Source organism: Fringilla coelebs (assembly GCF_963513975.1).
Source record: "Fringilla coelebs genome assembly, chromosome: 4".
NCBI classification, from domain to species: domain Eukaryota; kingdom Metazoa; phylum Chordata; class Aves; order Passeriformes; family Fringillidae; genus Fringilla; species Fringilla coelebs.
The window spans coordinates 44,306,169-44,594,526 of record NC_140032.1 but is presented as its reverse complement, the minus strand read 5'-3'; the positions used below and the strand labels follow the sequence as shown (position 1 = coordinate 44,594,526).

General features: G+C 43.7%; 4 protein-coding genes across 8 annotated transcripts; 3 read left to right on the top strand and 1 right to left on the bottom strand.

Annotated features, from left to right (window-relative positions):
• Window positions 1–81,578: 81,578 nt before the first annotated feature.
• Window positions 81,579–86,065, top strand: DUSP4 (dual specificity phosphatase 4; the record flags this gene model as incomplete). The annotated part of the gene is made up of 4 exons (XM_084203974.1): window positions 81,579–81,972; window positions 84,762–84,898; window positions 85,322–85,541; window positions 85,680–86,065. The coding sequence occupies 4 exons, from the start codon at window positions 81,579–81,581 to the stop codon at window positions 86,063–86,065; spliced, it is 1,137 nt and encodes a 378-aa protein (XP_084060100.1).
• A 1,300-nt stretch (window positions 86,066–87,365) lies between these two features.
• Window positions 87,366–217,134, bottom strand: TNKS (tankyrase). The gene is made up of 27 exons (XM_084204383.1): window positions 216,628–217,134; window positions 209,690–209,914; window positions 188,299–188,394; window positions 151,022–151,058; window positions 150,086–150,161; window positions 130,675–130,769; window positions 127,609–127,675; window positions 126,985–127,171; window positions 124,908–125,029; window positions 122,352–122,443; window positions 122,182–122,260; window positions 113,461–113,632; window positions 112,189–112,268; window positions 111,058–111,203; window positions 110,366–110,531; window positions 107,486–107,705; window positions 107,106–107,215; window positions 104,428–104,616; window positions 102,881–103,118; window positions 102,112–102,194; window positions 100,253–100,373; window positions 99,541–99,638; window positions 98,120–98,194; window positions 96,785–96,890; window positions 95,675–95,861; window positions 94,752–94,908; window positions 87,366–92,763 (listed from the first exon to the last, which is right to left on the bottom strand). Exons 1-27 carry the CDS (start codon window positions 217,115–217,117, stop codon window positions 92,677–92,679), a joined length of 3,801 nt encoding a protein of 1,266 aa, XP_084060509.1. The 5' UTR covers window positions 217,118–217,134; the 3' UTR covers window positions 87,366–92,676.
• Window positions 217,135–224,393: 7,259 nt separating this feature from the next.
• MFHAS1 (multifunctional ROCO family signaling regulator 1) lies at window positions 224,394–259,440 on the top strand. Of its 3 annotated transcripts, none has more exons than XM_084204867.1 (4): window positions 224,394–227,726; window positions 253,728–253,854; window positions 255,321–255,485; window positions 257,235–259,440. In XM_084204867.1, the coding sequence occupies exons 1-3, from the start codon at window positions 224,534–224,536 to the stop codon at window positions 255,322–255,324; spliced, it is 3,324 nt and encodes a 1,107-aa protein (XP_084060993.1). In that variant the 5' UTR covers window positions 224,394–224,533; the 3' UTR covers window positions 255,325–255,485; window positions 257,235–259,440. The 3 variants fall into 3 exon arrangements, with proteins under 3 accessions (XP_084060993.1, XP_084060991.1, XP_084060992.1); XM_084204865.1 differs by having other exon boundaries at window positions 255,321–255,760; XM_084204866.1 differs by having other exon boundaries at window positions 253,728–253,883; window positions 255,321–255,760.
• A 1,974-nt stretch (window positions 259,441–261,414) lies between these two features.
• On the top strand, window positions 261,415–271,757 carry ERI1 (exoribonuclease 1). Of its 3 annotated transcripts, none has more exons than XM_084205194.1 (7): window positions 261,415–261,519; window positions 262,208–262,383; window positions 264,502–264,712; window positions 266,061–266,144; window positions 266,818–266,927; window positions 268,006–268,120; window positions 269,306–271,757. In XM_084205194.1, exons 1-7 carry the CDS (start codon window positions 261,445–261,447, stop codon window positions 269,546–269,548), a joined length of 1,014 nt encoding a protein of 337 aa, XP_084061320.1. In that variant the 5' UTR covers window positions 261,415–261,444; the 3' UTR covers window positions 269,549–271,757. The 3 variants fall into 3 exon arrangements, with proteins under 3 accessions (XP_084061320.1, XP_084061322.1, XP_084061321.1); XM_084205195.1 differs by having other exon boundaries at window positions 261,422–261,519; window positions 262,213–262,383; XM_084205196.1 differs by lacking the exon at window positions 266,061–266,144.
• The last annotated feature ends 16,601 nt before the right edge of the window (window positions 271,758–288,358 follow it).

The following is a 288,358-nucleotide window of genomic DNA, read 5'->3' as shown; positions in this document are numbered from 1 at the left end:
ACTGGGAGGCTGGATTTGCTCTCTCACATTTCATTCTTTTGGCTTCTACCCCCAGAATATTGGTGGTGCTCACCTGTGTGTTACTCCAATTCCTCTAAGAGGCAGGCAGCTACACATGGTTCAGGGCAGCTCTTGCCATCCCAGACATCCCTTGCCATCTTGTGGGTGGGGAGCCCTTTACTTTCACCCTCCAGAGTGTCTTTCTGGGCATGAAAGGGGTAAATGTGGGCAATGGGTTTCTGGCAGCACATGGGCGCAGCAAGGTCTTTTGAAGGTCATGCTGCTACAGCAGGAAAGACACAAACATGTGAGTGGAACAAACCACAAGGAAATCATGAGTTTTAACCCCACATGTCCCCTTTTGCCAGTGTAGTAAGGTTACCAAAACTAAAGCTTCAAATCAGTGCCAGGGTGTGATTTTTAATGGAACCCTGACCTCTCTCAGATGAAAGGAATTGAAAATCAATTGATTTTCAAGGCAGGATTTGGTGAGAGACAAAGAATGGCTTTGGGGTTTTTTGGACCCAGTGTACTGAAAAAACGAATTTTGAAGCTTGACCATCAGCTTTGTTAAATTGCAGGGCTGTCCAAGGTATCTGATATTGATGCCCCTGCCTCTAACAATATTACTCTCAAGAGGTCAGCACTGGTGATTTATTGACTCGTAGCACCTGAGAGGTTTAGTCTAGCTAAATAATAACTCAAATACACCTTCAGAGAGGTGGAATGACCTGGAAAAATGTGAAATTATCTAAAATAATCTGTTGTTAATTGTCTCTTAGCCTTGGAGTGTCTCAAACTTCCTTCTAACACAATGGGATCGAAATGAAAGAAAAAAAGGAAAACAAAAGGGCAGATCAAGGCTCTGCAATCTGCTGCTTTAATAAAAATTCCACTCCTGGGTGAAATTGGAACTGTCAAGGAGCAGTGAACTCTGTAACTGCATTGGGTGCATTCTGACCTGAGCACCAGCTCCTTTGATTTCAACAGTTCCTGAAGATTGCTCTAGTTTTAAATGAGATCAGAGACACAGAAAAGCTTTAGTGTTTGTCACTTATGTATCTTATTAATATGAGGCAGATCTCTGAAATAATGTGGCCCAGAAGAAGAAATACTCAATTGTTTGTTCCCATTTATTCTTCCTGTGGAGGCAAATGTATTAATAAGACAGAAATGAATGCAGTGACGGAGCTACAGGTAAGTGCCATGTTACTGCATCAGAAGATTTGCTCCCATGTCTGGGTTTATGGAGAGCAAAAATAGCTGCAAATCAGTCCATCTGTCAAACTCACCTTAGTTAGGAAATGCCTGTGAGCTTTTCAGAAGGATCCCACAAGGTTCAGTTGGTCTTGAAGCCTCAGTTCCTGGAACCCTGTGATTGTGCCAGGCTTGCTCCTTGCTTTAGTTGAAAAAAGGTGAGTTTGGTTTTAAAATTGCAAAGGGAAAACTGAACCGAGAGAGGTGTAAGAAATCTTCTTTCAGGATGTTAATGAACAGTTGCTCAGTGTGTTGCCTGATGGGAAATGCTTAGCAAAAGTAAGCGTCAAAGATCATAAAATCGGTAACATTGCAGAAAATTCCCAAATACGGGTGCATTTTAAATTTTGTGATTCTTGCAATGGTAAGAACTGACATGACTTTTTAACAACTCCTCTTTCTCTGCTGGCCACGCATCTAGTCTAGGCCAGGGCAGAGTTTGCTCTGTTTTGTGCTCTACCAGCTCTTCAGCCTTGTACCCAGCTGTCATCCCCAGGGTTCTCCACCCAGGACCGCCTGTGCTCTGCGGGCTCACAGCTCCTGCGTGGTGGGAAATCTGGTTCCCTCCTCTCACCTCTCCTCTGGGCACAGCTGCCCCTTGCTTGCGGCCACACCAGGAGCCCTCTGCCTGCTGGCACAGCTCAGCTCAGCAGCTCTGAGCAGCAGGCACCACCCATGGTCAAGCCCTGCCCTGTGGGAATCACTGCCAGGGTCAGAGGGATGAGGGAGAGAGCACCAACAAAGATTCCCGGGAGGAAACAAAGCTCGTGTGTGACGCCCAAGCAAGGTGCTGGGCCTGAGCTGATCTTTGTTGTGCTGACAGATGGTCTGACTTGAAATACTCTCTCCAAATTCCATTAAGCCCCAGGAAGGCAGCGGGCAGCTAGCAGCCGTGAGGAAGTGAGTGGTTTCTTATTAACCAGCCCCCACGCTTCCCAACCCCTGCTAACAGCAGCTGGTGGAGTGTCTTTTCTGGATGTCAGTTATCTCTGTCCATCTGGCAGGTACTTTCAAGCCTGCCAAGATGAGTATAAATAGAAAGGCTTTTCGGGAAGAAATGGCAGACCTACACTGCAGACCCTGTATGTGCTGGGTTTTGAGGGGTCTTGGTGGCTTTTGCTTCAAAGCAGTGTTTTACCATGTATGTTTTAGTATTGGCATAGATAAGAGAGTTTTCTTTAAAAAGGAAGGAATTACTTTCTTCAAGAGAAATTTTTGAGGCTGTTGTCTTGCCTCATTTTCAAATGTTGTAAAGAATGATCCTCAAAGCTAGATGAAAGGTTTCTTCTGATTTTATTTTTTTCATCAGAGAAATAAAGACTGAGGCAGTGGTTCCAGATTAGGATCAGAGGGACAGAGATTTTTTATTTAGAGCCCAAAATGAAGATTAAAGGAAACTGAATTTACGTTTTGTGGGTTTTGAGCAATGTTGCAACCAGAATCTTGTACAAGCACCAGCAGTGTGCAGTATTAAAAGGAGAGAGGCACAATAGTAGAGACACTTTTAACGCTCTCCTCTGCCCGCACCTTTCAGGACATCATCTAGAAGAACACCTTGTTTTCAGGTGTAGATCTCCTCTTGAACAGACCATGCTCAGATTTGGCAGTGTTGGAGTGTTGGCAGGTAAGTTAAATGTCAGTGGGTTCAGAAGGACGCTGGCCAGAGACCTGGGGGTCTGAGCATGGATATAGCACTTCATTTCCACCTAAGCATTGCAGTGCCTGCCTGCATCCATTGCTCGGTGTAACCCTCTGTTCTTGTTATGATTACTTTGTTCAGATCCAGGTATCTCCAGTACTGTGCTCTATCCCTGAGATGGTGGTCTGGATTCCTCCTAAAGACTGTGGGGGGTGAGCACTTTGTCTGGTTCTGGCATGGGCTGCTAAAGTCCTGTGAGGTAACTCCCCTCTCGTATCCAGTCCCTAGCTCAGAGGGGAGACATGAGTTACAGATGTTACAGCAATGGAAGTTCAGGTTCTTATGGTAGACAGACATCATGAACTACCTTGTGAGCATTGGTGTTTCCAGGTGGCTTTTAAAATGGATATTCTCTATAATAATGCACACTGGGAACTCACCTAGTACTGATTTCCATGGCTGACAATGCACAGGGAAAAGCTGAGTTTTGCCTTTTGGGCAGAAAACTAGGTTGGCTTTTCCTGGTTGAAGTGGGCAAATACTGGTGAGAAAAACCAGGAGGGAATTGGAAGATGCAGCTTAACAAGATGAATACCAATCCCACTTGAATGGGTGGCAAAAATGAACCCTTTTTCATCTGACTGAGTTGACTGCCCAGGTAGTCAACACTGGGTTCCCTTCCCCTTCAGCATGCTGTCCCAACCATTCTGTGCCAGCCAACAGACAATTGCTGTGTACCCATAAATTGTGTATTTCTTTACTGTGTATGGCTATTCTTATTGTGGTGACAGTTCCAGGGTGCCAAGCTAATCCTGAGGGCTGAGGTTTAGGTGAATGAGGTGAATATCCTTGTGATTTCTCTCACTTACCCTAAAAATATTTGACAGAATAATTTGTGTTTTCTAAAGTGGACAGAGTGGGCTTGTTGATAGCTAGTGGTAAAATAGGGTATGGCCTGCAGCATGAATTTGTACACTTCATCATCTCTTAATCAAATATGACAGTAAGATGTCCTCTCCTGATGATCAGTGTCAATTTTATCCATATCCCACAAAGCTTGCGGATCTTTGTGGAGCAGGTAACACCGCATGGTAGTGGTGAGATGTGTTTCAGGACTTGCAGCAACATGGAACATCTCATCTCATGAGAACAAGTGAATTAGCTGTCCTCACGCTCACCTTTAGTAGTGACTTTTGCTTTAAGTATCTCATCCGTGGTATTTTATTTATCCTCCCCCTGTATGAAATATTACTGGTCTCTCCGAGTCCCTGGTACATACATGCCTGTCAAAACCCCATGCTCTTTTTTCACTTAGGATACCCATGCAGCTGTTACGCTGCTGTCCGCTGGGCGAAAAGATAAATCCTGCAGCCAGAGAAGGCAAATCACCAGCTTGTTCGTTTATTTTCAGTATCATCTTCTGGAGGCCGAAGGCATAGCAGGCTGCTCGCTCTGCAGAGTGCTTGCGAGCGCTGCCCGTGTCGGCGGCGGGGCTGCGGCACGGGTTGGATGCCGTGTGCCCGCCGAGCTGGCTCGGAGCGGCGCCGGGACACGCTCCCAGGCACGCGCTCGCCTCCATGGATCCGGCAGGCTGCCTGCTCCCGTCTGTCTGTCAGAGCTCGTGGGCTTCTCTGGGCAGCCCCTGCCAGGACAGCATGAATGAAACGCTGGTAATTACTACAGCGTGACTTCACTAGAGCCATATTGCTGGGGTTCATCACCAGCTCATTAATTAAATAGTTGCCATGGTGACGGTTGCCTTGGTAGCGTGAAATCCTTTCTCCTCCTTTCCCCCTCCTCCTCTCCACTTCACAGGGTTTCTCATTCATAGCCTTGTGTTTTACATGAATGAAACCAGAGGGAATCACGGGGCTAGGCAGAGAGGTACTTGAGGAAAGATAGCGCCCGTTTTCCACCACGCCTGTCACCCTGCGGGCATGAACGAGCGCTCAGCCCTCTGCCCATGTTTTGCTTTTCTTGTGTACATAAAATCTGCCTCACAGCCATCCTGTTTTTTTCATTTGTTGCGTTTAGGTCAAATCCTGATTATCCTGAGCACCTGTTATTCTGGGGTCCTAGGACCGGCTCCTCTCATTTTCACTGCTGCAAGGGAAGGACTGGGCACTTCATTTGCAGTCCAACTGCGGAGCCTTGGCAGTCTTCCAGAGCTGAGATTTTGCCCATGTGGGTTTCCTGTGCTTGATTAAATCACAATATTTCCTCTGGCTCTGAAGCCAGAAAGCACCGTTAGCTCCTCGAGACTGGCCACCTGCATAGTCCACATCAGGGACTCCCTTGCAATGCCTTCTGCTTTGTGCCTGAAAGCTTCTGCTGGAGCTGTGATTTCCTTGTCAGAAGACGTCTCATCTTTGTATAGATGTTACTTGTGATGGCAAACACCTGTGCTGTGATAGTCTTTCCAGGTGTTTAAGCACCCCTTACTGTTAAGAATCTGCTTCCCCAGCGTGCTCGGTGAGTCTTGCTTGGCATTACTTCTCTTTCATGGTCTTTGATTGCCTGTGGGCACTTGGTTATGACACCTAGCAGCTCTCTTCTTCACAGAGTTTGGATCCTTCCTAGTCCCCATGGATGCAGATGGTTGGTTGATGATTTGCCCTGAGCTCACCATTCTGCCCATATCTCACTGTAGTTATTTAGAAAAGAAAATAATCCTCAGTGGATAGAAAGACATGTTTTGTATTCATTTTGTGAGAATGTTTTTCTAGTTCAAAGTATTCAAAGTAATATTATGCATGTTTCGACGTTCAAAAGAAATGTTTTCCTAGCACAAAATTGAGAGCATGTGGTTTGTAGAACTGTGGGGAAGTACAGCCTGTTGGGACAGTGCCAGAGGAGCACACAGAGCCTGAAGTGACCTTGCCCATAGATGTGTTTGGAGTGACACTGGTGGGAGCTGTGTCATTGGGAATGTCGCAGTTGGTACGGGCCAAAAAATCCCACCTGTAGTGTAAGAATGTTTGGTTGTTTGCATGATGGGGACTCTGGAGTTCATCCTTCTCCCTGACTCTGTTTTGTACAAAAGTCTAGACATGGCATTAGAAGTGGAGGCAAAATTTAGCCCATGGGATGGATTACCCCTTGTTTCTTTACTACCAGGCTTCACCCAACTTTTTCTGAAGTGCTTTGCAGCGGCAGTGCTCTGAAGGAATTCTCTCAAGCAGATGGAGCTAGGGGCTGAGAAAAATCGAAATCCATATGTTTTTAACTTGGTCTTACCCAGAAATGTGAAAAATTGCCAGGGCTGTGCATCAACTGTGTTTTTTCCCAGCCAAAATGTGTCCTCTCTGACTGTGTGTCCTTCAGAGATGCACAAAACTCTCCTGAAAGTGCAATAACCACTGAGACACCAGGCAAAGGACAGGACCTGCCTGTCTGGTAGCCCACAGCTGTCACACATGGCTTTGTTGGTTTTGATGTAAGGCTTGTTGAGCACAGATATGAGGACAAGCAGAGCCAGACCATATCTCTATTGTATTTGGCTGCCAAAGTGCTTTCAGCCCATCTGAGGGTAAAAGAAGGACCCCAGTTGTCTCACTGCCTGTAAGTTACTGTATGAGTGTCTAGGAAATTCTTGGCTCTGTCTGAGAAAATGTCCTCTACTAGAGAGGGGAAAACTGACATGGTTCTGGCCTGCCCTTTGTAGGTTGTTACTTGGTTTCTCACTGTGGTTTTCCTTCCTCTTCAGTTTTCTGCACTAATTTTGTAATAACAGTTAGCGCTGGATTTCATAACACAGACATACAACATGCAATTAGAAATTGCTTTGTGTGAAATAAAGTAGCTGTGAGTCATATCCAGACAAGTGAATTATCTGTGATTATTCAGCCAAGAAGGGAGACAGTGGTAAGCAGAGGAATGTGCACACCAAGGGCTACGCATTACTATTAGCATTTCCATACTATTAGGAAGCATAAGGAGGAAAGCAGTACCATATGCTATGGCAGGGCTATTGGGTTGTCTGTGTGTAAACATCCACGTGATCAAGCCCTCATGGGGAGGAACAGGTGATTTTCCTCTGATCATAAGACTTGTGCATCCAAAGGACAACACACAAGTGACATTGCTAGGTGTTCTCTGTTTCTAAAAAAAAAAGGGGTAGGGGAAGATACATATATATCTTTTAGAATTCTGAATTTATGTGAAACAAATCTTATATACGAGGACTTAGCCTAATGGGGAACTAAGATTTCTTCAAAGGGAGATGGAAAAAAATAGATTTCCAGCACAGCCCTTGTTTGATATATCTATTGGATCTGCTTCTTTTTGTCCTCCGGGAATCAAAGGTCATGTTATGAAGGGGCCTTGGCTGTGCAGAAACAGCTGGGAAACCTTTTGGAGTGAGGGCTTGCTGGCTTTGTGAAACGAGGTGGCTTTTGCAGTGGTCTCCCAGTGTGTTTGTTATTTATTGCCAGGTGGGCAGCTTCGGGGCTGGGACCGCAGCCTGGGGTGCGGGCAGGGGGCAGTTGGCATTTCCTGAGTGCTAGTGAATCAGCCAGTGAGAGAGACAGTGACAGCAGGGGACAGTGTGGGCAGGGAGCGTGCCAGCTGCCAGCTCTGCACACTCACACGCTTGCTGTGGGAAGGGCGATCCCTCTGAAGGTGTGCATTGGAACTGGAGGTCCTTCTGCAAGCCAAGATGCACCGGGAGGAGACTGACAGCACTTGCTAAAGAGCATCTTCACTGTCCTTGGGGCATGGCTCTGGCTGCCCAAAGAAGTTTGTTTTCCATCCATTGCGGAGAATCCATGGACCCCTCCCCAGCCAGTCACAAATGCCTCCATCTGTAAAATGACAGTGAGAAATGCTTAATCTTCCAAGATGAATCTAACAGATGCTTCTCCCAGGAAATGAACTAAAGGTTGCAGCTTTGCTTGAGCGATTGTGAGTCAGGTATGAGTCATTTCTCCCTTGAAGGGCATCTGGATGTGCTTTGCTGATAAACACACAAAGAGCACAAAGCCTGGGGTGAAAGGTTATCCCGGGAAGGAGAAACTAGAAAAAAACAAAACCCACAAAAACCCTCAGAGATACACCGGTGTACCCAGAACCTTCCTCTGTGGCCCACAGGATGCATTAGCTGTGGGTTTTAACGACATTGTTTCTCAACTTCCATTGCATACTAACTTGGAAAAAGCTGAGAGGAGCCTTCTGTTATAATGGAATTTGGATATTAGTATTATATCTATTGTTTCTGTGGCTTCTGATTGCTGCAGGTGCATTGAGCCCAAGGAAGTGGGAATTGTGGAAAAAGGACACCTTCAGCTGTTTTTCCACATCAAAGCAAGGCAGTCTGAGTACAGATTAGAGTCAGAGAGTGACAGTGCAGAGTATCTGACACCTCAGTAACTGATCTGTCTGAAAAAATAGTAATTTACAGGAAATAATGTGGTACTGGCTGGCTTTTCAAAGCAATCATAAATTAATAAAGTTGGTGCAGAAACTGATGGCCAAAATTATCTGGCCTTGCGCTATGCAGATCACAATAAGGAATCACAGTATTTCTGCTTAGTTTGAAAAAGATCACAGAAAGACACACTGGACTATAAAGAATTGGGATTAAAATTTGTTTCCAGGAGCAAGCCACAACTGGTTTTAGATGGTCCTGTTAGCTCAGTGGTAATCCCTGCTCCCACAGAGGTAGGGAAGCTGGCTGCAGCAGCAACTAATTAGCATTAATTGTGCTTCATCTGATGGGGCTAATCCTAGCCAAGTGCAGCCAGACACCAATTTTCATACATTGTCCTTCTGACCATTTCACTCTCAAGCTGTTGCTCAGTGATGTACATTTATTTATGGCTCAGGGCCTACAGAAAGCAGCCCAGCATCCTGCTTTAGGAAGCCCCTGGAGTGTGGTCTGCGGGAAGAGGTCCCATCCTTTACCAGGCGGACAGATACACCAGGGAGGGGCCAGACAGCCTTGCCAGCACAAAAGTTCCTTTCCCAGGTCAGGCATGGAGATGCTTCTTCCAAGGAGAGGTAGGTCAGGAGCAACTACTGTGAGCTCAACTTAATTATGCTAATCAATCAAGCAATTAGAGGGATATGGATGCTGACTTGTGGGGACAAAGAAGTAGCTGGCCTTTTTGGGCTAGTTATCAGCTGAGTTTGGGCTGGGAGTAGAGGTGGTGGGGAAGAGTGATATAAAAATCTCTGATTGTGTCTCTGGCTTTGGATGTTGTGGAGGTTGGGATGTTTAGATTTTAGGCTTATCCAGAGCCCACACTTTGCCATGTGGCAGAATAGGTACACTGATGGAGATGCAGTTTCTTCCGGCTGCTGCCTGCTTCGAGCTGGCGCTGGCAGACGCATGGAGGATCAGTGTACTTGTTTATTTGTGTTACAGGAGATCCCTGCCCTCTCCCCACGCTGACTGAGAAAGCTCTAGCTCATCCCTGGGAGCATTTCACATTTGTCATCATGACAGCCAGAGGGCTGCGTCACGTTTGGATCATCTCATAGCCAAACTGTCGTGCATATCCCTGACCTGAGCAATCACATCACCTTCTGCACCAGCTACTCACAAACTGACTTTCACCTGTGGATTTGTGCCTGGCACAGCCAAGGTTTCAAAATCATCAGGAGAATGACAGGCCAAAATGTGACCAAGATTGAGAAGTTTGCCCTTGTAGCCCTGTGCCATGGCGCAGATGAGAAATGCCAACCTTTTGAGGAGTAAAAATCTGCATAGCTAGGATGAAGGAATGGCACAGAGGAGAGTCTTTTTGGGTTCAAGCATCTCTTCCAAAAGCGTTCTTAACTTGAGGAGCTGAAGCATTTATTGTGTCCCTTGAAAGTCATTTTATCTACGTCAGTTACCTTGACTGGAAAAACACAAGCGAAGGAAGAGCACACCCTTCTTAAAGCAGTAGGTATCACTCAATAAAGGACACACTTTTTATCCCTCCTCAGGTCTGAAATAGAAGCAGCAGACTTGAAGGTTCACCCAAGCTACTCAGTATTGCATTAGGTGTGTACTAGTGAGGTCACCTCTGCAGGAAAAGGTGTCTGATTCCTGCGACATAGAGGAGGGAGAAGTGGAAGGGGATCTCTCTGAAGGGAGAGATATATCTATCAGTGTGTCCTGATGAAGAGGGTTGTAATGGCTGCAGCTTTCCCTGCCTGGAAGTGAAAAGCACCTTCAGGCCAGGCCTGCAGGGATAACAAGTTAGCCTGCTCTGTTTTCTCCTCCAGACCTTGCTGTCACATAGAGGCTTTGACAAAACAGAAGCGAGGCAGGCTGGAAAACTTCCTCAGAAATAGAAAAGTCAAGAAGTGTTCTACTCAGAAAAAGGCTTCCCAAGGCTGGTGACGTACTTCAAGATAGTGAGTGATCGACCTCAACAGCAGAAGGGAAAAAAACAACAAAACTATCTGTTCTTCCCTCTGGCAGGCTCCAGTGCCTTGGGAGACGGCTCTGCTGACTCATTCAGAAAGCAGTTTTCAAAACACGACTCCTTCTCTTGTATCTAGACAGCTCTTTTCCCTGGGAACAGCAGCCCACCTGCCCCAGTCTGCAAAGGCAGGCTGGGAAACCTGCCCTCCTCCTGCTCTTGACTGGCCTCTGGCTCAGGTTTCTTGGCTCAGGCACCCTCCACTCCTTGGTCTGCACTTAATTCTCAAAAGCCCAGTTGCATAAAAAGCTGGAGTCTGATGTTTGGAAGTTGCTCCAGTGTGATGTTCGTCTCCTGTGCCCTAGGGTAGCAAGCCATGAAAACCAGTAAATAAATGCTATTAAAAATACAAGGAACATTAAACAAAAGAGATTGCTGGTTCCGTTTTTTTATTTTTTTTCCTGGTAAACAATTGGTTTCTTCCATATGAAGAGAAGAGCCTGGTGCAAGGTAAATCTGACTTTAAACATATAAATTCTGCTTTAAACATATAAATTCTGTCCCAGGAGGTGGGTCTGTGCTGGTCCCACTGCAGGCTCTGTGTGCACAGATGTACTCCTGCTGCTGTGGGAGTCAGGGTGCTGACAGCATGGCGTGTTGGATGGCCCTTTTTGTGTGAACAAATCAGGAATCCTTTATCTAGTTCCTAGCCAGAGGACATCACTATGTCTATTTTGTAGGTGCTAAGGAGTTTTTTTTTTGCTTGTGGGCAGATCAGGGAAAGCTACTGGGTCAATCAGAGTATCAAGATGGCTGCGTAGGAGGACAGCCCAAACAGGGCCACATTTCCTCAGAGATCTCTCTTTAGTACTAGAACTCTTTCCACAGGGAACTTTTAGTGCTGCCACTATTGCAGCCTTCCCCCAAACTGTGGTTGTGGTGGCTGTGTGGGGAAAAAGTAGAATTTTATTCACATAGCTCTTGGCAGGGCTCACTCAGTCCTGAAGAGATCTGTGCTGGAGAAAGGAGCAAACTCCTCAAGGTTTTCCCGAGAAGTTGCCATGACTTTGACTCAGCTGGAATCAATCTAGCATCAGTAGCATCATCCTCTGAGCAACCTCTCAGCAGCGAAACTGAGGAAATAGGAGAGCTTCCTGTGGGAGCTGCTGGGTGGCAGCTTGGGTGAGAGGAAGCACACACAGAGTGGCACAAGCAGGCTCTTGTGAGCGGATGTGCGAAGCCTCTTATCCCTAGCCTGCTACCCAGGGAGTCAGTTATTGCTCCCCACTTGGCAGGGGGCAGGCAGCACAGGCAGCTTCTGTAGACAAACAAGGGGCTGGTGAGCAAAGAGGACCTGGGGCCTGGGCATCTGTTTTACAGGAGATTGGATCAGATCTGAGGGCTGTGACTGGCTCATCTGCCTTCCTGGCTGGTGACAGCTGACAGCTGTGGGAGACAGAGGGAGAGAGGGAGGCTTGATGTGAAAAGAAAGGGAGCTGGAATTGCAAAAACACACTGATGATGGTTTTGCTAGGAGAATTCCAATTCCAAATCTACATGTGATGAATTAAAACCTGAAATGGTGTTTAGCAAACGCTGCTTGCCAGGCCAAATTAGCAGCCTCATTTGTTGCCAGTGGCAGCTCTTTAAAACTCTTAAAGACGGGCTCCTTTTAAAATGTGGCATAAATAGGATGTTTTCTCAACAGTAGCATTTCCTCGCTTGAGCATCGCAGTAATTTTTGTCCCCTTTGCTCTCCCACAGCTGGTATACCAAAAGAAAACGCCAGCACAAAACCCAGCCAAGCTCCTTGGAAATGTAAATAGACCGGAACCGCTGGTGTCCTCTTAGCACAGCATCAATCACTGCTGGGTGCTGGAAGTGGCAACGCGTTCCTTGCGGTCCGGGCAGCCGTGGCGGGCAGCAGATGGAGAAGGTTTAAGACCTTGTAGCCCTGTTCTGGAGTTTCTCTGCAGAAAATGGAGCGCAGATGGGGTGTGCTTTGACCTGCTCACTCAGTGACTGCAAAATCCTTGTCTTTTCAGACCCGCTCTGTGTTTATCTCTGGGCATCTCTATTTATCTCTGTGGCATGGCTTGGAAACCCTGCACGTACTCACTGCTCATGCTAGTCTTTGTGGGCTGTTAGCTGAGCTTCCTATGGATTTGAGGTGAATTAGCAGACAGGAAACTAAGGCAGGTCCTTATCTGCTGGTGGGCTCTTCTCAGGAAAAATTAACCATTTGCTTTCTGCCAGCAGACTGTGTTTCCAAAAACAGTAGCTTTTGGAGACAGCTGCTGCAGGGGAACTGCAGCTGGTGATCAGCACCACATCCATCAGCCAAGAGAACAGAAACAGATCTATCCATTACAAAGGATTTCTATGCCACAGAGACTTCTCCCAGAAGGCAGAGGAACCTTAGAAAGCCGTGGATGATGGGCCCTCCATTGGAATGGCGGTGTTACGAGATGCTTTCACCCGGTGATGGAGTGTGGGGAGGCTTTTAGCCAGAGTATGTTCTGAGCAGCAAATACTGGCTTTACCAAACAAAGAATAAGAGGAAGTCTGCTGAGAATCTTAGGGCAGAGGGGGAAATTATTTTAAGGAGAAAGGAATATAGTAAATACTGTGTTGTGCTCTAGTTTGCCTTGCAGGATGGCTCTCATTAGGAAATAAGTGCAAATGTGATTTTTTGGATGTGCCACATTTGTGGTGAACAGGCAACAGTCACATCAGTGGATGGAGCTTCATCTGGCCTGTTTCAGATTTCTCTTGGCCAGGTCTATATGACACACACCTGACAGCTTTGCTCTGTTGATCATTAGGAAGGTAGTAAGTGATCCTGATGGACTCAGGAGGTTAAAAGATGACTATTTTGTAGGTATACCAGAAAAACTGCTTTCAGAGCTTGTTTTATTAGAGTAGTATTTGTTTTGGTTTCAGGGATGAATTTTGGACTGTGTGGAGCAGGATAACACGCTGTTGCATTTTCCTGAGCATGTAGGAGCATGCCAATTCTTGGACGTTCCTGTGGGATGTTTGTTTCGCAGTCAATTTCTGTTTCAAAGCTTGCATTTTCCAAGAACACCAGGTGGTTAAATTCAGCGAGTCATTGTTTTTCAGGTGACTCTCTCTTTCGTGCCACGGAGCAGCAAGGGGTGCATGACACAGCTGCCTACAGGAACTGCTGAGGATTTGTAGTCACCAAGGCTGGCACGTACTAGAGGGGATCGTGGCTGTGCTGATGGCAATGGGACTGATGGATCAATCCAGTCCGTGCAGAACCACAACTCAGAGCAGGGAATGACTTCTTGCCACTGTGGGAGGATGTTCACACCATCTTTTAAGATGTTTATCATATGTTGCCTCCAGGGAGGATGGTTGTGAGCCAGAGCCCAGCCTGGGAGCTATTATACATCCTTTTCTCCTCCTCTAACTACAGGTGGAGCTGAGGGGCCACTTTCTAACTTAGGAAATAGTTTGACAAGTCTTGCTGCCTCAAGTAGCATAATTTCCTTTTCCCCTGAATATGTCCTTCTGCTTCCCTTCATCTCCCTTTAGCAAACCATAGTTTGGAGAGCTGATTACATACACACACATGTATCTACACACAGAACAGTATCATTTCCTGCATCCCACAAACTTCAGGATTAATGCAATGAAAATGGTGGGCAGGACTAGACATCTCAGGGCAGTGGCCACCATTGTCAAAAGAAGCCATGAGCTGGGCCAGGCCTTAAATCTGAAGGCCCATCTTTGGGGATTCTGACCTTCAAGAAGCAGCCTAGAACTTCCTGGAGTTGGCAGAAGATGACATTACTGTTGAAATTGGGGAGCTGCTCTGAGGTAAACAAAAAGCACAACGATGCTGGGGGGAGCAGAGCTTAGCTCCAGAGAGCTGCAAGGCAGTGTTGATACCTGACTGTTGATACCTGAGCTGCTCCTTGCCCATCTGTGACAGAAGTGCGCTTTGATGTAGAGCAAACCCCACTGGTGTTTGCTAAACATGCTAAAACCTCAGTCTCCAGTGCATCACTCAGAACTATCTCAGATTTCCCAGCTACAGGAGCTAATCCATTCTTCTGCACACCTTCAAGCATTGACAACACGTGGCAGAGCCTGAGCTGGATCTGGCACAGATGGGCTCTCTGTTCCTGTCCCTGACTGCTGCAGCTGGGCAGCTGCTGGCCCTCAGGGCAGGTGACCCTCTTGAAACCCCTCTTTTGGAGACAGGATAGCTCTTCCAGATGCAGCAGGGGGGAGTCAGGGAGGAGGCAGAGCTTGGCTGTAGCCACATTGGTTGTAAAGGATGTAAAACCAGCAGCACTGTTTAATTTCTGCCCAGAACAGACAATACACCTTCACCTTCCCACGCAGTGCCACAGCCCAGGCTATTGTGTTGTTTATTATTATTATTATTTTCCTCCCCATTGTTAGGAGACACGATTCCATTGTTGTTATTTTTAACCTGCCGGTTCCGGAGCTTTAGGATGCTACCTGCCGACCCTCTTGTTTTGATTCAAGTCATACCTTTCTCCTGGTGTCATTCCTATCACAGTGACAAGCCTGCTCCTGAAAACAACAATGGTGCATTATTCAGACTTTGACTTTGCAGCTGATGGGAGATAAAATTATAAAGAGGGGTAGGTGAATCATCTGCTCTGAAGCGCTGCTGAATACACACGAGGCGCTCAGATCGCAGCTCTGTGTGCTACGGCGGGTGAGTGCAGAAAGGGGAGCAGTAAGAGATTCAGACAAATGCAGGGAAGCAAAATGGCCAAACATGCTGGTAGGAGGGTGTCTTTCCCACTCACATGCTGGACTCTCCTGGCAGAACTGGAGCTTTATGGTAGTGCTTTCACCTTTTTTTTTTTTTTTTTTTTTTGTGTCACTCCTGCCTTGTAGTGGATTCAGTGAGAAAGGGGGGCTGCTGTGGCATGAAGATGAGGACCCTCCTTTCGCTGTGTGGTCACTGTCCCCCACACCATGCACCAGAGTGTGTGAATGCCTGGAGAGTGGAAGAATCAATAGAGGGCATGGAGAAGAACCCCCCATACAGCTTGGGGGATGGACCAAAGTAACAGAGCTTCACGTTCATTTTTAAAAATCCATAAAATTCTTTCCCTTACATGTTAAACAGATAGAGAACATACTCTGTTTTTCTCTACCAACTCTGTCCTTTGCTTCTCTCAACTCAAAAAGCAGGACAATGTGCTTGCTTCAAGATCTTTTATGTCTGAAAAACCGAGAGGGTGGAAAGCTCTCTTGTTGTTTATTTTGCTTCACTTGGAAGACCTGGAAAACACAAAAGAAAGTACTTTGAATATTTGGTTTTGTTCTGTTACTGTCGCTCAAGATACGTCCTTCAAGCTTATGAACAAGCTTTTTGAATTTTTACGGAGGAACCAGAGGATTCAGAAAATAAATCTACACTTTTCTAAGTGCCAGATAATATCTCTGAGGCATGTATCCTACCATAATATCAGGAACTTCTTTAGCACTAGACCAGTGCCAAATCTCACCAGCTGGTTGAGAAGTCCAGAAGGTGACCTGAACATGGTGTCTCCATGTGTTGTAAGAGACAAGACATTACATGCCAGAAGGCTCCTTCAGCTTGTAGGGTCAGGTGCAATAAAAAATGAGAAATAGCTGTGGCAAATAAAGCTTCTGTACTATTTAACAGGTGGGTGGGTGAACCGTTGGCATGAAAAGTGAGGGAGACACTTTTCTGGTCAAAGTCAGTTCACCTGAGTTTTCCCAAATCTGTTGCACAGTATGAAGCAGGCTATTTTTAAGGAGAGAAGGAAGGACCATTGACTTCATGCTGACTTCTCATTTTGCTGCCCTGTGGTTGAAGCAGGTGCTGTGGTAGAAAGGTCTGCAAACCAATATTGAGGCTAAACTGCTCGTTCATACTTATGAAGCACGGTGAAGGAGCTGGATGTGTCAGTTGCTCTGTCATTTGCAATAATGTAAAGAAAAGGGACGTAAGAGATCTTCCTCCAGATATAAAAGAGGAATGAAAAGCGTGAGGGTTTTCCCCTCTCCATAGAAATCAGCCCCAAGCCAACTGACACAGTTTCCTTTGGAGCAGCTGTGCTCTGCCCAGGCTGTACAGAGAGCTCTGTTTCTGCAGGGTCACAGAGGCTCTCGGTGCCCTTCTCTGTAGCACTGGCTCTCTGTAGTAGTTTAATAACTTCACATTTATTGCAAAACCACCATTCACATTCCATTAGACTGGGGGAGGGCCAGGCTGTGTGCAGCAGTAGCAATGTACACTGTCATGGTTCACAAACTCGTGGCACTTGACAAGTGAGAGGAAATTGCATTTTTCCCCACTGTGAAGCAGCTACAGCGATGGAAGGTATGAAATTAGTCAGTCTTAACATGCATTAATCAAGGAAAGGAACTTGAAGATGCCCTTGGAGAAAGACAGACTGAGAGGCTGGGTTTTTGCTGGTGGCACATGCTAGAGGGACACCTCTGGTCAATGACAGCAGCCTGGGTATGAGCAATGGGTGAGAGAGAGTTCAGTAGCCACTCTGGAGAGACCCTGCTATCATAGAAACAGCTAAAATCCAGAGGCTGATGAGGATTTCAGCACTGGGAGCAGGAAGAAGGGGAAATTTGGAAACAGCAGGGAAACTTTCCTGAGCCACCTGGGATGTTGGTATCTTTGGGTTGTTCCCAGTGGGAGACCTCCTATAGAAGCAATTCATGTGGCTCTGCAGCTTCTCTGCTCCTGTGCTGTCCCTGCAGGTGTGGCAGGCGATGATCTGCCCAAGGGGTGTGCTCCCTGGTTGTGTGGATCCACAGGTGATGGATCTGCACAGGTGTGTGCTCCCTGGCTGTGTGGATCTGCAGGTGATGGATCTGCACAGGTGTGTGCTCCCTGGCTGTGTGGATCTGCAGGTGATGGATCTGCCCAAGGGGTGTGCCCCCTGGTTGTGTGGATCTGCAGGTGATGGATCTGCCCAAGTTGTGTGGATCTGCAGGTGATGGATCTGCACAAGGTGTGTGCTCCCTGGTTATGTGGATCTGCAGGTGCCTGAGTGCTGACAAACCTGCTCTGCAGAGGACAACACTGCATCCTCCTCCCTGCAAGCTCTGCTTTCTCCTGGGTGGCTGTGACACCGAGACACAGAGACATTCTGCTCATGTCACTGGGCTGAGGGAAGAAGTGAGAGAGAAGAAGCTTGTGTTGTCCCCATTTTCCTGGGAAACTGGCTGGAAAATCCCAAGCTGGCCTGAGTTTTGGTGCCTCTGGAGTGCCAGGAATGCTGCTGGAAGTACAAGAAGACAAGACAATCGCAAGCCAGCACAATACACTGATAACCTCTGTCCTCCATGCACAGCCAGGAAGGTGCTCTTCCCTCCAACTCTGCCTGAAGAATCACTGAGAGCTCACAAAAAAGCTGGCTTCATCCCTGCAGCTTCTTTTATTCAGTGTGTTATTCACCCTCCCATTTTGGTTTATAGTTGTGCTTGTTTTCTCCTGTGTTCTGAGGCTGTGTGTTTGAGATCTCTGGGTGGACAGTGATTGGGTTTGGTGCTGAATACAGCTTTTTGGGGTAGATGCAAGACTGATTCTATTCATGAAACTTGAGGTGACTTCTTAGCTCTAGAAATATGAAATGGGAGTACAGCTCACCTTGCAGATGGTTGACTAAAATATTAAACAGTGATTCACCATTACTCACTGTCGCATCAGCTCATAAATTTAAAACAACTCTCTTTCCTAGTTTTTTTTTATTTAAGGAAAAATAAAAGAAGTAAAGCTTTATCATGCAGAACTATGCTAAATTGATTCTCCAGAGAGGTTAGCTAATAAACTTTTCACTGGATTCTGCCTCTTTACATTAGTTGGGAACTGAAGCAATCAGGAGGGAAGAAATCTTGCTTTTCTATGCTAATAGAAAAAAAACCAGGAGTGGTGACACTCTGGCAAAAAAAGAAAAAAGTGGAAATGTGAATGCAATTGTCCATTATACTACTTAGAAGGATGAAAATAACAGCTGAACACCGTGATTACAGGCCACAGGAAATAAGAAGGTGCTGTGAGTTGTTTCTGGGGTCCCTATTAACTGTCTTTAGCCATTTCCCGGGAAACAATTTGTATCCCCTGAAATTCTCATTGAAGAATTGCCATGGATTTCTTCCTCTAAAGTAGACAGGTTCTTTCCTTCGGCAAGCCTCAGTCCCCCAGGCTGAGCACTTACTGCTGCTGGGCATTACGGGAGCTCTGGCACGTATTTTCCTACTTGTTTTCAATTTACAGTAGGTTTGGTGTCTCGGTGTTCGGAGTAAATGGAGAGTAAATATGCTGAGTGGGAAGCAGTCCCAGCCCAAAGATTGTGCAGCCAGAGGAGAGACTGCAAGAGGAGACCAAGACTACTGAGGTGAGTGGCAAAACTAGAAATTTCAACTCCTGGTTCTCAAGCCAGCACTCCCTATGCATACACCAGGCTACTTAATTTGACTTCCCTTGGAAGGAGGGTAAGGCTGCTCTCCACTGATTTGAGCTGCTCCTGAGAGCTGTAATGGTTGATTTTGCCCCTGGTACAAACCACCTCCCATACCCGGCCATGGCAGGTGACTTACCAGTGTTTGTGCCTTCTGAGACTCCTCCAGAGGTCTCCTCCAGTTGAAGGAGTGCCTGCTTCAGAAAGAAAAGTTGATGAGGGACATCCAAGAGGATGGAGCCAGGCTCTTCTCAGTAGTGCTGAGCCATTGCACAAGAGTGATGCAGAGGAATTGCAGAAAGTGATGCAGAGGAATTTCCACTGAAACATGGGGAAGAACTTTACTGTGCAAGTGCAACATTGTCCAAGAGATGTTGTAGAGTCCCTGTCGCTGGAGAACCCTCTGGACACAGTCCTGTGCGATGTGCTCTGGACACAATCCTGTGCAATGTGCTTGAGCAGGGAGGCTGGACCACATGACCCACTGTGGTCCCCTCTAACCTGACCCATTCTGTGATTTGCAACATCTCTGCTGACTAATACCAAAATTCAATGATTTTGCTATCTTGTATCATCTCTCATCAACCTCTAGTGGTTGTAGCACTTACTTTTTAATGTCAAGTAGAAAGTGTGCCCCATTTTTAGTGATTATTCTGCTTCTGTGAGTGAAAGCTGGTGGGACCATAAGCGTCTCTAGGCTGCCAGAATATTGTTTGCTCTTTCTTTCAGCCAAATAAAAGCAGAGAGAGTCAGCCTAATAAAACAGCATATCATGAGCCCTTGTCAGTGATCAGCAAACACTTCTGAAAGGGAAGGATGGCAGAAAGGCACTGGCACTAATAGCTTTGAATCGTAGCAGTGAGATGAACAGAGTGAAAGCTCCTCCTTTTTGTGCTAAAGGAGAGAGGATCCCCAGCTTGCATCTGCTCTGGGGTCTTCCTGACACTGGCTCCTGTCCCAAGCAGGAGTGAAGCCAGAATACATCCAGAGAAGGTGCTTTGGTTCACCTGGCTTCTCAGAGGGATGAAGTTCTGCCACAATACTCTTGTCTTCATCGTGTTTGTTCAATTGCTCTCTTGTAATGAACCTTGCCCAGAAATCAAGTTTTATGATAGAGTCCCCATGTTGTCTGTTATCTCACCATGTCCTTAAACTCCATGCTCATTCTTCAGCACAGGGTAGGCATGCCTGGTGCCTTTGCAAAGGCTGGGTGGAACAGGTCCCCTGGCAACCCTGGGAGGCAGAATTTGGCTCACGCTGCAGAGTTCTCTTGGTGCAGCCTGGGCCTTGCAGTAAGCATGATGTGTGAGTGTTGGAGAAGGAGAAAACACCCCAGACCTGAGGCTCAGGATCTCCAGGGCCTCTTACCTAGCTTTTCAGGTGAAGGTGGGCTTTAATATCACCCTTGTTTCTGCCCCCAGCTCCTCTTTGCAAACCATCCCTGTGCTGGCGCTGGGGTTTTTTGGAAGGGGAAGCATTGCCATGGGCTCCCGGAGAAGATGCCATGCTGCTGTGCTCACATCAGCTGCATCTCCCCTGGGGGTGAGTTTCCCTGTTTCAGGGGCTGATCACATGCAAGCAGCCCCGGAGCACTGAGCTCTTGCAGCCAGGGGCTTCAGGTGCTGAGCAGTGTGAGTGGGAAAGGGCTGGCAGTGGTTGTGCAATGTTGCCCGCTTGCACTTGCACCAGCATTCATGCTGCCCATATGATGCCATGGGTAGGAGTTTGAGAGCTGCTGTAGATGTTGTCTGAGAGAAAACTGCTTCAAGAATGGTGTATTTGTCATTTGGATGTTGGCTATGCAGGAAAAGCACGTGGTTCTTCCCTTCCTTGTGCTCTCTGCCCATAGACACCGTGGCAGCCTGGGAACAGCCAGGATTTATTTTGGTGTGTTAGTCTGTGCTGTCCTGGTGAAGGGTGAGTCCTATTCAACCTTTCTGTCCCTTCAGGGTTCCTGTAAAGATTTCCTGCTTTCTACCATAAAGAGGGCCAAAAATGCTTAAGGAAATGGCAGTTTGTGAGGCAACCACACTTAACAATTTCATCAATTAATCAGGAGGAAACGAAGGAAGAGAATGGGAAGCAGATGCTTGGAGCAGGACAAGGCTATGAATGATTGATGCCATCTAAGAGACAAGGCTGAATTTACTCCAGGAGAGACCCCAGCCTAGGGCTGAGGCAACTTCCTATGCAAGAGTTCATTACTGCAAAATGATGGCAGGGAGCCAGGAATGGCTTCCTAGGTGAATGTCCAGTCCCGTATTTAGATGAGGTACACTGGAGAAATACAGGTTGGCTCAGAAAGGCATGTGAAGACTCAGAGATGGAGAAATGGAACAGAAATCATATGCTGTTTTTCCCCACCACATGTGACAGTTCTCTCGAGCCTAAGAAAAATTGGGTTTCTGATGTTCCCCAGTCAAAGTTATGAGTGGGTGTGATCTCTTCAAGATGTTGATGTTCTGTTGCATTTGTGGTCATTGTGTGTTAGCTGACCTCTCTGTTTGCTGCAGTCCAAATGCAGGGCTGCAGCACATGCATCCAACAACCAGGACTGCCCTGAAACATTGCCTATGTATGCAAGGCAGCTGAGGGACAGGCTGGATTTCTTCTGGGTGTCCATGGTGGGAATAAAGGCTCTACAAGTCCTAACCAAAGGTATCAGATCTTGTTCAAGCCCTGCTAAGAACAGCAACGACAAGGGGAGGAAATCAGGCAATGATTCTCCAGGTTATGGTGAATCTTTGTTCGTCTCTTGCAACTTGCTTGGAATGATAATGAAAAGGTCTTAAAGATGAGATGAGGAAGTGAAAAATGTCATGATGAGATAGAAATTTTTTAGAATAACTTTGAATCCATGCTTTTTTTCCTTTGCTTTTAAAACATATTTTCTACTTTTTTTTTTGGTGGCATTTTTTTTGTATTGTTGCTTTGATTTCCCTCCACATTTAACAATCCAACTTTTTTTTTTTTTTTCTGGTAGAAGCAACAGCACAGCTTTTCCCTATATGAATTCATGTGACACTGTATTCTTTCCTTAACACTTTCATTTAAGTGAGTGCCGGAACAGATCTTTTGCATAAATCAGCAAGAGAAAACAAACCATCTCTTGCTGTAACCATTTGTTCCTTTTACCTCAGTAATAAATCCCTCCTGGGCATAAGGAGTTCATGTAATTTATCATTGATCCTTGTAATGCACATTGTAGTACTGTATTTCACATGCCTGGAGTGCATCTTTTGATTAGAGCAGACATCAGCCTTCTGCTTGTAAAAGCAAATGAAAATATGCTCTCAATGGCAAAGCTGAAATGAGTATTAATTGCATTAAATAATCAGTGAGTAAAAGGGCAAGATTCCAATAATCAAAGTGTTTGTAAGGAGAAAAGCTAATCAGAAATGTTGAACCAGATTAAATTTGTTTTCTTTCCTAGGATGGATTTATTGCCTTTAATGATATCAGCCCTGTGGCTTTTCCTTTTCTGATACATTCAAAAACCATTAAGTACACATGCCATCTTGCATTATGGGTACCTGAGATATAAGACATTTCAGCCTTTGATTTCTTTAAGTTAATTAATTTTAGGCCTTTTCTTTGGTAAGAAGTTTCACACAAAACAAACAGGATTAAGCAGCTTTTCCAAAGCAAGGGAAATCTTGGGTTCTTCCAGGCGCAATTTTCTGCCAGGTTCAGGGATGAGCAGGGATGTGCATCTTTCTGCATGTGTCAGGTCAGGCTGGTGGTCCATGATGGTTCAACACTGCATGTATGTCAAGTCTGTGCCAGGAAGAGGAACAAAATGTCAGGGCCTCAGCCAGGACAATTTTCATGAACAATGGCAGCCTCACTCTCCCCAGGTACTTCCCAGTGGCCCAGAAGGTCTGTTCTCAGGAAGTCTTTTCCTAGCTTTCAGTTGGAAAGGGATGGTGTGAGGAGCAAATAGATAGGCTCAGGGGTGTTCCTTAGATGTGAGATGTTGGGAGGTTGCTTGCCTGAGTTATGGGTACAGCCTCTTTTACTGTGGGAGCTCAGCACTTCAGTTGCCTTCCCTTGCCTCTCCTGATAGTGTCTTCCACCTGGCAAGCAAGTAAAGAGGGAATTGAGAAGATCAGAGACAGCAAAAAATGCCATCAGACAGATCTTCAACCATCCTGCTCAGCTGCTGTCTAAACCTTGGGAAGGACATAAACTGGGCGAAGGGTTGGCTCTTCCCCTAGCCAGTGTGCTGCCCTCGAGTCTGTTCCCTTACCTGTGGGTCAGGATTGAGGGATGGCCATTTCCTAGGATGACTGGGGAAGACATTCCATGGGTAAAAATCCTGGAGTCTTACACCAGGCAGTGAGAGGCACCTACAGGGGGTTGTCAGCCCTGCCTCCCGCGATGTCTTGGGTGACAGCCCTTATTGTGACTCCTAGACACAGAGTAAAGAGGTTTTGATTCCTTTCCACCTCGCTCACTTTCTAACATCCTGCTGAGATGCCAAACACATGATTTTTGTGTTGGTCTGCTGAAATGAGAAATGGCATGGGGTAAGTGAATTGCACATCAGACTGACTGAAGGAAGGGCAGTTAGTTGTGTGGTCTGACCCATAAATAGTCTCCAGAAGCCTGACTGCAATCAGACAGAACTTTATTAACTGGACTGTGCTAATTATAAGCCAGTGCAGTGGGAGAGTAAAGAGAAGGAGTGATGTGCTCTCTTGGGCACTGAGAGCCTTGTGACAGGCTTGGATTCCCTTTAGCAGCAAACCTTTGAGTCACAGTTTCAGACCACAGAAGCTGAAAGTCCTTTGTGCACAGGGGGAAATGCTAAGGGTCAGCTGTGATTAACCTGCAGATAACAGTAACAAAAACCAGTATATGTCCATCTGAACAGACTGCAGAGTCAATTACATCCCTGATGAGGGCTTGGCTCATGCTCAAAACTAGGGCGTCACAAGAAGGGGTGACAAATGCACCGCAGAAAGTTGATGTGCTTTGCTTGGCTGTGTGCTGCTTATGTGGATGACAAGGTTCTCAGAGGAAACTCTTGTAATCACAGCATCAGTTTGAAGACCCTCCTGGCCAGCAGTGGACAAACTTGGATTAACCCTGGCATAACCAAGGTCAGAAACAAATCAGAGGAATGCACTAATGTGCACACGTAGCCAAGACTGGCATGACCAGGAATACTGCTCCAAAATTGCTGAATTAAGTAAACTTCTGGAAACTCTCTGATTTCCTGAGAAAAGTGATCTGTCTGTATTTCAAGTTGTTTCGGGGGTTTTTTTTGTTGTTACTCAGCAGCACCTTAAAAATATTGATCCATTTGTTGTGATCAGACACTAAATGACTTTTTAAATTAAAGAACAGCGGCCCTGGACAGATGCTCTTTGTAAACAGAGGACCTGGTCTTTGAGACATGTTAGATACTGCTCACTTCTGAAAAGTCAGGAAAAACAAGCATGAGAGAGCCATTACACATTGCCTGCATGGATGTGGGCTGCCAGCTGGGAAAGCCTTTGGCTGTGGCTCTGCTCAGAGTAATGAACTGGGCACCAGTTTGGTTTCATTGCCTGAAAGATCTACGCTGGTATGATTGCAGAAAGGGGCACAGGTACTTCCTTGGTGTTTCCATTTAAAAGGTGGGGTTGATCCTTAGGAATACATTATTCACTCAACCAGATACATCCTTGGTGCCTGCCTGACCCAGGCTTGATATACTTGCAAAATTGCAGCTCGGGTGAGTTGCCTCTTTCCCAGAGCAAGGTGAGGCAAAATGATGGATTAAAAAAATTCTGACATCTTCAGGACTCTTTCTGCTTTGAAGCAGAATGTGATATTTGGTAGAAGAAAGTCAGCTCAGGGTCATGCTTTCCTAGCTCTAACTAGGGGTTGCATTGATCAAAGCTATCTTTTTTTTTTTTTTTTTGAGTCAAAACCGCATGCTATAAAACATCAAGCAGAGAGTCTGAGAGTAGGTAAGTCTGCTCAGCTCAGACCACAGATGTCTTAGTGTTTTGGAGGATGCAAAGAGCATTTTGATTCTGAATGTGTTGGGCAGAGCAATTCCAGAGTGGAAGGAGCTGAAGGAACTGTGGGTGATCACAAAACCGGTCTCAGTACTGCTGTAACTAATTCAAAGGAGAAATTTTCTCTTGGCTTCTGCTAAAGGGAGGTGATGGCTGGGGCAGATACTTCCTCAGCCATGGTCTCCAGTTTGCAAAAAAAAGGGCATTTAAAGAGATGAGAGGAGCATCAATGGAACCAGAAGAGTCCTCAGCTCCTTCACGCATGGACTGACCTCTGCTGACCTTTTACAAGCAGTCAGAGGAACTAACACTGCTGTGGGCTGTGTTTCAGATGGTGAGGAAAGCAAGGGAAGCCAGCTGTGTTCCTGTAAGAGGTGAGGATGTAGTTTCATCCTCTGGGAACCTGCTTTCTTTGCTGCAGGTGAGCCTGCCTCCCTGATGGGAGAACTGAGGTCTGAACTGAATGCAGGTCTGCTCTCTGCTTCTAGGGGAATGTGTCTTCTTATCTTTTTGCAAATTATCTTCTCTTTCCTAAGGAAAAGCCTCCCATTCATCTGTGCCTTTGGAAAGAAGAGCAGTGGAATGATGTCTGAAGACAAGATGCTTGTTAGCAGGACCACTGGTGCTAACAAGAGTCAGACCAGCTTAGGAAAGTTAAATGCAAGAGCTCTATAACCCTGACTTTCCTAATTAGAACTGGATTGTGAGTTTAGTTGTGAACCCATCCACAACTCTGTCTTGGCCCTGGCTGTCCCAGCTTGCAGCACTGCCTGGCTGTGGTTCAGGTGAAGTAACAGTCAGGGAATACTCCCTGGATGGATAGACAGAGTTTAGTTGTATGGATGTAAATTCTGCTGTGCTGCTCCAAGCCAGAGAGAGAACCGTGGCCCACATTATTTCCCAGCCCAGATAAAGCTACTCAGATTTCAGCCATGGTCAAGACCTATTGAGGCAGTGATGCCTTTGAGTCACAGTGATGCCTATAGAGTCAGCAGAGCATCACCGCTGCTGGAGAGATAAGCAGCAGCATTTCCAGCATGCTGCAGTCTCTAGGGAGGGAACTTCGGCAGCTGAGATGTAGAGAGTTGCAAGTGCTGGTGCAGGGTCCCATGTGCCCTCCTCTGGAGGCCCACCTTGGTATTTGAGTCAGAATGACTCTTCTTTCCCTTTCTGAGTCACTGCCACAGTCTATTTTTGGCTTGTGCTTTAGGAAGGGTGGGTTGATGAGAACGAGATAAAGAGGTCAAAGCTGGTACCAAGGGGTGCATACCAAAATGTTTGCCATTACTGGATGAGTCCAGCTGGGCTATACATTGTGGTTCTGCTGTAGATGGTTCTGGGAAGTAGATTGAGCCAGAAGTCCAGCACTGCTTGGGTTCACTGGGCCCAAAGGATCGGGGTGGGGTTGAGATTGCCTCCAGTGGTGGAGATTTTTCAGGTGCCCTGGTGCCCTGCCTGTGAAATGTATGTCCCTGAATTAGTCCCAGAGCCCAGCCCTAGCTTGGAGAAGACCTGAGGGAACCCAAGAAAAGTTCATCCTTTGCTCTCTGGCCAGAAGATGGCTCTGGAAAGATGGGACTCACTACTGTTAGGAGACTCCTGGCATCTGTACCTTAGAACAGCACAGGCACGGGTTTTAATCCAAATGCCTCATCTCCTGAAGGGGTTCAATTCTTCCCTCCTGGACATCAGGCAGGGAAAAAGATTCCCCATCCGGAAGGACCTGACTCTGACCATGGACTTCACAATACTGAGCTTGAAGGAGATGGCTGAAAGCAGGTGGGAAGACTCCCCAGCACCCTGGTGGATAAAGTGGCAGTCCATTTGCCCTGAAAGTTTTGGAAAAGAGGAGGTTCTGGGATCCAGCCTTTTCGGGAGCAGGCTACAGACTCTCGATATAAGAAGCATTACTGACGGTGTTTAAATTGAGCTGATGGCTGCTGTACCCTGGCTGAGCACAGACTGCATTAAAAATGGCATTGAGAATAACCTCCAGGCAGTGGAAGATCTTTGTCCACTCAGGGAATGAGAGATTGCTTCTGATAAAGATAGACCTTAATGTGGGGGCTAAGGCAGCCTTCAAAGTGGTGGTCACTGGGGCTTCCACTCTGCCCCTGTGGGAGGGAGCAGAGAGGAAGTGAGAGACATTAATCTATCATTTTAAAATTAAGTGGTGTCTCCTCAGTTCACAGGGGAGCTTGGAAAGTAATTTACCACCAATAAAAAGAACAGAAAGCAGCCCTGAGAGAGGCAAACCTCTGAATGGGCTCTGCTAATGCTCTCCAGCTGTGTTTGCCATGGCCTCGTGCTTGGTGTCAGCAGAGTCCTCTCAGGGTGTCACTACCCTGTATTCACTGCAGAACAACCATTTTATCTCTGAATATTCATTTACACAAGCCAGGTGAAGAAACTGCCCACGAGCTGCCCCCTGCAGAAAGGGGACTGAAATTGTGGTTAATTAGGCTATAACAGTAATGAAAGAAGGTGGCTGAACGGTCTGAAAGACAGAGAAGGCAGAGCTGAAAAATTTCAGGCAAGGCACAAGGTGAGATGACTGCTATGTCATGGCTAAATGGAAGCCAAAACACCTCCTAACATGCACAGGGTAAGGTCCTGCAAAAGACACCCTTAATTTATTAATCTAGCAGAAATTATTCTTTCTAATTTTAGCTCAGCTTTGCTGCCTGCACGTGGTGAATGTTCCTGTGTGGGAGTGCACTGGAACATGGGGCAGCAAATGCTTGCTGGAGGGGTGGCTTTCAGGCAGTGGCTGTGACCCAGCAAGCAGCGTTCCTGGGCTTCCCATCAGGGCTCCACACCTCAGCAGGCTCCACTGTGCCCCTGCTGCTCTGTCCTGAGGCTGCTCTGGGGAACAGCATGAGCCTTCCTGTCAAGAAACAAAGGGACAAGGGGGACTGAGAGTCTCAAGATGGATTCCCCATCACATTAAGGGAATACACTGGGAATTGTGCTCTCACTGGATCAGTCAGGCACAGGTTTTATTGGAATAAGAATTGATGTTAGGAAGAAGGAAAAACATTTATGTTCCGTGTCAAAAGAGTGCAATAGAAACACAGCATGCCAAGGCAAGAGCCCTGTCCCCAGTGGAACATACATCTCCTCTTAATTAAATCTCCTGCAGCCAGCAAGCCCCATTCAGTCCCAGCAGTGAGCTGAGGGTGATGTATGAGCTAAGCCTTTCCAACCCACCCACGCTACACATCTCTGCTTGCTCTGTGCTGGTGGGCTGCTCAGGATAATAGCAAAGCCAGATGCAGGGAGAAAGTCCCTCCACTGGTAAACAAATTATTTACAATATTTTTTTTTTAGATCTGCTCCCTCCCTGCCCTCTTGGAAATATTGAGCATGAGGAATTTCAAACAGTTAGGAGGTTTGAGAGTGACTCCTACTGCATCTGTACAGCTGTCTCATCCACAGTCTGTGGGAGAATGTGTGTTTCACAAATGGTTCCAAAAATGGAGAGCCAGCTTATGTGCTGTGGGTCTGTAAGGGGTCTCTGAGCCAGCCAGTTATCTTCCCTGGAGCTTCTTATCAGTCAGAGAGGAAAGGTCTTCACCTGCCTGTTACCTTTTAGAGTACCAAGGGCATGCCAACTCACAGGGAAGGCCAGAAAACCTGGCCTGACTTTTTGAAGCACCACTGTGTTTTAGAAATCATCCCTTCCATTTGATGAGGAGCAATGTTGTTCTGAGGTGGACAGAGCATCCTGTCTCCTGGAGGAGAAGCCAGCAAACAGCTGAAACCTCTTCTTTTTGCCAGTACTGCACCCAAGAAAGTCAATTTTTTCATTTCAGGGGTCAAGTCATATATAGCAATGGCTCTGGTTCTTCACTGTCTTCTCTGGCTGCTTATGCAGTTTCTGCTGCCTCAGTCACAGGGAGAGGTTTTCTGATACACCCCACGAAGCCCTCTGTGCCATGCTGGTCCTGCATTTCAGTGAGCCCACAGAGGACAGGCTTTACAGGAAGGCTGGAGCCTGTCCTTCAGTTTGCAGAATGCAAACACATTGCCTCTGCACACCTTGTCTCTGGTCCTTGTATCCTTGCTGGAACATACCTAGATGAAGTCCAGGAGCTCTTTCCAGCGTTAGATCATCTCCCTGCAATCATAGTAAGGATAATTAGTCTTTTAATCATCCCCATGTGCTGCCATTCTCGGGATCAAAGCTCCTGTAAGCACCTGAAAGCTTACTGTGTTACCCTGACTTTCAGCCTGGGTGGGCAGATGCATTTGCAGGGTGGTTTCAGCAGGACCAGGCTGAAGATCTCCTGCTTGCCAAAGTCTGCAGGTGAGTCTTTGCTGATTTTCATTCATCTTCTTTACTCTGTTCCTAATGGAAGCCTGCTTCTCTCAGGGTGTAAACAGCATGCCAGGTGTTTCTGCAAAGTTAATGCAATTAATTGAACCAACCACTCCTGCTGCCCAAGCAATTTAAGACAGTTCTTTGCTTTTGCTATTATTTCCTTGATCAAGAAAAAAGATTGTTGTTCTCCAAGGGAATGAAGAAAGAGAGACTCAGGGAAAGGTTTGGGGAAAGAAGATTAAAAAAAAAAATTAAGAAGTTACCCTGGTCCTTCTTTTTGGATGAATCCACTGGAATTTAACTCTTTCCTTCCAGTGGGGATTTTATGTTAGCATTAAAATCTGATTTGTTCAGCTTTTTGAGTGGCAGAAGGCAGTGTAGCACACCTATGTCTCCCTGCTGTAAGATCTCAAATCTAAATTTGATGAGACTTGTTGCAATGAGGCATTACTGTCTTTGTGCTTGCTTCTTTTCAGCAGGTGCTGGAACAGGACAAAGCACCATTTCTGAAGGTTGTGATGGGACTGTAAAGACTGTAAAGACCTGCAGAGAATTAATAATCCGTGCAGTTTATACATCCATCCTGGGGTGGGATGAAGCCCATCTGGAAATAGCTACATCAGCTCCCTGAGTTTGGATGCATGCATGTCAGATGATCCATCAGACACACGGGAAAAGGTTCATAAACAAATCCAATGTTATAAACTTGGACCTGTCACACTGTAGCAATCTAGGTTTTGGCTTTTCTGTTTTCTTTCTGTTTTTGAAAAATCCGTCAGCTGTAAATGTTACTCCACTGATGGGAGAAAAGATAAATGAGGCTCTCAGCCCTGGGAAACTTAACCTCAGCGCCCAAAAAGCCCACCACCTCTTCATGGAGGAAAGGTACCACCTGGTGAGCTGAAAGCTGAAGCAGTATTAGAACCAGGTTGGTGATCCTGAGGTTTTTTTAAAGTTGATCCTTTTCCTTTTGAGAAAGCCACGCCTTTGGTGCACATTCCCAAAACTAAACCCTGGTTCCGTACTCGCAGCCCCTGGGCAAGGCTGGCCTCGATGAGGGCCAGGTTCAGCCTGGAGCAAAGATCCTTGGTCAAATTCCTGGTCAAGGAACTGGCCTAGGTCAGCTCAGGAGGCCAGCCTGCAGATGAGAGGCCAGACCCACCGGTCTGTGGCAAAACCATGGCACACCTTGCACGGGAAAGGAGAATCCAGGGCTGTGCTGAAATGGAAGCGCTGGGTGTGACTATGTTCATGTGCAGCCAGGGCCTCGACAAGCCAGGAAACCTGGCTCACAGCCTTCTTCTTGGGCAGCTGGACCATTCTGGTGAGTTAATAAACCAGGAAACTTGAAAATCAAGTGCACTGAATTCCCATATTTATTGACTTGAAATATTCGAGTTGGATCTTCTCGGTAGGTCCCTGGGAATCCCTGTGCAGCTGGATAGCTGCAAAGGCAGGTGAGTCATTCCAGTGAAAAAGTGATCCTTCTACGAGTTTAGCTGAAGGACAAGAGAAACTGTTATTGATTTTTTGCTTATCCACTAGTTGTGGAAAGGGCATTCAAAAGGTGCTGATGAGCAGTGATGGAAGGCTTGGTGCATATGCATCTTTCTTTGGAGAGGAGAGTATGCTTCCTGGGAGGCCTGTGCTGGCTGTTAGTGGCTAAAGAGACCTGTGCTAAAAAAAGAGATATGCAGATTTGGAGGAATTGTGCTTTTCCCTTCGTGTGGTGTCCAGCAGGAAAGATCATAGCATCATAAAGCAATTTAGGTGGAACAGAATTTCTGGAGATTTGCCTCCAAAACTTGCACCGAGCAGTACATGCTACATCATGCTCTTCAGAGCAATTAAAACATCTCCTCCATCCTCTGGACTTACAGAATGTCTCTGCAAGTTAGAGCTCAGAAAGGAGCTGGGTCCAAAATGACAATGGGAACAGGCCTGGTTTCAGCATGCATTTCATTTATTCATTTTTCTGAAGAAACAATTTAAGTGCTGGACCTTATTCACACTGCAGCTTCACACACAAGTCTGCCTCGTTCTTATTTGTGGTGTGTTGCTGTCAGGAAAACCCTTTTCCCTTTTTCTTCTTTCAGTGATCTGCTTCACATGAAAGGAGGGATGCAGCCTCCTCTCACGCTCCTGCCCTATGCCCTAGGAGGGTTCTGCAGTCATGCTGGAATACAGGCAGCCTGCATGGTCCTTGGACCATACCTGCCTTGCTGTGCCTGCCTGGGACATGAGCTCACGCCTGCTCTGTGGTCTGTGCATTCCTTCACTGGCCTTCTGGGATCTGAGTCATTGTGCCCTCTCTTAGGTGTAGAGTAATAGCAAAACCAGTGATGAATAATCTGAGTTAATAATAATGCTCGCCTAAGGTACTTGGTGCACTTTGCTCCCAAATAACTGTTGAACGAAAACACCCTGTCTGCTGGGGACATGCCGTGGCTCTGCAGCACTGTGAGATTTAACAACATCTGACAACAGCCAGCCCCCCTGGCAAGCTGTAGTTTTCAGCCAGCCCTTGCTGAGCCCTTTTTTTTTCCTATGGAAGTGCTGAAAGTCAGCTAAGCAATGCTCTTCCAGTGAATTAATTTCCCCAGCGGCGTGCGGACCAGAGTGGATCCATTCCCTGGGTGCTCACCCAGGAAGTCATTGGCAGCTTGCAGGCAGAAGTCGATCCCATTACCATGATTTTGTAATGCTTTGTTGAAAAAAAAATCAGCCAGTGCCTTAGGATTGAAGCTGACCTTGAACGAAGAAGGAGGAAAACCTATCATGTCTGGAGCTTGTCTCTGTGGGCTGAAATGCGCTTCTGTTGGGATGCTAATTTTGGGGAAAGCAATTTAGGAAAGGAGGAAAGGTGGGAGCAACATTTTGGACAGGGAACAATTGTTTCATCATTGTATATCTGCTCCTAAAGAAGAGCATTTGGTTGACTCCCGGTGTCCTCTACAGCATGACGGAAAGACAGCTGGAAAAGGAGATGACTGGTGCGATGATCTCTGTGCAGATGCTCTGGCTGTGAGTGTGTAGCAGTCAGCTGAACACATGGACAGACTTCATTTCCCTGCTGGCAAATAGTACTCATTTATCTTTAGAACTAGGGCGAGTCCTTTCCATGAATGGAGAGTAGATTCTTTCAACCAGTAGATCCTGGGTGGTTGGCAAGTACCCAGACAAAAACAGAATCCAAAAGAAGTCAGGTAGGGTATCCGGCTGCATGACTCACACATTAGTCCATGTTCTCTCTCAGCTGGATTCTCTGCTTTCCTCAGTTTTAGTTTTCAGAGTACAAGTGGAGGTGGTTATGGAGAGGGGGAAGGCTAAGATGTCCCTTGCTGTGGGCTGCTTTTTCTGTGGCTTGGATGGATCAGGGGGAGCTCCATTCCTGATAGCTACATGACTACATGCAAGGGGATTGGAAGAAAGAAACATGCTGTGGCTGACACTTGCACAGCTTTAGGGATGGCTCCTGGTGTCACTAGATGCTTTCTCATCCAGATCTGGACTTCCTCTTTTCTGCCTAGCAGGCTCTTCTCTGCGATGGCCTCCATTAGATGAGTCAAGGGATACTATTCACTTCGATTCAGTAATACAAGTGTAAGCTGCTTTCTGCTTAATGTGGCTCCATTTGCTTCTATTTATAATGAATTAATATTTTCTTCTGTGCTGTGAACAGTAGCACTAAGCATACAGCAGGTATGCTGCTAATTTTGTCAGCAAAGCTGGTTAGGGAAGGAGATAAGAGGGGAAAGAATGAATCACTGAAGGGAATAGCTGGCTCAGGCACTGGCGCGCTATCATCACGACCGCACAGCAGTTTCTGTGCCTACTCACCCGCCCAGCATGAGGTCCATTTGGACCTGCAGAGACACACTGTGGCATGAAACCCTCTTTCCTTTAGGCTTCCCTGAAAGCTCTGGGCACAAATGAGCTGGCAAAGAGGTAGCTCAGTCATGATCTCCAACCACTGGGAACCTGCGGAGCATTCCTGACTGCCAAGTGCTGCTTGATCCAATAGGCAGAGGCAACTGTAGTGACTGGATCCAGATGTGAAGCAGTTTAGGGAAGGCAGGAGGTACTGAGCTTTATTGCCTGGGAAGTAGATTAAATACTGGGACAGTTCATGGGGCAGATTCCTCTAAGTTCTTGAGCTGAGAACAGCTATCACTTTCTACATAATGCCATCAGATAAAGTTTTCTGTTACAAGTGATGGGAGAATGTGTTTGAGCAACTGGCATAAACGGGACGAAAATCAAACACTACTTGGTGGTACTGATCACCAAAGACCTCTGTGATATGAAGGTGAATAAGTTGTAGTAGAGTTCTTAGCATCTGCCTTCAGCATTTCCTGGTGCTGCTACTGTTGGGTCCTCCTGGCTACTCAAATTGATGTATTAAACATTCCAGATTTCATAGTGGTGTCCACCCACACATTGCCATGGTTTCAACTGTGTAAAATTGTCTTTGGCAGAAAAGAAAGGATTTGTTCCAGGACAAACAAACCCTTCAGCTCAATCAGAACAGCTTAGAGATAATCACACAACTTTGCTCTTGTATACAACAGCAGATACTATGTGATACCGACCCAGGTCCAAGTCCAACACCTCCAAGTTCATCTGCAAATCACCTTGAATTGCTGGAGAAGTGCAAAGTGTTGTTTGCTTTTGAAAAACAGCAGAGAAAGTTTCCCTCTTTATTTTTTTCCTCCTCCTCACCCACAAGTTAAAAACCAAGGGGGATAAAAAGAGCATCCTAAGGGGGAGAGTTACCACATGCTGCTGCCAGTGTTAGGAAAACTGTACTGAGTCACACAAATAATTTTAGATGCTTCTAAATACACTGTGCTCTCAGCAGGCAGCCTTTCCAGCTATAATCTCGCTGGCTGTCCCTAATTCTGAGCACACAGTATACTCTGCTTCCTTCCTGGTTGCAAATGAGTCAGAATTTCTCTGTCACTCACCTGAGCCAAAAGGAGTTCACCAGCTCAGTGCTTGAACACTAATACACAATTACAGGGTGTATTCCCTCACCCTGTAAAAAACCACCCTGTCACAATCCCAAACAAAAAAATGCAAGGTACAATTGGGATTCCCTACTGAAACGCAATAGCTGGGGAACAATTTTGGCTGTGCTGGTGTAGGAGGCTGGGAGAGTTGCCTGGGCAGCCTGCTTCAGTTTTGCTTGCTGTTTGAGGAGATATCAGCTCTCAGTGGCAAGGGGCTTGCCCAGGGGAGTGGACAGCATGGACATGGGAAGCTCCCAGAGACTCAAACCATATTAGCTCTCACTAGCTTCATTAAAAAAAAGCTAGGAACAGAAAAGAAAGTGGAAGAAGGAAGGGGTCAGTCCAGGAACCAGAAGGAGTTTAGAAACCTTGTGAGACTACTTCCTATTTGTATACTGCTATCATTCATAGAGAGCATCTCAGCTGGTGGGTGTTTGGTTGGTTGGTTGGTTAGTGGGCTGGGTATTGTTTGTTTGGTTTTAAGTAAATAATACTTTTAAGGAAATCTGGAAAATTCTGTAAATCCCAGCGTGGGAAAAAAAAGAGAGGCAAAGTTCAGTCTTAGATGAAGTTATATATTTGCCCAGTTCTATTTTTTTATCAGATTAGAAGAACTTTGCTTTATTTTTGTCCGTAAAAATTGGCTAAGTAAAAAGACTCCCAGATTCTGCTTTCATTTGCTCTTATTCTCTCTTTCTCTGTGCATCACCTTAAATATAGTTTTGTCCACCTCTTCCCTTAACCTAACCTAGATGAGTCTTCAAGTTTATCCATATTTATTCCTTTCTGTGTTCAGTATACACAAATACCTTTATTCTATCAAACAAAAACAATAAAAAGTTAATTAGGAGAAAAATCTTATCTAGAAAGCTGTAATAGGTTTTATTATCTTTGTTTTTGAAGGGCAAAAGAAAGGGGAGTGCCAGAAGTAAAGACGGGAAATGTCAAGGAATGAAATGGAGAACACACACACACACAGAGAAAAAAAAGAATGCAAATGAGAAAAGAGTGATGCTAAGGGGAAAAATAATCCTGGGTATTAGTAAGTAGTCTCCAGAAGAATAATAGGATCATGACTCAGGATCATGACTTGTTCTGGCGTCAGATGTGGACCAATGAAATGGCAAAAGTGTACATTAAGAGGTGGTAATGCACAGAAAGAGCAAGAGGTCACCAAAGGAGATGTAAGTGGCTCCAAGGGACACCAAGAGCAATTTATTATCAAAAGATGTTCAACCTACTTAAAAAAACCAGCAGTAAATGAAACATTGTCCAAGTGTTCTCAGGGGAAGGAGAAGGACAGATGGCAAACAGACCCAATAGCTCCCTGAAAGGGCTGGAAATTGCTCATGGAAAAGGCAATGACGAAAGAGCAGGTGATGAAAAAGTGGTGAGTCTGAAGACACACTGAGCTTCATGAGCAGATGGGGCATTGGGTACCTGCTGGCAGAGTCTGAAGGCACACTTTCAGCAACTGTTTCCCAAGTAAAGTGGATCAGATCTTGCCCACATTGTGCACAAAGTGAACAGGGAATGTCCCCGTGGTGCCAAGATGTTGCGAGATCCTGTGAGGCTGCCATGAACTCCAGTGCAGTGTGGGGGTCATGAGGCCAGCCTTTGATCACTGAGAGTTGAACCGTCCTTTAAATTCCTTCTCACTAAATCCCCACTTTGGAAAAATTGAGAAAAAATTGCTGGAAAAATATTTTGTATCTTTTCAAAGAAAAAAGGTACCAGCAGCTGCACAAAGAGCATATTTGGTTTTTAAGGTCAGGTTTTGGTGGTGACAGAGGGCTACAGAGGTGGCTTCTGTAAGAAGCTGTCAGAAACTTCCCCCATGTCTGACAGAGCCAATGCCAGTTCCAGGATGGATGCCTGGCTGCCCAAGGCTGAGCCCAGCAGTGACACTGGCAGTCACTCTGAGATAACACATTTAAGAATGAGGAAAAAAGCTTCTGCAGAGACAGAAATGAGGATACATGAGAGCAGCAGCCCTGCTGACACCCAGGCCAGTGCAGAAGGAGGGACAGGTGCTGGAGCTGAGGTTCCCCTGCAGCCCTGGTGATGACCATGGTGAAGGAGCTGTCTCCCTGCAGCCCATGGAAGTGCACAGGGGAACAGAGATCCACCTGCAGCTCCTGGGGTACTCCTTGCTGGAAGAGGTGGAAGTCCATAGGAGGCTGTGACTCTGTGGGAAACACACGCTGGAGCAAGTTTGCTGTCAGGACTTGTGACCCCCTCGGGGAAAAATCTGTCTTTCCTCAGCTAAAAAGCAAATTTAAAACTTCCAAGGTTTTTGCTGCAATTTGCAGCTTCTAAGGAAGGTGGTGAAAAAAACCCCAAAAATAGGTGGATCTAAAAACTGCTGAGAGACCTCTGTGCTCAAGTGCTCAGAAAGACCTTTCTTCCCCTAGTCTCCATGTAGATTTGGCTGGCAAACCTCTGATTGTCTTCAGTAGCACCATGAGTTGGGGCAGAAGGAATGAAAGCATAATCAGGTAGGTGGAATTTTTAGAAGAGAGTCTGGAATGTTTTAACACTGGCCAATGACTGAATTTGTTATTGGCCTTGGCTTTGTTATTGCAAACATCTGAAACAGTTGTCATGAGGGTTGTAAAATATGTGGGCAGGAAAAATGGCAACTTGACATCTGGGAAAGCTCTCAGCAGCTTCTTCCTTCTTCTCTGAGAATTAGGCATCAGATTGAATCAAATCAAATTGGAATTACTGTCTTTTTAGTTATCTGCATGCTAACAGCTTCCCAAGCGTCCCTGAATCTAGCAGAAAATGGAAAAAGCTAATTCACAGAACAGGACTAGAAACCACTTCCCCTCATGCTCTAATTATATCGTAAAAATAGGAAACATTTTTTATTTTTATTTGCTAAGAAGTGCTTCTCAGTACAATCGATGCCTCTGTCTTGGAGTGGTTTTGTGCATTATCAGGGCAGTATCACTCACTAATAGATGGAAACCGTAGGAATTATTTCCATCTGTTACGGGAAAGGAAAATCATTTTGCCTTTAAGTGGTGCAGCATGGGAAAATAACCAATCTTACATTTTTTTTTTTTCAGGCATATTTTCTTGGTGGGTTTTTATGTGAGGTTGAAGAATGTTGGGATGCGAATCACTGTGCTCATTGCTGGCCTGCAGTGTCCACAGGTGTTGTACAGGACAGCTGCTCACCTTTCTGTGGGGACATTCTTGTTGGTGGCCTCTGAGATGGGGAGTGGATATCACGTGGGCAACCAAATGTATAATGTGTTTTTCTCTGGCTCTGTCCTACCATTTAATGCACCTGTAGAATGGACATGGTCAAAATCCAAAACTGTGCTTCCACCACAGCGTTCATTGAAAAGCAGTCTGACTATCAAATGCCATCAACAGCAAATGCTGCATGAAACTGAAGTTCTGTGGAGACATTTTAGTGCTGCCAATACATTTATGGCTAGTTTGGGAGATTATACCCAGTTAAACCAAACTTTCTTTTATAGTAGGTCAGGTGCCCTTTAAATCAGGGCACATTGTCACTGTGATACGCCTTGACAGAAGATGTTGTGATGCTGCCCCAGGTGACAGACTCACAATCAAGTCAGGAATGATAGCACAGGTTAGACTATTGTTAAAAATACAGAATAGCATAGAATAGCATAGAATAGCGTTGAATAGAATAGAATAGAATAGAATAGAATAGAATAGAATAGAATAGAATAGAATAGAATAGAATAGAATAGAATAGAATAGAATAGAACAGAACAGACTAGTTCAGTTTGAAAGCACTTACAATGATCATGTGGGCCAACTGTCTGACTACTTCAGGGCTGACCAAAAGCTGAAGCATGTTGTTAAGATCATTGTCCAAATGCCTCTTAACCACTGACAGGCTTGGGGCATTGAACACCTCTTGTTTGGCTGCTGTGTTTGTAAGGAAATGCTTCCTAACCTCCAGTCTGAACCTCCCCTGGTGCAGCATTGAACCATTCCCACATTTCCTGTCACTGGGTACTAGGCAAAAGAGCTCAGTGCCTCCCTTTCCACTTCCCCTCCTCAGGAAGCTATAGGAAGCAATGAGGTCACCCTCCAGCCTCCTTTGCTCTAAACTAGACAAACCCAAAGCCACTCCTTACTGGATATGCCTTCCTCATGAATCTTTATTAGAAAAATAAAAAGAATCGTTACCAGTAGATTGCTGGCAACTATCAAACTGGAAGGGCTTTAGAGATCCATCTTCAAGGATCCATCTTCACAGTCTAATCACAATTTCAAATTTCTGTTACTAGATTGGGCATATTAAATAGCAAGTGACGTGCTATTTAATTTGTGGGGCCAAATTACAAGAACTTTGGCAGCAATGATTTCAGCATGACCTCTTGAACTGGAGAGAAGATCTGCAATCAGTGAGATAAAGTTAATAAAAGACAGGTGAACACTTCAGAAGTTGAATTCCCAATGCCATGCTAGCTGGACAGAATTAAAAGCCTTGTGAACAGGTGAGCTATGATCTTTATATGAATGGAAAATAGTGTCTGAGCAGTACTTCAGAAAAACATGTGGGGGTTGTAGAAGAACACTGACTAAATGTGAGCTGTCAGTGTGATCCTGCTGCAAAAACAAGGCAGGACTCAGAGATGCTTTAACAGCATCATTGTCTGTCTTCTACCTAGTGTTTCTGAAGAGGCAAAGGAAAGAGAAACTATCATTCAGGAGGAAGAATGCAATAATGTTGCATGGAAAATTTATCCTTTTATATCCATTAAATGTAAAATTTCCCTCCTCCCAAGATCAGATGATAATGGGATTTCTTTGCCTTACAGAAGTTGGACTAAATAAACTAAGGCCATCTTCACATCTCTCCAATCCCGCAATATAAAATCACAAGAATCCTATTTAAAAAATCATGTGTCCAATAAAAATAAATGCAAACCTGCATCTTTAAGAGCACAGATATTGAAGTACTCACAGGAAGACCACACCAATACAGGACACTGTGAAGGACACTTTGTCCTGTAGACTTTTTGAGTCAAAACCAAACAGAATTTATCTTTGTCTCCAGCTGAAGATTCTGGTCCTCCTGCAGTGGAGATTTCTTCAGAACTAAGTGTAAGGATAACAGCTTGTGCTGTGTGTACCTTTTGGCAGATCAAATTTATCTGTGTACAAAAATGGCAGGTTTGTGGTACTTCAGCTGTGAGTATGTTGTGTATGTAGATCACATACATTTTTTTTCTGGACCACTGTGCTAAAGATGTTTTTCTTGGTTGGCATTACATAGATATAATAATGAGGCAGAGCAGGAATTCCTGCAACATTGACAATTTGCATTTTGGGGAAAAGGTGTGTTGTAAGTCCACTGCTTTCTGCTTTATTTGCCTAGCAATGGAGAATTTGCCTCTTTTGACAGCAGTTATAAACCTTAAAAAACCCCACAGCCACTTTGGTGTAAGCTGCAGAAAAGCAGGATGCAGCCCTGTGTCATGAGGTGGGGAAGAGCTCTGAATTGATACCTCCCTTGAGAATCAGACCTGCAAGGCTCCTAGGCACAGTGCAGGAGCAGTAGGACGCCCGCAGTGACATCCCCTGTGCTGCTGTACAACATTACTCTGGTACCAGCTCCAGGAGCCAATGTCAGTGTCTTGGATTTGCCTTTCACCTGTATGGTATGCCACATCTCAGTCTGGATGAACATCTGGGATGTAGTTCAGATTTGTTGGCTGAAGTAAACTTTGAGTTCTGGTTAGCTGTGCTGACAGGTAAGTCAACCTGCAAATGTAAACAATCCATATTTAGCAGAGGAGGCATTTCTGTTAAAATTTATGAGCCTCTTTAAGGTCCCAACCCATGCAAAATTACTGGATTGCTTCACCTTTTCTAATGGGAAGCCATGAAAAGACATTGGCATCATCATCTAGAACATCTTCCCTGACAAAGCAAGAAAGGGACAGCAGCAGATCCCCAGAACAGACTGTTTGGGGTCTTGCATCAGCCAACCTGTGGTGGAAGCATTTTTGCTCCAGCCAAGCAAAGATGTGTCTGCTGAGGTCAGCTCTGGGTTCAGCCCTTGCTGTGCCATTCGAGGATGGCAAAACCCATGCAGGGCACCTCCCAAAATCCTCTTGTTTTTCAGGGAGGCTGGGCCTTTCCTTGGCTCTCCCTCATTGCCACCAGAGGGCTCTGGGAAATCAACAAGCAGATGTGCCCTCCTAGTTTGGCCCTTTAGGCTGCACTACACAAGTGCAGAAATCTGTGGAAAGGCAGCTGAGACTAAGTTGGCTTGGAGCAATATATTGGCAAAGGTCTGGAATAATCCACCAATATTAAACCTGCTGGGTGTCCACACAGCTGTTGCATGTCAGGACAGGAGAAGAATCAGAGTGGCTTGAGCGAGGCAGGGGAATCAAACAGAGTGCTGCAAACAGGGGCTGTACACAGGAAATTTAGAAGAAACCATTTGGGGTGAAGACCCTGCTGTTTGCTCTGCAGTGGGTTGGCTGCAGTTCTCCATTTCCACACCTGAGCCATGCCTCAGAAGTTTTACCTTCACAGCCCAGACAGCAGCACCACATCTGTCCTGGTGCCCTCTCTTCTGGAGGCTGGTTTCACAGGGCACAGGTGGATGTCTGGCTGGGCTGGGCTTCCTCACCAGGGCAGCACAGAGTGCCGGAGGATGACTTACAGAGCCATGGAGAGGAGGCTTACTGGGAGACAGGAGAATGGTCTGGGGCAGGAGGGCAGTGTACACCAAGGGCCATTTTAGCAGGACGAGTTTGGGAGGGGAAAACACATCTTTTCTTTCTCAACCTTCCCACTCTAAAAGTAGCAGGAAGTTTGATTAGATAAGTGATTAAAGTGCACGCATGTCGCTCTCCTTCTGGTTTCTTGAACACAGCAGAAGATATAATGAGGTAGTAAATTTGGCACTTAGGTGGAGTATTGAAATCAAAGACAACAAGGCCTTTTTCTCATTTCTCCACATTGTAATTTAGTTTAGTTTGCTTATTCTGTAGTAATTTAAGTAAATGACTGGGAAATTATGAGCTCTTGGCTGCACACCATGTTGCGATGATGAATTCATTCAGCTTTTTCTTAAATGTCATAGATGGTTACAAATGAAAGCCCAGAATGAGGTGGACTCACTCACTAGAGACAGGCTGGAGGGGAGAGGAGGAATTCCCCTCATTTTACTATTTCCTCTTTTCTCAAACCCTCTAAGCAGATGTTTTTGGGGAAAATACCAACCAAATAGGATGATGTGTTCAAAGACGCCCGTGGATGAAGAATTGTTTAAGAAAAGCTCTGCTGTTATGTCCCAAACCAGTATCACGAATAAAGCCATGGGATGGAGGCAGGTGGGAGAAGCAGGGAGTCTAGCACACAAGATATGTTGTTATCTGGATCTGGATCTTATCTATCAGGAGGTGTTTGAAGCAGCAAAGGGACAGACCATATCCCAGCAGCGGCATCTCAGGAAGATCAGCAGTAGGATGAGGCCTCTTCCAATTGCCATGGAAGTTAGTGGGAAGGTTTCCACTGAGTAATGCTGCTTGCTTGTGTCATCTACAGCATAAAACCTGTAAGGTTGGAAGGAAGCCATTCTCATGACTTGGAAAACTAACCACAGAATCACCATCTGCTCTGGAGTAGGGACCTTCCTCTTCAGAGGGACGGCATTTGGGAGACCTTGTTAAGGGGCAGGTCGGTGAGAAGAAGGGACAGGTTAACTCTTCAGCATTTCAGCATCCTGTGTCATCCTGAGAGCTGTGTTAAATTGCTCCCTTCTCCCTTCTCTGAGGTTTTCCTGTGGCTAATTAATTACAGAGAGAATTCAGAGCCCTTTGTGGGTAGTTTGTCGGCTTTGCGCTATGAGTCAAGAGGAGTGCACCTCAACAAGTTCTGGAATGTGGGTTGGGCTCCATGAGGCATTCCCAAATTTGGTAGTTTATCTGGATTTGTCTGGGACACCTTGCATCCTCTCTGTGTGGCCAATCCATCTTGCTTTCGAGGCAGCACATAGCATGGAACATGCAACAAGCAGAGAGGGTGGTAGCAGCCATCCCAGGGACACTGAGTTGATCTTGAACTCACCAAATTGATGCAATATTGCAATACCTTTCCTCCAGCTTGCCATTGATGTTGTAAACAGCAGCAATGAACAGGGAAAATCATTATGAAATCCTTCCTTTCCTATTTTATATATAATAATAATGGTGACAAGAACATGAAAATCCAGACAACATAAATATTCTCCTTCCTTCTTAATAACCAAGAGACTGAAGAGATAGCTAAGTATAAATACACCTTTGACCTCCAGACTTCACAGTTAAACCCAAACTTGCACAAAATATTAAATATTAAACCCAGAAAAAGCCACGTTGTTCCAACAGGCACATCTTTTGGCATGACATGGGTTCATCTCCTTACCATCTCTTCAGAGGCCATTTCTCCAGGAAGGGTTTCCTCCTGCTCCTGTATAATCTTGTGGCTCAGGCTCATGGCATTACCACTGTGCAAAATCAAAATACTCAGTGTTCAGCTTGCAGGGGTTTGGTCATAGCTTACCAAGTATCCCCTGAGGAGAGGCTGTCTTATTTGAAAAACCTCAGGTCTGTGGGCAAGCTCAGGTTGTTTCAGCAGGAACTGCTCTTATTTGTGGTTTATTACTATGCAGTGAGCTGGAAGAAATTATGAAACTACTTCAGTGACCAATCATACAGCTCAATAACAAGTGCACTGGCACACAGATGAAGTTGAGGGTCCACTGGCAGAGAGAGCTCCAGCAGATACTGGGCTGAAGAAAAAGATAGTTTTGTAGGTAATTTACTAGCAGTAAATTGGTGAAATTATGCCATAAGGAATTCAGCAAGCCCCATTCCTTGTCTTCCTGATTACTTAAACAGTGCAGTCCATGTTTCATGTGTTTGCCTTCTGCCCTGCTTACAGCATTGCATAAATCCACCTGTGTGAAACAGTCTTGAAAAAGAAATGGAAAAGATTTATAAGAAATTTGAATTAAATAGCTGGTGTGTGAAGGAAAGAACAATGTTGGAAGATCAGTATAAGGGCCTCAGGAGTATTTGTCATTCGAGGCCTTCTGTAATTTGGTGCAGTATATAGTAATCTTTTATTAGTGATCTTTTTGGATGTGTTCCCAAGTTAAAATGGTGTGTTAAATCTTGGACCTTGAAATCACAAACAGGAGAGGGAGGTGATAATGGGAGGACCTTGGTAACCAGAGGCTTAAAACAAGGAAGAAATTTTGTTTGTTTGTACCAGCTGTCAGTTTCCAGGCTATCAATCGTAGGATTCCTTGGCTAACCCTGACCAGCAATCTGAGCAGGGTTCAGTTGACAGTCACAGTTGGTTTGGGCCAGTTATGGCTCTTCTGCTTGCCCACAGCAGGGCTTGAATAAAACCCCAGTCTCTGTATCCCCTTGGCTGCTCTTTCTCCATGGCTGAGCCTTTTCACAGGAGGGCAAGACTTTTCCATCTTTTCTAGACTTGATTCATAGTAGGATCCTGGAGTCTGCAAGACAGATCCCTGGGACTTCTTACTTGAGAATGTAAGTGTGACAATCACTGGGGAAACAAGAGCACAAGACTTGGACTGAAACACCAGCAAGGGATGTTGATGCTGGTGTGCATGGAATGGTGGTAGTTAGTGGGATGTACAAGTGCAGAAACTCATATCTGGATCTTGAACCAAGCTTCCTGTTTCCTTTTCAAAAGCTATGAATTAAATGGCATCATCAGCGGCCTCATATTCAGCTTCTGCTTTTCCTAACCTATCAAGAAGATCAGATGGGAACTTGAAGGTGTAAACAATCCATATGCTAGGAGAAGACTGTGAGCATGTGTTGGGCTTACTTTCCTGGTGCATAATTATTACAGATGCTTAAGTACCAGAGAGGTTGCACAATACCTTAATTACTGTGTTTAGATGCAGCCTGTTCAATGTAGGAGTCATACTCTCTGGCTCTACTTTCTCTTCAAGGTGTAATTTGAACAGTCATTGCTGAGATACATGGGTGGCCAGCATGCACTGAAGCGCTCAGTATGGCTCAAACAGATAAAAAATGGATACTTTTTGTCCTGCTCTTCAAAGTGCAGCACGTTGTGAGCTTGTGGCCTGTTGAGTAAAAGTTGCCAATACTTCGAAGCAGAAAGAGAGGAGATTCATATCCATGTGTGATGGAGATTGAGTGATTCCTCTTATAGGCACATTTTGGGTTGTTTCCTCTTAGTATCTGAAACATATGTGGTTCTGCACATAGTTGTACTACCAAATCTGATTGGTATCCAGATTGTTAGGGGACAAGAAGAAATTTTCAGATTAATCTGAGCAAGGTTCTAGGATGGTGCTCTACAAACATATTTGGTACCTGGTGGTACACCTGAGTTGACTGTTTTTCATTTGAAATCTTGAATGAAATTCAAACAAAACAAAACAAAAGAGGCAGGAGATGGATTCAGTTTCACATAAATCTCATTATGCAGGTCCAGGAGAGGGGAGGGTCATCCTACCTGGCTTCAGGGGTCTGCAGTCTAAGGTTGTTGCTTGGTGCCAACATAACTACTGGTGAGAAGGGGGCATTGTAGGATGTGGTGTCTGTAAACTTCCATCTTTTCAGGGACTTGGTCACCCCAACAGCAAATCTGTTGTAGGTGAAGAATTTACTGTCCTTGTCCTTTCCCATCACTGTCCTCAGTAAAATTAAATGTATGAACCAAAGAACCTCATCCCTGTTTCAATCCCCTAACTCAGCACTAGGGCTGCAGAAGCATCTGAGGATACTGGAAGATGATATGTCTCAGGTAGCTTTTCTCTTCTCAGCCTTGGGGAGCAACTGGTCAGAGCCAGGTCTAAGGAATTTGGGCAGGGGGATCAGTAGACAAAATAGAATGGAAATGAGCTGTGGTAAACAATTCCTGAGAGAGGTACCTGTTCAAATGGAGTACCTCTGTTGGACCTCGAGGACTTATTCCAGCTTCTCAGTCATGCCAGTGCTCTCAGCCACAAGTAGATTCAGCCATCCCTTAGGTTCATTCAGAGGAACTCAACACCTACAGTTTTGTTGCTCTCTTGGAGACAGTCCAAGAGACTCAGGATCCCAAACTGGGCCACTTCTTAGACCACAGAATGGTTAATTAGGACTGATTTCCTTTGGGGGCACTCGCTAGGAACATGTCTTTGGACCCTGCTGCATGGCATAGGCCTAAACAAAACATTGGTGTCTCAGCTCATCTAATGCTGTTTGCTTAGCTGGCTCTTCCCTCAGCTATTTTTTTTTCTAGCTGAATGAATAAACAAAGCCACCCAGTTTAAATACCTGTGTTACAATTTTTATCTGAGCAAGAGAACATTTCCCAGTAGCTACAGCCACGTGCACAGCACTAAGGACCTGTGGCAATTAGCAAGTGTGGGGAGAGAATATTGGGTCATGTTGAGGCAGGTTTTTCAGTAATTGTATAGGGGCAACAATTAGAAGAGGCAGGAGGCTCATTAGGTACTCTAATCCCCCAGAGTAGGCAGTGGATTGCAGAACAGCCTTCCAGTCCAAATGATTGCTCATAGCTCATGGTGTGCCTGAAGTACAGTGAAAAAAAACTTCACTGTCTTCTGAAAGGCAACTTGTGTGGGTGCACAGCAGTGATGGGGCTGGAGGAAGCAGTGTGGGTTCTCTGACTCTTTTAGTCATAACTCTCAGCTTCTGCAAAGCAAAGGGACCCTGGTGCAAGACTACCATCAGCCTTCCTTGATGATTTAATTGTTCCTCTTCCCCTAGTACCCTAGCCCCCAGCTCTCTGCCCTGTGGAGACATTCACAAGCTCAGTGCTGGCAGCTCTTGCCACCAAGGCAGGGGAAGCCAGCTGGGATATGAGAAGCAGATGATGTTCAAGGAGGTGCTGAGGGAGCTGGGTGTGCTCAACCTGGAGAAGAGAAAGATGTGTCTAGGGGAGGGATCTCTGCTGAATGGGGAATTACAAGAAAGACAGAGTCAGATTCTTTTCCATGCTTAACAAGGACAAGTGTTTCAGCTCTTCTCTCCTGCAGCACGTGCTCCAGGCCCTGACCACCTTGGTGGCCTCTGCCAGACTTGCTCCGGTTTATTCAAACTTCTCTTGCACTCAAGAGGCTCAAATCTTGACACAGCATTTCGGATGCACCTTTTAAGTGTGAAGCAGAGAGGAATAATAATTTCTCTCAGTCTGCTGGCTGTGCTTTAGCTAATGTTAACTAGGGAGCAGTTTGGTTTCATCGTTGTGGAAGCACACTGCTGACTCACGTCCAACGCCTTGCTCGTCAGGACCCTCAGGCCCTTTCTGCAGAGCTCCTTCCCACTTATCCAGTGCCCAGCCTGTCCTGCTGCAGAAGGCCACTTCACCCCAGGTGCAGGAGTCTGCCCTCACCTTGGTTAGACTTTGTGAGGTTCCTTCTGGCATGGCATTCCAGCCCACTGCAGTCCCCCTGAATCACAGCCCTGCATTCCTGGCAACATCAGCTGCTTCCTCCAATTTGGAGTCATCCTTGAAACTGGAGAGAGTATGCTCAGTCCCATAAATCCAGGAGAGGAACAAGATGGCTTATGTATTACTATCCCCTAAAAATTCAGATCTAAAAGAGGTAACAACTGCCTTCAGAACAAACTCACTTTTTTTTCATGAAGTGGGAAGAAATATCTATCTTCTGGACATATTTTAAGTATTGAGGTTTTTTTTGAGCCACAGGATCCTGAGGCCTCAGGGTTTCAGATGTAGGAAATACCATGAGACCTCATTACATGTTAACAATTAAGCTTATAGTTTAACTACATGCCTTTTGCTATTTTCTGGTTTTATAGTCATCTGCTCTTTGTGGGATTACTATATATCCCAAATATATTGCACATGGGCTACAGTGATGTGCAGTGGGGTCACAGGAAGGTGAAAGCTGTTTACTGTGCCTCTGCCCTGACCAGAACTGGTTCCTGTGATTTTCACAGGAAGGTAATTTTTTTCTCCATGGAAGAGTTTTCTGGGGAATGTCAGCACTGCTATTTTGAAGCTTCAGCTCCTGGGCATCTTTGGTCTCTTTTTTTCTGAAAGAGCCTAGTATCACCAATGGACTTGTTCACATCCCTCTGCAAAAGTGAGAGGCTTGTTCATCATTAAGTTAATGAGGGATACACTACCAAGGACACTCCAAAAGGAATTGTGTTTGCCTGTCCAGAGATACGCTTTGTCGGTGTCTGAGGCACTGGCCATAATTAGGACTGCTGCAGGAAAAAGGCCAGCAGAGCCAGTGCTGGAAAGAAAGATGTGGAGCACACATTACTTGAACACTGGAGGCTGACTGCAGCTGAGTATGGAGGATGATGGTGCATCTATGGGTGCTAGCAAGTTTCCCAAGTGTCCAGCTGGTGTGTCTTGACTAGAGGTAAACAGACAGTCAAGTGTGGAGTCAGGAAGGAATTTGAAGTAAATTGGATAGCAAAAGCAGGGTTGGGTTAGTTGTTGTTTTGCTTTCTGCTACAGGGATGTGGTCTGTTTACTAGGCACCCATGGGAATTCCACTTAGCAGATTTCTCTCCCTTGCAGGCATTGAGAACATTGGCAAAAGCATTCATCCTGCCATCTTCCTGGAGTAGGGATTTTTGTTGCTTTCGGGGTGGGTCCATTTGGTAGACAATCTTACCTTGCATAAGAGCATTGCTCTGTAGCCACCTGCTGTACATTCTACATCAAACCAAGCAGTGCAGACTCCTGTGTAATGGACAAGTGCACCTCTTCTGGATCAGGTTCCACCAGAAAAGGTTGTGTCTTGGGGCATCCCCAAGACCGAGCCACCAAGGTCCACCGCCCAGTCCTGGCTGAGCTGCTGCAGAAGGAACAAGAAGTACTGTTTGCTCCCTCATTACTCTCACATAACCTATCAGCAAAGTTCTGTCCTGGGCTCTAGACCATTTCACAGCTGTCTGCTGACCTGATTGGAATGAAAATTTTAATGGCTTCTAGAACAGATCTTCTCACAGATTTGGTCCAGATGGAGCGAAAAATGTGTTGGAGCATGCATAAGCCCCTGTATGTCAGAAGAGAAACAGGGATGCCACAAAGTTTCCAGGCTGACAGCTCACGGGCTCTCTGCACACCTGTACTGCCACAAAAAGAAAGGCTCAGATGCTTCTTTGAAAGGCAAACAGGTATATGGCAGACTCCACCTTGCGTAATACCTAATAGAAAGTCTGAGCCACCTCCCAAAAGATGAGTGTCTTGTCTCCCCACCTTTGATAAAACGTTGTTGACAAATAGTAGGTTTGCCATAATTAGAAGCATAATAACTAGGAAGTGCAGCTCACAACCAATTCAGGCGTCTAACTCTCTCCAGCTGCTATTAAAGCTGATGTCTCAGGCAATCAACTGCAAATAGATATTATTTTCTAATTGAATCCACAGCTCCCTACATGTGAGATGTGAATGAATGAGGTAAACACACGTGCAGCCAGCAAGTCTCACAGCTCCCTGTCACCCCTCCAGTGTCACTAACGTGGTCCCCACTCATCCCAAAAGCTGTAGGGACTTCACTACAGTTTTGCAGAGGCCTCAGGGTCCAACACTCTTAGCCAGGGAAATTACATCTGCTTTGCTTCTCCTGTTTTGATTAAGGACCTTCTTAAAGCTGCATGGACACTCTGCAGGCACAGGGGACTTTGGGACGCACACCCACGGTGAATATCTGCGTGCCATGCAAAAGGGCTGAGCTGGGAACCATGAAATAGCTATTCCAGCTTGATAAATCACTCCACCTGCTTTATCTGGTCTTGGCCCCAGCCTTCGTTCTGGTGGAGGCTGTCCTGTCTTGTCAAAACCCTGTCAGAAAGGAGCTTCCATGAGATGCTAGAGAAGTCCTGGACTGAGCACTGTGGGAACAGCAGCAGCACCAGACTGGCCTGTCCCTGTTGGAGTGCCACAGACATGCCACAAGAAGTCCACCAGTCCCTTCTGTATATGTGAATGGACAGAGGTGTTTTTCTTCTTCACTCCTGGCAGACCTGTGGTGCCTGTGTGGATGGAGGGCTGTAGGGTTGGTGTACCCTGAGTCCTGTAAGTGCCCTATCCCTTCTGAGAGTGGTTCAGAGTACAGGAGCCATGTCTCTGGTAAAGCAGTAATGTTTGACCAGAGCACAAGGAAGGAAAAAGATTTTATTAGAATTACATAGCAGGGCAGCTTCTGAGATTTCATACTTTGTGTACCTTTCTCCCTTCTTTCAGTTTGCATTTGTCTATTGTCCATGTCCAATGTCCCAATTCTGTTTTGTGTTTTCCTATAAAATCATAAATCTCAAATGTCTGAAACCTCTGTTCGATATGGATGCATGTAGAGGTGAGTGGTCTCTTTCTAAGCTAAACAGATGAGCCTCATCCACCTCCCACTGGGCGAGAGTCTATCCAGCCTGCATCCTACCATTCTTGCCACTTTCCACCTCAATGCTTTCTGTGAGTCAGCAAGCAGTGTATGACTCAGTGAAAATACACATAGGGCAAAACAGCCATGAACTAAATTCAGTGCTTGCTAAAGAACGTGCAGGTGTTATTCTGGGGATCAACAAACATTCTAATGATGATACTGGGTGGATTCTGGCCAGGAAGGTGTGCTGTGCTGAGGGAAGGTGGGAAGAGAGCCTGGGAGCAATGCAGCAGGATTTGGAAAGAGGAGTTGGCTCCACAGAGAGACAGCTTGTCAGGATTCACAGCAGAGCAGCAAGAAGAGCTATTGGAGGAAGACTAAGTCTGTGGTACCCCTAAGTGGGAGAGCTGCACGTGGTGGAGGCAAGTACAGTAACTTGTCCCTTGGAGTTGCCCTCTCCAGATCAGCTGTAGGGTGCTCCCATTGCTCTGAAATGTCAGAAATACCTAGAAGCAGACCAGCTCCCAGGGTACCATGGAGCCTGGCAGGCTCGTTCAAGTCAAAACACAAGGTGCCCTGTAAGCAGGGAGCAGAGCTTGAAAAATCCACAGGGAGATAAGAAAGATAAGGTAGAGAAAGACATACAGAAATGGCTGCTTTGGTGAGATCCTGATGTACAAGACCTGATGCAATCACCTGAGCAGAGTTCCTGTTCCTCCTGGCTGGTGTGAGTGTTTCCTCAACGCATGAGACACATTCAGAGGGCAGCACCACTCCCTCCTCTACCCTTCCCATGCCCAGGAGCGCTTCTGACCGTGAGAAAGTTCTGACATGCAAAGAAGACTCCTGTAACAACGCCTTGCTTGCTGTCAGCTGAAAGCAAGTGACACCCTCTCTAATGACTAGTTTCAGAAAGAAAGCAAATACACAAGGATGCACTCACCTGTCCCAGGTGATCGCTGCTGTCTCCCACGGGTGAAATTGCTGGGGCTTTTCAACACATGTCTTGCTGGCTCTGTCACCAAGGTGAGGTCACATCCTAGCTGGGGGATCAGAGGGCCATGAGGGACCTTCATCCTGGCAGATGCTGCTCTGAACATTGTGCATCTGGACACTGCTGACTAGTGCAGGGATATTTCCCGAAGACTTCCCAGTTCTTTGGCAGGAGGGCACAAAATCCCTTCAAGATCATCCACCAGTGGGGAATGGAGCAAAAGGTAGCTCCAAATCTTTCTTTTTCCATGTTTTTTGAACTTGCTGCTGCAGAGACCAGAGCCAATACTGAAGACCCCAATGCCACCTTTGCTTCCTGTCCCTTCCATGCTTGGCGAATTGCCCATGGGAGCCTCTGGCTGGCAGAAGCAGAGAGAGCCACGTTGCACATGTGAGGGTGGTTTGGTAGCCTGGCTCGGAGCATCCAGAGGGAGTGTCTACCTCTGTTGATAGCATTTCCAAAGAAAGGAGCCAAATCCACCCACATGGGTCACGGAGACTGCCTTTCTGCCGCATGCCTTCCCTGCTGCCCAGCCCTGGCAGGGCCCTGTGTTCCTCACGTGTTGCCCTGCATGCGGAGGAGACCCGACAATGCCTGCCAAGCTCTGTGGCTTTGTGGCTCTGTGGCCAAGGATTTGCTTTCAGATCCAAAATATCTATCTGGTCCAGGAATTCTGGGGGCTAGGACTGGGATTTGGTCTTTGATTTGGTTTGACAGAGAAGTGAGGACTGTAAAGTTAATCAGAAACCTGTAGATGCCAAAAATGGACCAAGAGTAATGTGTAGGTTCACAGCTCATGGGAAATACAAAATAGAAGGGGGCTTTCTTGTCAAATTTTGTGGGTTTTTTCTGTTCTTTAGACTTCCCATGTTTGTTTTCCCCATGGCCCTATAGCTTTGTAATTCTCTGCAGAAGTAAAAGCTTCGTCATTTCAGCAACCCCTCCAGATGCGTCAGCCTTTGCTCCATCCTCAGGGGCTGGTAGGCACTCAGAAAACACAGAGAGAGCCCAGAGTGAATGCCAAACAGCTGACTTCCTACGTTTATTCATCTTCTCAAAACCCGAGGCTTTTAAAGAAATTTTCCTTCAGCTCTTCCGGAGATCCCCATGTGGCTTCTCTTGCTTTGGGTGTGAGCAAAACTCTTCTTTTAGGCAGGGTGTATATGCTTTGAAGCAAAAACAATAATTAGCTCAAAGGTTTAAAGTGCTGCTCTTATTTCTGCAGAGGGGGCCACACATGTGCAGGGGCAGTCAGGAGTGTGGGTCAGAGCAGAGACCACAGAAGTGGCCAGGCGAAGCAGAGGGATCATTTACAGCAGCAAAGTCTCTCACTCCTTTAGATCCAGATCCAGTAATGTCCTTAACTATGAGTTTAAATTTAAGCATCTTGGTCAATTAAAGACAAACCCATGCTCTAATGAGCTGCAAACCCTCTCCCAGCAGAGCTTGGAGTGGCATGTCACATTGCTCTCTGCTTTCCAGAGAAAGCAGCACACAAGGCAAGAAAATCCTCAGTATCAGAGGTCAAAACTGTGTAAGATCTCAGCAGCCCTGGGTTTTAGTGTAATTTGGCTGAGGAAATACCAGTGAGGAGATGAGGAACTGCTGAGCATGACATCCAGGGCCTGTCCACTGCTTCCCCCACCTTTGGTGTGTCAGCTATCATGGCAAGTGGGAGCATTTGCTCAAGACTGGAAGAAAGCAAGCACCACTCCTATCCTGAGGAAGATATGGTGAACTACAGGCCAGCCAGCTGCACCTCAGCTAATCCTGGAAGCAATTTCCAGGCTCATGAAGGACAACAAGGTGGTCAGGAGAAATCTGCACAGACTTACAAAGGAGGAATGGTGCTTAACTGACCCGACACAATTCTGCAAGGAAGTGCAGGACACAGCAAGGTGCTGTACCAGCTGTGAGCTGGGTCATGTCACTTGTTTGCATATTTGTAACTTTGTGTGCAGTGCTTGGACCAGCCAGTGGCAGATCCCAAGGGATGAAATCTGAGAAGCTGGGATTGTTGGGGAGCTGCTTGCAAAGGTTGCAAGGTTTCCCCTTGAAGTGAACATGAATGGGCCAAAGGAAATTTCATCCCCACTTTGCCTCCCCAACACCTTATTCCTGGGGCTGGGCCATGGCTGCTGTGCTCTGGCAGTGGCAACAATTCACCATGGGAAGTGGGGCAGTGTCTGGGGATGCTTCCAGCCAGGTGGATTTCAGGAGACCAGACTGGTAGGCACGTTCTAAGAGGATTTCCAAGATGCCTACAAACTCATCAGTCAGCTCCTGTGAGGCTTTTATTTACAAGAAAAACAAGCCAGCTTCTGTATCTCAGTGGGTTTGGTGCTGCCATGGCAGTCTCTTCTTTCAAACACCTCATCTCCACTCTGTGGCTTTCCTGAAAAGATGACAGGTTTCTCATCACTGGGATGGAGGAGAGAGAGAGAAAGCAAGAAACTGACCCTGGGTTTCCTCTGCCAGCCCCTTCCAGGCTGTGCAGGAGACCCAAGACATGCACACAGCCGTGACTGACACCAGTTCAGCTTCTTTTGTTTGGTGAGAAGGGAGAGAAACATCACACCAAGCAAGGGTTTAGCCTTCCTGCTGGGCACAGAAGAACCACTCCTGCAGGTGAAGGAATGATTTTCTTTCTGTGCATGTGCATCCTTCAAAACTTAGAAACCTTCCTGTTATCTCCCATTAGGCAAACACTCCTGGTTTTGTTCTGAAAGGTCCTTTCTTTTCAGGTGCCCGGTCCTTGAGCCTTTAGCTTGGCATCCTGCAGTTTTGCTGATTTCCTAGACAAGGTTTTGGGGCTAAATTGTGGGTTCTGTGCTGCCCTGCCAGCAGCACAGTGGCACTGAACCGCATTCGCCTGCAAATCACAGGGACTTGGACGGCACTTATTTTATTTTTACTTTTCTGGCTTTCAGTTGCCTGAGTCTAGTGAGAACAAGGATGCTGTTACCTATCCTGAACGCCGAACTGGCTGCACAGACCTGATGTTTCTCTGCTTCCTCTAGAGAACGTGATCTGATCTGGCAGTGGTGGTGCTTAAAGCACACCAGCCAGAGAAAAGGCAGTGCAAGAGCCAGCTTTTGTACAGCCCCTGTGACCCCACTGCAGCCTGCTACGGAGGTGCAAGGTGTCCAGCCCCAGCACAGGCAGGATCACCCTTCTGTCTTTTCTCTCACAGGTACCCCAGTGCACCCTCAGAAACTTGTTAAACAGGAAACAACGTCCCTGGCTTTGTCAGACTTGCCCCATCACCAAATGACAGCACATATGAGCCACAAGCTCAATCCCATGTGTGCAACTCCCCAAAAAATCCTGACTATTTCCAGTGGGAAGGAAATGTTGATGCTACAGCTCAAAGGCCAGAGATATTTTGGACAGAAATAAAGGTGTTTCAGAGCTGGATAGAATTATCCCATGAAAAAGTCATCCATTTTGACATTACCCTCACGTTCCTAATTCTGAGGAAAGAAAAAAAGACAAGGAAGGCCGCATTGAACAATGTAGCCAGCTGGTCCCACATTTCTCAGCAGGCATCATTGTTTCCAGTCCTGGACTTCATTTTGAAGAGCTCAAAACACGAAAGCATGCTGCAACTGACACCCTTGGATAAAATAAAGAGGCGGCAGTATGGCCCAGCATAGATGGTCACTGCAGAGATAAGTCACCTGTAAAAAGGCAGTAGAAGGAAAGAGGCACATCTAATGCAATGGATAGTCTAGCTTTAAGTGGGTAGTCTAGCTTTAAGGTGGCCTTGGAGACAAAATCCAAAGACAGTGATGGACTTGGAGAAGATCTTTAAGTAAATTGGCCCAGGCTTCTTTTAATTTGTTTTTACCCAGAATGGGGGCAGTCACTGGTGTAATCTCCTAGGGATTCATGAGGTCCAAATCTGTCCATGACTACTCAACCAGGCAAAAATAAAGGTGTGGGGTTCAGCCAGGCTCCTTTTAAAAATATCTGTCCCTGTTCAGTTAAACACCTGTGCTCCCCGTTTGTTGTCCACTGATGAGCATTCACCCATCTTCCTTCCCCACCATTGGTCTTCTCTACATGGAACAAACTCTGTTTGCAAAGCTCTGAGTCAAATTTGTCTGTTGTTCCTCAGACCATCCCACCCCCTGACTGCTTTTGGGCTGAATCTTGCTTTTGAGCTGAATCTTGCTTTTGAGCACATGTTACTTCTAAGTCAACCCAGCTGTTGTCCAGGTGCTCGATGAACTGAAATGCCTTAACCAAAATGAAAAACAACTTGTTCCTTAGGAAGACATGCCATATTTTACTTAACACTTTCATGTAGCACCAAGATTTATTGCTGGAAATCACCAGCCCACCACATCCATCTTCTTGGTCTCGTTTTACATGTCAGGATCTTATCAGGAGGGCATTTTGAGACAAAAATCTCAAGAGAGAGGTGGCAGAGCATATGAGTGGAGTCTTTCTGTAAAAGAGCAGCAAGACTTCACGTTCAGGGGAAACATCATTTTTTCTGACGGTTGATTTTGGTATGAATCACAGCAAGCCATTTTTTCCCCTAATTTTTTGATTTTTCTATTTAACTGTCCCGTGTCTGGCAGTGACTTGCCAAGGTTTTCAATCATGTGCTAACCCAGTTTTGGGTTTGGTGAAACTCTTGTGAAGCAGGAACGTTTCAGATTTCTTAGTAAATACACATTTTTCAATGAAGCTGAGTAGCTCTCTACACATCCCTGAGCTGTCATCAGCACACACAAACACACCCATGCACACTGATAATGCACAGGTACTCACACAGTAATTAGACAGAGCTATTTTCAGATGCACAGAGGTTTATTATGAACAGTGAAAAATAAAATAAACAACCATTAAGAGCAACCCAGTGGAGCTCTATTAACTCTGCAGGAAATATTTCTCCATTCTGACAGAAAGATAGGCTGATAGTAAAGCTCAAGCCAATCTGCTAATGCAATCATTTTGTTTCCTCAGCTCACTTCCATGATAATTTTAGGGCCAAAGTTTTGCTTCCTGGGTTTCATATTATGGTGCATTCAACCCCATCCTTTGGGGTTGATGGGGGCAGTTCTCAGGTTTGTAAAATTACAGAGGGTTTAGGTGGGAAGGGAGGTCTGGGGACCTCTCTGCCCCTTCTCTCCCTCACACCCTCACAGCCAGGTCAGGTCAGGGATGGTCCCCAAGGATGGAGATGCCACCATGCCTCCAGCCCCATCCAGGACTGCCCTGCTCTCCTGCAGCAGATTTATTTCCTCTTACCTTGTCAGTGTTCGCTTACTTCATGGTTTTGCCCTGATCTCAACTGGCCTCTCAAGCACATGCTGTTCCCCTTTCTTCTAGATCTAGCAGCTCTGGCTGGGCTGCCTTTCACCTCCTTTCTCTTAACTTTGGGGAAAGGAGCTGTGAAGCTGTCGTAGCACAAGGTGGATTGTAGTCCACATCTGTTGGAAAAAGCAGAAGCAAGGAATGGCAGAGAAATCCATGGTCAGTGGAGTGAAGATCTGATCCCAGGATGCATTTAATCTTCCAATTCTATCTGGGCAAGCTAAATTTTCCCATTTGGACAGCTCTGCATACAGCCTGATTTTTCTAAAATGTGAATCATCTAGGTACGCTTGTTAAAAATGAGGTCATTTAATTGAAATGCTAAATATGGCCTAGGATTTGATTTCTATTTTTACCACATCTCTGTTTAGGACAAATAACATTTTTCCTTCCTTTGATGGTGAGCAAAAGCCTGCTCAGGACATATTGTGGAGTTTTTCTATCACTTCCCAGATACCAGTGTGAAGTCTAGCACTGATAGAAAGTTCACCTCTCTGGTTTTTTGTAAGCTCTCCATTTCTGTGCTGTTTTTTCAATACTTCAAGCCCAGGTTTCACTTTTGACTGCAAAAGAAGTCAAAATGTAGAAAAGGAAAATGTAGAAAAGGAAAGAGGGAAGGGAAGAGGGAAGGGAAGAGGGAAGGGAAGAGGGAAGGGAAGGGAAGGGAAGGGAAGGGAAGGGAAGGGAAGGGAAGGGAAGGGAAGGGAAGGGAAGGGAAGGGAAGGGAAGGGAAGGGAAGGGAAGGGAAGGGAAGGGAAGGGAAGGGAAGGGAAGGGAAGGGAAGGGAAGGGAAGGGAAGGGAAGGGAAGGGAAGGGAAGGGAAGGGAAGGGAAGGGAAGGGAAGGGAAGGGAAGGGAAGGGAAGGGAAGGGAAGGGAAGGGAAGGGAAGGGAAGGGAAGGGAAGGGAAGGGAAGGGAAGGGAAGGGAAGGGAAGGGAAGGGAAGGGAAGGGAAGGGAAGGGAAGGGAAGGGAAGGGAAGGGAAGGGAAGGGAAGGGAAGGGAAGAAGAAAAGAAAAGAAAAGAAAAGAAAAGAAAAGAAAAGAAAAGAAAAGAAAAGAAAAGAAAAGAAAAGAAAAGAAAAGAAAAGAAAAGAAAAGAAAAGAAAAGAAAAGAAAAGAAAAGAAAAGAAAAGAAAAGAAAAGAAAAGAAAAGAAAAGAAAAGAAAAGAAAAGAAAAGAAAAGAAAAGAAAAAGAGTTGTGTACACTCAGACCTTCCTGCTTGACTGGACAGACCATATCTGGCAAATGGTGACTGAGGAGTCTGTGAAACCTGTGTTGGGAAAGGAAGCTGTGTGACTGTTTTTACATGACTCCTTTCTTGCTCACTCATTGAAAACACCTCTTCTTGACACAGAAGAGCTGCCTTGGTGTGAAAAGCAGGGATGGCTCGTGTTGTACAGGTGGGCTCTGCACCCAGGGAGGGGGGACAGCAGCTCGGCCTGTGCCAGACACACTTTCTGTCTTCTGACTCCCAAGAAAGAGCAAAGAAAAGATCAGTAAAAGCTACAGACATCTAACCTAGTGCCCTAGATGTATGGGGAGAGAGGGGTATCATCAAATTCAACATTTCCAACCCAGATCCTCAGCATTTTACTGAGAACTTTCATATCTGGCTGCATCACTGACAGGACCAGGACTTGAGCAGCTACCAAGCAGGAGTGAACAAAATTACCCTCCAGGAGGAGATGGTCTGCAGGCTCTTGATGTCCTCAGCTGTGGACAGATTTTTGGATTCAACAACAGGAGTGTCCTAAATTCAGGCCAAATGCAGAGAGCTCAGCTGGACAATGGTATTGCAGGAATCACAGGCCAAGTGTTGAAGAAGGGTTTGTATAAGACTTAGGGTCTGCAGCATGTGCAACTTGCTTCCACAGCTGAATATTCTGAAATCAAACCAAGGTCTGGAACTCAGATAAAACCTGAGCATCTCATCTACTTGCTGGATGGACAGTGGAGGGGGATGAGAGGCCATGGACTTCTCTCCTGCCTAGGATTACAGAGTTACTCCCTCTTATCCCAGCCAGTTTTCTCTGCCCCTCTCAAGAAGGATCTCTGAGATAAAGGTGATTAAGACAGGTTGCTAAGTAAAAAGCCACGCTGGAATAGCTAGAAAGAGCAAAAGACCAAAGTGTTGGAGGTTTCTTCTGAGGCTCTAGAAGTGGTGCATGGACACCCAAGCTCCTGGTGACAAACCTGATCTCCTGCGCAGGAGTGATGATGAACCCTCTTTCTTGGAAAGCAGAGACACTGAAACCATGGATCATGAGGCATTTCTTCCAGTTCTCTTCTGCTCCATGCATGGTTCCCCCCATCAATGTACCCTGTGTATAACTCCTGCTGCTGTGATCACAGCCATCTGCAAATGTGCAGATGAACAGCAAATCCAGCCCTGCTGCAGGTAACAGGAATTTCCACCCCAGCAACAGCAGCTTTATTAATTCACCAAATCACATTGGCTCAGGATTAATTACGCAAGCTATGATAGCAGGCATGGACTCCACCAGCTTGTTAATGATTCATGTGCCTTTTAGCCTCCGGGAAGAAAAAATCCACATGAGGTAGGGGTGGTACCTTCAAATCAGAGAGGGGCAGTTCAGCCAAAACAGCAGAGCCTTCTGCCTCCTCCTGTTAGCACTAGATCTTGCTCCTGGGGACTTCCAGAGAGCTCACAGATACGCTCCAAGAGAACAAGAAATTATTTTTTCTGTGCGATTTTGTTTGTAGTTTTACGACATTGCCACCTTTTTCCTTTCTGGGCAGGAAGTCCTGTGTGGGTATGTGCTATTCCCAGGCCAACACCTCACGGCCACACAATTGGCATGAGAGCAGGGCTACTCAGCCCATCCATCCCCTCTCTACTAAGGGCTGGAAAACAAATGCCTGGCAAGAAGTACAAGCATGGGGCTAGCATGTTTTTGTGCTATCCCAGGGTACTGTCCTGGCCTCCAGGTGTGTGCAACTGAGGGAGTTCCTGAAGCAGAGGCTCTGTCTTTGCAATTAAGAGCCCTTGATGGATTTTTCTGTCATGAATTAGTCTAATTGCTCTTTGAACTTGTGTGAGCTTTTAGCATGCACAACATCCTGTGGTTCAGCGTGTCCATGCTCTAGCCATGCACTGTGCAAAGATGTCCCTTCTCTGGGACCTGCCAGCTGGTGTCATTGGCTTCTCCCGACCCCTGCACCATCCAGGCCACCAACATGTGAGCCAAGGAGCACAGGCCCAGACCTGCTCCTCCTGTGGCTCTCCTCCTCCTCTCCTTCAAGAGATTAGCCACAGGCACACTCACAAGAAACTCTACTGCATCCAAGATAAATTATTATATGGCAGGGAAAGTCAGTTTAAGACAATTGATCAGTTTTGCCAGCTCTGGAGCTGGACACCATTGTGGCTGTGATTCAGTCAAGTGCTAGGACTGTGCATAGCTCTGAGTCTAAAATTTTTCCTTTTGTGGTCTTACTGCCTAAGTCAGCTTTTGCAACAGCAATCAGTTTGTGGAATGAGCTTGTCAAGGACAGGATCACCAGAATATTTATAGGTACTAGAAGAGGCAGTCTTTGAGCCATGAAGGAAATTGAATTCTGATGGAACATTTTATTAGGAACAATCCCTTCTGAAGGAAGCCCTGCTCCTGGGCCATGTGTCTGGGAGCACACAGAGACTCCTCGTAGCTCACTGCACTTGCAGACTCCATAACCGTAGCTGTAACATGAGTCAGAGCTGTCACAGCCGTGGCTTGCTGACTGAGAAGATACGTGGTAGGTGATTTGAAATCATTGATAAGGATAATGATTATGATTATGTATTAATCCTCTTTTTGCAGACTAAACCTCACGCATCATTGGTGCCACCAGCTGCAAGCAAGCCCTGGACACTGCCTGCAATGCACTGTGTGCCAATTGCACAGCTGAGCTGCTGCAATACCCTGTCATGTTCCCATCAGGAGTAGGATCAGGCAAAGGGAAAGACCTGCCTAAGAAGGAGGTTTGTCAAAAAGCCTAAATATCCATTCCCTTTGGTAAAGGTAGTCTTTTAATGCAGTTAAAAGGATCAGCCTGGCATTCACAGGTAACCTTTATTAAATACACTGATGTCCTCCATGTCCCTGGCTTGCTCTCCACACAGTTCTTCTGCCCTTTCACTATCTTATAAACTGTTGCATGGTTTTGAAAAAAATTGTTGTAAATCTATTTGCACAATCCAGAAGCCTTTACCGCATCACTGAAGATGATTCATTGACCTCAGGAGCTCTTTGGGGCTTTGTGTGGACACCTTCAAGGACCAGGCCCTGTTTACCTGCACTTTTATTTCTCTTGGTTGCAGAGGGAAGAGTGGCTCCATGCAGCTGAATGTGTCTGTAGTGTCTCCCATGATTAATTCCCTAAAATGGCAAGAAATTTCCATGAGGTTTTCTGACTGGTTGCATTGTGTATGCATCAGTTGCTCTGCATTTTCACAGAGCCACAGAAAAGGGTCAGACTGGAAGGGACCACAGTGGGTTGTCAGGTCCCACCTCCCTGCTCAAGGAGGGTCATCCTAGAGCACATGGCATAGGATTGTGTCCAGACTGTTCCTGAATACCTCCAGTGAGGGACACTCCACAACTTCTCTGAACAACTTGTCCCACTGTATGGTGACCTGCACAATAACTATTTAAACATTTTTTTTTTTCTATTTGACAATGGCATTAGCTGTGGTAACAGTGGTGGGTTTTTTCCTATTTTAAATGCCCAAACAGGTTGTCTATTTTCTCCACAGACATGGCTGATTTTGGCTGTCTGTTAAATCTGATGGGCACAAGGCCCTTTATCAGAGCCTGAGAGAGTTGTGCAAGGACAACTGTATTTTGTGGCCTTGAGTTTTAGGCATCTTAGGTTCTCTTTTTTATGACTCAGTTGTTTTTCCAATAGGTTTGTGAGTGCTGTGCTGACTAAACAGTGTCACAGATGGGATGAGCTATAGCAGGGAGAACAAGGGATGTTCAGTTTGGGAATTTCCTATTTTGTACCCTGGCCAGGCTGATGTGCTCACTTTGCACCTTAAGGAGAATCCTGCCCCCCTGAGCTTCTGGCTAACTCCCACTGAAGTTTAAAACCAGTGTTTGGAAATTTTTTCTTGCTAAGGGCAGGGCAAAAGACAATCCTCACGTGAGAGCAACCCTCAGCTTCTGTGCAAATCTGGAGTTGGAACAGGAGCCCTTACTGGGCAGCTGGAGAAAGTCTGGCAGAGACTCGGGGTATGACTTACCTGAAACACCCAGCAAGCCATACTGCTGCCCTCAAACAAGCCAAGACTTCTAATTTCAGCCAGCTCTGGCTATTTATATTGTTATCTAACCCAAAGTGACACAGAGCAGCAGCAGAGATACCCCAGCTGCAGCCAGAGAAGCCAGCTTAATTGCATTAATAATAAACTTTCAAAGAAGGCTTGCATGGAAAGCAAAGTGTTGGTTAAGTGAATTAATTTTCTTCTGGTCTGAAGGATGCTAAATTAGCCACCTCTTCCTGTCTCATCTCCCCTGACAGGTCAGTGTGGCTTGTAACTTGAGTAACACCTCCACCCAGCTCCCATCCACTCTGCAGCCCTCTTTCACTGAGGAGTGGTGGTGCTTAACTGCAATATGCTAAAGACAAACCCTCAGCTAAGCTATTTTGACATCAGAAACCCTCTGTCCCAGCCCAGGGCTCAACACCCTTAAGCTGGTGCGAAGGCCTGTGGGGAAGGTCAGCTTTCAGAAGCTCCTCAGACACTTAGTAAATCTAGACTTGATCTTGCTAAAGGTCTCTCATAAGATGGGTAACAGCAAAGACCAACGTCTCAAAGCAGGACAGCTGAAGCCCTGTTGTGGCTGATGCAGAGGAGCAGATATCTGCATCAGATGATTCATCTGAGCAGTCTTAGGAGGATGAGTCACTGGCTGGCAGTTGCTGGGTCTCTTTCTCTTGCCTGTGAGATGACCTGTGAGGTGGCCTTCAGTGTCCCCCATGTCCACAGATGGAGCTTTGCTGCTTTCCTGAGACACAGGCTGAACTACCCGTGCTTAGCTCCCTGCAAGACAACAGCAGCCTAGAGGTACCAGCCATCACTGATTTCTGGGATCTGCCTTGAGATCTCTTCCCATGCTGTGTTTTCCATCCTAGGGTACAGAGGGATAGCACCCCACAGGGTTTGAAGGGAAGGAAGCATAAAATCAGAGATGAATTGACTCCTATACCAACAGTTCACAGGACTGAGAGGGCTCTCTGTCTTGCAGAGCCTTTACCAGTGCCTGCACATCTCTAGACAGGGCTAAGCATTTTATTTTCTTTAATTAAGTGAGCAGCAATTCTCCAGTGACTTTTTTCAGCGGTCTGAGTTAATTACCTGCATATGTATAAAAAGAGTATCCTGCCTGAGTCTGATGACTGGCTGGGTGCAGGAGAGCATTGGCAGGAGCCCTGTCCCTTCCCTTGTTCATCTTTGTGTCAGTGCTGTGGCAGGGACTGACTCTGCCTGTGGATGGCCCAAGTTGAATCAGCTGATTTTATTTTTCTTCATCATCTTCTCTTTCTTTTCTCTTCTTTGTCTTTCTTCTGAGGTTCACAGCTGCTCTGTGAGGAGCCATGTGTCACTGTGTGGCTCCATGCTGCATAAGGAGCTGGCAGATGCAATCCTGGCTCATTTGGCCCATTCTCTTGTTACGGGATTCTCTTACAGTCTTTACTTCACCCAGCCCTCAGAGCAGCTCTCCCATCGTCCCAATGAGACTATTCCAGTGACTGGCACAGCAGTGGTGTCCATCACTACAAGTGTTTTCCTTTGGGCAGGAACAGCCGTGGCAGCAGGGACCCCTGAAAGCTCTGTTTTGTCCCTGTGCACACATTTCTGGGCACATCTTACCTGGCCCACAGGCACACCAGAGCCTGCTCTGCTGCAGATAGACCTGGTGCTGGCGTGTTCAAGGAATGCCTTGTGAAGGAATGACAACCTATGCTGGGAGGTCTTGGCGCTGCTGCTGGAGGCCAGGATGAGGCAAAATCAAAGGAAAATTAAACTTTGATATCATCCAGAGAGGAAGGGAGATGGAGCACATGGAAAAAGAGTGTGTCTTAACACACCCCAGAGTGCAGCTCAAGACAGTGATAGCAAACAGGCTGAATACCATGACACCTGGAAAAGAGTGCTTATTTTGTGTTTTGAATTACTCTTGAATAACATTGCCAGTGCATCAGTGCAAAGGAAACTAAAAGCCACGTCCCAGAAATGGGGATATGTTTGTAGGATATGTTTGTACTGTCTCATGACACCAGTGCAGAGCAGAGAGGAGCAGCACTCTGTAAGCCCAGGTTCCCTCCAACTTTCTCTTGGTTCATCTCCACCCCCCTGCTCTGGTGCCTTGAGGTGCTTTGTTTTGAAATACAACTTAGCTTGCAGTGTTTTTGTGCATTCAAAAAGCTCACCTGTCTCCCTGGCTCAGGACAGACCCTTGCATGTTGATGATCAACGCGTCAAGGTTACGAAGGGATCTCGTGTTTCAAGACAAGACAGAGCAGGTTGTCTCTGCCCGGCTTCAAAGTGGGGGTTACTGCTAAAGGGAAATGGTACACAGCACACTTCACCCTTTGAAGGGTGCAGTACACAAGGACACAGCAGGAGCAGGAGCACCATTTAGCTCCTCTAAATGCTCCCCTGTTCCCAGAACCTTTAAATCGGTTGCACACATCAATTAAGTACAGCTCACACACCCTATGAGGCAACTAAGTGCTATTTTACTTCTTTTATTACAGATGGGGAAACAAACGTGTGGAAAGGCCTGCTGACACGTGGCTTCAAATCCTCTGGCAGAGCACAGCCTTCACCCATCTCTGCTGTGTTCCCTGGGTCTCCCTCCTCCCTGGTGCTCCTCCAGGTGCGGCAGGCTACCTGCAGCCCCTCACCAGCGCCCCAGCGCCTGTCTGCACTCCCCAGTGCCTCTCTGCACATCATGCTCTAGGTCCTGCCCACCTGTCCGGGGCTGAAATGAGGGTGGGTGAGCCCTGCAGGGTCTCCCTCTGCTTTTCTCGGGCAGAATGGCAGTGCCCTGAGGCTGAGCAGACAGCCTGTGTTTGGGCTGTGCCTGCCGTGAGGAGGGCTGGTGAGCGCTGGTGTCGCTGGCAGGGGCAGAACAATTGGTTGTACTGATTAATCCTGGGCCTGTTGGGGGTCACATATTAACAATAAACTGGAAATGCCAACTAGACTGCGTTCGTTCTTGATTGATACAGCACGATTTAATTAACCCAGGCTTATATTTGAGCATAGCCCATTAGCATCTGGTATTAAATACTCTCTGAACTGCCTGAGCTTAGCAGCTACCTTAAGGAAGTAATTTGACATCTACTCAGGAGATTTAATTGTGCCATTATGTGCCTGTGTATGGTACTGAGTGCCGTTTAACCATTGCCCTTACGAGCTCATTCATTACTGGGCCCGGGTGAGAAAGTGTGGGGGCTCACAGCGTGGCTCTCCATGGCTGAAGCAGAGACAGCACTGCGAGCAAGATGAATGCCAACCTGCTCGTGTGGCATGCACTGGATAAGTTGGGATCTGCAGGCAAAACCTGTTTGTTTTACTGGAGAGGCAGAAAGTATTAGGAACTGGCGTGATCCAGAGAGGAGCAGTGCATGAGGTAACTCCAGAAGCTTTCCAGCTCCAGGGCTTTTTGGAGAAAGAGGCCAGCACTAAAATAGCTAACACAAATTAATTTCAACACCAACAGACTATCCCCAGGGAGGGGGGACATTTTTGAGTGAGCCCAGACTGCCAGGATGCCTCTTTCCCCTTTGCTTTCTAGTCCAGGGCTCCCAGGGAGAACGAGATGGGTTGGCTCAGTGGCAACTGCTGGGACTGAAGGTGCTGTGATGGCGATCCCACTTGTGGAGTCAGACAGAGACTCAGTGAGCAGGGCAAGGTAGCAGGGCCCTCTGGCCTGCCAGCTGAGGCTGTTATTCCTGCAGGCAGTCTCACTCTTTGTGTTTCAGCAATGCACCTGTTGGAGTCTGTCGAGGCACTGGCCTTGGAAGGTCACCAGCTGACACCCACTGTGGGGCAGAACCACCTCCAAACATCCCTGCCAAACATGAGTGGGTCCTGCCCCAGGCACGTGGAGGAGCTCGGGTGGCTGCATGGGCTGTGGGAGATGGGTGGGAGTGGGGTGCAGCACCCAGGGCTGGGGCCAGCCCTGGAGGTGTACTCACAGCCTCCCACTTTGGGGACCTGACCCAGCAGCTGGTGAAGAAGCACAGCTGGTTGGTGTGCGAGGGAAGGTTAAAATTCAGCAGGCTCCTGCAAAAGCACACACACATTTCTGCTGGGCTGGACACCTTCTTCCCATGTGCGTTCAACTTTCCTCCTCAGATAATGCTACCCCTCCTTTAATTTTGCTGGAAGGAAGCAGACAGCTATTTGGCAGGTCACAGGAGAGCTCAGCATCTCCCCGAGCCTTCAGCAGCCCATTTCCGGCTGCGGTTTGATCAGGTTTCTATATTCATCACTGCGTTTCCTGTGGGGGCATTTCTGATAAGCTCTGCTCTTCACATCCTGTGGTCTCCCCCTCGCCTCTGGCACTCACAGGATGTTCGCTGCACTACGAGCAACCAGGGGCTGCTAAATTACTTGCCAAAAATGAGTAATAGCTGGGTGTTGCAGGCATCATCCCGAGGATGGGGTGAGCTGAGACACTGGCAGGCAGGGTGCACTTCAGGGGCTGGGGGCTGTGCTAAGGAAGTGCTGGCTATTCAACAACTCTGCCCTTTGGACTGAGGAGAGCCCCAGGAATTGACTTCAGCCCAAATTCTGCTCAGTCCCCCTCGTGGGTGTCTCTTTGACTTGTCTCTGTGGAGACGCCCCACTCCTGCTGCAATTGAGGGAGTTGAGCTGAGCCGAGGGTTTTAGCACAAAGGGAGAAGCAGGAAAGTGCAGGAAGTGGGGAAATAATGCAAAGAGAAGAATTACGACCACATTTTCAGATGAACCCCATTCTCTTCTGTCAGGTCCGTATATCAGTGGATTCCTCTGATTTCTTCTCATTGCAATTCCAGTAATGTTATTTAACAGTGGAGCTAAAAGTCATTCCCAAAGGGAGATTTAGCGAATTTATGTGATTCCCAAATTGAAGCCTGGAGAAAAGCATACAACTTGCTCGCTTAATTGACTTTCAGCACAATTTTATATTTCTCACCACTGAAAAACCATCATCTTCCTTTGAAACCTAAAATATTTATGTGGGATTTCCTTTATTTCTTTCTTTTTTAATCAAGGCCTAAATTTTGCTCTGCTGTGCCAGTGTAAATCCAGGCATTCATTAATGCTCCCAGACTTGGTGAGTGTAGTGTATGCTAGTGACCCTAGGTACATCTGCACCTCCTGCAAACACTTTGCTATGTACTGCCAGATCCTGAAACAAGGAGTGGGTCTTTTCCTTGCAAGTCACCTGGGAAGGAGTTCCCCAGATGTGGACATCAGCAGTGGGACACAGTGTTAGGCTGTGGCTGGGAAGGAAACACGGTCAGCAGTCTGCGTGCCCTGCTCTGGAGTGGAAAGAAATTTAATAGAAGGGATGTGATAGGACTCTAGCCCAAGCTGATCTTGGGGGCAGAGGGAAAGGCACGAAAAGGATCTGGTTCTTTTTGGTTTATGAGGCTGCAAGTAGCTGCAGTTTATCATAGGTACTAGGTTGAGAAATCTGACATTTGAGAAATGTCACGTCAGAAGTTGTAGTTCCCATTAAAAAAAAGGAGAAAAAGCCTCATGAAACAGCTTCTCGTTTGTCAGAGACGATCATGGGAAGAGTTGAAAAAACAACCCCTGATTTCCAAACAAATGCAGTCTCCCACTTTTCCAGGGTGTAACGAATAGCTGTCACACCAACCAAAATCTTGGCTCAGAGAGTCAGGGACTCAGCCAGTGCCAAATATTATAAGCATTTGTGGAGGAGTGTACCTTGGCCAAGGGAGCCACCTCTTTGGATGGGAGCCAGGGTGCAGCCAGCTCCGGCACGGGTTTAGCCCCAGCCCTGCCTTGATCAGCACGTTTCCAGCACAGGCAGGACCAGTCCCTGGCACCCCAAATCCTTCCAGAATCTGGGAGACAGGGCCTGGCAAGCCTTCCAGGGCAGCTCTGGATGGATTCCTGCTGGCAGCATGGCTTTGCTGCACGGGATGGTGGGCATGACCAGGGTCCAGGCAGAGGCTGGGTGCCTTGCACACGCAGAGCACGGGCACCTCACCCCCCTGCCGACCCTGCCTGGGCTGGGTCCCACACAGCGGGCAGGCGTGCCCAGCCTCACCTCCTGGCTTGCCCGCAGAGCATGGATTAGAGCACAGACACCGGTAATTAGCGCCATGTGCGCTGAAAACATAAACAGGGCATTTCATCAGCACCCGGCCCTCAGCCCTCGCTGCGGTCAGATGCCTGGGAAGCCGCTCACTGGCGTGTGTGGGCTCCTTCTCCCACGTTTTACAGCCTGTGGGCAGGAACAGCATAATTTTTGTGCTGTCTCTGTTGCTCTCAGGGTTTGCCAGGGGTGGGGGACAGCCAAAAGAAGGTGCCACTTTATGGCTGCCCTGCCGTAGTGGAGCTGTGAACATCTTTGGGGTACACAACAGACAGTGCATGCCCACGGACCTCCTTCAGCTGTCAGCAGCTAGCTAAGGAAGGTTTTCCAGTCTAACACTAAATGTCCTCCATTCAGAACAAGTGGAGCTAGAATTGGGTCTGGAATAACCTGGATGTTGCCATGGGAGGGATAGCTCCTGAGTCAAATGGGGCTTCTGCAGCCCTAGGGTAGAAGAACTATTCCTTGTGCCTTTAGCAGCCAGATAAGCACAACCTTCCCCTTTGCTGCCTCTCAGCAGATTTTTCCTGAGATCCCACCATGCCCTGTGGGTAGGCTTGGACTTTTCTGCTGCCCTGCACCTGAGCCATGAGGGCCATAGCCACTGGCTAGAGGTGTTGAGACACTTAGCTGAATCTAGGATCCTGAAACACTGCAGCAAAGCATGGTGAGAGGCAAGTAAGCCAGGGACTGGCTGCAGGTACCAGAGGCCAGGCAGGGGCCCTTTCAAGCAGTCACAGAGGTTCTGCACCAGGAGCCAGAGAGGGACAGGCACACAAATATAGTTCAGAACAGAGGAACAAGCCATCCCTTTGGCCAGCAAAGGGAGGTGAAAGCAAGACATGATCTGGTTGCAAGGCAAGTCCCCTGCAACATCCTTCAAGATGTGAAGGCTGAGGAAGTACAATGAGTTGGACGTGGCAAATACAATTGGGATGGACATTTCCCCCCTGGGAATTTCCCTTGGGTGGTGGAAAAAAAATGACACCACCATGCACAAAACGGAGCAAGTATCTAACTATTTATACTGCTGCCCAGGGCTGTTCCTGTGCCTGGAATGCCATTTCTGCTTTCTGCCACTAATCTGTGTTTCTCATCTCTCCAATTCAACTGTGGTTCAATGCAGGGCTGCTCCTGGTTTTGGAAAATAAGAGGTCCATGCCAGGCACAGCACTGAGGAGGCAAACAGTGACCTGGTGGACACACTTACCTGGGCACCTCTGAGGTGCTTTTATTTTGGGCTGTGTGAGTGTCCTGACACGTCATAGTACCTTTCACAGTCAGGAGCATGAAAATCGGGAACAGCCTACTGAAAACCATTAGCAGGCAAGCAGAACAGGCTGTCCCATCTGCTGTTTATTCCTTTCAGCTTCTCCCAGAGGGAAACCTAACTATGGGATAACGGCTCCACAGCACCGGACCCCCAGGCTCAGCTTGGAGCTGCCGGGATCAAAGCTCCCTGCAGAGCTCAGGCAAGGCCCCCAGGACCTTCCTAGCGGAGCCTGGATGATGGTGGCCTGGGATGGACATACTTTTGTGCCTTCAAGGGAAGCCCAGGGCTGAAAAGCTTCCCTGCTCCCAGGTTATTTCACACAGGAGAAGCCCAAAGCATCAGAGTTGCGTGGCTGTGCATATGTGCATCCCAGAAACAAAAGCTCTGCAGTCAGCCCTGACAAGCCAAAAGTGGGTCAGGTGGAAATGCGGGAGACCAGTGACTCATCTTGTGGTTGGCTGGGCAATTTGGGAGGAGAAAAAAGCGGCTGTCTCTAGGAAATGGAGCACGTTTCCATCCCTTTCTTTCCTCTGCCCCTAATCCTAGCATCTCTTCCATCATCAAAATGATAATGCTGTAGTCAGCCCTTAATGCCAAAGAGCACTGTCCCTCAGAGTGAGCATCTGTGGCCTAAATGTGCCAGCAAGGCTGAATACCTGTTTGAGGTGAAGGGTTTGCCCCCATCATCCCTACCCCACACTTGAGTGAGAGGGGCACTCAGTTGGCCTGGGTGGGTGTCTGGGCACAAATGGATGCATCCTCACACCATCACATGCTGGCCCAGAGGCTGCAGCACCGAGGGAAGGTAGCAAGGGACTGCTGGCTGGTGTAGTTCCAGAGAGCATCTCTGCTGATCCCGGGGAGGAAGCACACAGGGTGTCAGGGAGGGACATGTCTTCCCTGACACCCTGACATCACCTCTGTGTGTGGAACCGCAGGGGGGAGCGCACACAAAGCCAGGAGATTACAGCTGCTTGTTAACAATATTTGCTCATTACAGCGAGCAAGCAGCGGTCATTCATGAGCCTGGCCAGCCTTCCCTGCTGGGACTTTGTGTCTCATGGCCAGCGGCCACAGCAGCGACACAGCCTCCCTGCCGGTGCCTGCAGTCACGCCAGAACACTTCCCACTGAGCAATGAACAATGCAGGATGGCATGGCTGCTGGGGGAGAAGGGGACAAAGAGGACATTCTGCCTGCCAGGGATTTCACACTAGGGAAGAGATGCTGTGGTGGGTGAGCAGGTCTGCAGCCGGCATCGCTGGGCAGCGAGGAGCAATCTGTGCTGCTGTGACGGTCAGATGAGGATGAAGAGGCTGTGCAGCACACAGGGCTGACCCTTGGCTGTGTGATGACAGGTTGAAAGCTCAGTCTGAGATGCTTTGAGCGGATGCCATAAGGAACTGGGCCCCCTTCACTCCCTCCTCTCCGGCCCAGGGCCCCCTGCACCAGGGACAGCCTTCAGGGAAGGGGATGTGGCCACCACCCACTTCTTCCTTTCCAAGTGGGTAGGAAACAACACAAATGCAAGACAAATTTCTCCAGTGTCAGGGAAAAGGAAATGGACTAATGCAAAACCAATCCATACCAGCTAAGTGTCCTTTGCTCTCCATGCAACAGGCGCCGGCGATGCTGAAGCATGTGTGTGCCCCAAACCAGCACTCAGCTGGTGACACTGGGGCAAAAGGTTGTGTGTACAATTAAAACTACTCACTCATGCCAGTCCCCTTCCCCATGAGACCCCAACACAGCGGGCACGTGCATGTCAGTGCTTGCTGCGTGCCCCAGTTGCACTTTGCTGCAGAGAAGGATGCTCTGCCCTCAGGGTTCCAAGCTCTGGTGCTTCCAAGCTCTTTACAGTCTCTAATGCTTTGGCACAGCTGCTTCTCTTCCAACAGCCTCAATCAAGGAAGTTCAGCAAAAATGAACGAGTGGTATAAGAAATGTCCTGACTGACAGGACAGGGCAGCAAAGCTGATAGGGACATGAGTAACTCAGGGAGGAAAAGGTGGAAATTATCACAACAGATTGGATGAGAATTAGAAAGCTCAGCTTTGTCCTGAGACCTTTACAGATTTTTCCAAGCACACAGAAAGAGGGAGGCCAGCCCCTTCATGTAAGGAAGTAAAAGCACATCCCTGCTTATTTGCTCTCCAAATATAGGGAAGGGAAGCCAGGCAGGTTTTCCCTTGGCCCAGGAGGGCTGCAGGAGAGATGTCGTTGTGGCCCTCAAAGTTTTTCTGCAAAGTAGTTCTGTGACCACACTTACAGAAATTTACCTTGCAGATAAAAGTGAGTTTTTACATGGCCAAACAAACACAAGGGAGAGCTTTGGAAAACCCTCGTGTTGGAAATGTTCCTTTCCTCTTCTGGCTTCCATGACATGCATCAGCCCAGGAGTTTGGATGGGACTGAAACCAAGACATGCTGCAAGGGGGCTCCGTGGACTGCCATGGGTTGCAATTGCACCTCTGGATTTACCTCAGCAGGAGACCCCAGGCCCTATTCCTGATTAATGAGGTTCCCTTAATGTGGTGGTAACCTTGCCTACTTCTCTTAAAAAGTATCTGGCCATCTTTTTGTGGCAACATTTGAAGTTATAATTCAGATTAACTTCTCCAAGCAGTCCATTCAGACCTAGGCCAGGCCCACCAGCTGGGTGTTCCTCTATTCAGGAGAGCCCCAAGGATACTCAGAGGATTGTAGGAGGCTGCAAAGGCAGCAGCAGGAGACAGCAGCTGTGTCTCCCAGAAGGGGGGTCAGGTCCTTTCTCTGTATGAGGAAGCCTAGCAAATTTTGGGAAGGAGGGGCCATTCCCAGGGGTCCCTGTGATTACAGACCACCCCTTTCCCCTTGCAGCAAGGCATGTGGAATCAACACCAGCCAAAGGGGGCGTCAGGATTGTGGTGTAGCAAGGTCAGTGTCTCCCTAGAAATCTTCCAGAGGTGGCACAGCACTGCAGCAGGCAGCTGTGGCAGCAGGCAGCTGTGACAACTGGCCACACATTACTCACTTTGGGGACTTTGTCTTGCATATCTTCCCCAGAGGATGCCCAGTGGAGGGCTGGTAGTTCCCCTTTTTTTTTTTGCTTCCTCTTTTGTGCACTTTGTCACCATTGCTCTGCCCTTTGGAGAGCCTATGGGGCCGCACTGTCTGCACCCCTTCCTTCTCCACAATTCATTTCCTATGTCAGTCTTTCCTCATGCCCAGTACCATTACTCACCACACTCTCAACCACTGAGCAATGCTCACACCAGGGATTCTGGAAGAGAGAGAGAGAGAGGCAAACACTTCATTTTTCAAAAGAAAATTTTTAAAACTCCAAAGAAACAGGGAAAGTCCACCCGGGGCAAACAGCTCTACTGTAGCTTCTCCCTGCTAAAAGAGTGAAAAGAGATGTTGCTGGGAACCTCCTCTGTTCCAGAATCCTGCTGCCTTGCAGCACAAGAGAGATGTGGTGTGGAGCTGGGAGAACCTGGTGCCATGGCTTTGGCTGGGGCAGCAGGTGGCTTTCATCTGACATGGCTGAAATTGCTTTTCTTAGCAAGTTTGACTCCAGAGGAGGCAGATTATTCACAGTGGCCTCTGCTAGCTGCCAGCTGTCATGGCAAAACAGATGGCCCTGTCTCTGGAGCTGTGTATTGAAGGCTCTCAGCAGTGATGCTGAAAACAGGTGAGAACAACCCCCAGACCTGACATACCCATTTGTGTATGTTTGTGACTTGTCACACCCTGATATTTTGCCTCCTATGCAAAGCTTGCTGGAGCCTATCTGTTCATTCATCTTTGCCTTCAGAGGGGCTTGTTTGACCACATCTCCCTTTATTGTCAGGCACTGGAGAGACGTGCTGGCAGCACAGACCAGATGTGCATGGGCTCCCATGTCATGCCACACTCTACAAAAACCCAACTTCCTCTCTGCTAGTCGTGTTATACCCCACGAGCTCACTGAGCTGGAGCTCAGAGCCCAGAATGACAGAGCTTGAATAACCAGCAACCTGGCGAGCCCTCACCAGCATAAATCATTTTCATCCCCTGAGAAGAACGTGGTGCTCTACACTGCCAGCCTCACAGATGATCTCCTGACACAGTTATGTGGCAAGTCTTGATGGAGAAGAGCAGTCTACAAATGCTGAGTTGAAGCAGGTCAATGCATCCTTCATGTGACAAAGCGAGTTGCCCTGCAAAAAGAGCAATATTTTTCAATCTGTTGGGCAGAATTACACTTTGATTTTACTAGGCAGTTCAGTGCAATACTGTTATGGCCCCAAATAGGGTGGCAAGATGCCATTCCTTCTGCTCCCATAGCTGAGAGGAGATGGGTTTGAGATGACTGTCTCTTGCAGGACAGAAATGGAGAGGAGCAGCGAAACAAGGGGGTGGCAGGTTCAAAGCCAGCCCAAGGAAATGGCTCTGGCATAATGAAGCAGTGGAACTCCTCACTGCAGGATGCTGTGGATGCTGAACATTTGCATGAGTTCAAAAAGCACCCAGGCCTATTCATGGAGGAAATACCTATTAGGGGTTATTAGGGGCACAGATCCCAGCACTGGCTCAGGAAGTCCCCCAGGCACATTGCACAGGATGGGAAGAGTCGCCTGGGAAGCACTGGCTCACTTGCCCAGGTTCATGCTGTTTCCAAATGGCCTGAAGCAGGTTAGCTGCCCTTGCAGCCAGGTCATTGATCCAGCTGGACTTTTTACATCTCTTTATCATGGCTGGAGTATGAACATCTTTTGAGTGGTCCCCATGTTATTGGATTGGATGGGACATCTACTATTGAGCACACAGTTTTACAGTTTTTGCTGTTCCTGCTGTTGTACTACTTACTGTCTTTACTGGTTTTTTCTGTATTTCTGCTGCTGGTGCTTGACAACACTTCTGGGGTGGCCTAAGCCCTTTGAAAGGGTTGCTCAGAGAGTCACCAGCTCAGTGTGGGTTCTTGCTGGTAAGTAGCCTGTCAGACTGTTTCCTATTCTGCTGGGGTTTTCTTTTCCCTTTATTGAACACATTAGGCAAAGCAGAGTGCAGAACAAGTGAGCTTCTAGGAGAGATTTTCAAGGGCACAAACTCTTGCCAGCAAGGCGGTGGCATGTGCCTATCTCTCTGCATGCCAACTGCTGCAGAAGTTGATTTCAGCCCTGAGAGCATATGTTTGGCAGCAGCCTGAGAGCCCGAGGTCTCTGCTGCTTCCCTCTGCCCCTGACGGAACTACCAAGGCAAAGGCAGCAGGATCAGGCCTTTCTCAGATAAGGTCTTTTTGTTTGTTTGTTTTAACAAGGGAGACCTCACACTGGCACAGGAAACCACTGAGAAGCGAATTGAAGGAGGCTGGGACAGTTGTCCAGCCTCATTTCAGGTTCCTCTGGAGGCACAGAGCATGGCCAGCAAAGGTCTCCCATCTGTTCCACCTCCCAGAGAAGGTCCAGCTTTAAAACTCAGTGGGGACGCCTGGGGCAAGTCCATGAAGCCCTTCACGGACACAATCATCTGACGTACTTTTGGGTGTGAGTCAATGCCTGATGCACCAAGACAGGAGGTGAATCAGTCACAGGGCTCTGCTGGGGGTGTCTAGGGAAAAATCACGGCAGCTGCGGTCACTTCTGACCCCCTGGGCCATCCACACTTGACCCCAGGGCTGCCTCATCTCCGGCAGGGGACAGCAGGACATGACAAGCCAGGGCCACGTGTCCCTGCCAGATTGGTGCGATCAGGTCACAGCGGGGGCTGAGATCATCCGTGGAGCAGAGAAGGGAGATTAACTGGAGGCACAAAGAAGCCCCAGAGGGATTTCAGACTTTCTCCTCCTGTGGATGGCTGTGATGCTCAGGTCTCTGGGGTCTCTGGCTGCTGGCACAGGGCCCACGAGAGGGACATGTGATTGTTTGCTGTGCTGAGACAGCGCCCAAGGCAGAGCCCAGGCTGGGAGGCAGTGGAGAAGGAAAAAGCCTGTCTTTAAACCTGAAGCTGCTCTGGGGTTTTGTCTTGTCACAATTACGATGATTGACTCTCTGTGCCTCAGGAGTAATTTCTGGGTATAAATCTTCCTTTGATATTTTTTATGTGCAGTTGCCATTGTCTTGGTCCCAGGCAGGCATCAGGCCATGCCAACCAAGTTAGACACACAGAGCTAAGGCTGCTTTGGCCCGCATGAAGCCACTTTGGTTCCAGCCCCCCTGTTCAGCAACTTCACACTGAGCCACACCAGTATGAGACACAGACACACAGAAATAGCACAGGTGTGTGCCAGGAGGAGTTCAGCTACACCTCTGGCCTCTGAACAGTTCCAGCTCAGCAATCTCCCTGTGTTTAGTAACCATCCCCGTGCTTCACTTCCAGGAATTTATCCTTTTACTTTTGACGCCCCGTAAACTGGGAGCATGCACAGGCCCTGCAGCAAGGTGTGAGCTGGTGCTCCTTATGTGGGTTTGACCTTGCCAGACAACACCTTTGGTTCCCAGGTCCTGCCACCTTGGTGGACCCTCAGCGCCTTCATGGCTCCCAAGAGGGCACGGTCCTGTTGAAAGCGCCTCTGAGGAGCCCAGCTCCCGCCCAGCCCACTGCTTCAGGGACAAGAGACCAGGTTTGTCCCAGGAAAAGCGGCAGGTTTCCATTCCCCTGGTGCCTGCCACTTGGGCCTTGGGATCAGGAATGGGTACAAAAGAGCTGCCTGAAGCCAATGGCACCCTCTGTGTCTGTAAAAGAAGTGCCAGACACAAGTCATGCCTCCCTCAGTGTAACTTGGAGGGGTGTCCCAGTTACTGCTGGCACAGAACAACCTGAATTTCCACTGCTGTTTCAAAACTCATACAGGTACCACTGCTACATTCATAAAAATTAGTGGGAAATTTGTCATTCATAGCCTGAGTGTATGAGTCTGACACTATGTATAAATAGGTTACAGTCACACTTACATAACACTGCCTTATTTATGATCTTAAGCCCAAGGGAGAAATGTCTCTTCCCCAGCCCTTTCTTCCTAGCAAAAAACGTCATTTAAAGCTCAGCTTCAATCCTATCACTGCGGCCGGATGCTTAACCAAACCTGGGAAATTCAAGCCAGGCATTTCTCTTTCAACTTGCAAACAGTGATGTCCCCAAAGAGGGCAGCTGCTAGGATTTCTGTGCCCATGATTAAACACTGCACCAGGGCTGGAGAGTTTTCAGCAGTGATTCCTGGCTTCACAGCCATGGGGGATATAATGTGTGTTAGAGGCAAAATGTCACAGGCTATGTTAAAGGTTAAAATGCCACATCCCTTACTGGCTTCAATCTAGCTCTCAAAACAGATCCCTTACTCTGCATTTGTCTTACAGCAAACTGAGAGGAGGGGATCAACTTGCTTTCACAGACTCACTTCTCTGGTTCTGCTGCATCCCCAAATCCTGCAGCCAAAGATATAAGACTAATCCCCATGGCACTTAAAATTCTGGGATTAAGGGACCCATGTGCCTGTTTTATCCACCTCACATACATCTGCTTTAAAATCCTTCATTGTAATAACATGACCACAGACCATGTGTGTCCTGACACCTGGAATGGGGAAAGCTTCAGGGTTTTTGTGGAAGGCAAGAGACGTATGGGGATTGGCAGAAGATGCTGATGGGGTCTGACAGTGGGCACAGCGCCACATTTGTATATAAAAATGACAAAACGTTAAGCACAGCCCATGCAGATTCTTGTGTCAGGAAGAAGCTTCCCAGTGTGGGCTACCCTGGTGCACCAAGGCTGCAGAAACATTCAGCAATCACCCTGCATCCAACCAACCACCCCCAGCCTGAAGCACCAGCTGGAAGAGGCTGTGCCCAGGGGACAGCCAGGCTGGCTCTGCACCTGCCAGGACCCGAATCAGGGCTGGTCTCTGGGTCCTGCTGCTATCCAGGGGTGATATTGAAGGGCAAGTCTGCCCCCCCTGTGGGGACACTGGGCTCCTAAGTCCTTCAGAGTGATGGATGCATGAGTTCTGCGTGCCCTTACCTACCGTCCAGTCCTCAGGAGTCCCAGCAGCAGCGAACCTCCAAACCCGGCAGCTGGTGTCCCCTCACACTTCCCACCAGAACCAGACAGGTCAAAAAGAAACAGCACAGGATTTTGGAAGGCTCCCTCTTTCTGCAGGCAGCATTTAGGCCTGATGCAGAATAACCCTCACCTGGCAGAAGCTTCTTAAAATCTTGCTCCCATTTGCCGACTATGCTGGATCAGACCTCATGTTTCTCACCCAGAGTAATTGGAGCTGCACTGACTTTTACAAGCAGAGATAAAGCAGTGGCAAAAAGAAGGGGGTTGAGAGAGAGAGAGAGAGTCAGAGGGAGAAACCAAATCTGCAACAGAAAATCTGCAGGCCACTTTGTATGCTGCTAATTTGAGCGGGTCCTGCCCTGATCTCATTTGCATGGGCATAAACCATTTGTAGCTATTGAGGTACATGGAGCATCCATCAATGTTCTGAAGAAGTGCTCCTTTGCTTTCAGAAATAAAGGCGGCTTTTTCCATCTTCAAATCTAAATCAGATCAGAGGCCCAGTAATTAGTCTCCTATCTAGTGATTTATAGCTCTATCTGATATTGCAGGGAGAAAGCAACAGATTATTTGTTCTTCTTGAGATAAAATCTGTAGGGCTGGAGTGGGGATTACACACTGAGGCCCCAACAGGGAGCAGAGAGAGCAGACCTGGCAAAGCTCCTGGCATTTTTCATGGGCTGTCAAAGGCCTTTGGGTTCACATGTGGAGAGTTCTGGGGCTTGAGGCAACAAAGATTGTGGCAAGGTTCAAGCAGCCTGGTGTGAAGGAGCAGGGATGGGATAGGGAAGAACTTCAGCCCTGCCTGGAACAAATTCCCTTCCTTGGCTCCCTTGCCTCTTGTTCCAAGCACACACAGTGTGGTTGAAAAGCCCTGAGAAATTGTCTGCTGAAAACTAGTTGTGGTTGAGCTGCTCTTGTGACTGCCCACCAAGAGCTGCCTTGGAGGATGGGGTGATGATTTGGGACATGCTTGCTGAAATATGCTGTTGTGACCCTGGGCTTAAAATAACATCTGGGACAGTGTGAAGCTTAGCTATGAGAAGCCAGTGCAGGAGGGATGCAAGTGGGCCCAAATAGCTCCTGCCCTCTGGTTCTGCATTCACTCAGGGGGTGTGCCACGCTATGCCCTGGAGCCCAGGCTGGTCACATGCTTTTGCAGCTGAGGGGTTGGAAAGCACTGAAGATGAACGTTTCCCCCTCCTCCACCTTCTCAGCTAGCCTTGCATAATTTCCCCTTTAGCCTCCCTAGACAGGTTCATTACAATTCCCATCCATTAATATGTAAATATGCCCTAGAGGAAAAGACAGCCTGAATTTATTAACATGAATCTTTTAACTCTTTCACTGCTGCACTTCCCTTTGTGGACAGGAGGGTGCATTCCCCAGCCTGGAAAGCTGTGAGGAAGGGAGATTGCACGAAAGGAGAACCGTAAGGAGCTCCAAGAGGACAGAAGGGAACCATGCCCCTGTGGCACTCCAGGAGGCATGGGTTTTGTCAGTACGTGCAGAGTTGTGAGTTGCTAAGACCTTGATTCTGCCTTCCATTTCTGCCAAAGGCTTCCTGCACATGCCAGGGCAAACCACTCAACCCTTTGGCCAGCCACTGGGAGCAGCCAGGGAAAGGTGGCAGCATCTTCACACCTCTGTCACATGCCAGGAGTAGTGAGGATGTAGCTCTGTGCTCTGTACCTCTGTCCATCCACAGCTGCACTGGCTGGCCAGGAGCATGCAGGGAGTCAAGCTCTTGGGAAAAGACTCCAGCATAACAAAGTCCTGGCAGATGTTCCTGCCCAGTGGCACAGAGGCAGGCACATCTGTCAGGTGGCTGAGACCTGTAGTGTGACACAGCACATCAGGGCTCCCTGAGTGCACACTGGGGCCAGGAGACAGGAGAACAGAGCCAGGAAAGCCCGGAGGACACCAGGGGGCTCACAGAGCCCAGCAACTTAGAGCTGCCCACAGCAACTATTGCCCACCCAGGGGAACTTCTGCTTTGGCATTTCTCTGGGCAGGAAAGGCCTTTAGGTAGCCCACAAAATTGGTACCTATTGGCTGGCAAATTTACAGTCTTACTCTAATTTGGTTTTCACTGCCACAGTGAGATGAGGTGTAAATTCCTTTTTCTTAATTCAAGGTACATATTGACATTTAATCATCCAAATATGTGCCTCCTTTGACAATTCATTTCCCTTCAATCCTTTCAACAATTGCCTTTTCTGGCCAGGGCCCTATAAAAGATGATTCCTTGACTCTGCTGCAAAGGAAATGAATGTCTCTTGCTCTCTCTCTCTTTTCTTTTGGTTGTTTGTTTTCCAGCGGGATATATTTCAGTTTGCACCATACAGATGCTGGTTGACAGGAATATTAGCTTTCACACTTCTCTGGCCTTACAAAGTCAGGCATGGAGCCGTGTGGTCTCCTCCAATCCCTGCCCCCCTTTCCCCAGTCCTTTCCATGCACCCTGCCCCTCCACCCCACGTAGCTGAGCTGCTTCTTTTGACTTGTGGCTTCTGCCTTGCAAGCATTTTTGGTGACTCTCATCTTAATACCTCTATAAATAAAGTTAATTAGCTCTCCTCGTGGGCTAACTGCAGTGAGGGAGATCCCTCTTCTCCTCCAGCAGTGTATCCTGGCCTTGACTTGGTTCATTTTGGGCACTCTCGCCTTTGGGTTCAATTTCTCCACATTTCTGTGAGCCAGCAGCCCCAGCACAGCACCAGCTCCAGAGGTGACCAGCCAGGAGCACAGCGGGGACAATGACCCGTGTGGGTGCACAGTGGGATTCCCAGCAGCCTGGCTGGGTGCCCCTTATTTTCCAGGAAGAAAGAGCCAAGAACCTGCCACATCTAGACAGACAGCAGGAAGGGATGAAGAGTAGGAAGAGGGTTCAAGCACATGGAAATACTTAAAAATCTCCACCAGATGCACATGCACACACATCCTTCCACACTCCACCCTGAAATAATGTCCTCCATCAGTGCTCTTGCAATCATCCAGGGCCATCAGCCCAAACGCCCCTTCCTGCACCCGTGACAATATCACCCTCCTCTCCCACTCAGATCAGTTTGTCCCAGTCACATGCTGGATGAGAGAGGGGAAAATTAGGATGATAGGCCTGTTCCAAGGACATACACTTTGTGCCCTTGGTTATTTTAGTGTAAAAGATGGATTGAATAGTGCAGAGGGCATTGGAGACAACAGGCTAACTCATCCAATGCTGGTGGCCAACATCTGCCCAAGAAGAACAAAGAAAGCAACATCAAGCATTGCCCAAAACTTTTTAAGATGTTTTGATGATCCAGCTTGAGTTCAAATACTGTTGGTATGAGGGTGTAGTTTTCCGTTAATATGTAATCAAATTCTCAGCTTGAGTTTTTTGTCTCTGACAGCTTTCTCTAAAGGAAGAAAGAATATCTCTGGTATGTCACTGGCCACCCAGAGTCTGCTTTGCTTCAGCAGAAATAGGGTTTTGCTGTTCTTGTGTTTGATGCAGGTTGGAATGGGAGACGATTATCCTTCCACCCCTGTTGCATTAGGCAACAGGCTCTGATGCATTCCTGGAGTGGGGTGTATGGCACAGATGGCAGCTGTGTTTCCCCCACAGCTCATCTGATTCGGCTTGGCTGGTGAAAGCTTGGCACGGCACACAGAAGCCACCGGTGCAAAGATCGGGCTGACTCGGGCGAGGGGAGAATCCCGCAGCGGTCAGAGAGCAGAGTGTAAAGGAGGCAGGAGTGTCTCCAGCTGCAGGTCCCGCACGTGTGTGCTCACCTGGATTCCTCCCAGGCAGGCACACACAGCAAGGTGTTACCCTGCCGTGCCCGGGTAAACAGCGACCGACTGGCATGCAGGGCAGGGGAAGTCAAGCTGCTTCTCCAAGTGCTGCCCTCTGTGAAAAGCAGTGACGGGACAGATGGGCTTGAATAACCATTGGCCCCTAACCTTACACCCACCACATCCAGATCTACACCGGGATAGCTGAACACCTCCAGGTCTCTGAAGCAGACTCACCTGGGACTGGCCGGCACCTGTTTGCAGGAAATGCCCTGAGCACGGTTACTGAGACACTGCTTCTGTTTGAAAGCAGTCCAAAAGGGGACTTTGGGGTGAAATGATGGCTCCGTGTTTGGGTGGTGGTTATGCGGAGACCCTCCTGGGATGCTTCAGGGCTGTGCATTTAGTCCTTAGGCTTTTAGCTGAAAATAGAATTCCTCTGTGTGAGGAATTAAATCGGAGAGCCCCCTCCGCAGAGCCACATCACAGGCAGGGTGCTGTAGTGTTTTCAGGGCTCTGCAGCTAATGAGATGCCGTTTTCTGACAGGGGAAGCGTGGCCGTGAAAGATACGTAGTCAGGAAGCCCCGGGGGGACCCTGCAGAGCCGACGGCGGGCCCTGCTCAGCGCCCCCCGCCGCGGCAGGCAGTCCGAGCGAAACAGTAGCCAGGGGACAAAGGAGGAGGAGTGTGCGCAGCGTGTGCCCGGCCTGAGTGCGTGTGCCTGAGTGTGTGTGTGTGTCTGTGTGTGTGTGTGTCTGTGTGTGTGTGTGTCTGTGTGTGTGTGTGTGTCCGTGTGCCTGAGTGTGTGTGTGTCTGTGTCTGTGTGCCTGACAGTGTCTGTGTGTGTGCGTGTGTGTGCCTGAGCGTGTGTGTGTCTGTGTCTGTGTGTCTGTTGTGTGTGTGTGCCTGAGAGTGTCTGTGTGTGTGTGTCTGTGTGTGCGTGTGCCTGAGCGTGTGTGTGTGTGTGTGTGTGTCTGTGTCTGTGTGTCTGTGTAGACGGGCGCGTGCCCCGCAGCATGTGCACGTGAGCGTGTGCCCCTCAGCGTGCGCGGCCCGGAGGGGTCCGGGCGGGGGTGACAGGGCGCTGCCCCGCGGTGACAAAGGCCCGCCGCTCTCCCCCATTCACAACCCGCGGCCGGCGGGCGGCGCGGACGGATTTTCTTTTTTTGTGAATGGAGGCGGTGACGTCGCCCGGCCCGCGCGCCGCCTCCCCTCCATTCATGCGGCCCCGGCGCGCGGCGAATGGGCGGGGCGGGGCGGGGCGGGGGCGCGCGCCGGCCGCCGCCGGGTAGTAAAGGCTGCGCGCGGCGCGCGCGGGGGTGCGCGAGCGGCGCGGGCGGCGGGCGCGGGGCCCGGCGGGCGCTCGCTCCCTCGCTGCCTCCCTCCCTCCCTCCCCCCGCCATGGTGGCCACCGAGGGGCTGCGCGAGATGGAGGGCAGCGCGCTGCGCCGGCTCGTGGGCCGCGACGAGGCCGGGGCCGGCGGCGCCGCGCGGTGCCTGGTGCTGGACTGCCGCCCCTTCCTGGCGCACAGCGCCGGGCACATCCGCGGGGCGCTCAACGTGCGCTGCAACACGATCGTGCGGCGGCGGGCCAAGGGCGCCGTGAGCCTGGAGCAGATCCTGCCGGCCGAGGGCGAGGTGCGGGCGCGGCTGCGGGCCGGGCTCTACGCCGCCGTCGTGGTGTACGACGAGCGCAGCCCGCGCGCGGAGGCCCTGCGCGAGGACAGCACCGTGGCGCTCGTGGTGCGCGCGCTCCGTCGCGACACGGCGCGCGCCGACATCCGCCTCCTGGCAGGTACCGGCGGCGGGGAGCGGGCGGCGGGGACACCGGGAACCGGGGGGGGAACCGGCCGCGGACGGCTGCCCCCGCCCGGCAATGGGGCTCCGGTCTCGCCGCGCCCCGGGCAGGGCGCTGCCTTCTCCCGCCTCCGGCCGTCCGTCCTGCCAAAGTTGGGAGCCGGCGGGAGGGCTGGGGGGCCGCACGCACCGGGGTGCGCCGCCCGGAGCCGGGGTCCCGGGACGGTCGCAGCACGGCCGTCAGCCCCGAGCGAGGGTGCCCAGGCGGTCTGAGCCGGCTCAGGGGCATCGAGCGGGCGCCGTGGCCCTGCCCGGGACCTGAGGGAAGTGAGTGTGTGAGGGGGAATCCACCCACGCTTTGTTTGAGTCCATCCCCAGCCCCACGGTGCAGAGGAGGTATTTGTGCAGGGTCCAATACCTGCTGTCACGGCGATGTCCCCTTGCAGCGGGCAGAAAACCCGGGGATGCCTCTGTGCTCCCTTTGCGACTACAGCAGGGATCGGGGCTTCCCCCCTCTGCCGCGTGTTAAATGGGAAGCTGTGCACATTTGGAGCTGCTGGTCCTGAGAATTGCCGTGAGCTGATTTAGGGGCGGGGGATGCTCAGCTGGGGTTCCTGGATGAGCTCTGTTGGGCTTTTCTTTTTTGTTTACAGCCTAAGAGTCAATTTATTCCTTGGCTTACTTACAGCAGGGGTGAGGATGTGTATGCAGAGTAGCAAATCCATTAAGAGGCTTGATAGATGGAGGAACTAGCACTTCAGTTATACTAGATACAGTAAAAGCAGCAGGAGCTGTTCCCGGGATGCGATACGATGTGCTGCTGCCGGAGTGCCTGCACAGCAAGGGCTGGCTCAGGAGCAGGCTCCTTCACCGTGAGCCAGCGTGGTGCTGGAGCCACGCATGTGGCAGGAAATGCTGCTGTGCTTCAAGGGTGGCCTTTGTCAGCTGAGAGCTTCTGGTGCCTCTGTGATTCTCGTGGGAGGTTGGTTGGAATGGGAGCCCTTTTAAGGAATGGGCTCCGAGAGACTCAGTCTCAGCACTACAGTCTTCTTCTTGTGTTCCACAGAACCACTAAAATGATCTTGCTCAGATTCCGTGAGAGCTACACTAACCCAGAGCTGTGCATGCCCAAGTGCACGTTTGTCAGGTGCAGGTCACAATGAAGACCCTGAAGTGTTTTATGCAGGTCAGGCTGCTGCCAGGTCCCCTGTGAAACAACCTGGCTGGGGGTTGCTTGGCCATGGGCACCTGCTCTGCCTGGCTCCTATACCGAGCAGGGCTGGCGTGAACAGCCAGGAGCTGTTGGATCAATGAATCTGATGAGATTCATTGAAGAGAAGCATTTGAAAAGGTCTCTTTTTCTTTCCAAGAACCATTCTTTCCAAGATGTTTCTGCCCATCATTCTGGGCAGCTTTTCCCTCTCACGGTGCGATGACCTCTGGAGTGCAATGTGGTAGATCCAGGGATTTTAGGACCAGATCCCTAGAAGTTGTCTAACAAAGACTCTTGGTTTTGGATGCTCTTTCAAATCGAAGCAGTAGGACTGTAAAGGGATGTCAGGCCAGGGAAATGAAGCCTCTGCAAACTGTCCTGGCTGCAGGGGAGGGACAATGCAAATGCAGTGATAAATCTGCACATTCTGCTTTAAGGTACTAGAGCCCTTTTGTAGGGGAGGAAACAACAAACAACACCGGGATGCTGGCAGTGGGGGGCTCTAGCTGCCTAGGGATTCCTAGGCTGCTTGAGATGCTTGCATCCATTGTTTTGAATATCCAGCCTTGTTCAGGGCAGTCTCGGAGCTAAGGCTGGATAAGAAGGACGTGTCCTGCTGTATGTTCTGGTAAGCTGAAATCTGCAGGCACAGGTCCTGCAGTTAGTTGGTTTGAGTCTTCAGGAACCATCCTGGGAGTCAGGGCTTGATCCAGCTGGAGTTCTGTGGTGATAGTAAATACTTGATTTTTTTTTATTTCAAGGCTCAAAGTCAGACCCTTCAAGGATGGCAGGGTTGTTAATTTGATTTGAACGAGAGAGTTCCTTCTCTCATTCAGAAAACCAGAAGCGTTTATTGGCAGGCCAACACTGCAGTTTCCCTGTCCTGGGAACTCAGTGGGATTTCCTCTTGTTTTGCCTGCCATGATGAAGCCCTGACATCCCCTGTGCTTATCTTCCTGGCAGCAGGGCAGAGCAGCGAGCTGCTCCACATTTGGCTTGCTGCTTCCCTGTGTCCTTGGGAAGCAGCAGACACCTCTCTCAGAGAGCAGCTTAGCTGTGGGGTCAGCTTGGCTGTACCTGGCCAGAGCCAGGGCTTTCCTGGTCTGTTGTTTTGGGAACTCTGAGCTGGAGGGCCAAGCTGGGAATGGGAGACCTGCCTGTGTTTTTTCACAAAATGATGTGTCAAGGGAAGATGAGAACTGAACAGTCTTTGGCCTTAGAGCAGTTTTTCCCATTTAAGTCTGAGTGTGCTGGAAATAAATCCTCTCTTCATTGTCTCAGAGAGCAACCTTGGCCTCAGTCTGGGGTTTTGGCTGTCAGTATGCAGGGGACCGAACCCTGGAGCAGAGACGTTGTGTGGCCAAGATCATTGTTCTTGGTGCTCTTGCTCCAAGGGAATGGTGGGGCCTCAGGGATTCCCCCCTTGCTGCCGAGAGCCTGACTGCTCCTCCTGGGGCAGGGACCACTCTCCATCGCTGTAGCATCATCTAGTGGCCAAGGGCATCTCCGGCTGCGTGGTTCTGCAGTCCTGTGAATGCGGTCTGGGATAACACTTCGTGCCTCTCCTCTTGCAGGGGGCTATGAGCGTTTCTCTTCAGAGTACCCTGAATTCTGCGCAAAAACCAAGTCCCTGAGCAATGTGTCACCCCCCACCAGCGCTGAGCCCCTGGATCTGGGCTGCAGTTCCTGTGGAACCCCCTTCCATGACCAGGTACGTCTAAAAGCCCAGTGCTCAGCTATCTTCACTGCCCTTTCAGCATTGCAACCTGCTCCAACAAGAGTCTCTCTGCTGTCCCTCAGCTGAGGCTTGTGGAGCCAGAGCCCTGCTTCCTTTCCTCTCGTGGGAAAGCATGGTGGTCCTCCTAAACCCAGGGTGTTTGTGTGCCCCACAGAGTGGACAAGCCCACATCCTGTTAACCCACACCTGCCTGTTTCCAAACAGGACAAGGAGAGGGAGAGGAAGGGCTGAAACAGGTTTAGCACCTCAGGAAAGCAGCCTCTGCTCCCTCTTCTGAGGGCCCTGGATCAGGTTGCCAGGTTGCTGCGCAGCTCCATGTTTCCAGGCCTTCTGGATGTGTGTCCTGCCTCCTGCTGTCCCGTGGTCAACCTGTCCCGTTGTTTTCCTCTGTCACAGGGTGGGCCTGTGGAGATCCTTCCCTTCCTCTACCTTGGCAGCGCCTACCACGCAGCCCGGCGGGACATGCTTGATGCGCTGGGCATCACAGCCCTGCTGAACGTCTCCTCAGACTGCCCCAACCACTTCGAGGGGCACTACCAGTACAAGTGTATCCCTGTGGAGGATAACCACAAAGCTGACATCAGCTCCTGGTTCATGGAGGCAATTGAGTTCATTGGTGAGTGCTTGTGCAGAGATGTTGTGTCCACCGGTGGCACCGGTGGGAGGGAGGTGAGCCACCACCTGCAGGTTTGGTGAGGGGCTGGGCCGTGGTGGCAGGGTGTGGGTCTCACATCTCACCCCTGTCGCCCTCCAGACTCAGTGAAGGAGTGCTGTGGCCGTGTGCTGGTGCACTGCCAGGCTGGCATCTCCCGCTCGGCCACCATCTGCTTGGCGTACCTGATGATGAAGAAGCGTGTCAAGCTAGAGGAGGCCTTCGAGTTTGTCAAGCAGCGCCGGAGCATCATCTCCCCCAACTTCAGCTTCATGGGGCAGCTGCTGCAGTTCGAGTCGCAGGTGTTGGCCACTTCATATGCAGTGGAGGCCGTCAGCCCCTCGGGGACGCTGCGGGAGCGGGGCAAGGCCACCTCCACCCCCACCTCGCAGTTTGTCTTCAGCTTCCCGGTGTCTGTCGGTGTCCATGCCACCCCCAGCAGCCTGCCCTACCTGCACAGCCCCATCACCACGTCGCCCAGCTGTTAGCTCAGGGCCCAGGCCAGCCGGGCAGGCAGTGCCGGGCGTGCAGGGGCGCGGAGCCCCGTGATGTTAAGCAATAGTGCCGGACACTGCCATTCACCCTGGACTCGCCATCTTTTTCGTAGAGAAATTTCTTACCTCATCTTGGTTTGTTTGCTTTTTATTGTTATGTTTTGAAAGCACGAAGTTGTAAAAGCCACAAACCTTGACATTGTCCAGGCTCTTTGGGGGAGGAAAAAAAATAGTATACTGGGTTTCCTCAAGTGCCTGGTCTTCACATGTTTCCATCCCTATTTTACTGTCTTGTTTTTTACACCTCCCCTTCTCCCCATGTTTCTGGCCCCAGCTCATCTAGGTTGACAAGGGAGCATTCCCTGTTTTTATTGTGCAGCAGCCTTCCCTCTTGCAGAGGGACCTCTGTATGTGTGGTGGGTGCTGCTTACCTGAGCCAGGTACACTTTGGACAAGCAGAGCTGCAGGCAGGGCCTTGGGGTGAGCAGGAGTGGTGGCACAGGGCTGCCTGCACTCAACCTCAGCCCTGCCAGTGGCTGGGGAGATGAGGCAGGAGCTGGCAGGCACCTGCCAAGTCACCAGCTGAGCCTATTCCAGGGGGAGAGCAATCTCTGTGGTTGGGAAGTGGTTTGGAGGGAGAGATGTAGTCTGAAATGCCTCTTTACTTGCCTCTGTGGATCACTGGTTTCTAGAAAACTTAGGTCCAATCTCCTGTGGCTTTAAGATGAGAAAGAAGGTGTTGGGGCAGCAGTCTGGGCTGCTTTTGATTACTCTGTTCAGTTTCCTCTCCACCGCTCCCACTGCTGCTTTTCTTCCAAAAGAAGCAGAAGGGACATGGGTGGGCTGTAATGGAAGAGAGAAGCTGTGGGGTGGAGGACAGGCTGGCCCAGAGGTATCATTCATCCAGCATTTTCAAGCTTCTCCCACCTCATGACCAGCCTTTTTCCTGTGCTGAGTCTTGTTCACCTGTGCAACATTTCTGCAGCTTTTGGTCCAAGCCTTGAAAATGCCTCATCTTCAACCCACCTGGAGCCTTATTTCCCACCCTACCTCTGTCCTTCCCTCCAGCCCAGTCCAACACACAAGATGCCTGTGTGGCTGATGTACATATGTATGGTTTTGTTCTTTTTTTTTTTCTAGAAATTAACTTTTTATTTATTGCCTGAGGGAGGGAGAAAACATTGTTTGGAGAAAAATAAAAATAAAACTGTTTTCAACAGTTTGGCTGGAGCAAATTTGTCCTAAAACCAAGACAGAGCAGCAGGTTGTGCACACATTCCATTTTCACAGAGCAACTGTTAAAAATGTATTTATTGACTTTTAAACTATTACAAGTATTGCAGATCAGACATTTAGCCAAGCACACTTATAGATCAAACTCAGTTGTTACAGAGATGTTACCTAAAGTCCACCATGTAGGTAGGCTGAGAAACTGCCCATCATCTTCAACTTTGAGAGAGAAGGTAAAAGAAGAAATAAATAAATGACATCCCAGCTCCAAGTAATTGGCAACCAAGAGAGAAAAAATACAGGGCTAGTTATGAACAGAAGTTACACAAAAAAGGTCTAGAAATTCAACCCCCAGCTACATTGCCATCTGGGTTGCCAGAGAAAGCAATTAGGAATGACAAAGCACAAGCTCATGGGACCGCAGCACAGAAAATCCCCATTTCAATTTCCAAAGCTGAAGCAAGTTCTGCAGATGTTAAGAGTGTCAAAATTATCTTGTAATAACAGAGATTCTAATAATCTCCATTAATAATTAATGGGACCAGCACTAAAACTCGCCACCAACACATTCAGCAAGACCGATACATCAAAACCAGTCAGAAAATGGGACTTTACAGGCATATGTGTCAGTGTAATGGAAATGCACCTGCTTCCCATGTCCCCTACAGATTCCCAGGCTCATCACCTTGCTTCAGAGATTTAAACACACATACAGGGTTCCCCAATCCCCTGGGTTTCACATCTACTCTGAGTTCAGAGAGGTGGGAACACTTCTGTCCTGCCACTCTCAGAAAGACCAGGAGAACATGCTCTGGGACTGTGCCAAGCCACCACCTCTGATCACCAATGGATTCAAGCCTGTGGAGGTTCACAAGCCAGTTGCTACACGAGACAAGAACTGAGTATGTGCTTCCCCAGGTCTTCCCTATCCAGGCTGCAGCATAGCTTACAATGCTGCACAAATATTCAGCTTAACATACCTGAAGCATGCATTAGATGCACGTCCTCTTGGACTTCTGAGCTAGAGTTTCTGTAGCAAAGCAGCATGGAAACAGAGAAATCCCACTGAAAATAAATTCACATCTTTCCTGACATTCAGCTTCTGAGAATGATTAGCAATGTTCAAACTAATCTGTTTTGTGGCTGAACCCTTCCTTTTTACCCACCTTGAAAAATCCTGTTCAGGGCAATTTCTGTTAACAGTCCCATATGGAAATTGCAGGCAGTGCATGAACTGTGCAGAAACTGGTATCATTGCAGGGATGCAGGAGGCTTTTTTGAGATTTGCCACTGTCTTAAGTAGCTCTCACAGGCCATGCAGTGGCACAACATGCTTGCATCCCTCAGCACCTCACACATTTACAGGGAGCAGACACCTCCTCTAACCTAGAACAAACAGCAGAAGCAGCTGGTTTCCAGAGTCAAGAAAGTGCCTTTCTCGAGGAGCTACTCCCTTCCATATACCACATCCCTTTTCTGTGTCTGCTGGCCACCACAGCCAACAGTGCAGGACATTTTGCACGGTTTTCTCTCTGCTTCAGTGTAGAATTTTCTTTTGGGGTACTCCCATAACAAACAAGCAAAGTTTAAGTTTGCAGGCAAAATAAATTCCTGCTACATAATGCAGTGGGATTCAATTGCACCTCATGCAAACACTTGAAACAGAGGTTAGAAAACCAATAGTGACTGCAACATGGTGGAACTAGTATAAGAAGTTTGTAACAGTCTCTATGGAGCTGGGATCAAACACAACTGGTAAATAAAAATAAGAATGAAAAAATAAAATATACCTTATTAAGGTACTGTACTGTCTGCTTTTAATCCTAACAAAAGTTTTGTTGACAGCAATCAGAATGCAGTGTCACTCTGCACCAGGTATCTAAGTCATCAGTCTCATGGAAACAGTTTCAGCAATGGAGAGCAGAACTCTCCTTTGTTAGGTGGTGACTTCTTTCTGTTTCGCCTATTAAGGTCCTGTTGCGAAACTACACAGAAGTTTCAAAATGCTGCCTCAAAGGGACACTGACAAAGATCAACAGGCCTGAGAGACACATTGTCCCTTGTGCAGACACCAAGTTCTGTCTCCCTGGTGTCCCAAGCCTCTAAAAGCTTAGCCCAGTGTTCTTACGTCCTCAGCTCCTACTGTGCCTCCCACTGGTGATCCAATGCTGCAAAATGAGCATCCCCATATCAGGGGATTGCTCTTCTCAGGAGGTCAAAAACTTCATTTCTCAGGAGGCAGCACCTGCCTGGTTATGGGGTCACAGTATTTATAAGGTCCCACTGTAGTTAACTCGCCCAGCTGAAGCAGCAGCGTCTGTACCGTTAACAGCCTGCCAAAAGCACCACAACCACTGCCGGGTTTTTAACGGGTAACTTTGGTATTGATGGGCAGATCCTCACTTTGTTTTGAACTGTAAGAGCAGCTATGACAACAAACGCTACTCCTGCACAGGTGTCTACAACACACAGATGCATCATCAGGCCTGGGTACTCCTCTGTGTCTGGCCACAAACGGATATGAGATCACGTCATTACGAGACAAAAACCACTGCAAAATGATTTCCTCACACAGCACCTTTACTCTGCACAGAACATCAGAAACATTAACACTGGCAGTTCAAAGATACTGTAAAGTAGAATCACAGAATATGCTGAGTTGGAAGGGACTCATCAAGATCATTGAGTCTAACTCCTGGCTCTGCACAAGACAGCCCCAGGAGTCACACCATGTGCCTGAGAGTGTTGTCCAAAAGCTTTTCGAACTCTATCAGGCTTGGTGCTATGACAACTTCCCTGGGTGAAAATCCTTTCTCCTAATATCCAACCTAACTCTCCCTCCTAATCTCAGCTTCATGCTGTTTCCTCCAGTCTTGTTACCAGTCATAGGAGTGAAGATATTGGTACCTGCCCCTCCACTTCCTCTCCTGAGGATGTTGAAAACCCCAATGAGGTCTCCCCTCAGTCTCCTCCAGGTTATTTTTATCTTCTAGAAATGTCAGGCTGCAAAAGGAACCCAGACTAGCCATTAGTTCAACCAGCACATAGGAAACAACAAGCAAGAACAGCATCCGGTGTGGGCTCGGTGGGGTTTTCCTTTTTAGATTTGTTCTTGTTTATGAAAGACGTAAAGCTTTTAACTTTCACACCCACATTAACCATTTTGCTCACCTAAGCAGCACAGCTGTTTCACCATTTAAAACTATGTCTAACTGGGGATGGAGAGCAGCACTCGCTCTGGTCGCTATCTGAAACCCTAGAGCAGATAGCACATCCCCTCGCTCCGTTATTAACTAAATGAAAAACAAACCCCAAACTTAAATGGTGAATACAAAGCTTCAAAGCCTAGTGGTGATCTTTGCAATCCTCTAACACTATGAAACAAGTAGCCAAAATACAAGCACCCAATTTTATCAATGAAACTTGTTTAAAAGGACAACTAGGCTAGAGCCTGGCTGGGACTTCAAAGCTACATATTTAATCAGGTCACAAAATGAAGCGAGAACCATATATCCACTGTCAGCTCAAGAAAAGTAAGAGTTCAAGTTCTGTTGGAGTATTGCTATTTCTAAGGTTTCCTTTAGAGATATTACAAACAGATGATGTTCAGGTAGCCATATTGCATCACATGACTGATTTTACAGTGGGTGATATTTCTTGTGAGGATGACTTGCTTCAACATTAATGCCTTAACATTAAAAATAAAAGTGTTGTGTCTTAATGCTGAAAGTGAAATGCTCTTCAGGATTAAGTCTGTTTTATACAAACGTGTTAGCAAAATCCCACTTGTGGGGAGCATGGATATTTTTATGAACTAAGAGCACACTATTCTGTTGCTTTCTTGCTTTAAGGGGGATAAAACCTGAAAGCATGAACTAGATCATCAGATACTAAATAGTGCTGGTTGATAGAATAATGTACCACATGTTGTGTCCAAAGGAACATTTTTTTTCCTCCAGATGATACATAGTCAACACAGAAGCACATCTCCTGGTATTGGTTGTTAGGAAAAAAATTAACAGGTCTTGATCTTCAACCTTCTCTGAAACTGTAAAACACCACAAAAAAGAAACAGTTTCTACTTTTGTTAAATCCATATCCACCATGAGGGGGACTTTTGAAACTGTTTGATGCTGTGCTATGCAATGCTTAAAAATAACTTTCTCCTATCCAGCAAAATAAACCTGGGAATTTGGGAAGAAGGGTATTAAGTGAATAAATCCTAACTTTGTTCTCTGGTATACCTGCAAACAAATCTGCTTGCCAACTGATACTTTAAAATTTTGTTCTCATCAAAATGTAAAATCAATATTTAAAAAAATTATTACTTTTGTAAATCCCTTAAGCTCTTCAACTATGATGTCACACACAAAGATGTGACAGGAAACTGCTGCAATACACTCGCCCTTACCAGCCTGAAACCCATTTGCTGGGTCTCATCTTACAGAGGGACATGAACCAGATACACCCTCCTGTATGAAATCTTCTGACTTTTCACCTGCTTCTCCCAGCAAAACCATACCCTGCTGTCACTGGAGAACATTTCAAAAGCTGCATTGTACTTAACAGGAGCCTTCTAAAATGTTCTTTTAGAGATGCCAGCAGAGGGCATGGACCTGTTTAATGAAGTTCTTCTAAGCACAAGAGCTGGTTTTACCCTTGCAAATACTTCCCAGGACTTCCCCCAGAAAACTCACACAGACAAGGCAGCAAACTGACATCATTTGTTTCCACTCCAAAGTTACACTCACTCATGTTATCGTTTGTTCAGAGGTGTGCAAAAAAACCCCTATATTGAATAACTTGACCTAGCCCCTCCTCAGATGAAATTTATATTGCATTGCTAATGATTTTAGTCGACTTGACTTTGTGCAAAATATTTTCAAGAAAGTTCTGGCTCAACTTCAGAATACAAAAGGAGAATAAATAGGATCTCTTGAAAACAGGAAATGAATGGTGTATGCTGAAAAGAAAATTATGGGCTTAATGTAATTTATTGCAAATAAAATAACTAGAAAAGTAGTGTCTGAAATTTTAACATGTGAGATGGCAGCAATAAAGAATTCCATTTGCACAATAATGTTCCCAAGGTCTAGATCAAAACAATATTATTTTACACATCGGATCTGCAGAGACTAGGAGCCTGAGATATGTTATTAAAAGGCAGTCCCTTGTAAACTTTCCTCAAGAGGAACAGTAGCAGTTGAGTATGCAAGAGTTACTCATTATCATATTCATCAAGACAGCATTACTTTATAAAAGACATACAGCTTATTTCCAGGTTGTTAAGAATTTTATGTGATACTGATTTTCTGAAACATGTATCCATCCAGTCCAAGATTGAAGTCACATCCTTCTCCACTGCTCTGAAGCTACTAGGTCTTCTGTTCTGCTGCTGTTGCTGTCTGTGAGGGAGCTTCTGGTTTCACAATCTGGTACGTAATGAGATATTCTGGGTATGCCTGAAAGTAAAATAAGAAAAAAAAAAAACTGGTTTATGCAAGGGTAACTCAGCAAGTTCCAGTTTTTGCACTAAACAGTAGCCAGGAAGGACAGCGCAAGAACCAGCTCTGTTCACAGCATGCAAGAAAAAGTGGCTATTTCAAACCTAGCCAGCACTATGTGGAACTGCTGGATGTACTTAACACCTTGGTTAATACACAAAGAGAAAGATGTTTCTTCCACACAGTCAGGGCAGAACTTGTGTGCAACAGGAATTCAGAGTTACTCTCCTTGTTAGCTAATCCTACAAATCAGACAGTGCCTGTTAAGTTACTCAAAAATCTTGCACGACTGATAAAGTCTGACCTCAAAAGGAACAATAGCTTGCAATGTAACCTGCAAAGGCCTTTACTGGCAGTAAAAATACTTGGCCCACCCAAAGCACATGACTCAGTAAGTCATCTGTCCATCTGTCCAGTGTTTCCTGGAGACAGCTGGTAGCCAGTTCAGTCCCAGAACAAAGCTAGACTTGATGGAGGGCAGGGCCCCATTCGGAGGAACCTCAACAGATGAGATGAGACTGGGCCTACAGGAGCCTCATGGAATCCAGCAAGGGCAAAGGAACCTGAGATGAATTCCTTGTAACACTGCAGGATGAGAAGCTACTCAGCTGAAAAGGTGATGGGAGACAGCAAGCTAAAGCTGAATCAGTAGTGTGTCCTGGCAGCAGTAAAGGCTACGAGCATCCTGTGGTAAATCAACAGGTGTAGCAGCAACTGCTGTTTATTCAGTACTCCCTTGACCACATCTAGAAAACCACACACAACTTCTAGGTTCTACAATACAAGAAAGATGCCAACAAGCTGAAGCCAAGTTCAGCAAAGGACCAATAAGATAATCAGGGGCAGAGAGCACAGGATAAAGAAGATGCTGAGAGAGAGATGGGCTTGTTTGATCAAAGAGAAAGCTTTGTGAGACCATAATTGTCACCCTATTATAGAAGGTCACCTGGTCAGGCACAATCTGTGCTTACTTAAGCTGTGCTGGTTGTCTTGAATCACCTCCTGGTCTTGCATGTGCCTTCCGCAGGGATCCGTTCCAAGATCTTCCCAGCTACAGAGGTGAGAGTCACCTATCTGTAGTTCCCTTGTGTCTACTTTTCTGCCCTTTTAAAAAATCCAAGTGATGTCTCCCTTTTTCCATTCATTGGGGTCCTTGTCTGACTGCCATGACTTTTCAAATATCACAGAACTACTAAATATTCTGAGTTGGAAGGAACCTGCAAGGACACCACCAAGTCCAACTTTTAAGTGAATGGCCTATACAGGGATCAAACCCATAATCTTGGGATTATTAGTAGCATGCTCCAACCAACCAAGGTTATCTCAAGGTGTGATGGAGAGTGGCTTGGCAACACCATCAGCCAGCTCCCTCAGGACTGGGGATGTCTGTCATCACAAATTTGTGGTTATTCAGTTTGATCAGGTGATCTGGGAGCCACCCATGGTAGTAAGCAAAACAATTCTAAGGAGTCAAGGTCTAGCTGAATTATTCAGATTAAGAATCAACTTTTGAAGACTCCTGTGCTATTCCAGCTGCCATTTAAGAGTAGTCTCTGCCATTGCTGGGAATCTACAGGCAAAAAGCCCAGAATCCTCAAGATGTACTGGAGCCCCAAAAATGCATGTGACCTTGATGCTGCAGTAATGCCACTAAAACAGAAAGACAGCTTACTGAGAGAAGCTACAATTCTTAACAGACTCCATCAGTGCTGCATAGAGGAAATTAGGCAAATCTTCATGGCATAAATCAGAGCAGATCAGTGGACAGGAGTAGCATTTGCTGTCTAGATACAGTTCACTGTTTATTTCCCCATTTAAATGAAAGAAAACCCAACAACCTAATCAGCAGCATTATCACAGCACACTTGGTCTGGAAAGCAGGCAGAGCCCATCTCCAGCTCCAGGCTCTGTCCTTGCATGAAGGCAGTCCCTGCTACCCCACGTACCTGCTCCCCTCTGTAGATGACATACTCGGCGTAGGCAAGACCATTCACGCTTGGCCTGCCGATAACGGAATGGTGCCCCGGAGGAGCGTGAGCCATTTTCATTGTGCTGAACTGAAGAAAGGATTTGCCAAGGGTCACTCTACAGAAGAGCATTTGTCTAAAACGAAAAAAAGAGAGTATCATTTTCAAATATCTTACTAGGAGGTGTATGCTTCCAGAAGGACTTGAGTCTTTTGAGTTTATTTCATTACAATTAATTTCTCATGGCTGTTTAGAGGAACACCTAAGAAACCAGTTCTAAAGACTGTATAAAACTTGTCAGAAAAATCTTTCATGACACTCAGAAGGGAAAACACACAGTTTGTTTAGCCCTCACATGGAAGCCTGTTCTAGTTCATTTTATATAAAGCTGTTGAAAGAAGCTCAAACTCTCTGTGTTCCTATCAGCAGGGCATGGACAGGTGTCAAAGTGTGAGAAACACACTGATCCACTCCAGGATAAAACAAAGCTGCAATTATGTCCTGTTCCAAAATTATCTACCTCCAATATTATCTGATCCACAGTACCACACTGTACTGCTGACCACCACTTTGCACTGCAGCTTTGTCCTGAGAGTGCCTGGAGTTTAATTGCTATTTTCCCCTGACTCTTCATTTTCAAACTTGCTGTTTCAAGCCTCTTTCCTGAGCCACTGCTCACTTTGATTTATACTCACTGCATGCTTAGATGTAATTTTTGACCTTCCTGTGGGACTTGCTGCATTTATATTCCTTTTTGCTCAATCTTAACAAATGGAAAACAGCATTTTTCCTGCCACGACCAAGCACAAGTGGCCATTCTTTGCCTGCATGTCACCCTGAGCCAGGATCATAAAAACCAGGACAGGCAGAATTATGTGTGGGGAACTCTGCTGGATTCCTACCTGTGGCAGATGTAACAGGACCTGTCTTTGTGTGTGGGACAGCCAGTTCCTCCCCCTATTCCGTACACATATTGGTTGCTTTTTGAGGAGTTCTCAGCGAAGTAAATTCCAGCTCCAAACATTCCTCCAATGTATGCATGCCTTTCATCAAATCCTTTGTGAATGATAGCATTAATAAAAGGAGACCCTAGAACAGTGACACAGAAAGACACATACTTGTTAAGTTGTATGGTAATACAACACTCAATGTCAAGAGGCGTTTATCTGCCTCAAATAGACCATTAAATACCAGAAAGTGTGCTCAGTCAGCTGGAAGGGGGCGATACCCAGCAGGATGCAGTGATGTGTGGGATTTATCATTACATACCAAAATCCCACGTGTGACTCATTTCTTACTCATTTCACAGATCTCATTAAATGGCTTTCCCCCCACTCACATTTCAGTGCAATTTATCTTGTCAATGCACACCCTCTCCAGGAGTCAGTACTGCTTAAGGTGGGGCAAGGTGTCAGGACAATCATACCCAAAACCAATTTCCTATACAGAATCACAGAAGAATCTAGGACAGAAGGACCTTCAGGCAAGCGTCATTTGCAGGCATTTCTTGAGAAATCTTGCTGAAACTCATGGTTGGTTTTGATTCCTTTCCCTGATGCTTGCCTAAAGCACCAGGGTAAAACACTTTTATTGTGTGCTGCTCCCCTCATTTAGAAGACACCATGTCTTTCTCACAGCAATGTAACATCATCCCAGCAGCTTTACTGGAAATGACTAAGATACAGCTTAGCAAAAAACCTTCCTCTTTCTTAAGAAACCAAAACATAATAAAAGTATTTCTTATCTAGAGTAGCTTTTTGGATTGCAATTACTACACAGAGTAACTCCACCACCCCCACACCCCCAATGCACCCCCTGCATTTCTTGCAATTACTACACAGAGTAACTCCACCACCCCCACACCCCCAATGCACCCCCTGCATTTCTAGTGTAGAAACACAATTACTTGCATAGGATGGTGACACAGCAACAGTAACATTGCCTGTGGGTCTTTGCAGGGTTTGGGTTTTTTGTTAAATACCAATACATACAAAGAGACACTACTTCCTTACCATGAAATAACATGCGCTCGTTGTGATGATTATGATTCTCCTCTGACACCTCCTTCTGTCTGTGACAGAATCTCTCCCGCAACTTCTTGTTCACTACCTTCTGAATCTGCAGCAGAACAACAGACCCAACCATGCTGTTACCATAACATTTCAATCTCTCAAATGTATTTGAATTGCAATTGAAATGAAATCTAGTTTCAGAGTTCACATTAATTTGACAGGGAAACTGACGGAAGACACATGAATGCTGTGAAGAAACCCCACGGCTATTCCACACGCAAGGCTGAAGTCTCTCCAACAACTCTGTAGCCCAAACCTACAAACAGTTGAAACTACTGTGAAACTGCAGTCCAAGTCCTCATGTTTAAAGACAACTTTCAGGCTTCTTCTCACAGAGCCTTCAATACCACAAAGAACTATAAACTGAAACCCCTTGCTGCTCTGCTTTGAACTCTGTTGACCAATCTTGTCTAGCTCTTTAAAACTTGCTATCTAGTTTAGGTTTGTTTTTTATTAAAAGAACCAACTTTTGGTTCTTTTCATAAAAAATAATGAGATGTGCTATTTAATCTATCCATATAATTCCAGCCACATGCTCTTAATACCACTGAGGTTTCTGTAAAGGACTTCACCATTGGTTGAGAGTAGGATGGAAGAAGAGTTTACTTCACGACACATGATCTACTGGATCAAGTTGCAAAGGCTCTGCACAGGCTTACTTCTCAAAGAGATAGGCAGCACAGGTTTGCTGAAGCTCAGAAACCAATTCTATTCTGATTCCCTCTATTTCCTTCTCCCCAGAAAAAGAAACCAGGAAGTATGCCTTCCCTCAGAAAGACAACACTATTTTCTAGAATACCATGGCTTGGAAAATGCATTTTTCTAGTTGGCAAGGGCAAAGGAGGTGGTATCAAGCTGGAAAGTTGCACAGGGAGACAGAAATTTCTTATTAGAAGTCATGATCATCCTTTCATACACTTATACCCCAAATCTCCTTTAAAATGGCAAGAAAAGACTATGCTGAGAAAAAAGATAAATCTGTGTTGCAAGGGTCAAAAACAGAAGTTATAGGCCTCTGAAATTCAGTCAGGTTCTTCACCACCTCAGTCTTCAACATCAGTCCTTCAGACTCCTTTAGGAGCCCAAGTGGACACTTCTCCCTCATTCCCTGTGCAGAGCTTGCATTCATTTTAGCACTTGCATTAACTCTGTTTCTGATTATCATTTCAACAAAGAACTTTAAATATAAAGGGGCAAACCATTGAACTGATTCTGCCTGCTGGTATAAATACTAACATACTTTACCACAGAAAACTGAGAGGTTTTGAAACTTACCCTGATGACATTGTATCTGTTGAAGATCCCACCAGCATTTCCACCATCCCGATGCTCCCGGATTGTACTTTGCATCTACATAAAAACCCAAAACTGAGTGCTCAGCACATAAAGTATCCATGCAATGTCTCAGTATATCACTAGCAACAACAGACAGCTTTGATGGAAAATGAATTAAAAGTTGTAAAAAAAAAAAAAACAAACAGAAAACAACCAAAAACCCCCTCTATTTTAAACTGAGATATACCCTAATTTCTCAAGCACCCAATTATGCAATTATCCAATCTTGTAATAAAAATCCACATAAGAAAAATAGAATAATGGTACTTGCTATTAAAATGATATACAACTAGAAAACCTTCTTTAAATTGGAAAAAAACCCTATATTTGAGAATGAATATACAAAAATATCACTTCATAGTAATAACAAATGGGATTTTAATAAGTTTAGTTTGCATTTCTTAGCATTAGGGAAATAACTGCACTGTAAATTCTCCTATGTCATTAGAAAAGCATTTCTGATTTACTCAGAAATAGTTTCATTGTGTCTTTTAGAGAAGTATTTATAGCTACAGCAACAATATTTTGTAACAGTTCAAATAAATATTCCAATTTACTATGGCAGACAAGTGACCCTTTCTTTCAGAAAAGTTTATAAAAAAGATCTGCACAAACTCCAGTTTATGAAGTTACTAATAAAAAAATATGCCCATCTAAGCTGGCAGCAATCCTGACCATCTTTAAATGACTCCAAACACTTCTGAGCTATAGTGTACGAGCATGACACAAATAGCAAATTCACAGTAAAATGGAGTTTCTACCAAACACAACTCTTCAGGAAGTCCCTCTTCTGTTATGATTTTTGCTTTCAAAATGGTGTGTGTCTGGAGTTTACTTAAATAAAAGAGCATGTGTGTGTGGGAGGCAAAATTACAGTCAATTCTCAATTGTCCAAGAGCTGTTTATCTGGGTTACAGATTAACCAAGCCACTGAGACAAGAGAAAACAAGCTGGTTCACAGAAAATGCTTACAGAATTGCAAGGCCTTGATGCCTTGGTTTTACACACAGCTTTTAATTCTCACAGGTCTACCTATCTACAGAAAGCTGTGCAAATCCTCCCTAGGAGACAATACCCAAGACAAGATCCAAAACACAACAAAAAAATAAAACTGGAATAATGTGAAGTGAGCAGAGACCACTTATTAAAAAAACTGGCAGGACACAGCAAAGTAATTTCTATCATTGTTCTATACAAAAGGACTAATGAAGAACCCTAAACTTCATATCAGAAGTATGCAATTCATACACCACAGGCTATTTTAGCACTTTCAACACGTATTGCACACTTTAGCTCTGACAGGTTATCAGTGGAAAGAAAAATATACAGCCCTGAAGCATTAAGAAAGGGACTTGGATTACCTCCTCTTCTACAGACTGATACTCCTTATCATCAGGAGCAAGGTCAAGGAGAATGGTCCCCTGACTCACACAGTGGAAAGTCAAATAAGGATTGGTACCTGCAAAGAGAAGGAATAAAAAGGAGCAAAAATCAACAGGAAAAACCAATACTGTCTCTATTTGTATCCATCATCACCATTATTCTTCTTAAACAACCCCAGAACAGGAAATGCAAAATAAACACAAGGCATAAGCATAAGCACAACCTCAAAAAAAATAAAAGTGCCTTCTTTAGCAACAGAGGCTTTAAAAAAGAGAAGAAAAATGCATGTGAGACATAATTGCCCTTTATTGCTTCCTCTTTCCATAGAAACGTGGGGTAGCTAAAACCCTATCAGGCCTATCCTTCAGGGTATAAATGGCCTGTGGGTAGGTATGGAGGGCAAATCATATCCAAAAGCTCCTCCCTGGGTGAAACAGGGTCCTGAGAAATGGGAACAGCTTCCAAAGCTGCCTCAGGGGTATCCATTCTCTGAAAGGGTAAGTGCTCACTTGGTCTGGTATCTTCTTAATATATTCTTTAGCTATCACAACCCACTCAGCCACCATGTCTACAGCAAACACAATTTTCTGACATTCAGATTCTTTCAAGTCTGGTGGCAACACCTACATTTAGAGAAAGTGACTTATGGGAGCCTTATGGGAGACTAGCCAGTAAAAGTGCCATATTTACCTTGCTGACCTCCTAGAAGTCTCTCCACACCCTTTATTAATTTGTGGCGATGTCCATATGCATTGATCCCAATTTCTTTAAGTTCCTCATGCCCCATGTCAGCCAACACATCCAAGGTTATCTGGAAAGGTGAAAGACCACAAAAATCAAACCTGGCCTGACTTTCAAGGCTGGAGACCTATTGCTTCAGAAATTGGAAAGTATCCATGGTGCAACCAAAAGCATAAAGGTAGATAATGTTTTGCTTCACTTCTACTTGCTGCCACCTTCTGGCAAACCTGTCCCTATCACAGGACCATACCCAGCTGCTTCAGCCTGAAGTTGTGCAAAACTTTCACTTCTCTCACACCAATTAACAAGAGCTGCCTCTCGAAGAAGGTTCTCACAAACATTTTTACTTAGGTAGAAGGGGGATGCACTGAAATGCTGGCACAAATATAGGAGTGCTTTTGAAGCATTCAATGTTTCACAGCATTGTACAATTCATTACTTTCACTACACAGGCAGAAATTAATATTCTACAACCTTACTAATAATGAGCCAAGGTGAAAGAGTGTACATGAAGGTAGTGCTTGGAAAAGCAGCTTAAAAGAATAAGCCTAAAGAAGATGAACTTGTTTTTTCTACAAAGAAACTTACAAGAAGAGCTTGATGATTTCAAAATGATGAATATATTGAATCCGATTTGCATTGTTAAATCTTATTAGCAGGGGAAGCTCTTAACAGGTTAGGAGTCAAAGAAGCAAAAGTAGAACAAGACCAGCTAGGCAACAGGAAGGTGTGAAAAACAGTAATAAAACCTGAGAAGTGCATAGGTTGGTTTGAGGTTGGTTTCCTTCTGAACAAAAGGAGTTCCAAACTAAAGAGAAGAGCTTATGCTTCATGTATCAGAAGGGGAAAAGTTCTCTGGCATTTTATCTTCGAACATTTTATAGAAACAGCTGGAACTGTAAACAACACATTACATTTCAAACCTTTGTTTCCTGATTCCTCAATAAAAGATTAGCAGCAGAGGCCAGAGGGAAAAATAATCATCAAACCAGTCTCTTGCACTTGTACCTTTCCCTTCCACATGTACATGCATCTCAGTCATGTAAACAGATCTATTTAACTGCAACATGCTAAATTTAATAAATGGTACATAAAAGGAATCTACAAGTACATTACAGGTACTTCTGCTGTAGAACGTGATGAATGCTTGAGAAATTTACATTAGTTGTACCCTTTTCATATATTGTGAATTACTGATAAATCTGCAGGTTTTATTCCCCTATTTCTCGATGACTTTTGAAAGTTAGCCTGGCTAAACCCAGTTAATGCCGTGGTCCTAACCTAATAGGAAATGTAGCTTCTGCATGCTGTAGTGTGACTACTCCCATGCTAAGTTTTTATTTCAGCATACAGTCAAAGTGGGGGTTTCCCAGATCTAACCAAAGTATCACATGTAGCACTACAGGTGGTGAAAGGCTTGTTTGGCTGTCAAGACTGCTGAAGGACAAATGCAGGTGACATTTGAACCTAACTTAGTTATAGTCATCACGTTCAAAGTTCACAAGGTTCAAAATAACTCTCAGAATACAAGCCAAATTGGCAGTCACTGTGTATGTGTAAGTGAAAGCTACTTGACACCCGAATCCAACAGGAAAAGATATTTTCATAGGTTTTGCAACTTCACCATATTGTATCTGGCAATTCATTTGCAGAAAACTGAAAGAAAATTGAGCACGCTTGTTTTTCTGTAGATGTGAAGTGAGGGATTTTTCCCTCCCTTTTTCAATTAGAAAATGAAAATGTCACTCAAATTTATTACATTAGTTTATCTCCTAAACACAGAAATAGAGATGAGGCTTGGCACTTACCTGTTCTGTCTCAAAGATGTCCCGAAGGTGCTCAAGACCCAGGCTTTTTAGGAACTGGGTAATGTTCATATCAAGACCAGAAACTGTAAGAGAAGAAACAAGTCTTTACATACTATATATCTGAAGTAACAAAAACCAAACCAACCTCCTTAAAAAAAAATCAAGCAATACCACCGATTCTCTTAAATTCCAAACTCTGATTCTTTTTATAATCAATTTGTCTATGTCTGTAATAAACAATCTACTTCCATTGTGTCAAAGCTCTGTGCAAAGCTCATCACTGTTCCCTCTTCAGAATCAACTAATAAAAGCACAAACCATCTGTGACAAATACAGGCTCATACTGCAAAGAGAAGGAAAAGAAGGGTGGGTATATTTTTGCTATGTGACCCCCTTAGATTCTGACTTCAAGCATGGACTCCAGATAGTAATCAAAGGGTTTAAAAAACCTTGGTAAAATCCCCAGCCATCACAATCTTAACTTCTTCATCAAAATAATTCTCACTGGATTTTCTTTATGAAGTCAATGAACATCTGGGCACCTAATCAGATCTGCATTTGTAGTCAGACCTAATGACTGATAGCCAACACAGATGAACAGTTACATTGAACAGTTAACAAGCATCAGACACTTTAAAACACTGATAACAGCTCAAACTGCACAGTATTTTCTGGCTAGTCAGAAATGCTTTTCAGATAAACCAAGGCCTATTTTGATACTAAACTACTGTACTTCTGGCAATGTAATCTTGTCCAGCAGCAAATGCACCTTCTCCTTCCTTCCTGTCAGTTCCTGCTGCTCCATCCCCAGCATTTGATGCCCCTCCTACAGCCAGTTCTGCCAGTGGCCCCGTGAGGTTATCGATGCTGCTGGCAGCACTCAGGCAGGACGGTGTAGATGCTGGCGAGATCACAGAGGCACTGACAACAGTGGCCTGAGGCTTGAAGCAAGTAGGCAAAGCTTCTGGAGGCATTGCATCTATCAGAAGAGCTCGGATATCATCAGCCTGAAAAACAGAAAGAACACCCACGGACATGAGCTCCTACTGTCACAAATCACTGATCTCTGGAAAGAATTTTTAATTATTTTATTTGATTGTTCTGGTCCCCCTTAGAAAGAAAACTGCTAGCTTCTGTTACAGGGGAATTCACAGTTGCAAGAACATTTTGATTCACCACTCAAGACATAGGTGCATCAAGTTTTCCCCATTTCTAAGGGTGTATAAGAAGCTACACCTAATTTTTTTTTGGCAGAATGGCTTTATAAGCGCTAAAGCCAGGGCAACTTTATTTGAAATCCTTCAGAATCTAGGACAGGAAATGCCACTTCTTAATTTCTCTGTCAGGCTCAACTTCAGGTACACTGGAATAAGGTTTCAGTGGAAAGACTACCACTATGCCTTTGCTATAATCACATCTCTTGGGTTAGAATAGAAAAAAAAAAAAAGGACAGGAGCTCAGGAGAAGTATGATCTTAGTCAACAGCTGGATATAGCCTTTATTGACTAAATTAAGCAGCACCCTCATCTTCAAGATTTTCCTCCTTAAAAATTCTTGTAGAACATGATTTAGACACCCTTCTTTTCCCTCAGAGAAATCAAATAATTTTCATATCCTTCATCACAAAGAAAGTTTTCTAGAGCTCAGATTACTCTGGAGGACATTTCCTGAACTCTCCATAAATAAATCAATAACCCAAAAAGATACTTGCACTGAGACCAGACACAGCATCCAATTTGGTTGCATTATCTATTCCATCAAGACTGTTTAAGCTGGGGCACACATGTTCATAAAACCTTATTAGGCTTTTAAACCATTTAAAAGAAAGTTTACAGAAGCCAGTTTTAGAAGAAGTTTGATAGCCACCTACAAATTTTAGAGGTAGAATGAATTCTTTGGAATATTCTTTTGGAGTTAATTTTTTAAAAAGGAACTGAGGTAATATGGAAACACTGAGCACAACAATCCACCAAATGTTCCCATTCCTCTAAAGGTCCATCTGGTGTTCCTCCTAGGTTCAAAGAAATAATCACCAACATCATCAGAGACATTTCAGTGAGTTTTATTTCTGAGAATGAGGAGATTGATCCCAGGAGAAGCAAACCTTAAATCACAAGCCATGCTAAGATTTCAGCCAAAGGAAAATGCCTGGTCCCATGGATAAAAAGCCACAAAGAGGCACCCAGGAGATGCCCTTCTCTCTCCACCTCAGCACAATGGAAGCTGAGGACTGCTGATGCCATGGAGCCATAGAAATAAATTTAATATGCAGAGTACCCCTCCAGAGCAGCCTGTGGCTGGCTAACATGAACTTACTGTTGCCAGGTCTAGTGGTGTCTGACCCTCTTGGTTCTTCATGGTTGGATCTGCTCCATGAGCTAACAGCAGAGCACAGAGCTGTGTCCTTCCTTTTTGTGCAGCTTCATGCAAAGGTGTAAATGCCCATTTATCTGTTGCATTTACACATGTATTATATTTGATCAACAGTGCTGCTATGTCCACATGCTGGAAAACACAAGAACATCTGAATCAACATGACACTGGTAAAACATACGCTCCTTATTTTATGCTGGAGGTAATGGTGCCTAGAGACTCTTGTGGTTTCCCTTGCCTGTAACTCATCCTGCTTCCTGTGTCACAGGAGCAGCACACTTCTCCAGATACCAATTCATACTGCAACTCCACAGTCATCTCTGTCTGTGCACTACCAGACCATTCACCAGCACAGAAGACTTGGGATCAGGCACAGAAGCAGATTTCTGTCAAATCACCCCAAGTACATGGCATGAAGTTTGTGCCAGCTGCAGGAGCAGACACGATTAACCCTGCATAACAAAATTATTTGTGGACAAATTTGAACTGGTGGATTTACTGGGCTGCAACTTTTGTGACACAATACTAGAAGCTCTGAAGATCAATGTGTTGTGCTACTGAGCCACCCCTGTGTGTACACAGAAGTCTTTGTTGTACTTTCTTTCTTGCAAGACTTTGAACTGATCTGTGGCATCACAGATCTGTTCTACCTTCACTCATACTTTATGAGAGCTATAATTGATAAAATGTATTATGAGTGTCACAAGGAAGAGCTGTTTTACATGGGTTATAAAAGTAATGAACTTATAACCCCATGCTTTCATCAATATACTGTCCTTGAAGTCTCCCAAGTACAAAATAAGAGAAAACTGACAAATGAAATTTTTGCCTGCCTCTAACCAGTAGATCCTTCTTGTGCAAGACAGCAAAGAAAAAAAGCAGGTAGTCAAAATGAATGGGTGGGAGCATGAAACACTGTAAGCAGAGGCACAAAGAATTGCCAATGGATTTCCTTTTTCCCTTCAATGGCAATTAAATGACTCTTTGCAGTGCTCATAAAACAGCTTGGTCTCTGAACAAGTGTGGTTTGAAAATACTGCCAACTTTATTTTTCCTCTATGCCAAACTTTTAAAGCAATTACTGTTCCTGTGATTTTTCTGTCACAGAAAGCCCAATTGAGGGACACACAGCATGAAGTACTGGGTGGGAGAACTGAAGAAACTTTGTGAGGAAAAGGCAGAGCTTGTGAATCTTGCCAGCTATGAACTTGTGAAACCATTACTCCTCTCCTCTCTACCTCCCATCTGAAGGCTGATGACAGCTCAGAGAGAAGTGTGGGATGCTAGGAAAGGTAAAAAGCAACTCTTAACTAAATAAGCTGATAGAAAAGCACCAAACACTGCCTTTTTAATGTTTCCTAGAGGAAGCAGGGCAACCAGGTTAGATTGGCATTACGATTTTTAGAAATGATATTCCACTAAAACCAATCTCAGACATTTCTCTATGTCAATAATAAATGTTTTGGGTTTGTGTAAAGTGTGTGTTTTGTTTTCTCATGCCAAAGAAAAGAACAGTCTTTCCAACAGCATTTATCTCTAGATCTTAGCAACATCCTGGGAATTAATGCTTAAAGGCAGATGCTGATAAGCAATATTACTTAGTATTAGGACCCTGTAACATAAAAGAACTCTGCGCTGCTTTCTAATCTTTCACCAGGATTTGGGGCTTTTTGATCTTTGGGACACTGGGATGCCACAGAGATGTAAAGAACCAATACAAATGGCATAGACTGAGTTCCATTGATGCTCTTTTTAAAAACAAGGTGAACACTGCACTTTTTATTTCATTTGCCTTTAAACAAAAGCAATCATGGTTCTGTTAGGGTCATCTGTTCCAGATCTTGCTGTACTTGTGCCAGGGCCAGGTAAGTAACAGACAAAGATATCATGAGACCATCAAACCCAGTACTTCATTAGCTTCAGATCGTCTTACTGTAAGCACAGTGCTAGAAGTTTCTCAAGCACTGTCTCTGTACAATTATTTACAAGAGACTTCTTTCTGACCCAATCCACAACTAACAACTGCTTATAAGCAATCTATTAGGCATCTGTGCAACTGGGAAACATTTGCTTACTCCTGTATGGAGGAAAGAGGGCCTGCCTCATCTAAAATGGTTTGAATCTGTCACTGCAGCCCCTGCAGCAGATGGCTTGCCCTGGAGGACAACCACATTACAAACACAGTAGTCCTTCAACTCTAGCAATAGATTCCCACCAAACACCAGCTGTAACACACCTTCGTGTCCCTGTCATCAACTGCACATTATCCCCTGGTATTTTTCTCTTCCTTCCATCTAAGTCTTTCAGACACAACCTGAGGTCTTTTCTGTTTTGAATATCACCCTAAACTGTTCAATCCTGTGCATCTGTTTGCCTGCATAAAAGCTACATTGTAGTGATCTTTCCAAAATGCAGCATTTAACTGCTACAGTGCACCTGATTCTGTGTCCTGTTTAATGCATAGGACTGCAAATAGGACTCACAACAACAACTTAGCCCAACAAATTCTTCCTCAAAATCTGAACTGTGTTCACAGCAAAGCAGCTGCAAAATAACTGGTTTGGATATGACTTCAAGAAGTCCCTTGCTGTTCTACTCATGGCAAGACTGCCTGCACCTACCCCATAGGATGCTGCATTGTGTAGGGGAATTAATCCTCCTTTGTCCTGGGCATTAACATCAGCACCATGCTCAAGAAGGTATTCAGCTACTTCCAAATTGTTGTAACCAGCTGCAGAAAAAACACAGGAAAAGAAATTAGGTATTAGGAGAGCTAAACAAAAAAGAAAAATATTCGACAGAAAAGCTAAGGCAATTTTTCAACTGCAAAAGTTCCTCTTCCCTAGCAAATTTATTACCTCCTGAAATAGATGCCCTAGTTAACTCTTTGTACATGATAATTATCTGTGAAACTCTTTCTATGCCAATCCTAATTTTGGCAAATTACACCTGTAAACCTACCATAAATATACAAGCCTTGAAAACCTGGCACGTTACCCACCGGCAAGATGCAATGGTGTTGAATTTCTTCCCTGGGTGTCTCTGCAATTGATATTTTCTTGAGTACACAGCTTCTGCACTCGTGCCAGGCACCCTTTCTTGGCAGCATCTAGTAAGGCAGCATCTCCTCGCAGTAAATCCTGGATATCTGTGTCCCCTTCTTTCACCAAATCTAAAGGAGTGTTCCCATCTCGATTCTTTTTTGTTGGATCAGCTCCATGCTGCAAAGAACAAATGGAATGCTAGTGTCACAGTCATGCACAGGGCAGTGCAGTGTGTCACTATTTTGCCAAATAAGATGGGATTTTGCAGACCTACCATAATCAAGTAGCAATTGTACAGATTAGTAGGCACAAGAAAATAAATTCAGAAGTCTGAGGTCTAAAAGGACTAATCTGAAACACAGCTGTGTGAATCTCAATTCCACAGCAAGAATGGCAGCCCTTTGCAAGAGCTGACCCTGCCCTACTTGCAACTGATGTATGTTCAGGAGCATTTCCTGCATATAACTTCTTACTGTCACAGCAGCGTGAAAGAAAAGCCAACTGCAAGTATCTTGCTGCCAGTCTTTCCCTTCTCCTGAAAACTGGCAGGAATCAAATGGCAGTATTTCCAGAGCACAACCTTCTGAGCTAGCAAAACCAGGCTCTGAGTTTTACTAAATGTCACCCTGATATCGAAAGGCACTTGTTTCAGAAGGGAACCAGCAAAATACTCTTCTCTGCACTTTCCAACAGACAACAGTACCATCTTAAGCAGTTCACAGGCCTTTGGAAGAAGTGGAAAAAATTTTGGTGGACAAGTAGAGTTGGATGACTGCTGGAGTGTATCTGTGCTGGTAAAACATGTAGATCAGGCAGTGATAAGAACACAGTACTGGAGCAATGGGGGATGAGAAGGGGAACACACAACTATGCAGAGCATATGGTGTGAGTCACGTCCACATTCAGGTTTGTGGGAGGACAGCTCCTTTCCTATTCACTCTCAGCAGCAGTGGGAAAAAACAAAGATAGATAAAGCAGAGGCAGCTGCTGGTGCTTGAGTTCTCTGGCTGACCTCTTTGGAATAGTCAAACACAGTGGTCCAATCCCTGCCAGCAAGTCTACCCTGCCATTTCCCACTGGACTGGGAATGGAAGAATAGCAATGGGAGAACAGAGGGAATTAATTGCTTTGTATTTGGAAGCAGTACAACTGTGCTCATGGTGCAAAGGATGAAGAGCAAGGGACAGAAAGGACAGAGTGTTGATTACATAGAAGCAGTTTCCACATCTGCAGTTCTTTTAGGAAGAGAGCACTCTTCGTGCAAAGCTGTTTAGACTACAATGACTTCTCTAAATATGACCTGAAATCCCTTAATTTAAAACTCATCAAAATTGGAACTATTCAAACATGCCACAAAATAAATATCTGAATGAAGAGGCAGCGTCTTCTGAGACCCCTTCCAAGGCATAGAAACAAATGAAGGTGGTCATTTCAAAGAAAGGTGATTAAAGAAGACACTGTCTCCAAAATGCCTGTTTAATTTTGTTTCCTTCTTCAAGCAGATCAGGAGAGAAGGAGCACAAGTCAGGAGGGGTCAAGCTCAACATCCACAACTCAGCAGAACTGACAACACTGCCAGCTGGCATAGGAGGCACAGCAGGAGAAACCCTGAGTAAACTGCAGTGTGAGCACATATCCACAGACACCCAGAGACTTTACATCTGTGTCACCTTAAGGGCATATTTAGCTCTTATCTTGAGAAAGAGTGAATTTAAAAAAATAAATTTCAGCACTTTTCTATTTCCTGTTGGACATAACTTCAGGATCCTCTGAAGACAAAATATGGGTAAATTCCCTGTGGAATGACCAGAAAAGGCAGAGATATCCAGTGTCTATAATGCAACACTGTACTTGAGAAATTACAGGAGTTCCTATAACTTGAGCTAACATCTCTTATTAGGGTTTTACTTCCAGGCCAACACCATGCCTACTTCACAGACAGCTCTTAATATCTCCTGGTTTCTGCTGTAGATGTGCTTCAAATTATCATTCTTCTCTCTCTGACTGCTTTTTTGGTAATCAAGTGAAATAATTAATTATATAGAAGTGAAATAGTGGCACTTTGTAGCAGCAAATGAAAAGTGGCTGGAGTAAATCCTCATTATCTCAAGACTATCCATATTCTGACTTTCTCCTACTTTAAATGTTGTGCTTCAAAGGGACAAAAGTAGGCATGGCTGAAAGAGGAAATGGGATTTGCAAAAAATTCGACTCTAGCACCCCCTTTCATCCTCTCAGGGCAGGATGTGACCTTATGTTAAGAAGTTTCTCAGACTCATGTTTCTCACTGGAAATATCTTTGCATTACCTCATGCTCTTTACAGGTTCTTCCTCTAAGTATAATGAATATTTATGCCAGAGTATATTAACATGCATTTCCTCCAGGAGCTTGATAAATTATACATTAACATAACAGTTTTGAATTCCTCTCATGCCAAACAGCATTCAGGACCCACCTCCCGCTATTGCCCTGTAACACACTCTTGCATAAGTATTAACAGAATTTACTTAAATGCAGTAACTATTTCAGAAAGGGATGGATAGGACAAGGTAGGGAGTTGCCATTTTCACATGAATTCAGCTGGTTTTTCCAGTTTCAGAGTCTTGTCCTATTTGGCTAACAGTATTAATACACATGCTGGAAATAGTACTTGTACTGATGATTCTTTTAAAGTCAATGATATTACACAAGAAACGATATGACCATTGCAAGATAAAAATTAATTCAAAGATACCACAAAGAATTTCCTGAATGCAATTAACTTTGCATTAATTAATCTTCAGAAAAAATAAATATATATGCATTTAAAGACACATCTGAGCTCTCCATCACATACTTTTAAAAGCAGTTTGCAGATTTCATATTTTCCTTTTGCTGCTGCTTCATGTAGAGGAGTGAATTTCCACAGGTCTGCCACGTTGACAGAAGCACCGTGCCTCACTAGGAGTTCAGCCACTTCGTAGTGTCCATAAGAACAGGCATTGTGCAGGGGTACTAAGCCACTAATCAAAGAGAAAGCATTAATAGCTAGAGAATGAAATCCTATATGCAATCAGTAGATAAAACTCCCACTTTCACCAGACATTATTGTTATCTTTCAGTCTTTCACGTTTTCATGGTTTTATTTCTCTATTAAAAAATCAATTAAAACTTAATTATCCTTCTGGTATTTTAGCCTGGTATTTTACCCCATTTTATTCAAAACTTATTTTAGATCACCTAAAATAAGGTAAAGGCTGCTTTTACACAAAACAAAGTCTCTAAAATGGGCAAAAAGGGGAAGAGAAGCATCATGTACTACAGTGCCAGGTATGTACTTGATATTGGCTTTTCCAGAAAGCAAAGTATGCTGTAATGGTCTATAAACCCTCTACAGCACAGGAACAATGCAGAACAAGGAGGAAAGAGACAAATTTTCAAGAGAAAAACACAATGGTCACTGAAATCTGAAGCAAAATGAATAGGTGGGATATGAGTCTCACACCAATAGAGAACAGCAGAACATATCAAGAATGAAATGAAATGTACCCTTTATCTTTGGCATGCACATCTGCTCCATGGTGCAAGAGATACTCCACCACTGATACCCGGTTATATCCTGCAGCAAAGTGCAGTGGTGTTGAATGACGGCCTTCCAGATCTCTGCAATTCACATTCTGAGGGCTGCAAAGTTGCTGTGGAGACAAAAGAACACAAAATTTAGTACAGAACTACAACTAACAAATAAGGAACTCCCCAAAACCAAAAAGCAACAATGTGAAACAAACAATCCCAAAAGAAAATAACTAAACTACCACCTTCAGAGATCCCAACACAAAATTTGATCCACTTATACAAATTTTTTCAAGTATCAGGAAATTTCTTTCTGCTTATGCAAAGTTAAAAAATAGCAGTTCTAAATTTACAGCTGAATGTACTTCTATAACAAACAACACTTAAATGATGGAAGCACTGTGAAGATGTATAAGAAAGGGTGAACCTCTACATCATCAAGTACCAGGTTCAAGGCCATGTAACTTTCTCCAGATAGATTACCATTTCTGGTCTATACTGCCTTCAGAAAACCAGAAATATTTAGCTTAGCAAAGGAGCTGCTGGTAAACAAAATTGCTGCTGCTTGAATATTAATGTATATCACGTTGAAGCTCAAGGTGGGAAGGTATGCACAAGAGTCCATCTGCAGGCTGTTTTGTCCACAGACCAAGCATCAAAAACAAGATCAAACCTTCCTGTGATGGTGGGATTCCACGGCCTGACCCTTCACCTTCAGATTAAGGATGGTTTAAAATATTAAATCTGCTACCTGTTAACAGTATTTTTTTGCCATCTGATTGAATCAGAGGCACCAGAAGGCATGTTTCTACTAAACTCTGATTCTGAGAATCACAGAGTCTGCTTCAAAGAATTATGGCTATATCTGAGTCCATCAAAGACATGAATGTGGGAAGGACTGGCAGAATAAACAAGCAGAAACCCAAGAAAAACACTCTGCAGTACATCTTAATGTACTACCTTCTAGAAAAAAAAAAAAAAGATCCATGACTCCCCATTTTTTATGAATTACTTGGGCACTGCTTCCACAACTCACGTAGCAGAGGCTTCCACAAACCTTGCACAGCAATGCCAAGGAGAAAATTCACATGAACTGTTCAAACCTACCTTCACAGTTTCCAAGTCTCCAGCTTTGGACGCCTCTAACAACCGATAATCCACATCGGATGTGCGCACAGGTGTACTTTCTACATGGGGAAAAGATGATTTAAGACTACTTAGGATACGTAAGTTGTATTAACTTGTGCTCAACATATTTTCCAAAGCTGGGGAGTGAAGTTGGTCTGTTTTTACTTTTGAAAATGCAGCTGGGGTTGTGATGTTCAAGTTCATACTGCCAACATGTCTGAATAAGGAGCTTTAGTTTTAGAGCAAATCAGTCAGATTTTGACTCCAAAGCTGACATGATTCTGCCAACATTCTTCTCTCTCAATCCACATACATACATTCATGTGCACATTTTAACAGGTAACACTATCCAGGTAACCAGCTACATCTCAGGAGTGAGTACACTTCAAAACAGTCCTTTCTTGCACTGCTGTAAAATCCTTTTCCCTTGTTTTGTCCTGTTTTAAGGCAATATTGTTGAAAACACTGGAGGAAATGGAGTTTCTAGCTATGTGTCTTCTCATCTATCTGGGTATCTGCCTTTGTTTGACTACCTGCAAATCTCACTGTGAGGTGAGTTACTAGCTCTTTACTAGCTATTGATGCAATTATTCTTCTCTGTACTTGCAAAAATTCAAACATAACATAGGTAAGAGGATGCAAACCCTTAAGCACTTATATAAAAAACAGTGCCACCCTCTTCAAACATCTATTCATCTTTTTAATGGAAGATATAAACAAATAGTTACCTAAGCACTATCCAGAGCACTTTCACAACAAAATCTTTCTCTACTGGACAAGCAAGAGATTTGAAGTAAAAGTTCAAACTGTTTAGCAACTATCAGTGTTTTTCTGCCAGTAACACTCTGCTTGTGACTGCTGAAGTAGGGAGTATCTAAAAGGTCGGCTGATGCAGGGAAAAGGTTTCTTACATGCTCAGCAATATTCCAGTTGCCTTGGAACTTGCTACCAAAAGAATCCCAAAATTCCCTACATGTGCCTTCCTACAACCTTCTTGTACAGCCAGTATGTTCTCAATCTACAAGATGGTTATTTTCTTCCCCATTTGCACAAAATCACTGAACTGAGCAGAGCTATTTATTTGTTTTCTGTCAAGTGTCACATGATACATACTGTAGTTGTGTGCACTTGATGCCAGAAAGGAGAGATGAGAAAACTACTTCAAGTCTCTTGCACTGAGAAAGAAACAAGTTTCAAAGCTGTAAAGGGAGAAGCTGAAGTTCAAATACACAACCCTTTACTTTTACCCACCACTTAAGATCTGTTGCACTGCTTCATTTCCCATCTGTGCTGCTGTGAAGCCTTGCAAAGAGATGATGGAGGGATCAGAGCCGTAACTCAGCAACAACCGGCAGGTTTGCAAGTGTCCTGCTAACGCAGCCCTGTGCAACGCTGTTTGACCAAGTGTGTCCAGTGCATTCATCTGAAAAAGCAGCAGCAATATAAATAAAACACTCTTGTAATTAAAAGGCTGCATCTGTCCCTGTCCTTAGTAAGAAGAGAAGTAAGAAGAATTTTTCAGCATACAAATTTATCTATCAATTCTTCTGCACTGCAATTAAACAAAACCAAATGATAAAACAGGCAGACACTCCAAAGGAAAAATAATTTACCACAGATATTTTCCTCTCTTTTAACAACACAGGTTGTTTGCATGGCTAACAAACAATATAGGATACCCAGAACCAGAGCGATCAAGCTTTTGAGAAATTTGATGAAGACCGACCTTGTGCAAGAAAAGAAATACTATTACAGCAGGAGAAAGAGGTAACTTGACATAAATTGTTACCAAACAATTCAAAGGTCTCACAGCTTTAAGGAAATTACCATCTGTCATTGTCAGAGGGATAATAACTCAACATTACCCAGTACCAAGGATTAATGCAAAACAAAGATGTCAAATGAAGAATTTTATTGGAGGGGAGGATGGGGGGGGTGGGGGGGTGGGAGAAGTTGGATACAAACATTTCCTCCTCACTTTATGCCTTTACACGAATGTTAAGTATAACTGGATATAATTCTTCCCAATACAAAGCTGTATAAACAGGCAAAATGGAGCATAATTTTCAAATAGTATGGTATAATGGAAACACATCCATCTGTCAAGATCTAACAGAGCAGCTAAATAACTAGAAGCATCTCTCCCAGTGCGCTATCAAAAAAAGGAAGAGAATAATAGAGAGCTTTAAAAAGCGGAAAAACACCCTCATGAAAATAACCTTTCAAGAAGATACTCTGTACCTAGCAGCAATTCATGACAAATTTAAATGCAAATGCCCAGCAGCTTTTTAACCACTTTATGAAATACAGAACTACTCTATAGTCTCTGCAAGCAACTCAGAACCTCTTATCTGTTTCCAAGCCTACAGATTGCAGGCTGTGAACTGCATGCATAATAAACTTTGTTACCGTATAAAATCCACCTTTTTTCTGTCTCAAAATCTTTGTGGTGACACCAAACAAAGGTTTTGCTTGTTATTCCTCACCTAAAATGCAGCATGCAAACCCTACTACCCATCCATGAAACCAGTGAAAAAGCATTTTGGTTAAGACACTTATTCTATAACTAAATTAAATTTAACTAAGACTAAATAAAATTAACTATGCAAAGATCTACTAGCAGATAGGGTAAAAATAAAAGTAAAATACCTGTAACAGTGCAATATCAAGTCACAAAAAAACCCAACCAAATAAATGAAGAAGAGTGTAATTCAATATTGTCTGAAATTATTTTACAGAGTAACAGGGTAGGAATTTCTCGAATCACAAACCTCTCTTGTAGCAAGATGGACAGGAGAATAAGTCTGCTTTCTTCTAACTGTGCTCAGCTCATACCACTCTAATGGGATTGCCCTAAAAGTTTTGTTTCAAATAAAAAACTTACTGCTATCATAAATATTAACTAGATGCTGAATGTCCCAAATCCATCATTTTGTTCAGATGATGATCCCCATCTGTTTCAGGACACTGGATACCTTTCACCCTTGATAAGGGCACAGAGGTAAGTAGAACTCTGGGACTACACACGTTTAGCAATGGTGAAATGAAAAATGTGGATTCTCAAAGTAGCTGATAACTCCCCATTCATCCAAAAAAGTAAATCATAAGTAATGTATTTTTTAATAATGACTTCCTGTGTTAAACAGGCCTGTACTGAACAAACTGTAGAAGCAATAGCAGCAATGCATTCACAGTGCACAATTTGATACTATGTCCCTGGGAAAAATATTAATATTCATTTGAAAAGAACACTGTCGGAGTAATCAGAGCCATCATCTCATATGTCTTTTCCAGGTCTCCTTTCACCTCTAAACCATTATCTTTCCCAACAATCAATTCTACTGGCAGAAGAACATCAGCCATTTGAAGATGTCACCTGCTTCCTTCTGAGACAAAAAGGACTGCAGGTGACACACAGATGCAGCTGCTCTTCAGCTCAGGAGCAAAGTTAGGCTTTGCAAGACAATTTCATTGGGAATTTCACTTTTGGGCAGATCTTCTCTCACCAATAATGAACCACTTCTCTAAAATCAACAAAAGAATAGACTCCAATAAGGCTTAAAGCAAGAGGACTTACTTCCAAATGAAAACCAACAGCAAACTGAAATACAAAATGGAGATTAAAGTCTCATAAAAATTAGACCTGGTAAGACATATACCTTGGTTAAACAACGTTCAATACCAGGTCCAAAATCATGTGCCATTTCAAATTCAAAGCTAAGTCTAAACTCTGACAAAATGGGAAATATGCAAGGTGTACTGCTTTAACTGTGCCCTGAGTAGCCAGATTGTTCCAGCTGTGCTTATTAAAAAAAAGATAAATATCAATTTGGTCCCCTTTAAAAGCAGTCCAAAATTAGAAGGCTGTAGCTCTGAATTATCTTACAGACAAGTTTTCTGCAAGGAGTTAAAAATGACATGTTTGACAGCTTTATTCCACAGTGCACTGGTTCTGGATCTAATTTCTTCACCTTTTAGCCTGGAAGCAGTCATTCCATTGCTCAAAACGCAATGTAAAAGCAGAATACAGTTATCAATTGAAAAGAGTTTTTAAATAAGTGGTTTCAGAGAAAGATACAGTCCTATTCAGTATTACCCAATGCAGACTTCCTTCTGTTCTTTCCTCTCTCTCCCTTAATTTCCTTTTCTCCATCCTAAACAGACACAGTAGAGAAATGGAAATGGTCACATATCATCAGACACTACTGAGATTTGCCCTTCCCTCACTGCTGCTCTCTTGGAGCAGTGTACACAGTTACAGCAATATTCCCTTGGCTGCCAGGGAAGGGAATTGTGGCAGCTCAACAGCTCAGATCTGTTCAGGAAACATTTTTTGCAACACTTCGTAATTATATTGGCTTTCTATCATGATCAAATGCTCTAAATATACCTCCTGCTCCTTGCCACTACAAACACCAGCACAAAAAGGAACAGCTTCCAAGAACTGTGATTTTCTCTGTAAAATCTTTCTAAAAGATGTACATTCTAAAAATCACATGTGAAACTTGGGCTCTGCCAGCAGTTCCATATCACAGTTTCCTTCCCTGCATGTGCCCTAACTGCTCTCCTCCTGCATTAATTCTGAAGACAGGCTTGCAGTATGTCTTGTGTCCTGTTATCTGTCTTGGGGCAACTTAAGGATGCTTGTTATCCCCATTCATTAGTTTAGCCCAGAAATAAGTTTTGGACCTTTAAGATTGGTTCCAAGAGCAAAGGCGGGGAGAGAAGAAGCACAGAGGTTTTCTCCAAAATTTGCCCTAAACCAGGACATTGTCCAACAATAAACATAGAAGTGAAGCAGCATTGGGGACAATTTCAAGCTCAGTCAGCAGAAAAAAGCAGGGAAAAAATGGTCAGTTTCACTCTGAAAGTTCCTATAGGATCCAGTCAGATGCTCCACAATTACATCTTCTGCATAAAAGCTTAAGATTAAGGTCAGGATATCTGGATGTCTAAGCAGTGTGAAAAGTTGAAACAGTCAATCTCAACAGACCACACAGGTCTATTTGTTGTTAACCATCATAGTATAGAATCTGCTACATTTCTGAAAGGCAATTTAATTTTTCAATTCCCTGAGAAAATCATACCTCTCCCTGAAATGTTGGAAGTAAATGAGTTACACAACAAGGTTATTCAAAAACATTTCAGTTTGTTGTGTGGGTCTAGATAGATGGTGAACATTTGCAAATCCATGATCATGAAAGGATGGCAACATGCTACTCCAATGCACAGAAATAACTGCATTATGCAAAGATGCATAAAGCAAGATCCTCCCAGCAGAGCAGAATGAATTAATTTCTGCTACCATCATGAAAAGGGACACTATCTCTCTGACATGACCTTAAAAAGGCTCATTTTCTCTTGCTGAAGAGAGGCATATCATAATTAAAGAGCATTCATCATCATCTCCGTCCTTGCCCAAGACACCAGTGAATTCACATGCTTGCAGGTCTTACTTTCCAACAATCCTTCCAGCTCCGAAAATACTCTAATCATTTACTTCTGCACTGCCAGAAAGCTGAGTCTCTTTCTGAACACATTAATTTCCCATGTGCCTATAAATTTGGACAACAACTTAGTCATATGAAATATTCAACTATCTAGAAATACAACAACAGGATGAAACGCACTTTTCACTAGTTCACCAGTTTCGAATTATTTTTTAAATTAAAGATTTTGATAATCTTCAAAGAATAAATCATGACATTTGAAGATTTGATTAAGGTTCTGATAAAAATTGTTTATGTTTGAGGATTCTTTGAAGATGCTCTGCTTTTATTTTTCATATGGTACTTTGAGAATATTCCACATCAAATAAGCAGTGGTGTGAAATGCTGTCTCACACAAACAGGGCAGGCAAACAAGTAGAAACTGGCATTTAAAACCACAAATATTTATGATCAACATTCTTGAAGAAAATTCTAAGAAATCCCAAGGTTTCTCACCTGTTCTTTAAATTGACAGTCAACTTCTGCAAACTCAAGTACCAAGCTAATGAAAACATCTTCCATGCAATGTGTGTTGATTAGACACAACATGCTGATGTGCAACTAATGTGCACAAAGACTTCTTCACAGTTCAAACTAGGAACCTAGTCTGTCCTGTCAGTAAGGGCCACTAAGACACACTAAAATAAGCATTTTATGGTTAATTGCTTGCCAGTAGGTTAATTCTTGCCAATACAAATCCCAGAATCACAGAATACCCTGAGTTGGAAGGGAACCATCGGGATCATCGATGGGTCCTGTCGGCACAGGACACCCCAAGAGTCACACCATGTTCCTCAGAGCACTGTCCAAACACTTATTGAATTCTGTCAGCCTTGGTGCTGTGACCACTTCCCTGGGGAGCCTATTCCAGTGCCCAAACACCCTCTGGGTGAAGAACATTTTCCTGATATCCAGCCTAAACCTCCCCTGACACAACTTCACGCTGTTCCCTCAGGTTCTGTCACGGGTCACCAGAGTGAAGAGATCGATGTTCTCAGAAGTTCTTTCTGTAAAATAAGTCTAGATCAAGCACATGTTATTAAAGCAGTCCTTCACTGTTTATTATCACCTAACATACTTCAAACAGCAAATTTACAAGTGATAACATAATGGATAATTAAATCCAGCTCCAAGACCACAAACCATCCCCTGTTCATCTCAAATTCCCTAAAGCAGTCTTTATCATGCTTTAGCCCTTTCCACAGAACAAAAAAAGGCTACACACGCATACTCCACTGTATGTGAACTCACTTTTGCTGTCTGACACAGCTGCTCTTCATGAAAACAGAAGAATTTCCTAAATGCTAAAACAATCCTAAATTATCTTCTATCTACAGAACTTTATATGACTTTGTCTCCCAGAGCTATTATTGCTGGTTATTTTGTGGATCAGCTGTCTACCTTCTGTCAAAGTATTTCAGAAAAAGAAAGTTGTTCTTTCTTTGAATTACACATCTTTTTCAAATTATTACTCTCTCAGTAATCAGTAGTGGTTTCCAGAAGGGGGATTAAAGCTGGCTTTAACAGTACCTCTATTTTGACAGAAGAAATGGCTGCAAAGTGAAAAAGCCCTACATGGTAGATATTATCCATACACACTTCAGTAAGCATTTTGTAAGAGATCACAGTGGAAATTTTTATTTTATATTGAAAAAATTGAGTTTGATGGAAAAACAAAATATTTTGAAAAGGGGAAGGCTGCTTGGTGGCTGGTTGTGGGATAATTTTGCTTTACTATTTGCATTAATGACTCTGGCACAGAAGAATTGTGCTGAAGGGCACAAATATAAAATATTAGCAAAACCAAGATTCTCTGTGCACTGCAAGATTACAGGAAGGATCTGAGTACTACTGTGTCATGCCTATTAAAAAGGCAAATATGACCCCAGTATGCATCAGGCACTTACAACAGAGGTACAGAAGTGCCATCATGGAAAGTAGTGGTGGAATGAATCCTATTCTTGTTGCCTGAACTCCAAGATTTCCTCTGGTGCTAGTAAAGAGAAGGGCTTATAAGGATGAATAGGAAAGGAAACATTCCCTTATAAGGGAAGATTAGGGGTTTGAGGCTTTTAGCCTACCAAAACAAAGGCTACAAAGAATTAGTTTGTTCAATGCAAATACCTCACTGAAGGAAGCATCAAATAAGAAGAGAGGTATTTAAAAATCAGGAGGGTGCAGTTCAAAGAACAAATGGATCTTCACTGGGAGGCTGCTATGGCAGGGAGACTAGATTCACCAGCTCATGAGAACCCTCCCTTGTAAAAAATACAACCAGACATGATCAAAGAGCTTAATATATCTGATTACATCTTATGAAGTACCTAAAATTCAAGACACAAAAAGAGAAAACATGAAGGAAAAACTTCCAAACACACAACAGAATTAAAACACCAAAGCCCGTATTATGCTTCGGGAACGAAAGCTGCCGTGTCACAAGAGTCAGAAACAAAGAAATCCCAGGGTCAAGAGTATCTGATGAACTGAATGCCTACAGTCAAAGCGTGAGCAAGAGGTCAAACGATAATATACAAGCAAGACAAACATTTTAGAGTGATTAAATATGCCTAGTTAACTAACTAATATTCTTGAGCATATTCCATCTGGGAACTTCAAAGTGCCTCATAAAGCTTCATGATCTACCTCTCATTGAAAATTATGGGTGTGTTATTTACTGTTTTACAGCTAAGAAACTTTGGACACTGATCCACTGCACTATGGAAATATGCACTTAATATTAACTTTGATTAGTCTCCTGCCATACACTTAAGTGCTTTGCTAGATCATAAAGGTGAATGGCCTATCCTCAGAATAACATAGGATATGGGATATGAATGAAGAAGGAGGTTTAATGATCGTTATGTACCTCTATTTGCATACTGTTGATGGAATAAAACACACAACACACCACTCAGCATCATTCTGTAGACAACTGTGCACCACTCAGCACCATTAATCAGTCCACAAGTGACTCATGGATCACAATTTAGGAACCCCTGCTTTAGGAGATGAAAGAATTACAAGTTATCATCAGAATGTCCTACTGAGAAAACAAAATGGGTCCACTCAAGTAAGGATGCCATCTTTGAGCTTACTCCTAACCCTGACTACAACTGAGATAGATTTTCAAGAGAGCACTAATTTAAATAAGGAGAGTACAGTAGCAGCACACAGAAGATCCTTGTATTTCAAAGCAGGTAGTACTTTGGTATCAGTACATCTGAAACTCCAGCATGTCCACTTCAGTGCCTACCCAAATACCAACAGTACTGAATTCCTGTGCAAAAGCAGATCCATAAAAGTTATCAGGTATCTATTCCTATGGAAAAATGAATTTTTTTACTTTTATTGCATAGGTATGCTACTAAGAGTGAATCTGGGAAAATAATAACCAACAGTTTTAATGATTATATCAAGAACTTTGGCCTTGCTTTCCCCTGTAGTCAAAACTTAATAGTCACCAGTGCATTAGGACTCTCAAACACGATCAACTCCGCTATTAAGCTATTTTATGATCCATTGAAGTACTCTGAATAAAAAATCTGGCAGCGAGCTCTCATATAGGCTTATAAATTAAAATTCATGGTTTCAAAATAAAAACACTTGACTGTGTATACAACTACATTGCTCATACCTCCTATCACAGGAAGAGTGACACTTGATCACTACTACAGGCAATAACATAATACAACAGGTAATAATTTGTAACAATGAGTTCTTCACTTCTAGCTCCCTGAATGAAGAGGAAGAGTTAAAAAGAGTAATTTGAGCCCCATTCAAAGCAAAAACAAGGATATCTTTTATATTTTAGCTAAGGCAAAGAAAGTATCGATCAAGAAGAGTTTCTGAGAAAATTAAGTAGCGATGTATATCATCACCATAAATATTAAGTTTGCTGCTAAACTTGTAGAAAGGTCATTTCAAAACACTTTTGAAAGATGGCTAAACCACATTCTAAACTAGGTTAGTCATACCTTCCTCTGCCTTTAATAACTTGCTGAACAATGTGTTCACAAGCTCACAAATTGCTTAGGTCAGCACCTATTAATAGCTAAAGGGCACAGCAAAACAATCTCAGCCTGAAAATAAGAAGCAAGCAAGGGCTAAGGAATACTCAACATTAAGATGCTAAACTCAGTGTCAGTACCCTCAGCCATTGGATATTTTCAAGACAACAAGATTAAGTAACTTGAGGCACCTAGATAACCATATTTATTAGAAATCATATCAAGATTCATTTAAAATGAGTATTTTAAAATACTAAAAACCTTTATTCAGTTACTTGTAGAGAAGTACTTTCCAAATGGGATTCCTGAGGATCCTGTACTTATTTCAGATAAAACACACTTCAAGGTTAACACAAGAAGCACGAGGCATACAGAATAAAAAGCAGCAACTATCACAAAAACTTATGTGGTATATAATCAACATAATCCTTCTTCTTGCCCTTTGTCTTAAATAAAATACATGCAAGTATATTTACCTTTGCTCCATGCTTATGCAGAACTTCCATGACATCATTATGAGCTTTTTCAGCTGCAACATGTAAAGGTGTCATGAAACTAGAAGGGGGGGAAAAAGTGATGCATTAGTTTTTTACTTTTTCAGTATGACAGAGGCCTTTGGAAAACTCAAAACATTTCAGAAACCTACTCTTTGTTTTTCTCGTTTACATTTGCCCCTTTCCTGAGCAATAGTTCTGTAACTTGCTTCCTCTTCGGATGCACGGCAGCAACAGCACAGTGCTGCAAAAGAAGTAAATATAAAGCATATTTCAAATATATAGACAATAAAGAACTTTAAAGATACATTACTTCATCCCTTAATTATTCTGCTAAAAACAGACTACAAAATTCACAAACAGAATTCATCATGCTGAATAAAATACAGGTTAGTGATCAGTGCTAAATTATTCTACTCAGAAAAACAATTTTAATTTTAAAGCTATTTGTTACTTAGGAAAGAAGCAGTATGGTCCCAACTACATTAACCAGCTAGCAGGACAAAGCTGACACATAATGAGCAAAGGAGGGAAAGACAAAGAGCTTGAAACAGCCTAACTTTTTACAGAGAGTCTCCAAAGGGGTCTGTAAGGATTCTGCTACAGTTGTCAAATTGACAGGACTTAAATGTCACCTTGGTTCTTCCTCTGTTCCAATCTGTACTGCCCTTGTTAATGGCCATTTGTGTCATGCACCCAACTACAGATTATGTAATAAGCCAACAGGCAATATATTTCTCTTAGAGTATCTTTCTTGCCACACTATGAGAAAGATACAGCTTTCAACACAGGGCTTCTCAATGCCCATGCCTGCCCTTGTGGGACCACACAGCCCTTTGCTAGGTGTAGCTATTGTCCTAAATGCTGCTGGCATCTGTTGGCTTCTCAACAGCAGCCCTATCAATGCATTCCTGAAGACTGGAATTACCAGCATGGTTCCAGATAAGATTAAATACCCAGCTTTAAAATCAAGTCCAGAAATGCTTATTTCGAGTTCGGACACCTCAAGATAGCAGACTATGCGAAACTTTTGGATTTTTCTGTTTATATCTTTAACCACATTTTAAACCATAAAAGGCAGAAAGTCTCCTGGAAAAGTTCTCTAACTATCCAACAGCAAAGCAATAATGTTTACAATTAGACAGACCCCAAACCCAATGTTAATAGGTAGCACTAGTACCAATAACCATCTTTTGTCCAGTTTCAGCCTTTATTATGAAGTAACTTTCACTCAAGCTTCCACACTGTCGTTAATCAGCAGGGCACATCCAAATTTTGCAAAGGCAAGCTTTGTAAATAAACATTAAGATCAACTTTTGCTGTGAAGTGAGGCAGTATTTTTAAGGCTTTGCAGATAATATTCTGTCTCTATTTCCTGCTTATATGATAAACAAGTCCTAAAACACACAAATGCTGAACTATTGCCAAACCTCAAAGCAACACTAAAACCTACATCAGGCACTTGCTTTGGCCTTTTGGCTAATACAGCAGAGATGCCAGTGGCCCATGGAAAACATTATCATGCTTAGGGCAGACATAGCTCAGTTAGATTACACATAACTTCATCTGGAAGCAAAGTCCTTTTATTTGGACTGCTGATGATTTTGAAACCTCATGTATAGCAGCCAAAAACTGAAAAATCACAGTCAAGCACTTAATGAACAGTGAACTAAATACATCAATAGACCTAAAATATTCCATTTGGTCCAGCTGTCTCTGCAGAATCAGCAGGCAGAAAAGAGCAAAGAACATCAGAGGACTATGAAGTGATCATTACACAGCTAAAGAGATGCCACATAGCAGCAGCTGATACACTTAGAAAGAAAAGGATATCATCATCCCAAATTTCATACTGCTGTCATATTCAGCCTATAAACCTCTCTTCTCTATCTTGATTCTAACTTCAGGCAAGGATGCTGAGTCCTCCACAGAGGAAACAGAGCATATGGATGCTTGGTACCCAACACAAAATGTTCTGATCACAGTCACAATGTTTCCAACACTAAATATGCAGTTGCATGCCTGCAGATGAGACCTGCCACTGGGAAAAAAATGTTCAATTGGAATAAAGTATCATAACTATAGTGGTTTTAATAATACCATCAGTCTCAGCTTCAAAGTTTTCACTACATCTGGGACACTGGCAGTGTTCTTTGCTTCCACTGCTTCTTTAAACAATTAAATAAGAGCAGGATAATGCCAGGAAAGTCTCAAAAGAACCCTGTTTCTACAGCTAATGTGGTATTGTCAGTACTATTCCAAACTTGTAAGACCCTCTAATATACACCTGTTTTCACCACAATTTTATGCATCCTACGAAGAAAATTTGTAATCCAAGTTTGCTCACATAAAACATGAAGGAAACCACTGGGCTACAGAAATAAAATTTAACCCCATAAAAAAACCACAGGAACAGTCCAACAAAAAAAGAGGTTTATAGGAAAAAATGCAAGAGAAGTAAAAAATGAAAAATTGAAGAGTGGCTGGAAAGCTTCTGTAATCTACCAGAAGAAAGGAAAAAAGTGATAAAATAAATTATATTATATTTTTTTTGTAGTGGTAATTTTATTTAAGCATAGAAAGTGTTCAATGCCAAATTCTCTATCTCAGATGATGAATGTATTTTCATAGTGTAGAAATAAAACTCCTTGACTCCAGGCTCCCAGCACATTTATCATGAAACAAATGGATTGACTGTACAATCTCACCAGTGCAGTCTCATGCGACTGCGGCTGCTTAAAATTAATGATCTCCAAAGCAAGTGTCTTTTTCACTTTGGCTAGGTCTGCTTCTCTGGCTGCTTGCAGTAGAGAATGTCCTTTGAATTCATCTGTGAGAGGAAAAAGACACATTTAATATTCAGCAAAATGTCACATTTATAAATGTTATTGCAGAAGGACAGCTATACTCAGTTAAGAGGAAAGAGGCGTGCTTCTGCATGTCTTTGGGTGGCAGCTGACCTGGGACACGGAACATGAAAGAAGCTTTGCTGAAACCAAAGGGATATGCTAAAGGATAGGGGAAGTTATTCCTTGAGTTAAATCCGTATAGCTTTTCCCACTTTTATCCTCCAACCACCTGACATTAAATGAATATGTGACCTCTACATTACCCATGTCTGTGTTCAAAAAAGCACAATGCTATGAGCTATTCTTAAGAAAATAAAGCATTACAGTTTTCAAAAACTGTATTGTATTTACATGACAAAGAATTCACTGTAAAGCTTAAGTACATATGTAACTTCTATAAAGTTATAAAAAACAACAATAACAACAAAACCAACAATAATACATATATAAAATACTAAACTATTGGTCTTAAAGAAAGCTTACTAGCTGAGCATTTGAAGCCAGTCTGCTCCAAAGATGAAACAAGTTTTGACAGCAGGTATATCTTTGCAAGTAGAGATTGCTAATTTTGTTATTTCCAAATCTTGTTTAGCTCAGCAACTAGTTCATTTGAGTTTTAAATAACTTTGAATTTGAAAAGTAGTGCTTCTCTCAAAATGTTCACATGAAAGGCAGGTTAGCAAAAATTAAATCTGACCCTGGGAACTAGAAAAAAAAATAAACTGTCTTTCAGTAAAAATATAAATATTTTTGTTTCATAAGCAAGCTTGAAATCCTAAGTTTGTTAATGAGGGGCTTTCTTCTCCCACCTTTGTTTTAATGTCTGGTTTAAATTTCTTTGTAAGCAAAGCACTACTCGAAGCACAAGTGCAAATAAATTTTGAAATAACAAATATAATGTATTTTTATTCCCATTATAACTCAAAACAACTCAAGAACATAAAAACATGATATCTTGGGATGGAAATACAAGCTATCCCATGTAGATACTGTCAAATTTGACATAATCCTCACATTTGTTTACAAATTTCAGTGGATATTAATGGACATGTATCTTCCCTCATTGCTCTTGAGGAATTCTAAACACAGAAATAAACCAAAGTTTAAACAGATTTTTTTTTGCTTGTTAATTTAAATAAATGTTAAATTAACCCTCCTCAGAGCCAGAAGCTATAGCCCAGGACTCAAGAGTAGAGAAGTACCTAAAAGATACTAATTCCCTCCTCATTTCTTCTGCACCAAAATTTTCTACTGCACGTGATCTCACCATCATCCCCTGCAAAGAATAGCGACTACACTAAAACCTGACTAGCTCTGATTGTGAGTAGTGCAGGATCATTATTAGTGTCTAGGGGCTTCTGCTATAGTGGAAAGGTGAGAGACAAAACCAAAAACTTATATATAATTGAGATTCTAATCCTCAAGAAGTTTTCTCTAACTTCATAATGCTCTGTTTCCATATATGTCTCAATTAATTATCTTTTACATTTTATAAGAGTCAGGAAACAAATCCCCCAAAGGAAAGCAAAGGCATACAAATTAAAATTAGAGATGAAATATTGGTTTGTAAACAGCATAAAGATTGCTACAAAAGAAGGGGATGGCATTTCCATCTCCAGGGTTGCACATCAAAGCTACCTACCTTCTGTAAGTTTCTAAATGCAATACAGAGCCTCAATATAGAGGCTCCTGTGTGACTGAACTGGACTTTAAACAAAAAAAGCCACTGATTCAGCAGTGCCTTAATAATTGTAAACTTCAGAAAACAGGTAATACGACAAACGATGTATCAGAGGTACCTGGGCACTGCAAAGCACAGCACAGCTGCAGCTACTCTGCTGCTTCGCACCCACTTCTGAAGCTCCAGGAAGGTGGCCTGGAAGGAAGGCATCCCTTTCCACCCACCAACAAGTGTTTTCTGTCTGGAAGCACTTACAGGTCAGTCTCTCCCTGAGCTCAGGCGTTGGAGCCATGTCAACCGCGCTCTTGCCGTGGCAGTTGACCAAGGTGGGATCGGCGCCGTGGCTCAGCAGGAGCGAGCAGACCTCCACGCGGTTCTTGGAAGCAGCCTCGTGCAACGGGGTGAATTGCCAGAGGTCCATAGCATTCACACAGGCACCATGCTAGCACAGCAAAAACAGCCTTGGATTAGGAAGAAATCTGCTTCAACAACTAAAAAGCTTACAAAATTTTCATTTTATTATAAAAATTGGTTCAAATCACTCATGTATGAACACACACACACACTTTAATTAAAAATACCAGCATACACAAAAGTACCATTGACTCTGCGAAAAATAATTGGAATTTTTATGTGAGATAATTTTTGAATAGAAAGATTCAACTCTACTATCAGTCCAAAGAAATTAGACAAAGAAAAAAACCACATATACTGTTTCAAAGACCTACAGTTGCAGGCTTCTGAAAGGACAATATGATGTTTGAAACCTGTTACTATCAGGAAAAAAAATTATCTTACTTTTCAGCTCTGATATAAACAGTTCATATCTCATCTAACACATCTAAATCAACACTAATTACCTCCCATCCTTCTGCTTACCTTAAGCAGCAGCTCTGTAACCTCATAGTGTCCATAAGAACATGCGTTATGAAGAGGCACAAGACCACTGCATGGAAAAAGAAGGCAAATGACAAATTTTGTTGAAGTGACATTTTTAAGGGAGGAACAATTTTCGCCCTACTGAGATGAAGAGATCAAATTAAAACTAAAATATTCAAGTAGTTAAGCATTTAAAAAAGAGGATTTACAAACTAATGAGAAAATCTGACTTCCACAAACAACACATTACTTAAGAGTGGCATTAAAACTTGGGGTTTTGTTGCTAGGTTTTTGGAGGGTTTTTTTGTTGTGGGTTTTTTTTTTTGCCTTAACAGGCCACAGATGTTTAATCTACCATTAAGACTAGCATTAACTGGCTTTGATGTGATCTTTCTTGAAGCTACTGAGGAGGGGGAAAAGTCCCATTCCACGTTCAAGTTCCTCAACAGTGTTCTGCTTCTGCCTAAATAGGAACTCCTGTTTAAAATGCTATGTGAAAGGCAAAACTCCCCAGATAACACTAACATAACTCCTGGGTATTTTATGAAGATGTACAAATAGAAAGCAGACTCAAATTGCTGCTCTAGACTGTAGAATGACCTGATTTTCCTCCATTTTTTACAGTACAACCTATTTAACTGCTCAAGATACTTCTAAGATAGTCCCTGTAACTTTTGCAGTGTTATATTACTGCAGGCCATACTTAAAAATGACACTAGCAAAGTAAATAACAGGGATTTAGTCACAAGCACAAGACATAATAAAAGTCATGCATTGAATAGGAGATGTGAGATGGGCAATTACTGCAGAGGACAAAATGAGTTTAATTCAAGCCAAGCATGACAGGCTAGTTATGGCTCAACAGATCAGTACACATAATACATGAAAACCATAATTAACCCCATAATTCCTATGAAAAAAGACAGGGGGTAATTCCCAGGACTGCAAAACCAACTCAGAGATAATTAAAACAGCAAGTAGTAGACAGCAATTAAATAAACTTAATTTTAAGGTGGATGCTCTCAGAAGCAGTAACACATTTGTCACAGGAGAGGAAAATTTGTTTGGGGAAAATTTTTCAGACTGTTTTTTCCATCATTATTTTTCTTAATTACAACTTATGGGTGCATGTGTGAGACAGAGACTATCTATTCCACAGAGCACTCAAAAAACCTGCCCACTTTCAAAATTATGGTCATCTCAGAGGACTGAGGGCTTCGAGTCCTGTCAGCAAAGACAGTCCTGCAGCAATGCATCTGTCTACTTCTGCAGCATCCCCTTCCCTCTTCCAGCATAACAGCAGTAGGGGAAAGGAAAGACCAGTGGAGAAAGAGCTGCTTCCTTGGCTGGTCTTCTCTTTGGGAGTAACTAGAAGTGGTGACCATTTTGAAAATACAGAACAATTCCCAAGCACTTTCTCTGAATTGACTCCATTGAAGACAACTTAACAGTTCTATAAAATCAATGTAGCCTAATTTAGCTCCTTAAATGAAAAGTGACAGCTATTTATAGCCTATTTACTTTTAAATTATGTATAAATAAGAAACAGCAAGGTAAAACAAAACACCACACTGATTCTAAATGTGTGGTGTCACTAAAAAAAAGTGGGAGCTTACTAGGATGTTAGATGTTTCTAAATATGTTTGGGTTGTTTTAAAGTACAGTACAGAGTAAGTATTGAAAGGTTTTCCTTTCTTTGTTTGCTTTCCTTCCCCTCCTGCTCCAGCCCCAAGTTCAAGTTCAACTTAACTACCTCTCATATATTCCAAGCAAATTATTCAAAACTCATTACAGTATCTACACTGGAATTTTCTACCAACTGATGCTGAAATTTTGGAAAGGTGCAAAAACCTTCAACCTGCTTAAATAATGCTGGATCTACCTGAATGGGTATTATATGGAGCTTTACTGTAGAACTTTGTGAATTATTATTTGTGGGGGTTTTTTTGAGGGGTGGGAGGAAGGTGTTCTGTTGTGTTTTCTGGTTTTGGGGGGGGGGGATTGTGGTGTGTTTTGGTTTTCTGTGGTTTTTGTGGGGTTTTTTGGGTGTATTTTTGTTTTTTGACTTGTATAATATGTCATTATGCATTTAACAACAATACTGTTAAAAAAAGCCATTGGGATAAATGGACAGATGAAAGAGCTACAACTAGTCAACTTTAAGACTTTATGTACATTTTGGACTGTTTTGAAGAGAAAGGAAAAAAAAAAGGAAAGCAGCTAAGAAAATTTAAAATCACTTCCAACACTAGCAGAAAATGAAAATACAGGAAGTACCTCAGGTTTGCTGCTGGAGACAGCACACATACATATCTTACTTCTATGGATTCTGAATACAAAATGTATGCCTTTAACTAGAGGCCCAATTTCTACCATGTTAGGACTAAGCCTTCCAATCCAACCATCATGAAAATCATCTTAGAGATCAGAAACGTATGGCTGACAATAACACACAGCAAGTTTCAGATTTCATTTCAGATTTCTGATTTCATTGCAGATTTCATTTCAGATTTCTGACTGCTGCGTACTTTGCTATCTTACATAACTACCACCCTTAATGCAAAAATAGAATAGTTTAGCCTCTACTATATATTGATTTTTGCTGTCAGCTTCAGTGAAGCTAGATCTACGAGGACCACTAGTTGTGAGCACATGAGCATTACTGATGTTACTTGGAATTACATCCATTTATGTGAAACAAGATAATGAGGCCATAGATTAGCTTTTTAGTTCATATCTTTCACCAAGCCCTTGTATCTTCTCCCCATCGCCTATCCAAAAATAATGCTGTTAGTCTGTAATTTTGAAGAGTAGTCTGTAAATCTAAGTAAAGCTCAAAGTTTGGAAAAATCTTAAAGGTGTAAAAGAAGCCTTAAAACAAGTGCAATCACAACTAATCTGAAGCACACTCAGAAGCAAATATCACATTATTAGACAACTATTTGAGATTGTGTTAGACAACTATTTGAGATTGTGCTGCAACATGAACCAAAGAAATCATTCTATATCTTGACTAATACAAAACCACTGCTGCAAATGGGTAATAAATCAATTAATTTTACATACCCTTTGTCCTTTGCGTGTACATCTGCACCATGCTGAAGCAGAAGCTGGACTATCCGAACTCTGTTGTAGCCAGCTGCTAAGTGTAGAGGAGTGGACTGCAAAACAAAGAAGATGAATGGGAGCCACCTCAATCTGAAGTCCTGTACTTCCTGCCATTGAAATATTCTCAGTTACTCTTATACATTGCACCAAGATAAGTTATAGCACCCTTCTGTGATTAGCTGAATTAACAAATACACAGCACATGCAGGCCCCTCCTGTTGTCAAACCAAAAAAAAAGTGCCTTAAGGTGAGTAAGAATACAGGCACCCCTAAGGCAATAACATCCTCTTAATTTAAAGCTAACTCTAAAAATCATCATCATCATCATCTCTGCACCAAAAAAGTATCCATATTTGTTCTGAACTGTGCTGTGGTAAGACAAAGAGAAAATTGTATGCAGATTGCAGTTTCCTGCAAAATACAGGTCTTCATCAGTAATGCACCTTGCTGCATAATAACAGAGTAACAACACCTTTCTCCATGGCTAGCTCATACAAATTTTAACCGAAAGCTTTTGAGTTGAGTTGACACCAGTAATCCCCCTTGAAGTTTATTTTTAAAAGCTTTTTTATTATAAAACAAATTTTGTGTGCTGTCTCAGCCTGAGGGGACTGCTTTCCTACAGAAATGGATGATGTTGTTTCCTCTTCTGCAAGGCTGAGAAGCAAAGAGATCTTTGTTGCAATTTATTTTGTGGCATGCAACCAAATGATACAATTTTATCACAGTAAAACCCCACACATAAAGCAGCTTGAAACATGGGAAAACATACATATCTCACTGTATTATGCCAAGTATAGATTTACTGTCAGCATTAAAACATCATTATGCAGTATTACAAGGGGAGATGCGTAGCAGGCTCCGGGCCTGCTAGGGCCCCATGGAGGGAAGAGGCTTAGAATGCCAAGTCACAGTGAAATAGCAAAAGAAGCCCCTCTCTTCTGCCTCTTGGACCCCAGCTTATCTCTCTGTAACCCCACAGGTCACTTCTCCTTAACCCCTGCTATTGGACAATTTCTGATCCCCTCTAGCCCTATATAATGGGCTGTTTTAGCCCATTCTGGCCAGAAAAGCAGTTGCTGGAACCCTTCACAGACCCCAATAAACCATCGCTGTGGAAGGCCAGGACGAGTCTTCTCTCTCACGTCTGCCTTCCAGCCTGAAAGGTGCCTTAGCAAGCAAAGAGCTGAAATCATAAAAGAGCTGATAAATCACTAAAGAGCTGATATTCTTCAGGCTTGCTAAGGTTGCCAGCGGCTAAGAGTGGCTTGGGTACTTGGACAGTCTGTCCCCAAAGGACTGAGCTATCTGGCCCCATGCTGCCTGCTTGGGGGCAAACCTGCCCTGCAGGAAGCCGGAATAGAGATGTCACATTTCACTATTATCAAGAGGCTAAAAAAAAGAAACAAAAAAAAAAAAATCAAGCCAAATGGTTTCATCTGTGATAAGCAGAAGCAAGTACTATACATCCATAAACAGTATGGATTTCCAGGAACACATATTTAATGTCCATAACTTGGGAGCAGTCTGTATTACATTTTACTAAAGTCTCAACACTTTGCTACTTGGCTGCAGAAAGAGTAACCACTTTGACAACAACCAAGTGTCCTGTGTATTATATCGAGGATATGGAGGTTGTACTATCAGAAATGACAGCACAGGGTGTCTCTTAGAAAAACACCTGGGAAACTCAGTAAATTTAGAGAAGTAGTTATACAAGTTTCCATAAGACCCATCTTCAGAATTATCTCTACTGAAGATAAGGACGTCTAACATTCCAACATGAAGATGATCCCCAGAGAGTTTCCAAGATACAAAATTCCAGTAAAAACAAACATTTGGTTTTTTGACCACACAAATTATCAGGATCTATTACTATTAAGGCTTCTGCTACTGAATTAAAAATTTAGAGTGATCTAAAAGGCAATATATTCTTTTTATATCTACCCCTATTATAAAATGATTGTCTTCTGCATATCATAAATACTAATGAGAATGTGGATAAGGATGATGTTGCTATTGACACTAGCAGAATACTTCCACACTATTTAGTCTGACAGTTGCCTTGGGTTGGTTACTAAATCCATTTTTATCAATGGAATTAGTAACACAGAAAACCTAAAATTAATTTGAAATGGACTACAGAGGAGTCTGTCCATTCAAAGGTCTAGACTGCAGAAAAATTGGAGCCAGGCATTAAATGTTTGGAACACTGCAGCATCCTTTAACCTCACTACAATTAAACTTCATCCTTTCTTCTCTGTGCGCCACTTCTAAAACAATGATGGCAGACTTCCAAAATGATGCTTCACTAAAAGGAAACATTATTAACAGAGATGTTCTCAATAAAGACACAAAACCCCAGAGTCTTGCTCACTCCTTAAAATTAAAAGAAAAACTATTATGACTCAGGCTGTGCACTTTGCATTTCTAGGGTTAATAGATCTGCATTCGCCAAATAACTTCATTAGAGAAGAAACACAAAGCTTTTCAAGTTTATAGCTGCACAACAAATGGCATAAATGAAGCCAATCAGCATTAACCCAAATATTTAGACAACTTATATCCCTGTCTTTCAGTAAGGTGAGCTACCTCCTTCTCTTGAGCAAGGGCATGCAGACACCCCAGTGCCATGCCTGAAGTACACAGTCCAGCACACCAGAATTATTTATCTGCAGCCAGGCACCTGACATTTGGTGTGCCTGCCTTGTGGCCCACAGCAGCTGCAGCGAAGCTGTGTGCCATGCTGCGGCCGCCTCTCCAGGGAGCATCAACTGATGCGCCCTGTTCCCATCCTGGAGATGGGGCTGAGATCTCCAGCAGGCAGCATGCTTCAACTCTGCAACTGCAAACACCCAGTGCTAGAGAGGCAGGGAGTCAGAGGGCCAGAGAGACCCCTTAACTCATAGTCAAGGACAAGTGAACACACACACAGGTGCAGGAGCAGGAGCCGACAACCACTCTTCTCCCTTTATTCACGAACCAGTTGCTCATTATTTTGGCTAAATGGCTCTTATAAATGCTGTGCTTACATATGCTTTAGGAAGGAGAAAGCAGGAAGATGCTGTCTCCATGACTCTTAAAAACTTCTTTTCCTTACTCATAAGAAAGAGGATTCATCCATACTATAGACTTAATAGGTAAAAATACTAATGTGGAGTTACAATTTTGTATGTTTATTACAGAATCTAGGTAACTTAAAGATAATATTATGCTACATGAACTACTTATTAGATGACATTATGAGCCCTCAAAAAAAAAAAAGCTAACTATGGCAGTAGAGAGTGATTCTTAAAATTAACATGCTATTTATATAGCATTAGGGAAGTAAAAACTAAATACCACTGATAGCAATGTCTACTGCGCCTGAAAGGTATATCAAATTAATGACTTAATATTAAGAAAACAGATTTAATAAAGCTATCAATTAACCCCTCCTCCCATATCTTGCAGAACTTGGCAAGACTTACTAACAAAAATCCTTAGAGGGCACTTACCTTCCAAGACTCACATTCACAGTTACCGGGCCAATCACACTGGCTTACTTGCTAGTATAATTAAAAAGCGTATAACTCCATTTTTACTAAGTAAAGTAGACCATCATGCAAGATGCTCATATTATTTGAAAATTTTATGGCAGCTGTAACTGAGCCAAAGCAGGTACTGAGAGCAGTTCCAGGAACATCACTGTACACAAGATGGCAATCGCTGTCAACCTATATGCCTACTATTTATAGTAAGGGAGGTGGTTTTGCCTGCAGTCTTTTTGATAATGTGTTGCCTGGGAATACAAGAAATGCATTTTTTAGATTTGATACTGTTCTCAGAGAGCCTTAGGTATTTTTGCACTGCTTTGTTACCAAGAGCTGATTTGATGACCCCTGTTCAAGGTCAGCCGCCTTGGACTTGCCATCCCCTGTTCACCTGCATCAAACAAAAAGGGGTCCTGAGGGATCTCCAGCGCTGCAGGCTCTGAGCAGCTTCTGCTAAAATCTGAAAATTTGTTTCAACAAGCTGTCCACAGGCAACGTGGGAGTTCCAGCTCCAAGCACCATCCATTTCCCTTATCTTGCTAAAGAGCCTTCAGCAGCCCTCAGACGGTAATGCTGCCACTGCCTCAGAAGGAAGTTTCATTTCAGATTCAAATTACACATTTTAAGGGCAACTTTAAACCAAGGGATCTTATGTAACCATCTTATATTATGGATTATCTGCATGATTAATAACAGCTGCAGGAACTGTTTTAAAAACTAATATCTCCCGTTCTTGCTTTCTACTGCCAAAATCTTTATATAATGCTATCTGATAAAAATTTTAATCTATGTGTTTCGCTCATTCTCAACTTGCCATCTCGAAGGCTATTAAAATCAACAATCTTATTACATAAATAAGGTCTCATCACACATCTTATTTACATCAACATACAGTGATTTAGAATTATAAATTCCTATAATTGTCTACAGGAAGGGCAGTCTCCTAATAAAGAGGCAACACTGATTTTGATGGCCAGCTCTGGCCTTGACATATGGCTACTCTCATGCTCAGAAGGTCCCCACAGGGATATGCACCAGTAAGGGTGGGCTTTTACACAGATGGGGAAACCAGTAAAGCTTGGCAAAAAAATACCTAAGGATACTTGTATGCTTATTGTTAACTCTTCCATAACGCCCCACTGACAGAGGACACACACAAAAAAAAAAAAAAAAAAAGAGAGAGGGAGGGATTTTAAAATATTTAATGCAGACTTTAATGTTTCTGACTTTTTATATCATGTCTGCAATTATCTTCAGGTTTAGTAGATTTGGAAATTGCAGGTATGCAGCAAACTCCCATTTAACAAATGTACTTTAAAAAAAAAATTATTGTATTCAGATCATACTGCCCTTAGAAAACAGCAATAAAAATATCTTTAAAATCTTGCTGTTTGTCATACAAACTCCATTAAGAGAAGTGTTTCACCTCTTTTGAATTAAAGAAAAACAAAACACACAGGGGTTTCTAATCACAGAAGGGACCTTTGTTTCACAGTTTGCATAAAACTGTTTTGAAAGATGTCCTGACTCCTAGCAAAGCAAACAACTTCCTCTTTACTGTGCTAGAATTTATGACAGAATCTTTCTTTCCAATCACAGTAGTGCTTGATGCTTCTCTCTTGCAGACATCTCTAAAATGAACCACATCAATCATGAGGGTACATCAGGAAGACATTCCGGATGCAAGCAGAGTACCTCCTGTCACCACTTTATCATTCTGATAAATGGGGTAAGAAAACAAGTTGCAACAACACTAAAATTCTACAGACACATTCCTAAACTTTTCCACTGTGGAAACGATGAGGCTTTTCCTTTGCTGCTCAGATACCAACTCGCATTCTAATTTTAAACAGTGCAGCCATCTTACACCTTCACTTTAAACAAATTTGGAAGCTTTCTTGGGAAACAGCTCATTAACATTTGTTTGTATTGTGCCAAGACTGGACCTTCATACAAAGTATTTTCCTACTATAAACACATATTTCAAGTAACTCAAAATAATTATTTTATATTCCATGCTATAATGCTCTTACACATTTGGTACAAAATAAATTAAGTTCCCTATCCCTGACTGAATAATTAAGCATTTAATTAAGCAGGAAAGGGTCCGTGCTTCTGTTCACCAGCCACATGACTTGTCACCCTAATCATGCAGCTTCCTTGGTCATTTTATAGCAGTACTGAGTTATTTAAATTCGTGGTCGACAATTATGCTTTAGGGACAAACTTATAGATGCTGCTTCATGAAAACAAGTCATGTCAGACTGCTGACTGTAGATGAGCTAGCTGCAACTCCAGAGATAAGCACAGAGGTGAAGAGATTAAGCTACTTTTCTTATGTAAAAAAAACCGTAATAAACAAGAAACAAACTAACACCCCTACAAACAAACAAAATTCCTAAAGACAAGAATTACAAAATGCATAAGGAAGACATTTCTCACTCCACTGTTTCCAGTGGTAATTTAACTGCTTCATCTTCAGAATACAGACAGCAATAATTAATTAGACTATTAAACTGGACAGGCTTAGTATAGTAAAATTCCAAAAAACATCATGTCACAGATTTCACACACTGCTTTCTAACAGCTAATGACAGGGAAAATGAACTGAACAGTTAACCAATTCAGAATCTGCAAGGCAGAGAGTATCTTAATTTAGAGGTCTGCCATATCAGATAACCTCTTGGCAGGTGGGGGTGGTGGTGGTGAGGAACCAACTGTTTTGAGGTGTAAACCAGCAAAGACAAAACCAGCTTGATTGCACAGACACAGCAGTGCTAGGGCAGAGCATCAATGGGCAAGAATATCCATAAACTCGAGGAAAAGAGTTAAAAAACACAGAAAGAGAAGACTAAAAATACTGCAGACACACTGACAGAGAAAGGCCTCATTCGGAAGAGGTCTGCTTGGGTAACGGACCAGCTCCTCATATCCAGTGAGTATTCAAATCTGTTCCTTCTCAGGGGGCTGTACTGTCCAAACTACAGACTACTGAATGCTTCTCTAGTAGATCTGACCTTTGAGAGACAACACAATTTTCTGACTGTATATCTGAACCTCTAAGACCGCATGACAAGGGTTGGCATCAGTCCCACACATTAACACAGTGACCCTGTTGTACTGCAACTTGAGCTAAGTGTTGACAAATAAGGGGCCAGGAGATTTATGAGAAACAAGCTTTTTTCAATCCCCTACATGCCTAGCGTAGGGAAGGACCAACAGGATGACAAGCGTGATCTTGCACAGGGGTAGACAAAGAAATAACTGGAGTGTCTCCATCTCAAGGTTAAAATAAGGTAGAACAGGAAATCATGGAATCAACTAAGCTGGAAAAGACCTCTGAGATTGAATTCAGCCTATGACTGAACACCACCTTGTCAACTAGACCATGGCACTCAGTGCCACATCCAGTTTCTTCTGAAACAGCTCCAGGGATCGTGACTCCACCAGCTCCCTGGGCAGCCCATTCCAATCACCAATCACTCCTTCTGTGAATAAATTCTTCTTAATGTCCAATCTAAACCTCCCCTGGTTTAGCTTAAGGCTTTGTCCTCTTGTCCTGTTGCTGGTTGCCTGGGAGAAGAGACTGACCCCCACCTAGCTACGGCCTCCTTTCAGGCAGCTGTACAGTGACAAGGTCTCTTCTGAGTCTCCTTTCCTCTAGGCTAAACAACTCCAGCTCCCTCAGCTGCTTCTCACAGGACTTTTGCTCCAGACTCTTCACTAGCCTTGCTGCCCTTCTCTGGACCTGCTTCAGCACCTCAACATTCTTCCTAAACTGAGGGGCCCAGAACTGGACACAGCACTCAAGGTGTGGCCTCACCAGTGACAAGTGCAGGGGAAGAATGACCACCCCTGTCCTGCTGGCCACACTATTCCTGATACAGACCACAGTGCCACTGGCCTTGGCCACCTGAGTACTCTGCTGGCCCACCTTCAGCTGCTCTCAACCAGCACTCCCAGGCCCCTTTCTGCCTGGCAGCTGTCCAGCCACTCTATCCTCAGCCTGTAGCACTGCGGGGGTTATCATTACTTTCAGAAACAAACCTAGAAACACAGACTAAGGGGAAAAAGGTAGAGAACTGGGAGAGACACTTTAAATAGGAACACCATTGATCTCTGAAGGATTTCACAAACAGCAGATCCATAAATAGGGCACTAGTAATCTCTGACCTCTTCCTAAACAAAAATTAAAATGCAACACCTCCTCCCTTCCCCGAAAATCCTCTGTATATGCCTGTATCTCAGACACCATTTGGCAAAACAGCTCCACAGAGGATGTGTCAGAAAAATTGAGTAACACTTCTCACAAAACCATAGTATTCTCAGAAGACTGATCTTTACAAGAATCTCTTCCATTTCTACATGCCTATGATGAGGGTGTAGCTGGGGATGGAACTGCAGTATGAAATTCTGAGGCTTTCAACATGAAGTAGCATTTGTAGTTTTCCTAGATCCAGAAGCACAGAATACATCTCTGGCAGCATTCAATGACACAGGGAGAGGAACTCTGAGATGGATTATCAGAGAAGCAGAGGAGCATACACTGTTTCTTTGGTGATAGATACTGACGGCTGAGGGAATAGTGGCTTCGGGAGATACGTAAGGAAAAAATTACAGTAAAGATCCACTCTCTTCTCCTAAAGGAATGCAGCTGATGTTATTTAACACTGAAAGGAGACCTATGCTGACTTGAAAGATATGGCAGAACACTACACAGAAACTCCTCACAGTATCATAGCCATAGCCATTTTTGGTAATCTGAAGATGATGCACACTGAATCACCAGAGAACCAAAACTGCCGGGGTTTTTTGCTTTTGCATTCTCTTATTTTACCACTTGCTACCAAAATCTTTCATAGAGTCATAGAATATCCTGAGTTGGAAGGGACCCATCAAGGACCATTAAGTCCAACTCCTGGCCCTGCACAGGACACCCAAAGAGTCACACCATGGGCCTGAGAGCATTGTCCAAATGATTCTTGAACTCTGTCAGGCTTGGAGCTGTGACCACTTCCCTGGGGAGCTGTTCCAGTGCCCAACCACCCTCTGAGTGAGGAACCTTTTCCTGACACCAAACCTAAACCTCCCCTGACCATAGCCCCTGGCCATTCCCTCAGGTCCTGTCACTGGTCACACAGAGAATCAGTGTCTGCCCCTCCTCTCCCCTCACCAGCAAAGTGTGACTGCAGTGAGGTCTCCCCTCAGTTTTCTCTTCTCCAGGCTGAACAGACCAAGGGACCTCAGCCACTCCTCACACAGCTTCCCCTCCAGGCCCTTTGCCATCCTTGTTGCCCTCCTCTGGACGCTCTCCAACAGCTCAGCGTCTTTCTTGTGTTGTGGCAGCCAGACCTGCCCCCAGCACTGGAGGTGAGGCTGCCCCAGTGCAGAGCAGAGCAGGACAATCCCTCCCTTGCCTGGCTGAGCCTGCTGCCCCCCAGGGCAGGGCTGGCCCTCCTGGCTGCCAGGGCTCAGTGACTCACATTCAACGCCATGGACCAGGACTCCCAGCTCCCTTTCTGCAGCGCTGCTCCCCAGCCTGTATGCACATCAACGTTTTTCCTACTACAGTCAACTAACAATCTTGTATTTCCCTTTTCTTTTTACCTATCTTATTATTTTTACCACTTCTCCTTGATGTATTTACTTTGCTTCCCCACCTTCCCCTTCCAACTAGAAACTTTCCGGGCTTCAGTTCATAATATTTTCACATTATTAAGAAAGAATAAATTAATTTGACCATTCTCTCTGTCAAATCAGCACTTCATTCATTTTATTGAAACTTGGGTCAGAATAAACTGTTATGAGCAACACTTGCATATTGACTGCATTTCAGCTCCAGTGCTGGATATGAAATAAATATATCTTATATTTTGGAATTTAATTAAAACATGAAATATAAAATAAGTAATAAAATTTAATACACAAAATGCTCTTTTTGCATTACAGTGATAATTTGCAAATTTTAGAATTAAATTACTTTATAATCCAATCAAATAGCCTTTACCATTCCTTTTGAAGAGCAGCCTCACAAAATATAGGGGAAAAGGCAGAGAATTTATCTTGTAATTCCAATTGAAAAGCAATGATTACTAGAATATGAATATTTTAAAGTATTTCCCTTGTAAGAAATAAGTTTCTTTTATAAGTAGTTGCATATAATATTACTTGGAAAAGAACTAATCAAATCACCTCAATTTTCTTGTTCATCAATGACACATCCATCATCAATTACAATGCATTTTGGCATTTTCCTTCCCGTTTATCCTTCATCTGCTGCCTGCTCAGTCAACTTAAACATTACTTTTTAAAATGTTTATGTAAATACATCTCTCCTTTCACATAAGTATTTGCAGTTCTTTTCATTTAGAACTAAATTGATCACTACAAATTATCCTTGCAACCTCTGAAATCAGTGATGGGGTTGTATGAGCAAGTGATAACTGATGTGCTGGGAGAAACCAGAGAGGCAGCAAGGACAGAAAACACAAGGGCTTTGGGTGAAATGTTTGGATGCTATCAGTGACTCTTGTACAGAGACAGTGGCTTGAAACACCAAATGGGTAAATGCAGCTACTGGGATAGTACCAAGTGACACTTGAAGCAAAACCTTTCAGTAGAAGTTGTCTTTAACAGCAGCTATAACACACTCAGATTCAACTTGTCTACAGGGGAAATGCTTGCTAAAATAATCCAACATGAGGCACCAACCTTCATAAGGTGGAGCTATGAAAAAAATGGCAAGTTTTAAAAAATAAGCTAGAATTGGTAGGTAAGAAAATTACGTCCTTACAGACAGCACAGAAACTACTAATGAAGATAATACTGGAGACACTTTGCTAATGCATACTTTCTATTGGGAAGGGCTAGATAAAGTGAAAGAGGCCAGTATGACCAACAGCAAGCTAAAAGAGTTTACTAGAATTAAGAGGACATTCAAAAAGCTGAATTTACAAGCTGGAGAAAAACACAAGGACCACAAATTCCAGTAGTTTAGAGGTAAAAAAACAAGTAGACAGGCAAAAACAGTTTAAGTAGTAACCAGTGAAATGGATTCAAACCAGACAATTTCTTGCAACCAACTAGGAGCATAAAATGCACCAGCCAGTTCAGTGGGGCAAGGTGATGCTAGGGCAAGAAATGGAGGTCTTACAGGCAAGAAGGCACCGTGAAGACCTGAATGAACTTTTTGTTTGGTATACATCTTAGAAGAAACAGTAAGTCTTGTTCCAAAATCCTGGTGAGAGAGCATATATATATTTGGGAGCATGGAGAAGCTTGGCAAAGGATCTCTCTGAAGATAAATTAAGCATAGAAGAGGTAGCCATTCCCATAACCGAAATGAACATCAACAAATTACCAGGATCAAACTGGATCCACTCTAGAGAGTACAGGAGAATAAAACAGGTGAATTACTAGTTGTATGTGACCTTCACTTAAGATTATTTTGGTATGTGAAGACATGGAAGTTACAAACCAATCATTAGTGCACATTTTGGGGAACTACATACAGGCCTGTAATCTTGATGTCTGTACAAGCAAAAATACAATATAATAACAGCTAGAATTAGTGAACACCTGCATAAACACAACCTGCTTGGGAAGAGTCAAACACTGTTAAAGGAAGTTCTACATTTAAAACTTGGGTTTTCTGAAGCAGTCAACAAGCATGCATAAGGGTAAGCAAATGGATACAGGTTACAATAGGTACTCAATGGGTTTTGAATTAAATCCTCACCAATGGTTTATTAGGAAGATGATGTTAGGTCCTCGGGTGCACGCACAACAGCACGCAGAGATGGGAAACAGTGTACAACAAAAAAGCAACAAGAAAGCAGATCAGTTTACTCTTCAGTACTTCTAATGCTCCCATGCAGGGATTTTGAGAGGAAACTGACAGCAAGCATGGAAATATCACCTACAGTATTCACTACAGTCAACTATATACAGAAGTCAAATGCACTCAGTCCCTGGATTGAGATGCTGCATTTCAATTCAAAACAATCTCAGCAAGCTCTGAAAGAAAGGGCTCCATTCCTCAGATCACAGTAGAAGAAATATTATCGGCACTCAGCCCCTGGATGCCCTGTGAGCTGTTAAGAGCCAAATCCAGAACACAGCTTTTAGTTAATGTGCATAAAATATTACATGGCAGCTCTGCCCAAATCTGCCAGTTTGACTTGTTTTCTCCTGACAAGAGATGGATAATAGCCTAATGCGGGAAGTCATCTCCTGTGTGAAGCTAATCATCAAGGGGAAAACAGTTCAGGTATAAAAATCCCCCATGCCTTCAACACATTTGAGGCTTTCTGAAGAGCAAATTAATTAAGATCTAACAAATGAGATTTCCTGAATTTTAGAGAACAATACAAAGAGAATGATGACAGAGTAAACAATTTCTTTCTAGCACTTCGGTACACAATTTCTATTTGTGGACATGACAGAGTACGCTTCAAATAGTACGTGAAGGGATACTCACTGAAATGTTTTAGGAAAAATATTTAAGCTCTCATAACAGAAACTTAAAGGCAAGTAGATCAGTTTTACATTTTATTCAAAAGATAACATCCTTGGATATAAAAGGTTTTGACTGACACCAAGGATTGAAATTAAACCAAGTTATCTATACCATACAAAGTTTGCAGAGGCATTCTTGCGTTACCCACTTTGATCATGCTTGGCAGATGAAGATAGGATCACAGCATAACAAAGTGCATAACTTGTCACTTTTTCTAACATGCATGAAGCCTGGGAACTATCTTTTTATAACAAATAAAATATTGTTTTAAAGGCAAAACCCAATTGTGACCATTTTTGAATGTTCTTTGTACATATATGGCATTGGGCACTTCTGCTCAAGGCACAGCACAAACCTTATGACACTTGCTTTGTAATTTTCTTGTAATGTTGGAAATATCACTTTTTCTGTTTACAATACACCATTAACTAAATCCAGAAAATACCTTAAATTTTGCATGTAGGATTTGATTTAAAATATTTGACTCAAATATTTGACCTGGTCTAATGAAAGGCATCCCTGCCCATAGCAGGGAGGCTGGAACTATATAATCTCTAAGGTTCCATCCAAGCCAGTACATTCTGTGACTCTATTTATCAATCTACCAGCTCACACCCCTAGATATAACCTTAATACACACGTTTCATGAAACATGTACCAGATCAGTGCCAGCAAAGGCTGCAGTGTCCAGAAGCCATGAGCCAGAGCCAGCATTACACAAGCCAACATCAGCTAACAGCCTGCTTGGTTATTGCTTATTTTGATAACTGCAGTTCCACAGTGCTGTAATTGCACATCAGGAAACTTCTGGCAAATCCTTGCAGGACCACAAATGTAGAAACCAAAATCTGCACATTTCCCACCCACAAAACTGAGTCTAAAACATTTCATCAAAACCAGACTGACATTTATGCTAGTAAGCAGAAAGTGAGCAGATTTAGCAAGGGCTTGTCTATCCAGTTACTCTGAAATAACTGTTTTGGATTTGCAGAGCTATCTTTTTTCTGAAACAAAAATTACATTTCATTACACAATTTTTAATCTTTTCAATTTATTAGATTAATGGAGGAGAAGGCACTCATTATGAACCAAAAATATACACAGTTAACTATTATTCTGGATGATTCCATTGCTCCTCTCCTTTGCACTAGTTAGTTATTTTTTGTTGTAGATAAGCCTTAAGATTAGTGACTGCATTTACAAGCCACACAAACAAACAATGTATACCAGCAGAAGAGTTCATAAAACTTTGAGAAAGATGAAATGCAAATTGTGAAACTAGGTATGATATTACATGTGACAAAAAACTCCAAACATGTGAAGTCCACGCTGACATTCAGATATACCATTGGTCATGACAAGGCCTTACATTGGCTATCTGTTCACAACTATTTTGCTCAAATAAACAGCTTTTGTCTGTAGAAAAGTAGGTTTTCCCAATACTCAAACAACTTTTTTTATTGTTTGCAAAATAGTTTCTTCCAAAATACATTCTACACCCATCTGAATATAATCTCTATGACACAGATTAGAGAACAAACAGACCTATGGATTTATGTGGTATCAATTTTGATTTTTATTTCACAGCACAAGAAAAATGCACACAATTTTGAAGGTTTACAGTTTCACCAGCACACAATGTGTTCACATCTTGCAGTACGTGGCATTTTTCTTCAACCCCCAGCTCCTAGAGCCAAGAATATTACAAGGGAATTTAAACCTCTACCCAAGTCTGTAGGCTTAATAACTGTAAAGGGAAAGCTTGTGAAAATGTGGATCGATTGTTCCATACAGACTCAAAAACTGGAAGCTATACCAATTTTCTTTCCAATTGCAGGATTTTTCTTGAAAATGGCTGCAAACACCCAGAGTTGTGGAACAGGGGTTGGCAAATTCACTTACCAGCAGCAAATTGGAGACTCCCTGGTACGAGGAGACATAACTCACCTGATCTTGTTAGAATTTAATTTTTCTTTACCAGCTCTTTGTTTACAGGCTGATCTCTCACTAGAGAGAAAGACACAGAGGAAGCAAGAGAAAGAATCCGCAATTTCATCCAACTACTACTTACTACCAATGCTACTTGGTATCAGGGATATCCCATAGCAAAAGCTGAGGGGCACTTTGTTCTCAAGATCTTTTGCAGCGGTTACCTCAGGCCAAGGATGCTGCTACTCAGCACTGCATTGCAGACCTTCTCAGACTTGGATTTCTTACATCTGAACTCTGTGCCAATGAACCAGAATGAGGCCATGCATGAGAAAAACCAATATCCCTATGGCAGGAAAGAACAGGCTGAAGCAACAGCCTCAGTCAAACCCAAGAGGCAAGTATGTCTCCTATGACTCACAAAGTTTAATGAAAAGGCCTGTTACTGGTACTCAGATCCAGGGTTGTCTACAGCTAGTCTGGAAAGGTGGAACAACAAAGACATTGCAGAAGCAAAATACCAAAGACTGGTACTGGGAGCTCTTAAAGACTGAAAACTGGGAATAAAGCGAAGGGACACTGCAAGTCAGAAGACAACAGCGCAAATAAGTGAGGAAGGACCATGTGCATGATAGAAATGGCATTTTAATGAAGTGTCTATTTTTTTCCCCACGGGATCACTACATTATCCACAGTACTGGATGGTCCCATGCAAGGAAAAACTGAGGTGCCTTGTTTGTAGGATCCCTGATTCACCTGTTGCAAAAATAACATTTTTAGTTTCCAAAGAAGGAAGTAGGGAGGGAAGGTGCAGGACAGAAAAAAATGTAGCTGTGGAGGAACTGCATTCTGTGCTGCCCTCTGGTAGCAATTCCTACCTCAAGCTGAACTGATTCCTGAGATCACGCTGTCATAGGTAATGCTATTGTATTCTCTGTTTTTCATATGGTTGATACAAAATGTAAACACAAAACTCAGCTGCGACAGAAACTTTGTACTTCAAAGTACAAAGCAAGCATTTTATTTTTCAGTTAATGACTTTTCTATGGTCCTAAGAGCTCAAAATATTAGATATTTGCTCTACTTCAAGAGATGCACCTTGAGAAGACCACCCAACAAACTGGTTTTTGGGTAACTCCTAAATAGAGGAGTTGAGTTCACCCACATAAGAAAAGGTTTTATTCAACCAACAACACCTGAGTATTTTAGTGCCAGCATGATCTGAGTGTGTATAATGCAGTGCAGGAGCAGGATATTATGTACAACCAAAAATCCAACCTCCTATAGCTAATAGCTACCATGTCAGCTGGATGCAGATCACTTTGGAAAGCTATGATTAGTCATGTGGGAAATGTCTTGTAGAAAAGAGTTCTTATCTGAATTGCTGAAACCAATCCTTTCTTATCAGCTCAGATACTTCTGCATTTTTAAAATGGAGGCAACATCAATTTCTTCCTTAAACAGCTTTCAAGTGTTCACATCAGCATCCTGAAGGAAATAAGTGGACTAAGTGCTTCTACTCAACCTGCAACCATTATATGTGCAATTTTAAACCTGTCTCTCGCCACTGATTTAGGTAAGCAGAGACTGTTGTAACAAGTCAGAAATCCAGCTTCCATGATGAAGCAATACAGCGCTAATTTCCAGCAGAGGAACATGGTGATTTCAAATGGTCAAAAAACATTTTTTGGAAATTCACTCATAACTAAGCCTTGAAAAAGACAACCCCAGAGGAAACTATTTGAGGGAAAATAACAGGGGCTCTAAAACCTATGTACCTTTACATAGATAGACACATGACTAGAAGCCTTGGCTTCTTAACAGCGTGAAATTCATCACCATTACACCAACACCACAGGCTTGTCTTCTAGAAGTCATTGCTTCTATAGATTATGTAAAGACAAAGGAGACCAGCAGAATTCACAGGCAGGATACAGGGAAATTTCAGACCCACAGCAATATGCAGGTGCTGTGTACCGTGTCTGAGTTCTGTTCTGATACTTGGTGAGGCAATGTGAACAGAAATGATGCAACATGTAAATGTTGCCTTACGCACAACACACATAACAACTGAAAATTTCCAGTCTCCTGTTAAAAACACCAACATCAAAGCAGGACTAATTGCCATGAAAAATCATTATTATATTTCAGCTCAAGTATTGCTTTTTAAAAAATAAACAAATAAGACAGTTTTAAAAAAACGGGTTTTGTAAAATTTACCCTTGTGTAGTACTCATTTGCTTATACAGTACTATATAGCTCTGCACTATACAGCTCATTATTTGTGCTCTGACAGACACTGAATATGCACATAAGCCAGTACTTGCACAAAAATCAATCATTATCTAGCTCAATGAAATTGCAGTTCCTGAAATATTATTGCTCATTTTCTTTGGTCATAAAAATCCCAAAAGCTACCATGATCCTTGGTATGCAGGAAGACTTTAGCTGATGTTTAAAATTGCTCTTTGTTTTGCACACTAATTCATTTATCCCTCCAGAAGATAATGGCAAGAGAAGCCACACAGAATATATTCCCTCTTCAGACAACAGCTCAAAAGCTTCAGTAATGTGAACATTTCTACAATGACCTACCAAACCTACCAACCTACCAAAACTGTGACTTTGGAGGGGAAGAAGGAAATTCAGTTTTCATTCCTATTTGTCTTGACCTCTGTCCTTAATAAACAGATGGAGCAATGGTTATCAGCACCAGATGTAACTATTTTAGAATCATGGAATCCTGTCCAGTAGGAATCAGACTCTGGCCGTCAATACTTTTTAAAAATGCTGCAAGCAGCACCCAGAATGCAATAAATCTTTATTTCCAACCTTAGCTGGTTTGAAACCAGAAAGATGCTGTCAGAGTTTTCCATTCCTTTTACCCATTCTATAAAGCACAACTTCACGGCACATGTGGTGTTTGAGAAATCCAGAATCCCAGATGTTAGCATGCATGAGACACAGAGCAATCCCCTGGGGGGAAAAAACTAAACTGCATACAGTTGCACCCCAAAGTATGAGGAAAAAATTAGCACCATCTGCTAATCCAGAAAAAAAACAATTACCCATTCAGTACTGGAACTCAATTTCTTCACCCTCACAGCTAAGTGCTCCCTTATCACTAGACTAGAGCTGGACATCTCAGAAAATCAACAGATGCACAGACTGAAGAAACAGGTAAGCAGACTGAGGGAAGAGTTTGCGGGTACAGAGGTACTGCAGAACAAGCATGATGCTGAGAATCTTGGGCCAATCCGCAGAATCTGCATTCCTGGCCCCGAGAGCTGCATTAAAACTGTGGCCTTACACTGTCCTAAGTTTGAGGCATGAATGCTCAGAAGATTTGCAAAAAAAAATTACTGAAAGCATCAAGGAATGCAAAAAGCAACTTACAAAATGGACAAATCCTCAGCTAGTGTAAATCACCACAGATCAACTACAGGCAGCTACACCAGTGGAGACTTCCATTTACAAGCTCACTTAATTCGCAGCACAGCTTAAAATGATCAAACCCCAAGTGATCTTGCACCAGAACAGGACTTGAACACTTTGCTTTACAAATTAAATCCGTAACAGTTATATAGCATGCTTACTACAAAGCATTAGTAAACCTTTTTCCAACCTTCCTGTACATATGTGGTGGCAGAAAAAAATATATCTGGTAGACATAATTTTTAAAAAGCTAATTCATAACAATGGTAAGGCACCTTCAAAAGGTGTTTCAAAAACCAGTGCACTTACCAAAAACCAACCAACCAAACATATTTTCAAAGTGTCCACACACAGGAGCTTTAACTGCAATATGCTTTCCAAGCTTTGGGCATAAATTTTCTAACTGATTCAGAGGCTGCTATCTTAATTTCTGCTATCTCAGTATGAATTTTAAAAGCTTTGTCATTATTTTTTTTTTATATTTACTTTGAAGTGATAAATGTTCAAGAAAACATCTGCAAGGGCTCATTCTTTGCCCTGCTGACAGAAGTCATAACTCTGCATTTGGCCTTAGATCAATAGTGATGGGGGCTGAATTATTCAGTAATGCACTGCTGTACACCTCCCCATTTAATTATAACACAGGGCATTATTAATACCTAAATACACTTTTACTTGAACAGCAAAGTCTTAAAATAAGAAAAGGAAATTCAAGAAATATGGGCAATATCTTTAATCTTAAAATGTGGGGAGTGTTTAATCAGTTTCAACACTGCTAAATTAAATAAAGCCCTTGTTCAATTGCCTGTCCTCAGTTAATGAAATCAATTGCTTTCAAAACCTGGGAGATGCATCAACTTTCAATCAGTGATAAATGTAAATAAGCAAAAAACTGGCTGGATTTTTCATCACATATTATGTATGGTAGACATTACAATGGAAAAAAAATTAAAAATGTGTACAGAAACCAGGAATTTTTTTTACAATGAAACTGTATTTTTTTTATATTCAGTAACAACATACATTTTAATCAAAAGCGTAAATTAGCTTATCTTTACTGGGCTGTTCCACAACAGGTCCAGGATGGGCAGAGGTTTATATTATACTCCAACACACTCCATCAAAAATTTTAAAAAACTACAAAAGAAAACACTCCCATGCTTTTCTCTCCAAAAATGAGATGTACTGTTACAGGTGAAACACTGTAACAGATACATATTAAAAACATTCTGGTACACAGTTTAAAAAAAAAAAAAAAAAACAACAAAAAACACCAAGAAAAAACAAACAAAAAACCACACAAAAACAAACAAAACAAAAAAAAAACCCCAAACAACAAAAAAACCCCCAACATTTGTAAATCAACAGTCTAGACAGACTACCATCTCAAAATCTAAAACATCAAAAATCATAGGATCTACTTCTCACTCCGTATGTTCTTCCCTCCTCCAGTTTCAGCCTAATTCTTAATTTAACTCATTCAAACATCTCTGCCAGAGAAAGTCAAAACAATAATGTCAAATTTTAGAAAATGCAGAAGGTGTTAACCATAGCAATACAGTGCCAGTCTTGCCAGTCTACGTGGCAATGTATTAGGAGCTAAACTGAATCCAAGCACCTCACCCAATGTTCAAATACAAATAATAACTTTTTTCCTTAGTTATTTTATCCACCCGCAACAGTACATTTTGTTTTTCTTACAAAAGGTCTTAAAGTTTTGTTTACATGTAGACCAGGGTTTAACATTTAAAAGACACACAAAAAACCCACGTCTGTCGACTTAATCTGTCACAGCTGCCAGTGTCAAGTATACCAACGTTTAATTTTATGGTGAAAAGGCATCACAGGTTTCCCCCCACCCCATACATTCTCCTGGTTTATACATCTATGGTTACCAGTATGCTTAAATTGGCCTTTCTTAAGAAATTGAAATATAAAGCAGGTATTAACTTACCTTACGCCCATCACTTGCATGGCAGTTCACATTTAAAGGAGTCAATAAAGCCATCAGCTTTTCTTCATTACCACTCCTGTAAATGAGGAGAATATTATGGAAAGGGTGGGAAAAGGGCAGAGCTCTTTGATATCCATTTCCTTAGCAAAGTATTTTGCAAAGTATAGTATATTGAAATTTGTACTGTGGCAGGAAGAATGTTGGATGGCTAAAGAATCTTCTGAACATTTCAAAACCAAGGGTAAATACAAAAAAGAATACCACATTTGCAGTTAAATGTGTTGCAAGAGATCATATAAAAACACCTCAATTTCTCTCCTTAACCTCGTATTTCCTTTTTCTAATTTTACAGATCCTCTGAAAGCCATTTGTCAAAATAAATGTTCTGAATTTAACATATTTTCATAGCATATGGCCCATAACATTTGAAACGGCTTTATACCAATACCCAGAATTTTTTTTAGAAGGGTTAACAAGCTATATAAAATGGTCTTGTGCAGTCAGAAGGAAGGATGAAAAGCTTTGCAATATACAATTGAACTTTACACCTTTTGTATAGGCTTCCTTATGCTCTGTTCAGATGAAACCTATTTTCAAAATACATCCTACGGTAGCAGTAAAAACCCAAAGAAAAGCAAGATTCCAATATTTAAATTGCCCCTAAAAAGAACAGTCACAAAACAATAAAGAGGATTTAAGCAGCTTAAAGCAAAAACTCAATATTAACCTTATAACCACCATAGTGGGGGATTTCAATTACATAAACAGGCTTTTACATTTATACCAGACTAAAGTCTGAAGAGATTTATGCTAATTAAGTGGTTTGCTTGCAGCATTTCATGGAAAGGCAATGACAAAACAGTACTATTTTAAAAACCCCTTTTCCTCGCCTGCTTCCACCCCCAAAATATGTTTTATATTCTAAGCAGCACTCACCTAGCAGCTTCCAGGAGTTCGTCCTTCTTGTATTCACCTAAATGATTGCAAAATATCATGCTGTTAGCATTTGGCAGAAGACAGATTAAGAAATGCAGTAGGAAGCAAATACAGAATTAAAACAGAGAAGAGGAGAAAAAAGCCCACACCCCGCTGGGTGATGGAGCTGTGACGTTAGCCAGCTTGTGGAGGCAGCATCACCAGTACCTTGGAGACGGGCAGCAAATTGACGCATCTTCTTGTCCAATCCTCAGATGGAAAGGCTTTCTTCGGACAACCAATGACTGCGAAATCTTGTGTCCAGAAACACAGTCCCGCTGATAACAGCATGTCAGCTGAAGACAATGTCCCCACCCCCTGCCCTATTCAGTATGTCACATTATACTTGGGAAGCATAATAAATTCCAAGACAAAGCAAGGCAGTGCGGCTTTTGAAAAGGTACAGATTACTGATCTCCAAGGCTCTCACCTGCCTATTTGAATGGTAATATTACACATCACTAAGTTCTTTAGAAAAGCAGGGATTATTAAAAAAAAATCCAGGTATTATATCATCAGCCACTTTCTAACAAAATACACGTTTGAAATAAAAAGCACTGACAAAACAGGATGAATTCTGCAACAGATTTTGCTATGAGACTCTGAGATTAGAGATAACCACGAGTAATGTTAAAGCAGCATTTATATTTGAAGTCCCGAATTAAAATAGACAACTCACAAGGGTTGCTGAAGCACAGGATTAAAACTGCATGTTAGTATTTTAAAAAGAGCATGGGACAAGATAACCTATGGAAGCAAGACAGAATTCTACAAAGCTGAATCATTATGACATTGTGCAATACAAATGGAATGGAATTTCAAGTCAGAAATTAGAAAAAATAGCTGTTTAGCAGCTTTATGCAGTCAGAGAACAGAGTGTATCCTAGACCCAAAAGGTAGAGGGTTTGGAAAACATACTGTATACCATCTGCCAGAGAATTAAAGCCTCTAACCAAAATGCTGTAAGAAAAACAGGAAGAAGAAGCTGTCACGAAAGAAGAAAAAAACCCCTTTGTGCTGCCTCCTACGTGTAATTGCAATAAGCCTCCAGTGAAACTCTCATTACAGGTGAGGAAAGGCACTGGGCCATGGAAAATGCCAGATCGGATGGCAGGTAAGATGGAAGGTTCTCTGGACACATCCCTTAAAGAACAGCTGTGCAGGAGGAAGGTTGGACTCCCCATCCACCACCAAGAACTTGGTCCTCCCCCCACCATGGCTTCTCCAGCTAACAGCAGAGGATGACAGGAACCACAACTAACCAGACCTTTCCTTAAGAGTCCCCTTTATTTCAGCATCCTGCCTTCACACAAGGGCAAGGAGGAGGAGGGTGAGGACAGCCATGCACTTCCTACCCATTCCCTTGGATGCAGATGGGGAATTTTCAAAAGCAATATCTACATCTTATCATACTGGTGATTTTTCCTTTCACAGGGGTGTTTAATTGTTTTCTGAATAATATTCAGCTTTGGAAATTCACAACAACCTGCAGCAAGGAGTTCCATCATGCCACTCACATGATGGGCCCCCTAACAGAGCTGTTCTGTGTTGCTGAACCCCAGGAATGGAGCAAGTAAGTTCAAAACAAAGGTGAAACTGTTTTTTTTTCAAATATAGGCAAGGAAGATTAACCTAGCTTTTGAAAGAATGTATGTCTATGTTAAGGAAAGCTTCATCATGAGACAAACCAAATGACACAGAAATATGACTCCCTTTGACTTCTACCACTCTCTAGCTTCATCAGAGGGGGGGGCCTGTCCACCACAGGCAACAGTCTTTTCTAAGCCATGGCACATGCTCCTCTTTTTTTATTTTAATGAAGATAAAATACTGGGCACAGTTGTGAGTGTTTCAAATCAATGGTAAGTGAAAAGCTCTGGCCAGCATGTGAAGAAGAAAAAAAGACCCTTTATTACTACTGCATTGTTTGTGCAACAATCTCAAACAGCTGGATTTCCTGCAGTAGAGTTATTGACCTGCATTATATCAACACTTTAGAGATATAACCAGATTAAAATACCTCTCTGCACATTTTGGTTTGGCAATGCATCTAGTAGTCCTAACCAGGCTTTTGAACATACTAGGTTAGAGAAGAGTAATAACATTTTTCCTTTGTATTCAGTAAGTCAGTATTTTATCACACAAAAACTGTTTCCTCTAATACTTTGAATAGCAGAAGCCTTACTGTCCAATGAAAAAGGAAAGCTGTGGCTCTTGATTTAGGAATATCCCCATGTATGCCCAATTAGATCAGTTAATTTTACTAAGCAGTACTTTTTAAAAAAAGGTATTTACAGACAGTGTTGGAATCTATACATGCAATTTTTGAAATTCATCATGGTTCTCCCACACTGATTAAGATTAGGAAAACATTATTTTGTAATTGGCTGACTTTATTCCTCTCAAAGAGCCACGGTATTTTGCAAATCAAAACCTAAAATCATATAAGCATTTACAGCACACCACCAGGTTTGCTAAAAAAAAAAAAAAAAAAAAAAAAAAAAGAGGTCAAGTGAATTCCACAGGCTCTGTGGGATTAAGAGAAACCCCTTGGGCACTGGAGCAGGCAGGCAGCTGGTGGGATAGCACAGAGCCGAGAGGGGTCTGCCTGACGGCCTTTGGGAGAAGCGGGTGGCACTGGCCGCAGGACCGACTGCTGCTGGCACAGCTGCGCTCCCAGCAGAGGGCTCTGCCAACACAGCTAACGCCGCTTGGCCACGCAGCTTATCAAAGGCCATCCTGCAGCCATTGGCCACAGCTACCTAATAAAATATTCATTTGCAAGCATTTGAAAACAAACCATGCGTGCATGGGCAGAGATGAATTTCAAGTTCTAAGCAGAAGTACAGGAATACAGACCATCAACCTCACATAACACCTCTGTTCAAAGAATGTCAAACTGACTTTAACTAAGCTAATAACCTCTCTTTAAAGAGCTCCTCTGGGCGGGTTAGAATTTATAGCTTTGCAAAAGGGTATCTGCATGCCAGGCAGCCCAGAGACAGCTGGCTTGGGAATTTCTTAAGGTAAAGACAAGGTGTGAAACAGGGAGCAGAGAGCACCATAGCAAAGCAATGTCCCTGTTCCTATCTCATCAGACAAAAGCTAGTAGGGAAGCAGAAACTACTCAGTGGTATTCACTGCATCTGATCAAGTTCATTGTCTACAGCTTGCTCAGCATTCCTTAAAAGAAGTTCCCTACTTGATCCCAGCTCCAGATCACACCACTGCTGCTCCATTTATGCTGGAATGACAAAGTCACCACTGCTAACCTCAGATAATCAGAGTCTCAGATCATAGCTACCATCAGGCAGCTAACCAGCTCTCTTTCTGTTCCCCTCCCAGGAGAAAACCAGTTACCTCCAACACTCCCAATCAGCTGCTGCTACGCTGTCACTGCTGTGTCTGGCCCTAGCTGCATGCTGCAGTAGCTGATTAGCAAATTAGCAAATGCTTATTAACTATCAGACATCAGTGGCTGCTTGCACCTGGCAGTTGAGCAGATCAGTAGCAGGAAGCTGGGAAAAAATAACATCACGAATCTATCTTTACAGACAAATAACCCTATTTCAGTCTCTCCTTAAAGTCTTGAAATTTCAATGGAATATTGAAAAACCTATCTGAATGCATGGCAGAAATCAGCAGCACTGTTTCAATGTATCTACACTCAAAACCAAGGTGAATTATTTCCTATCCCTCCATACACATCAGCCAATACAGAAGGCAGCCAGACCTAAAATGTCGAGCTGGATAAAGTAGGTTTTGCCTCACTATAATACCATGTCAGCTTTCCACAGTGAAGACAATTCCCTAAAAAATAATGTCACAAATTAAACCAAGCCATTATTATCCAACGGCAACATATAATGGCAACAAAATGGATTAACATATACTAAACCAAACTGAAAAACTAAAGAGGTTTTTTCCATATGAAGTTGTACATTATATGGAATCACAATTATAAATTTAAATCCCCAGAATAATAAAACGCAGTGAAAATTTTCATGCTGGCCAATGGTCCCCTGCTTCTGACCTGTGACAAAAGAACACGCAACCACGGCCACAGGCTGGGGAGGGAAAATCATGAGTATCACAGGATGTTTGAGATTGAGAGCCCTCTGGAGGTCTCTCATCCAACCCTTCTACTCAAGCAGGGTCACCAAGAGCACCCTGCTCAGGACTGCGTCTCAGGTGGCTTTTACATCTCTCCAAGGATAGAGACTCCACCAGTTCTCTGGGCAGCCTGTGCCAGTGTTTGGTCCTACTGAGCTCAACACCTTAAATTCCATGGTAATTTCAGGTAATCTCAGGACCTCCTGTTTTCTCTAGGCAGCACAGGTCTAGCAGCACTGGAAGTCAGGGGAGAAATCTTGCTCTGTTAAAAAGCATGGCAGCTCTACATTTGACTTTTGACCACGTGCAGATCTAACACTTGTTGTTGGTTGCCTCTCTGAAAACCAAGCTTGCATTCTTCAAAATATACATCCCATGAGTAGATTGACAAGATCTTTGTCAGCAGTCCAGCAGATTGATTCTTTTCTTTTTCAAATAAGTATTCATGATTACCCAGCAACACAGAGGACATGGGCTCTCCACCAGAGTAGCAGAGACAGCAGGTCTCAAAATCTCCCATTTTTCCTCGTTTAGAAGTGCTTCTGGTGCCTTTCCAACCATATATTCTGACAGCATAGGAATGCATGGGGTTGCTAGGAAAACAACAGAGTCCTGATGCATCTGGGAGGGCTGAGAACTTGCTTTTCTATCAGGTTTGTTACTTCATCCAGCTCAGCCCATGGCCAGGGACCCAAACAGGTCCCTGAGAATGAAGACCCTGAACAAGGATTGCACTGCAACAAGAGGGAGGGGAATGGAAACTCTACATTTGGGCTGCCACTGCTACAAAGAAAGCAATGTAGAGTTCAGCAAAGAAATAAACTCCATAGAACTAAATTAAAATATACCTTTTCCCTGACACTTCAGGACTGCACACACCTATGAGTGATCAATGATATGCATCCACATATACCATCCTTTTTAATCCTCCGAGGTCTTCGGAGTAATATTTAAGTATTTAAAACAAATATTCAAGTTATAATCAGAGCACAACACTTTTTGTGCTTCTGAGAGATTGCTAGGGTTATTGGGAGAGGATGAGATTTTGGGGTTGGGGTTTTTTTAAATTTAAAAATTTTTTCAGCGAACTTAAATTTTATTTTCAACATGGCTGCTTTTGAAGGGTCCAAAAACATTATTAAAACACTCATCAATTCCTTCTTCCACATTTAACCTTTTTATATGTAAACCAGCAGTTGACACTAAAATATGGAGTTATTTGGAGTTATCCACTAAAATATGAAGTACAATCAGAGCAAGAAGGTTTTTAACCATCCAAATAGCACAAGTTTGAGGGAATAACTGCCAAAAAAAGAGTCAACAACAACAGCAAAAAAGAGATATGTTGAAATAATATTGTTTGGGGAAAGGCATCTATAACTAAGTACTCTGAGAAACACATGAGAATAAAGAGGAGCAAAAAAAGAACAATTTCAGGTTTTATTAATAATTATATTATACTTTACTTCCCACTTGCTTAGGGTTAATTTCTTTATGCCTCTTGCACTTCTCTGCTCAGCAGTCTCTCACAAGTAAATGGGCTGATTTTATAAGCTGTCTAAATAGGCTCAACCAGGAACACAGCAAGACCCTAATTTTAAGCTCTTGTCATGGATGAAAAACACCAAAGCAACACTAGTATATGCAAGTGACAGAAAAGCAACTCAGAAGATAATGCCTTCAAGAACAAGTTCCAGCAAGGAGGAATGTTACCACGGAGGAAAGGTTTGGCACCTTAACTCTGCCTCTTCTATGATGTAAGTCAGGCACTGCGCATGTGGGCTCAAATTAGACATTTGTAGGTGAAATTTAAAAACTGAAAGTGACTCAGCTAATAGTGAAATCTGTCAGGGCTATGTTTTAGGAGGGGATGTGGAAGTTAAAGAAATAAGCAAACATCATTTGGTTTTGGCCACAACTCTACCAAACCACTACCAGCATCCTTACCTGGAACATCTTTCAGTTAAGTGGACGGAGCTCAAATGCAGAGCATTCCTGATTTACAGCTCCAGAGAAAAAAGCCTCTTCTAAGGCCTGGCAGAAAGCACTACGTCAAAAAATCTGCAGCTTTATATAGTGCAGATTGGCAAAACCTCTGCCAGGGTCTTACCTGATAGAAGAGATTCTTGTCTCTTAAACCATCAGTTCAAAGTACATCTATTACATAAGCATATACAGGATACTGCAGTTACCAAATGCTGTCTCCATATCAAGGCATAAGTTACACACACTGCACATTAGGGTTTTGGTCACTAAGAAGGATGAGGTGGTGAAACAAAATGGATCTTCAGTGCATGTGCAGTTATAGCACCAGTAAGTTCACGTTTGACACGTAACAATTCTGTTTCTCAGAACGCCTTTTTCTCAGTGGTGCTGGTCTATTTGTTAAAATAATGCTACTAGATTTCCTATATAGTAGCAGAATGATGAGAGAAGTCCCTTTGTCAGAGGATTTCAAGTGTGTTAACTCTTAAATCATTAGATAAAATCAAAGATGAAGCCAAACCCAAAAAACCCTACAACCACCCATTATGTGGTAATCCATATAAATAATTTTACTTTCAACAATGTTACCACATGCTACAAGTTTAGCATATAGTTTCTTCTGAAATATTAAATCTGACAAACATTCTAGAACCTGTTTAGTGGACCTGTACAAGTAGTTTCAGTGCATGCTACTCATATAAACACGATGTACATATCCATTTTTTATTCTTAGTGTGAAAAAATGAGTATTTTCACAACAACTGTACAATTTTAGAATGTTGTACTTATCTTGAAGACACCACCACTCTCGTCTGTCATGTTTTCAGACTGAGATTGAAAAACTTAAAAAGACTGCAGACTATCATGTCAAGTGACTGTGAAGAAAACCCAAACCTTCTGCAATTCAAAACACACCGGTGAGATGGAAAAATTGAAGGGGTTGAGGCTCAACTTTTCACCAAAGTTCAGTACTCGTGACATCTTTTGTGAAATTACATATAGAAAAGAAATCTGACAGGTTTTTTTCCAGAGTCTTCCCCATTATCCACCCCTTCATGCCTATGGCAAAAGCAACATTCCCATGGCTCTCCCCTTCATTTCTTATATTAATTCCTGCTATCAGCAAAAACAATCATCCACTGTAATTACCACTACTTTGGCCATGTTCAGTATTAACAACTAATAAACTGCTCCATTTTTCAGCCACAATTACTTTCTCATTTCTGTAACATGCCCACATATGCATTTTCTCTCCAGGATTTCAAGGCAAACTTTCTGGAGGAAGACAAAGGACTAAGAAACTCTCTTTGCCAAAGACTTGAGTACAGTAGGGGTGGATAGATAGCCAAGCTGCTCTTGTATTACTGCATCTTTTTCAAAAGCCAGCTCCCTACCCTCTCTTTCCAAACAGTATCCACAAACAAGTAAATCATTCAATTCTCCAGAATATTCTCTAAAGAGAGACCACAGAAATACCTTACATAACTTACATAAAGAATGGAAGAAAACTAGCAAGAAAAATATAAAATGTAACCCTCAGGAAAGCCATACTGTATAAAGGCAAGCTCCAAAATTATGCTTTATCATTTCATCCTTCTCTGGAAAGAACTCTAGAGTAAATACAGGCAGACTAAATTTTGCAGTTTCTCCAATATTCCCGTTGTAGATAAAACATGCTAACAAGCTGGGGACAGTGTGTCTGAAAATCCATAGCTGGATTTAAAACTGGAGCATTTATTTTAACCAAAAAATCTATATTCTCTTAGCTACAACAAACGTGACAGATTTTGTAGTAACAAATTGTACAGATTTAAAGAAGTGGGGGGTTTTAAGGTTTGCTAGAAAATGAACAGGAAACATAAAATGCATATATGTGCCAAAGTATTTCTTTTACTGAACAGTACAATCCTTCCTCTGTATGTCTGAAGCTGTCCTGTGTATCTAAACTTACTCTAGAAACTTGAGGAAACACAGGCTGCCACCTCATAAAAAATGCATGCGTGTTGCCATGCTTGCCCTGCAGCACACATCCTGGAAGGAACTCAAATCCAGTTAAATCACTCCTCTAGCTCCTAGACAAAAATACAAAACATTTCCTTTGCCTGCTGGGCCCCAGAGTAGTGAGCAGAAGGGAGGAACTCCTTTATAACTGGAGGAAATGGGGCAAACCTGTCAAACACACAGCAGTGAGAGCCAACATATATTTATGAAACACTTAAGCAAAGTACAGCAAGTCAGTCCTTAATAAAAGAATAACAAAACAGAGGCAATAGATTTTGTTATAATGAACCATTTTGTCACAGCAAAACCAACAAAACTGATCTGTTAACAGTTCAGTTTAAACATTTTGGAAAACAGGCATATCTGCACAACAAAAAGATGGTAACAAAATAACTCCCCAAAATTAACCCGTTTGCCTTCCTGCTGTGGACAAATTTTCCCTCCTCATGGATTTTTACTTGCTAAGAGTCAAAAGACAGTTGGAAAACAAACGAAAGTTTGGCAAATCAGGGGAAGAAGGGAGACAATGCCCTGACTGGAAACAGGATATGAGGATTGATATGAAAGACTAGTGCCAGTATCCCAGAGTGAAAAGCACCTGCTTAACTTGGAACATTCTTCCCCTCCCTTATCCTCCCCATCAGATTTTATGATATAGATATTATTGACTTAAATACAACTGTTCCATTTGTTTTGCCTAATTTTTAAAAGTTATCTTTTAACACCTTTTCTGAAGACAGAAGCATATGTGACTAAGAGCGTATTCTAAGATGAAAGAAAGCTACAGTTTACAGAAAATTACTGAAATCTAAATCAGCAAACTTCTACCCTCACTAAAAAATAACTATTAAAACACCAGCTGGGAAAAAAAAAAATTCTATTAACACTCAGGCACTTTCTGCTATTCCTGTGGGAATAACGTACCACAAGACAGAAGTACAGCAATAACAGTACCTACTGCCAGTGTCCTGGAGGTCTGAGAAGGGTTACATTCTCTACCAGCAATGAAAGAATAACTAAATACTACACACAACTCAAGTTCTGTAAACATTTTCAGTCCCTTATATCAACCTCATTGTTTTAAATACTTTACTGGTTAAATGCATAATAGAACAAATTATTTCAGTTTGAAGGGACCTACAGCAATGTTGTAGTTCCACTGCCTGACCACTTCAGGGCTGACAAAGAACTAAAGCTGGTTGTTAAGAGCATTGTCCAAATGCTTCTTATGCAGCGACAGGCTTGGGACATTGACCACATCTTGTAGAAGCCTGTTCCAGTGTATGACGACCCTCTCAGTGAAGAAATGCTAACACGCAGTCTAAAAACCTCCCCTGGCATGCCTTTGAATCATTCCTCTGCTTCCTGTCACTGGATCTCAGGGAGAAGAGATCAGCACCTCCCTGTGTACCTGCCCTCCTCAGGAAACTTGAGAGAGCAGTGAGGGCATCCCTCAGCCCCCTTTTCTTTGAACTATACAAACCCAAATTCCTTAGCTGCTCCTCAGAGGTAACAGGATTACATATATGATTGCTTCAAAAGAATAATTTATTGCCCTAAATGACAATATAGTTCATTATGAAGACTGGAAACGAAATAGCACCACAGGAAAAAAGAAAGAGATACTGAGAGAAAGAAAGAGATACTAACTCATTAATTAAAGAGCTTCAGTTTACCAGACTGCTGTCATTGCAAGGAGGATATTCCTTCAACTTTCATTCACAGCCAGCAAGTTTGATCAGACGCAGCACAGGGCTGCCTGTTCAAGACATACCTTGTACAAGGTGACTATGGACACCAATTATCAGTCCTGCCCAAATGGAAACTGTTGATACACCATGCACACTTCACTGCTACTGGAAAACCAAGTACAAGAACTCTACTGTCACAGGTATATAAATAAATACGGCATCTTAATAAACCATTAATAAAGCATCTTCCAAATCAGGTGCTCCCTCTGTTGCTGGACAGAAAGGAAATACATAAACTGCATGTATCCTCAGCATAACAACTCTGCAGGTTTCTGTGTAAATCTGAAGTAAAAGAGTTTTATTGTGCTCTGCATGAAGTAGGAAAAAATACTGCTTTCTCACTCACTTTCAGAAATCTCACTACATTTAAAGACTCTGCTTACCTCAAATAATACAAAATATAATTGGCCAGAAAGTATTTCTACATTCATCATTCATCACAACCACTAATGATCTTAAAAATACTAAAGAAAACACGTTTAAGTGGTCCTCTTATTAGGTAATGTGATTACCAGCAGTTTCTAAACCAGTCTATTTTCCCAATGATTTTATTTCAAAGTTATTCTAAGATACAGTTCATTGTTATCTTTCAAAAAAAGTAGTATTTTAAATTTCCATTTATCCTAAAAGGAAAGACCACACAAGAGTTAGCACAGGTTCTCTCTACTGCGCCCTGGGTGTGTTTGTTCAGCAGGAGCTAACTCAGTATTGCCACTCCTCCCAGAGAATACATACCATCAAGGAGAAATCATATTGTACCTTCCCCAACACCAGTTTAGGATTCCTGCTTATCCCTTTCTATAAAACCCCAGTTACTGATGCAGGAAATGGTGAGATTATTACTGACAGAACTTGCTTCCTGATGCTGACTCGCCTTTTTGCCACCCTCCAAGCATCCTTTAGCAGAGCAAAGACAGGTTATAAGAGAATTGGGTCTGTCTTCAGAGAGCAGCACAAGAAAAACTGCAGGGAGGAAGAACAAATGCCCAGAGAAAGGACAGCTCTTGCTGGATCACACTTTAAAACAGTTCTTTAACAGTGCCATTAAAACAGTTCTAGCCATAACATCCTTTACTGCAATCAAAATGGTTTTGGATTTAGACAAAGGACACAAGGAAAGGAACAGGCAAGGTCAAAGAGAGGGAGTATAAAAATCTTCTGGATTCTCTTTTTCCAGTCAACACCAGCAGCCCTGACCCTTGGCAGTGGGCTTTCTAGGAGTCCAACAGTCTAAGATGTCAGTCTGCCTCTGGTTTTTGTCAGATTTTACAGTTACCATTTTGGTCCAAATAGAAGGTAATGCTTGGATATAGAAGCCCACATAACTCTTGAGCATACAGACAGCGCTTCACAAGAAAATTTCCCTCAGCGGTGTCCTTCAGCAACTCAAACCACACTTGGAAGTATGATACTTTCAGATTTTGGGCAGGGGGACTTCTAGCCTGCAGTTAAGAAGGGTCTCAACAAAAGAGCCACATTCCTTTTTTCCTTCCTCTTTTTCTTACCTCCCCCAAGATGCTGCTTACAGCCTTAGCAAAGACAGAATATCCTATTTAGAAATTACAGCCACATACAGTAAGAAGCCACAATGCATGCAAGTCATATATTATTTTCCTTCTGATCTGCTAGCTGTTCAGGAGAAAAACACTTACCTAATGCCTTGCATTAGTGCAGTCAGACTAAAGTAGGCAGATTCTGGAGATGGAGCTACATTTGCCCTGCCAGTGAGCAGGAACAGGTTTCCCTGCATAGCTCAACACGACTTCAAGAGAAGAGAGATCCGTGAAAGGAAGATTTACTGAATAATTAGACCAACAATTTCTAGAACACTGATGAGAGTTCTCATCTAGCTCCCTGAGGATAATGCACCATTTGAAAAGGCATCATTTAAATACTTACCTTTTAGATTTGTGGGGAAGATAGCAAAGCAAACACAGAAATGTTATTGTCTCTATTCTTAGACAAGTATATTTAATCTTATACTTGCCTGCAATGCTGGTTTGGGTTTTTGCTCTTTCCGTCCCTCTAATTTTATAATCAATTCTTTTTTCTTGTGCATATGGGAAAGAAATTGTCTTTCTCTACTGGAAAGGCTGTTCACAAAAGATTTCTAGCTATGACTGCTAGAAAGTAAATAAAATCCACACACTTCCTTTCATAGGAAGGTTTGTTTTTGTCTGTTCTGCCAGATAGAATAAATCCTTCACTTCCAGAGCAATAGATGACAAGAGACTAACCAGCAGAGCCACAAATGAAACAATATAGTCCTAAGAAAATAATGTCTCTTCACACAGGTCTGCCTTGCACACATTTTAACAAGAACTTGCTTAACAAGAACAAAAAACTAAGTTTGTTTACAACAGCACAATAGACATCCAGGGTTTTGGATGGTTCTGCAAACTGGCAGCAGTCACGATCAGCTTACCTGTTCAACTTCGGCACAAAATTGCCTTTAATGTGCTAGATTTACCCTGCAGGCAAAGCCAGCTGAAATGTAGACTCCCTGCATTCATTCCTGCAATAGGCCTGGCCACAGCAGGAAGTCTGTCCTGAAGAAGGTTAACCCAGACTGAGCACTGAAGTGAGCTCTTGACTGCCCAGCTTAGCAGTGGATTCAAGTCAAGATGCCAGTGCAGCCTGCACCCTGCCTCACTCCTGAGCAGAGTACTGAGAGCCTACCACACCAGGGAAGCCCACAGCAGATCAGGCAGGAGCAGAACACACACCAACCTGTCCTATTACTTTGGGCAAGTCAATGATTGCAAAAGAGTGTTTAGTTACAGAAGTCATGGTGCTTAATCCTCTAAATAGAGTCTATCAGAGTAGTTATTATTAATATAATGAAGTAGCAGAAGTAATATGATCATCCAAAATTACTTACAAAAATATTAATAATAAAGGCTGGATTTTATTAATCAAAAAAATAGATTCTCAGAAGGAAGATTCTCAAGGCTCTGCCCTCCTTTTCCACTGTTTGTAGGAACTGAGCTTGTAAAGACAAGGTGCATAGAGTTCAGCTCCCTACATGAATCTATTCAAAAGCTTTTCAGAAATTAATAGCCCGATTTCCCTGGATTTGATGACATCACATATTTGGCTTTTGCTATTTATGCCCCCTCCCATATTACCTTCCTGAAAGTAAAAGTAGACTGCATACAGAAAATGAAGGAATTCTTTACAGAATCAGTCTGTCATCATGAGAAGCTTCTACTTTAGGGCTGACAGTGGTAGATGTGAGGATCTGAGAGGTATTCAAAGGTAATGGTATACATTTTAGGAGTTTTAATTTTCAGATAGACAAGCTCCTCTAGCAAGTCTGTTAGGTTTATTCCTGACACAGCTGACAGCCTTGTCAGTCACTTTTATCAGACGGGTCGGTCATGCCAGACACATACACATAGCAAGAGGTAATGACATTGTTGAAGGTGGCAGTCAGATGAAAATTGCCATGAGTTTGCTACTTGTGTATGGACAGAGCTGTTTGCCTGCGCGGACTGAAAGAACAAACTGAATTCTGAATTTATGCCAAAATGTTCTTGCCATTATACAAAATAAACATCAAATACACAAGTACAACATTGTATTCCTAAAAGGCAAGCAAAAACAAATTTGCAGAGCACAGAAGGATACGGACCATGATGTTCTATGGCAAATAAATAACCAAATTAAGTTATGAACTGAAAATGCTACTGAAACAGCAGAAAATACAGAAGGTTTAATTTCAAAACACAAGGGAATGCCTTCAAAAGAGTAAAGTACTTACTTTTTAGGTGACCAAAGGAAAATACAGGTCTAGAGAAAGGAAACATGCCATCCCAAAATTTGTACCTTACAGAACAGGCAGCTATTTAAAATATTTTCTGAAGACAACATTTCAAAATAAATGCTTGAAAACATTATAGCATCAGTCCTCTTATCTCAATGCAGTGTGCAGTGCAGTACTGCACAGAATGAAGCTTCTAGTCAAAGAATAGATACTTGACAAAAAAAGAACATTATCTATGAATAACAGTCTCCTGGAGATATCTTTGAGAATTTTTTTGTGTTTGTAAATTATTTGAAATAGTCCTTATATACTGAGACATTTATATAACCAGTCCTATTCTCTGCATTCTCCAAAAAGCCTCAAATCACTGCCTGTACTCTTTGCAGAGTAAAATTCCATGCCTGTATTTTCCCAACCGCTGAAAAATTATGATGTTCTCTCAGGAACATAATACTTTGCTCTTCTGCCAAAAAGGAAACCATCAACCACCAGTCAGTTTTTCAGCTTCCCTCGATTCATTCACTTACTCTAGACTGGTACCTCACCATCTTCATTTTGCTCTTAGAAGATGTTTCACCTGTGAAGCTCTACAGACATTTCATTGCTGAAGACAACCAGCTGCAATTTATGAATAGAAAAGAGATACTCCTTTGTGCATAAATAATGTGGGTTTAATGTTTTACTCATTCTTGCCTTAAACGCTATCTGAAGACAGAACATCCTTCTTCTCAGCTTGGCAGCACTGGCTTTCTTCACACCAGCTTTGCCTCTGTTTTTAATCAGGATGGCAATACAGAATGTGGAGACAAAAGAAAAATAGTACTATGAAGAAATGGAAACTGCCAACACCACAAAAGTAAAAGAGAGTTGAACACGCACCTGCCTATCTGTTCACCCCCCAAGAACACTGAAGAAACCAGTACATCATTTTTATTGAAGAAATGTGCATTATGGCAAGAAAGTGCCATAAATTTACCACAACAGGTGACATTGCTAGCTCAGTGCCTCCTTTTAAGGGGGGGAGATCAATTCAAGCACCTGCAGATCCTCATGCTTGACCTCAAGAGCAAGTACACCGGTCAAAAACAATTCTCAAGGAAAGATGACAGACACAATATATGACAGCAAGAGAAAGGTAAATTACCCTAAACAAATCTTTGATGCAACGATTGAAAGGAAAACACAGGATACCTTATCCATGCAGATAACTGGGGAATTATTAGTTCAGATGGGGATTAATACAGGTATTGCAAGAACAACAAAGAACCTGAATGGCAGACAAATCATGTTATCATTAAAAGGAAAAAGCAAACCACTGAGTTCAAAAGTAGGGGGCAGTCTACTCTGTGGTTCAAATTACTTATTTCCACTAACTTCAATTCAGTGCCAGTCCATGCAGTGCTCTGGCAAGGCTGATCACTACAATAATCATGGCAATGTCAAGGCTGCCATTAAACTGAATTACGACAGCAAGGTAAAAAACAAAAAAATCATTGTGAACACAATCAAATCCATAAAGTTGTGATGTGAAAAGGACAGACAGGTAATACAGAACCATCAACAATCACACTGTCTAGGCCTACGGAAGGAACTCGATCAGGCCAGACAAGGTTAGGGAATTCTGCTCCAGGGATACACAACCACAACATTCAATTTTTCTTCAAGCATGTAGGAGGCCAGGAAGCCTTTTGTACATCACAATTCTTTACTACTCCTCACATCTTTTGCATATTTACACTGAAGTGCCATCACCCTTTTCCTTTCTGGAAAAAAAAACCAAGTTTTACCTTGCTCTGGCCGTATAAAAGAATCATCAAGGTCAGATTTGCAGTCTTGTAGGCCACCAAAGTAGTAAAGATGATTTTAAACAAATTAAAAATCAATTCACTCAGCATTTACATGCACCCTTTAGCTTCAGTCTTTCAAGCTAAATCAGCTCTTTTCCTTTTCATCCAAACTTTTCAAATTTTATTTATATTTTTCCACTAGTGAGAAGCTTACATGATAAAATTACTATTCCAGGGCCCCAAAATAATATAGTTAGAACACTCTAAAGTTTGCTTAACTTTAAGCATGCATGTGAGCAGCCCTAGTGACCTTGATGTTCTCATGTCTAATGCACTTTGTTGAACTGCAGCTACAAAGACAAGCTATCATGTTTCTTCACCACAAAAAAAAAGAAGCGCCTTACTCTTCAGCTCAAGCACATAATCAATTGCTCTGTCTGGTGCCATTATCACAGCCAGCCTTCCTTCCTCAAATGTTTTACACATGCATTGTATAGTGGTGGAGGAGCACAATAACAGCAACAGAGTTATCAGTCTGTCTAAAGCACTCAGTAGTCTATGGGAACAATAAGCAACTCTGAGCACTGAATTATGAAAATTTGGACTCTTCCTGCATTTGCATCAAGTACCAAATCCTCTTCTCTTCTGACAAGCTAGCAAATGCACTTCTTTCAACTTCTATATAATACAGACTCAATTCATTCAGGCAGTTTCATTTCAAACCTCTCCAGACTCTCCTTGATTGCCAAGCAAGGAGAGGTAAACTTCAACCCTCTGGAGACCGCTAGAGAAGGAGGAAAACAAGGGGGAAAATAAGGACTTGTTTTGGACATGACTTTTTCGAAGTATATAGGTACTTATAAACATAGAAAGAAGCTGTTCTAGAGATGATGACAGTCAGGAAAAAGCAGCAAAACAGGAAAAATACAGAGCTGGTCCCAGACAACAGAAAGAAGAGTTACAGACAGGAACTATTATAATACCAAGAGATGTGGATGTGATAGCCTGGTCAGAGAGCAAGAAAACCAGGTAAGTAGTCTCACTGAGGACTTGTAGAGAAACAATGACAGCTTGTTATTATAAACAACCTGCAAGTGGTGTTTTCCTACTCTCTGCTTTCCTGTTCTTCTCAAGGATTGTTTGTGAGGAAGTGTTTTTGTTAATTAGCCAATCAGGTGGAATGTATCAAAACAGTCTATAAAAGAGACAGTTTTTCATATTAAAGCTGCTGCTGTGCAAACCAGCCTTCTTGGAGTCTGTGCCAATTTCTTACTTGACAGTGACAAAGAGAGATATTAAGAATCCTCCAGGTGAATTGTGTATAAATATTTCCTTGGTGCATAGCACACGTCCCTGGATACAATGAGCACATATACAAACAGAAAAAAAATAGGGATTTTGCATCCAAATCCATTCCAGACATTTAAGACACCCTGGACTGAATTCATAAAACACTGACCACTGACATACTGCCTTGTTACAGATACAGTTCAAACTACTTCACCTGTAGTAAGGCCCTACTCAAGGCAGTCTTTCTCTCCCAAGACTGTACTGAGAAGCAGGGCTTTTAAAACATATTCACCTGACAGCTATGACACATGCAAACAAGATGGTAAGGCGAATATATTCAGGACCTGGTGACATTCCTCAAACTCTTCACCCCCAAACAATAGCAAGATTCATCACACCTCCATACTCCATTTGCTTAGCAAACACCTGCAAAGACTGAAGGAATAAGAGCAACAGCAACACTGCAAGCTGCAGCATACAGCTGTACTTATGCAATACACAAAGGCCAGCAAATTCACAGTTGCCATTCTTTAATTTGTTAAAAAAGCTTTGACTGCTTCAATGACAAAGAATAGCATTAAACATAGCATGGCAGGATCAAATGAATTAGGGACAACAAATCTGGCATTAACAGAATGAAAAGCAAAGTGACTGAAAAAACCTAATCCTCCAAAGAGAAAGTATCTTTGGTCACACATAGAAACACCTCCCCTTATTTCTGCCAAAGGCAACGCCGATCCATACAATTAGTGTAAAAGTCTGGGTTAGTTCAATGACCTAGAATAGTTTAACCAGAGGGCTGCAACAAGACAGACTGACAAAGGTGTCTCTGATACTTCTGAACTATGGCATATCTACATAAGCATTTAATTCTACATCTGGAGAGGGTTTTCAAAGTAATCATAATCCTGACTTACAGCAGTTTTGTGCATTTGCTGTAGCAGTCCTGGAGGGCACCACATAGATGCTTCTGGAAGCTTTCTAAAGAATGGACTGTAGACCCTTACTTAGTAACTACTAGTGTTACTAGTGCTACACTAGTGTGCGCCAAGTCCACAGGGCTGAACCAGACCAGAGTTTCCCTACACTGAAAAAAAACCCAAATAAAACCAAAAAAACTTTATATTTAATATGCTGTTGACAGGACAGATAGCAAAGGCTTATAAGATTTTGTATTTCCAAAGCAGGGAACCGAACCTGACTGCTGTTATGCTCAGCAACACCCAATCTCATTATTTTAAAACCTAACTTGAAAAAAAGCAAATATAGCAGAGGAGAAAACAGCAAGAAGATAAATGATGAAGGAACATGAATCAGGGAAAAAGTAAAGAAAATTGTTTCCAGGCATAATTATATGAGAAAAATGAACATGTCTTCACAATGACAGAGCTAGCATTTTAAATTTTTATGCAAAGCAGCAACAAAAGACAGAACTTTCCAGTATTTTATATAATCCCACCCTGTAATAGAAACTGGAAGTAGAGAAATAAGCATTTTATTAGGAGAGGAGGCTAAAACTAGACCTCACCAGTATATAGAGAGGGATGGTATTGCCTGCTTAAAGCCAGCTCTTCTGACACACTCCAGAAGGCTAACAGCAGAGTATGCTAAGGGACTGTTTCAAAGTTGTCTCCCAGTACTAAGAAAATTAACCTTTATCCCACACTCTCCCATAGTATTCTTCCACTTAGCATATCAGTGTGAGAAATCTAGCAATATTCAGCTGCCCTTCCCTGCCCATCCTAATACAGTTCAATACGCTTCCTGGAGCAAGGACTGGGAAGAATCTGATGCTTCCAAATGCTGAAACCAGCATTTGTAAACCGAATGTCTGGGACAAAATCAGGAGCCTTGACACTGTAATAGCCTTTGTCAATTCCATATTTATAAAGTCTAGCTACTTAAAAAAAGAGGTGATGTTTCCCACTGCAGCTCTTACTTCAGCAATGTCTTAAAGTGAAAATCCTACAACTTACATTTCACCAATTGATTTATACTCTAGACACAAGTTCTTCTACCTTAACTAAGATCTGGAGCTATCAGCATATAAGCAGCCCTAATTACTGGCTAGGACAGAAAAAAATACCAGGACCTGGACCCAGGTTACCTGTGCAACTTCAATTGTGACATTTCTGAGTACGTTCACATCTGACTCTAAGCCTTAGGATATTTCTGCAATTTTCCTACCTCCCTCCATTGCTATACGCACTTCACTAAGTTTGAGTTTGCTTCAATTCAAGGAAAGCTACAGACAAACTTTTAATCGTGTAGTTTCCCACCTGCAGATTACACGTTTTCCAGAGCAGAGGTATAACAAGAAGCAGCAGTCTTGGAGAAGTGTTACTAACTGCTGCAACTGACCATTTGCAACATTTGGTGTTTTTATTTGGAGAAATCAGGAAATGGTAGAAATATAATCTACACAGCTTATTTTGTTTTTTCAAGAGTGAAGATCCTAGCTGTTATCAGGAAAGAAATGCAAAGTAAAACCCAGTTTGAGTTTACACAGCACAAACTACAGCATACTAATTGCTTCATGTTAATTGCTTCCCTAATTTGAAATGAATATGCCTCTGACAACAGCAATTTTTTTAAAAAATCATCCTTGTTAACTGCTTTGTCACCTCGCTAAGTGGTCAAAGCAGTTCACTAACAACTACTTAACACTATACACCCTATTTACACTGCATGACCTCATAATGTGAAAGGATCTTTAAGAATTCATGGTCAAGCTTACTGGTGTGTATTTGCATTGTTTCCCCAATTTCCCACCATTTTGATACCTGCTAGCATATTCTGGAGCATAGCTGGTACCTTCAGGAAGTCAACTGGAACAAGTACTTCCAGCAGCATTAAAGCATACACCTTTCAGCTTGATAATAAGTTCTTTGGAGGTTTTGCAAATGAAATTTTTCAAAGACTTAGAGTCACTCAAACTGAGGTGGATTTCCATTGGGGCAGCTAGAGGCACACCTCTGAATCCAGCACAGGCACCTGCCAAATTTGAAGTTTCTGCACCAGCCATGGTTATATTAAAACAATTCAACAGAAATATTTTATTTCAGACACTGAGAAAACAACTTGTTCTTATTGTGCTGCCATAAAACCTTTTTTACTTTTTTTTCAACTGCAAGAATGATCAAACACTAGATCAGACTGGCAAGAGGACTTCCAGAGTCTCCATCCTTGGAGCTTTTCAAAACCTGACCAGACAAGGTCCTAAGCAATCTGCTCCAGTCAACCCTGCTTTGAGCAGATGGGTTGGACTAGACTATCTTCAGTGCTCCCTCCCAGCCCTAGAGCTTCTACAATTCTGTGACACCAGATCAGATTTTAGACCTCAGATATTCAAACTATACAGTACAAAAAGGACACAAACCCATTAACTTTAACAGTAGGCTTAAATGAAGCAGCAATAAATGAATCTCAGGTATTTCTGGCTCCCAGGCAATTTAATATCTCTGTTAAACTCAAGGGCAAGCGATATCTAAGAAGGAAGAAATGAGATCAAGCAGAATTGTTGAACTAAATAATTACAGTGCTTCAATTTAAGCAGACTTTTCTGAACAGACCTATAGCAAATTTCAATTTAAACTGTATAGCCTGACAACACTTCCTTGCTTTTCCTTTCAAATATGGGAAACTAGGACAAGCATTTATGAGATAAACAATCAGAAACAAGAAGAACATTACAGCAACAAGACAGGCAGGCTCAAACTGAGAAAACATTTTTCAGCAGCCTTTCAGAAATGCACCTCTGTAGGTTATGCAGCATGCTGGCATGAATACAATGCAGCAGTGTCATGCCAAATCATGTCTTTGACATGCCCATGATGTTCTCAGAAGACCACCCTGGGTAAGAGTTAGCTCACCTAAGTCTGATTTAAAAACTGACTACAACTGTCTTGTAGTGAATATTCAAATTTACTGGTTTTTGCACATGGCCTGCAGCAAGACTAAATTACCTACACCAAAGAGAGGCAAAAAAACCTCCCCTGTAGAAATCTTCCTAGACTTAACACCTCTTAATATCTTTGAAGCAAATTTACCAGACCCAACACATGATTTATAGAACACCATTAACACAGGGCAAAGGAGTAACGTCCTGGTAAAGTATGCCACTGTAGAAAAAAACAAGATACTCTGGCACAAAGGAAAAACAGAAATGGCAGCACCACTGGTAGCTGGGCCTCAGAAAAAACCTTCCCCTTCAGCACTCTTAACGATATCTGAGGTATTCAGATGACAGTTTGCTTCTCAGGTTAGGATTTCTTTTGGCACGCTGGTATATATATTTTAACAGATCCCACCTTCTGGGATGTGTTGAAATACACTGGTCTCCTTGCACCAGAAAAAGGCAGAGGTGGATCCCTCTGTGCTTTCTCCATCACAGTATATACCCACGATGAACGGCTCTATACATACTAATCCTGAAAAAAGAATGGATGCAGAAACATCACAACAGACAAGGACTATGTGCTTCCTAGTGACAGCTCTTGGACAAAGGGAAGTGAGGGACATTTTAGAAGCATATTTGTGAACTCCTAAATTATTATTCTGGCTGTGATACCAAAATCCAAAACCTATTAGCTGAAGTACTAGCTGCGAAGCCTCCAGAAAATGTTAAGAGACTTATTGGGACAGGATGAATACCAGGAAATAAAACTTCTGGTAAGTAGTCACATAGCATGACATTTTTCTTACCCACTAAATGCAATACTTAATATCCTCAGCTTTATTTATATTTGCTCTACATGGAGGACAAAATGCTTTCTTTAGAATAGAAATGCTGTCCTAATTAGCATAAAATTCTGCTTCTAACATTATAGATGTTTTTGCTTACATAAGTACTAACAACCATCACTACAGCAATGCCAAATAAAATCCAGATATATTCTTAAATTATTACCAGACTGTAAAGCATAACGCAATAGAAATTACTAAAATTCACAGTAGTCAAAATGTGTACGTGCTGAATGCTGAATATAAAATTACAGCTCCTCTTCATGCACACTGACAAATTACTATTACATTCTACATTAATGTCATTTTTGAGGAGCTGAAAGATCATGCTACTTATAATGACATAGACTGTGTCTTTAATTACAGCTAAAACTCTCAAGAAAATCTCATGAATTATTGCAGAAAGGATCTATTTAAATTTTTTAGAGTAATATATGTTTCTTCCAAGGAGAGATAAAGCTTGAGTAAATAGTATCATTACTTGCATTCAGTATTCATTCTTTTGAAAGCTCAAATCACAGAAATTTAATAATATTTCATGTCTTGCTTCTGTAGAGGCAAAGTATTTTCCAAGACAGTTAAGAATGTAAAATAGAAAATCTAAAATTCATGTTGTAAAAAATGATACCAAAAGACTACATGTAAAATGTCAAAAGGTAAATCCCACACTTTGGGATCAGTGGAGGTCTACCCATTTTTATATTATCTCAAATTATTTTAAGTTCTAATATTGAAGATAGGCATTTGCAAATTTAGGCTGTTTTACTGTGAAAAAGAAGAGATGAGAACCTTTCTTCACATCAGTATGTTTGATTTGGTTTTTTTAAGAATCACATAATCACATTCTGGACAGAAGCAGGAAGACTGATACATTCACGCCACAGACCCAAGGGCTTTTCTGGAACGGGCAGTATTAAATAACTGAGGTTAAACTCCAGATGGCTGTATTTCAAATTAGCCTGATAGCAATGTATCCATGGTCCACAGCAGATGTCAATCATTACAACAGAGGCTCATTTGGGGAGCTGAAGTTAGCAGTGCTTTTAACAAGCTTGAGTCTCAATGTGGGCAGTAGGGGACTTTGTCTGTCTAGATTCCAGCATGCACTGTGTACAGGTGTCAAGGTCTGAGCAGCAGGAGGTGCTGCTGGGGTGGCCCCTCTGAGAAGGGGTATGGGCTTGTCCTGGGCTGGACACAGCCACTCAGAGCTGGCTCTGACAGACCCAGCTGGCCAAAGCTGAGCCCATCAGTGGCACTGGTGATGCCTCTGTGCTGATGTGTTTAGGAAAGGGTTAAAAACACTGCACAGCAGGTGTGAAAGAGGAGTGAGAACAAACTGTCCTACAGACATACAGGTCAGAGAAAAAGAAGAGGGAGAAGGTGTTGCAGGTGCCAGAGAAGACTCCCCGCACAGTGCCAGAGCAGATATCCATCCACACTGCAGTCCATCAAGAACATTCTCTAAAAACAAGGTGTATCAAATAGAAAAGTGAAGAGAATAAAAAGAAGGGATGAAGGGAATACCCTCAGGGACCTCTTGCAATTTCTAACCAAGTGAAAACTGTGAAACCCATAAAGGTACTGTAGGAAACTAAGGAAGGTGCAGGGGGAGAGACACGACGACATGAACTTTGCTGTTAGTTTTTTCCTTCCAAGGTCTGGACTTTGTTAGGATGATCAGCGCTTGCAAGTTTAATTACTATGGGTGCAACTTTTTACTGACAAGGAAGTTACTGACAAGCAAAGCTTTGTAGAAACTTCCTTGGAAAAACTGCATAAAAGATAATTGACCTGACGTATTAGTAAGGGAAGATGCAGCTGGTTTGCAGAGATGGCCCATTACATTTATGGGTCATATGAAACACCATGGGTCATGAAATACCAATGCTATTTCATTTCTACTTCCAAAAACTTTATCCAGACTTAACACAAGTATTGTGGCCCCATATTCTGCCTAGGGTACCCCTCCCAACATCCAAGTTGTCCTAACTCTCACAGACACAGCTATATAAATTGCCATTTCCAAAGGAATAAGCTTGGGGATATGAAAACAATTTCCCCAAGAAGTGCAAAAAGAAGACAGCTAAAACCAGCTTGCTCATTGACAAAGATCAAACTTAGCTGACCTAATCCCACAATTTCTGTTGCAAAATTCATTTCCCAAGCTGTTTAAAGGACTAATACATGCAACAATGAAAAATACATGAGCCACCTATGGTCTAATGAGTGCTTAACATTATGGAAACACTTATCACCCAAAGCAGCAGGATCTGTGGAGTCTGAGACAAAGCAGAAGAGAAATAAGCTTATTATCCATAAAGAGGGAAGCCTAATCTTAAAACATTTCAGACTAATAAAATATCAGACACAGCCCACTTTTGTTATAAAAAGGAAATTATTAAACTACAAGAATTGCAACACAAGATAAAACCTCTCTTGTCCAAGTTTTGGGCCTGTAAGCTGTTGCAAGGAAAAGTAAAGATATCTCCAATGGCTGTAAATGTGATCTATAACACCTGTAACAAGTCTCAGGACCCTGCCTCTAAATCAGCATTGAAAACTACTATTCTTCTCTGAAAAAAGCATATCTTGTCTTTGAGAGGCAGGAAAAAGCATTGTGGAAAACAAAGGTTTCAGATACATACTAACTATTTAGGAGAGATAATCAATAGCACAGCACAGATACTTTATGGTCTACTGTTTTACAATTCTAGCTCTTTAAGTGTTGCAACATGACAGAGTATGATTTATCAATGCACTTCCAAAACAAAAGGGTTTTACTTAACTTACAATATAGCTTGCCAGATGCATGAAAGATTTCCATTAATAATGTGGTACCAATTCAAAATTTTGTGTCTTCGTGCAAGACTGACAATAGATTAACTATTACATTAAAATTAGAAAGTGTTCAAGGCTACCAAGCAAGTAAAGCACTTAATCACGGTTCTTTTAAGCATAAGAACAGTCGCATTGCACTACAGGGGGAAGTTATGAAGCATATGATTAAATGCAACTAAATTGAGTACACATCACAAAAGATGTAATTTTGAAATGTCTCTAAAGCACACTGGAAAGAAATGGGCTTGTGAGACATGAAAAATAGTCTTTTTTTTGCCAGAGTTTGTCTTTCACGTATGGAAGATGTAAAGGAAGACAACAGCTGTTGCATTTTCATAGACACAAATGACTTCTTACTTTCCAGTGAGGTCAAGTTTTTTAAAATCACAAAATCAAGTTTTTTAAAATCATATTACATAGAGGTTCAGCATAAAGCTTGATAGAAAAATAATTTTTGCTATATTATGAACTCTGAACTTCCATGCAAGTCTGATGAGCAGCCACATACAAATGACCAATTCAGTCTAATTTTAGAGAAAACTTCTATATCTCAGTAACAATCTTCATCACACATCCACAAGAGACAGACAATAGCCCCCCTACCTAGTAAAATACTTCCTACCCTTGGGAAAGCAGTAAAAAACAAAAAAACAAAACAAACAAACAAAAACCAAACAAAAAACACCGCCAAAAAAAAACCAGAAAAAAAAAACAAACAGGAAAAACCCCAAAACCAACCAAACAACAACACCAAAAAAAGTGCAGCAATTAGCCTCATCAAGTAGACAAGGATGAGCAGTAAGTATGAGAAGAAATCTCATCCGCCACCTAGACATAACAACAACCATGAGATAAGAAAATAATAAATAAAAAAAAGAACTCATGAACTTTGAAAAGAAAAAGCAGCGATGTTCATTTCTAATCTCTTCTGAAAAGAGACCAAAGATACGGTGAGAAAAAAAGCTATTGTTCCTTGCCCCCCTTGTGCTGCTTGGAGTGAGGAGAAATAAACATAGGAAGATTTTCAAGGCTTATGCTATGCCCTTGAATTATCAGAGGTTCTTGCCAATGCTACCACGAAGAACCGCATGTCCAAAGTGGAAGACTGCACTGCAGTGACTGCAGGAGACTGTGGGACAAAGCTAAAGAGGAAAGAGATCTTATGCTCACCCCAGGACTTGACATGTGAGGCCCCCTCTCCACAGGGAGCACCAAGCCAAACATCTTGCAGCTAAGAAGTATGTTGGACACACACAAAAAAGAAGCTGACTCACATCAATACATAATGGTTTGAAGGGCAAGTTCTGCCTTTTCATACCTTAACACAACACTTGCATAAATAGCCATCATGGATAATGCTCAAAGTTAGTTAAATCTCAATCACACTCCCTACAGCTCAGAAATTTAAATTCAATTTTTAAACAAAAAACCCACTGTGTTTCTTTGTTCATGAAGACAATAAAAATAGAAAATGCAAAATAATGGGTCTGCGTGCTCATTACTCTGCTGGGAAATACTCCTTTGACTTGCATTATTCCTTTATACTCACATATCATACTTCTAAATAATTGCATGCAGAAAAAACAAACACACACACCCCAAAACAAAAAACCACCCACTTTTAAAAGTAACTTGCTGCATTTCATAAAATCTGGAACAAGGCTTTGTCTCCTCACAAGACGTGGACTACAGCCACTGCCTTCATGTTACCCATTCTACCCCAGAGGAGAACAGCAGCCACTGAGACCCTCACTGGAACGGTCTCCATCTCCCTTCCTGATATGGTGAGCACTGCGGCCCTGCTTCAGTATGTTCTGAATAAGCCCCAGCTTAACCCTAGATCTTTCTTGGACCATATCTAGAGTGGCTCAGCATCTGGCAGAATTAAGACCTAAGGATATGCAAGAAGAAATTAGTGATTTCTATTTAAATGCTAATACTTATTTTTCCCAGTGAAAATTGAAGTATAACAAGTGATCTCTCAGCTCACAGAAAGAGCCTTGATTGTTATTTAATGATCACAACGAATAGTTAGAAAGCATGAAATGAAGCTAATAAATCTTCTGTTGAGCCTGACATTTTCAGCAAACAAAAGTACTCAAAGTTTTCAAAAATAGTTCAATCCAATTTTCTTCATTTTAGACGAAATTTTCCATGTTCTTCAGTTACAGATCCTCATATTGGCACCGCACAAATTAAACCGAAAACACCCAGCTACTTGAACAATTTTTTTGATGATTTCTTTTTAGTGCTACCTCTATAACATAAAATACATTGTATTCTACAAAGTTCAAGTTCATGCATCAGCACTATCCCCCACAGCATCTGTTTGCCTTCCAATGATAAATTAGGAAATTAGACAAACAGTATAGAAAATAGGTTTTTTTCCTTTCTTATTGCAGCCTCCTAGGAGGACATAAATATATAGTTTGGTTTGTTTAGGTTTCAGCATTTTTAAGCTACATTCTACTCAAAGTGCAGGTAAGCTGGGAATGATTTTTAACAACAATTAAATAATTTTAACAATTAATTAGATACTTTAATTTTTAAAAAATACTCAGTCATCAAGACTTGCTTTTTCTTTCACCACTGCAAAATGGAAAGATAAAACCAGCTGAAGTTCCCCAGACTCCAAACCCTGTGACTTCAAACTTAATAGTCAATTCTTATATTATTTGTGACAGCTTGAATGAATCAGTCAGTGAAACGGCTCCTTAATTTAACAGAAACTTCTTCGTTTATTCATAAACTTGTACCACTAAAATACCTGTTCAGAGAGAAGCATATTTCTAGAAGCTTCTTCATGCACCAATGAAAAACAACACTTTAGACTTCAACTACATAAAAACAATACTGTCATTACCTAACCCCAGAAGTGCCTCATTTTTGTTGATAATATAAACACACACATGTGTGTGCGCACATGAGAATTACAACACTCCCACACACTACAGCCCCAGTATAAAACAACATAAACTCTCTCCAGAGTTAAAAGCTTATGTAAAATACAGCAGAAGCAATGCACTTCTATTTCATTCTAAGTGGGACAGTCTTTATGTGGAGATACATGTATCAAGACTCCACAGTAACACTCCATATGATGCCACAGTCAGCTGTGTCATCATATGGAGGGGTTTCTGGAATATTTCTAGAAAGAAAACAGTCTCTTACAGGTTCCAACTATCCTCTTCAACCTGTCCAATAAGGAAGTGGTCACAGCCATTTGCTTTAGATTACCTTCCTCTCCTCTTTCCTTCTCTCCTCCGTGTACTGCCCCTCCAACAGAACAAGTTGCATGGATGGCTTTAAGTGTTTGGACACTGGACTTGTGTCACGGCACAAAAAAAAAATGCACATCAGACCTGTAGTGCTTGGCCTGTGTGATAGTATAAGTAACATGACACTAAGAATAAACTTTTCCTACCTCCTTCATCTCTGGAAAGTTTTGTATATCAAAGAAATATCTAACCCATGGCCATATGAAATATAAATTGCATCTGCTGAATCAGATAATCTCATCAAATAAGTCAGGTCAATTCCATTTCCATGACATATTTCTCCAATTATAAAAGTTCTCTATGCCAATTAATTTTGAAAGACTTCAAGGTAGGTGGTCTAAGCACAGCACCACAAGAAAGCAAAACAAGCTTCACTCATGAAATTACTCTTTACAATAAATCAATGGTAAACAGAGCTGGTAGCATTTGTGATAGCTGCTAGGAAACTAAAGGTTACTTAACAACTGTGATTTAAACACTAGTTCCCAATCATAATGCTGCCAATTGTGAATCCTTCAGGCAGAAATTCTTGCTTATCTCAATTTAGTTTTTTTAAATTATAAATTCACCACATCTGTAAAACAGAGTGTTTGTGCTGTCCACAAAGGTCATACATAATGTTTTATATACTTGAATAATATTGAACTCTTCTACTCTCTTTGAGAAGAAACTTTAATATCTAGACATTTTAGAAGAGAGACTTCATTGACCCAAGAGTTCTGCCACATTTCAAACTTTGCAGAAACACCGAGTATGGCCAATCTGATAAATCCAAGTCCATATGTCTAAAGTGTTGAAGACTACAGCTAGGATTACACATAACCAGGGAAAAGCAAGAAGATACCTACACAAATAAGGGACAGGAAGAAAGGAGAGTGTGGGGGAAAGTCTAAAAAAGGTGAAGCTACAGGAATCTATTTATATTGAAACACATTCCCCACCAATATCTGGCTGACTTTCCATGCATGCTAAACTCAACCTGTCTGTATGTGCATTCCAGTATGACCATACCTGACTGACTCTCTGTATTCGTATCATGAATAAGGACAGCACAACAAACTAAATCTTATATGCAGGACACCTGATTTATAAATGGGAAACCACATAGAAACTGCTGGAATGAGCAACTTAGCAGCAGCGTCCAGTGCACATCAGCAATCAGTTTATGACAGAGCATCCTAAGGTGAAATAGGATATCCAAGACAAATACACATGGTGTGCTTCAAGCCCAGCAAAAGAGCAATACAAAACCTGGGACATGGAAGTTGCAAAGAGCTTCAAACAAACCCACAGAGCACTGTTACTGTCTTCAGTACAAATTGTCTGATCTACGAGAGAATTTTCAAGTCCCTTTAAATTTCAAGAGTATTAACTCCTTGGCAAAGTCCTACACTTGAATTTAAATTACATCAAGCACATGTGTAGTGAAGTTAAAGAAGACACACAGTTTCTGACCCAACACAGTGCCCTGTGCTGCAGACAACTTGAATTGCATCCTGTGCCCATTGCTCATGACAGCAGGAGCACCTCTCAGGTGGCAAGAACATGCCCACTCTCACCACAACAAATTTGGTGCAGCAGCTGTGTACAGAAAGTGCCCAGCACAGCCATACTGTGCAGTCTTGATTCCTCCCCAGAGCACAGTCATCCGTCCTGCTGAACGAGGCAGTGGGGAACAGTATGCAGTCTTATAAGCAGGCTGCATTCTAACACATGCATAAAAAGGCAAAATTAAGATTGTCTTCCTCTCCCATTTCCTAGTCCATATATTTTCCTTACACAACATTAATATTCTTTTACATTCATCTGTTAAACCTGGAAAAACATCAACTTAAATGTTTTGTGCAAGAATTCACAGACCTCACAGATGTCAGCTGTGACTGGCTCATAGCTTTCAATACTTAAACATAGAAAACAAGTATCAAAGACTGTTCTAGAAGCTACAGTACGAGATACAAAAGCAATGGGAGCTTTTGTATGCAGGGAACTGTCCTGCTAGCTAAAAATTCATTCCTAAGAGTTATATGCTTGCTTACAGGCTAAATTTCATATTAGAATCAAGCATAAACAGAAACTACATTTAAATAGTTGAAATTGCAGCCTATCCTACTTACAAACAGAACTAAATAAATGAGAAGCTATATGATGTAACATTTTCCATCCACTCAATTCTTACCACCGCACCTGGCTTATTATCACATGCAGTATACAGTGTGAAAAGGCCATTTTGGTACAATAAGCCAGGAAGTTTATCCATGGACAGTGGAAAAATGTAGTAGAGATAAAAATTGTATTTGGTCTTAAGACTGGCAGAAATTGCTATGAAAATCAGAAATGTAGAACATAGAATATGAAAAAAACCCAAACCAAACAAACAAAGCTTAAAATTAGCAACAAACTAAATTACCTAATCAACACTTAGAGAAGAAAAAAAAATTCAAAGTATAAGACAGGTCAATGCTCAAGGCAGAGCAACAAAAAGAAGAGTGCTCTGATGCACTATGGAAACAGAAAGGATTCTTACACATTTCTACTATTATTTTTCCTAGTGCAGCATGAAAAATATATTTTGTATTCTTTACTTACAAGCTACGGAGATCTTAGTCATTATTCTGTCCATATGAATAACAACAAATCCTGGGAAGAAATGCTTTTTTTCAGTTTGATGTTGTAAAATTTCAGTGTGAAGTACAGGCTAAGTAAATTTCTGTACATTAGGTTTCTGAAAGCTTTCAAAGCATCCGCAACTCTATATAACAGCAGAACTGAGAAACAGAAAACCAAACACCTGATTTAGGTGTTCTGTGAAAACTCTGAAAAGATAATTTGCTCCTTTGGCTACTTCAGAGTTTGATTCCATTTGATGAGTAAATACTACTGAACTGTTATAACAGTAAAAAGAAAAAAAGAGTGAAAATCCTTGCCAGAGGGATGGTGTAAATAAAAACCATGCTTTTCATAAAAGCACCAATCCTAAATCCCAGAGTGCCTCTTGTTACTTGACTACCTACACAACAGACTACAGACTTTTAACTCTCTGCCTAAATTGAGGTTACAAAGAATGAAAAGCTGCCTGATCTAGGCTGATGCCCACATTCCAAATAAGCCACTTCAAGATACAAATCTAAGCTTAAACAAAAGATAAGGATAATAGCACTTAACTCTAAGATATGGAGCAGGAGGAAAGAGAGAAGCTCTCATTATCCTAAAATTAGGCCCTTGAAACAAGCACCCAGAGCTGAAGTTACAATAGGAAGAAATCTAAGCACATTAAGGCATGGAAACGGACTTTGGGCAGCAGAACATACACATTAGCTTGCACAAATCCTTGCACAAGTCCGTCAATAAGACATTTAAAAAATTACACATTTTTGGAGTCAGAACCAAAATACTTCAGACACTTAAAAGCTGAAATATCTCGTTTCCTTTAGGATAAAATACACTGCATCTTGTGTTAAATAACCTACCACACTGAAGGAAATACTTAAATTATTTAATTACCAGAGAAAAAACAGCTAGAAGCTAGAAGGACCTAAAAGAAACAGAGGGAATGAGCAACAAAATGGAGAACTGACAAAGCAATAAACACTGAATGCATAATATAAATCACCTAGAATTATACTGGAATATAAACCACAAACTTCAGAATTTGGAATTGCTTTAGAGGCTCCCATAAACCATTTAGCTCTTCTGCAATCAGAGAGGTAATAAAAAATAAACTTAGCCTGAATAAAACCTGGAATAACAAAATGCCATGAAAGCTATTAAATCATCCCTGCAGAAGTCAATGGGATGCTGTACCAGAGCACAGTGCTCAAATAAAGATACATTATCTTGAAATAATAATGCAGTGCTGGAAAGTGGGAAGAGAATCAGCGATTCCAGCAGTTCCACCACAGCGCAACTTTCTTTTCTGAAACTTCACTGAGGTGAAACTTCATACATCCACATTCTAAAGATCAAGAACTGCTCTTCTTGAAGAAGAAATATAGCAGAAGTGCACACCAAGTATGGCACAATGTCTAGAACAAAGAGAGGACTGTTCCTTCCACATTCCTCTCAATGAGCAAAAAAGGAAATGTTTTTTTTCCAGTTTTAGAACTGAAACATTACCATGCCAGAACTGAGAGAAAATGGCATTTAACTCCTGGTTTGCTAAGCAACCTGTGCACTTTCTTCAAAGAGGAAAGTGGGAACTAGACCCCAACACTAAATGAGATTTTTTAAACTATACATTTATAAATACATCAAGATAGTTATCATGATAATATTCTCTAAAAAACATAAAACAAGACTTAAAATCTATAGAACTAGAGCTTCTAGATGAGGGCCACCAAAATGGTAGACTACGTTCCAGGTCTGTGCCACAAGTACCTTTTTCCCGTATCTTTCCGAAGACTGGAAGAACAATGGCCCCAGCATTCCCAAAGGAAAGCTGATATTGCTCATAATGCTCCAGGAAGTAAATGTAACAGACCACCATGGACCCCAAATGTAAAATCATCATATGGCATTCATACCAGTGAACTAGAACATATAGTTTATTTCCTCCTCTTAGGTCTTGGTAAAAAGGAAGAGTAAACCTGCCTGAATGCTAAACAAGTAACAATCCCAAAAACATACATTCAAAGCTCAAACAAGTTCTGGAAAAGGCTCTTCAGACCTCTTGCTTCAAGATGTGTATTAGCGGCTTATATGAAATAAGGTCAATGTTTTCTGCAGGTCCACGATATTCCTCAGCTGCAGGATTTTTTGCTCTTTACTGTAAGGCAGCAGTTACTGTCAGAGAGGACAATGGCCTGGACAAGTGGGTGGCCCAAACCATTTTAGCAGCACCTGCCCTCCTTACCATGAAATCACTTTTTCTTTTGTACTGATGTTTATTACACAGTTTTGTAAAGACAGAAGCTAAGCCTTGTCCAAATGATCTGATTTAGTACGTACTATGTAAGAATTAGATCAATTAAAGGGAAGCTGGAGAACGTTAGCACCTCCAAAAATGAAGTGCTACTGTCTCTCTGGAAGGCCTTCAATATTCTAAGAGCACTAGAAGGAAGTAACACCAATCCAAAAGGAATTTCAGTTTGGGATTTCAGACAGTCAAGTTGTAAAGGTGCCACAGGAAAAAAAAATTAACAAACTAAAGTTTCTTCTCTTGCTGCTATTTTTAAAATGGGTAAGTTGTACCTAAAATCCATTTTCCATTCCCTGAAGTTCAGTAAACTTATTGTAATGAAATATCAGATTTTTCTCTTCCTTGCAGGCAAATTACGCATAAATGGCAGTTCACTTCAAAAAGAATTGTGCAAATATATTTCAATACATGAACTATGCTTCCTGCTTAAATTAAAAAGTTGACATGACAAATAGATGAAAACATGAATCCTCATTAACACCTCTAGTAACCTTAGCACAGCTATACTTTCACTCATCAAGCTGTCCTTCACCTCCAAAAAACTCAAGTGAGAAATGTGGAATAGGACCTAAAGCACTTTGTTTGTAAAAGATTATTTCCATCGTAAGTAGGCAGATCGGAGTCTTGTTTAACTTTGAAAATTGATTCTATTAACAAACAAGACATTATTTTATACCTAAGAAATCTTCCTTTAATCTAGAAGTGCAGCAGTTTTCAGACTTTTTTCATTTTGATCTTTTTTAAGGGAGTAATCCTTGAAACCAACAAAAACCAACCCCACAAAACACTGGCATGAAGCAGACAAAAATACATTATCCAACAAAAATGCCTTCAGTTCCTGCTAACAGCTCCTTTGGGAACTGCTCAAGTACAAAGAACAACTATTCACATAAAGAAAGCATTTCTGAATTGCAGATAATATGGGGGATAAGTGGCAAGAAAGCGTCACTGTGTAGGAAAAGAAAAACAAACAAAAATATCATTCACATAATTAACAATAATGTTGGCTTGTCATATACTGTACAGGGAAGATATAAAAGGATGATAATCTTTAAAGAGGCAATAATCAGGGTAAGAAAATAATGAAGACTAATATGACTAGCAGTGCAAAAGCTCCCAAAGGCCCTGTTTTGGATGGGAGTGCCACACTGCTATGCATGGCAACAAAGATGAGTTCCCATCTCAGAAACCACGCATCCCAAAGACAATTAAACTAAAAAACAAAAACAAAAAAACCCTAGGATATTAATCTGGTTTATTTACAGTTCTTAGATGTTCCTAGATGTGATGTTTTTGGAGCCTGTAGTACCACTTCAGCCTAGAGAAAAAGAGGATTACAATCCTTTTCCGGACAACACGATTCAGGAACAATATGGGATGCTAACTAAGAAGAAACAAAATATTCACCCTCTAAAACATGAAGTGCTTGGTTCACACAAATGCTGCCTAACCTGCAAAAGGAGGAAAAGAGGCTACTTTCTAGGTAGTAAAAAGCAGATTACCCAATTATGTAACTTTTTTTGAAGAAGATGGTACTGGGTCTTTAATTTCTATATCCTTCCCTTTATTCTACAAATAAGTTTTCAAAGTTCATTTCCATCAAAATATTACACTTTCATCTGCATTATGTATCTTTATAAAACACATTTTAAGAGGATGTTGCAGGAAAATGGCTGGAAGTCGTGCCAGAAAGTACTGCATTGCATGTCCTTTCTGCTATCTAGGTGAAAAGGAAAGTATACAGTATTCTAGTCTGGAAGACAGAAAAGAACAAGTCATTGTGGATTGAGCATTTGCTGCCAGAACAGCAGAAATGCTTTTTATGCAGCAGGAATCTCCCTTTTACAACACGTACAGAATTCTTTGTCAAATTGAAAAGGTTTAATCAATTACCAACAAGTTTTCTGTTTACTTTTTCTGTGTTGGAGGTCAAAGGGACACTGTAATCACAGTTCATTCACAAAGCAATTAACACAAATGCACCAACCTATGCAAATACTTGGTTAAAAAAGTTTTAAGAAGAACCCTTGGTCTTCAACAACCAATACAGCAGCAATGTGGAAAAGTCTATTATGGTCATATGATCTATCATGATTCCTATGAGGCAAGGCTGAGAGAACTGGAACAGTTCAGCCTGGAGAAGAGAAGGTTTTGGGGTGACTTAATTGTGGACTTCTAGTACCTGAAGGGAGCCTACAAGATAAGATGGTGAGAGACTTCTTACCAAAAGAGAGTGTAGGCATAGGACAAGGGGAAATGAATTCAAACTGAAAGAGAGTAGGTTTAAGTTGGATGTTAAGAAGAAATTCTTTACTGTGGAACTGGAACAGGCTGCCCAGAGAAGCTGTGGATGCCCCATCCCTGGAAGTGTTTAAGGCCAGGTTGGATGGAGCTCTGAGCAACCTGGTTTAATTAAAGGTGCCTCCTTCCTGTCCAGAGCAGGGGGATTGGACCTAGATGGTCTTTAAGGTCCCCTCCAACCTAGGACATTCTGTAATGGACACAGATAGAAAAAGGAATAAAAAATAACAATGAGAGCCACCTTCACATGCATGCTGCTTAAAGATGCAAATACAGTAACAAATTGCAGACTGTGCTCCACTTCCAAAAGCTCTAAATATGAGCATTCCTAAAACCCCACCATTCAATACTAAATACTGAAAATCAAGTTAATATATCCTCCTCATCCTTAATCCAGTAATACCTTTAAGTTCTGATGCACCTAATTGCAAAGCATTGCTGTAGCTAAAGATTATCCCCAGTCAGATAGATCCTAAGAAATCCCTTAAGCCTCCTTCTTGCAGAGGGATGAAGCAAGACCTGAAGGTAACAACATATGGAAAATGGATGAGAAATAGCAGCCTAACAGAGATAGTATAAAACAGAGCAACACCCAGAAAAATACAGCTCTTAATAACTAGCCTCCATTTAAATGACATCTCCAGTGTTAGGTTTTTCAGTTATTGTGCATCACATGGCAGCTACAGCCCTGTTTGCACAGCCTGGAACTCAGGTACACAGCACAGAGCCCTGCGTAGCCAAGAGCCACCTTGAGGACAAAGCTGATAAAACAAAAGCTGATTTTCTGGCTGGGAAGAACAAACACATAAAAATGATGCTTTCTTATGAACAACTAAACACGTTTATAGCACCATATATGTCTCCATGCACAACCTGGTAACAGCCACTGGCTGCAGACGGCTTCAGTCACTGATGTTGTGTGTGAGGCACTGGGGGTGAGCCTAGAGACAGGGGCTGGCTGCATTTCACAGGATGTTCTCAGAGGGCTGCTTCAAATTCATCTCCACTTGTCTGCTATGACACATTGCCCTCTCCTCCGCCTAAAGCACAAGGTGATCCAGTGCCCAGAGAAATCAGTGGAGCAGACATGAGGTCACAGACTTTCCTAATCTTCTACTATCCTCTGAAGATGCACAGCCTGAAGAGCAGCTTGGGGCTTGTAACCCCCACACTGTAGGTATGTCAAGCTCCCCACAAGTAAATGGCATATATCCTTTAGCACTTCTGAGGTACACTGACTCCCTGCTGCCCTCTCTATCTTCAGCATCTGTACAACTGTACCCATTAACAGCAAAAAGTCAGATTAACCTGCTTAGCACAGCTAACATTAGTGTTAACACTGTAGGAACGTGTTTAAATTTGACACAGAGTAATTAAAGTAAATCATATGTATTTAAAGTACACTGTTCCAAAGGCACTCTCAAATCACTGCAGCACTGTAGATAATTATGTATAGCACTCAGTGCGCTGAAGAAAGACGATGAGGAAATGTTCTTGACAAAGTGAAGGGAGCTGGTGTGCTCTGAACATAATCTGAAGAAAGAATATGGGTGTTTCATAGCACATAACCCATAAATTAAGCTGTCAATAAAAAGAGAGAGAGAATAGGGGAAATAAAGGCAAAAGAAAAACAGCTATTCTTTCAAATGAACCTCAGCTGCTGAATCCCTTTCTATAAATCTAATTGTACATATTTTTTAAATCAAATATTACTTTTTTTAAGCATTATTTCCTAGATGACAAAATCAGCACAAAGGACCATGTATTTCTTGACACAGATTTGACAGGCAACTATATATTATACTTTTCATGCTCACTGGTATGCCACAACAGTTAATTTATTAAAAAATCAAAGCTCTGTAAAAACAAAGTTACAACTGTAGGATATTTTAATGAAACATTGTATTGCAGTTAACAGCTGCAAAAACGAAAAAACTGGTAGATGAGAAAGGGCTCAACCCAAAATGACTAACAAGGAAGAGGAAGGAAAGCGTAGCATGTGAATCTGCAGCAAAATCTAACGTAAGTATTGATCTCTGCAATCAGTAGCAGGTTGTCTTTCAGATCACAGGTACTTTTATAGTTACACAAACGTCCTTGCTTGCCTAACAGTGAAGGTCTTAAAACAACTGACCTGATTTTTTTTCCTATTTTTTGTTCCAGGGGCTAGGGGATTCTGTTCAATCTCTCTATTGGGTATCAATTAAAAAGAAAAAACCCAGAGAAATACAGTAAATAACAAATGACATTGTAGCAGAAAATTACAGCATTAGCATAAGTACAATAAGCAAACCTATAGCAGCACAGCAGATTAACAACAATTACATCGACATGAAATCCGGTAAAAGACAGTTTTTAAAATGCTCTTACACAACAGAAAATCTGGAAAAGCAGAAGGCTTTTCTGATGCTGAACTTATAGACACAAAATAAACTCAGGTTACAGTGCTGAGAGATGTATGCATCTTACCCGTGAGTACAGCTTTTGCTGAAGGGTCTGCCAGATCCAGTGCAGATTTCCCATCGGTGTTCCGAATGTTTGGATCAGCTCCGTGCTGCAGCAGCACTGTGCAGGGAAAGCAGAAACAGTATCTTACCTCAGGTATACACAGGTTATTTACTGTTAAGTGTCTCCTCGGCATGATGGAGGCATAAACAAACATCGCACAATTTTCTTTATTTTTCCTTCTGTTTTTTCTCCCTTTTTCTTTTTTTTTTTTTTCTTTTTTTTTTTTTTTTTTGTTAAGCACTGCAGCAAAGGATCTTCTCCAGACTAAGGCTAAGTTGGCAAGTTAAGATATGGTAAGACCACATGACTTTGCATGATAAACATGAGCCCCGACTCTTGCAATAGTCAGGTTTGGGTTCCTCCTGACAGCTAGCTGGTATTCTGTGCATTCACTGACTCACACTGGGAAGTCTGATGTGGAACCTGCTTCTGCCTTTACTACCACTACTGCTGCTTGTTACCACTCCTGTTCCTTTTCCAGCTGAATATTCCAAGTTACCCCGCCTCTATAAGTCAGCAATACTCCAGCCTTTCAGTGGCTCATCACTCGCGTAGGAAATGTTAACCATGGCATACCAGCTCACCTTCAAGAAGTGTAACAAATAGGGTAAGATTTGTAACCTGCTACCCTGCAGACTGGATGCTAAGAGGCTGTTATACTCACAGGTATTTCTTTTCCCTACTAAGACTATAAACAAATGGAAGTTCAAGTACATAAAAACACTTAGAATACAATCTACAACCATAAGGCTAGGAAGGCATTGATACAGTAAACCACCAACTAGAAAAGTTCATTTTAAAAATCCCAGTATTTCACCTGTGAACCCTTTTGATCAGAAATAACATCATGCAATACAGATCACCACCAAGACATTTTGTACAGAGCTGGAAAACAAAGCTCACGGCAACATTAGAGGCCTGACAAAAAGGCCCCAAATGTCATGCAAAATAAGCACAACATATTACAAATTCAAAACAACATACTTATTTTGTACAAGTGTGAATAACAGGACAGTATACAGAACCTCAGGTCACGGAGATGACTAATAAAAAACAACTGACATTTATGGTTGCTCATGTAACAATATTTGTAGTGATACAGCTGGAATGAAGAAGTCAAGACAAAGAAATAGTTGCAAACAGTTTTTGTAACTAAGGGTATAAAAATACTTCACACACAGAATCCTCCGGAAAAAACATAATCCAGTTCAGAACAAAACTAATTACTGATACTGAGTATATGTATATATACACATACATATATATATTTAAAAAAAACTTTGACCAGAAAACCTTTTTTTCTAAATTAAAAATTTAACTGGTAGCATTGTTTTTATTCAAACCTCTTTTCTTATACATTCCTGACTTCAAATTCTTTAAACATTGCACAAACTTCATCTATTTTAACTTACAGAGTGCAATGCTACATGCTTGCCCCCAAGCTGAATTTTTGCAGAAGTCTGGTGCTTCAGTGAAGTAAACGGACTTATCTTACTCTTTGATGAGAAGGCACAATTGCCTGATATTTTTGAAATAAGGCTTAAGTAGGAAGCCTATGAAAAAACCTAAGCTTTTTTTGTTTGCTGGTGGGGCTTTCTTCCCCTGTGTCAAGATAAAATCACCAAAATAATGGGGAGGAGAGAAAAAAAACCAGCTAGCACGTGCTTACCGAATCTTGTTAGGCTCTAGCACCTACGTTTCTGAAGACACCATCTGTGCCATACGTGCTACCACCCACTGAGAGATCTTACTCACGGACAGGTTTGAGACTGAGCCAGCCTCTCAAGCCACTCAGGCACATTCCAGTAGGAACAGGCAAACAAGACCTTTTGCAGATTTTTTTAACACAACAAACAGTAGAGAAACTGAGTATAGAGAGACAGATTCTGTATGTCCCATCTCTCTTCCCTTATACCCTGTTGGTGACACTATATACCAGGGAAGAGGAAAGCCATTTGTTCCAAGAGGCACCTGTGTAGGAGTAGTAGTCTGAAAGACATTACCAGCAACTAATTGTCTATCAAGAGAAAGCAGGCAGTACAAAATACTGAAACACAGCTCTGACCAGACCAGAAAGCAACAAAGGAGTCACATGGCAAAAAGCCTCAGACAAAGAGCTAGGGGAGAAAACTGGAAAAGAAGATGAGGCAGGGGAAAAGATAATAGCCCAGAAAAAAAGTCCATGAAGAAAGACCAAGAGAGAGGAATGATTGGGATCTGATCCGTTTGGAGGTTAGGACTAGCATGTGACGCCAAGTTGAGGCAAGTTAGGGCAAGAAAGGTGACTTTAGAAAATGCCAAGTAACAGATGTAGGACTCTCAAAGGCATCTGCAACTGCCTGAGCTCAGTGCTAAAACAGAAGCACATTTTCAAGTCTCTTGATTCTTCCATCCTATGCAAACCAATCAAGAGTGCTTCCCTGCTTCTTCTGCTGGCACACACAGATGACGACACACACAGTACTGCTTCCAGCTCCTCTCCTGGTAAAATGACAAAGAATTATGCACTATATCTAACATGTTCAGTCATACTAATGAACCATGAAGGATTTGGCCACAGCTTACAACATAAAACTTCAGTGTCCAGTTATTAGGCTTTTTTAAATCTAGGCAAATACATTAAAAAATTACTAACAAGGCTTAAGCTGGTTGTCTGCAAAACCCGGAATTATTGACTGCCTGTGGAACACACATTTAAAGTGGCCAAATGAGGTTCAGAAAATAACCTATCAGAACTCAATTGCTGTAACCATAAGACTCATCCTACTTGTCTCTGCAATCATTCATCCCACTCATCTTCCAGCTTCTCCAACAGCCACAGGTATGGTCCTGCAGATACTGCCCTTATTCAGTCCTAGAAACACATCTACACCATGAAATTAAGGCAATGGAATCTTGGTAAAAGAAACCAATTATATCAATATAAAGACTGCAATAGAATGCATATGAACAAAGGAAGCAAATGGGTCACAAAGGCCATCTTATTATTGTATTTCCTCTATTGACTATTTTATTCTAACATCTCTATACCTTTTAAGTACAAAATTTCACAAAAAGATATCCCAGTGAGCAATGTTGTCATCAACAGGAATTAAGAAGAGAAATCCAGCATTTGATGTTTAGGCTATCAGTATAACACAGCTGTACTTCAATACCTGGCAAACCCCAGGTGGCTTCTAATTGAATGTTCTCTTGCATCTTCAAAACCTTCAACAATTTAGCCCAAGACAAAGTCTCTTCTAACAACAGGGTATTTGACATCTAGACACGGTGTGTCTCTCTAGATTTCCTTTTCAATATGCCAGGGATGTGTAAAAATTGCAAGATAGATCTCCTCTGTTGGGAAAAAACTTCCCCTCTATAAAGAAACACAACAGAGCAAGAAAATTGTTCTAGATAATCGTAGCTATTTTGGATTTCAAATACTGCACACTGTTTTAGAGAATGGTTTCTGAGTAGCCTGAAAAGGGAATGTGGAAGTAAGTTTCTATCAAGAAATTTCTGTTCCAGTTCTAGAAGGAACAGAATTGTTGTTGCATTGCAAGGATGTTGTGCACAAAAATTAACTCCTGGAACTTTGTTAATTAGCATACTTGGATATGCTGGTTTATTTCCTCTGTGTATTATTTTTCTGTATTGGAGGCAGTGCCCTTAACAATCTAGCAATACCATTAACAGACTAGCCCTGCCTTTTCTACAGACCATATTGTACAAACAGTATAAAGATCTTCTTTTTACTGAATCTTCATATTGCATATAGATGTCAAAACCCTGTAACATTATCTATAGTACAAACATTGACTGGTCTGGAGTTTTATTTTTTACCCTCACTGCAACTGCTAAAATACTTCAGGTTCTGATTTTCACACACTATCTGAAATACCTTACTTAATTACACTGCTATTATATCAGATCAGTACTAGAGACAAGAAAGGCCATAAGTCTTACTATATTTTTTTAAAAGCTGCTGTATTGCATAGAGCACATACTACAACCACTAATTATTTCATATTACTGTCAACTCACTACAGCAGGATGACTCCTAAAATGAGACACTTGGCCCACAGCCTCCTGGCATAGGTATATTGAACTGTGAAGTTAACCAATACAACCTCATTCAGCTGTCAAGAGCAAATATTTTTACTTTTGTTCCTTTCAACCTTCACATTTTCACCAATATGGTATGGCAAAAACTTCTCCAGTAGCTATCAACAAGTGTGTTTTTACTGGGGTGGAGGGAAGGAAGCTTGTCTACATAGAAACCATCACCCAAGTACTTAGTCCTTCCTGCTTCTTACTCCCACAGTTGAAAGTGCACCAAATGAAAACACTTTTGATTGAAAGACATAAATACAATGGAAATAGAATAGGGATAAAAATACATTTGTTTGTTCATATTAGGACAAAAATCAGTATAGTTCAGATATGACTTCTCTAGGCCCAAAATCTAACCCTAACCCTAACTTTTGACTGTTGAGTGAAAAATGCAAAAACAACAGGCAGACCTCCCAGTAGTATCTGTACTGCAAGCTGCCTACTGCTTTTAATTATATTTCAAGAGTTGCTCACAGCTCTACCATTGCCTACTCTCTCCCCACCAGTTTTTTATCACTGTCCTACTGCCTTGTGCTTGGCATCCCTTCCAGCTACCCCAGCTTTACTATATATTCTTTCTTCCCCCTTTTCAAATTCAGCTTCTGGAGACAATTTCCAAAGGTTCTTTCCAAACTATATTACTTGAGCTTTATCTACTTACTCCTGAAGAACCAAGGTACAGAGGATACAGCCTAAGAAAAAGGCCTCTTTTTGAAGGCATTATCTTCCATTTCTCTAGAGCTGGTCAGTCTCTCACTAACTTTAGGTCCCAGGAACACACACATCTCTCAGTCTAAGCCTTGTGTAGGATGTTTCCAAGCTAACAAGAAACATAACATTATTTACCTTCACATTCTGAAAACACCTAGACAACACACTGGAATCCAAAGTATAAACCTTTCTTAGCCAATGCTAAATTCATCTTCTCCCCTAACTATCAGTACATGTAAATCAAACTACCAGTGTGTGTCAACAAACCACTAAAGTTTTGAAGCTTTTCTCATGTTACAAGAATGCCAGTTTCTTGCCTAGATATTATACTTCTGTGATTTAGAGCCAATAGTCAATTTTAGCAAGTTACCAGATACGTAAGCCTTTTTGCTAAATGACCATATATAACAAAAGTTGTAGCACCCTACTCTTAATTTTTATAAAACTGAATACATAAGATATGACTAATAATAGCAACCACCGCTGTAACACAGATGAAATTCCACCTCTGTGAGCAAACCCAGTCTTGTCTGTGCCATGGAGAAACAAGCTGTAGTACCCAGCCGCCATTGGAACTGCAAGGAAAAAACACGAGAGACCATATCACTACAGAGGCTGCACAGAGCTCTAAGGATTTAAGTAACGCTGCTGGACCTGATGACATCCACGGCCTCAAACACCACTGCCAGCTCAGTCAAGAGGAGTTGGAAAAAAAGGAGAGACAGGTCCTATGCTCTTGACTGCCCCTCTGTAGTGAATGCCATCAAAGTTGAATGAAGAGAGGATTAAGGAGCAGAAAGGCTAAGCACACCAAAGCACGTAGTTCAGAGTCAGGATAGGATAGAGGCAATAACCAGACATATCTGGAAACACTGCAGGTAGATTATTGGCAAGAAGACATAATAACCCAGTGGCAGATGAGGGACAGTAGTGTCCAGAAGGCTTTTGAATCTCTCCAGAGAAGGAGACTTTCACAACCTGTCTGGGCAACCTGTTTCACCTAGACCACACTGGCAGAATTGCCACACCTTGCCCTGTACTGCCCATCCTGCTCTGGGGGGCTGCAGCTGCAAACATTTGGTCAGGCAACAAGGCACATTAGAGAAGCAATCACTTGCCCAATCCTCATATAACAACATGACATGCTCTGGTTGGCACAAACAAGGACAGCACAGGGACACATGCCGGGGATAGGAGCTGAAAAGAGTAATTTTGTGTTTCTGGTTAAGAGTTTATCTAATGTTACCAGCCAAAGTCCTGCTGGGTCAGTGTGAGCTGCTTAGTGTTTCCCATAATTTTGCCTTCTCTACTTCCCTTGTTCTGGGCATTTCCAATTTCCCATTATCCCAGACATGGGTTTGTCCCCAGCGAAGCAGCATGTTGGTTTTGTTCTTTGTTGGGGCCAGACAGAGCAAGAGACAAACACACCGACTACAGCAGTATGAAGCAGAAGCTTAAAAAAGCATTGTTAGGCTCCACTATGTTGAAACAAAAAATTTTAAAGGGAATTAGGTGGTGTTCCCCAATAGCCTAGACAGAAACAAGAGCTCTGACAGCAAGAGGGAGCAGCAGACAAGTGCCTGAGAAAAAGTGATAAATTTCTGAGCAACAGAGAAAAATCAGGGACTGCTGATATATTAGGAACTAGGAGGAAAACACCTGTGAAATGCCTCAAAGAAATTATGGCAAGGTCCTCTAAGAAAGTGGTAAGGCCAGAAACACAGCTGAAGTGTCTCCATACCAATGCACACAGCACGGCAGCAAACAGGAGGAGCTGGAAGCCACTTTGCAGCTAGAAAGCTACAATCTAACCACTATCATTGAAACATCATGCAAAGGACCACACAACTGAAATGCTGCAATAGACAACTGGAAAATCTTCAGAAGTCACAGGCAAGAAGAAAAAGCAAGCAGGTGGCTGCCCTCCAAGAAAAAAACAACAAAAATAACAACAACAAAAAGCATTAACTCTAGAGAGCTGCCCTGGAAAAAACAGCAATGAAAAAGCTGATAGCTTATGGGAAAAAATTAGGGACTAAGCCAACAAAGGAAACCTCATGGCTGGTGTTTATTACAGTCTACCTCTGCAAGGGAAGCTTGTTGATAATGAATTCTTCCTTCAGCTACGGGAGGTGTCATGTTTGCAGGCTCTGATCCTGCTGTGGGACTCCAATCTGCTGGAAAAGCAGCACAGTAAACTGTAAGCAGTCCAGAAGACCCCTGCAGACCCAGTGAAGAATCGAGTAAGGACTCCAAGTTTTCAGAGCACACTTTCAGTTAATGAATGAATTAATGGATGGAATCCCCCAGGAGCTGCCCTCAGGGACAAAGGAGAACTGGCAGCCCTGTAAAGACATTTTTCATAGAGTCCAGGAGCTCTCAATTACCACGTGTAAGAAAACAGAAAAGGGAAGTAGGAGATAAACATGACTAAGGACCTCCTGATCAAACTAAAGTGTAAGAAGGAAATGCACAGTTCTACAGGAACACTGGCTAGAAAAAGGAAGATCAAAGTAAACATACCCCCCTCTTGATAAATAAGACATGAGAACTAGTGAAAACCAATACGGAGAAGGCTGAGCTATTCAACAGTTTTTCACTTCAGCTTTCAATATGAATCTCTTTTCCCACATCTCTCAGTTCCCTGAACCTCAAGGCTGGGACTGTAGACTGCAGTTCCTTCCAATCTAACTGAAGCTCAGATTGAAGACGACTTGAGATACCTGAATGTACATCAGTCCATAGGACCCAGTGAGATGCATCCCAAGATTCTGAAGGGATAGGCTGATGTTGAAATGGCCAAGCAATTCTCAATCATATCTGAGAAGTCTTAGCAGTAAGGCAAATCCCCAGACCGGAAAAACATCAGGCTCATTTTGAAAAAAGGTAAAAAGGAAGACCCTGGGAGCTACTAATCAAGCAGCCTCACTCCACATCCAGTAAAATCATGGAAGATTCTCCTGGAAGACACATCAAAACATGTGGAAGACAGGGAGCTGCTTAGAGACAGAAAGAGCAGATCATGACTGATTCATTTGGTAGCCTCCCACAATGCAATGATTCTATCAGTTGACAGAGGAAAAGCTTCAGATGTCATCCACCTGAACCTCTTGCAAAGCTGGAACATCCAGAGAAGTTGTGGATACCCATTACTGGAAGTGTTCAAGGTCAAGTTGCCCAGGGCTTTGAGCAACCTGATCTGGTGAACACTACCCCTGCCCATGGCAGGGAATATGGCCTGATCTTTAAAGGTCCCTTACAACCCAAACCATTCTATGATTGTAATCCTGCAGGCCAATTGCTGGAGATCCACAGTTTTAAAATTTATACAGATAGATGGTGTTAAATGGTTATTTTCAAGTAAAAGAAAGCTGGTTCTCATTTAAAAATGCTACTTGGAGTAAACCTGACGTGATCTGGATAAATACAGCACCTGCTTGCATGTTTCTGTCACCTTGTCATTAGATACACAATTGCAGCAATTGCTGGGGGCATCAGTATGTGGGACAAGACAACACACACACATACACACAGAGCTCGTAATATGGCTCTCCTAGAAGAGGCATTTCTTGCTTTACAGCTAAAATGCCCGTTTGGTCCAGCAGGGTCAGAGGACAGCCATATCAAGTACCTCAAGTATCTCCCTTTATTGACACAGATCTGATCTTTGAAAGGTAGGTTCTCATGACTTCATATGCTGTAAAAATGCACTAGTTCCTGCAGTAACAAGATGTAATACCAAACTGAGCAGAGGCCCAGTAAAAGATTGAGTGGAAACAACACTTAGAGATCAGCTTATTTGAGCAATTCCGAGAAAGAGGCTTCAAGGCAGCAGTAAGAAAACAAAGAAGCATCGTGAACAAGGTCTCCCAGTACCACTTTTTTCCTTGTTTGTTTTGAAGAGAAAAAAGGATCTAGACCAAAAAAAAAAATAAAATACACAGCATCACTTTGAAAGGATCTTAACTTATTTTAACTCCTAATTTTTCAGAAAGACTCTTCTGTCTCAGTCATTTTTGCCCCAGAAGTACTTTCAGACTTTGCTCAACGAAGTTTCAACCTCCTAGCAAGACAACCTGACTTCCTGTCTATATCTACATACCACAAACCTCACTTCTCAATGTACTGCAAGACTTGAATGCATTCTAGACTTAAGCTGGCAGTAGATGTTCCAGAGATCAGATTTATCTAATCAAAGCAAGGTAAGGGGAAGGGATCTGAACCAGACAACCAAAACCACAAGTACCACTGCCACAACAAGAGCTCTTCCAGCAGGGGAAGAAGATACTTTTTTAAAGGCTCCCTCCTCCCTCTGTAATTGCCTTCAAGTCTTACCCCAAAAGTAGGTGCATCCTGAGTTACACAATCCTGAGTAACATGCTCTAGGGAATCCTGCTTGAGTAGGGAGGTTGGACTGGATCACCTCCAATGGTCCTTACCAACCTTACTCATTCTGTGATTTTAACTATGATTAGTTCTCTGTATGTAGGAAGCACTACAAAATTGCTCCCTGGTATGCTAGTTCTGCCTACCTGTGATTAAATATGCATAGAAAGAAAGAACATGCAGAAGGTTCCAGAGCCCGTAGGCAGCAGAGCAGAGGCTCATAATATCCTTCTGCCCTCAGAGAAAGAGCCAGAGTAGATTGCTCAGCCTACATGAACAGCAATTCAAAGCCTTGATCTTGCCTGGACTTAATGAACTAAATATCCCTGTTTCATTTTTCTGATGTAACAGTTTTCAACCTAAAGTTTTCCATTTCAACTAAGAGTGAGAACAAAAGTATATGCGGGTTATGTAGAATGCAGTCTTCTAGAAATCCACCTCAAAACCTAAGTGCAATTGCAGTTCTTTTGTTTGTGGTTTTTTTACATCATGTAATGTGGTAGTGTGTTTTTATACTTTGTAATACTTTGAAGTAGTTTGGTTTTTGTATCCCTGTAGTTTTCTCAAATAGTTTACCCCAGACTGTACCCCCTTTTCCTTTACCTATGTAATTCTTCTTCCTTGATGAGATCATCCCCAAATCCCCACCCTGGCTCTCTGTCAATCACTCAGCATCCCATCCCCTCCACCTAGAAGCTCCGGTCCAAGACATCGAGTGATTAGCCAGAGGCCAGGGGTCAGCTCCCCGAGACTTGTTTTATACACTGTCCTAAATGTCCATGCCCCAGTACCCATCCCTTAGGGTCATCTATTGGTTGGTAAAATGTTATATACTTGTGGTTTCCACCTCCCTATAAATGTAACCTCGGCACGTCTCACGGGGCTCTCAACAGGAGGCCCCCTGAGGTGCAGGAGCTCCCCAGAGCTCCTGAATAAAACCTTGGATTTACCCCTGCTAAGAGCCGGCTCCTTTCTTCCACTGATGTCTCCAGTCTCTCCTGCTGCAAAGGTGACTGGCCCAGCTGCCCTCAGCACCCTCGGGGCACAGAGAGTGTCTCCCCACAGTCGGCTGTGTTGGGGTTGCTTCCCTGCTGTCTGCTGACTCGGGGCTGGCCAGGGGTTCCTGAGAGGCGCCCGGGGGAACAGAGACAATGTAAGAGACAGTGCTGCCATTCCAAAACATTTCCCCCAAGAACACTACCTGCACAAAAAGCTGTGTACTGTAAAGGAAGTTTTGGGTGTTCCACAATGAACCTGCAAAATGCAAGAACTCTAGAAGCTTCAGCTGGGGGGGAAAAAAAATGTAAAGAATAAAGAAAAAAATAACAAAACTGAAAAACCTTTCATCGACCTAACAAGCAATGAAAGACAGTACACTAAGCATTTATTTAATCCCAATTATCTGCAGCCATGCACATGCACTCCTTTTACAGTGAATCACAGTGAATCATGGAACAGTTGTGGTCAAAGGGACCTCTGTAGATTATCCTCCCTGCTGCAGCTGAGCCACCTAGACTCAAGTTGCCCAGGACTCTGTCCAAATGGCTTTTCAGTATCTCCAAGGAAGGAGATTCCACAACTTCTCTGGCAAACCAATGATTACCTGTCCTGATGGCAAAAAGTGTTTCCTGATATTCAGAAGGAACATCCCACGTTTTGATTTGTGGCCATTTCACAAAGGGGCTTAAGAATCACATCTCAGTGTGTTTGAGCAGTCGTCTGGAACACGTACACTGTTAAATGTGCAAAATGGAATAGAAGACCCTTTCATCAAAAGAGGTCCAAAAAAACCTAACAAAAACCATTTAGCTCATTTGTAGATGGTATGGATTGAGGACTCACTATGCAACAACAAAATCACAAGCCCTTTTCTTGCAAGCAGCAATTCTGCAACTACTTAAGCTTCAAGCAATTGGTTTAATATACCATAGTGAACAGCTAGAAATCTGAACTGCTGCCCTGCTGTCTGAGCAATTTATGTTTTCACCTATATCCCAAGCTGAAAGCTGCTTTAAGGACAATTCTTCATTGCTTGGTCCCAATTTAGCTTTTCTCTGAACAAATTCACCTTTCTACTTCAAGTTTTATTCAAATAAATGTCAGCTATAATCCTGACATCCTACTTGACAGATTAAGAGCCCTGCTTTCGGAGTCCTTGAAAAGCAAAAGCAGTCACTGAGGCAAATTAGGCCAACAAAGAACATCCTAGGAGGAAAAGGAATTGAAGAGAGTTAAGAGAAACCAAAGATGAATTCCAATCTCCTGCATAAACTTACCATTTCTTCCTGAGAGGGGGGAAAAAGTCCTGGTGGAAGTCAAGTTACAGATTGCATGTGAAATTAGCTGTGTGGCTATCAGAGGGCACTATGCGCTCGTGAACCAAAACCTAACACCCGAGAACCAACATGAACAAAGGGATCTTAAAAGTTTATGAGAGCCTGTCCTGGATATACCATCTTTCCAAAACAGAAGAGCATCTGAAAAAACATTAATTGAAAGGATTTAAACCCTAGCAGCAGCTCTCATGCCATCATTCAGTGAGACGAGCACAAGACAGGGAAAAAAACAACCACCAAACCCCAGAATAACTGTCACATTCCACAAGCACATTCCTCCTTTTCCAGAGGTGAATTTCAGTGCCTAGCAGCTTTCAACAGTGCACAAGCCCAACAGTACACAGATGGTATCTTAGGCACACACCATACAGCACACACAAAGTGATACTTTGATGTGATTAGGACCTGAAACTCTTTAGATTAAAGAAGTCCCAAAATGTAAAATAACTTTTGCATATTTCGCATAAACTAGAACCTTATGTCAATTTTGTAAACTCATCATTAGTCCACAACATAGCTACCAAATACTTAAGAAATAAAAGTAACATATGAAATCTTAGGAATAACAAGTTGTTCAGTCCATGAAAATGTGGTTAAAGCTATGGGTTAGCCGGATGACACAAGTGTTCTCAAAATTCTGTTTATGAAGTAAAATGCGAAGCTAAGAATATACTAAGTTCAAGCAGACCTAGAGCTCTACTAAGAACTGACTACATGTATCAGAATTGCAAACCTTCCCCAGCAACTATCTTAGATCCCATTATTAAGTAAAACAGTAAGATTGCTGTCAATTTTCAAAGTCTAGTGCTATATCCACTTTTTTCCTGCAGCCCTAGAACTGTTCACCAGCATGGCCTATTGATACAGAGCAGTGCAAGTCTTAGTGTATTTAACAAGCAAATATCCTCCAATGTAAAAATCTCAGTCTGTCAGGTGAGATATCGTCAATGCTATAGCTCTCACACTAGGGAACAATTCATGTTACATCAGTCTGAGTTCTTTTCCTGGGTCACCCATGTCCTGTGCCATCCTTGCATCACCCCAAACAAGAATATAAAAACAAAATATTCTTCTTGCGTCCCTCATCATATATATTCAGTATCCAATACTATAGTTAGGTCAAGGGTACTGTGCCTAACCAAAGAACTACTCAGTATTGCTTGCTTGGACCAAGACATCAGCAAAAACATGAAGACTATACAGAGCAGCATGAATAGCAGGATTCACATCAGACACCTCAGCCTTGCTGCTGCATGGTGCATTTGTATAAACACGGTGAAACAATGAATTACAGGAGCCTATGCTTATCTATCAGGAGTCCTAGCTGCAGGAACAACTGAAGTGAAGACAGCCCAGAATAAGAGACAAGAGCTCAGGATTTCCAGTAGGCTTCAAGCACCCAGTTTATTTTGCACACTTGCTTTATAGAAAAACCAAATCATTAAAAAGAGATACCTTCCTTTATTCACTGTATGACAAAGATTTATTTGCCTACACATTTTTAAAAGAAAGACTTTTACATCCTGCAGTAATACTTTAATCAATGTTTTCCATTAGTCTAATAAAGCATCTGAGACCTCTGCTGGAATGTACTCCACTCATTTGTGCCCTTAACATCTACACATATATCTACAGATTGTTTTTAAACCACATATGAACTGCATTAAGGACCACATGGTTCTATAGAGAAGCTAAAAGCAGATATTGCTACAGTAATCAGAAGCATTGTCCCATAACATTAATTATTTCTGCACGATATTTAGAAAGCCATTCTAAACTCATACTGGACATTTGAAACCAATTTCAGTGTCTGCAAGAGGACCATCTGTTCCATTACTCTGCTCTGAATGATATGCAACTTCTTCCCCTCCTTCTCAATTTGCAAATAGCTAACATCAGTATTTTTGAAGACCTTAACTTCCCAGAAAGACCCTATAGCATATTTTCCAGTAGCGTTTGCATATTATTGTACCACCTCCTTCACCGCAAGAAATCAGATTCTGATTTGATGAGCACTTATAAAGAAACATCATAAAATAAATTACTCTTTTCTTTTCCTCCACAAATCCTCCTGTGCCAAGCAAGCAAACAAGGAACAAAGTTGTTTTCTTGGCACTTGGAATTTGGAAAAAGCAACAAGACTGGGAAAAAGTCTAAAACCTAGATAGGTCCTAAAATATAAACTGTCAATACAATTTAAACCTAACAGAAAGAAAGACAGCTTTCAAATTAAGGATTGCATTAAATCCCAGACAAGGCACCTGATTTGTTCAAAGCATCATCCTCTCTGCTATCAAGTTTACTGTTGATTTTGTTCCTGAAGAGGATTTAACCTGAGGATTAATCCAGCTCAATGTTTTGTCCTCGTAAAAAAAATGTTGTGGTTTGGCACTTCCACCTTGCATCAATGATCCACTTATTTTAACATTCCTTGCACTCCAAGACCTTTCTTTGTTGGGTACATATGTGTAACTGACACATTTTAGAGAGATTTCTTCCAGAAGTGTCTATCACAGCTACACATGCACAGGTACCAGCGTACAGTAACTCGTGGAGACAACACTCCATAACAGGCCCATCTGCACACAGATTCCGCACACAGAAGAGGTATCCTTCTCATACAGGAACTGATCCATTTCCCTCATGTCTTTCTACCCAAGTCCACCAGGGAGCACTGCAGTTGTATATGCCATGGCAGAATGCCCCAAACCATTTTCTGTTGTCACTTTTGACAAAAGCCCTGTTGTCTCACGCTCCAGTCCATTGTTACTATGACAACAGTATCACAATGCCTCCCAATTACCAATGTATTATTTCAGTCGTGGATTCCTCCACCCCCAACAGCTCATAGAGAAGGCAGCCTTATTCTCAGGTCTCTTTCAATCGGGCAAGTCCAAACTACAGACTACTGAATTACACTGTAGATACAAAAAATGTGAGACTCAGCCCTCGAGGCTTTCATTTCTGTGATGAATATTGACATTTAGAAGCTCACATAGCTTAAACAAGCGGTTAGAGGACATGAAACTATTTTAAACCAGGAAGAAGTATTTAATTGAGACAACAAAATTATTCTTCCACTCAAGCTAACACATGAAATTTCCATCCTGTGTCTGCTATCATGCAAGGCTCCTTTGAGAAAGGCCCCATGAAGAAACAGATTGAGAAGCATATTAGGTGTTTGAGTCACTAGGTATGCACCAATTTAAAATCACTTTGCTATTCAGAGAAGCAGGGCTCCAAACAAATGCTGTAACTTACACAGCAGAAACAAACCCAAATAATTCCTAACCCTTACAGTCTGACGAGCCTGCTTCCACAACAACTGATTTGGCTTTGATCAGTATCTGAATAATTAATACTATTAAGAATAGCTAGGATTTTTATTTTGCATACCAGGACATATAAGGGATAGATGCTGTTAACAAGGACTGCATGTGGTTAAGCTTATCAAATACAAAGTATCTTTTCTCTCATATCAATATTAACTGCAGCTAACAGATAGGAAAGCTCCACACTGCAGGGATTAATTCCTGTCCTCCTAATGGAGCAAAACTCAATATTCTGGTACACAAGAACAGTCTAAAGCTCTTCAAACTCTTCTACAACTTAAAGTTCAAATACAAGTCCCTGTCTCCCCACAACACACTATGAACAGTCAGTAAGAGTAGTACTCCAGTAGTTCAAAAGTCAAAGCAGGAATAGTAACAATATTAAGAATCTGATATAAACAGCAACAGTTAAAACATTTTTCATTTTAAAGTACTTACTTGAGAGTATTTTTCAATTATTTTACAAGCCTCTGAACATCAGATATCCAGGATGCCTCTTTGAATCTAAGCTTCCATCTAGAACACCAGCTCTCCGAGAGACTCTTCAGGAATTCAGTACATCTCTCCCACAAACAGCATACATAACCAGATCCCAATGGACCTCAATTACCAACATCCCCTCTAATTCCTATTAAGGAGCTACTAGTCTTCTTACAGGCTTCTGTCTACCCAGCGGATAAATCTAAGTCAGTTTAATTAATTTTCAGTTAAGATACCAAATCTTCTCCCTGTCACCCCACCTCCAAAAAGAACTGTCTACTATACAATTTTGCTCCTTGACAGCACTTCTTATGATTTTTTTAGGTAGTAAACTTACTGTTTTAGGTAGCAAAATTAGACACTGCTTTAACAGTATTACAGTTCCTCTGCTTGGAAGCACTATAAGCATTCTAAAATCTCTTAGGACAAAATTACCATAAGCTGCAATAGTTTCACTATTTGCTGTACATGCCTTCTTTGCAAGATGACCAAACAAATGAGTAGTTCAAAGATTTTTGTAGTTCAATGATTTTACCACTTCTACAATTCCTTTGAGATTTACTGTGTGCTGCTTCTACCCATAGAATACCTTTGATAGACTTTTGACTTTTTTTTTAAATCATAACAGAAGATTTATCTGCCCTGCAGAAAGGAGTTACATAATACTCCCTCCATATCTTTCAGTCAAAACATGTACACTAACAGAAGGTAATAACTAATGAATTCTTCTCCTTCCTCAGTTGTGAGGAAGCACAGCAGGATGAGGAATGTTTTGACATGCTTACAAAGAGGCATTTAAATAACAGTGATCCCTATATTAAGGGCACAACCTATACATGAGAAAAGCTGTTAGCTTAAAAAAGTTTTAACTTGCTTGCTCGTTGTAGCTTTCAAGTGCAAAAAGGGTAGAGGAAAAAAAATCAACTCACAGAAATTCTCTGGTCAAAAAGAGACAAATGCACCTTGACAGAACCATTAGAGGTCACTTCATAGCACAAGAACAGCAAGTTCATCATGCCACAGGATCTTTGCAGCAGATTTTATAACTAGCCCGAGGAAGCCAGTAAAAACACTGCTCTCAAGTCACATTAAGTAATTCTGGGTGGATCCTTTTAACACTGCATGGACTAAAAGCAATTTTTAAAAACTTTTACAGCTTTGTACAGTGATGAAGGGAGCTTTTCAGTAGATAGAATTTTTTAATTCCCTAAAATTACTACAGTACTCTTGCATGTTCAGATCCATAAATCATGGCATCACCACAGACATGCTTGTGTTTGCATATTTTGAAGGGTGCCCTTAAAAACTAAGCAGGTGTATGACACCTGAGATAATATTTAGCTTAGCAGTCCTATAGATATCAACACTTAATTGGAGATCCACACAGAAAAAAAAATCTCTGCAAGAACAGCTTCTGCAGAAACAAATGCACTAAAGGGCAAAGCAAACCTAGACAAACTGCATAAGCACAGCTTCTGTAAGGTTATTTTTAGCCTAGTTTTTTTTAACAAGAAAAAAACCAACTGGGCTACACCAAAATAGTTTTAAAGGAGCTGTTAGCACACAGGAACTACCTTGAACTATTCCCATGCAGTGCTCAGCAACCAGAAAACCAAACCTGAAAGAAAATTATGTTACCCTATAAATTTACTTCACCCATTTTTGGTGCCCATATCCCTCATACCAACTGCTCACCCCTAAAAAATGGCTAGGGGTGAAGGAAGGCAGGAGGCAGGAAAACCAGAATACTCAACAGGATGACATAACAGAAGACTATGCTTTTCAGCTTGGAAAAGAGACATTTGATTGAAGAAAAAAACAGATATCTATAAAATCACAAAGGACACACAAACTGCAAACAGATATGACTGCTCACTAATTCTCACTAAAGTCCTGAACAGCTTGCAATAAAAGTCATCAAGAAATCAAGAATAATCTCCTTTTCAAAAAAAGGAAGGGTTGTTTTCTTTCAGCAAGACTTTTAAACTGCAAAATTCTCTTGCCACAGAACACCTTCAAAGCCAAAAGTATTACAGCATTTAAGAAGTGAATTAGAGCTTTCAGCAATTTTGTACACTAATTGCTATGCAACACAGTTCAAATGCAGCCTCTTTATCAAGTTCCTAAATTGCTGATTGCCATGGAAAAAAAGGATACATTCAAGGCTTTTACAGTCTGAGATCATGAGCTTCATTTCTGGAAAAAAAAAATGAGGTATGTGGATCTTCATGTGAAAGTCTATGCTGCAGTCAGACTGAAGAAAGATAATTCTTTCTCCGCAGCCCAACATGCAGAACAGTCACTACCCTGACGTCAGAGCATTCCTCCAAATGCACATTGCAGAGTTCACCATTCATCCACTATTCCAGGACAAAATACAACACTGAGATACAAAACCACTTCTCATTAGCTCTAGAAGCAGGTCACAGAAACTGAAAATGCATCTTCCTGACAGATAAACCAATCCTAGAAGTCATAAATACTGGAGGATGCTAACAATTGATTCCAATGCTTAAATAAATTTATTCCAAAAACTGATTACATAAAGCAAACAGTGTTTTCAAGTGTAATTACTTGGCAACTAAACAGATCTGCAGTGACTGAATACATTGCAAGAGATGGTCAGCAAACCAGCTGCTTACCAAGTCCTTCCCCTCCAGAAGCAGAACACAGAAGTGACTGATACCTAGGAGAGCCAATACTCCTGCCACACTCAGCTCCCCTCCCTGCACTGCCCTACAACTGCAATATGCAATCAGTAAAACAGAAGAAAAAAACCTCACATGAACTATTTGCTTGTCTTACAGTTTCCTGGGTGCACAGTCTGGTGAGTCTTCATCAGTTCATGTATACTTATTTCTACACAAGCTTCCTCCAGTGGCAGGGTTTGTACCTAATTACTCTAAACTCAGCACAAAAGCTGAGCACCTACAGTAACTTTAGCACAAATACAGATACTCCATTCCAACACTTGTGCTAGACACAAGAGTATTCTACTGCTGGAGTCACTACGTGTCTTTTGCTGGTCTTCCTACTAAGCTTCAATATCTCAAATTTTTCTCTGAAAATCATTATTCATCAATGTGCTGCATCTCAACACTCTGTTCAGTTATCACTTTTTCCCTTTTTAACATGTAAAGTGACCAAAAAAAGTGTTCTATGCTAGATGGGATACTGAAAATATGCTGGCTGGAGTGGCAAAGAAGAAGAAAAGGAGAGAAGGTAAAGTGGAAAATTCTCACTCACATTTTATCATTTGGAAGAAGATGCCAAGAGTAGGTAGCCAAAAATGAGAATAGATTACTAATTTCTACACTTTTTGAAAAGTCTATCACTTTTCAAACAGATATCCAAATTCAGCAAAAAATTTCAGGTTATGTAAGGATTTCCTGTTCTTCAAACAATGCTTTTTAAAAAGCACACCCTGCTTGTTTAAAAAGAAGCGCTCCCAGGATGTGTTCTTTGAATTTTAATTGTTTTTTTAAACAGATCAGTTTCTTCCATCATATCAGATGCAACAGCATACACTTAAGGTGTAAACAGCAGTACTGTACAATGTATTCCAAAAAGCTATAAAAATATTCCTAGTCAGAATTCATGCCCTAAAAACATTGTTGCATTATCCCATTGTAAAACATGTTCCTTCAAAAGACTTTGAAATTAAAGCTGAAGACCTTCAAATACAAGTTTTATATAAAACTGCTAGAAAGAAATAGGAATTTTGCTGAAGACAGCAAAACACGCTTGCCTACTAGATATAAATTGCAAAATCACTACAAACGTGAAAGAATAGACTTCTTTGTCTAGACTCATGTCCTATCAGTTTTATAGAATCAAGCAAATCCCAAAGTAGCATCAAACTACAATACATAATAATCTGGTGACTGCTGCCACGGCCTTTAGTAGGAACTCTCACCCTGACAGATGAAATATCTGACTGAAGTACAACAGACATGGGTAACTGTAACTAACCTGAGCAAAACAGCATCACGTTTTTTTGTTTAAAATCAATTATAAAAAAATGCCCCAGAATTCCTCCATAGCTACTTGCAGGCAGACTGGAGAAGAACTGTGTGTAGTGCTACAAGCCTGCTCACTGCTTCCAAGGAACTCTAAAACTGTTCCAGACGGCAGAAGAGCCTTGGGATTTGATCACCAAGTACTATAAGCTGAACATTTACATATACATGGATCATGCCCATCAACACTTAGAGTCACAGATCTACCCTGTGCACAGAATACAGAATGAAGGTCTGTGTAACACAAGCCATAAATTTAATCCTGTACTTCCTTTCACCAAGTCCACAACTTCTTGCTGAATTAAGAGTGAACTTTAAAGGTACCATCAGTTCCTTCTGATCGGTACCATCAGAAATTAAATATCTTCAATTTCTACCAGCACTATGCATCAAAATGGATGTATCACATAATCTGCCTCTTCATCTGACCTGCCTCAACTTCTCCAGAGTATCAAAGTCTTTAGACAAACCACCCAAAGCAACATTACCCACGCTGTCTTGTCCTGCCAAATCCTAAAACCGCTGTCATAACTGACCTATAAAGACAAAAGTGTGCTGCTGCACCCTTTCTTGCTCTATCTAATACAAGGTTTCAAAAACTGAAAAAGACAAACTGTTTCCAAAGCAGAAGATCAATTTTATATTCGCCTCTTACTTGCAAACTTTCTTCCATTTAATTTGGATTTTCAGTCAGCAGTTCCCAAAATCAGGCTGACTCCAGCACAAAACAGACCAAATTACTTCCTTTAAGTCTCATACTAGACTCCAGTTACTGACTGGATTAAATTTACTTTTCTATTCAACACTGTCATACTAGACTGTTACTGGAACCTACTATACCAATGGATCTCTTCCCACATACTGCTGCATAATTAACTATATTCGATTTCTATAGAATATTCTCCATGTATTACCTTGCATACAGAGATGAAATCACATTGCTTGTAAAAAGAAAAAACAGACTGAAAATTGTATTTTGGTGTTTCCTCCAGTTTTCTTTCACTCAATTTCTGGTGCTTACTTTTAAGTAATGACTAAAATATTGCAATAAAGCTAACGCAAGATTTCATTCTGTAAATTTTGTAGCTTTCTGTGAAATATGTAATTCTAAAAAATTCTATGTAATAAAACTTTCAGGAAAAAAGACATTATCTTAAAGTCTGATAATTGTGTCTTGTCATCTGGATAACACATAGAACATATAATTCATAATCTTAACTGAAGTACCTAAAAGTCAGGCTTTCCTTTACACGTTTGATTAAAAAGAAATGGTGAGCAGATAATTTTATTCAGGTTAGTAGATGTTAAAAGAGTGTAAGTTCAAGAAATTGCTCTGAGTGTAAAAAAATAAAAATAGAAGTTCCCATTTAGAAACAAAGTACTACTAAGTACAGAAAAAAAAAAACACAGAAGTTAAAGACATCCTGACTGAAAAGCTCTTTGTGTGTTTTCAACAAATTTTAAATAGTTGAAGTGTTCCATTTTATTTGAAATTGCTTTGGCTCCAGGATAAAAAACACATACTGAAGATAGATCACCACTGAACAATGGTGTCCTGTAAATTGTACTGGAAAGCTCCAAATGACCGAGTTGTTTCTCCATACTGCATGGAATGAAAGGTTTACCATCTTCCTAACCACTACAACAACACACAGAGCAGCCAAAAAGTCAAAGACTTTATCTAGTAAAGCTAATTTTCCCGACAGCAATCAAGAAAGACAAATCTACATATTCCAGATTTTAAATACTGTAATTTAGCAAACAAGGAGACTTCATCCAATCTCTCCAGGATAGTTTTTCTGATGTAAGTTGTGCAAACTTACTTGTATTACAGACGAAGAAAAAGTTACTATCACTATACCTACCTGTTAGATTAAAAGTAGCTCACTTTTAAAACAAGCAATAGCTTTCATCCCAATTTCAGCATATAAACAATTACAGCTTCACAAAACAATCACGTGAAATTTCAACCTAACAAGTGAAAAACACTTACCAATACACACATCTATTTTGCCCTTGATAGCAGCCTCATGCAAAGGAGTGTAGTTCCAGTTGTCCCTAGCATTTGGGTCTGCCCCCTGACACAGCAGCAGACTGACCACCTCTGCGTGACCAAAGGAGCAGGCGTTGTGCAGGGGTATCAGTCCTCCATCGTCGCGAGCATGAACATTGGCTCCCGTCTGCAGCAAGTGCTCTACAACATCCTTCCTTCCAAAACCTGCAACAGAACATACTTCTGTTCATTTGTCTGGCAAAACAACATGATTTAGTACCTAAAACTGTTCACTCTTGGTTCACTGTACATTATTCAAGTTCCTCATCTACTTCTTGGTTAATTTCACCATAAAGTCAGACTCTGTTCACCTGCTCAAACAACAGCTAGACAATTCACTTACAGTCATGACAGAATGAAACTGTGTTCTATCAGAGCCTGCCACTCTATCCCATTAAGACATTCTACAAAGGCTGAGCACGCTGAATGATGAGAGAGGGATGCAAGGAAAGTAACAGGAACATCAGTTGTACCCTCTGTTACATACGCCCACTAAGGTTTCAACTTTAAACCTCTCTTCAGATAGTCAAAAGCTTTCACATGGTAATAGTTAACAGACAACTAATTACTAATATTCACAGAAGACACATAATTCTTTGCCAAATTTTCAGAAAGTTTGGTAAAAAACTGACTTCCCTGAAGAGCTGGAAGAACGCTTTCCCTGGTGAGAAAATACATCAACTAGTCAGTTGGATCAGTCTAAGTCCAGCTGAACTGTTTCACCCACTGCCCAATTAATGACACTATCTCAACATAGCAAGAACTCCTCCAAATGCCAACTCCAATCTCTGCAAAGCTGCTATATGCACAGTTTGCCTTATGACACAGAAGACTTATGATTCTCATTAGGTGTTTTTCCTCCTCCTTTCACCTCCTTGATTTAAGAACAAGACTCCAAAAGGAGTTAAATTTTACCGAAGTGTATAATCACAGGTTAAGCACACCTGTAGGTACCACCAGGACCTTAAGCAAAGCTGGAAAGATATTCTTATTAAATGCAATCCCACTTGTTAGAGCACTAAACACAGTTTATATGGGAATAGAAGCCCTTGAGGTAGAGGAGCACTCTTAGAGACATGAGTCTCTAACCATTTCAAAATGGTTTTATGCTATAAGCATAGGGGGAAAGAAGTCCAAGGTAAATCATTGTGTGTCACTGCTTTACTACAGCACACACCGGGATCAGACTTTTTCCCTAAGACTTTCCCAAGCACTTCTCCCACTTCACTAGACTGAAAACAATTAAACTGAATGATTTAACTAAGTAAACTGAAAAGCCTTCAAGCTGGGAAAAAGCGCACATGGTGCAGTATTACTGAAGGTCTAAGATTTTGCATTTATAGCCTCTGGTAAACTCCTTCAAAAAATTTTAAATGGGAAGGAGACATTGCACAAACTATTAGAAGATAATTCAAGAGAAGTTACTAGTCACAAAGAAAGCAAACTTTTACTAAATAATACACTTGTGACACTAACAGAGTTCATGTACCACAAATGCTGCCAAAAACATAAAAAAAAATTTCAAAGTCAAGGCCAGTAATTTATCAATTCTTATTTATTTATTTTTTTAACATGAAAAAGTGTGCATTTTGCAGGCTCTGATGCTGTAAGACTGCCAGGATGTTTCTTAACTGACTACACAATTTGCATTCTTCATTGTATCCATATGAATCCAGCTGAAAATTGTTAACCCCATTTTAAGTCACACAGGCCAGAACTAAACAGCGCCTTGGCTTTAAAACACCTGTGTGAAGTCAGACATCTCTCCTATGACAAGGACATAGGGGACACCTGCAACAAGTTGAGTCAGTAGTTTCAGAGTGATGTCTCAAGCAAAGCTTTCCAGAGCAATGTAATCTAATTTGCTCTACATTGCAGCACAGGTGGAGTGGTTGATTCAGGTGTCTCTGCACAGAGTGGAAGTGTGTCATATGTTACCAACTACCTCTTGCCATGTCCTGGCTCTCCCTCAAGGAACACTCCGTCACTACTTAGATCAGCTCTGCCTCTGCAGTTGCTTATCTTACTCATACATGTCAAAGCAGCTTGTATTTTTATGATTAACAGCTTGCTAGCTGACAAACCAACTTGATCAGCTCTCAAACTCTGACCACTGGCTGCTTTCCAACCCAAGCGAGATCCCTTTGCCTTCAGGATTTAAGCTGTATCCTCCAGAAATTTTATAGAGCATAGCTATTTATGCTAGCCTTCACAAAGTGATTAGACTTCCAACAGTTATTACTATTGATATCAAAGGCATGCTTAGGAAAAAACTGCTTTCCCCCAACAGCTTTTTGCCATTACTAGCCACACAAGCAGAAAGAAAACAAGCTCTATCACTGATGCTTTAACAAGTCACCTTAAATCAGGCTTCTCCAAGCCTGAGCTTCAGTGAGACCAAGAACATTCCACTCTGTGATCCCTGTTCCATAACTTCCAAAAGCCCCTCCTGGAAGCTTCTACCTCTTCTTGGTACAGAAGTGGGCATTAAGCCACAGTTCAGCAATTACTAGTAGAACTCTCTATATCCCTGGATAAAACACTGGAAAGGGAACACCTGTAAAGCTAAAAGAATGTGTTGCACAAGAATGTGAGGAGCTAACTTCCTGATCAAAAAAAAGTTTGACTTCCCTTTAAATGGGTGTGGAACTGGACAAGCTTATGACTGTGGCTATATGAAGAAACTGAGTAGGACTCAGCTTATTTCTACCAGGTCCATCCACCTAGTCACTTCTGACAGAGGTGCTATTATTAATGATTTACCAGCAAGGACTAGGTTTAAAAATATATGAACCAAGGTGTCAGCAGAAAATACATATGTATCCTCTTACAGGGCTCAACAGTGTTTCAGAAGGGAAAAAGCAAGTCTGTTCCCAAGCTAGCTCTAGGAAAAAGCTCAGATTTCAGACATGCTCACAGGAGTCCTCTCCATCCAGGTACATTAATGGTAGAAAAGTCACAGAAAATCACCTTTGGTATGCAAGTGCTCTGCATGGAGGATGACACACACAGAGTCCTGAATGCATCACTATCTGCTTCAAACATAATGGACCAACACAGGTGTCACCAAACGTGACACCTCATCACAGACTAAAATCATCCAACTATTAAAAAAAAGTCAATGGCATTCCCAACAGGAAAAAAAAAATCTCTCACACACAGAAAAAACCAATCATGTGGTTATGCTGGCAAAAGAGGTCTTTTATCAACCATGTGTCAACAACACCATGAAATGCCAAACTGTGGGCCAGTTTACAAGAACAGAAAACACTGTCATTACAAGTATTTTCAGCTACCAAGGGGCATATAGTACAGTAAAGATGTTCCTATTTTGGTGAAATAAACAATGACAGTTAAGATCATTCTCTAAGAGGTAACATGTTTAGATCAAAAGAATTTAGTAGAAAGACAATTGAGTGAAAAAGTTTGTCACATTCAACCCAGTTTGAAGAAGAAAATCGCTAAGCAGAACACAGAATATTCCAGTGAAGAGACTGCAAAGTACAAAAGAAAACAACTTACTTCTAACACAAGTTAACAGCTCAACTATTTAATGAACTCCTTAGCAAAGGATGACCCTCTAATAACATTTAAAAACTGGGTTTTGTTCAGATAATTGCTAAGCTGCAAACTGCAAGTGCTCAGAGAAGTATCTTATGAAGAGGGTAAGTGTATAACTCTTCCCTAACTATCCGCTTTTGGCCACCAGTATGGATAAAAGTTAAGCCAAAAGTTAAGTACTTTTATCCATGCTTAACACAGTTGCTTTTTAAATTTTTTCAGCAAGCTAGTTTTTATTGAAATAAACTGAATGTAAAAGCTATGCATACATTAATAACTTAACTAAATTTTTTTTTTTTTGGTACATGTTTTAAAGTCACTCAATCACTTTCAAGTCTTTAAAACCTGGTTTTTGCATGCTGCTCGACAATACCCAAAGCCTGCACTAGTACCAGAGACACAAATATCCTGCAATCCATACAGCAGTTGAGACAGTACTGAGTTTTCCTCTTTCCAAGCAAGGAAGATGGAAGGAAAATTATGCTTTGCTCAACCTCTTCCCACCTGCAAGAGAGGCCTCTATAACTGTGATTTCACCTCCTTTATTAATAGCTAACCAAAGCAGGTCAGATTTATTCAGCACACTACTTGACACTTCAACAGAGAGCTGAAGAACCACTTCCCCTTTATTCAGTTCAACTGGCACTTCAGGTATCCCATACAGAGAAAATGTGGATAAAACTGTTGCTCCAATTTGATGCGGCCCTGCACAATTTATCTGGAAGTGAATATTGGACAGGTGACTCCAGCTCCTAGAAACAGATTCAGACCTATCCCCAGCTTTTAAAATAATTGGTAACAGATTTCAGCTCTTGTCTTATCTCCAACTTACACCTATGCCAAGGATTCTGAGTGCTCTCAGAAGTCCCTCTTTTTATAGTCCTGCCACAAGAAAGGACACAAATGTGATTTTCAAATCAGAAACCTTACAAAGTTTAAGGAAACCCAAACTTAGTACTTTTTACAAGGAATTATAACTGGGGAAGTTATCCTTCCCTATTACAGTAAAGGAACTTAACTGCCTGGTATTGCTGCCAAGATAGACATCTGAAAAAACAGCTGAGAAGTCAGGTAGTCAGTGGGAGGGGGAAGGAAAAAAAAATAAATAAAATTCAGTCACAGAAAGGGGAAATGAAGAAGAAATTAGAAGAAGAATTCCTCTTTCACAAATCACAACATCAGAAGTGAAACTCTATTAATCCAAGAGTTTAGCTTCAAGAAGTTTGAAAAATCAGTTTAAAACACAACATCCTGCACTCTCACCCACCCATTCTCCTACTGAAGGCCATACAATTCACACCTAGGTATGGCTCATAAACATGGGCTATTATCCAAAACACAGCTTCCTATACACAGCAGACTGCTATGCTCATAAGCAAACAAGTTTTATTTTACCTTTGGCCCACAAAGGAGATCAAATCAATACACTGCATCACTGGCAGGTATACACACCTTAAGATCAGCTGCATTCAAACAACATCTTTGTTTACAGGTCTTTCCAAAATGCACGACCTCGAGATCTATGTAATAAGAAATCTGCCTAATGCTCTTACATGTCTAATCCACTGGCACCAGACAAGCAGCAATTTCAGATAAAGTAGGTAGGGTATCTAAGGAAAGTCTTTAAATCTAGAAAAATAGATACGGGGAATTTGTTAGATAAAAACTTCATCTGCTATTTTCCTCTTGCTACAACAAACCACCTTCCACTGCTATTACAGTAACATCTTAATAACATTATAAACTTGCAAAACCTTACCCCCTCAAGTAAGTTTTGTCCATTTCTTCTCTACTCAGAGCAGATATTACCCACTGCAGCTTCAGCACTGCAGTTTGTACAGGCAGTGAAGTTAGAACCTGAGATCTCAGAGTTTTAGGGGAAGCAGCAAGAGCTAACTTTAAGTCTGAATCCAAAATTAGCAGAGCAGACTCAAGCCTTCCTAAACATTAAGAACTTTATAAGCACACATGCAGTTTGTACTAGCATTATGTTCAGGGTTCATCAAAATTAAGTCCATCTCCATACCCCGGAAGTTTGCTGCATTTTAAACTCCACTTGCTTAAGCCCCGTTTCAACAGTAGAGCTCAGGGAGCAGAGAAGAAAGAAAAGGAAACAGCCAAGCACCAAAAGTTCCCTCAGGGGCATTGTCAAATGCCTCTTGTACTTTGAAAATGAAAACAAATCCATACAATCTCAGGGTGTGTTATCTAACTGATAATATACACAGCACTATTCAGGGTGCCAGGCAACATTGTGCCATAAAATGTTCATTTTGCTACTGATTTCAACATTGATTTGAGCCACATGCTAGCAGTTAAACACTGATCACTCGATATAGACTTGTTAATTATCTTAATTTACATGTATCAGTGCACCGAAAAGCTCAAGCTAGATCTGTGCACTCCACTACGTAAGGTCCAGTTCTGTAACACTGTGGCACACCTCAGAGAGCTCTCAGACTGACCACAGATCTAGCAATTGTACAAGCCCTGAGTAAGGAGTAGCGATTTAAGACTTTCTTCATTTTACTTTTATCATGAATTTTGTGTGGCTTGTGCCCCCAGTGAAGGACACACCCCGTAAGAAATATTCTTTTTATGAACTGCAGTAATCTGTTACAGCTCTGTTCGCCAAAAGGTAATATTTACTTTGTTAGTCTACATTATTGGACCTTACTGCTAAATTGCTTTTATAACACTAGTTCTGTAACATCTCTGCACAAAGAGGTGTATTCTTTCCTGGATGCATCTGTAACTTATACAGTTCAGCTGTTTCACTTGATCCCTTTCCCCAGCCTACTCAGTCCACAAGAGATGCAGACACCAACCAGCAACCATGCCGAAATGAAAGAAGTTACAAAGTACAAGGTATCAAAACTGATTCCCATTAAGTTCATGTGCATCACAGGAGTCCCTGAGCTGTTACAACACAGGCGAAATCCTTACTTCAAGTCAACTCTGTCCTGAACTCCAGTTTCTTGCTTCCTAAGTCCACTGCACAAGTTTGCAGCAGTCCATGGATATCAAACACAGAGATCGCTGTCTATACTTTTAAATCTTACAGTCTCTTTACGCTCCCAGGATCTCCTCTCCCACTCGTCTCACCCAGAGAAGGGGATTTAACAGCCATCTCCCAACAACCTGTAGCGGAACGCCGCCGGGGAAGAGAGCGTGCTCACACTCTTCCAGCTTAGGCTTGCCCACTCCCGAATCACCGGGGCGCTGGAGGCCCCCTGCCCGAAGCTATTCCAGGGGAACCCTGCCTGTCCCGCTCGCTGTCACTGCCCCGGCCGGGCACGGGAAGCCCCGGTACCCACCGGCGGCGAAGTGGAGCGGCGTGGACTTGCGCCCCGCCATGTCCTTGGCGTTCACGTTGCCCGTGTCCACCAGGCGCTTCACGCGCGTCACGTCCCCATTCCTGCAGGCCTCCAGCAGCTCGCGGAACGCCCCGCTCGCCGCGCCCGGGCCCGCTGCTTCTGGACTCTCCGCCGCCGGGCTCGACGCCGCCGACGACGACGCGGACGAGGACGACGACGACGAGGAAGAGCCGCTGGAGCTGCTGCCCGAGCCCGGCGGCGGGGCCGGCGCGGCGGCGCCCGAACCCTCCGCGCACTCCGCGGCCGGGGGCCGGTCCGCGTCGGGGGGCGCCTCTCCCTCGGGGCCGGCCAGGCTGTGGCGCTGCGCGGCCGGTGCCAGGCTGGGGCTGCGCGGCGGCGAGGCGGCAGTGGGCGGCGGGGAGGCCGGGCCGGGCGGCGGGTGGTGGTGGTGATGGTGGTGCTGGGAGCGACGCGGCGGCACCGCCGCCATCTTCGCGCCGCTCCGCCCCTCCCGGCCCCGTCACTGCGGCAACGGCGCCGCCCCGCCCGCGCTTCCGCCCGCCCGCCAACCCCGAGCGCCGCGCACGGACGTGACGCCCGCGCGGGGCCCGCGGGGCGCGGCCGCACCGGCCCCGGCACCGCCCAGCGCGGGGCGCGCCTGCCCCCTGCCGGCCGCGGCGGGCGGGGCGGGGCGGGGCCCGGGGCGGGGCCCGGGGAGGGACGGAGCGGGCGGAGCACTGGGTGGGGCCGGCGGTGCCCGGGGACCGCGTCCCCTCTGCGGCTGCCGGTGCCGGGAGACGGGCGGGACGGCAGCTCCTCAGGCGTGACCCCAGAGTGGAGGGCGAGGGGCGGTGTTCCTCCGCGGAGCCCGCTGTAGGGGCGAGGCAGCCTTCTTCCGCCTCCACGGCGCGATCTGGCTGCGACACCAGAATGTGGGCAGCTGCTTCTTCACAGCCGCCGTTCGTGTCCAAACTCCAGAAGGACTTCGCAAGCTAATTGCAGCACCCCGTTTTCAGATCCAAGCTTTGCGAGGTACTTAAGAGGCATCGGTACAAATTGTTCAGCTCAGCACCGGCTTTCCACAGTTTGTTTCACCATCCAGGTGCTTTTGTGGCATCAGTGGCAAACAAATCACATTCCGTTACTGGTCACGCCAGAGGTGGGTGGGTTACCCGGCCCCCAGGGGTAGCTAGCGCTTGGCCTGGCACTCACCTTCCTTCCCTGCAGGCGATCCAGCCGACAGCGTGGCTTCATAGAATCTCAGAATCGTACAATGTTACGGGCTTGGAATAAACCTTAAGGATCATCTATCCCCTGCCACAGGCAGGAAACATCTCCCTCTAGACATCATCTATCCCCTGCAACAGGCAGGGAACATCTCCCTCTAGACCAGGCTGTTCAAGGCTTTATTTATCCAACCTGGCTTTGAACACTACTTCATTCCAGTACAGCTCCTTTCCTAAAGCCAGGAAATGATGGAGTGAGACCAGGAGAGAAAGCTGATGGAGAAACCTCAGTGGAGCCTGGCAGTTCTTTAAAAGTTGATTAGCTGAGCTGAAAGGCCACTTCTTCACTCATTCCAGGGAGGAAAGCAGCACTGGCGCAGAGCCCATTGGCCAGAGCAAGGCAGTCACTAAAAAGCCACATGGAGCAAATGGTGGAGAGAGGCCAAGTGGGGAACACTCCATCTGCTCAGAAACAACAGAGTGTGGAGAGCTGGAACAGGAAGCTGGGGCAGCCAGGCAGAAGGTTACCCAAGGTAACAAGTGCTAAAAGGTAAGGAAGAGAAATCTAGGGATATCAGGGACCAAAACATGCCCCCTGTAAGAATGAGCAGATCTGAACAACATAAGCAGAAGCATTTAAATAAGGATTTTGGTGTGGATTTGGAAAGCCGAAGAAAGCTGAGATCACAGTTCTCCTGGCTTTCTGATACCTAGGGAAGGATATAAACACCAAGTACAGCTGGAAAGCTCCAATAGCTGTTACTGAGAGATCGCTTAAATTTAATCTGTGAGAAAAGGGGGCCTCCACTGACAGGAAAAATATCAACAGCAACAATTTCTGGAAAGTTCTCAGTACACCTGGTGGGGCAGAAGCCACAGGTCAGAGAATGGGAGGAGTGATGAGGAATTTCTTCTAAAAGGAGTGAATATGGCCAAGGTCAGCCAGCCTCATCCTAGCAAATAGATCTGCCTTAACTGTTTGGTAGCAAAAGGGCTTTAGGAAGTGTTTGCATAGCACCATGTGATGCACTGAAGAAGCACCGGCAGGTCTAGTGATGGGAGCACAGAAAATCAGAAACTAGGAATTCAGAAGAAACTGGGATCTGGTCTAGTGCTACTAAGTACCTTTCTGCTGGTAACGAGAAGGGAGGCATTAAATCAGTCCCCATGACTAGTGGAGAAGTAAATGAAGATCCATTTGAAAAGTGCCCAGCTCAGTTCTTGTTTGCCTTGACCAGGCACTGAGAGAGCTCAGCAAGCCCTCCCCGACACTTAATCTGTACAGCTGCTGCTTCACAGCTGCCTTTCATTTCAAAATTCCAAAAGGACTTTGCAAGCTAATTGCAACATCCCCCTTTGTCAGAACCAAGCTTTGTAAGATATTTAAGAGGCCAGAGCAACAGTATGCACTTGTTCAGCTCACCACTGCCTTCCTACAGTTTATACGTCACCCTCCAATTGCTTTTGTGGCATCAGTGGCAAAAAACCCTCATATTCCTTTGTTCTCTCTGTATTTCCCATAAACCAAGACATCACTTTTATGAAATGTATTGGTATGCAAACATTTATTCTACTTCCTGAAAGAATTTTAAAAATACAAGTAATATTTTTTAAAATTGGGGATCCAGGGTGGCCTTAAAATTTAATTGTTGGTTGTAGGATTGAGTAGGGAATGCAATACTCTGGGTCAGCCTTCAAAAGAAGGCCATTGGTGAATAAAAAATGGGACATGAGCCAGCAATGTTCACTTGCAGCCTAGAAAGCCAGTTGTGTACTGGGCTGCATGAAATGAAGCACAGCCAGCAGGTCAAGAGAGATTCTTCCCCTTTAATCCTCTCCTGTGAGACCCCACCTGGAGTACTATATCCAGCTCTGGGGCTCTCTATACCTGTTGAAGCAGGTCCAGACAAGGGCTACAAAGATGAACAGAGGGCTGAAGCACCTCTCCTATTAAGACAGACTGAGAGAGCTGGGTTGTTCAGCCTGGAGATGAGAAGCCTCCAGGGAGACTTCATTGTATCCTTCTAGTACTTAAAGTGGGTTTATAAGAAAAAGGGGAGAAAGACTTTTACACAGGCAGGTAGTGACAGAACAAAGGGGAACAGTTTTAAACTAAAAGAGGAGAGATTTAGATTAGATCTTAGGAAGAAATTCTTTACCATGAGGGTGGTGGAGCAGGTTGCCCAGAGTTATGGATGCCCTGCATCCAGAAGTGTTCAAGGCCAGGTGAGATGGGGCTTTGAGCAACCTGATCTAGTTGAAGATATCCCTGCCCAAGGCAAGGAGGCTGGATTTGATCATCTTTAAAGGTTTCTTCCAACAGAAACCTTCCTGTGATTCTATGAAAGGAATTCCTGTACCTAGGAAGAAACAAGCAAAGTAATTAGGAATCACAGTATGAGACCTACCTATGGGGAAATGGGGCCGGGTCCCGGGGTTACAATGGGGCAGTTCTGGGGATGCACCTCCTCTTCAGACTCTCACATTTGGGGGCAGGTTCCTATCCTATTGCATTCCCAAATTTCTCCTTAGTCTTCCTGCCCCACAAGTACAGCCCCACTGCTCCCCTACAGAGGCTTGAGACAAACAGCAGTGCTGTTCATCCCAGCCCCTCCCTTTCTCCTGCTCACAGCATGTCCGGGATCTCTTCAAGTGCTGCCGTTACCATTTGAATATGGCTTGGTAAGCCTTGGGGTAGATTCATAGCACTCCTGCAGAAATGGTGGGCAAAATAGTGTGGAGAATGCAGTTCTGGCCAAAATTTCATCCTCACAGGACTTCTATTTAAGGTTGAGGAGGAACATGTGGAGGATCTTTGAAAGCAGCCAGTCAACCCATTGCTTGTCCCCCAGCCAACCACTGAGCCCTTGGAAACAGGACTTCTTGAATTGGTGCCAAAGCAGGACTCTGGGGTTTTTAACAACTGGGCATGTCTGGTGGTGCAGAGGGCATGCAGGTTCCCAGGGGCCTGCCAGCCTCGCTCGCTGCTGCTGCCAGAGCCTGTGAGCTCTGCACAGGCCCACAGCAGACCCTGCATCCGCCTACCACAGCAGCTTGGTGCTTCTGTTGAGCTGATTTAAGTTCATGTCCTGTCACAAGCAGCTGGTTACATTTGCACCTCTTGTCCTGCAAGGGCTTAAAATACTGTTGATTACTCAGTGCCTTTTGCCTGACCCAGGAAGAAGGTGCTTTACATAGAAATCTTATTAATGATGCAGGTGCAGGGCTCAGTAAAGTGGAAGCACTTCAGATTTCATCTGAATAATTAAATTCCATCAATAGGATTTTGCAGGACTACTATTTAAAATTAATAACTGCAAATGCAATTCTGACATATAATGGAACCCACTGAAATGGGATTTTTTTTTTTTTTTTTATAAAATGCTTTATTGATTTCCTGGCAATCTTACAGCCACCTGGCTGTAAGGCCCAGCTGATCCTGAGCAGCAAGAGAGGGGTTTAGTGTTATTTCTGAATACTTTTAACCTCCAAAAATTAGGAAATGGCTCCAAAACCAGCATCCATCATACTGATGCTCATGTTTAATGGACCTCTAGTAAGCTGATGAGTAAATTGAGAGGAAATGAGCAAGTCATGTTTGGAAAAATATGTCTCCTCTGCCTAAGAAGATGGGAAGATAAGGGATCATCTAGGTCTGTACCAAAAGCCACATTTTCTGAGAAATAAAATCTTCCTTTTCCCTAGAAACTACCTATCTCATTCCCTATTGGCAACTTTGACTGTGGTGAATGTGTTGAAAAAGCCAAGAAAAGCCATCCCTGGCTGACACCAACATGGATTTGCACACTCATGCAGGCAAATGGGATAAAGTGTAAGGTTCATAGGAAAGCAGCAGAGCTTTCCTCTTTGGACAACCTTCAAGCAGCCCTGGGGATGTCTTTGTGTCAGCATGCTGTTCATCATGTTTCTTCTGCCTTAGCTTCATTCATCACCTACAGGAGCTTATCAGTTAGTGTTGCATGACTTCTCCCTCTCAATGGGGAGGAATTCAGCTCCTGCTGCTTTGTATATTTTGTTAGGAAGGTTGACAGTCAAAACTTTCTCTGCTTAGTGAAAAAAACTTACCCTGTCCTTGCATGCTGCCAGAAAGATATGTTTAATATAGGCTTTGACCTCTAATAGCAGGCAGATGGAGATAAGCGCTTCTCTCCCTGGTGTTTTTCAGCTGGCTGAGCCAAGCAGCTGCTTGGAGCATCCCCAGTGGAGGAGCTCCTCCAGTTTTCCCATGGGAAACAAGAGGATCATGCAGAGGCAGCCTTTTGAGTTCACTTGCTGCAGGTCATATAGCAACTGGAAGCCTGCCCTGGCCTCAGAGAGGATCTGCAGTGCCCACAGGAATCATGGAGTGGGTGGCCCTCAATAATGATGCTGCTTTTGCTGTCTTTACCTGCACAAGGCATTGGAAAGAAGAAAATTGCTGCAAATTTGAAGCCAGGGTCAATTTTCCCTGCAGAGATTTTTTGTTTCTAGAAACACCATCTTGATTTAAAAATGTAACTTTGATAGCAACAGGTTGGGTGATTTTGCGTGTAGATGGCTGGAAATGAAACCATCAACCTGGTTTCATTTCAACAAGAGCTATTAGGCAAGAGTGTGGGAGAAGGGAATGACTCTTTCCCCAATAGGAATTGAATGTGCCACTTTAGAAATGAGGAAGGAGAGTGCTCCTTTTGGAGCACAGAGAAGGGCTACTTCCCACGTGACCTTCAGAAAAGCAAAGACACAAAAACTAGGTTAGCCCAAATACAAGATGTATTGACCCACTGCAGGGATGCTCTGAAAATAAATGAGTACAAGCTTGGAAACTACTTCTAGATGGGCACAATTTAGCAAGAGGCCATGAAGTATTTCTGTTTCCCAGGGCCAACATCTGGAAGAAGTTTATCCCCAGGTTTAGGACCTCTTAGCAGAGTGTCATGGATCATGAGTATCCCTGCACACTTGTTCTCCAGCAGAAGTCAGACAGTGGTCCTAGAGCCAAAACATGAGCCCACTCCTCAGGACTGCCTCTGCTGGCTTTGGGCAGCTCCTGAATTCTACTTGGAGATGGGTTTTACCTTCATACAGCCACACTTTCTCTCAGCATGGACTTTCCTCCCTGTCCTTTGTGTCCTTTGTCTGGCTTTACCAGCCAACACAGGAAGATTTTCCCTGCACAGAGTGATGTCATTCTCAGGCATTTAGCAGAAACCTGGTGAAGGTTTCCTAGAACTCAGAGGGTCTGAAAAATTCTTTTATCCCTGCTTGTCTGCTAATGATAGGAAACACAGAAACGGAATATAAGCACTTGCAATCTTGTAGTTTTAGTAATTAGTAAATTTAATAATTTAGTGCAGTGACTATGGCTCCACACAAAGCTGGTTCAGCTCTCTCCTCCTCTCTAGACACAGTCAGATGCACGGGGCCACTCAAAAGGAAAGGTGTCATTCTTGTGAGGGCTTTCCACAATAAGACAATAAAGGCTGTGAACCTGGTTACCCTGTAACTACTTTTCATTGCAAATACTTTTTTTCTTTTTCTTTTTGTGGGTCTAAAGTAATAGCTTATAGCACACTTTTTAATGGTAGCTGTTACAAGGTGAAGGGTTGCTTCCACGGTGAAAGGAAGCACCAAAGCCCCCAAGGCACGCTGGAGTGTCCAGTGCTGAACAAAGACAATGACGTTTTAAAATCTGTGAACCTTTGGCCACGGTGCATCGCTGACATTTGTAAGGGTAAGGTCACACATCTCGGGAAAACTGAGCGCCCACAGCCCCCGTCAACCTGACTCGCGGCTCCGCTGTAAAGGGGCTCTCTTCCCCCTCGATAGCAGAGGTGGAAATTTCCACGCCTATTTCTCCGACCCCCTGGAGCAAAGCTTGACTGAGGAACCTGAAGAAGGCAGTGTTTAGGGTATGGCCAGATGGATGCAGCACAGGAAACAAAGCACGGCAGGAAGGTGGCAGAGTTGCTCCGATTAACCAGAGGGCTGCAGGCTTTCGCACTCTCTCAGCACGGAAGAACATTTACTGAATGGGAAGAAAGGTTAACCTCGGTTTCTTGCAGGGCTGGATGAAAAATCAGCCCTTGCCTCGAGAAAAAATGACACAGGGCAACACAACATCTTTTGCCGTAACTCCGTGGTGAGTCGGGCTGCTCGCAAAGCTCTCAGCGAGCCCAGGCGCAGGGCGAGACCCGGGGCGGCGGCTGTCACAATCGGGGTCCCGGCGGCCCCGCCACCGCTGCTGCCTCCGGGGCAAGGCGGGCTCACCCCACCGGGGCACCCGAAGGGCTGCTCTCTCGGGCGTTGCCGGGGGTACGAGCCGCAGGCCGGGAGTCTCAGGCCAGCACGCGGACCCTCCCTTCTCGTGGAGAAGGGGCCGCTGCCCGGCAGACAGGGGCGGGGTGTCCCCCTGAGGCTAGGCCGGCTCTCCCCGGCGCGGGGGCGGCGCGGCGCTGCCGGGGCCGGGCCGTCACCGCGTCCCGCCCCCGGCGGGGCGGTGGCAGCGGCGGCGGCGGCGGTACGTGCGCGGGGCGGCGCGGCGGCAGTGCCGGCGCGGAGCCGCGGGGAGCCCCGAGCCCGTCGCGGCGGCGGCGACGCGCAGCGCGGCCGCGCCCATGGCGAGCAGCGGCGGCGGCGGCAGGTAGGGTCGGGCGGGGCGGGGGCCCGCTCCCCCGGCCATGGCTCAGACGGAGCCCCCGAAGGCGGTGCGGCTGTGGCGCGACGCCGCCCTCCGCGCACGGAAGCTGCAGGGCGGCCCCGGCGAGCCCGTGCCCGAGCCCGAGCCGGACGCGGGGCCGCCGGGGGGCCCGCCGCCGCCCCCCGGTGCCGCCGCTCCTCGCCTCCCGTCCCTGGCGGCGGCGGCGCTGGGGGAGCTGGAGGCGCTGAACCTGAGCGGGCGGGGCCTGGAGGAGCTGCCCGAGGAGGTGGGTGCCGCCCTGAGCGGGCTGCGGGTGCTCAGCCTGCGGCGCAACCGGCTGAGCCGCCTGCCCGCCGCCGCCCTGCGCCACCTGGACCTCCTGGCCGAGCTCGACCTCAGCCACAACCGGCTGCGGGGCCTGGGGGACGGCGGGGCGCTGGCGGGGCTGCGGGGCCTGCGCAAGCTCAGCCTCAGCCACAACGAACTGGGCGTCGAGGGCCCGGGGCTGCCCCCCCGCCTCGCCGAGCTGGGCTGCCTCGAGGAGCTCGACCTCAGCTTCAACCGCCTGCGCCGCCTGCCCGAGGGCCTGGGCCGCCTGCGGCACCTCCGCACCCTCGACGTCGACCACAATCTGCTGCCCTCCTTCCCTGCCCCGCTGCTGGAGCTGGCCGCCCTGGAGGAGCTCGACTGTTCCGGCAACCGCCACCTTGGGGCCCTGCCCGAGGGCATCGCTGCCCTCCGCCGCCTCAAGATCCTCTGGCTCAGCGGCACCGGGCTGGCGTCCCTTCCCGAGGGTCTCTGCCAGCTGAGTGCCCTCGAGAGCCTCATGCTGGACGGCAACCGGCTGCAGGCGCTGCCCGCTGGCTTCGGCAGACTACAGCGGCTCAAGATGCTGAACCTCTCATCCAACCTGCTGGGGGAGTTCCCCTCCGCCATCTTGGCACTGCCCAGTCTGGAGGAGCTCTACCTGAGCCGCAACCAGCTCACCGTGCTGCCCCCTCACCTCTCTCAGCTCCACCAGCTCCGCACTCTCTGGCTGGACAACAACTGCATCCGCTACCTGCCTGACTCCATCGTGCTCCTCCACAGCCTAGAGGAGCTGGTCCTGCAAGGCAACCAGATCGCCATCCTGCCTGAGGGCTTTGGGCAGCTTTCACGTGTCACCCTGTGGAAGATCAAAGACAACCCCCTCATCCAGCCACCCTATGAGGTATGCATGAAAGGCATCCCCTACATCGCAGCTTACCAGCAGGAGCTGGCCCACTCCCAGCCTGCCCTCAAACCCCGCCTCAAACTAGTCCTCGTGGGCCTAAAGGATGCAGGAAAGACCCTGCTGAGACGGTGCCTCATGGAGGAAAATGAGCAGAGAGAGGACATGGGAAGCCTAGATGCAGGAAACACCCAGCACAGAGGGTTTCCTGGACAACAGCAGGACCTTGGGAGGGTGGCAGTTGGGTGTTGCCCCTTTCCAGAGCCTCAAGACAGTTCCTCAACTCGGGTACCTGCCAGGCAGCAGGTGGAACGTCTCTCTGGTGAGCGGCAAGACATCCCTTCTCGTGTGCCCTCTCACCGAGCAAAAGGGGACACAACATCCCCTGCACCGTCACTGCCACCCAGTGTGCCCCGAGTACCACTGGGACTAGGACTATCAGGAGGCAGTAAGGGCATCGAGGTGATGGACTGGACAGCAGATGCAGAGAGGGGCCTGACATTTATTGTGTATGAGCTGGCGGGGGACCCGAGCTATGATGTGATCCAGTCTTTCTTCCTCTCCCCTGGAGCCTTGTACGTGCTGGTGGTGAATTTGAGTGCCTACGTCCCTCAGCACTTCTACCCCTCTGTGGGCTATTTCTTACACTGGCTCAGTTCCAAGGTGCCCCATGCCGTAGTGTGCATGGTGGGAACCCACGCCGACCTCTGTGCAGAGCGGGAGTTGGAAGAGAAGTGCCTGGATATCCATCACCAGATCGCTCAGCAGGAGAAGAGGGATGCTGAGGGACTCCAGAGCTTAGTCCAGCAGGTGGATGAGGCTCTGGGACAGGACTTTGACCTGCGCTGCTCCAGCCCGCATGCTGCCTTTTACGGGGTCTCAGACAAGAACTTGCGGCGAAAGAAAGCCCAGTTTCAGTATCTTCTCAACCACCGCCCACAGATCCTGTCTCCAGTGCTGCCTTTCAGCTGCCAGGACCGTTGCCAGGTGCGTCGCCTGCGGGACAAGCTCCTCTCGGTGGCCGAGCACCGGGATATTTTTCCAAACCTGCATCGGGTGTTGCCCAAGTCCTGGCAAGTGCTGGAGGAGCTGCACTTCCAGCCTCAAGCTCAGCAGTTGTGGCTTAGCTGGTGGGACTCTGCCCGGCTGGGCTTGCAGGCAGGCCTGACGGAGGATCGGCTGCAGAGTGCCCTGTCCTACCTGCATGAGAGTGGAAAGCTGCTCTACTTTGAGGAGCATCTCACCTTGCGGGAGTATGTGTTCCACAACCTGCCGCGGCTCATAGACATCCTCAACGTCTTTTGCCAGCGGGATGCCACCGTGCTGCTCCAGAAACTGCTCAGCGACACCCAGATTGACGAACTGAGGACCACTCAGCTCCATCATTATGTGGAGGGTTTCTTGCTGCATGGCCTCCTTCCTGCACATGTTATCCGTCTCCTTCTTAAGCCCCACGTCCAGAGTCGGGAGGATCTGCAGCTCATTCTGGAGCTGCTGGAGAAGATGGGGCTGTGTTACTGTGTCAACAAACCCAAATGCAAGCCCTTAAATGGGGCAGCTGCTTGGTACAAGTTTCCCTGCTACGTGAAAAACGAGGTGCCCCATGCAGAGGCATGGATCAACGGCACCAATCTGAGCGGACAATCCTTCGTGGTCGAGCAGCTGCAGATTGAATATAGCTTTCCATTCATTTTCCCACCCGGCTTGTTTGCACGCTACAGTGTCCAGATTAACAGCCACGTGGTTCAGCGGTCAGATGGCAAATACCAGATTTATGCCTACCGGGGAAAGGTGCCTGTGGTGGTGAGTTACCGGCCTGCCAGGGGAGCTCTGCAGCCAGACACTCTGTCTATCGCTAGTCATGCGTCCCTACCAAATATCTGGACAGCTTGGCAAGCTATTACGCCTTTAGTGGAAGAACTGAATGTCCTGCTCCAAGAATGGCCGGGCCTGTACTACACTGTGCATGTCCTCTGTTCAAAGTGCCTTAAAAGAGGGTCACCCAACCCACACACTTTTCCAGGTAAGGCACAGCCCAGCTTGCCTTTCATCTCTTTTGGAGCTTTGTCCCTTCTAGAAAGGTGTCTTATGAGGTCAGCCCTAGCTTTATTTTTTTTTTCTTTTTTTCTTTTTTCTTTTCTTCTCTGCTCTAACTCCTTTCCCTGGTGGTTTGAGTCATGAGAGAAAATATTAGGGTAGCTCCAAGGAGACAAGCTTAAAATAACCTTATTCTGAGAGGAGGGGGGGGTGTTACATCCCCCTTTGTCTGTGCCTTTTCTCTCTGCTTTTTGGGTTTTGGCCCTGAGGGTTGGCAGTGCCATTGTTGAGAAGTCTCCGAACTGTCCTCCTTGTTTTGATTTCTTTGAATGGGACTGTGGTGTTGTTTTTTTTTTTCCCTAGTTCCTTTTACCCTGCAGCTCCCACTTCCTTGGAGCTATTTGTAAACATGAATAGAGACGCCTAAAACATTGCAGGTATTCCCCTTCAACCCTCCACCCCCAAAACCTGGCCTATGCTGCAGTCTGTCTGAATGCAGGAAAGCTCCTCCTGGTAGACAATGGGTGTGTTGGTCTCCATAGCCCTGTGTAAAAAGAGCTTTCTCTGAGCTTTCTTTGAGCCCTGTCTCTAGTGGGAAGCATTCCTCACTGAAGAGAGAAGGATACTCCATCTTCTTTTTTAAGTGTCTCACCTAGAAGTGGTTCCCAAACTGTGCCTTTTGGAGCTGTTCTCAAGCACATTTTATTTTCCTTCCTCTCTCTCCCTTCCTCAAATGAAAAAAACATAACCAGACAGTGGAACATGTCAGGTCGTGGTGCTTTTTAAAGCTGTCACCTCTAAAGTTATGGCTTTTATCGGTGATGTTTTCCAGCAGCATCTGTTTTACTTTGTGTGTGCAGGTACTAACTAATGTCCTCCCTGCTCCACTTGGGTTTGCTCTGCGGCTTGCAGGGTGCCATGGGAAAGGTGCTTTGATGTGTAAATCTGCATGTAATCAAAACGCACTCTGGACTGTGAGCAATGCTCCAGAAATCTGCATTGTAACAACCATATTGGAGGTGTGTTGGAACATTATTAAGAGGTAGCCTGAAATTGTGCAGGGAACGTACCATGATTTGACTTAAAACAAGCAGTGGTGCTGAATTTGTTCATAAGCAAATGTGATTAATAAGGTGTGGGTTTTTTGGGGTTGTTTTGGGGTTTGGTTTCTTGGGGTTTTTTTGCTGGTCTTTTTTTTCCCCCTGGACATTTAGAATAAGGAGGTGCAGTTTGCTCCTCAGCCTGACTCCTGGCTCTATCAGCTGTATCTCCCTCCAACTGCTCACTTATGTAAGAGCCATTGGACCGGGGGGTGAACCCATGCTGTGAGATGTGCTGAGTGATATCTTGCTGCTGACATGGTGCATAGGGCAATGTGATCTGCTTTCCAAACAAAAAACTCTGGAAACTGAAAAAAAAACCCAAACCTGCTACAGAGCCCCTGAAAAAATCCCCAACAACCCTCCCCAAAAACCTGCCAAAATTAGTCACGACAGCAGACATGTGAGTGTGCGTTGTGATGGGCACCTATTGAAGATTTAGCTTGTGAATTCCAGTCTCTAGTCATGCATCTCTTTTATTTTTTTTTTTAACTGGTGAATGCTTTGTGGCTGTCCCTTTTCTCCCTGTGAGTAGTTGATGCTTTTAAAGGAAAATTTGAAGAGGAGCCAGGCTGTCTGCAGACTGTTGCTGACCCCAGTGATCGTCAGAGCAGGTTCAGAAGCATGAGAGGGGCATTGAAGGGCCTTTTCCTTTGGACTGGGCTGTGCCATGTATGTTTCCTTAGAGGTGGGAAAGGATTTCTCTTGCCTGGGAACCAGGCCAGGTGTGCTGGGAAGGGAAGGCTCAGGTAAGCAGCATGCTGAGCATGGGAGGAGCTGGGGCTTGTGTGCAGTCTCCAAATGACACCTGGGTGATGCTACCTGCGGAAAGGGGGTTGCAGCGTTTTTGAGGCACTCCAGCAGCAAATTCAGGCCTTGCTATCAGGGACACAGGATAGCATCCTAGGTGTGACCCTGCTTTGGGGCAGGGAATGATTCTTTTAAACATGGATACTCTTGTGACTCTAGCTGGGAGAACAGTAGACAGACATGTTTAAAAGGCAAGGCTGATCTGTGGAAATGCTAAAGGGTGATTAAATCAATTTTTTGAGAAGCCTGCTTGTTGTCATGGATGATGCTTGAATCTAGCCCAGGTTTGATCTGGACTATATGAAAAATGTGAACTGTGATTTGACTTGCGAGGCCTGTATGTCTGCATTTAATCTAAAATATTCATTGCTGTGTGTCTGCTCTATGAATAAAACACTGTTTAGGAGCCCCTAAATGGCAATCGTGAAGCTCAAGACTTTTTTTTCCTCCCGATTTTCTTGATCAGGAGGCGTGCATGTTTAAGCCATGCTGCCAAGCTTGCTGGCATGCAAGTGAATCATGGTTGGTGTCATTTTTGACAAGGTGTAGGAAAGAGAGGGGTCTAATGTTACAAAAATATGTAGTGAGCGAGATGTCTGTGTTTCTCTGTGTTTCTTTCCAAGCTCTTTTAGTGGAAATCACTGGCAATTATGATGCTCCTAATACTTAAATAGGTCTGTGGGCTTTTTAGGACTACACTGAAGAAGTGCTTTGCAGCCAGTTGACCTTAATAAGGGAAATATTTCTGTGTAGACACTGCCAAATTTGTGCTCAAAAATGGAAGTGCAGTCTGGCTCTCTGTGTGGTTGTGCAATCTGTGTCGTCATTCATGAAACTGATGGTGCATTCTTTGGTCATCCAAAATTTTGATTAGAATTCCTTTCAAAAAGGGAGTTCACGAGTTGAGGATTAATCTTTGCTTTTCCTCTCCTTCCCTTTCCTCTCCTGCACACTATAGCTTCCATTGATAATACACCCAGTAATACTCTAGGAATAGGGCCACTGTGCATAGAAATGGTAAATAAAAATTGAGGTTCTGGATTCAGTTTTCTGAGGGTTTATTGCAAAGAGTGAACGAAAGTGATATAAAAATGCCTTGTTGGGGTCCTTTTAAGGAAGTTTCTGTGTTTGAAACAGTTTTGTAGCTGGACAAAACAGTAACTGAATTGGCATCTGAGCTGGAATTTCAGTATGCTTTGAGGCTGCAGTCATCCACTTGGCTGATAACAACTCAGTGTGTTAAATTGGATTTTTTTCTTTTACATTTGCATGATTTATAAATGAAAGTGTCCCTACCAGGCTAAGAAAGTCATATCTCTCTTTGAGTGACCAACAGGAATGGTTCACCTCTCCAAACAGTAAGACCTCAGTTGGGTCATCACAGGCATTGTGGAATACTCTCATTTGTATGTGATGTTCTTTTAGCCCCTGGACTGAAGAGCTTTTAGGTTATTCATGTCTTGTAAGCTATTAAGTGACTTGGGATTGTGGGGTGGAGGTGGTTTGCCATCTGGCTGATAGTAGACACGTGTGCTTTGTTTGGACAAATGTGACTGGATTTTCCAAGCTTGCGTTCATATGCACCTGCTAAGTTCCCTGCTGCTGTTTCCCCTTGCCCTGTGCTAGGCTGGGTCTGGGTCACACGGGTTCTTCCAGACTCTTTTGTACAAGGTGTCCTGATGTCCTGTGTATGATTCTTCTTGTGTTTGGGCTGGGAGGGATTATGTTTGACCAGTGGTTTTCCTTTATTCCTGCCTTGTGAAGGGGTTGTATGAGTTTAGATGTAAGAAAGCCAGGGTCTGTGTCCATCTCAGAAGATAGGCAAGTAAGATAAGGTGATGTGGGTTTTAACAGAGTAAAAACATGACAACAAATAGAAAGCCATGGGCAAAGTTACTGTGTGAGCGTAGCAGCCCCGGTCCAGAAGGATGCTTCAGAGCTATTGGGGAGCTTTGAAAGGCTCTGGAGGACTAGCAAGAGGTCTCTTGTGGAGCGAAAGTGCACATCTGCCGCCTGCCTTGCTATCCCCTTCTTGAGGTATCAGAGAAGGAAGGAGATCACAAGCCTCTACTCTGCCTGCCTCCCACATTGAGGGTGAGCAGAAGCAGGGATTATAATGCCAGTTACCTTCAGAGGTACAGATGGAGGTATCATAGTGTAGTTCCCCTGTGAGTCTTTCTGTCATGGCTAGAGCAGGGTGAACTAGGCTACCATATGCACATGATTCAAAGTGAACTTGCTCACCAGCCCTGAGCTGGAGTCAAAAGCTGTCATGACCTCCCTTGGTGGCTGGGATGGAGTTAGGAGACAGAGAGGTGGAGGATCCTGTGGTGTGTCATGCTGTTGAGTTACCCCATGCAAGGTGAACCAAGAGCAGGTGAGACTGGTTTTGTAAGAAGGGCTCTGAAGTTGCCTCAAAATCTGAGCTGCTGCTTGGTGAAAGGCTCATGTCAGGTACCTAATTCCACTTTGCAGTCATGCTTTAAGTAGCTGGGGTTCTTTTCATAGACAATTGCAATAGAGCAACACCTGCTCGTTAGAGAGCCTGATGCTAACATTAGGCAGCCTTCTATTTCCCCCATTTGCAGCTGGAGTCTTTTTTGCTTGACTTTCAAAGTAGATGCTATGGCTGTTTTGGGGCTGTTGTCACGTATGCTGCAGGCTGTGGCTTCAGCAGAGTACTAATTGGAGACGGGGGGACAAGACTTCAGCACTATGTGATCTTTGGATGTGGATGATCTGGATGGCAGGATGAAGCTGAACAGGGCCCTGTGGTTCAAGAGAAGAGCATAGATTGGTTGCTGGACCTGGGGAAGCTACAGTCATTCTGTGGCTCTAGCATGGATAATTAAGTTTACTGACTAGAGCTGATTTCTGTGCTGTTGAAGTAACAGCCTTGACTGGTGTGACTTGCTGTAGGTAACAGTGTAGGAATATGGTAGCAGCCTATGTGCCATCACTGATTTTTAGAGATTTCCTTCATGTTAACCTATGTGTTACAAGGTCAGTATTTGAAGTCCTCTTGTTTGGTGGCTGAGGCATCCTCTAATTTAAATAACTTGTTGAAAGGGACAACAAATATTTCTGTGGTCTTGGAAGAAGCTGAGAAATTGCCAGAGTAAGAATGTGGTGTGCAGAGTGGGTAGCTGCCATAGGACTGTCCCTGGTGGGGTATGGATGTGGGTATCAGTCTTTGGAGAGAACTGAAGTAGTCAGTGCAGACCTGGGCTTGTGTCTGACAGTCTGGCTTGGGACAAAGCAGGAACAGGAGGGAATGTGGATGCCAGAAGAAAAGCTGAGGTTTTTGAATTGCCTTCTTACAGCTGTCCTGCAGTGTCTGGTTACTCATATCGTGTGTGTTTGGGGGCTTTTATTTTTAAGCTCTTAATATAGAACTTGCTACAATTACTTGAAATTAGAATGGCAACATGCACACTTAACACTACTTGAAGAAATCTACTTTCTTTGTTGAAGGAATCCTCTTCCTTATTCAAGAAGTTCCTATGCATTTCTGATAAAAGAGAGCTTTCCTATTATGTCAGCTCTGGTACAGGGAAGATCTTCTGGTTTGTCCTTTAACAACTTGTCTTGCCCTGGCCTGTTCCCCATGGGGGTCATCTCTGGGCATTGAGCCTCTGGACTTTGATCTGCCACCACTGAGCCAGGGAGATGCTAGGTTTGGTTGAGTGGCTCTTTTTGGTTTGGTTAGTGAAGCAAAGCAGAGTTCTTGGCCTTCAGTGCATTACTTTTTTTTTTTTTTGTTTGTGTTTTTTATTACTGTTGCTGAAATTTGTCTCTGCTGGAAATTACCTATAAAAGAGTTGCTGGGTTCCAAATGATTCTTTGTTTCATTGCTTGAGATCTGTTTAAAAGTTACTGACTGTGAGGGTGAGATAAGCTGCTGTTGGAGGTTTTCCCCTCTCTGGAGTTGTTATGTTGATTACGTGAGGACTGATTTGTGTGCTGCTTCAGCATGCTGTGGACACAGGTGTCATGAAACATGCTTTGCACTGTCTTGTGTGCTCACACATCTGGTGATATGATACCTGCTTCTACAAGCACTGAAGTGGAAAAGTTTTCCCTGGTAAGTTAAGTTGAGATTTGGCCTGTGAATGATCCACATGCAGGTGTATTACAGGGGCCTACTCCTTGTGCATCTCAGGAGAGGATGGTGGGAAATCATCAACAGTGCTGAATCACTGTCATTTGGGGATGTGAACATGTTACTTGACATTGAGATGGAGATGTAAAAAAACAGTATCAGTTTAAAAACAAAATAAGTGTGCATCTGGTAGGTAATTCTCCTGTATGCTGTGGTGTCCATTGTTTTTGCAGTATTAAGCGAGCAACTGTGCATGCTCTCCAATTAGTAATTTGCTAGTAATAGTGCAGGCTACTTGTTTGACTCTTGAAAACAATTTGCTAGGGAAGAAGGGGAAAAATTTATGTAGTGAAAAGTCCTGTGTGGGGTTTTAGTTCTTGTACAATTTTTTTTTCTACCTCATCCCCATTGTGAATAGAGGAAGAATAACCTCTGTAGATATGTAAAGAAAATTGTGTTCTGGGGGTTGAATACAAGATCATCACTTGTGGTCTTTTACCTCCCTCTCCTTATTTGTGGTACCTGTGCTTGGACAACTGTGAGAGTAAGCAGGCTGGTGCCAAATAAGATCACCTCTTCTCAGGTGCTTTGGAGCTTGTGGGATAGCTATTTCAGGGAGCTTGTTGTAGGGACAAGGAGTGGGAAGGGAGTGCCTAAAGTACAAGGTGAATTATAACCACCAAATTCCTCTGTTGCAAGTAAAATGTGTTAGTGCTTTTGTCTAGATAAGAACTTACCTGTGTCTAAGAAAGTAATGCACTTGGGTTACAGGAGTCTCAGCTTGCCTCCATGGTGTGTTGTATGGTGGTTTTGCCTACATCAGGAGAGCTGATGGGATTCTGGTGACCACAGCGAGAAGGAGCTGTCTCTTATACAGAGGATGAGGAGGCCATGGTGTTTGAGGAAGCTGTTGCATGGATGAAGTTTACAGTCTTGGATGGCAAGGTCACCTGTGTGACCATGGCCTTAGTTCCAGCTAGATCAGCTGGGAGAGTTTTGTTCTCCAGCAATTTCTTTCTGGAGAACCAGATGTAAGAACTGAGATGGGGGGTGCAAGACCTGTGAAAATAAACTGGCCGGTGGCTTTGTTAGAAATTTAGTTTGGGGTGTTCAAATGGACTGAACATCCCCACTTTGGAGGGCTTATGGTTCTTCCTCAGGAGGCTGCTGGAGGCTGAAGACATATAGCACTTGTGGTATTTTCCTGGCTAAAGCTTGGTGGCAGCGCTGGTTGGGTTGCCAACATGGTCAGTGGTACTGTGGTTTCAGACTTATCAGGTTCTGTGGTTAGGGGGGCCTTGTCTGTGGCCGGTGGATGGAGGCTGTGCTCAGACTGAGCTGTGACTGCTGGAGTGCTTGCCTGCTGGAGTTGGTTGTGGTTTAAAGCAAGACCTTAATTTCAGATTTGGTTTTTTTTGTTTTCCCAGTGGTCATTTTCAAGAGCTCTGAACTTTACCCAAAGGTATATCGAGTACACTCCTTACTGGCTTTAGCTGTGGATTCCTAGGGGATGAGTGGGAAAATGACCTAGGACCTACAGACTTTACAAGGTAGCATTAATTTTGAATTGGCAGTTGAGCATGGCAAGCTCTGCATGAACCAAACAACAGCTTTGAGATGAGCAAGGTGCTTCAGTTGGGAAGGCCATTAAACTGAGTGCTTTGTGAAGATCACATTAGACTGAACTCTGAGGGGAAGTAACCTTCAGCACAAAATAAAGTTCAGTCTCAAATCCTGTTCAGACCTGCCTTGTATTGCCAAGTGCTGACTCAGATTTGGTGCTTGAACACTCCAGGAAGCAGCTGTAGTGTTGTTGTTGTAGGATACATTGAATTGTGCTGATAAGATGATGGGAGACTTCTGCTGGGCTTTTACTGGCAGGATTTTGCAAGCTTTTCCAAGTGAATTTCTGTGAGACTCTTCGTGAAAGCAATACCAGGATATCTCTTTTATCCAGTTTTAGGATGATGTTTGTCAAGAGTCTAGTTTAGAGAAGCATTTTTATTTGTGTTGTCTGAGGGAACCTACACTGTTCTGGGAAAGCTCCTTCCTCCTTCATTTCTGGTATCCATCACTTTCTGTAGAGTTTTCAGTCTCTTCCTGTTACAGTGTGCCAGGAACAAAACAAAGGTATAACAGTGGTAGGACAGGGATTTATGTGCCTCATGCCCACAAATGACTGGAGATAAAATTAATATTGTAGGCTTTTGTCCTAACAGAATACAAGGTTGTGGCACACTCCACTCAAGACTTGTTTCTTGAATGATGTGTACATAGTAACTTTCCAGTCTATGTGCTGAATTCCTCTTGGAGCATGTTCTTTACATTTTTAGCAGGTGTTTTTCTCTCTAGCAATACCCAGTGAGCGATGGTATCTGATAAGGCACAGATCCTGCCATACAGCAGGGTAGGGTTGTTTATGAACTTCCTGAAAAATTAATTGGCTGTGGTTTCCACAGCATCAAAATCTACAGGGTTTGATTTGAGACAGAGGTGCTTGACCTAATTTGCTTCTAGCAAATGCATCTAGCAGTTTCTGCCCCATAAAACCACGCAGTGGAAAAATATTGAAGGTGTACAGTGATTTGGTCTTGCTTGACTTTGAGAGATGTGTGCAATGCATTTGGTTCTTCTGTATCAGAGCAGGTTGGCAGCAGAGGACTGCTAGAAGGGCTGATTTGTCCCTAGACTATCCCTAAGTGTTCTCACATTTAGGAAGACTCCCCCACTTGCTGCATGGGCAACATACAGAGGGAGAGCTTCTTGCAGCAGAAGAAAAAGGCGTCTTTATCATGCTGTTTCTGAAAATTTATGATGGACACAGCAGAACTGCAAAATTGTCCTGCAGTACAGACCATGAGTCTTCATGGTGCAGCAGCTCCCTGCTGCATCTGTAGCTGTTGTTGTGGAACTCTGTTGCTGTAGTACCTCTCTCCACTCCCTATGACCTCTTTCCTAAAAGCAGCAGTCAGGTATGGATGGCAAGCAGTTTTTCTCTGAACAGACAGTGTTAGAAAGCAAGAACTTAGCAGTGTGCAGAGCTGAAATGCACAGGCTGTAGAGTGTGGAGGGTGGAGAGGCAGGGACCTCCGTCTGAGGCTGCCTGACATCAGTCTTGTACTCTAAATATTCCTGTTGCCCATGTCCGAACAGTTGCATTTTCATCTCTCATTAAAATTTTCAGATAAATTGCGATCAATAAAGAATGAAGTACCAAAAGATGGGGTAATGGCTGATGATAAAGATCCATTCTGAGAAGCAGTCATCTCATATTGACGTTCCTGACACATGAATTTTTATCGTTCCATCCTCTCTCTATATTTATATCATGTCTAACTCACCAGTCTGTACACATATTCTCTTTTACTACATTATGGGGAAAACAGCATGATTGTCTGTCAAACTGCTGATCTTTGCACTTTACAGGATTACATCCTCAATGTATAATAGTATACAGCTGTATTTATTGTGATGTGTGATGGGAAATAGTTCCAATTGTTTATGTAGAATTCTTTTTTTTTCCCAAAAAGAGCTGAACAGCTGGGACCTTGTCTACATGGGACCAAAGGGGGACTAGAGGCAATTACATAACTTAGTCGTCCCCTTACTTTCGAAATTCTTCATCTGTGAAGCTGAGTGGCTCACAGGAGCAATGACCTTCCTTAGCAGGGGGATTTAGTCATGATGGGACACACAGGAGCTGAAGCAAAATGACAGTAGGGTGGCAGCTGGGCTGCTCTGCACACCTTTGAGAGAATGCATCTTGCAAATTGCAGACTCGCCTGGGAGTAGCCACAGGGCATGGGAAATTGCAAATCCAGACAAACTGGTGTCTGACTCAGCAACAGCTGTGTGGTGACAAACTCTCACTAATGATTGAGAGCTTTTTCTGGGTCTAAAATGTTTTTATAAAGTGTGCTGTAGGTTGAGAGAACAGCTGCTGGCTTGGCCTCCACTGCCTTAATGTGGGCTTTGAGCCAGCCAGCCTCTGTCCCACTGTTGAACTTCTTGGGTCACTCTGTTTTGCACCACTGTATTGCTGAGCAGCCCAACTAGGAACAAGCAGTGAGAGCTGAAATAATCAGTTCTGGCTCAAAGTATTCCCTGGGTAGTCCTTTGGATTGGCTTTCTTGGGGAAGCCTCATCTGGACTGTAAGTTCAGGAAGCCAGCATGCTGTGTTCAGAGACAAACAAGCAGGTGGACCTCTCCACATTTCCAGGATATTCCAGGCAGGGGAAGATGGACAAAATTATCCTTTTTATATGTCTGTGCTACTGCAATGAAGAGAAGAGATGGAGAATTTTATTTCCTCTCCTGGTCTACACAGTGCTTCTTACACCCTTGCTGTGTGTTGCTGTATTTTTGCTGTGGCTTTCCATGGCAAGGTTTTGGTAGCGGGAGTGGGGCCCTACAGAGTTTGCTCCTGTGAGAAGCTGCTGGACACTGCCCATCTCTCTGACAGCCAGTGCCAGATGGCTCATCACTGGCCAAGGCCAAGCCCATCAGCAATGGTGGTAGTACCTTTGGGATAACAGATAAGAAGGGGAGAAAAACCAAAAGGCTTTGCAGCAGCAATTGCAGCTGGAGCAGGTAGATGCCCAAAGGAGGCTGTGATCCTGTGAGAAGTTTGTGCTGGAGCGGACTTCAGACAGGACCTGTGGACCCATGGAGAGAGGAGCCCACACTAGAGTGGGTTTGTTGGCAGGACTTATGACCCCATGGGGGACCCCAGTCCATGAAGAACTGCAGTCTGTGGGAGGGGGCCCCACACTGGAGCAGGGGAAAAATGTGAGGAGTCCTTCCCTTAGGAGGAAGGAGCAGTAGAGGCAATCTGTGATGAAGTGACTGCAGACCCCATTCCTGACCCTCTGTGCCACTGGAGAGGGAGGAGGTAGACAAAATTAGGAGGAAAAAGTGAGGAGTGAAGTTGAGGCCAGGAAGAAGGACTGGGTAGGGTGGAGGTGTTTTAAGATTTGGGTTTATTTCTCATTATCCTTCTCTGATTTAGTTGGCAAAAAAATTAAAGTAATTTTTCAAAGTAGAGTGTATTTTGCCCCTGACAGCAACTGGTGTGTGATCTCTCCCTGCTCTTATCTCAATGAGCCTTTCATTGTATTTTGTCTCCCCTGTCCCATTGAGGAAGGGAGTGATAGAGTGGCTTTGGTGGGCATGTGGCATCCATCCAGGGTTTACCCACCACAATTTTATAGGCAGAACTGCTGGATGGGGTTGAATGTACTGAAGCAGAGGATGCTTGGTGGCAGGTTTCCAAGCCAGGGAGTCAGCAGCAAGCACCAAGGCCTACTTACACTCGTTGCATAATCAAATGAATTTTCAGCTCCCTGTGCATTTCTTAAATCTTCCTTTTGAGCAGCCTCTTTCTTCGTCCGAGAGATTTTCATGCTCTTATTTCAGACAGTGATGCATGCACTAGATTTGGAAAAGTCTCATATCCATATGACTCTGGTATATCAAAGTGGTTAAATTTAGAAAATCTAACAAAAAAGAGCTTCCCCTTCCTGTGATCTGACATAATGTTTCTTGGTCGCTGTTATTTTTACTACAGAACAGCTTAAATCTATTTTTTGGGCGCTAACTGATGGCTACAGTGTGAAAGAAGAAATTTGTTTCTGTGAAGTCAGGCGGCCATGCTGCAGCTTCAGGGCTCCGAGGGCAGCCTGCTGAGCATGTACCACTGCTGTGTTGGGGCCCCCTTACAGCCCCGCTCAGCTCTCGAGCTCTGCCTACTCAGTAGAGGGTCACTGGGGCTCAGAGCTTTGATGGCTCTGAACTTCAACATCTTGTAGATGTAGTGAGTGGCAGTGGTGATGGATTTTAACACACACACACACACACACCCCTCCCCTCCCCTTCCCTCTCGGTACTTCACTCATCCTCCAAATTCAAGGAGGACAGTATAGGAAAGGTGTTTGACTGGCACAAAGTAGAAGATGCAATGGGACTTTATGTGGGAGCTAGTCATGCCTCTGGTTTCACAGTTCTCTTTAATACATGGATCTTTCACTGTACACTGTTAGGACTGAGCCATCCCTGCCTGGAAAATGCACTGGTGGAATCATGCCCTGCTGAGCACCTTTAGCTCTTGGTGTCAGGAATATGTAATTCAAGCTGTCAAACTTTCTTATTCATTTTGGGATTTTTATTTGTTTGGGTTGTTTGGGTGTTTTTAAAGCCATCTCTTTTGTTAAAACTTTCTCTGTGGAGGTTCAAGCTCATATTTTATTATAGCTAACTTCTCTGCTTCAACAGCCTTCTGATTTGTTTCAGAACATCCCATGCCTGCTTTCATATTGAGATGGAGTGAAGGAAGACAGTTGGGATGTTGGGAAGAGATGCCTTTTTTTTTGCTGACCTCAATATCCCAGAAATCTGCTGAGCAAGAACTTATTTCTTACTTTATCATCATTTTAAGCATCTGGTGGACAATCATGTAGAAATGTTCAGCAGGTGAAAATGGAGACAGTGTGAGCCTCACTGTGGAACTTTGGTCATCTCCAAATGCTTTTGTTCAGGTTCATGATGATACCAGAGGGCTATGTAGGGAGTGAAACTCCAGTGTACTTTGTCCTCACTAAAAGGTCCAGCCAGATCTGCATACCTGAACCTGTACTGTCAGGAGTTTTGGGCAGGGAGTCTCGCTCATACTGTCACATGAAGGGTCATGCTGTGATCCAGCACTGGTGACATTTTCATGGCAGCTTGAGCAAGCAGGAAGTTTGTAGTTTCTCAAAGGAGCATGTGTGTGCCCAGAGGGAGCCCTACAGGCTCTGAGGTGATCATTACTGGATTTTGGAAAGGTCTTAACTGATGCTTGCATAGGCAAATAATTCAGCTTGGCAATGGCTGCTGTGGTCATCTTGGAGCCTTCCTAGGGTGAGGTGCTGAAATAAACAATCAAGAGTTGAGTCTTTTGTGCGTCTTTTCCTAAGCTATGTGTTTGTACCTCAAAGGCTCAGCCAAACTAAAGACTTCTTTGGATGAAAGAAAAGTTTGGGAACCTTCTGTTAGGATCAGAAAAAAAAATTACCTTTCTCTGTGCCTATTGTAATGGAAAGCTACCACAAAGCTTTTGAAGCTGCTTGTAAGTTTTAACTTGTTCTTTGTCCTTCTTTGAAATAAATCACACCTTACTTCTCTGACAAAAGAGTGTTTAGCATGTTGTGTACATACACACATGCACACTTTTTGAGTGCCTGCAGTGAAGTTTAATACAATGTTTAGAAAATGTTGCCAAACATGGGAAAATCATGTTCAGTTTAGTGATTAAGACAGGATCTGATTTTTAAAAAAAGAAAAAAAGTGAAAATAAATATAGAAACTTCTCCAACCAGCCTTTGGGCTGAAGAGGGTGTGATGAGAGGAGATGCTTAGTGGGCTGTTTTGGGAAGTGTGGTAGGTTGGCTCTGAATCTGGACTTCTGGCCCAGGACTTTGCAGTGCTTCACATTAAAAGCTGGCAGGTATGCAAGTGTGGGCAGGTGTCTTTGGCTAAGGGAAGCTGAGCAGTGTGGCTGTTCACTTACTGCATGCCTGCTGCTGCCCCTGGGCACCAGGATCGATGCCGGCAGCATGGTCCTTGTAGTGAGGTTGGGCACCTTGAAGGCAGTTCTTGACCAGCCTCTGGTTTATCAGCAGTATGGGATCACAAGTTGTCATGTTTTATGGCAGACCTATGCCTAGCCTTCAGGTCAGAGTTTATTACTCTTAGCTGTGCTTCCTGAAACATTTAGCATCAGTATTTATCCAAAATAGCACCTTTGGTCGAAAGCTGTGTGGCAAAACAGCCTCAGCTCTGCAGCTGCTACATCATACAAGGTTTGTGCATGATTCTGCTTCTCTGGCATGTACCAAGTGCACCCGATCCCATCTGAATCTTGCAGGTGATCGTTGGAACTGAGAGCTGCCTACAAAGTTATGGTGCTGCCAGAGACAGCACTTTCACCCCTTGCTCTGTGCTGCTTTATTCTCAGTTGCATAATGCAGCGTGATGCGGATAATCCGGTCATCATTACAAAAGGATTTAAAACCCCTTTTTAATCAGAAGTCATTTTTAATAAAGCTTTGCCTTGCTTGGAGGACTGTTTTCCTGGCTTGAGTGTTTAAGAACAAAATGCAGGAGGAGACTGAGGGAGGAGGGAGGCAGGTGCCTCTGTCTGGCTCTCAGGTGGTTGCTTGTGAATTCCAGAGCTGTGGGACACATTTCCAGTAGCACCAAGCATGCAAAATCCCTGCATGCTGAGATAGCACAGACGTACGAGCTGCATCTTTCTCAGAATTTTTCACTGACAGAGCAAACTTCCGGTGGTGGAGAGAAGGAAAGGCTTGATCTAGTGCAGTGTGACTTCTACTCCCTCTTTTAACCCTCTGTGTCCAAAACACTGGTTGGTAGTCCTCTAGGGCCTCCTGCATCTCAAAACAAGCTGTGGTCCTGGACAAAGGGCAGCATTTACTTCTCTCGTAATGGCAATGGCATACAGTGCATGTGATTGACCTTATTTCATTCGTTGTTACTCTGCCATTGTATTGTGGAAAGTGCACTGATTAAAACAGCGAGTGAACTCTTATGTAGCTCTGAAATGTATCCTCTTCCCCCTTTTCTGGCAGTAGCCACCTCTTGAGCTGCTACACCTGCTTCACCTCCCCCCAGAGCAAGGACTTGAACTCTGGCACTTGGCATTTGAGATTATTTGAATAGAATGGTGTTTGAGAGCAAGCATTTTGCTGCTTCCTGTTTTTTTTCAATCCCAGTAGTCCTCACTCTTGGGGAGCATACCTCCAGTGTATGCTTTAGATATCCCTGAGACTCCTCTTTGATCAGTGTAAGTTGATGACTGGGAAGTTTTAAGGTGGTTCCTCCCCAAGACAGATCCCTTCCAGAGGAGAGCCAGTAAGCTTGCAGTTCAGGTGAGCTGATAAAGCATCTGAAGGAGGGGGGGGGGGTCAAGGCTGTGTTACAGTGACACTTGTGAGTAAGTACCCCAGAGTTATCCACTTGGTGGTAACCTAGAAGTAATACTGGTTTGAAGTACAAATAGGGGACCAGGAGAGAGCTCAGCTCTAGGACAGAATTCCCTATGAGAGAAAGTTGCAGAGGAGTAGAAGAAATGGTGGAGGAGTTAAATGTTCTCCTGGTAGCACTGCTGCTTCCCTGTGAGGCTGATGAGTTCTTTCTGGGCCTCAGAGCTCCTTCCTGTTACAGTAACAAATGTGACTACCATAGAAGTGATTTTTAAACAGCAAAGATGAATGCTGCAGGTGATTTTTGGGCACTGAGAACTCAGACCAGATGGCATTTAGCAGGCAATGAACTCTGTAAGAGTTAAGTAGCAAAGCTATTGTTTCTGTATTCGCATGACTTCTCACTGGGAAGCATTCCAACAGTAGAATAAAAAGCAATAAGCATTGGTCTCAGCAGAGATAGTAATATTAAGTTCATAAACAAGCACTTTTCATTGGGAAAAAGGTATTTGTAAGAAAAAGCTACCTATTGCATTGATTTACGGCAGTTAGTTGTCTGTCATCTATTTGGATATTAGGGAATGAGAGGGGTCAGAAAAGAGTGGTTAAATTATTGAAAAAGTTGAGGAATCACAAATCAACACAAAAAGAAAAGTTAAAAGATTATTTCTCATCCCCTCTGGAAAAGGGAGCAAGTAAAAGCTGTTAATAGTAAAAGGACAGATGGAGCTTTATTCTATCATTGAGCAAGAGAAAGCCAGCAGGTCACTCAAACTTTGATGACTGCAATTTTGGTAATAACAAAAGATACTTTAAGCCAAACAAATAGAGCAGATTGAAAACAAAAATCAGGTTTCCACCACTGTTGGCATAGGGATACTCAGGCTCTGAGCTCTGTGGAGTGCTGCTTGGGCACTTCCATATGTGCCAGCAATGCTTTTATAGCGGCCTTATGCAATTTTCCTCCTCCAAAAGGAGAATTGGCTGGTCTTGGTGCTCTGCTCCCTCTGATTTTAGCCATATATCTTAGTGCAAATCTGCATCACACTTTGTTTCATAAGGAAGAAACACTTGACTAAGGATGTACTCAACAAACTAGAATGTAAATGAAATAAATACATGCAAAGAAGGAAGGTATATCTGATGTCCTTGTAATTAAGGAAGCCTCTCTGATCCTGCAGCTTCGTGGTCAGCTAAAGCCATACCTGTGGATAGCATGTAGTGTGGGATTAGTTATTATTATGTAGAAAGTAGATAGCTTTGAAGGAAAAATGCCAAGGAGGCACTTTGTTCCAATTAAGCATGAGCCTAGAATAAGTTTTGTGATGTATGTGCATAGACTAAATCCCTCAGTAAAGAGACTTCAATACAAAGTCTTGTTGATAGATTAGAGCAGGGATGACCTCAAGTTGGTTCAATAAGTGGGTAAAACACTTGATTTAACTTTTGAATATGAGCAAGACCTTTGGTGTAAAGACTTTTCTCCTTAGACCAGTTGAAGGGTAAAAAATAAATGTTCCTGTGTTGAAGTGGGCTCTGTGGTTGTCCTGATGAGCAGCAAGTGTTTTAGGGTGACCAAAATAGCTTTACAGAGGAATATTGCGCATGCATCTCACCTTAAGTGATCTGGGAGAGAATACTTACCACCACAGGTCTGAAAATACAGTTCCTTCCAGTTCAGTTTGCAAAACACACTGAAACCTTGGAATGGCCCTAAGGCAACAGCAAAACTCATGGAGTCAAGTTACTTTTATCCAGAAAGGAGTTTACCTAATCTCAGAGAAAACTGTTGGGCAGAACACGTAGATGCAAGTCTTGCATGCGTGTTTTGGTTTGTTCCCCTTTTTCTTGGCTGGCAAAAGGTAAGTAAATGAAAAAAAAAAGGAAGAGAAGAAAAGAAAGGATGCTGTGGCAAAGTGTAAAAGGTTACTACGAGGGAAAACTCAAGTTTTTCACTAACCAGCTGGACACCTGTCAGCTTCTAGAAGAGGGGCTTCCTAGAAGAGGAGCCAGAATCCTACCTTCAACCATGGCATGCATGGACATCTTGCGAGGAAGGAGCAAGCCAGCAGGGGAAAAGACTTGTCTCAAGTGCTCTCTCAGCCTTAGTCTGTCATCAGCAGATGACATCAGCACACAGATTTGTCTCCTTAGTAATGCTTAAGGACGCTTTGCCAGTTAGTGGTCTGGTCTGCTTGTGAGCCCTTGTGTTGCAGCAGTCTGCATCAGGTGCACCATGTAGCACCAAGTAGCTTTTGTTTTTCCTCAAGTGCACCATGTAGCACCATGTAGCTGCTTTCTAGTGTTTGTGTTGGAGCTCAGAAAACAATCAGCCAGTTCTAGGTGCAATATTAGTAGCGAGACTATTGTGAGGAAATACGCCTCACAGACTTGACTAATTCTCTGAATTTAGTAAAAGGACAGGCAGAGTCTTGGCTCAGTCTCATCAGTTGCTTAAGGCTGGAAGTCAGTGGGACTGAGTTTTGTATGGCCTGCTCTGAGGGCTGGCTTCTCACATGGCCACCTATTTAGGTTGTGACCTATTTAGGTCACAACACCTATCATGTGTTGTGACCTAAACACAGAGAGACAGAGGTAGCAGGATGGTGACAAGTACTGGTACTCCCTGCAGACTTTAGTGGACCCTGCTTGTTAACTGTTTATCAATAGTAATAGCTTTGGGAACTCCTTTAAACTGCTTTTTTTTTTTTTTTTTTTTTCCATTTAGTTGGGCCTGCAGTGTGCTGATCACCTAGATGAAAAAAGGGTCAGCATGTCCTTTGTGATGGAGGAGTAATAGCTTTGAAATTACTGTTTGGAAAGATGGGCTGAGACTGATGGGAATTGTTGCTGTCTGTACTGTCTGCAGCCAGTGGTGTCTAGTGTTCAAGTGGATGCTTTGTGTGCAGTTGTCCTTCGCTGTTACTGGGTGAGGACAGACAGGTTGGGGCTGGCTGCAGCTTTCTCTCCAGCTGGTGCCTTACCTTGGCAAACTGAAAAAGTGCTTATGGCAGATACGGCTGAAGGGGTAGAATTAAAAATAACCAAAAGGTAGATTCTGGGCTTGGTTACTCAGTGACAGGCCTGTTTCTATTCTGGGATGAGGATAATTCGCACTGAGCTCATTACACCATGACTCTCCCTTAAAATGCCTTGACAGTCAATTTCGTTCCAGCTAATAAGGTCCTAAAATGTTAATGAAGCTAATCAATTTTTCATGGCTTTGTATTGCAGTTGTCAGAAAGTGCTGTGTTGCAGCCTGCCAATTCAAAAAGCTTTTCAGATATTAGAAGGACAGCAAAACATTCAGCAATTTGAAGGATGTTTTATTTTCTCAGTCTTTCCCCAGTGCCCCCTCTCATTTTTCTAAGACTTTGTGCTGTGCTGTTTGCTTGTCCCCTTTGGTCACGTCCTTTCTCCATTGTTCTACTCTGGTCACTAAAGGGAAGAGATGGCTTGTTCCCACCTTCCCTGCTGCACAGGGAGAAGAGAGATGGAGTGTCTATAGGTAGAGATGAAGCTGGACAAGGGAGGCTACTCATGCTGAAATACTATTTGAAATATCTAGAGTTTGTTGGAACAGAGTGGAGAAATGGCATCTTGTTCAATCCCCTTTCCTCATCTCTTTGGAAGAAGCAGTAGCATCAAAAGTCACAGCCCTCTCTCCTCATGGTAATTTGCTGAGATGTCAGTGATACCTGACATGCATGCTGTCAACACTCAGTCTCTCATGGACTGCAGAAGGAGGAGAGAGAAGTTGCATTCATTGTGCAGCCACATTGATGGTCAATCACTTACCCACACTGGCTTAGAAGCAGGTTAGATGGCAACCATCTTTTATTCCTCAGAATTGCTTATTTCGTACTGCCAGCAGGAGACACAAGGCTCAAACTTTCACGACTGCTCCTGGAGTTATTTTGATGGAGCTGTTTTGATCATTTACTGCTCTCTGCATTTGTGCTTGTGAGTCTGCAGATGGGAAGTACTAAATTGTGTGGTTTGGGGAATATAAAGGGTTTTTTAATTTGCTTTTAACTGAATTCCATTTATAACTATAGTTAATTTTTATGTGCCTGAGAAAAATATAATTAACTAATGTTTTGGGAAAACTTAGAGTTTTCCAGCTTTTGTACTTGGAAGCCTTGTATGGCCATACTGGTAAGGGATGATCTCAAATAACTCATGAGGGGAAAACTAGTGTGTGAGTTGTAATTTGGTATTTTGAATTTGAATAATTAACCCCCTGTAGCTGTTGAGTGGAACATCCAGAACATTTTCCACTCAGGTTCTTCTCCCAGAGGTGTGCTCAGTCCAGTGCCAAGGGCTTCCCCAGAGCTTTTGCAAATGCTCAGGTGTGTCAATGTCCTCTTCTGCTGTGACAGTGATGTGTTAAGAGCTAGCTGACCCTGTAATGACTTGGGGAAGATGGAGGGTATTTAACCCCCTTAAGCCTTTCAGACCATAGCTGGTGTTTGTGAGACTCTCCCATTCCCTGAGTGGCAGAAAATAGAGTTCGTGATTGCCAAGTACAGCATCTGTCTGCCTGTGTCTCCTGGACAGGCCTTGCAGAGCGCCTTTGGCCTTTGGTACAGCCCTGGGCTTCCTGCCAGGGTACTTAGGCTGGTAGCTCCTTAGGTAGGAGGCAAAGTGCAGGGTGATCTCAGCTGCTGGGGGAAAAGCTGACTAGGCTTGAGCTGAGCAGAGCCCAGCTTCTGCAGCACCTCCAGGGTTCCTGGCCTGGAGAAATGCAGCTCTGGGTTCTGAAGCTTGACCTGTCAGCTCCAAGCTGAGAAGCATTGCTGTCTGTTTCCAAAGCTTGCTTTGTGTTTCCTTCACCTCACATGACTTAAGAGCTTGAGAAAACAATTTCTTGTGCAGCCATCTGGGGGAAGTGTACAAGGTGAGCCATATATATGTCCACAGTCAGAGCTGTGAGGCCTAGAGGTGAGGTGCTGTCTCAAGAGACAGCTGATGCTGTGAATGCAGGAGCTGGAAAGTTGTCCAATGCTTGGATTCAGCCAAAGCTGAGCCTGCCCCTCTAACTGTTGTAATGCTCTAGATTGGAGCTGGGCAGCCACAGGAGACTGCTCTGCGCTCAAGGAAGCTGCTGGTGTTTTTGGTCTTGAACCCTTCAAAGGAGAAATTGGTTCCTCTTGCATGTTTTGGAAAGTTCTGACCTTTGCTCTCTGCACCCTCTTCTCTGTGCTATCAATTTCTGGTCTTGGGGACTCACCTCTGTAGGCTAGTCCTTTGCCTTGCATCTGGCTGCCTTTCCCACTCCACATCTCCAGAGCAAACTTTCTTTTTTTTTTCAAGCCTTCCTTTTCTTTTTAAACTATATCAAATTCCAGGCTCATTTGTTCCTAGGCATGTGCTCTACCTGATGGGTGGTTCTGCTCACCAGCCTACTGTTGTGATGATTACTTACCGACAGAGTTTTTCTTCTCTCTTGCCTTTTTTGCACAGCAGTCTCTCCCAGTAGGGCTCTTTGACAGGCTGGGAGTTTTGTTGTTGATTTTGTCTGCTAGTTCTAAGCTCCTCAGACTGGGGACTGCAACATGAGGCTTATGAAACTTTTGTTCATAATGGGCATTTCACCCTACACTGCTCCCTTTTTTTTTTTTTTTTTTTTTTTTTTGTTTGATTTGTGGCCAGGAGAATGACCTTGAGTGAGAAAAAAATTAAATCCTAACTTGGAGGTCTCTATCCAGCCCTCTGCCTCAAGCAGGCAGGGTAGATCAGGTCACTCAGGACTCCAGAAATAAATCAAGTGCAGTGTTCTCTCTTTCTGGGGAATATTTTTGTGCGTGACATGCAGGCAGTGCTGCAAGGAGCATATTAAAAATTCATACCAGTACAGAGCAGTATTTTCTGTGCACAGTGCTTGAGAATAAGCTTATGTGTCATGCACAGCAACATTTGTATGAAGCAAGTAATTAGTTTCATCTAAGCAGAGAAGATTTAAATGATGTGGAGTAGATGCAGGCTTGTTGTGAGACACCATCTCCTTCCCTTTCCTTCTGCCAAGACTCCTGGAAGATTTCTTGTAGAGCTGGCTGTAAAGTCCCAGTGTGTGAGGGCATTTCCTGCGCTTAAAGCAGAAGGGGAAATCTGTGCACATGGGTATTCATCTCACCCTGCCTCTGTGACAGCTTTGATGTAATTGTGTATGTGCTCCAGCTATTGAACCTTAAAACAACAAACCGCCAGGCACAGAAGCTGTAGCTTCTCCAGCCCCAATTTCTTTGCAGTCATATGGATGAAAGGGGATGGGACTTCATGCAACACAGGGGGTGTTCTGAGAGCCAGGGCTCACATGTGAGCCCTGTTTTCTGACTGCTTTTGGAAACCAAGCACGAGGCACGTGCTTTGGGTATGCTGGCAGTGTTGAAGTGTTCTATTCTCTATTCTTCTGAAGTCATGACTGCTGAGTACTATGCTGAGAGATGTCACAAGCAAAGATTAGTCAAAGGAGGCTTGAGGGAGAAGCACTTGAGGCTGAGATGTAAAGTCTATCTCCAGTCAACTGCACTTGCAGTGGTTTGTGTTGGAAGGCCTTCAGCAAGGAGAAAGAGTGAGAAGAGATTTAGGGTAAGTGAACATATGAGCACTGAGGCTGCAAAAACCAGTGGGTCTTTGCTTGGAGCAGCTCTATATAATGGAGCAGGATTTATAATGGAGTAAGTGTGTCAGTGCTGAAGCAGGGCAAGATGTAGGAGCAGCTTCGTTTTAGTTCTCATTCCCTTGTTGTAAAGCATGAGCATATATCCTCAAACTCCCTGGCAGTCTGAAGAGAGAGAAGCAACACCACAGAGCTGAGGCCAGGTCCTGCTCATCAACTTCTGGCTGTTTGTCCCAGTGGGGCCCAGATCCTGACAGCATGAAAATGATAAACATCATCAGGCTGATACTGTGCAAATATGCTGTCCTGGGAGCTCTGAGGGAGAGGAGATGGTGTGACAGGCTGGATTAGAATATCTCGTCCCTATGCCCTTGCAGCAGATTCTTGGTACATGAATGGGGAACCTTGGGCCGCTTAGCACAGCCGCTGCAAGTGGGAACTGCATGAAGGCGAGTGCTCTATGTGGGATTTTCTTCCTGCATGCAAACCTTCCTCTCTGTTAGGAAGCCAAGTAGGCTTACAGCTGACGCTGTCTGGCTGCCAGCATGGAGTAACCAAACACTGCTACAAGTACTCGCTTTTCTTGCTGTCAGCCTCTCTCCTAGCTCTCTGATTTGTCACGGGTATCTGGCATTTCACGGGTATTTTCTAAAGGCCAGTGAAGTGTGCTTTGCAGCATGCATGGGTCTGATCACTGGCATGAGCTTTGAGTGAGCCTGTGCCTGTGTGTGTTCTGGGATAAAGCAGGGGCAGTAAAGAACGTCTTGCTGACATAGAAGTTACTGCTTCAGGTGAGCTGGTTAATGCTGAAAGGAAACAGGCCTTTCTGGTAGAGCTCTAGGAAAGGGTGAAGGTTTGTTCATGTCTTTGTACTGCCCATGTGTAGCACATTTCTTTTCAATGTGGGCATCATGACTCACTCAGCCCATCTGCCTGGGGGGTTTACAAACCAACTTATGGCAGCAGCCAAACTGACCATGGTAGTTTCTTCACAGGGTCTTGGTTTGTGCCTCAACCTTAACTTGCTGGGCAGCAACATTTTACCAAGTTGTGGAGATCAGTTCCTGTGCCAAAACACCAGGAGGGTGGCCATGGAACAGATAGAACTTTTCTGCACCATTTGTGTCATTGCAAATGAGAGGAAGCAAAGGAGCATCTTCTCAAGTATTTGCTCTCTGTTTGCAGGTGCTTTTAACCAGGCTTCGCAGGTGCCTCTCTACTATCAGCTGATCTGGGATTTAGATGCATCTAAACATCAGGCCTTGATCATCGAGTACCCAGCATTGAAGTGCCTTTAAAAAAGGGCTTGTGCTCTTAAATCAGATTAATAATCTTAGTCATGCAGATTTGTCTACTGAAACATGAAGTTTTTCTTCACACACTTTACTGTCATTGTCTTTAGCCTCAAGACAAAGTAGTTGGAGTTTTGGTTAAAACCTTATTGGCTTCTGTGGAAGTTAATGTTAAAACTAAGTCCATGTTCGAGACTAAGATAAGCCTCGTGGTTGTGTGTGTGTTGTTGCAGGCAACCTTCGGAGGGGGCAATCAGAGCTGAGATTTCCAGTAAAATTTGTGACAGGCTCACAGAGGAATGTGCAAAATACAGCCTGTACATAGGGGCAGAACAAGTACTGCAAACACAAGGTGCTTCATTTTAACTGCTTTTAAACTTAGCAATTAAACCAAGCAAACACCTCCCCATGCCAGGCACCTAGCTTTTCCTTTTGTATCAATCAGTCCAATACCTCATTGGATCTCCTCTTTCCCATCCTGCTGTGGCCCTGAGGACTTTTATTATCTATTAATAATCTCCAACAGTTTGAGTAAATTCTGAATAGAAATGTGAGGTTTCTGAAACCTCCAAGAGTTTCTGGGCCTGGAGAGTTGAATCCAAGCAGGGTGTCTCAATGCTAGTTTGTTATAGCATACATTACAGTGCATATTGCAATGGCATTTGCACTGGTTTTTATTCAGTAAATGATGTGAGGTGTGATTTAGATAGTTATACCTAGTTTAGTATTGTGATGAATTTGTGCAGGAAAGATGACCAGTTTGCAATGAGAAGGGGATGGGAACAGTATAGTGAAGCAGCAGGACATCTTTTAGCTGAAAGGGGGAACACTAGTAAGGGCGCATAGGTGCTCTTCTGTGCATTTGGTGTATGATATATCTTATGGTGAAATGGTAAGAAAAGTCTTTCTTCTGGGGAGCACCATGTATGTCAGCAGGAAATGGGAGTGGCCTGGAAGAGATTTGGTTGGGGCTGGGTACAGAGTAAGGTGAGCTTTATCCTAGAGACAGCCTAGGGAGGAAGGTAAAGCCATGAAAAAAAAGAGGGTGACTGAAGAGCCATGGCAAGTGTTTTGTCTGCAAATCAGACATCTATTTTACCCTACAGCAATCTCTTCTGTGAGAAATCACCATCTAAGTATTTCTGAAGTGGGAAGATGGAAATAGGCATGAAGGCTCAAGCAGACAGACCAGTCTTATTGCAATCCTCTGATTTAAGATTTAGTGGATATTAGCCCTGTCTTTAAAGTGCATAATGGTGCACTGATTTTGTGACTCGTTTTTCAGAGATGGTGCTTTCAGTACAGTTATCAGTACTGCAGTTTGGAAGTCAATGTGGGGTAGGAAACCTGGGAATTGCTGGGAGCTGGAGCCGTGTGGCGTACATGCTTGATGGGGTACAATGCTGCTTTCAAAATATGACAGCTCATGTAATTGAAGACGCTGCCTTGCAGACTTAACTTTGAATTGCAAATGCCATCACATTTCTTCTGGTTTAGAAGATGCATCTTCCTTGCTTAAAAGCTGCCCTGCCAGTTCAGGTGTAAGTGTAGGTGTGAGGTGAGGGGAGATACTGAGACAGAATGTGAATTCAGACTGCAGACTATGGAAGCAAACTGGAATTGCTGGCCCTACAAGTATCTCTCAAGGGGAACTGTGGATATTCCTTGCCAAGCCCTCTCCTCTGTTTTCACGACATGAAATGACGTTCTGTTTTCTGAAAGCGAGAAGAGAAGCAGAAGAGAAAAGCAGAAGAGGGAAGCAGCATTTGTAGGGTTCCATGCCCTGTGATGGGGCAGCCTGTTGTGCTATTGCTGCACAGTCTGAGCAGTGCTTTGAAGTGTGATTTCTTTTCTGTTTTTCCTGAAGTGCCCTGCAATAGGCACTAGACAGAAGGAGACATTTTCTGATGTTCTTTGACAGTAGAGGAATTTATTGCAAGTGCATTTAAAAACAGAGGAGTCCAAGGACCATCTGTCATGAGTGTTTTAGTGGAAGCGGGGACAGCTCACAGTGGCTGCTTGATTGATGGGTCCAGAGAATTTTGTGTGGACCTATGGCTGCAGCCCACTTACAGCTGGCCTGCCTCAGTAAAGAAAGTCACTGATCAAGCCAGCTGTGACCTGGTGCCTCTGCTTTGGGTAGGTCTGTTTGGCACCCATGCAGGCAAACTCAGAATTAAGCCCTTGCTGGTTCCCATATTGCCTTTGAGAGCTGACCCTATCTCCCAGACAGGTATCAAGAGGTGTTTCTGGTGCTGTTGGGTGTCTAAGCTGTAGATGGACTGCTCTGAGGAGATGGCATGGAGATCTGGCATGGATGGCTCAGAGATCTGCCTTGCTGAGGCCAGTCATGTGTGGAATGGAGCCAGGAGGAAACTTGATTTGCTCTAAGCAAGCTGTTGGGGAGTGTTCCCCAGGGCTGGGCACATCTCAGCAACTGGCTTTCCCCTCTCACTGTGCTGACCTGTGTCTTGCCCTGAACTACATTCTGCAAGGGTGCCAGCAGTGAGGAGCTGCCAACTTGGCACTTGAACAGTGGAGCTGACGCAACTCATTTCACAGAGGGATACCAGGCGTTGTGAGAGCCCCCCACTGCTAGTGACTCAATACAGAACTGGTATTGCTTCCAATATGGAAGAGCTGACAGCTGAGAGCTGGGATTTGCATGCTCAGCAGAGTACAGCATAGCCAAGGGTCCTGACAGGATGCAGCAGCAGTCCCGTAGCAGTTGTGGCAAATGTACCCAGGGAGAGAGGCATTAGGGAGTCTTCCATCTAGATGCTATGAATCCCTAAGGAGGTCTTGAGGCTGTGTGCAGTGATTCAAAGCAGAGACTGGAAAGATGACAGATGACAGATGTTATGTGTGTGAGGAGCCACATGTCTCCAAGCTGTACTCAGGACACTCATCATGATTACATGTATGGGACCTGCTCATGTTGCAGGACCAGTAAGCCCCCTTGCAGTGCTTGTCTGCATCACTCAGGGATGCTTACCTGGTGAGGAGGTGAGGAAGGGTATACTAAAAGCAAAAATTGCCTTGTTGATGCTTAAAAATTTTCACTGTTTTCCTTTATTCACAGGAGAACTGCTGAGTCAGCCAAGACCAGAGGGACTGACGGAGATCATCTGTCCCAAGAACGGCAGCGAGCGAGTTAATGTTGCCTTGGTTTACCCCCCCACTCCTACTGTGATCAGCCCTTGTTCCAAGTGAGACCAGAAAGCAGACCTATTCCCCTGTCAGTAGACACCAGAAAGCCTATGTAAAACATGCCCTCACTAAGTACTTCTTTCTGGAAGGCAGCAGCCCCACAGCCTGGGGACTGTTCTAATTATTTGTGGCTATAGACAGCCCACTCAGAGGATAAGAAGTACAGTAAAATGGGCTGAGGTGTTCTCTGAGCTGTGTTGTGCCAGATGCAAGATCAGGAGATAAGACAGTCATAGGTGGATTTTGGTAGGATGGGACCTCAGGAGATTTCTGTACACCCCATTCTCAAGCAGGACCACTCTCACAGGCAGGTCAGGCTCCTTGGGACCTTGTATAGGTGAGGGTGTCATCCTTGGATGACAAGGATGGAGGTGCTGCCACTCCTCCAGACTTTATTCTGGGACAGAACTTCTTTCCTTTTGTTCCATCTGAGTCTCTCTTATTATTTTACTTTATTAACTTCGTTTTCATTGCCATAAGATGCATTACTGGCTTGTGTTCAACATGTTTTCCACCAGATCCCAAGCCAGCACAACTCCAGGCTATGGTGGTGCATGGGGTTGTCCTCTTGTAGGAATAGAGTTATACACTTGTCCTTGTTGAATTTTACAGCACTATTGTTGATTCAGTCCTCCAACTTGGTGAGGTCCCCCTGGACAGGAGCCCTACCCTCTTGTGTATCTATAGTCTATATGCATTTCACTCCACAGAGTGGGAATGTGCTTGGAAAACAGAGCTGTATTATGATGGGAAAAAATGTGGAATGCTCACAAAAGCAGCCAATGCCTTGGCTTTTTGATGCATGGGTTTTCCAGAAAAACAGAAATTCAGCCAGAGTCTCTCTAATTGGAGTGGCACACAGGAATTTGGTAGGGAGCTTAGAGGAGCAGCTGAGTGTCTTGCTGGTGTCTGCTGCTGTGCTGTTTGTGAATGCCTGTTACTTTCACTTCAGTGTCTTGACAGTAGCTTTAGATGCTGTTCTCTCTGTTCAGTACCCTCCCATTCCAAAATACCACTCCCGGTAGAGAATAGCTCCAGTGATGGGTGGTTGTTGAGCTGTGTGTGAAGGTGAGGTTTCTGCCCACCTGGGGGAGAAAGCAAAGATGCTCTGATACTGAGCCACAGGTCATTACTGCCTGTTCATTTGGTTCTCCTGTGTGTGTGTGTACTTGGCACAGCATGTTTCTAACCTGCAGGTGCCATTTTTATTGTACTGTGCTGTCAGGCTATGCCTCCAATCCTCCTTGTCCTCTAGCCTGCCTTCCACAAAGTCTGTTAACTGTGTCCCAGTTTCACAGTCACTCTGCTGGCAGGAAACTTGTGTTCTCAAAAAGGCCTGTGTTACTTTTTCTTCACTTCACGCTCCCTATTTAGAAGCCTAGAGAAAATCATGTGTCTTATGTTATTCATCACAAGCGCTATGAACCCTGCTATATTACTTTTTCTTTATTCTTTTCTCTTCCAGATAAACCGTCAGTGCTGGTGCCAAAGGTTTTCCACCGGGCAGAACATGGCCGATGCTCTGCAGTGCTCCCATCTTTCCAGTTGTGGAGTTGATGCTGATGGGGATGAATGGGACTTTGGACTTTGGACCCTGAAAGAAATGCTGTGGGGCAGGGGCAGCTCCCAGGTGGGGGCCTCATGGCTGGAGTGGATGAAGTCATCTGGAGGTTGGGGATGACAAGGCATGAAGGAAAATGATTGCTGCAGATGGCAGGGCCGCTGGCCGGAGGGAAAACACGGGGGATAGGTTTCTGTGGACCCACTGAATGCGTGTTGAAAACCCATTTGGATCTCATGATGAATGTAAAAATGTTCTTGGTACACCATTTAATTCAGACCTGCTTGGAGGAAAGTCTCTTGAAATGAGCTGTAGCGGGATTCCCTGGATTTGTTCCTGGACAAGTGAGTTTTGTGGCAGTTGGCCAAAGCTTTGCTGGGGAATGGGTTGGTACTGTGAAGCCTTTAAAATTGCTCCACCACAAACCAGTTGGCTGTGTCCCATGCAGCAGTCTTGAGTGGAGGCTGGCAGAGAAGCAGACTGGGAAATGTTTCCTGCCCTATGCGTTCACATATGTTGTGCCATGAAGTGGTGAAGACATGCTGTGATCATGCAGGGACAAAGCAGGGCAGTCAGTGTAACTCTGGCACATGCTATTTCTTATCCCTAGTGTAACCATTATCCCTGAACAGCTGCTGGTCTGCCATGGCTGGATGCTCTGGTACTGCCATTGTGGTACTCTCTGTGCGTTGTGTCCACTGGAGCACTAAAAATCTAGATCTTGGTCATCCTCCTAGGAAAGCCACCCAGGCATCTTTGTGCGGAGATCTGGTGAAGCAGTGTGTGGCTGTGTAGTACAGACTGATCCTGATCCCCCTGGCAGCCATGCTTCATGAGCAGCCATCTTCCTTCGCCAGATGTGGGAAAGGGCAGGCTGAGCACTGGTACCAAAATTCAGGTTTCTCCCCCAGCTGTGTGGCTTTGAAGGCTTCTAAGATGTTTCTGTTAGTTTATGCCCTGCAGCTGAGCCCTGATAACTGTGCTGAGTCTTGCTCCATGCAATTATTTATTTAATGTAAATCAATAGGAGGCAGGCATTTCCAGGGCCAAGATTCCTTCATCAGATGCTGGGGGAGGTCTGAGAGATGAGGGACTTAAGAAACTTATGTTAATGTACAGCTCTTAAATCTTTGGGCTGTGATGGCAGACCTGGGATGGGTGATACAGTCAGTGCCCACCAGGATGTGAGCTGGCCAGGCCTGCAACCACTGCAATGTGTCCTCTTGGGACCTGCTGCAGTTGCACAGATGATATTCCCCTGGTTTCTGATCCTTCAAATGCCAGCCTTATGTGCAAATCTTCCTATTGGCAAGAACTTAATGCTGGGAAAGCAGGGCAGAATCCACTCCAGCAGGAGATCCAGAGGCCAGGTAGAAGAAATCAAGCCATGTACCTTACTTCAGGGGGAAAAGCTGCCAAATAAAAGCTGGCAGCTCAGTCAGCTTCCTGTCTCTTCAGGGTATCATTCCAGCTTGGGAGGATAGCTTGGGCTCAGATTTCATGTGTTGACCTGCTACCTCTGGCAATGAACCTTACGTCAGTGAGAATCATTAATTGATTGTGCTTCTGTGTTGCTGTGGATAAACTGGAGACTCAGAATTGTCTGTGGTGGCTGGAGAAGGTGAAAGGGAGGTGAGATCTTTAAATGGTGCTCAGGAATAATGCTAGGAAACTCCGTTGTCCTGAGTCTTGCTGCCCATGAACCATGCCTGGTACAGGCAGAACTTGTGTTAGAGCATTCCCTACTGTCACATCCCGTGCTGGACGGCCTTTTCCTCCTGTTTTGCTGCTACTCACCTCTCTTTCCGTTCTCCATAGGAAGAAACTAGCGATTTGTTGCTGTGAAGTTGCGTGGAAACCACATTGTAAAGAAACCACAAACTGGAATCCTTTTCCAGCCGGAGGCCTGTTTCCCAGTGTGCCCATCTGGTCTGGGATGCGTGAGCATTGAAGGAATGAGAGGACAGAGCAGACTGCAAGAGGACTTACAGCCTGCTCCTTGGGACTGCAGCCCTCCTGCCAGGGTGTGCCACCTCCGTGGGAGCATTCCCTGGCCTTTGCAGGCACTCAGGCTGCTGCCGTGCACTGAAGCTGTAATGCCGGGAGTGTGGCAGTATGGAGATCAATCTAGTTGGGTCTATTTAATACAAAACGGTGATTGCTCATCCACCCACTGTTTAGTAACTGGTGTAACTGTGTTTTCATCCAAATTTTTTTAATATGCAAAAGCCATTTAATTTTCTATGCAGTTCAGAAACATCTCGCCTTTGCAGTTGCCAGGTGGGAGATCCGTGCAGGAGAACCAAACCAAGCGGCTCATAGTACTTTTGATTTTGCTGTCGCTGTTTTTAAGGATGCATCCTGGGATCCTCATACAGTGTCCCTTTGCTGAGCTCCTGCCCCGGACCTCACTTAATATCCCTCAGCCCCAGGGATGAGGGCCCTGTATTTTTGAAGGATCTGTCATTTTTCATTAATCCGTCCACAAGGAAAGTGGGCTTGAATGCAGTGCCCTAACAGCAGATACCTGAGTTCAGAGTATGTATTATGTTCCAGTTCTTGTCCCTGCTCAGAGAGTTACCAAACTGTTAGAAATTACTAAGGCATCTGTGGAGCACTCTGCAGCCTTTACTGAAGATGTATTATAAAGAGGTCAGAAAGGACTGGGGCATCAGCTGTCTCCCTGTGGAGCTGACAATGAATTTAACTCCTTTGGAATAGGAGGAGAACCTCCTGGCAATCTCCTAGATGCCTACTTCACCCAAGACGATTGTTCTGGTTTTGCTTATTGGTTTGCAGACCCCTTGCTTGACCAGTTTTTGATTTCCTGCTGAAACTGGTTCAGACAGATTTGGAAGCAGAGCTAGTGAGCTGCTTTGCACTCCAGGACTTTCAGCAGCTGGAAGATGCACTGCAGTACCTTGTGTTACGCTCTGAAGCAAAACCTGGGATTCAAAACTGCATCCGTCCAAGCCAAACTCCCAGGACAGCAGCTTTGCCTTCTTCTGGGTCTGTGTAATGTGAGGAATTGCATGTCCCCAAGCAGCATACAACTAGGTAGAGGTGAGAGATAGTGAGCCCAAAGGATGATGCTGCACATTTAGGTCATTTTAGGGCTTACAGGAGTACTTGGAGACTTCTGGCAGCTGCAGAGGGTCCGGGGTGATGGGACACCTCTGTTTTAACTTTGCTCTAAGCAAAAAGGTCAGAGAAGTAAGATTGTTTCCAGTCTGCCACAAGGCCAGGATCCCTTTGACTAGTCTCCTTTCATGGCAGTGCTATTCTTTCTGCTTTGTCTGTTCTCTGAGCTTGGGGGATTCAACTTTAGAAAGTTAAACTGAAATAGAGGTTAGTTTGGGATTTACCCTGCCTTATGGTCTCTCAGATCAAATGGAAAAGACTGAGGGCTGCAGAAGCATGGGTCACCTCCCTTGCAGCATCCCCCTTGCCACAGTTTCATGGTGGCTGTAAAAACTCAGTAGTGTATTTGGGTGCTGCTTTCCCAGGAACTCAAGGCGTGCTTGGCTGTGCTGTAGCACTGGAACTTATGTGGGGTCCCTGTTCTCTTTCCCATTGTACCTCTGAGGCAGCTAAAGTTTGTCCAAGCAGTTGAGGCTCCTCATGGTGAGGAGTTAGATACAGTTGTGTCAAAGGGAACTGCAGATGTTACTTAGGAACTCACTAAGTGAGATGAAAATCCACTGGCTCACTCCTGCAGAGCCAGGTCCCGGAGCTCAGTTCCTCTCGCACCCTTTGGATGGGATCTTGGGCTGGCATCCTTGGAACAGCTGTGCCAGGAGATGGATGCTGCACTGCAGTAAGCACAAGAAGAGGCATGCAAGTGGGCCTCAGTGTAGCACTCATCACACGCTTCATGGCTCAGTTCATGGACTGTAACTGCAGGTATCCATATAATCTACATCACTGGGCAGAACTCTGCGCACACACACATGCATGCCCAGACATACACGCACCACACCCACACTTGCCCACACGTCCTTGCCAAAATGACTGAAAATAAAAGTGATCTCAATCTCCAGGAGAGTCCTGGCTGTGTGATTTGTTTTTCCTCTTGCAGTGCCTCCTTGGGCTCTAGCTCTGGAAGGGTCTGCACCTAGCTGTAGATCTGTGCTGTAGCAAAGTCATGAAGAGATTTTCCATTGAGTGAATCTGTGCATGGAGCCAGCCCCTTATTTAGTATCTGTGAATCATTGCCCACTTTAGCAAGGCAGGTGATTTCTGGGGAACAGCTTTCTTACCCACTACCTTTTACGGTATTTTAGGGGTTTGTGTGGCCCACTCAATGGTTCTCATTGGTACCATGTTTGCATTTGTGAAAAGCTTGGTTTCCTGCTCATGTTCAGAGCAGATTTTGGAGGCAGAGTAATAAGGCGGGTGGTCCTCTGCTTGGCTACAGGAGCATTTGTGGCAGCACCAGGCGGACAAATTAAAAATGGGAGCAAATCCCTTCCCACTGCTGCAGTTTAACCCCCTCTGGCAACTAAGCATCGTCACAGCTGCTCACTCACCACCACCACCTCCTGGTGGGAAGGAAAATAGGAAAAAAGTAAAACCCATGGGTTAAAAGCAGTTTAATAATGGAAGCAAAGTAAATATAATTATGCTAATGATAGTAATTGCAATGAAAGAGAGAGGAATAAAACCCAAGAAAGATGAGTGATGCACAGTACAGTTGCTCGCCACTCACTGACTGATGCCCAGCCCCTCCCCCAGTGATAGGGGGATGAGCATCAGCAGCTTCCAGTCAACTCCTCCTCCTCCCCTCCATTTATATACTGGCCAAAATGTTCCATGGTGTGGAATATCCCTTTGGGTCAGCTGTCCTGGCCATGCTCCCTCCCAGCTTGTGCACTTTCTCACTGGCAGAGCACGAGAAACTGAAAGGCCTTGACTTGGAGTGAGCACTACTGAGCAACAACTAAATCATCAGTGTATTATCCACAATATTCTCATACTAAATCCAAAGAACCCAGCGCTGCAAGAGCCTCCAAGAAAGCTAACTACCCCAGCCAAAATCAGGACATGCACATATAGCCCCAAGCGCGTATGTGTTCTCACTTCTGTCAGCACTCAGTGTGGAAGGGACAGACCTCTGTGGCACGCCCACCCGAGGATGACAAATGCTGCACAGCAGGTCTTGGGGAGGGGATGTCATCATCTGCAAGGAGATGCTGGCGTACCAGAGTGAGATGGGAGACTGAGGGTGGGTGCTGGGGTCCCAGCTACAGCAGGGCAGAGAGAAGATTCTGGGTTGTTTAATGGCTGGCAGATGTGGAGGTATTGGCGGGTGCCAATACACATCAGCCTCCATCACTGAGGGATACTGGGCTCCATTGCAGGACTGTGGGAAGCACCAGCAGAAAATAAACTGACCTGTGATGGACAGAGAGACTTCACCGCTTTGCCTCCACCTCCTGGCCAAGAAGATCCAGAGAGCTTTACACGTCTTGTGTCGCCCACCTCACCCTGCTGGTTGACTGTGGATTAAAGGATATGGGGAAGAGCAGGCACGGCAAATTCCCTGGCAGGAAGAGGCTGGGGGTCAACTGCATCCTTCTGGTGCCTAGCACCCAACACACCACGGGTGTCCTAGATCCGTGTTTCAGGTGCTCTGTGCAAAATCAGTGCCATGGAAAGGAGGACGGAGGTATAAATGAGGTGTCTGCCCAGTGTGTGTTTCCCGTAACACGGAGAGCGCTTCCAGCGGGCTGCCGTGACCCCAAACCCTGGGGGCACTGCAGGGCAGAAGCCCTGGAGGGCTAAGGCGGGCGCAGGAGGCGGCGGTGCTGCTGCAGAGGAGCAGGGCCGAGGGCTGGCGGGACAGCGGGGGGTGAGGCGGCCGGGCACGCGTGGCACATGCCCACCGCAGTGCTTGGTGCCAGACGGGAACGCCGGGAGCCGCGGCCGCAGCTGCTCGGCTCTCACGGGGCCGCTGCTCCGCCCAGGGGCGGGCTCCGCGCTCTCCCGCCCCCGACGGGCCGCGGTTCCCGCCGCCACCGCCGCCGCCATGGAGGAGCAGAAAGAGAACCGCCCGCAGGCCGCCCGGGATGAGGCGGCGGCTGCTCCCGCAGCCCGCTCGCCGGTGAGTGCGCGGGGCGGCGGTGCGGCCGGGCCGTGCTGTGCTGTGCTGTAGCCCGAGGCCGCGGCCCCGCGCCCGCTCGCCCGGGGCGGCCTGGCTGCCCGCCCGCCCGCCTCGGGCCTCGGCCCGCCCGGCCCTGCCCCGCCCCGGGGCTCGCCCTGCCGAGGGGCGCCGCCGGTGCCACGGGCCCGTCCGCGGCCGCGCCGTGTGCGGGCCCCACGAAGGCCGCGAGCGGCGGGCGGGAGCCGGGAAGTGCCCGTAGTTTTCCATCTCATTTATTGCTTTGTTTATCTTGCACGCATTGGACACCGGCCCGCGTGTGGATTCTGGTTAATTCAGTCGTCGAGAGAAATCTCGCTGCTCGGGAAGGCTTTGCCCGTTTGCACCAGAGAACTCTTTCTGTTGAGATTAGGATGCGTACTCAAGTTTTGTCTCCAAGAGCTGCTGTTCGACATGGCTCAAGACACGGGCATTAGTGTCCCTTTATTCTGGTTGCTGTTTAGGAAAACATTGTTTCAGAGCAGGCTTCAGTATTGCTTCTCTTGCCTATCTATAAGCTAGTTCGGTCAGGTTGATCACCGGTGTAACAGTGTGACGCTTTGCTGCGATCTGGTGCCAAAACGAGCTGTGAAATGCTCAAGCATCTTGTTTTGACTTTCTTAAACGACTTCCTGATTTCTCTTTCTTCTAGGGTAGACAGCACTGTAGGATCAGTGATCAAGAAGCTAATGGCAAAACCTCAGCTGCCAGTTCAAACGACTTCAGTGATCCGATTTACAAAGAAATTGCTATAACCAATGGTTATATCAACAGAATGACCAGAGAAGAGCTCAGAAGTAAACTCGCAGAGTTCAAGCTTGAAACCAGGTGATTTGTAAACATTGTTGATTTATCTTTGAGAGCAGTAGAGTCATGAGGGATGATTATTTTGAAGCTTGAAAACTCAGCACAAAGTGAAAAGCAGATACAGCACCAGACACCAATTGTTTTATGTGCAATCTTGTTGCAGCTTTTGTTGTAGGATTAATGCACACTGCTTAATGTGTTCTTTCTCAACTGGCAGCCCAAAGAAATGCAAGAATACATAACTGAAAGGTACTTCTCATCACTTTTTGGTCAAGGGGGAAAGAAGAACTGCTGTGGTTCTCAGGTGGTGCTGCAGACCTTCATCATACAGCAACTTGCTTCAGAACATCCATATTTTTATTTAGTGTATCAGTACAGATCTGATACTTGCTACAAACTCTGGTGATGTGGCTCAGGATTTAATCACTGCAGAGGAGAAGTACCTTTAGATGGAGAGTTTGCTACTCTGAATACATGTGTTAGCAAAATGTGAAAAAATGAATGTTTATAAGCTGGATTTGTGTTCACTGGGGCAGAGGCAAGGGACTATAGTGCAGTTCCTGCTGTACTGGAAATGACCTACAAGTATTAATAATTCTGTGGCCAGGCAAGATATTGAGATATTGTGAAGAAGGTCAGCTGAGAAAAACAGTGTGTTGTTTCTGAAGGCAGCAGGAATGAGGAAGTAGTGCTGGGAAGTTGGTTGGCTAAATTAATTTAGTGCCTCATGAGGAGAAAATCTTATCATTATTTGGGAAAATTTTTGGCAAAACACATTAGATTGCTATAGCTATTTTGCAGTTGCTCTGATTTAAAAATTGAAAGCAGAATTCAAATAGTATATGATGTGTTTGTGGCCTTCTCTTAGGTTATAAGTTTTCTATATGAGTTTTTAAATTTAGTTGTAAATGCAGAAGGCTTCAATTTTTTTTTTTTACCCGAGCTAGGTTTCTCTTGTCAATATATTCAAGTAAGTCTAGTCAGAATATGTCTTATCTGTAAAACAAATAGTGCATCAGCTCTAATGTAGAGTATTGGGCAGATTGTCACACACCATCCTTTCCTTCAAGGTTATTGCGATAGTCAATCATTTCCTATTTTCAACTTTTTTTTATAAGTTTGGTAAAGAAAGAGGTAATTTCCTCCTCCATCAGCTCCCATACTGTCTCAACTTTTAATGAACTGGTCAGTGACTTAAACTAGACCAATAAACCAGAGTGAAGAAGAGTTATCTCTGCAGAAGCAGCTGATGTTCTCAAATGCATGTTTATTAGTTTGGTTTCAGTTCTTCTTTGTGGATCACTGGGCTGCTTTTCTGATAATACCATTTGCTGCACATATCTCTTACAGTTTCTGTGATTTCATTTGCAATGAATAATTTTGGAAATAACTTCCTTGGAAGGGTAAATGATCCTCATTTATTCAGCTCTGGTTTGGTACATGGCAGTTCTGGCATATGCACTCATATATTAAAATGTTTATATTAAAAGGACACAGTAAGTAACTTCAATTGCTTGCCATGTGAATTTGGTTATAGCCACAAACCTCCTGAAAAGCAGGATCTTGACCAGGAGGTTTTTCTGACAACTGAAATCTCAAATACTTTATTTTAATTGAGTTGTTCAGGCTCAATTTAAAATGAGAACAATGTAAGATGTGGATGTTTAAGATGGATTCTGCGTTGTCTGTGCCACTGATGCAGAAAGGCCTTAGGCATGAATCACTTCAGGTAGAGGGCACAGGGGAACACAGGTGAAGCAGTGTTCTGTTTCCAGGGCCAGAGGTCAACCAGGAGTAATCTCAAAGACTTGAGCTGTGGAAAGGCATTGGATATTGAGTCTTGCTGAAGCAGAGGTGACTGCAGTGTGTCTCTGTGCCATGCTTCCCAGTCTGTCTCTGGTGGTGTATTGTGAGGGGTATCACAGCTCTGGGCTATCCCAGAAAATGGGTTTAATGTAGTATAGATAATGGGGCTAACACTCCTCTTATGATAAAGTGGAATTCAGACTTCACATGTGCTAGTGTTCAAAATGAGGTTAAGAAGAGTTGAGCTTTCAAATGTTAAATATAGCTTCAGTTTTATAGCAAGGAAATAATTAAACAAAAGTGCCATCTTTGTCACTTTCCCTGTTTCTTTAGAGGAGTGAAAGATGTACTGAAAAAGAGATTGAAAAACTATTATAAGAAACAGAAGCTGATGCAGAAGGAACACATTAGTGGAGACAGCTGCTACGACTACATCTGTGTCGTTGACTTTGAAGCAACTTGTGAAGAAGGAAATCCGCCTGAATTTGTACATGAAATAATTGAATTTCCTGTTGTCTTAGTAAACACACGTACCCTGGAAATAGTAAGTGATCTAATGGATGTGTTGGTCTGCTATTGTTTGAAGTAACTTGTTTGCATCAGAAAGTCTAGATTAGTTCCTAAGTAGATATTGAACTTCATAAAAATAGCATACTTTTTTTTCATGAGGACTTATCCTCTGTGCCTCTTAGGTACAAACAGAACTTTCTCTTCTGAAAGCATTTTCCAAATGATCATCCAAGCAGATCATTCTCCTGCTGTCAACTCCCTCTATTGATATGAGTTTCTCAGTTCTCCATGTATGTTCCCACCTGCCCTTTCTTTTCCTGCTTTAAGGCCCACAAATCTATTTCTAGGACTCGGGGCATTCATCATAATCAAAAATGATCAATTCTGTGGTCCTGTGTGAGGCGATCTAGAAGACACTAATGCAGAGGCCTAGAAAGTGAGGTTGAGTGAACTCCACTTCTTGCCAGGCTCAGCTGTTTCCACATTGTACCCAACAGACTGATAGCTGTGTAACCTGATTTTAAGCATACTTCACAGGCATTTGGTAGCCTCAAGTGCTCTGTTGCAGTACAGCTTTCTTTTAGAATAAACTAACTGCTACTAACTGAAATTGAGTCACCCAGTGAAATGGAGGATGTGCACACACCTCTGCCTAATGATTCATTTTTGAAGAACTCTTAATGGAAGGAGGATTACCAGTAATCATTGTGATGCTACAATAAAGAATAGCTGCATGTATGACTTAAGAGCAGAAAAGGGATTGTGCAGATTACCAGGATTGTTTTTATGGCTCTTAGAGTGGGGTTTTTTTTTTGGGTTTTTTTTGTCCAAAAGGGTTTGTATAACAGCAGGGATTTGGGGCTTTCTTTTTTCCATGAAACTTGCCTTCAGTCTTCACTCTTGTGTTGCTCAGTTTCCCAGAGTGAGATTTTGTTTATCTCTGCCTGGCTGGCATCCAGAGGTACTTGCCTGAAGCTTCTGAGGTGTGCTGCTGGTTGCTTTCCTTGAATTGCAAGTGAACCTTTAGAGGTACCACCTAAAAACCCTCATGCCTCTCACTTACTTTTTACTTACTTTCACTTTTCCCAAATCCTATGCTTTTTTGCAGAAAAAGTCCTTTTTCCCTCTTAAATCCACATTCCCACTCTTTGATGCTTATTGGCTGAGAGGAAGGCCATGTTCTGGTTAGAAAGCCATCTGTTCTGTTAGGAATCTGATGATGGCCATTCAGGAGGCTCCTGCTGGCTCAGGAGGTACACACTCCTTTTTGCCTGCAGCAGGACAAGTAGCTGCTGTTGCCTTTGGGCAGCAGGCGAGGCAGAGAAGTTGCCTTGCAGGCTGCAGAGTGTGCTGCAGCTGAGCGATTGATTCTCCTGTTACAGGAGGATACCTTTCAGCAATATGTGAAGCCAGAGATTAATCCCAAGCTTTCAGACTTCTGCATCAGTCTGACAGGAATAACCCAGGTAATTTGCACTTTTGTTTCTTCAAGGAGAAATAGAAAAAAAAAAAAAAGGGATGTGGATGTGTTGTTGATGTTTTCAGACTGGTAACCTTAAATGGTAGTCTTTCATGGTTATTTTTCTGTAAGGCCTGTTCTCTTAATTCTTGTTTTTTCCCTCTCCCAATTATCACAGAGCTGATTTCACTAAGTTGGTCATTTTGTGGGGAAAAATATTCTCTTTTTAATTCATGTGGAGAATTTTAATCTTTAGTAGGACAAAGCACCTTTTGAATTGCATCAGTTCCTTTCCTAATATTTTTGTTCTGAAGAGTTTAGAGTCTTAGAATGGCAATGACTTGTGATAAGTGACTTAAGGAGAAGCCGGGGAAACAACCTCAAAGGTTTTAATCCAGGTTCAACTATGGACTAACCTTGTTACCCTTACAGAAGCTATTAGGAGGTTGGCTCTTCTAGCAGTGCTTTTGTGGTGCTATTTTTTCAGTTTAGAAAAACCTGTCCAGTCATCTGTTAACGTGTGATCTGGTTTTATAAAGATTTTGATGAAGCCAAGTTTTTAATTGCCCATATACCAATGCAGTTTATACACTTAATGCTGGGGGATTTTTTTCTGAAAAAATGTTCCTTACTTTGTTGGTTTTTGGTTTTGTTGTTTTTGGGTTTTTTTCTTTCCTTAGGACATTGTTGATAAAGCTGATATTTTTCCTCAAGTTCTGCAGAATGTCGTAGAGTGGATGAGACAACGAGAACTGGGAACAAAGTACAGCTATTCCATGTTGACTGATGGGTATGTCCTTATGCAGCCTTCAGCGCAATCTAAACCTGCAAAACCACCTTTAATATTTGTGAGAGCATTGCTAAAGATGAATCAGGACACTGCCATTTTGCTGGTTTTATTTTAATTGAAGCTTTAGGTAAAATTGGTAAAGCTGCACTGAACTATTCAAAATGAAGCTTAAATCCATCAGATGGCGCCGTTTCTTTTCTAGTGGTCTGTATGCAGACACATCAGAGTGATGCTGAAGACTTTATACTTTGTTGCTTCTGTAATTCTCCATTTTTATCTGGCACATAATACCTGAAAATAGCACTCTGCAATTTTTAATTTTTAACCTATAATTACATTGCTATCTTTGGAAGCAACAGTAAATTAAAAAAAGAAAATGCTAAAGCAAAGCTGATGCAAGACTGGTTATGTTACTGGGCCTAAATGTCTCTGGAATTCCCCTCCAGAGGAATCCCCTCAGTGAAATTCCTTAAGGAAAACAGGTGCATTGAAATATCTGTTGTATAGGTGAGATTGCATAGACAACTGGAAGAGATGGGGGGAGAAAAGCTTTACTTTAGCTTGCAGCTTACAAACTTGTTGGGGTGGTTCCCTTCCAGAAGGCAGGCTGCTAAATAAATAGGCTTGTAATTTCTTTATATTTTCATAGAGATCTGGTTTCTCATAAAACTTGGTGCAGTCTAGTTTCAATAACCTACCTGAAGTAGAGAGATAAGTGCATACCCAAATAATCAGGAAGATTTAAGGTGTTGCTTGCTTCCCCGAAGGCTGTGTAAGCATGTAATTTATTGGCAGATTTCAGTGTTGATGTGGTAGTTGGTGTGCTATATTTTGTCACAACTGTTGTGGACCTGAAACCATCCTGGTGAAAGTCTTGCTCCTGTCATTATTTTTCCTCCCATGGTTAACCAATTTGTCTCAAAAAATTCTTTAACGGGACTAGAGCAAATGAGCTTTTCCTAGACTGTTTTCATTCTGCTGATCACCAGAGACAAGACAGCTTTTAGTTCTACAACTGTGCAAGAAGTAGAACACAGGATTATATATGACTAATGTTTTTCTCTTTTGACTTTCTAAGATCTTGGGATATGAGTAAATTTTTGAACATCCAGTGCCGTATTAGCCGTATCAAATACCCTTCTTTTGCCAAAAAGTGGATCAATATTCGCAAATCTTACGGGAACTTCTACAAGGTTTGTACAAAATGCTGTTTCTCTTACAGGAAGTTTTGGTTTAAAAGTCTAGAATGACTTGTTGTGGTTGTCATCTCTACTTGTGCAGTATAAAATTATAGTACTTGAACTACTTGCCTGGTGCCTGATTTTCAAATGTGTTTCATGTGCAGATCTCACTTCACTAATTGAAGATCATATAATTACTGCATTTTGATTTTAATCTTGTTTTTAAGAATCAGGTTGTGCTCCTTGAAGGATTGTCTAAAAATGTTACACCGATCCTCTTAGATCAAGTAGTTCAGCTGAAAAGACTGTCTTGATTTTTTTATTATTTTTTCCTGTTTTCATGCAATACACTACAAAACTAAGTTGTACCATTCCCCTCATAGAATCTTGACTTTTGACAGGGTAATAGAGGCAGAGAAAGATTAGGATGTATCTACAGTGGAATCAAATTGTCAAGAGAAAAGTAATTCTGAGTTCAGTGCTGGACCTTATTGCTGCTTTCTGTTAGACTACCATAAAATGAGTTATTGGGGATACTAGCAAATTCCCATTTAGCCTACACTAAAATACTTTTTTTGAAAGGGATTTCAGCCTAGCTACTGGTCTTCTTTTGAAGGGCTTTTTCATACTAAATATAACCTCTAGATAAAAGAGAGATTGACATTTAATTAGGGAAGAGCTTTACTTTGTGCTGGACAAATATTACAGGGTTGCTGGAGGTGTTGCTGTTCAGATCTTGTGGTGGTTGAGGGCATTCAGGAGCTTGATGGTCAGTGAGAATCAGAAGCTTGGTGCTTCTTTAATCCCTTAGAATTTTAAAGGAAAACCAAACTCAGATTCCCTCTGCAATTTCTCTGTTTTTTGTTTTTTTATAAAGATGGTTAAACTTATCTAGGTCACAGCTTCCACCCTTGCCAGCACAAGTGTATCTTGAGCTGGTGCTGGTCAGAGGCTCTTGACCCAGGTCCCAGGTCTAGACAAACTCCTGTTGACTATTTCTCCTCTGTAAAAATGAGAGTCTCTGTCTTACCAAAGTGCTTTGAAGTTAAATGGTTAGTGATCTGACAGAAGGCAACATGAAAGTCATTTGTGACTTAAGTAGGCTTAAAATCTGCATGTGTTTCTACTACCTCATGTTAGATTAAAAAGACTTGATACCAAACCTAATCCTTGAATGTTACTCACTTTCTCCATCAGGTTCCTAGGAAACAGACCAAGCTGACAATCATGCTTGAAAATCTGGGCATGAGTTATGATGGGAGACCTCACAGTGGACTTGATGACTCTAAAAACATTGCAAGGATAGCTATAAGGATGCTGCAGGATGGCTGTGACCTGCGGGTGAATGAGAGAATTCACGGTGGACAGCTGATGACAGTCTCCTCCTCAGTCCCCTTAGAGGGAGCCCCTGCTCCACAGATGCCCCGCTACAGAAACTAGCAGATCAGGGCTCTGCCCCGGGGGCTGCCCTCAGATAGCCGCTAAAGACTCCAGAGCTTATTAAATGGCCACCTCTGCCAGCTTGTCTGCCGTGCAGAATCCTAAAGCACCTTAACTAATCATCTCTGTTGAAATAAAGGGGAGCATGGAAGCTATTTGTTCTTTGAAGCCTATTACAGCAATTTCTTTTTGTACTGATGACTTCTGTTGCTGTTTCCAACTTTGCTAGCAGTGAGGTTGATATCTGGAATCCAGACAAAGTGTTAAGCTTTTAAGAAGGTGTAATTTGAACACCTGCTAAGAGGGATTGGGCCTGTGTGCTGCTGTACCACCCCAGCCTGTGGGCAGTATTTGTTCACTGTGATGTACTCCAATGATATCTAGCATCTGCTTATTCATTGCACACAAATAAGCCATTCCTGGAAGAACTGAAAGAGCAGTGGTTGGGCTGGCCCTTCCTGATAAGGCACTCTGCTAAGGGTTCCTACCAATTTTCTTATTTTTTTACAAAGTCTAGGAGAAATGGGTGTGCATTCATCAGTTCTAAAGCAGTAGAAGAATACTCTGTTGTTTGAGGTTCTTCTTTAAGGGATATGTTTGTCTGCTTCCCCATCAGATGGAAGAGCTGGGTGTTGAATAAAAATTTCATTAATGTAGAATGATGGTATTTTTCTATTGTTTCAAACAAGAAGGTTCTTTAGATTTTCACTTTAAGGATCCCATCTCCTATTCCTGCAAAGCTGCCCTTCATTTAATGTTGTTTTTAGACACCATCAGCCATTTGCTCTTAAAAATGAGTGAAGTAAAAGTAAGTTCAAAACATGCCAAGTTGTCCAAATTTCATGCTCTGTGATTATTACATAAAACAAAACAAGAAGCTTCTCATTCATGGCTAAGACATGTTCAGCTGTTTTTGGTATCTTCTTGTGCTTCTGCCACCAGGGAGCTATGCCTTTATTACAAAGTCTAGCATTGGAAGATTAATATAATTTTATTGTTAAAGGCCACAGTTAATTACTAGCAACTTCTGCTTACTCCCCAGGCTTCAGATAAGACGATATTCAAAAGAGGCCAAAGTACTAATTTGCTTTGTCTCTGTGGGCTGTTACAAAGTGCACCATTAATGTGATCAACTTTGCATTAGAATGGTTGTTCTGAAAAGTGAAATAATATATTTTGGTTGCTCTTGGTTTGACAAAAAAAAAAAAAAAAAAAAAAAGAAAATAAATTTGCTATCCCTGTATTACAAGTCACCCTTTTTACCACCTGCATTCAGGACACAAAATAACCAATTAATAAACTTTGTTAAGAACACTGACTGTTTGAGTAATCCAACTCTTCCAGCCCTGCTTTGCTCTTCTGACTGTTAAACTGCATCAATGGAACTGTGAAAACTTCCATTTTAAATTCATGCAGGAGGGAAGGAGGGAGAAGTATTAGTCAATTCTCAGTTGCTTCATATGATTTCTTTCTTGAGTTACAGTTTTGGACAGTCATAACTGCTTCAGAGTTATGGTTTTTGGTGTTGGGTTTTTTCCCCTGAAAGGTTTTGAAAGGTTTTTTTGGGTTTTTTTGCCTGAAAGGAGATAGTTGCTCTCTTGTAGAGAACTTTGTTGAACTTTATAGTTGTTTTTCCTTTTATAGCCCTACTTGATGGACTTTCACAAGGTAAAATACAAATCTCTGATATGCTTTCTCCTAAAATGCCATTTATCTGTCAGCCCATATTTTGTACAAATTCTTATATACATGCTTTTCACTGTAGTGACTGTAGTATCCTCTTTTTCTGAAGTACCATGGTAATTTACTTTTTTTTGTGTCTGAGTTACAGTTGTGCAAGTTTCTCTGACAAAATTGAGTCTAGTTCAGCAGAATTCCCCTGGGCATGGTGGCAGCCAGAGACTTTATCACTAGTCTTTATTTACAGGTCTGGAACCAGGCTCACAGTCAAATGAGAAACTTTTTTTTTTTTTTTTACAGGTTATACTACAGCTTGCATAAGAGTTGTTGTAATTGTACATCATTTATTTTAAGTACTGAGTTGTTTATTTTTGCTAAGTAACTTCAGAAAGATATTTTGAGATAAGGGTTAAATCATAACTGTTTTCTGTTTACTGTTTGAGTAGGTTGGGATGTTTTCTATCAGTGAGCTGCAGAAATCAGTAGAATCATTCCAGATACTGTTTTATCTGTTGGATTAATGTCAAACTTTAAGGTGTAAGTGTCTTCACAGAATACTTGGTTCTGTGATTTTGAGATGAAGTGAATTTTAACAATGTTTGCTGATTTGTTTAAAATGTAAACAATCTTATTAAAATAATTTCATATTTTTAAACATGTCAGGTACTGAATTTGGTCTGTAAAGCATGAGATGATTTCAAGAGTTTTGGGGGTCTTGGCATCAGCTCAGCTCATGATTTGTCTTTTCTAGGGGACCAGCAACATTGCCATGGCTGGAGGGCTTAAATCCCATGCATGTGACTAGTTCACAACACTCAGTATTGAAATAAATTTTCCTGGATACTTCATACCACAGGGGAAAAAAATGGTTTGGTGATTTTACTAGTGATGCTCATATTCAGTCAAACAGTGTTTTTTCAGGTTGATCTTATTTGTTCATCCAAAGAAGCTTGCTGAGAGCATCTGCTGTAATGAATATTTTAATTTATTAGAGGAATCTTCCCTTGCTGGAAAAAATAATTGACAACTATGTAAAAAAACAATCCAATCTCCTTTTTATGCAGAAAAAAAAAGCATTCAGACATTGATTGCCTTGTTCAAGTTAGAGGCTTTGTTCTGTTGTTGCTTTTTATTTCACATTTCAGGAGCTGTACTTGAACAATTCTACTACTACTGCAGACAGTGTTTGTGGAACAGCACCTTTAAACAAAGGGATTGCAGACTAATTTCAACATGAGTGCTTTCAAGTAGATTTCTTAATATATATTTATATGAACGTGAGAGGGCCTCACAGAATCTTGGGGTTATGTTAGGGGAAAAGGTTTCTCAGACAGGTTAAAGAGCAGTAGCCTCTGTTTCAGTGAGCAAATGCCTGAGCAAATGGGAAAGAGAGGTTACAACAGTTCGTAGCTTCCCATTAGCTCCTTGTTGGAGGTGTGGCTACAGGGGCCACTCACAGCAGCTCAGCTCTCCACAGAAACTGCTTTTGCCTGAGCTTGTCTGATGCTAAGGTAATTTAATATTTTGGTCTAACAAGGTATTTGTTTCCATATTTTGTTGGAAATGAACATTGCAATGAGGAGGGGGCTGTTCTCAGCAGTGGAAATAAGTAAAAAGCTCAGTTCACTGTTGTCATGCCCTTGGATAGCTCTTGGTGTTTCACTGCAGGCCTTGACTGCTCTTCAGTGACCTTGAGAAAGCAGTGTTCTTTCACTCATTTCTCTCACCCTCTCACACTTCTCATGGCTTTTTTTAATTCCTCCTTTTCCCTTTTTCTTCCACTAATAAACATTTGTCTCTTCTGGAGAGAAGCTTGTGCCAGGTAAGATCTGTGTATGTTCTTTCTAATAACAACCAACAGGCTCTTTATAAAGAAATTGGAAGTCTGTGTGGAGGGTAGAGGAGACCCAGTTACTGACTGCAGGCTTTTGAGATGGGCCAAATGTATAGAACACCATTCCTGCTGCAACCAAGACCATTCCAGCCTCTTCTCAAGGACTTCATGTTTGGCAGCCCCATGGGATGGCAGGGCATCTCACCAGGAGGACTCCCCAGGTGGAGATCCACGAGGTAGCCAGGTGTCAGTACACACTTCTGCTCTGCCTTGTACTGAGCTGTGGCCTCAGCTGAAGAGCCATGGTTGGGAGCAGGCAAACACTTCATTCCAGGACACATTCCTCCAACAGAAAACAAGGTGCTGATCTGTAAGTATGGGTGCTGACAAGGCTTTGGAGGTTGATCAGTTGCTTCTCTCTTGGGTTTCTTCTAGTTCAGTCCTTCCACATTCACAGCCTCCAATGCTGACTGGCTTTTGCCCTTTTTAAACTAGAGTGTGGTGTGGGAGGAAAACCTGAAACACCTTAAGGGATGAGCTGTTTAAACAAAAAGAGTGTGACTGCTTTGCACTAAAGTGGCTCCATATGGAAAAAAGTCTTCTGAGTAAATGGCAGGAGCCTTGAACAACTCTTTATGGCAGAGGTGACCTCTGGGTGTGTTCTGATTAGGGATGTGATTCCATGGGTCAGTCATCTGTCTCCTCTGTGGCCACTCAGTTCAGGAGTGCCCATGGGTAGCACTATGTCCTGTGATCTTAACTTGCTGTGGTCATGACTGCACATCTTAATTGTAAAGCTTGTGGTGCTACTTGCAGATATATCATGGTGGAGTTTTTGCCTACTTTGCTGGCTAAATTAGTGCTAACTATGAGGTTTTGCTGTTTGAAGTGAATAGTAGTAGTGATCTTGCATTGGTAAAGTATTTGCAGGTGATTCTGACCTCCTTTGTTTATTTGCCCTGTTTCAGCAATGTTAATTTTTAAAAAGCACATGTAGCCAAATGGATCTCTATGAGCCAGAGATGTCCCAATAAGCAGGAATTGCTTCATTGTGGTTGTGTTCAGGTTTGGAGTGGTATGCAGGACCTGGGCTGTGGAGCATGTCACACCTTCCCAGAGTCCCATGCTGAGCAAAATTTATTTCATATTAATTCCTAGCTTGAATTCAAGCTAGGTAAGTAGTTGAATACTTATGCTCTGTGCAGCATGAAAGTGTTTTATATGTAATTTAGAGGCAGGTGTATCAGCCTGCTGTGAGACTCAGTGTGCCCTCCTTTGCTCACTTGAAAACACTCCTATGTTTGTGATTCATTTCCATTCGTGCATATTGGGACTGAGATGACAGAGGACTAAAAAGAAGGGAGAAATGACATTTTACTAGTTGATCTAGGCCATCTAGGCCAGATATTACCTGTCCATGTAGTCTGAGCATTTGATTCAGCTGAACTATGACAACAGGCTCTTCAGAATGCCAAGCACCATGTCCAGAGAGGGTGACTGACTGCTAGTGTGATGAGCTTGGCTGTATTTAAGCACAATCTGGGTCATATCACTCTAGGCAGACTTCAGTAAACAGGCAGACCCAAAGATAAGGAGCATTTATTTGAGCTGAGAAGCCTGGGAGAGGCACAGCTGAAACAAAAATCAGGCTTCCTGCATTGTAGGGAATTGTGGTGGTGCCTGCAAAGCCTGTCTGGTGGTGTGCTGCAGATCTCTGGGAGCCGTTTTCTTCAGCTATGCTAATGCTTTGTTTTTCCCTTGCAGAGTCACATGGGCATGTTTCTTCTTTGGACCCTTCTCAAAAACTTCACATTTGCTGGTTTTGGGGGCTGGCTTCTCTGAAATTTGCTGGTTCGCTCCTTTTTCTTGCTTGTTTTGCATATATGAAATAGTCCTTCTCTGACCCTGCCTGTACTGATTTTCTAACAAGCCATGTCTGGAAGTAGCTGTACTCTGCTGCAATCCTGTCTGCACTGCTGGCCTCACTGTTATGCACAGGTCTTACAGAAACTTTATCAGATCAGGGACTGCTGCTTTGTGGAGTGTGTTGCTGGGGTTCCTAAATGCTGCCACAGCCATTTAGGAGACACAACAATAGGGAAGACAGTATAAGGAAATGGAGATTCTGTTGGCTTCCTTCACATGTCATGGCAAACAGCTTGTGGCAAATTCTCATGTTTTAATGGCATTTTCATTCAAGCATGCTACCACATGCACATCACTGGAGATGCTGCTACCATTAGAGATTAAAAATCATGGTAAGGACAGGATCATTTTGAAACTAAATGACAATTAAATTAGATGTGTGGTGGGTATTTGTGTGATTGGTATTTGTTTTCACACTAGAGCTCCATTGGTAAGTGTAGCATCATGTGGAGGACGTAGTGTGACGCTTTACTAGATTCTGCAAGTAAATCTGTTCAAATGTCTTTGATTTTTCTGATAGATTGTCATTAGTCTTCAAGCATGGAAAAGTTTGTGTTGGCCTTGAAAGAGGAAAATAACATTTTTAAACTTATAAAAATCTTCACAATTTTGTATTTGAGGGATTGGGAAGATGAAGAGGTCTACATATGATTTTAACATAGCAGGAGGTCGTTTTCTTCCACTCTAGTCTGGGAGATGGTGATGTCCCTGCAAGTGTTGGATCAAGGCTTCCAAAATGAACAATCTCCAGACAGTGCTCTTTCACTATGAAAACATAATCATTGTAAGAGCCTATTATTTAACTCCCTTTCAGGCAGAAAAAAGAAACGCTGCCATGCTGTCCTCCCGCCAAGAGACCTGCCCCACCTTGGTGGGTACTGACTGACACAGACACTGGAGTTTTTGTTTTTTAGTGACATGGTTTGGCAGAGAGTGAATGAGCTCCACTGTGCTTGGCTCAGTCTGTGCACGAAACATTTCTGTAGGTGGTGTAGCAGATGTATCACACTGGATGAAACTTCTGTCTTGAACCAAGGTAGTAGTCATGCTCAAGATTGTAGAGCTACTTTTCTGACTCAAGAGGCCGCAGACCCTCTTGGTAGCTGTGGTAGTGAGCAAAATGCTCTGAGGTGGAAACATCAGCTTTTGTGTCTAAGAGATGAAGAGCATGGATCTTGGCTGTGTGCTGCTGGGTATAAAGGAAGCTTATCCCACTGGTTCACACTGGATATGAAATGTCTTCACATCTTAGCAACTGAGCTGGTGGCTGCAGCCACATGGCCATTGCTGTGGGGAGCTTTCCATCTGTTCATCCTCTTCTGCCATCTGCAGAAAAATTTTTAATTGTGCAAAATCTCCTTGAGCACTGAATCCTGCAGTTCAGCCAGCTCCTTGTGCTCTAGGGCCATATAAGCATTTGTAATCTTTAAAGTGCTCCTCCCAGCCCTTATCTTTGAGTTTTGGAGCATGTGTAGAATGGGCTGAATTGTCTTCATGCTGACCTCTGTTCCTCTATCCACACCACCTAACTTTCAACCTGGCAGACAACCACTGCTCTGTTCCCTTATGTTTTTTTTGGCAGGACAGAATGTCTACAACATACCTACCTTGAAGTACAACGGTCTCCTTTCTGTCTCACTTTTTGCTTTTCTGTCCCACTTTTGTTTTTCAAGCTTTCCACACTGTCCTGCACCAGCTGTGCTCTGCATGTCTGGGATGCAGCTTCCCTTTTGTTTTACCTCTTTCTTCCTCTGCTTCCCTATGCTGTGGTGCTGACCATGGCATCCTGCCACAGTTAAGCAGCTCCTTGCTGTCAGACATGCAACCTCCCAAAGTGTGTGCTGAGTCCTGTGGTTGCTTTAAGGAAATGGACGAGTGTAGTGACTTTTTGACACCAACTGTGGTTTTACAGGGAAGTTACTAGCCCTGTTCTAAAGAGGAAATCCAGGCATAGAATTAAATTGCTGTTCAAGTTTATGCAATGAAAGGAAAGTGCTAGAAATGGAAACCAGCTGCCTTGTGTCCCCAGCTGCTGTCCTCCCTAAGCCCTCTACTATTTCTTTTCAGTAGGCAACATTCTAGTGTAGGTTGCCACCAGAGGAAGTAGCCGTGCTGTTGTAATTTTGGCTGAGCTTTTGAAGGCAGGCTCTTGCCTGGGGGAATTCCACACAAGCTCCTGGTCTCCAAAGCAGCTGGCTCTGCATGTCCTCTCTGGACTTGCAGGATGTGTCTTCTGCAAATGCTTTCCTGAGCAATGTGGCATTGCAGTCTACCCTGGCTCTAGCACTGAGACTTCCAAGAGCTCTGAGTGCATGCAGTCACTTCAGCTGACAGCATAAAACCCTCTGGACTGTGTTTGTGGTGATTGCAAAGAACATCAGCCATTGCTCCTCAGCTCTCTTATGCTGCCAGGGATTGTAAAGATTAGTGGAAGGTGCACTGACATGAATGGAGAAGGAATGTATAGAAGCATCAGAAAGAACTAATTAAAGGTGTCTGAGAATGACGGTGCTGATGGCACATGTGTTAGCAGGTCGTCAAAATTAGCACACCTACAGCTCACAGAATCCTAAAATGGTTTGGGTTGGAAGGGGCCTTAAAGATCATCTGGTTTCAGCTTCTCTGCCATGGGCAGGGACATTTTCCACTAGATCAGGTTGTTCAACCTAGCATTGAGCACTTCCAGGAATACCTACATGGAATGAACAATGGGCAGCCTAAACCCTGACATGACAAATCTGAAGTCTCAAGGCATAAAAATATTCTGGTTGGATAATAAAGGAATGGGATTGGCCCTATTAATTTTTGAGATAAAGAGACAAAAGACAGTGAGTTTACCCTAATGATTCACAGAGCTAGGACAAGATAATCCTAGGATTATAGTTATGCCAGGATCCTCTACCCATCCGTGTTGTTTGATTTATTTTGGCTTCATGAGAGCATGGAAATTGGTCTTAGGAGTATATAAGCAGACAAATCCTCAGGCTGCAGGGTGGCTGTGGGCCATTTAAGATGCTGTAAAGGCACTGATGACTTACTGGATTGAACACATCCCACACAAATACAGAGGGCAATGTGGCTGTGCTTGGAGCCACCCTACCGACACGAGAGAAAACTCAAAAGATGGCAGGGGACTGTAGTGTTCTGCTACAAAACAATTTTGTTGATCCACTCTGAAGGGTACAACCTAAAGTGATAGGCTTTGGAATGAAAAAGGAATCTGTGAGTCTTTCCAGGCATGGTGTACAGAAGTATGACGGAGCATGCACTTTCAGCAGAGTTTAATGGTAAATGGAGACCAACTAGGGAGTTGTTTCCTCAAGAAGACAGAAGGATGCCTGTTGGTTAGAAATGGTTGTCACTTGCTGGATTTGCCACAGTTATAGCTTTCAAACTAGTCCTGTTCCAATTCCACTTTATTTCTTCCTCTCTCAGAGCAGCTTTGCACAAACAACACGTACATCCCTCTATCTTAAGCTCTTTAAGAATTACACCTGTAGGGCCTGCTAGGGGAAAGATTTAGCTACCTAAACATAGGTGTCTGGTGCCCTCTGGTATCTGAGCTGTCTGCACAAAGCATGTGGGACCTGCAGGACCTCCTGTCATCTGAGCAGCAGCTGGAGGCCAGCCTGGAGGCCTGAGACATTTCCAGTAGCGCTGCTGCTCATACCCATGTGTGGGCACTGGAATGGTGTCCCTGGAGCAATCCCACGGCCCAGTCAGCTTAACAGGAAGAGGCAGGTACTGTCAGAGGATGAACTGTCCCATTGGTCTTTGCTGCCTCTTTACATGACTTAGCTGGGAGGTGGAAACTTGCTGCTGCTGGTGCTGTGCAGCATCCAAGCTTCCACAGAACTTTGGCTAGAGAGATGGGGATTTCAGGGAGCCAGGAGAGGGAATGCAATTTTGAGGCCCAGACATGATTTCCTGGACATCAAAGGCTTTGGGAAAAGGGGATGTGTTTCTCTTCAGCTCACTTACTAGCCTTCCCAAAAAGCATGGGAGGAAGACAGCTAGATCTGGATTTAGGTGTTTTGTTTCCACACTTCAGTGAAAATCAATAGCGGCAACTGCTCTTTGATTGTGAAGGTTGGGATCATATTCTACTCTACTTTGCACTTGGCACAGGGGTGGTGGAGGAGCTGATTTGGAAGTCAATTACTTGCCAAAGTCTTCAACTGCAAGTCGGGGTGCTTAGCCTTTGGCTTTTAGAAAGTCTTGAACTGGTTCAAAGTTGGGGAGAATCTGAAGTGATAAAAGTGTGGTGTTTATTTTTTGATAGTGGTTTGGTGCTAGTGTTTAAGCTGGGATGAAGTGATTTCAGATTTTCAGATTCTGAGATTGAAGGTTGAAGGTTCTTCTTGAATCCCATTTGGGATGCCTGGTCTTCATACTTTCAGGGTTAGGTGTCACTCCCTCTCAGTGCAACTTATGCCTGCCAAAGTACCTCTGTGGTTGTCTGCACAAACCACAAAGACTGAGACTATTGTCTGTCCTGGTGGAACATGAAAAGGTACATTCTGCATGGGCAGGACAGAGCAAATTTCTGTGCAACTGTGTGAAAACAAGTGAAGCAAACCAGAGCGCTGGGCAGTGAACAGTCTTGCAAGACACTGAGACACAGCTGATTATAGATGAAAGGCGTTGTCAAGAGAACTGTCCCTCCCCTGCAAAATGAATGGAAAAATGGAAGGAAAAAAATTAGTTCTTTATTATCTTATGATATTATTTATTTATTTTCCCCTTTGTAATTTTGGAGCAGCCAGTCTTTCTGGGCTCCCTTCAGCTCCATCCCTCCTTCTTCTCAAAAAGCAGTTTTTCTGCACTAGAGGCTGTTTCGGGTAACAGAGTCCTGTCTCTGGAAAAGGTAGTGCAAGGCCTCAAAGGGATGTGCATGTGACACTGGTGGCACAGCACTAGCCTCTTGCACAAGCATGGGAGTACTTTGTTTTAATTATTTAGCCAGGAGAACTGGAAATGACTGAGACTGTTGAAGGCAGAAAGGGGCAAAGGGCTGGCTCTAAATAGAGGGACAGCAGTAAGAGAAGGGCCTCTAACAATGGACTCTCCACTGCCTTCAGTGTGGTCCCTCAGACGGGCAGAAATGCCCCACCAGAGAAAGAGGATGGTCTCACAGAGGAGAACAAGAAAGAATGCAAAGTGGATACAAGCAAATACATGCATAAGCATCTGCAAAAACGGTGGTGAAACCTAGCCATGTGCTTTACAGGCAGAATCCTGCTCCTCCCTATGGGCTGTGTCTCTCTTCTGCCCATAGGTAGGGTTTACAGGTAGTGGAGGGAGCAGGGATACCACCCTTGGCACAACCCACGGGGCAGGGAGTTACAGAAGTAAAGGCTGGCAGACAGCTCCCAGGCTAAAATGTGTTTTGCATGAACAGTTTGTACTGTTCTGTGTAACAGACATCTGTAAACATCTGTGAACAGGTAGCAGAGCTAAGGTTTGCCAATGAGTAATTCAGCCAGTCCTGCTACCCTTAAATTTAGATAATAGTGCTGCAGTTAAAGGCTTTGCAAATTTGGCAGCAAATGCCATTATGGACTTGTCTCTATGGTTGGCCTGGGGCCTGCACTATTTCACAGGTGGCTTTGACCTTGTGTGACAGCATCACTGCAAACTGGTTCCCTTTTTTACCTGGCAAATCAGGCACAAAGTCTTTCACCAGGCTGCTAATACCAAAGCAGTAAAGCAGCCAATGTTGTTTTAGAGGAGGCTGGAGGTGGGGGGATGGATGCTGGATGCAGCTGGGCATCTGAAACACCTTCCCTGGAGTTCAGCAATTTTTCTTCCCAATGCTATCTTGCCACTGGTGGTGGTATTCGCTCAGGGTCCCCTGAGACCTTAGCTGGCACCTACTTCTTGAATCATCTCAAGGTTTCTCCAGGTGGCACCTCCTTTCTCTTTGCCTTTTTCTGATGGCTGTAGGACACCCTCTGTATATAACACTATGTAACCTCTGTATATAACAGTTAAGATGAACTGCATTCATTCCAGTTCATCTTAACCCCAAAACTGGCAGGCTTAATACAAAAAGGAGTCTTCAGTGAATGCTAAGGGACTCAGAAAACAAAATTGCACAATATAGAAAAGAAAATGAATAAATAGTATGCAAATGTAATTGTAGCATAAACCTTAAACCCACATACATATTTGCCAGTGACTAAGCCTTTCCTGCAGTCCATGTTACCATGATTTCAGTGTCCACAAGTACACCCTCTCTCCCAGCTGTTGCCCTGTTTTCTGCAGAGCTTGTCACACCTCTAAGGACAATTCCTGCTGCTGCTTATCCAGCTTCGCTCTTGTTTTTGGATGGGACAGAAAGTATCCTTGATGTTCTAGAGCTACATGCTGTTTGCCCTCAGGGGTGATTTCTCCTGATGAGCCTCTACCCGTTTGACAAAGGAGATGGTTGGTTTTTGTAGCTTTGTTTCAGAAGAACAGTGTCCAGTTTGAGAACCTCCAGAAAAAAAAAAGATGTCAACAAACTGGAGTGATCTGAGCAGTCATTATATGTAAACAGCCTCCAAAAATACAAGCTGGCAGAAAACCACAGTCCTTACTGGTAAGGCAGGAACAGTCCTTGGACAGGGTGGCTTCTGTTATAAATGGTGCATGTGTGATGGAGAGACATGCCTTTCTTCTGAGCCATGGCTGCAGGGAGAGGCAGGGTGTGGGGAAATAATGCTGCTCTCACCTTTTACTCAATGTACTTCTGAGCTCTTGACACTGGGGGAACTGTCCTGTCAGGCAGGAAGGGTCTGACTGTGCTCAGAGAGAGGCAGGACTGAGGAAAGAGTCAAGGCAGGACATGGAACTTCATAGTTTGGTTCACTGCCTATATCTGGCCCTTTCTTAGGTGTCCAAGATGACTCCAAGTACATTTCCAACGTCAGCCAAAAAGGACTTGGAGGTGAGCAGGACCAATGGCTTCCAAGTCATGGACGTGCTAGTACCAATCTCCAGAAAGAGCATGAAGGTGCAAGTAGCCATAACCATCACTTGAAATGCCTAGGCCAATTTCAAGTTTTAACCTTTCCTAAAATTCCTAAGAAAGCACCAGCATTTTTTCCCAAGTTGCTAGTGGTTGTTTTTTGTTTGATTTTTTTTTCCCCAGCCCTAGGTTCTTTTACAGACTTGCTAATGTTTGATACCACAGGTTCTTATTTGTCCATGAAACAGAGAATTCTTGCTTTATTAATAGACAGAAAGTCTTTTTGTCTCTAGCAAGGAAAATATCAGAAAGTATTGAAATCATACTTACCTTACATTTTATTTCAATTTTCAGATATTTGCAGTCTCCTGTGATGTAGCAATTTTGTAGCAGCATTGTGTTCTGGTTTGTTTACTTTGTAAGATCAGCTGAGGAAAAATTCATGCATTTTGTATTGCTCAAGATGTCAAATAACTGGAAATGTCACTGGGGCAATGAGGGTCTCACCTTGAGAAAGGTCATTGCTTATTCAGGTGTTCTTTTTTCCAGATCTAACTGGAGCAAAATGTTGGCCAAGTAAGTTCAGGCAGTCTTGCACAGAGAGGCAAGGACAACTAGCAGTGGGAGATGAAAGGCACCGATATATCTGAGGTCAGCAACCTGCAGAAAATAGATCCCACTGGATCCTTGTGCCACTGCAGGCATTTTCACCATGCTGGCAGTCCCTTAAGCCAGCTGCAATAGTTTCTGCTTGTACTGCTGAAAACTCTCTGTTGAAGGATTGTGCATAAGAGAAAACAACATCTGAGAAGGAAGCTTTGAGTTTCAGAGTTGTTAAGAAATTCAGGGCCAGTCCCTTGTCTGTGTTTGTCCAGTAGTAAATCTTCTCTTTGGAATTTCTTTTCTTGGTGTTGCTACACAAGGCTGTAGGGCTCTGGATGTTTTTGAATGCTTTTGAGAGTCTTTCTGCTTGAGAAGGCCTTCCAATTACTGGTAGGCTGTGCTCATACTGAAATCTGCTTTACACGGTCAGCTCATTGCCCTGTGTTTGACTGCAAGGTGGTTGGTGCGTCCTTAGCTCACCCTCACAGCAACACAGAAAAGGTCTCTGAGTGGTGAAACACAGCAAGGTCTCCTTGCTCAAGAGCTCAGAGCTGAGAATGGAGAACACTCATTCTGCCAGAGGCAAATCATTGGTTTTTCAGCTTGGACACAGTGCCAGCTGCACAGTGACTCCTTCTGGGGGGTCTCCTGTGCAGCCCTGGTGCCTCGGGGTGGACAAGGGCCGGAGCAGAGCAGCCCAGTGTGTCCCACGCTGCTGTGCCTGCCTGTGGAGTTGATACTCTGTTCTTACCTCTGGTCACTGTGGGGCTCTGGCACTTGGACATGTCACCTCAGGGTTGGCACCAAGACTTCCTCCCCTGCCCTCTTCCTGGGAGAGGGCTGAAAACTGTTGTAATGGGCCATGGGGTTTGCCAAGTGTCGAGTGTTTGTGTTTGGAGCAACACAAACATCCTTGATCTCTGCACTTCCAGTCTGGCTTTTCTGCTCTCAGGAGCCAGAGCAATGGGGAATCTCTCACCACCAGTGGTCTTGCACCAAATCTCAGAGTGTGATGTCCCTGGAGGAGAATTCCCGCTACTGGTATGCTCAGCCTTGATTTTTGCTTGGGAGAGAAGTTTCATGGGTGTTTTCTGCTAGAGCAGACTGACAGCCTATTGCAGCAGTGCTCACCTTCCTGCAGACTTCTGAGCCCCCCAGGAGCAATGTTTGACCAAGGCAGAGCTGACTGACAGACTGCAGACAGCTACAGGAGACTTGAACAAACCATCTCACAGCCTCGTGGGCTAAAGAATGACCCACACCTGATGTCCCTGTGCTGCTGGAGGGAGAAGGGAAGAGATCAGTACAAGTGTCTGCTGTGGGCTTTTCTCCTTGTGGGCTGTGTGAGGATCAGCTCATGGGAGGCTGCGCTCCTGCGGAAGCAGTGACTGTGGGCTTTTTTCCTCATTAACTTTGCAAAAGCTGGCCCTGTTCCCATGTTTGCATACTTCTGTCAGCCTTCTGAAGTGCATGCAAGCCAAACATGGAGGGACTCAATTAAACACAGACTGCTGGCTTTTGCTCTTTTGCACAGCAAAGATGTTTTTTGAAGGAAATGTAGTGCGCTTATTTAAAAAACATATTTTAAAAAGCAGATATGCCAGACTTCAGCTAGCTTGGTATTAGTCTACTTAGCAGCTCTGAGGAATTAACAATTAAAAAGCATTTGTGTTCTTTGGCAGGCACTAGTTAAGAAAGCAACAGAAATGAAGAGGGAGTGGTTTTGCAGCCATTTTTACCACTTCTGAGTGGCTTTCTGATTCCAGTTTTAGAGTCTTTCAGTGTACACAATTCAAACAAACTGTTTTGGATAGTAACAGTTCATATGGCTTTAACTAAGGGAATCTGAACTCAGAAGCATCTTGTTTTTAAACAGGATTTAGAAACACAGGGGCAGGGGAGCAGGGAGTGACGTGAGGTTTGATTCCCTATATGAAAGATGGTGAGATTCTCACTCCAGCACAGGCTCATTAGATGACTTCATGGGGACAATGCCAAATCTGAAAACGTTGCCAACAGGCTTAAAACGTGGTGATCATCACCAGAATGTCCTCCACAGCCTTCATGTATGATGAATGCCTTTGCTTGGCAGCATTCCTCTGCGGTCACATTCAGGGCCGTCAGTGTGAGCTGGGCTGGGAGACTGTCACACAGCTCTGCTGCAGGAGCAAACCCAGAGAAGCAGTGCTGGACCTTAGAGCTTTGTAGGGCTGATCTTTCCCACTCAGACTACTCCTCAGTGGTCTTGGGCAGCTGTCCAGGCTTCCCTCTTGTCTTTCTCCTGTCTGACCTTTGTTCTGTCTGCATTAAACCATTTGAGCAAAGGCTGCAGGAGCCACACTGACCCCTCAATCCGCCTGCCACCAGTCATGGCAGGCAGCTGGAGGTGAATGGAAAAGGGGTACGTTGCACCCATCTTTAGAAAGGGTAGAAAGAAGGACCCTGGGAACCACTGACCTCATCCCAGTGCCTGGCAGGGTCATGGAACAGATCCTCCACACCAAGCCCCAGCACTGCGGGTCCTTGCCCATCTTTGCAGGCTGCCATCCCAGCCTCATGACCTCACTGAAGAAAGATGCCATTTCTTCCTTGCCTCTTGGGAAACCTCACCTCCCCTACCTTTCCAGGCTTCTCCCATCTCTGTGTCTCAGCACTGATTGCTGCCAGAATTCTCGGGATCAGTTCTCATAGTGAAGAGCTGAGAATCTCTGTTGGTTACTTCCATGCAAGACAGTGGCTTCAGTGCTTTACCAGCACCCCTGATCTGACACTGCTGGGTCAGGAGAATGTTGGAATAGCTGGCTATACATCTGTGTCTGCAATGGGCTCTGTCCACTTTCTCTCGGAGAGAGGAACAGTGGCACATGCTCACGTTCCCCTGTGCCATGGAGGAGTGAGAAGGAGGGCTGTCTCCTCCCCATCTCCATGGAGGAGTGAGAAGGAGGGCTGTCTCCTCCCCATCTCCATGGAGGAGTGAGCAGGAGGGCTGTCTTCTCCCCATCTCCATGGAGGAGTGAGCAGGAGGGCTGTCTCCTCCCCATCTCCATGGAGGAGTGAGCAGGAGGGCTGTCTCCTCCCCATCTCCATCGAGGAGTGAGAAGGAGGGCTGTCTCCTCCCCATCTCCATGGAGGAGTGAGCAGGAGGGCTGTCTCCTCCCCATCTCCATGGAGGAGTGAGCAGGAGGGCTGTCTCCTCCCCATCTCCATGGAGGAGTGAGAAGGAGGGCTGTCTTCTCCCCATCTCCATGGAGGAGTGGGAAGGAGGGCTGTCTCCTCCCCATCTCCCTCTGGGGGATTCACACCGAGGGAGAGGACAGGTATCCTGTGAGTCCACAGCTGTCTCTGGTGTGAGGGTAAACTGAGGAAAGGAAACTTGCAGCAGCTGGGGAAAATGTGACTGTTCTCACCAGGGAAAAGGTTTGGAGCCAACAGGCAGTAATAACCCTGCCCTGGGTAAGAAGCAGCAGGCTCAGAGCCTGGCACGGAGCCTTTCCAGGCAGCAGGACCTGAGTTCCAATGGGATTTTAAAGGCTCCAAGGCATGGACCCAACTTTGAAGTCCAGGGTTTGCTCTGCCAACACTATGAGTCAAGGAAGCCCCAGACTGATGCAGTACCCACAGAAATATTTTTTTTCCATGCTAATCCTTCTTTTTGGTTAAAAAACTCCCAGAAGAGCGAATGAAAGGCCCAAGTTCAGTGCCTGGGTTTGTTTCAGTGGGAAGAAAGCCATTGCTGTGCTATAGGCAGACGCTGCTCCCTCAAGCCTTCAGGCCTCTCTCATGATGAATTCAAACACCCTTGTGGGAAGGGGTTTGCCTATGCCACAAAAATGGCCACATTTTTATTCTTTCCTCACCCCAAACCCGGATGGAGGGTCAAAGAGAATGTGAATCAAGGCTCAGGGGATACTTAGGGTTGGATTTCTCCACATGTTTCATCACACAGTTTTCAAAAGCTTGATGTTTGGCCTTTTAAATATCTTCATTTTCCTCTTAACCAACACATTCTCTGGCCCAGACTTTTTTTGTGAAAACTCTGGTCCTAAGCAACTTAATATTAGTTCATGGGGAGAATTTTTGCCTCCAAAAAGGCAAAAGGTGGATCCAGCAAAGCCACAGCTGATCCTGCTACCCTGTGTTTGGATGGCTATTCATGGCCACCTGAGGAAGGTTTCTTAACCCACCCTACAAGCACTTTGGGGAAACTTTACATCTCTCAATGGGTGTTTCCCATGGCCTTTCTGACTTAGAGTCCCATATGCCTTACTGAAATAATTTTGGTGCAAGATGGGTTGGCTCAGCTGAGCCCCAGGGTTACTTTGCAGTTCTGTGACAGCTGGTGTGACTCAGAGCTGCTGGCTGCCCTCTGGTCAGGGTGTGACACACATTTTTTCTCCTCCTTTCCTTGGGGGAGTCTGATGGACAGTGCTGCTTGCTGGTTAGGTGAGAAATGTGCAGCTTGCTTCACCTTGAGGCATCCTCCTCTGTGGCTGCTGCTGTGTCTTGGGGAGAGGAGTGACCTCTCGCTAGCTGCTCCTCTCCTCTGATGTGGAGCACTGTGGTGCAGGAGGATGGCCCTGGGGAACTCTGCTGTCCTTCCTCAGACTTGTGAAGGCACACAGAGGAAACAGAAAAGGCCTCTCTCTCACTCTCTCACATTCCCTTCAGCCTTAGTCTCCCATCATTCCCATTCCGTGGTGCTGGGGCATCTCTACCTGCCCTCTTGGCCTTGGGCTCCTTCTCCAGCTCCCTCCCTCCTCCAGCAGCCACGAGAACATTCCCTCACCCAGCACTGCCCTCCTGGTGACTGTGTACTGGATGTGGCACAAGGGGAGAGCAAAGCCACCAAGGAGAATCCTTTCCTCATCAGCCTTCTCCAGCCTCTCCTAGGCTGGCTTTTCTGTCCCTCAGCATGACTGCCAGTCCCTCCCAGACCACTGGCCCTTTCCATGTCCTCTCCATAAAGGAGTAGATGTTTGTTTAGCTGGGCCCTGCACAGGGCATCTTGTCTCAGCTGGGTGGGTGTGTGGATGGAGTCACCCCTGAGGCTGTCCTGGAAGGTGATTTCCACATGGGCAGCTGGGCCTTCCCTGGGAGCTGCCCCATGGAAAGCAAGAGGCTGTCTGTCTAGGCAGATTTATTTGGTCCTAGATATACCCTGTTCTTGTTTAACTGTGCCACGTTCTGCTCTTTAGCTGCATGCCAAACACTTCTTCAAGTAAATGTAGCATCTTCCTCCCTTTCCTGGTCATGGTGAAATCTGGGAAGAGGGGTGGTTTGCAAATACTGTGAAAAAATTTCACTTTTTAGTAACACAATTAAATTAATAAATCTGTTTTCACTGCTGTAAAGTGGGAGCCAGCATAGTGCTGGCAGTGAAGGCAGACACTTGAACTCTGTGAGGGAATGATTTGTGAGGAATGCTGTAATATCACCAGAGACATGTGAGGTGCTGGACAGCAGGTGCCACAGGAAGAAAGCTGTGGTCTGTGTGCAAAGTTGAAGGCTCTGTACAGGAGAGACTGAGATGGCATATTTCAATAGTAAGTGAGCACACTCTCTTCAGGTAACTTTTTAGGGTTTTGAACATGGTGTGAAATAATAACCCAAGTTGCCCTGGAAAAATCAGGAAGCTGGCCAGAAAAGAGGAAAAGGAAAATTCTTGAGGTGGCACAAATAAATGCAGCATATTCTGGGGAAAAAGCCCCTGGATCTGCAGTCCTGGGGGCAGAGGGACTTCCCTGACAGTTAGCAGATACAGGGGTCAGGCAGCCTAACAACCCCCCAAAGCAGCAGGACATTCAGTGTACAGTTT

Excerpts from the sequence above, each read along its gene's own strand:
- ERI1 (XM_084205194.1), top strand. The coding sequence starts at position 261,445 with ATGGAGGAGCAGAAAGAGAACCGCCCGCAGGCCGCCCGGGATGAGGCG. Across the intron at positions 261,520-262,207 it reads CTCCCGCAGCCCGCTCGCCG|GGTAGACAGCACTGTAGGAT; the intron begins GTGAGTGCGCGG and ends TCTTTCTTCTAG. Across the intron at positions 262,384-264,501 it reads GAGTTCAAGCTTGAAACCAG|AGGAGTGAAAGATGTACTGA; the intron begins GTGATTTGTAAA and ends CTGTTTCTTTAG.
- TNKS (XM_084204383.1), bottom strand. The coding sequence starts at position 217,117 with ATGGCGGCGGTGCCGCCGCGTCGCTCCCAGCACCACCATCACCACCAC. Across the intron at positions 125,030-126,984 it reads GCTCAGGGAGAGACTGACCT|ATGAATTCAAAGGACATTCT; the intron begins GTAAGTGCTTCC and ends TTCCTCTCACAG. Across the intron at positions 107,216-107,485 it reads AACACCATTGCATCTTGCCG|CTGGTTACAACAATTTGGAA; the intron begins GTGGGTAACGTG and ends TTTTTTCTGCAG.
- MFHAS1 (XM_084204867.1), top strand. The coding sequence starts at position 224,534 with ATGGCTCAGACGGAGCCCCCGAAGGCGGTGCGGCTGTGGCGCGACGCC. Across the intron at positions 227,727-253,727 it reads CAACCCACACACTTTTCCAG|GAGAACTGCTGAGTCAGCCA; the intron begins GTAAGGCACAGC and ends CTTTATTCACAG.